Source organism: Astatotilapia calliptera, chromosome 5 (genome assembly GCF_964374335.1).
Source record: "Astatotilapia calliptera chromosome 5, fAstCal68.1, whole genome shotgun sequence".
NCBI lineage: Eukaryota > Metazoa > Chordata > Actinopteri > Cichliformes > Cichlidae > Astatotilapia > Astatotilapia calliptera.
Genome location: NC_137426.1, coordinates 22,281,936 through 22,522,864, shown reverse-complemented (window position 1 = coordinate 22,522,864; position 240,929 = coordinate 22,281,936). Strand labels below are relative to the sequence as shown.

At 40.8% G+C, this 240,929-nt stretch overlaps 8 protein-coding genes across 23 annotated transcripts; 5 read left to right on the top strand and 3 right to left on the bottom strand.

Annotated features, from left to right (window-relative positions):
- Positions 1–7,952: 7,952 nt before the first annotated feature.
- Positions 7,953–18,289, top strand: LOC113022581 (leucine-rich repeat neuronal protein 1-like). 2 transcript variants are annotated; one of them, XM_026168124.2, is made up of 2 exons: positions 7,953–8,159; positions 15,201–18,289. In XM_026168124.2, the coding sequence occupies exon 2, from the start codon at positions 15,404–15,406 to the stop codon at positions 17,549–17,551; it is 2,148 nt and encodes a 715-aa protein (XP_026023909.1). In that variant the 5' UTR covers positions 7,953–8,159; positions 15,201–15,403; the 3' UTR covers positions 17,552–18,289. The 2 variants fall into 2 exon arrangements, with proteins under 2 accessions (XP_026023909.1, XP_026023908.1); XM_026168123.2 differs by having other exon boundaries at positions 7,953–8,321.
- A 263-nt stretch (positions 18,290–18,552) lies between these two features.
- Positions 18,553–28,208, bottom strand: sumf1 (sulfatase modifying factor 1). Of its 2 annotated transcripts, none has more exons than XM_026168126.2 (9): positions 27,763–28,208; positions 24,353–24,526; positions 24,172–24,246; positions 21,913–21,995; positions 21,633–21,755; positions 21,211–21,325; positions 19,848–19,961; positions 19,696–19,755; positions 18,553–19,130 (listed from the first exon to the last, which is right to left on the bottom strand). In XM_026168126.2, the coding sequence occupies exons 1-9, from the start codon at positions 28,051–28,053 to the stop codon at positions 19,029–19,031; spliced, it is 1,137 nt and encodes a 378-aa protein (XP_026023911.2). In that variant the 5' UTR covers positions 28,054–28,208; the 3' UTR covers positions 18,553–19,028. The 2 variants fall into 2 exon arrangements, with proteins under 2 accessions (XP_026023911.2, XP_080157448.1); XM_080301322.1 differs by lacking the exon at positions 27,763–28,208 and adding an exon at positions 24,789–26,746.
- A 150-nt stretch (positions 28,209–28,358) lies between these two features.
- On the top strand, positions 28,359–101,707 carry LOC113022580 (inositol 1,4,5-trisphosphate-gated calcium channel ITPR1). Of its 8 annotated transcripts, none has more exons than XM_080301319.1 (61): positions 28,359–28,712; positions 29,556–29,668; positions 32,251–32,321; positions 41,514–41,623; positions 42,283–42,369; positions 43,727–43,885; positions 45,001–45,099; positions 45,838–45,921; positions 50,525–50,671; positions 50,830–50,925; positions 51,345–51,389; positions 52,425–52,579; positions 53,275–53,374; positions 53,658–53,818; positions 53,912–54,053; positions 54,274–54,432; positions 55,014–55,186; positions 56,353–56,472; positions 56,756–56,950; positions 57,056–57,307; positions 57,407–57,548; positions 57,658–57,811; positions 57,895–58,085; positions 58,193–58,325; positions 58,411–58,465; positions 58,547–58,712; positions 59,002–59,175; positions 59,313–59,387; positions 59,521–59,658; positions 59,765–59,890; positions 60,016–60,216; positions 60,314–60,565; positions 61,021–61,146; positions 61,254–61,382; positions 62,410–62,436; positions 62,729–62,849; positions 62,963–63,147; positions 63,230–63,378; positions 63,468–63,579; positions 64,275–64,310; positions 72,174–72,218; positions 73,815–73,947; positions 76,600–76,790; positions 82,478–82,661; positions 82,820–83,073; positions 83,750–83,950; positions 84,034–84,144; positions 84,405–84,500; positions 84,939–85,082; positions 85,199–85,306; positions 85,417–85,609; positions 86,859–86,981; positions 89,680–89,855; positions 91,551–91,715; positions 92,193–92,382; positions 92,490–92,582; positions 94,339–94,475; positions 95,325–95,490; positions 98,666–98,826; positions 99,521–99,682; positions 100,347–101,707. In XM_080301319.1, the coding sequence occupies exons 2-61, from the start codon at positions 29,577–29,579 to the stop codon at positions 100,431–100,433; spliced, it is 8,259 nt and encodes a 2,752-aa protein (XP_080157445.1). In that variant the 5' UTR covers positions 28,359–28,712; positions 29,556–29,576; the 3' UTR covers positions 100,434–101,707. The 8 variants fall into 8 exon arrangements, with proteins under 8 accessions (XP_080157445.1, XP_080157444.1, XP_026023901.1 ...); XM_080301318.1 differs by having other exon boundaries at positions 72,171–72,218; XM_026168116.2 differs by having other exon boundaries at positions 64,275–64,313; positions 72,171–72,218.
- A 3,436-nt stretch (positions 101,708–105,143) lies between these two features.
- On the top strand, positions 105,144–108,863 carry LOC113022582 (class E basic helix-loop-helix protein 40-like). Its single transcript, XM_026168125.2, has 5 exons — positions 105,144–105,576; positions 105,726–105,789; positions 106,061–106,168; positions 106,519–106,642; positions 106,834–108,863. Exons 1-5 carry the CDS (start codon positions 105,506–105,508, stop codon positions 107,745–107,747), a joined length of 1,281 nt encoding a protein of 426 aa, XP_026023910.2. The 5' UTR covers positions 105,144–105,505; the 3' UTR covers positions 107,748–108,863.
- Positions 108,864–113,886: 5,023 nt separating this feature from the next.
- ttll3 (tubulin tyrosine ligase-like family, member 3) lies at positions 113,887–121,020 on the bottom strand. 6 transcript variants are annotated; one of them, XM_026168114.2, is made up of 13 exons: positions 120,705–120,802; positions 120,126–120,163; positions 119,937–120,055; positions 119,678–119,846; positions 119,435–119,490; positions 119,205–119,333; positions 119,012–119,126; positions 118,755–118,871; positions 118,468–118,648; positions 117,269–117,417; positions 115,864–116,107; positions 115,315–115,750; positions 113,887–115,206 (listed from the first exon to the last, which is right to left on the bottom strand). In XM_026168114.2, exons 2-13 carry the CDS (start codon positions 120,130–120,132, stop codon positions 114,433–114,435), a joined length of 2,496 nt encoding a protein of 831 aa, XP_026023899.2. In that variant the 5' UTR covers positions 120,133–120,163; positions 120,705–120,802; the 3' UTR covers positions 113,887–114,432. The 6 variants fall into 6 exon arrangements, with proteins under 6 accessions (XP_026023899.2, XP_080157442.1, XP_026023898.2 ...); XM_080301316.1 differs by having other exon boundaries at positions 119,678–119,822; XM_026168113.2 differs by lacking the exon at positions 120,705–120,802 and adding an exon at positions 120,322–120,578.
- A 1,337-nt stretch (positions 121,021–122,357) lies between these two features.
- Positions 122,358–159,282, top strand: slc4a8 (solute carrier family 4 member 8). 2 transcript variants are annotated; one of them, XM_026168107.2, is made up of 25 exons: positions 122,358–122,661; positions 135,347–135,428; positions 138,028–138,180; positions 138,616–138,751; positions 140,333–140,493; positions 146,522–146,698; positions 147,096–147,184; positions 147,964–148,121; positions 148,217–148,304; positions 148,399–148,545; positions 148,641–148,741; positions 150,402–150,576; positions 150,738–150,871; positions 150,996–151,241; positions 151,443–151,548; positions 151,925–152,086; positions 152,200–152,313; positions 152,411–152,572; positions 152,647–152,898; positions 153,075–153,143; positions 153,957–154,130; positions 154,219–154,350; positions 154,446–154,549; positions 156,192–156,297; positions 156,472–159,282. In XM_026168107.2, exons 1-25 carry the CDS (start codon positions 122,617–122,619, stop codon positions 156,475–156,477), a joined length of 3,279 nt encoding a protein of 1,092 aa, XP_026023892.1. In that variant the 5' UTR covers positions 122,358–122,616; the 3' UTR covers positions 156,478–159,282. The 2 variants fall into 2 exon arrangements, with proteins under 2 accessions (XP_026023892.1, XP_026023893.1); XM_026168108.2 differs by lacking the exon at positions 156,192–156,297 and having other exon boundaries at positions 122,359–122,661.
- A 6,203-nt stretch (positions 159,283–165,485) lies between these two features.
- Positions 165,486–178,733, top strand: LOC113022576 (fidgetin-like protein 2). Its single transcript, XM_026168106.2, has 3 exons — positions 165,486–165,654; positions 166,391–166,624; positions 174,324–178,733. The coding sequence occupies exons 2-3, from the start codon at positions 166,600–166,602 to the stop codon at positions 175,469–175,471; spliced, it is 1,173 nt and encodes a 390-aa protein (XP_026023891.2). The 5' UTR covers positions 165,486–165,654; positions 166,391–166,599; the 3' UTR covers positions 175,472–178,733.
- scn8ab (sodium channel, voltage gated, type VIII, alpha subunit b) lies at positions 178,409–224,445 on the bottom strand. The gene is made up of 27 exons (XM_026168104.2): positions 224,118–224,445; positions 216,693–216,811; positions 216,384–216,473; positions 216,161–216,289; positions 214,290–214,381; positions 209,743–209,961; positions 209,496–209,559; positions 208,692–208,833; positions 207,902–208,108; positions 207,540–207,821; positions 204,919–205,242; positions 203,471–203,603; positions 202,928–203,166; positions 201,934–202,107; positions 201,364–201,720; positions 199,645–199,818; positions 199,221–199,514; positions 197,900–198,017; positions 197,600–197,754; positions 196,766–196,939; positions 192,020–192,142; positions 189,920–190,204; positions 189,788–189,841; positions 189,558–189,695; positions 189,231–189,335; positions 188,858–189,128; positions 178,409–187,866 (listed from the first exon to the last, which is right to left on the bottom strand). Exons 1-27 carry the CDS (start codon positions 224,397–224,399, stop codon positions 186,701–186,703), a joined length of 5,910 nt encoding a protein of 1,969 aa, XP_026023889.1. The 5' UTR covers positions 224,400–224,445; the 3' UTR covers positions 178,409–186,700.
- Between the last annotated feature and the right edge of the window lie 16,484 nt (positions 224,446–240,929).

The window sequence follows — 240,929 nt, the reverse complement described above, 5'->3', positions numbered from 1 at the left end:
CATTCTGCTAAAGACTCTTTAAGGTACATTCTCTGAAGTTTTCCTGTCCTTGACACCCTCCACCCACTCACTACTCCTCTGAAGCACTGGCTCTTTCGTTCTAGAATCAGCATGATTTATAAGAGCTAATAGCCACCCACTCTCTTCACGCTCTTTAACTCTCAATCTATTGATATCAGTCAGCCAGGAAATGGAGCTAAATTATCCCATTCACTGAGAGACTTTAACAGTCCAAAGGATTTACCCTCTAACTGAGAATTTTGCACATTATACAAAATTTTTACAGACCACACAAACTGACATCTGCATTATGAACATGCCGATTAATTATGCATACTTTCTCATCATGCTATGGAAATAATTAATTGTGACATGCACGTTCTTTTCTTCCTGGCACAGTGCTAATGACTAGTAATATAAACCAGCATGAAAAGGCAATCAGGGCTCTGAAGACAAGAAGAGGAATTATAAAAAATAAAGACAAAGAGATATTCCACGAGGAAGCAGACTGGTTAAAGAGGCCACCCACCCTCTACCCCCCACTTACCCAATAACACAGACTGGTGAATCACTTCACCGCCCCTCCCCAGCGCACACCAGTCCTACCATATAGAGAAAATTGAGTGGGGCATATATATATTTAAATCCATCACTCCCTTAACTTCTCCTAATGCAAATCCTCTGCTGGCCCTAATCACTTCACTACATTTTTATTCACCTTCCTTCTTCCTAAGTGGGCCAACTTGCCCTTTCCCTCAACCCGAATCCTTGTTGCTTTCTGGACACTTTTTTTTCCCTTGCAAAAATGCACTGGGATGCTTCAAGGATGAAGTGCTTTGATCTCTGAGAACATCTCATCCTCTTGACAGCAAAAGTGCAATGTTTCTTTGTAAGATATTTTTCAGCTCAAGCACGGAGAGCAGCTGAACAAAAAGGTGGAGTGTTTTGAACGAGAAAAGGTGCCGGGTAAAGTGCTTTCACAAAAACAGCTGCTTCAGCTGCCTCTATTGAAAATATCTGCAAAAACGTACTCCAAACAGAAACCTGGTGGGCACAAAGCTTAATGTTTTCTTTTGGATTATTTCTTTCTCTGCATATCTGCTGCCCATAGACACACACATTAGCAGTACTTCTATCTCTGCCACAAGCATCAGTAAAAAAAAAGAAGAAGAAAAAAAAGACACATTCTGACTTCAAGCTCAGACGGAGCATGAAGCAAACAAAGAACAGTTGTCTTTGTTCAGCTGGCACAGGCGAGGGAGGGGGTACAAGGAGGGATAAGGATGGAGGATGGGGAGAGACAGATTTCTCTTTTTCTCAGTATGAACGTAAAAAGAGCTGAGAAGCAAAATTTCCTGCTCTAATAATACACGTACACACAATGCAGAATCCTGAGTACCATGCTTTTAAACAGCGCTGTGCTTACTCAGGTGGATCTATGCTTACACAAAAGCGTGTAATATAAAGCATTATACCAATGACTGCTTAAGCATACTGTGTATTTCTATTCTGAGGGATGAGTTAAGCTTAAAGCAATGCTACAAAAGCTTTTTAAGGGTCTGCAGCAGTGTTAGAAGCCCTGTGAGGCTGGCCTGCACCCTGCTAGAGAGGTCTGAACAAAATGCTGAATGTAGCATGCTAATTTGCTCATAATGATAATGCTATCATGCTGATATATTGCAGCTTAAAAGCTTGTTTACCATGCAGTTCACCAACCACTTTGGCATGTTAGCATGAAAATATATGCAAATTAACTCCAGGCACAAATTGAAGCTTGGGTGAATCACATTAATTTTGCAGGTATGTATTCATCAGGTAAAGTATGCGTACATTTTATTGTTTTTTCTCGATGAAGACGTTCTTTTAGTAGTTTATTGATTTCTGGAGGAGAACCATCTTGCAGCTACTATCAAACTGATGACGTGATATTTCATAACATGAGTGAATTGCTGTTACAGGGATGATCAAAGCCAGAATACATCATATTTCATGCCAGTCTGTCCAGTAAGTCTTGCAATATCTGAGTCAAAGATCGGCAGTGATATCACTTAAATGCACAAATATGTCTCTAGGATAAAAACTGAGCCAAAAAAAATATTACTCCGCTTGATACAAAAGTAAAATTATTCCATTAGTAACCGATAAAATAAAAAAAATAACTTCTTTGGACACAAACTGAAGTATTCTGGTTTCCCTGATCTCAACATACTCCCAATTACCTCTTGATGATGACACATAAGGCATATTTAAGTCTTGCTTTGAAATGGAATGAATAGAATAGAGTTTGATTCATTCGGAATATTTGAACTTGACAACATTTTTCTTTTGTGCGTCCCCAGCTGTATCTGTGAAATTGGAAGTATAAAAAAAACAAAACAAAAAACCTCATTCTTCGACTTGAGGCTGTCAAAGCATTTTTTTTCTCCTGCTTTGCAAGACATCAGTGATGTAAAACCCTACTCGTGCCACGTGTGATTGAATTTTTAAGGAGTTGTTATTGTTGCAGGAATGAACAGAAAAGAACCAAATTGCTTTTAATATTCTCATTTGTCTGAGAGAGGACATGAGAAGGATGGATAAATACAACTGATTAACGAGATGCTATTATTCTATTATACTTTTTCACCACAGTACACCCAGGGGCAATTAGTGTTATTAATATATTTTTGCAAAAAGAAAAGCAAAACGTAAAGGAGTACACACGGCTACTTTATACACACACACACACACACACACACACACACACACACACACACACACACACACACACACTGCAAATGCTTCAGAAACTGTTTTAATTTTGGATTGGGCCAAAACAAATCAAGCAAGGCCTGCATTTGACAAACTCAAATGAAAGTCAGTTCCCAAGAGCCTCTGCTAAATTGCTTTGCTAAGGAGCAATTAGAAAGGGATCTGTTGATTTTGTTTTTAAGTGGCTCTGATTGGTTGCAGAGTAGAAGGCCCTAATGTGGACACTAATGCAAAGTGACATGTGTAACAGAAGTCAGGACCTCATCACCTCTGTGGCTATTAAGACCAATTCCGATGAGACATTTCACACAAATTCACCTTGAGTCTCAGCAGTGGAGCTGGACATACAAAGTCAGTGGTATCACTCTGCCCTGCATTTCTAAACAGCATGTTTAACAGTATGGTTAAAGATTATCAAATATTAACTCTCCCAGGATTAATAATGCAGTCACACTCTCTCATATAACTATCACTCGCATTTTTTGTTAAATAGTTCGGGTTTGTAGGCACAGTTTACCTTTATCTGCGGGTGTATAAGAACGTACTTTTGTGTGTTTATTTGAGTGGACCCTAAGTGACTTGAGAATTTCGAAGAATGTAATAAAATACTTTACTCATTAGAGTCACAACATACAGATACAAGAACAATATCCTTGTAATATCTGAGATTTAGCTTACCTTAAAGCCAGTCTGGCTCCATCCTGTCAGCACCTTTAAAGTTTACTAATTAGCATGTGCCAACTGCTTTTTGGGAATCCCCTAAAAAAAACCCTATGTGATATGGACAAACTGTCATAATTTGTAGACAAAGAGATGTGGGGGTGATTGATTTGGTTATGGGGTTGTTTTTTTTGGCTATTTATTTGCTATTTTTTGGAAAGATAGTTGAGCCAGGTTAAGTTAAGACTCTGGGCTGTAGCTGTAGTTGTGGGAGTGATATTGCTGATATCCCCAAAACAATGATCATCAGTATTATAGTCTATGGTTTGGTATAATATAACAGAGCCAGCTGAAAGTCACAGAAAACACAGCACCTGTACACTGTTGGTATAAAATGTGAAAACCCTGCAATAAATGCAGTGAAGCTTAAAATGTTCAATCTACGTTGATACTGAAAGGAGCTGATTCAGCTGAGGGGAGATTTTCTGAGGCTGGTTGTGCTAGTTTTTGTTGAATTGCAACATGCAGTATTGTAAGATGTTTCTGTTTCTCTGCCCATCCCAAGTCTAAATTATTATAAAGTTAGAAAATTACAAAACTCACAACTAGGCCAAGGCCCAAGCACTATTCAAGGAAGTGAATAATAATCATTTCAACTGCACCATCTGCACCAAAATCTAACTTCATAGTTATTAAGTCACAGAGAAACTAAACAGAAATAAAAACACACCTCTGTATTTGTCATGTATACACACACCGGCCACTTCATTACGTACATCTTGCCATTATATTGGGATGGATCCTCTTTTGCTTTTAGAACTGCTTTAAATCTTCTTGGCAAAGACTAATCTAAGTTTTGGAAACTTTCCTCAGAGATTTTGCTCCAAATTTCTGGTCTCATCCATGATGAGAATCTCTCATTCCACCACATGCCAATCGCGCTCTATTAGAATGAAATCTGGTGACTGTTGATGTAAGTTGAATGCAGTGAACGCCATGTTTAAGAAACCAGTTTGAGATTAACTAAGCTTTATCACATGGTGCGTCATTCTGGTGGAAGCAGCCATCAGAAGATTGCACACTGTGGTCATGAAGGGATGACTATGGTCAGCAACAACACTGAGGTAGGCTGTGGTGTTTGTGATAGTCATATAGTGCTAAGGAGCCCAAAGTGTGCCATGAAAAAATGTGCTACACCATTTCACCACCAGCAGCTTAAAACCTTTCATGCAAGGCACAATGAATTCATGCTCTCATGATATTTAACCTTAGCAGGAGAAATTGAGACCAGACAATGTTTTTCTAGTTTTCTATTTCCAGTTTTGGTGAGACCATGTGAACTGTAGCCTTATTAAATCACCTTTCATTCCCCAGTTTGAACCTCAGCAGGTTGTCTTGAACATGTCTGCATGCTTCAATGCACTGGCTCACTCCCAAGTGATTGGCTAATGTATTTGTAGTAAAGAGCAGCTAAACAGGTGTTCCCAATAAAGTGGCTAGTGAGTGTATATGTGCTCACAACTTCACACGTGTAAGTGTCCGTTTATTAGCGTTGGTGGAATGGGCATCTGCAGTTCCTTAGAAGTGTTTGCTGCAGTTTGGCAGAAGGTGGTGATGGTACCAAGGATGGTGTAATTATGGCATAATGTCACATCAAGGCTGTAAATGTGTTAAATGTTCAGAGGCAAGCAGCATCTGCTCTGGTTCCATCTGAAAACAGCATGAGACTGTTAATAATAACATCAGTAAAGCTCAGTTAAAAAAAATCTCTTCAAATAAAACTCCCTTGAGATCTTGTGCTCCAATAAATATTATTTTATGTGTTCCAAATAAACCGTGGGTGAGCTCAAGCAAATGCTTCTGGATAAAAAAAAAGGAGGCATTATCATGTCTGTGAGTGTCTCCATCTACTTCTCAGCATGCATTTTATTTCAGTATTCATCTGATCATTTCTGCCTTTTATAGTCCACCCATCTATGACCCCAAACAAGCACTGACAAGAAAAATGACATCTTATCGTCTCTTCAGCGGAGTGCAGTGCAGCAAAATCACGAGAAGACCTGCGAAAGGTAAAACAGGGGGCACATGTTTCTTTGCGACTGTTTTTCCCAGATGGTCATGTGGAGGGAGCTGTGTGATCGGAGATCTAATAAACCGGTGGATATGCTGCATCGCCATTCCTGGGAGGGAGTTGTTGCCAGAGCAACCACACCACAAGCACTGCAGGTTAATGGTGGGAAATTATGATTTGCTGGTTGCAACCTGCGCACGCACTGACTGCTGAATCAACTTTGAGCTCTCAGTGGGGGTAGCACGATGTGAGCAGTAGCGAGTTTTATACATCACAAAGGACGTAGAAAAAGTTCCAGATGGATTCTGCAAATTGGCAAATATAAGAAAAAAAAAACATTATACATTTGTACCTAGACGCCCTGCAACTATACGGAATAATTCAAAATGTAAATCTAGACTAGAACATCATCTGAGATTCAGAGGATGCAGCTGTTTCCTCGTCAGCCTGCTCGCTTTTCTCTTTTTCTGCTCTCTTTCCTGCGCATCCAAAATAAATTATGCAAAATTAGTCATTATTGCTGACATGTTCTATTTGATTTTAGACTAAAATATGACCTATAATTGAATTCATTCATTTTATGTTTACTTCTGCAGGAAAACTGACTGCTAGCCTACAGAAGTGAAAGAAAATAAGGTTAATTTCTTACTTAATGCTGCCTAATTCTCGAGATCAGGGTGGTAAAAAAAAAAAAAAAATCTCCTGATGCACTTTCTCACCTTTAGTTTACTGACATCAGGATGTTGACATATAGAATATTATATTGTATCCTGTGCAGAACAGGAGTTAGTCTGTTGGGTTTCCATCAACAAAGTGAAATGCATAAACCTTTTTTTTGTTGATGGATGCAACTCAAAAAGGGCTCCACTACAATGTGAGGGGGTCTGAGGAGAATGTTCAGAACCCTCTGATTTAAAGGGTTAGGGGGTGACAAATCGAAATGGTGAATGGACTGGTCCTTTCTCTTCAAAAAAGATTCAAGATTCCAACAACAAAACAAAAAGAATAACCTAAAATGCCTACTATGTGGATGTCACAAGAAGGACGCCATCATATTAACTTCCACTACCACTGAGGTTTTCTTTGGGGTCTGCTCAGTATTAAACGAATGTATGTATCTGAAGAGTCATCTGTTTCCTGGGGTCAACAGTTCATAGTCCTTTTAACTGTTTGCGTCTTTCTATCAACAGTCCATCATAACCATGTGAAATGGTTGAACACTGCAGTATTTCATCAGTGGTACACAAATCCAAACTTGGTCTACTAATGTGGAATGGAGAATCTATAAAAGCTTTGATAAAAACCAATAAAATGGCAAAAGTGTCTTTGTGCTGACAATGTATATACATATATCTGCAATTATCTCCTTAATTCTTTTGTAAAAGAGCAAACCCTGCACGTGACATCCTTGCACACATTCTTGCACACATTGATGATAACATCTGTTCTCCGTAGCTGTAGTTTGGATGAAGTACCTGACAGGCAGTGCCCAGACTTGCAGCTCAAACAGAAAGTGATGAAACAGTGTCATTTTCACGGCTCCCGCAAGAAAAGGAGGGAGGAGGAGGAGGCGGCGGAGGAGCAAGAATGAATCCAAAGAAGTGACAGTTGTGTAGGAAATATGTATCTTTCTTAAATTCCCAAAATGGACTCCTGTGTTTGTGTGAAGAGTTTGCGTATTACTTGCCTTATGCCTAAATCTGTTTCCACGTCAGTGTGGGGACTCGCCTTCCGTATGTGGATAAAAGAAAATCCCTATGACGTAAACAGTTTAATTTAATGCTGAAGATCTGGTCAAAGGGTTCTGGTAATGTTCAAGTTGAGTGATTCTTAAACTTCAGAAGCTCCACAAGCCACAAAGTTCACACCCAGCAGCCAAAAATCATTAACAATTCAATTATAATAAAAAATTACATTATCATTATATCACTGAACCTAGCTTCTCTTCATGTTTTTCTCCAGGTCATCCATGCCTGCAGCGACTCTATGTTCCACCAGTTAGTCTTGAGAAACCATTGGGTAAGGTCCAGTGTGTAAAGATGGTAAAAGTCCAGGAATTCAATGTTAGTCATTAAACTTCCGAGTCTGTGCGTGTGTATGTGTGCGCGCGCGCATGCACATGGAAGAGAGAGCTAGGGAAATGGGGGAAGAAGTGGGGTGACTAGATCCACTTTAAAGTCCATTTCAATTCATAATTATTATGAATTATTAACTCCGAGCTCGTGGCAGACAAAAGATTTTCTACCAAACACGTTCACACATTTTTTTCACTGGTGATAACTACTTTTCAGTAAGGTTTACCCGAAGAGTGAAAATACGCACAATGTTTAAGCGCTCAACAATAACACTAATAATCTAAAAAGAAAACATCGAAATAGTCTCAGTGTAGTCACATGTCATTGTTTCCTCAGCCTGAGGTTCAATCACAACATAATCCGCGCATCGCAGTTTACGGCCGGTAGGGTGGGATTTTCGTTCCCATGGTTGTGATGACAGAACAGATGGTGAGGCTGCTTGTTTGGGCACCAGAGTCGGTGTCAGAGGCTTTTCTGTCCAGCTGACCTGTACAGGGCAGCTGCTCTCTGGAAGCTGCGCGCTGCTGCTTTTCACTGCTGAAGTATCGCCTGTCGCCGTGTCTCAAACACCAGTTGGAGTAGAAGGGGAGCGAAAAGCCGGGGTACGGGGTGCTTTGCTACAAAATCTCTTCGTTCGGGTTCACATCTGTATTCGAAAACATAGTTTGCGTCGCTCAGTCACCTTCCTGGAGTGGCGGATGCTGCATGGGTCACATACAGTAGCCTGCAGCATTCTTTGGTACGGGGGATTCGGCGCTTCGTAGGTGAGAGCAAAACGCCTGTTTATTTTATGCATGTGCTGATGTTTTTCGGTGCATGCCCATAGAACAGCTCGGGCGATTTTCTTAATTTCTGACTTGTATGACGGCATTAATATTTTAATCCGTTTCAGAACGATACAGATGAAGTCATCATTTTGCAGTTCTTAAAAAGATTTGAGAGCTGCACTGTTCAACAAAGATCCAATGTGACAATAATGGATTCTCGTTAAGAGACAAGACTGATTTGATTGCCCGAACAAACGGAAATATAGATTATTCAATAATAGTAATATTAAAAAAATAAATAAAATAATAATAATATTAAGGTTTATCGATGTTTGGACGTTATCATTCTGCGGTGTGTGCTCAGTCAGTCTTATCAATAAAATGCTTTTTTTGCTGTGATTTTTCGAGGAGATTGCGCTCTGCAGTCAGTCTCTACAGGGCATATCTTCATTATGAGCCGTTCCAAGTCTAGACAATCATCAATGTGTGACGTTAGGACGCAGGAAAACAAAGAAAACATGAACCAAACCTGGTGTTAAAAATGGCTTTAAGTGAAATTATTTCTGTTTTAATTGTTATAGTTTTCTCCATAAAAGATCTAAATACATCTCTACATGGATGTTGTTAAACGCGCAGTATTGCAGACTTTCCACTGTAGTTGGTTGAACTAACAATGTAGTGTAACATTTAACATTTACACATACTTACCCGGTGCAGTGCAGAGTGCACTGGGGCAGCTGAGTAGTATTCACCTCTCTCTCCACACACACACACACACACACACACACACACACACACACACATATATATATATATATATATATATATATATATGTGTGTGTGTGTGTGTGTGTGTGTATATGTATATATATATATATATATATATATATATATATATATATATATATATATATATATATATATATATATATATATATATATATATATATATATATATATATATATATACACACACATATTTATATATGTGCATGCCAAATAAGGGTGAGGAAATGAATCCTTAGGAAGTGTGTGAAATTATGACAAGGAGAGGAAAGGAGACAGACAACCCTGTGTTTCTACTAAAAAGAAAGCGGGGGGGGGGGGGGGGGTCTGCATTGTTCAGGTCACCTTTGTCAAGTTGGCTCTGTTGTTTCAGCTGCTGCACTACAGAGCACCTGTTACTGAGGTCACTAATGCGGCACCAAGGGTTGAGGATCATAACTGTTTATTACAAACGTCTGGTTGAGTTTTGTCATCTTGTTTACACAGACAAAAAGATTGTGCATGATTTGCACACTGCCAATCTTCCAGCAAATGCAAGCACACAACTTTGTGTAGTCGCCCAACGAGCCAGTGATATGAAAGCTGTGGATCCCCCCCCCCCCGAATCTTAGCATCAACAATGCACAGTGACGTATCTCCTCAGCTGGTAACAGGGAGTGTGAGAAAATACCGACACAAAGACACGACTTGGTGTGTCTGTGCGCCATTGTGCGCCATAGGGCTACCGCTGCAGCATGTTCTGGAGCTGCAGTTCCCACAGTGGTGGAGGGGAGTTGCGGGTGTCAACAGCTTGACCTTATTCCTTTGAGAGTGTGATGTGAATTCAAACATGGGAACGCAATGAGCCATTAAAGGTCTTGTCGTTTTGTTGTGACTGAATGAGTGTTTTTATTTTATTTCATTATCAGTATATGTTTTTTCACACTCTACATAGTACTTTAAAAAGCCTTTTTAAAATAAAATATGATGCTCAGTCAATTTAAAGATTAAGTATGTCATTAAAAACAAACTAAAACACTGAAAATGTAGGTAAAAATAAGAAATAGTAAATGAACTAAGTTTGTGAAGACTTATTGTCCATTCGATGCAAACCACATTCATTCACAACATTTTTATTGTACACATGCAGTCTTCACTGTCCCTTCCCACATGTAAACTCACACATAATAAAGAAGCACATTTCCTAAAATTCCACTCAAAAGAATTAATATTGGCACGATTTCTTTGCTCTGTGCAGTAGGTCAATTTAAACAGAGAAAGTTAATTTCCCTTGACCTCTGAGTCTTTCCAAATAGGGATTCCCCAGAGATTAGAGACCTTGGCATGTCACTATGATTAATCGATACTCCAATGACAACATATTGGCTTTTCACACACGCTGCAACTTTAAGGAGAGCTGAGGTGGAGAGGGAGAGTGTGGACAAAAAAAAGGGACAGAAAAAAAAATAAAGCCAAAGAAGAAAAATTGTGTCAAGATCCATCTCTGTTCCACAGGGAAATAAGCCTCCTGTATGGATTTGCGGTAAATGGAAATACAGAGACAATTTGCTGCTCTGCGACTTTTAACCTTCAGTGGATTCTGAAGAAATCATGCAGCGTACTTTTCCGTGATTCCATACATACTATTCGATTTTGTCATTGCTCCTTGAGTCCTGTGGCGTTTTCAGCTCCTCCTGTAGTCTTCGAGCTCTCCACCTTCTCTCTCTTTGCGCTCTGTCTTTTTCCTGACTGGTTGGACATGCATCCCTCTCAGCTACACCTCTGCAATCAGCAGCTGCACCAAAGCCCTCTGTGATGTGAAGTGAGACACTTGCATACTAATGGAGCAGAAACAGGATGTCTCTCAGGCAGGCCAGCACAGTGAGGACATGAAGAAAACATCAGGCGGCATTGCTTAGGTTTCAGTGCCACATTACAGCTCTGGATTGATGCTGTTTGTCATGGCAAACTCGAAGCATTAGTAAATGAATAAGTGTCTTATTATAATATAGCGTATGGTGATGCATGTGCAAAGTATAGTTTTATTTATTGGTTCCTCTGCGAGGGCAGTGTTTTCCTTGCACATATGGTTGGCTGTTTAATCATACCAGTGGGTTTCTATTGCACCAGCCCAAGTTTTTACTGGCATATTTCATTCGCTGCCTGATAGCACTAATAGCTGTCTTCTCATATCTTTGGTTATGGAACAAATGCCGGTGGCATAGCCGTTGCCATGGTGATGGGATGTCTGTGAGCCTGTTGTGTGGCTGCTGATACAGAAACACTGCTCACATTTTGCACCCGGTGAAACGGGCCCCAGAAACAGATGGGTGAAAGAATTGCCTCCTGTGAAAAATGATGTGGTGCGCTATCAAGTGAGGTCCCTCCTGGCTGTGCCAGGGGCATATGGTGAAATATAATATTAGCGGCAATTCTTAGAAGGGCGTAAAATCAAATGAACTGAAATTACTCATAAAACCACACAAGTGTCATGATTTTTATTCAATCAAAGTGTTTTCAAATCACCTCTTTAATGTCTGTGATTGAAAACAACGACTGCCAGGTGCACCCATAAAGACTTGCACGCCGCAGATCTAAAGAGAAATGATCTTGCATCTGATTGCAGGTTTGTTTTCCTTCAGGGGCTCTCATTATCTCGCCACTTGTATTGTCCAAAGAAAATGTCTTATAAATAGATTTATGGAGCCTTAACATAGAACAGACAAACTTCGTTATGTGCCGCAATTACATCCTGCTGTCATGCTTCGGACCCTCAGGGCCAATGAACCTCTGAAGGTTCAGCTGAACCAAGTGCAGACCAATTGTAGATTCCGTGCAGCAATTGTAGATGGTTGTTGACGCATTTTATATATATAATGTGAACTTGGATTAAAACCTCATAACTACTGGGTGTGCTGTGAGAGTAAATCCCTCAGCTTGAGCCTTCAGTTTAGACAGTCAGCTGGATAATGCCGAGCTACTGAAGGATTTTTCTTCCTCCTTCTAGTGTTCTGAGTATGCATGCATGTAAAAATCAGCAAGTCAAATAAGAATAGGCAAGGACGGGTATGTGTCGGGGGATGTGTTGCGATGGGACGAAAAATGTATTTTGTGTGAAAGTGTAGATCCAAATGTAAGAAGAAATATGTTTCATACAATATCTGTGCTCTCTGCTGCCACAGCCGAGTGATTAGCAATAGATTTTCAGCATAAAGGTGCTCGTACCCAAGAGGTGCAGCCCTGCTGTGGCAGTGAGTGTATTATATTATATCTCAAACCGAATCTCTGCTGCATCCCTGAGAGCAGTGAAAACAAAAGTTCATAAAGTTGTCCACCACCCACCCTCTTGTTGATATGATCTGGTAGGACTTTACAAGTCCTCTGTTGCAGTTTAAATTGTGAGACTGAAGTGTGTTGCCCACTACAGAATATATAGTTATCATGAGGAAGTTGTACGTGGAGCTTCTCAGTTACAGAAGCAGTCTATAAGACTGCACAGAACACACAAGCTGTGTAGAAAACTGTAAGAATGTGCATTAAAGGCCATAACACTCTGACACAATGTATGCAAAAAAAGCGATGGACATAGATTAAAGTTATCCTTCAAACACGTTAGTAAGAGTAGCAGTGAGCAGGGGGTCAGAGCAGCAGGCTGCATGGCTTAGCACTGGACCAGCAAAGGCTCGATGTTATGAACAGGTGGGAAGCCATTCCAATCACTTCAGCAGAACTGGTCCGTGGCCAACAATATGTGTGTGTGTGGGTTGAGCGGAGAGAGTGTACGTGTAAATTTGTGTACTGCAATCATTATGAAGCAAACTACCAGTGAAAAAGAGCATATGTGCCCAACAAAACTTCCCAGGGTCAATAAGGTCAACACGTACACACAGCAAGACATAGGTGGGGACCGGATGCTGACTCCCACAGTGTTGCCAGGCTGCCAGAAACCTAGTGGCAGGTGTCTGAGTTTTATGGCCTCAGCATGAAAACAAACATCACTCCTCCTGTCTTCTCCAATTTAATACCCGAGCAACGCAACACATGGAGCAAGAGAGAGAGGACAGATAAATGTGTTATCGAGGAGATTTCTACATATATTTATAGGCAAGTAATTAAAATGAAGAACATATGACTGGATTATTTAAATGATGGATGATTAAAAGCAGAAGGAGAAGCCACATGTTCAGAGTTTTCTAATCAGGATCTATGAATAGTAGGCACACGTTCCTGCTGCCTCACTTTAGTCACACTGAGAGAATCATTAGATCGGATAGTGTGTGACCAGGTCACTGCAGAGATCAGCCACCTGATCCAAGGTAGCATATGAATTCTTTTGAGAAACTGGGGTGAGCGCTGAAGCTTTAATGCTTAAACTTTCTGTGGTATATTTCCTCTATTTGACTGAATTTGCCTTTTTTTTGTATGTGCAGTTCCTCTCCTCTGCTGCATTTCAATTTCTAGAAACAACTTATTTCTCGACATGGCACAGGCTTTTATTCTGTATCTGTCAAGCAGTTTTTACATTATGGTGTATGCGATGTTAAGGGAAAAACAGCGAGAATCTGTCAACACATCGCAAAGCGTGAACAGACACCATATGAAAGGTGAGGGAAAACAATCTGTATCTATTTTATGTTAATATCTGAGGAACCTGCTACTTACGATCTGAAATAAATGTTACCCATCTCGCACACACACACACACACACACACGCACACGCATGCACAAACTCAACCTCAGTATGTGAGGATCAAAACAAGCGTTAGTGTTAGTCACACTGGAAGCTGAAACTGCAGTTGTTTGTTTTAGTGAAAGAAAGCCAAGAGCCTCTTTTGCTTTCCCATTTCTCTGTCTTCTATTATAGGAATAAATGGAGATTTCCTTTCAGTTGTTTAGGATGCGTACCGACACATAGACACAAACACAACCTCACATACAGACAAGATACCGTGTCTGCACGTGCAAAACTAGCTAAAAGAAGAATGTTATTTTTCTAGTTTGTAACAGTATAGAGGAATTCTTTTTATTTGTTCAAAGAAACTGACAGCAGTTCCTCATTCTCAACACTCATATTGCTTGTCTGTGCCGGTCATTCTTAGTAATATTTGTCAGACTGGGTGACATCAGACTGTAGAACAAAAGCAAAAAAGCATAAAATCTTAAAAATGCGCTGGTGGCTCAGGATGACAGTCAGCTCATCTTAATCTCAACAAACCTGGACGTGCACAGTTATACAGCGGGCCCACAGCTCAAACTTTTTTTGTGACTGCCTACCATGGGTCTTTATCATAAGCAGTGAGTGATTAACAGTGAAGAGCACTCACTCCCAGTATATTAAGCCTGTTGTGTAATGGGCTCACAGCCAGAGTTGCCGGCTGCTCCCACCCTGCTCGCTCGTTGAAGAGGATAACTGAAACTAAGCTGGTATGCAGATAATCTAACCAAACCAGAGAGAGAGCGAGAGAAAACATTTTCATAATCTCCAAGGAGACAGATACATCAAGGAGGCACAGGCAAAAACAAACCTATCATCCTACGTGCTGAAAAGTGTAGTGCTCAGTCTAAAAATGTTGCCTCTTTCTCCCTGTTAGTTAACCTGCTTGGGTAAAATGGCAGTTTTAGTGAAGGAGGAGCAAGATTTTAAATACGTTGCAATGCCTTGTGATTTCATTGCTGTAACACTAAAGCTTTACATGTAAATAAAGAGTGCCTCGCTCAAGAGCAAATTTCAAGCAGTCCTTTGGGATGACTTGTTTCAGCTGAAGTTCATTTCAAGATCTCAAATTAATTAAACACACTTCTGCTTATTATCAGTTATGTCTGGATGTGTGAGCTACAATTTAAAATGATGATAAATTCCTATGTGACTCAAGGGGAACCACATGAATTTGACAGATTCTTTCTGCCCTGTTAGACACATCATTTTAAATATCCCTAAACATCTGTGAGGTGCTGGTATGGAAATGTGACGTGTCTCATTTTTTTCCATCATCTTGAAATTAATAATGAACTCATTACTTTCTCACTTCATTCTGTTATGCCGTTTTTCAATTTCCCCCCCCCCAGTTACTTATATCCCTTAACAGCTGCTTTACTCTTTTTCTTTTTCAGGTCAAAACCTCAAGTTGAAGTTTGGATCTAATGCCTGTCCTGCCTGTCTTTTGCAAACTCCGTCCTCTTGGTTAGAAATCACTATTCTCAACCTACAGCAGCTAGCTACAAAGGAGACTAATGCTTATTAACCGTACCCTTATATCCTCCTCCCAAACGCTGCCTCTCATTTAAGCCTTTTGTGAGCAGGGAGAGGAGACAACATGGCGCTCAGCTGTCAGCCTTGGCCTCCTCTAATCTGGTTGTGCATAGGATTGCTTCTTTGCTTTCTGTCACCGGCACACGGCAAAGATTGCCCTCATTTGTGTGTTTGCGAGATCCGCCCTTGGTTCACCCCTCAGTCAACCTACAAGGAGGCAACTACAGTGGATTGCAATGATTTAAGGCTAACACACATCCCTACCAACCTGTCAGTGGATACCCAAGTGTTACTGCTCCAAAGCAACGCCATCTCTCGTACCAGCGGAGAGCTGGAGGTACTGTTTAACTTGACGGAGCTAGATTTATCCCAAAACAACTTTAGCACTGTGGAAGCTGTCGGCCTCACAAGCATGAACCACCTGACCACCCTGCATCTAGAGGAGAACCAGATCACGCAGCTGCCAGACCACTGCCTGCAAAACCTCTCCAACCTTCAGGAGCTCTACATCAACCACAACCAGATAAGCTCCATCTCCCCTCGAGCATTTGCAGGACTGCACAGTCTGCTGCGCCTCCACCTTAACTCCAACAGGCTCCATGTCATAGATAGCCGCTGGTTTGAAGAAACACCCAATCTTGAGATTCTCATGATTGGGGAGAATCCAGTTATTGGCCTCCTAGACATGAACTTCAAGCCCCTAGTAAGGCTGAGAAGTCTGGTTCTGGCTGGAATGGATCTCACTGATGTTCCACCCGATGCATTTGTAGGTTTAGATAATTTGGAGAGCATTTCTTTCTATGACAACAAATTGGTCAGTATCCCCCAACTGGCCCTTCAGAAAGTTCCCAATCTCAAGTTCTTGGATTTAAACAAGAATCCAGTCCAGAAAATTCAAGAAGGAGACTTCAGAAACATGCTACGTCTGAAGGAGCTGGGCATCAACAACATGATGGAGTTAGTGTCTATTGACCGTTATGCTATGGACAACCTCCCAGAACTGACTAAACTAGAGGCAACCAACAACCCGAAGCTGTCTTATATCCACAGGTTTGCATTCAGGGATATGCCATCCCTTGAGAGTCTGATGCTTAATAATAATGCTCTTACTGCCCTTTACAAGCAAACTGTGGATGTGTTGCCAAATCTGCGGGAGATCAGTCTCCACAGCAACCCATTGCGGTGTGATTGTGTCATACAGTGGATGAGTTCCAACAGGACCACGGTGCGCTTCATGGAGCCCTTGACTATGCTGTGCACCTCCCCACCAGAATTTAGAGGTCAACGAGTCAGAGAGTTCAGGCTGCTGGAGTCAACGGAGCAGTGTCTTCCCCTTATATCCCATGAAACCTTTCCCAGCCACTTGAATCTAGAGCTGGGCATGAGCGTGAGCCTGGACTGCCGGGCAATGGCTGAACCAAATCCAGATATATACTGGGTGACTCCTCTTGGAAACAAAATCACAATGGACACTGTGTCAGAGCGCTATCACTTGAGCAGCGAGGGCACCCTGCGGCTTTCTCACGTGCAGGTGCAAGATTCTGGTCGTTACACCTGCGTGGCCCAGAACACTGAAGGGGCCGACACACGGGTCGCCACCATCCGCATAAATGGAACCCTGCTCGACAGCGCTCAGGTGATGAAGATTTATGTCAAGCAGACGGAGTCACACTCCATCTTGGTGTCCTGGAAAGTCAACTCTAATGTCATGTCCTCGAACCTGAAGTGGGCTTCGGCCACCATGAAGATTGACAATCCACACATCACCTACACAGCCCGTGTCCCTGTAGATGTCCACGAGTACAACCTCACGCACCTTCAACCTGCCACCGAGTACGAGGTATGCCTCACTGTCTCCAACATCCACCTGCAGACACACAAGTCTTGCGTTAATGTGACAACACGTAGCGCTACCTTTGCCCTGGACCTGACAGACCAGCACCCAAGCGCAGCTGTGCTAGCTGTCATGTCAACCATGTTGCTCTTCCTCAGTCTGGCCACTGTGGGCATCTACATGGCCCGAAGATGGAAGAGGAAAAATTACCACCACTCCTTGAAGAAATACATGCTGAAGACATCCTCCATTCCACTTAACGAGCTCTACCCTCCACTCATTAACTTATGGGAGGCTGACGGTGAGAAGGACAAAGATGGGAGCACAGAGGGAAAACCCTCTCCTGTTGACACCACACGCAGTTATTACATGTGGTGAGGATTCACTGAGGATTTATTGTCTCCAGCAGCACAACGACACACTTTTGCCATTTTGGGGCAAAAGTTGACTAAAGTTGCAATTTTTTTGTATTCTCAGCTTTGCTAATAAGAGGCAGAGTGATCAAGTGCAGGATTTTTATTAGTATAGCGTATCGCCTTTGTTTGATTCTTTCTAACGTTCTGGACTTTCCAAGATGGCAGCTGTAGTTAGCCTCCAGGTTGTCTTAGTTGCTCTGCTCTGTTTCTGTGGTACATTTTTGACTCACTTATTTTTGGGAAGCTTCTACAGCAGCAGGGTCGATGAACTTCTTCCAGCATTACTAGAAATGTTTCTTTCTCGGTTTTGTAAAACAGTTAATCTGTTGCGCACTGATAGATAAAGGAGTTTGTACAAACTTCGAAGCTGACAATGGGGTTTAGACTTGTTAAACTGTCTACTGAATGTTAGCAATTGTGCAGTAATGTTGTATCAACTATATCTTTGAACTTTCTCATTTACAGCGCAAGATATTAGGATTTTAGTTTGCAGATAAATGTGATGTTAAATGCTAGAAATGCAAATGTTTGATAAGTACCTTTTGACTTCTTTTTCCTTAAGGTGCACTAGAAGCCTTTTGACTTTTTGTTCATTCTTTTATTTGGCTAGACATTTGTTGGCTGCTTAGTTTATTATTTTCACATGCAACATGTATACTAAACACGTTAAAATAAATAACATTTTGATTCTTTTACAGAACTTTGGGAGTTTTCTGTGACTCTTTGGCATTAGAATTGCATCTGTCCGCTTTAGATTAACAGTGTTAGTGGTTGATGACACATGCTGTATTTAGGCTCTGAATCTCATGTCTTAATAAATGGTACTGTAAGCTCTCAGTTCCACAGATACAAGTGAATGTGTGCTGCCCTCTGGTGGATGCTACATATTAAAACTAATCATGTTTAATATGGCTGTTTATCAAAGCTTTTACTTTCAGTACATAACTAATACAACATACAAAAAAGAGGAAATACTGCTTTATTACAACAACTTTATAATGGAAATATATGAAACAGTGATTTTGAGCAAAAAAAGTACAAGTTTCTATAATGATTTTACAGCAAAGTCATTTTCTGTACATTAAGATTTACTTTCAGCACAACCAGCTTTTAGCTGATAATGGCAACAATAAAAAAAAACCCACACTAATCTGTTCCAGTGAAAGGTACAGTAACTTGAATTATTAATATTTTTCCCACCAGTGCTCAAAGGTGGCCAGAGAAAGCTTTTCCATTCATTTCTTATGAAAACATCTGAAAAACTATAAAAAGTGAGAATACTGTGAACATATATCATAGTAGAGAAGATTTACTGTCCATCATATTCAGATGTTTGGCAATGAGATCACAGATCACAGGTTGCATGTCCTTCCTGCATAGTCAACAACAGGTTTAGGCAGCAGCTTCAGTAAAAGTGTGTTTAAGACAAGCAGGTGAGATTATCGTTTCTCCTGAGAAACACAGCGGAAACCAAGATTAGAAGCTGAGCTGTCCGGTGTATTTTGGCTTCTTGCTGCACAGCGATACCTGTAACAGTAAGACTGAAAAAGGGGGGGAACGGGGGGGGAAATGTACTGTGAATGAACTGAATAATGTCAGTAACAGACACTGCTTTGTGATATTTTACTGTTTGATAGTCAAGACTACTGATATTAATCTTGTAGAAAGCCTGCTTATGCACAGTCTCCAATCACTGACCTCTCGGGTCCCTCACATGTGTAACTATAATGTGAAACAAGAAGAAAACTGTGGCCAGTCAACATGTGACAAGGCTGTCACTAGCATCAAAAGCCCCATGAACCAGAAAGGAAAGAATGAATACATCTATCCCTTTGTTATCCCACAGGTGGAGAGTAACAGAGAGCAGAGAGCTACCCTACTTCCTCTTAGAAATGCTAATATCAGTTGTCTGGATTCAGTGTTTCCAACAATAACATGGTTTCTCCAACAGCCAGAACCGCTTTACTTTCACTGATCACTTTATTCCAAAAAATCCCACAAAATCCCAGTGAGTGAGGCCCTTGGTATATTAAACAAATAAATAATTAACCACGTTTTAAATTTCAGATTTAAAAAACTGGATGTTTAACATAATTTTTTTCATACCCTGTGGCACATGTATGACCCTCCCTTCTTCACTTTATCTTTGCCTGAGGGAGGCCCCATCTGAAAGAGAGCAATGGTAGATAATAATTACAGAAAAAGAAAAAATCAACACCCACGACAATTACAAAAGCCTGAATGTAATCTGCCATTACTGGGTTGCGTTGCGGGTCCGTGGTGTGATGCACAGTCCACCAGTCTGCTGTCCATTCCCATGCATTCCCCACCATGTCGTACAGACCAAAAGCATTGGGAGGAAAGGACATCACCTGTAGGGTATAAGGGCACTACTGTCACTTTACTGCAATGTTTTTAAAAATACATTATTGTTAATATTATCATTTCTAATTTCTAAATTCTACACTAATTCTAAAAGTAGTCTAATCTATCTATCTAAAGGATATTTAAGCCCTGTGGCTTGAAGAACTATTGTGCATGAATATTTGTGTCTTTCAATGGTACACACAGTATATTATGGTAATTAGAACACGCTAATGCTACAGTATTATTTGGCCTGTTAGTGCTGCTGACAAACTGATATCCTTAATCACAGTGAGAAAATAAAATGAATAAATACATAAATAATAAAAACTATATCAACTTTTGTGAACATAAATTAGACATGAAATACCAATGATATGATACTATTATGAGGCGCTATAGGTTTTAAATGCATAAAACGGGTCATTTTAGCCCCTTGCCAAGTAGTTTCTAGAAAACATGATGACACTATAATATCTGATATAGATAAGAATCTTTAAACTTATTTTGGTTGCTTAACTCCTCCCAGTATAGAAGGAGTTTGTAGACAAAGGAACAAACACAGAGATTTTCTTTTATAGTAAGATACTGTTCATTGTTGTTAAAATAACTTGCAAAAAAGATGACTGCAGAAAATTGTTTATTTACACATGCACAGATTTTTAAGTTACGTAAACAAAAAAAGTGTCAAGTTAGTGAAGCTGAGGGTTGACTTTACAGGTTTGATGGGTTCAGTGACATTCTTGGAAAAAAGACTGGGCATTTACATGGTAGATGGAAACTGAAAAGCTTTGTTATCTTAATGCAGAAAGCAGAATGTTGAAACACAAATCAAACCTCTAAACCTGCTGGACAACTAAAGGGATTCCTTAACTGAGCTCAAGTTCCCCTATTACTTCAACATCAGTGACTGCCTTTTACCCTAACAAGGTGACATAATGCAGATTAGAATATCATTTTACATCAACACCGTATACTCTTAAAGATTTCACACAGAAATCGGATATTCAGGATTCATACTAGAATTGGAACTATGAAGTTGCCTCTGTGAAGAAAGACTGGATTTATGTTGTCTTTTTGTAATCTATGTAATCTCTCAAGGCTGCAAGCTTCTTTTGTGACTTCATCGAGCTTTGGAATGCGTAATTATGTCTAGTATTTTCCTGGGCCAAACTTTTTCTGACTAAACCTGAAATATGAGATCCCTCAACACACCCATAATTATGGCATTTCTTCATTCTTGCTTGTGTCTCTTACCGGTGAAGTTTTGATATACCCATCTTCTCCAGAGTTGTGTGTGGGGAAGTCTCCCTGCCAGAGGTTAGCAAAGTGTTGTCCTTTAGGGTTCAACTTGTTTCCCCATGGATAAAGTCTAAATGTAGGCGTGGTATACCAGGAAAGTAATCTGAGACATATTTCATGTAGGAAATGCACATTTTCAAACATCTTTCACAGAAAAGTTCCTTTTGCATTTGTGCTTATGAATCTTCTGCTCACTTTGGTCATACGTTGTTATTATTCCCATTTTTGAATGCACATTTCAGACTAGAGGTTTGTTAGTATTTCCCCCTCTTATAAACTGTGTGTTAAGCAACTGTAACAAAGCAGTTTCCCTACATGGATCAATAATGTGTTTTCTGATTATGATGCATCATCATCATCATCAGTTAACATCTTACCTGTCTTTCAGGCCACCCCTGCAGGCATACTCCCACTCTGCTTCTGTAGGGAGTCTCTTGTTAGCCCAGGAGCAGTAGGCAACAGCATCTATCCACGAGACATGCAAAACAGGATGATGGAGCCTAAAAAACACAGATTTAAAGTAATTTACCGAGCTCTTATCATCTTTTCATAAATAAAAGAAGAGTGAAGGTTTGATGCTTGATAGGTGTTTTATATAAATGTGGAGCGTATTATTGAAAACATTACGAAGTTTTTAGTAAAAGAGAGTTTTTCTACCTGTCTGTGATGTTGGAGTCTGGGCCCTCAGGGTGCCTCCAGGAGGCTCCTTTGACTGGAAGCCACCAAGGGGCAGCGGCCACCTAACAAAAAATGGTAGTAACAGTTGTTACGGACCGCATTATGCTTTTCACACTTTCTTTTCTGTTTTTCTCTTGCAAAGCCCACTGATGTGCAACTCCTCAAACAACAGGCCATTTTCAACACTCTTAAACAGTTGTAGTATAAATCATCACGTCCAGCTAAAGACAAAAACGTGCTCTCTGAAGGTGCTGGGTTAAAACTAAAATGTAATTATTTAAATGAATAAAACATACTGTGCTGCATTTATAAAATGCAATCCCTGTCAAAGGCTGCCTTATTTATTTTAATATTATTTGACTGGAGCAGCTTACAGTTCCCAAGAACAACATTTGTCATGATGCTAATATTGATGCTGTGCTGCTAATTTTTAATATATCTAAAATGTTGAATGTAAATATGTGAGATATATTATATTAAAGTGGTCATTTATACATTTATGACTTTATTTTAGGTTCAGATAGCTATAGAGAAACATGCATGTGCACAATAATTGTTGTAAAGACCCACCTTTTAGCACATCCCAGCCCACCCACTCACTCACTTCACCAGATGCACCTTGTTTAGTTCTCTCACCTTTGATTGGGTGTGGTGCTTGTCCTTAATTGCACTCACCTGTCACACATTATATAAGGACTGCATTCACTTTTGGCTCACTCTTTTATAATAAAATATGTGTAACTTTAATAACAGCATCACACTTTTAGAATAAAGAACTTTGTTGCCAAAATCCAACAAATGTATAACTTTCAAACTGGGACTCTTTGAGAAATAATTAGCAGTAATTAGTGAAGTTATTGTGCCATATGGGTAAATGTGTGGAAGCCTCTAGGTTTGAGGGTCATACAGAAGACTTCTATAGGTAAACCTGTCAAGCTGTAGGTATGTAATGAACACACAGTGAAAACTAGAAACATCAGGAAGCATCAAACAACAATCTCTTGGAAATGTTCTGTCCAAAACCACAAAAACTATCTTTAGCACGCTCCAAAGTTCATCGACTCATGTTGCTGCTGAAGTGTGGTAAAAGTCTTCAGTCCTGTGTGCATAAAAATAAAAATAAAAATACTGGAAGCTGCCAGTGCTACCCCTCCGCCTCCTAGTAAATACACCTAAAACATCAACTTAAAATTTCTACATTACTTCTTTATCAAGTTACTGCATTTACAGACTTGTGTATTCACGCCACCTGCCTGCCCACCTAGCGGGGTGACGACAGTACCCCCATCAACCTTTTACAGCTGACAGGTAAAAACTGTTTAAGGTGACTTTCTGTGAAGGAGGTGCTTTGAGGCTTCTTCCTATTTGGCATGATATTTTTATTTTTTATTTTTGCAAAGCACACGACTGTAGGTGAAACTGTCACATGCCGAAGAACTGGATTATCAAGCCTCTGGGCATTTGATAAACAAATTAGCCACATTTTGTCATGCAGCAAGCTAACATTAGGGTTTTCCATCTGTTGTGGGGACCCTGACATCAAAAATAAAGCCGATCCACTGTGTCCTCAGATTCAGAGCATGCATAAAGACTCCTGTGTTTCCTCTTTTGCTGCCAAAAACAGAAAATTTGGCGTGCTTTTCTTGTGACTGGGACATTTTAGAGTGTGAGAAGTGGCTCAAAAAAGGGTGGACTGCTCATACCTTTGTTTGAGGGCATATAAAATAGCCACAAGATGGGCATGATGAAAATGTGATATAGAGAACTCAAAGGAGAAAAGCATGGGGTTCAAATGAAACCTTTGACCTAGCTCAGCATCAGTGTTGTTTGTGGGAGAGAAAAACTCCCTTTGGGAACTTTAGCTACATGTACTTATATGAACAAAAAAGCTTTTTTACACATAAACATTTACAGACATCTAAACACAGCATGAAAGCCTGTGAGGTTACATTTATTACAACACTTTATATTTACTGTTGTCTACTAAACATAGTGTGTGAACTTGGACCTCTAGTCCTGCAAGCTACCAATATCTATGTGTAAGCAATAAATAGTTTGTTAGATCGTTGCATAAGTGCAAACTAATGTAGAGCACATCTTTGACTGTGTGCTCGTTTTGTGCAGTGAAATCGAAAGCATGACATGTAGCCTGCACATGTCTTCCTTCAAAGCTACAACTGATGTAGCAGGTAAAAAGTGAGCTGCACAGGTAAGTCGCCTGCTCAGTGGTACACTTACTGCTTGAGTGACTTGGCTTTTCACTGGCTCACTCAAAAGTCCCTCAAAAACAAACGAGTCTCCAAATTTCTCTGCCTAAAAATCAGAAAAGACACAGATTTTATGGGCAAAAAACAACACCAGGATAATGAAAACCACTCACAGAAAAATATTGTTTTATTTTTTAAATATTTTTTAAAACCTCAGTCACATATCCTGTCGCAAGGACGAAGCTCTGAAACTGTTGGTTAGTGACTTCATGGATGTCTATGTTGAAGGAGTCCACATACACCACTCTCTGGGGGCCCTCACCGTCTGGGGGGATGCCTGGGTTGTCTGTTCCCATCAGGAATTCCCCTCCAGAAATCTGCACCATCTGCACGGAACAAGTACAATTTTTATTTACATATGCAAACAAACTGTGCTAGAAACTGGAATGTAGATTCAGGATTAATAACTCTTATGAGCTACAAGATCATAACAACCAATAAAGAACACAATAAAACAATGAAGATCTATAATATATCTAGTAAAAATCTAAGTTATTAGCCACCTATAAATAATAGAAATACTAGTAGAAATAAAAAAAATATGACACCAGAGTGCCACAAATGTGCAATATTAAGAGGGTAACTTACAGGAAACAAAGGCTAGGCTGTCAAACTTCCTTTTTTTTTTTTTTTTTGGCCTGTCCCGTTTGGCTCTTTTGCCATCAGAATTGTTGTCTAAAGGCAAAGAAAGATGCCCAACGGATTTACTTTACCAAACTGACCATCCCAGCCTTGCCGTAATGGTCCATTTGATTCACCTTTTATTGTTTATTTTATTTTCACTTACTGAATACGGGACAGACTTGACTGGGGGAAAGAAGGGGAGAAAGAAAGAGGGGAAGAGAAACAGCTGAGAAGAGGGACGGGGGAGAAGGGCAAAAGACAAAAACCAACCGAACGGGCAGAGAAAAAAAAATGCATATATCAATCACCTGGATCACCTGCTGAGAAAGAAAAAAGAAAGCAAGCAGAAGAGAACAAGAGTAATAGAATAAACAACATCACAATGATATATGGGAATATGACAGTAAATACTAAATGTTAAACATTATTGTCCAGCACATAAGATCAACAGAACACAGTGTGCTTTGAGGTAGGAGCCAAAAAGGGTGTAGTTTGTGGGTGTGATCACCCGTGTGTACACCTGTGAGCATGGACGCGCTTGTTTTTTGTTTTTTTTAAAAGGTTCCTTCATGTAATAATCTGCTAGAGGGTGTGGGGGGGCCACAGCCCCGTCCTCCAGGGCATGAAGCAGGTGTGGAGGAGATCAAAACTCCAGACATCCAGAGGCCCCCAGAACACAAGAGACCAAGGAAGACCAACAGAGGGGCAGCCGCGCCACTGTCCCGGAAAGAGCTGAGGAGAGTCCCAGATGAGGGCTCACTCAGCAGCCGTGGAGCAGAAGCCAGGGGGAGTTGCAGTGACGCGCCCGTGAGCTCCGCCGGCAGCCAGCTGCGCCTGAGTGACCGAGCCCCAGGCCGAGAGGCCGGGGGCACCCCACCTCCGAAGTGGCCCGAGCGAGCCCCAGGCTCCAGGCCCCGATAAGCGGCCGCCAAGGAGTGAGCCGGTGTGTACCTGGACGCCCATCCCCGGACACAAAGAACCACCAACGCACCGATGTCTGAGGGGGTCCGCCACTGGCAGGGGAAGTGGTGGTAGGGGGAGATAGGCCTCCAAACCTTGGAGGGCCTGAGATGTCCCCAGAGAGGTGGCGTCTGACACCCAATCTGACATATAGACACAGACATACAGGCACACACAGATACAAACATCCATTCCCACCCTCATGCTCTCATATGCACTTACTCCACACTCAACCAACGTGGAGACAGACATAAAGAGACGTTGTACACACGATCACACTCCCCAAGCGTACTCTACAAACCGGGTCTAGGTGCCCTCGCCCCTGGAGGGGGGAACTGCACCCAGACCCAGGTGGTGTTTCCCTTTTCCCTGCGGTGGGGGGAGGCAGACCGCCCCGACTCCGCAGCAGCAGGAAGGCTCCACACTCCAGACCGCAGTCGGACGGCCAACTCCTCCTACTAGCCCCCCTGCTCCAGCAGGTCGCAGAGAACGGGGGTGAGAGAAGACTCCAAACCTCCCTCCACCCGCTCATTGAAATGTTGATGCATGTGTGTTCTAAGGTGCATTTAAAACCCAGGAGGGCTTGGAGCTACCTGCCAGAGAGCAGCAGGTAAGCGCATGGTCCCTCCTGCTAGCCCTCAATGTCTACGTGTATTTAAAATTGAGAGGTGGGCAACGATGCCAGGGGTGGGGTGTACACCCTGATGGTACTTTGGACTCCGTGTATCGTGCCCACCCCCAAGATCCTATATGTATGTGTAATGAGAGTGTGAGGGGTGGGATTTAATAAGTTTTCTTCGTCCCACTCCTTTTTCAGGCAAGTTTTGTTTTTTGTTTTGTGTATTTTATGTTCAATATAGGTATTTGTTGTGCCTGAAAATGAATAAATAAATGAAATGAAATGAAATGAGTAATGTGAATGTCTAAGTTGTGGGATAAAATTGAGGCAGAGGCAGCCAGAAGGGGACAGAGGGGGGGGGGGGTAGCCTCCTCTGCACCCTGGTGACATACCCCTACTCCAAGGCCCTGCATGTGTGGGTGGTTGTGGTGGAGCGGGAAGAGGGAGGCAGCTGGAGATGGGGAGGGAAGGAAGGGAGGGGCAAGTGACCCCTCCCTGGGGCCAGCTCCCCCGCTGACCCCAGTAGGCACCCCCATACTCCGCGACCCGCCAGGGAAAGGGGGCCCAGGCCCATCCAGACCGGGCCCAGTGCAGCAGCGCCGCCCGGCCCCACAGAGCCCGGGACAGTCCACCCAACCCCACCACAGAGAAAACTGCACCCACCCCACCAACCACTCATCTTCCAGACTACATAAGACAATAAACACCCAGGCTGAGATCTTCCTCCACCTCTCCTGTATCTCCCCCTCCTGCAGAGGGAGCTCCTGAGGAGAGGAAAGCTCCTGCAAGATGTGACAATCTCCCCCACCAGTTGAAGAGCCCCCCAGGTGGCTCGACGCACCGGCGGCACCCTTCTCCAGGGCTGGGCCCCCATGCACCCACCCGCCCACAACCCCGGCAACACACCAACCAGGACCCAAGCCCCCGAGGCCCAGTCCGGGTCCCAGCCCAGAGACAGAGCGCCCCCAGAACCTCACGCCCATCCCGGACCCACCCAGGGCCAGCCAGGCTACCAGGTCAGTAACCCACGTTGACTGTGTCAAACTTCCTGCTTCTGCATTCAAGTCATATTTACAGCACATGGTGTTATGGTTTATTTAAACACACAACTAAAATTAGCACATATGTGGACACAATTTTGCAACCCTTGGTTTTGGTGTTAATCGACAGATCTGTGTTGCAGCTGATTGGCTACAAGGCCTTGCTTATGCATGGGAACCTCAGGAGGCCTAATAGTTCCAAGAACGATCAGATTCGACTTTGGTAACAACTTTATGACATTTTGCACGCATAACCTTATCTCCACACTCTCACAAAATAGCGGTGTTTTATTTTTCTGTAACAGGAGTCGCAACATACCGGACTTTGTGTTTCCCGCTCATTGTCCTGCACCTGATTCGTCCTGTCATTTGCGTCTTTGGAGTATTTGAGATCAGGATCTGTGGAAGCTGCTTTACCCTCATCCTCGTCCAAGGGATCCACAGTTGGAGCGTCTCTAGTCAGCTTATCACAACCGCAGCCCGCCGCTCTTTCCGGGCCTGGAGGTTCTGCGCTACATGAACTCTGAAGACACAACACTTTGCTCACACATCCAAATATGAACAATAAGGTGAAATAACGCAACATTTTGATGGTTTGTTTCCAAGGCATAGCTCAGGGTCCATGCATGATGTTGACACTGTTGCTTCCGTAAAGTCACGTGGTCAGTCAGCTGGCTACAGTGTAACAAAACGTAACCCTTTCCTTCCCGAAGTGAATGTTTGCTGTGGACTAAACTCTGTTAATCCACAAAAACACTGCAAATTCTGATCACGGCTCGCAAATACAGCTACATCCGGGGGTGTATGATGATATTAATACAATCGCTTATCTGAAATACACTTCAATGACTTATTCGCCCAAAATCACACAGATTTTTGACCTTTCTGTTTTGTTTTGTTTTTTTTACAGAAAAATAGACTTCTTCGTATAAATCTGGGCAGCGCAGTAGCAGGAGTGATAACCCAGCTCAGATTTTCTTAGCGGTAGGATGGGGCGACGTGGACATCATTTCCCAGCTATCAACACTACGGCCGCTTGAGAAGAAGAAGTGGAAGTGAGCCAGGCAGTTCAACCAGCCTGCCTGCCTGCCTCAGTGAGCACAAGCTGCGGGAGCACTGAGAGGCGCGGAAAGGTGTCCGAGCTGTCAAAAACTGGATTATTACAGTCGCTGACGCCTGGATGTCATCCCCCGGCCCGGAGGAGAGGAGAACCGCAGTCATGTTGTCTTAGCTGGCCCAGAGAAAGCTAAATACCCGAGCACAGCCGAGGTAAAGTTGAGAGCTTAACTTGAGCAGTTTGCCATCATCCTCCTTTCATATGTCTATCTTCTCGCAGCGGAAAGGGGGGAAAAGGATTTAGTTCTCCTTAAATGGTTAAAAAAACCTCAGAGCTCAAAAGTGGCGCTTTTTAGTGAATAATATTTTTGTTGAAGAGAAGCCCAACAAGATTGTATCACGGTCGGGTGGATCTTACACCGACAATGATTTCGGGCTGCTGTGAAGCAATGTGATAGTGAGCCGCGATTACAATGCTAACGCTGGATGTGCTTTCTCAAGTTTCGCTGGCGCTTCGGTGCTTAGATGAATAAGATCCGAACTTTTGCTGTGTGATCGTTGATCGTTTGGTCGGGCTTGCAACAGACGGCGGTCGGAAAGCTACCAGAATAACTTGTTATGGGGCTTTATCGACCTCAGTGAGAGGCAGTGCTTAAAAAAAGAAAAAAGAAAAACACACAGGCAGATAACCTGAGTGGAGGGGACCTGCATTGCTCTCTATCAGCTTTCAGTGGCCATGACCTGTTGCAGGTGCATAAACCTCGCTGGCAGCTGCAGCTCCTAAACATGTAAGGCGCAGCACAACACCAGCGGGGCTACAGTAACATCTAATAGACATTTTCTCTTCCTCTCTATGCAAATCCTTGCAGCCTGACAGTTGTGTTTGTGTAGTCTCCACCTGCAAGGGAACCCGCTCTCTGAAAACTGCTTCTAACTTGGAACTACTAATTTGCATATGGATACTGAATAAATGCATGATGGTATGTGTCCATGACAGGCATGTTACATTAAATGATCTAATAATATCCATATTTTCTCCCAATTTCTCCTATACAGGTGCTCCCTTGTGTGCCAAACATGTCGGACAAAATGTCCAGTTTCCTACACATTGGGGACATCTGCTCCCTGTATGCAGAGGGATCAACCAATGGTTTCATCAGCACCCTAGGGTATGTCCCTGTGCCTGTGTGGAGGGCCCACTTCACACTTTTCTTAAAAAATGCTGCTCAGTCATGATACTGAGCCAGCAGTTTTTGGAAGGGAGGAAATCACACTTGTAGTAGCAACTGTTAACCATTTTGATGACAAAGTCGAGAACAAGCACATTTCTTCCCTTTAGTCCGATGCCTGTGTATGCACGTGTTTGCTTACACGCAGCGACAGGGTCATCATTTGGTCTCGGAATGGGATTAAGTAGTGAATGTAATTTGTTGCAACAAATGCAAAAAACATGCAGATTATGCTAAAGTTTGGGGCAGGCCTGGGTTGGAAGGGTGGAGTTAGAAGACAATAAATGGTCTGGTGGTACTGTTGGCAAGCCACTCATTTGCCCACACAGTCACAGCATCATTTTCCTCCATCAATTCTCCTTACTTGTAAAATGCATATTTTTGATATGGTCTGTCTGTTGGGATTACTTACACTGGCTTACTGCTTGAAATACTGGCCTTAGGATATGACAGAAATATCACAAGCGCAGTAAGATTCAGTTGTGCTGCTTTTAACCTCTCCCCTTTGTTCTGAATCTAAACAAAGCAACAAGAGAAAGTTTGCATTAATGTTTTTGCTGGTATGAACCATCAGGAAATCACAAGACGGTAAACCATGGCATTAGCATTAGTAATGGTATCAGGGCTATCTGCTCAGTGTCCTGGACCTCCCCTCCTGGCTCATGAAAAATGGAATGACCTACAGCGAAGACTGAGTCACTATAGAGACATTGTGGCCTTTCTGGAATTCATGTGCTTCCCACATAGACACACACACGCACGCACATGCTAGCACATGTATTTAGAAAATTGTCATGACGGTTTTGGCCAGAAGCCATCCTCTCCACGCATAAACACCAACTCAGCAGCAGATCAACTGCCCTTAAAGTAAGACACCATACTGAGAAAATTCTGTACACATTAACTCTTTTTCTTCACTCAAATAGCAGTCCAAGTCAACAGCTGCAGAGGGGAGGGGGCTATATGAGCAAATGAAAGGCTACATTTTTCTTTTTCTTCTTTTTTTTGGGGGGAAAATGCTGCTGTGTGCATTGAGTATTTAGCAGGACCCATCCTGTTTGTGCAGAGGTGTAACTATTAAACTTGTGTTAATAACTGACCTCTGTGAAGCATGCTCATGTGACGACCCCCCCCCCCCCCCCCCCCCCCAAGTACAGTAAGGAGTTTTGATGCCAGATTAACTTCAGCAGAGCTTAGCGTTGATTCAGTAAGACTCCACTGAAGGGCTGCAACACCGTGTTTCCAAAAGATACTCCCTCATTTGGTGTTTTGACAATACTGGTGTTGAAAACTGACTAACATGTTGATCCAAAGGCTAATTCTCGTAGTAAATTAGGTTTAGATCTGGTAACTGCAAAGGTCAGCGCATGTGATTCATGTTATTTTCAGCAACAACTTTGTGTTGATTTGCAGTTAGTATTCCTTCCAAGGGGTCAGGGAGATTAGAGCTTCCACAGTATAGTGGAGCAGTTGAATGCCTTCACTTTTGAGGTGAAAAAGTGCGAGTTTTTCCTTTAATTTGGCACTCTGCTGTTATTTGTCTTAACACGCATGGGTATGTTCGCCCTTTGTAGTCGGTCTTGTTCCTCGAGATGTGCAGGCTGATGGAACAGTGAGGTCTGTTTGGGCAACTTCAGAAGGCTGAAAGTGGATGTGGGATTTGGCCTGTGTCCAGACAAGTGTTATTCTAAGCCAGTGAAAGCTAAATTTGTCACCAGAAATTCCTGTCTGGCCACCGGTCATTTAATCCAGAATATTTCCTTATTTTGTGGAAGGGGAGGCTAAAACATGCTGCAACTATGTAACGATCCCAGATAATTCATGAAACAAAGGTAGAGTTTTTGCACACGCTTTTGTTGGAGATACTTTTTTGCCTGAGTCTCTGTTTAGCACATACACAGTAAGCTTAAACACAAACCCACAGGAATGATGAATTACAGTGACTCTGATATCCAAGAACAATGGCAATCTTAGTACATCTGCAGAAATGTTGACCAGTTATGCTGAGTTGTAGTTCTGAAAATGTGGTGTTGATCACTTTGACTGTCTCAGTATTATCAACCCTCTGTTCCTCCTGGCCTTTTAAATGTTCCGATCATTGCTGTGCTATAAAATTATTAATCAAACACACTCAACTGATGCAGTGTTTTTGAAATTAGCTTGCAACTGGTACTTTTTCTTTTTAAATTAAGCAGTGTTTAAATATTTTTTGTACCAATTGATTCATTGTGAGCTCTAAAAATATCATAAACATCAAAATGGCCTAATTGCAGATAATTCAATTTTTGTTAAAATGGTCCAAACTTCATAAGCATTCAGCTCACTGTAATAGAAGAATAAGAAAATGATTACATACTTATTCGAGTCTTGTTTAAAAAAACAACTTTAAAGGTGAACTTAACTATTCCTCATTGCTGCTGTGGTTGTTATGCTCGGGGCTTTGCCAGCTTTGTCATGGTAACTTGGGATATGATCTTATTATATGTATAGCGCTTACATGTGTCATGTGTCCGTATTTACAGCCTGGTGGATGACCGCTGCGTCATCCAGCCTGATGCTGGGGACCTCAACAACCCGCCGAAGAAGTTCAGAGGTAAGAGGAGCAAATTAATCTCCCCTCTTCCTCGTGACACTCCTCCTCATAGCACTAACTCCTATCTGTTTATACTGTGAAGCGTGTAAGACCTGCTGCTGAATGTGTTATGCTGTGTTTCTTTGGTGACAGCCACAATATCTCAGCCTCCTGGACTTCAAACAGGCGTGTGTGTGTGTGTGTGTATTTATTAGCTGTGTGCCCTAGCTCGCACAGGTCTGTGGAGGTAGAGGCAGATGGAGAGTCATCTCTTCTGCTGATTTGTTGAAAAAAAAAAAAAAAAAACACCCACTTGAGAATCTGTTTTCTAAATAAAAATCCTTCAGCTGTGTCTTTGGGTGAATTTGCTATTATTAGTTCTCATACAGGAAGTAGAACTCGTGACCTGCAGTTCTCAGGCTAGAGGTTTATGTCCCTTGGGGAGAGCTGGCTAAACATTGTACACAGAATATGATTGAAGGCCTGAGCAGTCACAGGCACTGGTACACATTTATAAGAAACATGCACTTTAGCTTGCTGCTGCTGGATGACACTTAAAGAAAATGTAATATAGCTAGACCGTTGGTAGAGCTTCAACCGCATATTCAGATTTTCATTTTAATTTAAGTTTTTTGAAAGAGAGAAATGTAGTCTTCCTTGGTTCTTTGTTTTCATTGGCAATTCAAAGTAATTGTATCGGCCATTTCTATAAAAGCCTACAAAAGAGAGTAATTACAGCCTTTCAGAATTGTACGTTTTGAGCATATAAGACATATGAGTACTTATCCATTTGAATTATTTTATTTGTCTTTTAGTTCTTTACTTTCCCATTAGTATATAATACAGATGCATTTGCAGGTGTGAGAATAGGGCTAAACACTGTCTTGGGGATCATAAAACATCTAAATAACACATTCATTAAACTGAATAGCCGTGTAATTATAGTCAGATCTACCTGTTCTTTAGCAATGGAGCAGTGATACGATAAGTCTATTAACTTACAAAGTGGCAACGTTTGACATGTTTTCTTCCTGGGCGTGATTTCAACTATTCTGTTGCTTTTAGTCTTAATGACTGTACTCTGTCAGTCATTAATGACTGCATTAATGACTGCCTCTGTCAGTGCGCCCCAGGGTGGCTGTGGCTACAATGTAGCTTGCCATCACCAGTGTGTGAATGTGTGCGTGAATGGGTGGATGACTGGATATGTAAAGCGCTTTGGGGTCCTTAGGGACTAGTAAAGCGCTATATAAATACAGGCCATTTACCATTTACTGTGCAAAATTCTTGAGTCAGCCCTCCTTTCATTATGTTTTGTTTCCAAGAAGCCAGGCTTGCAATTTCTTAAAATTCTTGAGCAATAGTTCTCCAGGCTTTCCGAACGTCTTTCAATGTTTTTCTTTGGAAATTGGCAGTTTATTTCACTTCAGCTCCATTCAGTAATCTGGCAGATACTGAGCATAGTTTTCTTCTGCACAGTGTTAATCAATATTGGCCTTCAACTTCCAAGATTGTTACTTTTTCACGTTTTAGTTTGTGTTTTACATGGTTTAACTTATTATTTATTTTTGTATATGAACTGTTTATATATGATGTGTGTGAGTGTTTATGTATGTATTACTGATAGGAGTTCTTGTTTGTTTAAATGTCTTTCATTATATAAGTGACCTTCTCAACCTTTTCGCTTTCGGTTTTTTTACACCACTTAACACTAACCAAGGATAAAAAGACACCGAGCACAAGGGATGAAGTATTGCTGTGTCTACACATAACAGACAATTTAGCAAATAACCAATTTGAAATTGTGTCTTCAGGCATTTTTTTTTTTTTTTTTAGCAGCCTTTCGCAAAAATACATTATTTGTTCACTTTTTGTCAGTATGACACACATAAAATTGTATATCTGTTCCAACAAGGTGATGTCTTGCCTTGTTGTACAGCATGTCCTTAAAAACATTTATGAAACTGGACAAAAGAAGAAGTGGCAGGCCTAATGATGTGTAGGAGGTCAGGAGAGACATACGACATTGATCATCTACGGTCGTGTGTAAAACATCATGGAGGCTCTGTCGTGGTTTGGATCTTGTCAAAACTGATGGAATTATGAATACAGAAAGGAGAGGTCAGATTTTGTTCCACCATACAAGCACCACGTAGAAAGACTCTGCAGAAGCTTTATTTTATTTAGGACTGCAATGATCCCAAGCACTGGCTGTTTATACTACTAACAGCTGAGTGTGGAATATTAAGTAGCGAGAAATTATAATGACTGGACTTATTGCACAGGTGGCATCTTATCATGGTACTACTCTGGAAATTACTGAGCCTGACCCACTCTTTCACGTTTGTTTGAAAAAGCAGTCTGCATGCATAGGTGCTTGATTTTATAAACCTGTGGCCATGGAAGTGATTGAAACACATAAGTCAATGATTGAATGAGTTAGTGAATACTTTTGGCAATATATAGACCTTTTGTGTCTAACTGGAGTTAGTAACTCATTCACTGTGTCAGCTTGATCAGAAGAGGCCTTAATGCCAGTGAGAGAGGATTCTGGGTGTCTGCTAGAGGGGAAAAAGGTGTTATTAATGGATGTGGACAAAGCCACCTGGAGAAGGTTCCAGTAAAACCATACATAGCAAATTCCTTAAAGGTTAGTTTACTCAAAATGTAGAGTACTACTTAACCTGTACAAATATTATAATCCTTTTGGTTCTGGTAGAGTTTAAAATGTGACAAAGTAACTCTGTGATAACAGCAATGATATAATGGACTTGGAGCCTGTAAAATTTAAAATAGCAACCCTATGACATTTCTTGGATCCTAAGCGAAGGTATGCAAATAAGCAGACATGTCCTTATACAGGCAGGTAGGATGCAATGAAAAGAAGCCTGGACGATGTAAAATGGAGTAAACATCAGGGTGTCTCAGGCCTGCGCATTTCAAGTTTGACCATAATAATCTGTTTGAAATTTTATAGCTTCATTAAAGTGTAGTTCCTGTAGTACCTCTTTGAAATGACCCTGGGTCTTTTGGCTTCAGAATGTTGTGAATGGTTTCGCAGAGACATCTTTAACTAGTCTGTTTCTGTAAGGAGCCAAATAGGAAAGAGGTAGTGTACTTACTTATCTGCTATAACGTGTGCAATATATGTCCCATTAATGGTATAGCATATACTGTAAAGAGAAAAGAAATGGAGCGTTTCACAGCAGAGACTTTAAGATGTCAAAAGAAGAAAAGGCGGCGGTGTTTTTAAACACCGTTAACAATGGCTCTGTTGTATGAAAGTGTCCCTTTTAAGTCAATGTGACAGTGAACCAGGATTAAAAGGAAACTACAAGTACATGGAAGACGTTCATTTTATTATTGACACATTTAACTTTTAGCTGTGACATATGCATGAAGCACGAGCTATGTGGTGAAAATTTACTTTTCAACCATGGGGGGGGGAAACCAATCGTAAAACGTAAAAATCTGACAGCTGCCAAACTCATGTATGTGTTCACAATACATGTCTTCATTGTTTGCCCCCCACCCCACCCCCAAAACTATGAGGAGTTGCACAGCTGGAAAGAGACCCAGTTGTGTAGTGATAATCCCACTAAGTGGACACCATAAGAGCAATAAGGCCAGACGAGCCATGTCCACTCTGTGATACGGTCACTGCTGAGGTATGCTTAACATTTCCTCCTAATGTAAACATGAGCACTCTCCACACAATTTATACTCCCACTCGTGAAGCCTTTGTCCATAGGCTTAGACATCAGCCTTTTCTTTGCATTTCACCTTTACAGTATTTCAGATACCTTTACACACATGCTACACACACACACACACACACTGAGCGACATCCACACACATCTAAGGCAGAGACTGCTTTGTGTTTCGTTCTAGTCACTGTGATTTAAGGCTCTCTTGCACAACCAGTCAGATCAGTTGCTTTCATCAAAGTTACTACATGTGGAGGAAAGCTGCGTTATTCAAAAATGCCCTCCTCTTTAAAATCTGTTGCAACTTTGTAAACATGGCACACTTTGGCTTTGTCACTCTGGGACTGTCATCATCACACTGGCCTTTATTTCTCCTAAGAGCCAAAGCTGCCTCTTGACTCAACTTGTATTAACCAATCAGACCTCTTGGCACTTCATGTAATAAACAGCTGAAATCTGAGACATGTGTACAGTCTCTGGTGAGTGAGACTCTGACCTAAAATTTTGTTTTGAGCTGTGGGTATTCATAACACTCTTCTCTTTGTAGCTTTGAATAGACCTTTGTGTACCACTCTAAAAAAGTCTATAATAAGCCCCATAGTGTGGATTTGCATTTATCCTTGTTGTAAAGAGAATGTGTAAAACACTGTATAACAATAACAGAATGGTCATAGTTTGTATGAAAGATATTCATTAAATACTTGATAAATATAATTTCTCAGTCAAACTATCTTTTATTTCTTTTTTTTCTGAATTTTTAATAGATTTGGTTTATTTGCCTGTTTTATGAACATGGTAAAATGATGCTTGTCAGTTTGATGTGTGACAGCATTGCTTTTTTTTTTTTTTTTTTAACCACACCTATTCTGGGTTGTAGTCTAAAGTGCTTTGAGAAGTGAGACTAGAAAAGTGCTATATAATTGCTGGTCTATTTCTAGAATAGTGTTAATTATAAAGCTCTGGTGTGAGAAACCTGAAACAAACACTAGAAAGGACTCCATTAACAAAACAGGTCTCTGAACAACAAGTGATTTTTTTTTTTTTTGCTTGCTTGTTGTACTCTGACATTTTCACTGCTTAACTAGTAGCATGTGAAGGCCATTACACTGGGCAGCGTCTTCTTGTGCTGGCTTCAGATGTTGCCACCTCCTGCCTATCACAACTCATGCCTTGGTTTACCTGAAATAACTTGAAACATTTAAATAGACTCAATTATACTTGAAGTGCCAGCTCCTTACCACCACTTGTCTGTTGTCAGGCCGAGCCACTGATGCTGTTACAGACGGACTGCAGAAAAACGCTGGGTGGCTCATCTGCGATAAACACCAGAAACGGGCCTGTCTTTAGTCCCCCTTCCCCTGCTAACAACTGCACAAATTCCTCTCCTGCCTATTGAGATGAGAGGTCTTGCAGGAAACGGTGAAGGGAAGCTGTTGTCAGTAGATCCATTTACTGTCTCAGATGCACTACAAGTGCTTCCTCTATAATACCTCCAACAGGATAAGAGGGATGCAGTGAATAGCACTTTATACAAGCCAGATTGTTGGTGATGTTTCAGATTTAGCAGAGAATAGAAAACGTGTAATGCATTATGTTTCCCCAGTTCCTGAGCTAGACTATGTTGTATATTTACTGCAGGAGATGCTATTTATGTTACTACTTCTTTGTAAATTGTCCAGCGTAGTTTTTAAAAAATCCAGTACTGTGTTTTGGACAGGGTAGCAGACGGTTAAGAGGAGATAAAGTGAAAGGCTGAATTTCCAATTTATTATTTTTTTCAGCTACAGTGAAGTGCGCAACTTTATGTTGTCATTCAGTTGAATGAGAAGCTGTCGTACCTTCATCCTGCCGTCCAAGTATGGTGGCAGTTCTGTGCTGTAATAAAACTTTCAATCATCTCTGTGTGCTTTACAGCCCCTTAGAGTTTCTTCAGTTGCTGGCTGCACGGCTTCAAGCGTCGTCCTTTTGATCCTCTTTAATCTGCGGAAGTTTGTCAGCATCTAAAAGACTTTCTCATAACCTTGTCTTTAAAACCAGTCTGACAGTGAAATCAAACCAGCACAGATACAACAATCATTTCAGTCACATACTTCTATTGAGTCAACCAGCTGATACAATATGCCTGATGTATGAAATAAAATGTTTTCCATGACGTCTCCCATTTACTGTCAGTGAATGTCTTCTTATAGTCAGTTTGTTGCCTCACTTTGACTTTCAGACTGTTGTCACATTAGATGGTGGCGTTACTTTAAAAAGATGCCCGAATTTGCAACGTTTATGCTATTTGCTAAGTTAAGTCACATATGCATGTGTGTGACACTCGCAGCTCACTTGTTCTCTGTTTATACTCTAAGGCACTGTCACAATCTAACGCCATCTTCAGCTGTGAGTCAAGAATCACTCAGCACTGTGTGTGGGAGAGATGGAGGAAGAGGACTTTGAATAACTATGAATATATGCGTGAATACGAACCCAGCCTTAAAGCTGCTTTCATACTTTGCACATGTTATGGTGATTTGTGGATTTACCCTTTTCAGCACACTGACTGGCAGTAGATCAATGTCCAGCCCATTCATGCATAACTTACTCTATGTCACTGTGGCTGTGCGTGAGCAAGCACAGGGCACTAGCCACCGAATTTCCTCAGCCTATCAGGTCGGCTTTTTTAAACGACTTCTGACAAACTCACTTTTATTGGCTAGCTTTCTCTTAATCCTTTCCCCATCCTTGGTTTACATCTATTTGTGTATGTGGAAGTGCGTATGCAGGAATGATGTTGGGATATGTATACTTATGTGTTACTTTAATCAAATTGTGAAACACTTTGAAACTCTGTTTTGAAAAGTGCGATACAAAGTTATTACTAATATTAGTTACGGACGTCCTACAAAACAATGAAAAGAGATGTGTATATATTAAAAATCCAGTGCTTCTTCTGCATTGGCTTAAGATTTCTGTCATATGACTTAAGATAGGCTTTTAGCCTTTTCAGTTGTTTTATCATGTACCCGCCTTATAGCTAAACAATTGTAGGTCAGCATTTATAAGTACATACGAGGTGGCCAGTATCAAAGACAGATTTATTTCTGAGCTCAATTGTGTACTTGCATGCTAAAGAAAGAAATCTGTGACCCTGGAAGAAATTCTCACCTCTGTCTCACTTAAATAGCACGTTTCCCCTCACAGCTGGCTGTGATGCAAGGTAAATGTCTATTAGCTGATCATCTATCTGTCACATGCACCAAATATTTTCCATGGAGTGCTGCACGTGAAACAGGCTGTGTGAAATATGTATTCATTGTTTCATTTATGTTTACAAGTTAAAGCCACATCCATTATTGTATGTTTTGATTTATGTGGAACACATAAACGCACACTGATTATATCTAAAAGCTCAATTTCTCCACTTAGTTGACCTTTCTGTGCTCTATCTTACATTCTTTCATTTTCTTCTGGCCTTTCTCATTTCTCTTTCACTTCCTTTTTGCTTTGTTTTTCTAACCATGTTTTGGGCCAAGAAGTAAACCATATTTAATGGGGAGGGGCTAAGGGAGGCCCGAGGACAATTTAGGAGACACAGACGGAGACGTTGACTCCGAGGGAACAAGTTCTGTGTGAAATGGTTGGAGGAATTCAGAAAGGAGAAGGAGAGATGACAGAATATAGGGCTGGGGAGTCTCCACCCTCCTTTCTCTCTTTCAGTCATCCCACTCCCCTTCTTGGCCGGCCTTATTTGGTCATGTTACTGCAACTAGAGCTGAAGAAGAGAGAGAATGGAGAAAGGATGGACACATTGCTCCTTTTTTCTCCTCTTTTCATCCTCTTAGAAAAGAAAGCTGTGGTTTGATGAGAGGTGAAGTCAGAGGAAAGCCAGGACTCGCAGGGAGGAGTCACTGTCGAATTGTAGTTGAACTCAGCAGGGAAAGCGGCTATAACTCTGCAGCGAAATGCTTTATCAGTACTCATCCTGTGGAAGTCTCTGAGGGATTCAACTGAAGTTGCTGTAGAGCTTGTTACAAAAGAGGAAGTCTCCCAGGATAGAAGAGGAACTCTGTTAAAACTGCATCCACATGCAAATGAAAAAAAACACTAGTTTCCCTGCAGACCGGTTTTTGCAGTATCTATGCAAATGAGCAGCAAAATCAGAGACTCCTGATGACAGCTGCAAATCATCGTTGCTACAGTTACAACTTGTTGTGTTGCTGGATCACATTGCAGACACATAGGTGTGTGTGTGTGTGTGTGTGGTAGTCCAACCACAGCTTATAACCATACATTACTATGATCATACATCTGGTAAGCACACATAACAAACACATGCTGTGTTGTCTGTGATGACTGCTCCATGAAGCAGACAAAGACCTTTGATCTTCATGCAGGCAAATTATTAATGCTTTTGAAGTGCAGGAACACACATGCGTGAATTTTTTTTTCTGGAGAACTGAAAGAATAATGTGTGCTTAAATGTTGTGGTTATTTAATATTTGAGCACATAACTTAAAATGGCAAAAAAGTCTAATTTATTTAGGTGAGTGTCTTTAATAATTTTTACTGTGGTGTTTTTGCTGTTCACGCTGTTGGTTTGTGTGTGAGCTGTGGCTGTTACCCATCTTCCACACAGCATCAACCTTCCCAGGCTTTACTCCCAGTAGATGAATATATTTTGTACACATTGTTTGATTTTTAACTAATTTACCATTGTCAGCTGTAATAAGTGTGGTATACAACCAAAACCATTTTTGAGAATTTGCTCCGATTTCAACTGGTTTGAGAACTGAACATTATGTAGCGTCTGATGTGGACGGATTCTGACTACAGCAGGTCACATATCCACTAACATCAGTGAACCCAGCTTTCATGGCTGGGTAAGGATCCACCAGTTTGTGAAATGAAAAGACTTGGAGATGTACGAACAGTCATTAGCCATAAAGGGAAAATAGAATCATGTGTAATCTTTTTACTTTTTCTGTTCTTCTGTTTCTTCTTTTTTCAAAATTGTTACACAAATTATTTGCATTGGACTCAGAGGTATATTTTCCATCTGTATTAAATGGAGGAGAAGAGAAGGAGTGACTGGAGAAGACAAATGTGGACAGAAACAGACGGAGCAAATTGTGACCATTTTCTCTCTTTATAACCATCTGGACTGATCGTTTTTTGCCTTTTTTCAAAGTTATATGAACATATGCATATTTAGTAAAAATGTCGATTTAGCCCTGGGTGACCAATTTATTTTTCTTTCCTGGGTTTTATTTTAGTTTTAATGTTAGTTATTAAAAACAGATTTTAAAAATAATTATATATTTATTTAATTTACATAATTGAATTGTTTCTAGACTGTGCACCAGCATGATGTCATTAGAAATCATGTGATTAAATGATATTTAATGTGATTAAATGATACACACATATATATATATATATCTCTTTTTGAGTGTGTGTGCATGTTTACATGTTTTTGGATCCAGTTTTTCAGCTAAAGCCAGTGATTTCTATCTCTGTGCAGACTGTCTGTTTAGACTGTGTCCCATGAACCGCTACTCAGCCCAGAAGCAGTTCTGGAAAGCGGCGAAACCTGGAGGGAACACAGAGTCAGTGCTGCTTAACAAGTTGCATGTAAGTGAAGTGAACCTCACAGCAGGTACTACAGACCACTGCAGTTAACACCCATGTTCCCAAAAGCTCCCAAGATAAACATTAAAGAAAGAGTCAGATTTTTTTTTTTTTGTTATTTTAACTTTTTGGGTTTAAATGGTCTTGATGAAGTCTAGACTTTGTAGACGCTGAATTAAAAAACAGCATAGTGAGTGTATCACTCTATCGATTGTGTGCACTCTGTGTCACAGTTTCAGGTGGGTTTTTAAAGGTTTTGCAGGTATTTTATAAAGTAGAAGTCCTTTTATAGACTTTTCTGACATTTCCCTACTACTGTCCTATCTTTCCACCCTCTACATTTTCCTTTCCCTTTTTCTGCTGCAATACATTACCATTTAAAGCAATCTGCAATCTGACTACACAGTCATAAACTGGAAGATTGCGATCGTGCCTGCGTTTCCATGGAAATGTGAGCCTGAGCTTTAACTAAAAGTCTCTGCTGCGTATATTTTTGACTAAGAACTTTGTTAATAATGTGGTGCCTTGTTAATGGCTAACCAACGTGATTGCGTCTTTTGGAATTACTGTGTAAGAGTGTTGGCAGTGATTTATGTTGCAATAGCTGTTAGATACGGTTTTGTTTTGTTTTTTTTCTCTCTCATCTCTCTTTTGTATCTCAGAGTGCGGCTGACTTGGAGAAGAAGCAGAACGACTCTGAAAACAAAAAGCTTCTTGGAACAGTGATTCAGTATGGAAATGTCATTCAGGTGTGTCTCTGGGAAATGGCTGTTTACAAGCTGGTCACACAAACTTTGATGTAACTAACACCTAGTTTGCATTCAACTGACATTAGTCATCACTGGCAGAAATAAACTGATTAAATAGAAATTATAAAGACAAGCAGACATTTCATAGAATTTCTTAGGATTCCTATTTTAATATACTGGGTATATGTTACATTGTGCTGACATGTGTCAACTCACTTATATTTATTCCACATGTGATTTTGTGTACACACTATTTTTCTCTCTCTGTTTTTTCATGTTTGTTAAATATATGTAACAGTCTTCCAAGGGGTGCCTCACACCTATAAGAGTTCACTTGTTATTGGAGAATATTAAAGGCACATTTTTCAAGATTTTTCCTTTTTTATGTTTCAAATACATATTTTTGATGTTTTCCAAAAAGGAATATAAGAAAAACACACAATATTTTCTTATTTCTGTCATTCTATATTTTTCTGCTACATGCTTTAAATTATATCACGTGCACTAGTTTTACAGGAACAGGTCATATGATCATATATAGTGCTGCCATTTTTCACTAATTTCTAGAAATCTTATACAAACAACACCAATCTTTAGCATAACTATTCAACCACATAAGGTGTGAGTTTCATCATCTTGCCAATGTTAGTTTCAGTGTTATGACCATTGGTTTAGGAGGATATAAAAGTGGGGAAAAAACAAAATTTCCTGAATTCCAGAAGAACACTGAAGTTTGAAAAATTCCAGGCCTCTGCTGATTAGTCAGATGCAATTATATCGCTATCAGTCACGCAGCCTGATCTTTGCTGATTGCCTGGGAGAAATCCATGTGGTTCTTCAGGCTGGCAGGCCTGTAAGGCCAGTTTTGATGTCCAACTGAAGTTACCAAATATGGTTATTTGCCTTATAAATGGAAATAGTAGGTTAATAAGATTTAAGTTAGTATTAAAAGTGTTTTTAAAAGTATTTAAGTGCAAGCTTGCTAAAGGTAGGTATTATGGCTAAGTGCAATTAAACTTAAAAAACTGCTGAAGTTTGGTTAAAAAACAAACTACAGTATTGTTTTGCAATACCCCTAAACTGAAATTCATGCTGCACACTAATGAAACTAAACTGAAGTGACCTTAAAAAATATCCTTAACAAAAGATACTGGAAACAAACAAATTAATGACAAATAATCTCTCCATTTCATATCATATATAAACTTTATTATATAAACATCAGACACTATTAGGAGTGTCTTGATCACAGGCTGATGTCCATCAAACACACTTCCCTTCTCACACCAGATTTCAGCCTCTGATTTGTCTGCCATGAATTTAATTCATTTCATTTGTTTAATGTAATTCTGCTCAGCTCCTCCACCTGAAGAGCAACAAATATCTGACCGTGAACAAACGACTGCCGGCACTGCTGGAGAAAAATGCCATGAGGGTGATGCTGGACACTGCTGGAAATGAGGGTTCCTGGTTCTACATACAGCCCTTCTACAAACTTCGCTCCATTGGGGACAGTGTGAGTCATTGTGTAGATAAGAGTGTGTTGCCACTATACCGTATGTAATTCAGTGTAAGGCAAAGCAAACAACTGAACTGTGTCTGGGAGGTTTTTTTTAATCCTGTATTTTTAAGACATCCCTTTAGAATGACGTGACTAATGTGCAGTAGTATATTAGTATGGTGTGAGTAGGAGATATTAAACTACAAGTACTTAATATTATTTTCATAGCCATCAGTTCTAAGCAAAATATTCACCTTCTTAATTGTAAGTTTTCATTTTTCCATTTTAAACTTTCAGCCAGATTTATGGTATGTTTGTAAGACGTCGGTTATACAGGTCTGCAGGGAAGATAAAACAGGCATTATCTACATTTTTTTAAATGATAGAACTCATACTAATATTAATTATTTGAAAGATTAACTCGTAATGATATATTATACATGGGGCCTTTAAGAGGCAGGTTGCCTTTGCCCTCCTTAGCCTTACTCTTGGGCATCTGTTTGATCACATCCCTGAACAGAATTCAGCTCGCGCCCACTTTCTCTGATCACAAAGCTGTTTTTGGCAACAGCTCTTCTGTCCTACGGCAGGAAGTAGTAGGCTGCTGTCCAAGGACAAAATGAACTACAGTGGAGTCCAGGCTTCCCTGTTAAGCTCCTCTCAAATTAGTTATGGCATGAAGCCTAAGCAGCAGGTCAAGAACAAAAAGATAATTGGAGTCACTCTCAACCTGCTGAGAATAGACAGTGCAGTGGCATATAAATGGATGGTGATACTCTCTGACCATTGCCTGTGTGCATGTCATTGGCAGATGTTTTTTAACTAAGTCGTTTGACACAGTTTACTATAGATTGACTCAATTTAACCTCCTTAAAGTCAAAGAATCACAAATTTTACAAAGCAGCCAGAGCATGTACAGTTATGGAAGTACCAAGAATCAAATGAAAGTCGAGGGATGTCAATAAAATTTAAAACGTCACAGAATTTGAAAATATATATTTTTTAAAGCTGTAAAAGATAAAAGAAATAAAACAATGAATCTGCACAACTATAGTTAAGACAGCGTAGAGAAGTAAGACTATTATTTTTTTTGTTAATGTTTTCTTTTTTTTTCTTTGTTTTAATGGCAGGTGGTGATCGGGGACAAAGTGGTCCTGAACCCAGTGAATGCTGGTCAGCCGCTTCATGCCAGCACACACCAGCTCGTGGATAATCCAGGATGCAATGAGGTATGATTAGCGCTTTTTCCGGCTTGGCTGACAGCTGACTGTTGTTAAACTGCAGGCTTCTTCTGGTGTCCTCCTTAGATTGAGCGCAATCAAACAAAAGGCTAAAACTAACAATACGTTAGGAGAGTTGTCCTGTTTTTCTGCTCTGTGTTACTAAGCAACATTGTTTTCATTAATTTATCAAAGGGCATTAAGTAGAAACACAAAAAGATTAAGAAATAAGTGCTTTTATTTTTCTTCTTTTTGAAAAGCAAACGCAAAAACTTTTGTATCTCATTGATGACTGATGACTGCAAGTGGTTTAAACATAAAGTGAAAACATAAATCTTGGATGTTAATGGCATCAAACAGACTCCAACGGAGGAACCAGAGGAATAAAGTTCAGTTCTGTGTTTGATATGTTGTATTAGTTAGTTTCATATTTACAGTAGTATGTTTACTAGACAGTTAAAATAGGTTTTTAAATATCAGTTTCTTTGGCGTTGACTTAGCGACATGTGTAGATTATTAACTGAATTACAAGTACTGATTCTGGCAATATATGCCAACGTATGCACAATACATTTAGATATTATCTTTAAATAAGAGTGGTCTCTGATCTAATCTCAAAATAAATGATTTTATGATGATTTTATGTTTTGTTTTTTTGATCTTTGGAGAATATGAGAAAACAAATGAAAGGTCTAGTGTCACTACATGATGCTACAACTCACATTCTTCTGATTGTTTGTTTTTCAGGTGAATTCAGTCAACTGTAACACCAGCTGGAAGATCGTCTTGTTTATGAAATGGAGCGACAATCAGGATGCCATTCTTAAAGGGGTTTGTCTCACAGTAGAAACCAGCCTAGAAAAACTGTCTATGGCTTTTAGAAAATCATTGCATATGTGTTATAACCAGAGAGTAACGCGTTACTGTAATCAGATTACTTTTTTTCAAGTAATGAGTTAAGTAAGGGATTACAATTGCAAAAACGGTAATTCGATTACCGGTACTTTCCCGTAGGAACACTGCGTTACTAAAACCATGACTTTTTTTTTTTTTGCGAGAACGTCTCATGACAGTGACGTAAGCGAGTGCGACGTTCATGACAACAGCTGTCTGCAGATCAACAGTGGATAATATATCGAGTACGGGAGAGAGTATCAGCGTTTAAAGCGTGGAAGTACTGACCTTACTTTAAGTTTGATTCCATAAAAAGTGACAAAAACATTAGTGTCCATTGTGCGTGGGAAGAAAACGTCTTTTTACAGCGAAAAAACCCCCTAAACTCCCAAGCAAGTACCGAGCGCGCAACGACGTAATGGGAAATTCACAGAGAAACTCGCGGCACTGACCGCCGCGGCACACCTGCACCAGGGTAAACCTCCGCCTACCCTACTCCTGCTTTACAGGTGAAAATAGAGCAACAGGACCGCTAGTCTTTGATTTTATTTATTTTCTGCTGTGTTTTACTTGCATCTATTTGAAAGAGTGAGTGTAAACACACACAAAAAAAATTACAGTGGGGCAAAAAAGTATTTAGTCAGCCACCGATTGTGCAAGTTCCCCCACTTAAAATGATGACAGAGGTCAGTAATTTGCACCAGAGGTACACTTCAACTGTGAGAGACAGAATGTGAAAAAAAATCCATGAATCCACATGGTAGGATTTGTAAAGAATTTATTCGTAAATTAGGGTGGAAAATAAGTATTTGGTCACCTCAAACAAGGAAAATCTCTGGCTCACACAGACCTGTAATGTCTTCTGCAAGAAGCTTTTCTGTCCCCCACTCGTTACCTGTATGAATGGCACCTGTTTGAACTCATCATCTGTATAAAAGACACCTGTCCACAGCCTCAAACAGTCAGACTCCAAACGCCGCCATGGCCAAGACCAAAGAGCTTTCGAAGGACACCAGGAAAAGTCTTGTAGACCTGCACCAGACTGGGAAGACTGAATCTACAATAGGCAAGCAGCTTGGTGTGAAAAAATCAACTGTGGGCGCAATCATCAGAAAATGGAAGACATACAAGACCACTGATAATCTCCCTCGATCTGGGGCTCCACGCAAGATCTCATCCCGTGGGGTCAAAATGATCATGAGAACGGTGAGCAAAGATCCCAGAACCACACGGGGGGACCTGGTGAATGACCTGCAGAGAGCTGGGACCAAAGTAACAAAGGTCACCATCAGTAACACACTACAACGGCAGGGAATCAAATCCCGCAGTGCCAGACGTGTTCCGCTGCTGAAGCCAGTGCATGTCCAGGCCCGTCTGAAGTTTGCCAGAGAGCACATGGATGATACAGCAGAGGATTGGGAGAATGTCATGTGGTCAGATGAAACCAAAGTAGAACTTTTTGGTATAAACTCAACTCGTCGTGTTTGGAGGAAGAAGAATACTGAGTTGCATCCCAAGAACACCATACCTACTGTGAAGCATGGGGGTGGAAACATCATGCTATGGGGCTGTTTTTCTGCCAAGGGGACAGGACGACTGATCCGTGTTAAGGACAGAATGAATGGGGCCATGTATCGTGAGATTTTGAGCCAAAACCTCCTTCCATCAGTGAGAACTTTGAAGATGAAACGAGGCTGGGTCTTCCAACATGACAATGATCCAAAACACACCGCCCGGGCAACAAAAGGAGTGGCTCCGTAAGAAGCATTTGAAAGTCCTGGAGTGGCCTAGCCAGTCTCCAGACCTCAACCCCATAGAAAATCTGTGGCGGGAGTTGAAAGTCCGTGTTGCTCAGCGACAGCCCCAAAACATCACTGCTCTCGAGAAGATCTGCATGGAGGAATGGGCCAAAATACCAGCTACTGTGTGTGCAAACCTGGTAAATACCTATAGTAAACGTTTGACCTCTGTTATTGCCAACAAAGGTTATGTTACAAAGTATTGAGTTGTATTTTTGTTATTGACCAAATACTTATTTTCCACCCTGATTTACGAATAAATTCTTTACAAATCCTACCATGTGGATTCATGGATTTTTCTTTCACATTCTGTCTCTCACAGTTGAAGTGTACCTCTGGTGCAAATTACTGACCTCTGTCATCATTTTAAGTGGGGGAACTTGCACAATCGGTGGCTGACTAAATACTTTTTTGCCCCACTGTATGTGCTGGAATGTGCAGAAAATAGGTTTAAATATTAAACAAATTTCTTCCAGTCATAGAATGTTGCATATAATTAAATTTTTGCTTGATGCATAAAGTTGATGCAAACTAGGTGTTAGTTACAAGTTAAAACAAGTTTTAAAAGAGACTTTTCCATTTGATTACATTTTGTATGATGCATTATGTAGAAAAAGTAGAATTGGGCTGAAAGATCTATCGCTTTATCACCTATTCAGGTTGTAAATCGTGTTTTTAAAAAGTAACCAAGTAACTAAGTAATTAATTACTTTTGAAAATAAGTAATCAGTAAAGTAATGGGATTACTTTTGGGGGGAAGTAATCAGTAATTAGTTACTGATTACTTTTTTCAAGTAACTTGACCAACACTGGTTATAACATAACTGTATTTTAATATAACATGAATAGAATGACAGAAACAAACAAACCAAATAATACAACAGCATCTAAGTCAGTTCAGTCTGGCTTTATGGAAAACCTTTCAGACGCTATAAAATGCCAATATAACAAGAATTCAGTTAGTTGCATTCATAGTCTATATTTGACTGAAATAGTACAAAGACTACGAGTCCATACGTTTTTGGACAATGACAAATGTTTTGTAATGTTTCACATTACATCACGGAGGATTTTAAATCAAACAATCACGATATGATTAATATAAGTATTGTATTAACTCGTTAAGAATCACAGCTATGTTTCTATATGCTTTCCCACAGACTGACGAGCAGTTCCCTTCTTCCTCAATGACAAATGAAACAGATAAATTAGCTTGATTGAATTGCAAGTGTTCAGTTTCTATTTGGTAGTTTTTTATGCAAGCGGAGGAGGTGATCATGAAGCTAAAAAAAATCTAAATGAATTAATTACACTAATTAAATGAGTAATTTAACTATTTATAAAAAAAAAAAAAGCTTCCCACAGCAAATGATTATTTCAGTGTAATTCAGTTGGAGTTCACCACTCTGTGAAAGAGTGCGTGGGTAAATGGTTCAGTTATGATGGAATAACGTTTCTCACTAAAGAACTGAGGGTTTAAATCATCTACAGTGATGATGTGATATTAAAGAATTTATGAATGTAAAGAAAGTGGCCAGAAACCAATACTGAAGAGTCCTGCAGCAGCACTACGTTAACAGCTCTTCAAATTCAGTAGTGGAAATCGGTAAATCGGCTCAAGGACACAGGAAGTGAGAACCACAGCTGGTGAACCAAATTTGTTGCTAGATCCACAAATGCAATTTAAAATTCTACTGTCAACGGCAAAAGCACAGGTAACCTTGACCCAGAATTTCAGCCGTCTTCTCCGTTCACAGTACGTTTAGGTAAATTCAGAAAATGTCCTGTGGCCTCACTAATCGAAATGTTAACGTCTTTTGGAAGTCATGGAAGCTACAGGCTCAGAGACTGCCGGTTCCGGAGTGCAGAAAGATGTTTTATTTTATTGTAAAGCTATAAAGCTTGTTTTAGTAGGATTATATCAAACCACATTCTGCATATATACAACTGGAGCTTATGAAATCCTATTTATACTACCCAGATGCTTACAGTGTTAGCATTGTTAAAAGAAGTGGTGATGCAACACACCTCTCGCAGACCGCCACAGCTTTTTTAAAACATTTTGCTGGCATCAAATTCCATATAGGAATTTAATTTCCATCCGTCTGCCCATCTATCCAGTCATTTTTATCTGCTTGTCCAATTCAGAGCTGTAGAGTGGCTGGAGTCTGGAATATCTGGAATTTCTTCTTTGCTTTTTTTTGGTGCTGTTTTCCATTTCCTATAGAATTCAAATAATTTGCATCTTATTGCATCTCACAGTGTCCACTTTTTTGGAAACTGTGCTCTAACTAAAAGCTGTTGCATAAGGTTCCCTCACCAGAGTTGAGTGGGCTGGTTGCTTGTTTGCTTGTTTTTTTATATATATATATATATATATATATATATATATATATATATATATATATATATATATATATATATATATATATATATATATATATATATACACATTTTCCCAGTTGAGTATCATCAGTTTACAGAACATTTTAACAAATGTGTATTATCTCTTACAGAAACAGCTCTACATTAGGGGCTTTAACATCTAAAACAGCGTAGGTAACTAGGTCTGCCATGCGACCTCCATGAAATGAAATGTTTGGCAGCAGCCAGAAAATGTTTAATTATTTTTCTCTTATTCCTCATATACTGAACTAGTTGAAACTAGTCTCATTTCATACAAGTTTTGGTGGTTTTAAGATTAACCTGAGAAAAGTAACCTACATTTTTCTTCTCTCCAGGGTGATGTGGTACGACTGTTTCATGCAGAGCAAGAGAAATTCCTTACATGTGACGATCACAGAAAAAAGCAATATGTGTTTCTACGCACTACGGGACGACAGTCAGCTACCTCGGCAACCAGCAGCAAAGCCCTATGGGAGATAGAAGTGAGCAGGAATATTGTTAGAGCTGGTTTTTCCTATTGTGCACTTGTATGCAATCCCAGGTGTAGATTTTCTGAACTGCAGCAACAAAAACCTGAATAGAGACTGTGATCTGTTTCCTATTTATTTTATATCATCAACTTTTTGTGCTCTTGCATCAGGTCGTACAGCACGATCCGTGCCGAGGGGGCGCAGGGTACTGGAACAGCCTGTTTAGGTTCAAACACTTGGCCACTGGACACTACCTGGCTGCAGAGGTCAGCACGCCTCCAACCTCCATTTGTTTGTCTGTCTGTCTCTTTAACAGCAAGATTACGCAAAAACTACCAGGGCAAATTCATGAAAGCAGGTGAAGAGGGGGAGTGCAGCAAAAAAAGACCCCATTTTTATTTTTGCTGTGGATTCAGACCTCTTAATTCAGATATGTGAAGCTGTGATTTTTAAGGCCCTCTTTGGTTATAATTGGAGCCAAGTGATCTAAACATCCTATTAATAACATGTTACTCATCAGCTTTTCTATTCCAAGAACTTCCATTAGACTTTATTTACACTGAAGAAAATATCAGTGACCCAACATTCAGTTCATTTTCCTAAGTTACAATCTTCCGAATGCTTTTTGGACTGGATTTATTTATTTATTTTACGAAGTAGTGAATCACTTTTGTGTTTTTTGCAGCTGAACCCAGATTATGAAGAGGAGTGCCTGGACTCACGCTCTTCAGTAAGTAGACATTTTTTAAAAAGTCATAATATTTAGAAATATTTAATTGGAATCCAGTGCTTAATAAGCCTTAGTAGGTGAATGTCATGGCCACAGAAAGAATTTGTGTAGTGTAGAAGAGCATCTCCAATCTAATTCTTCAGTTTTTAAAAATATATGCTAATGTGTAATTATTTTCACATATCACATATGTATTTGTATTTTATAGTTTAGTTTAACAGATACCATGTTGGTGAAACTCACCTACTCATTTCTTAATATGGAACCTTGTTTATAATAATTATAATGGCATCCATTTGGGTTTCCTCAAAATCTCAACTTAATAACTCAGAATTTTGAGACAATAACCCCAAATTGTGACTTAAAAATAAAATGAATAAAAAACCAGAAGGCATAGCCTCTTTTCCCGTGTTATAATCAGAGCTGTATTGTTTACCATTTCCACCAATAGAGGGCTCAGTGTAGCTTTACTGGATGTGAATGCTTTAACTTTCAGCGAACAGCAGATGGTAGCCTTTCACTGTGAATGTGTGTTCCTGAAACGTGCAGTAGCAGTGTGCCTCAGCCATACACTGCACTTGCCTCATCTCACAGGCCGGGCCGAAGTTGTTCACATCTGTTGGCCAAGCTGTAACAAGTGAACCAAATCCTAGCCAGTCACCTCCTCAGTTTACGGCCTTGCTCTTCAGATTAAAAGGAAATTAGTTTCAATTCATTATAGTTAAGTCTTTTTTGCATATAACATCTTTTGTTTATTGAGTTTTGACTTATTTAAGGTAGTCTTATGCCTTCCGTGGGAACCATTATCAGTTACTGAATTAAGACTGTGACGTTTTACGAGGGAAATGCAACTTACAAGGGGAAAAAAAGGAAGAAATATTTATGGTCACTGTAATATATTAGCAGTATCTTGCTTCAGTTCCTAGAAATCTTTCCACACTGAGTTTTAACACTTTCACTGACATATCTCTGACATTTTTTAAAATTATTTTGCTGTTTATTTTTAATCAGACTTTATTTTTCCCCCTTTCCCAGCTTGACTCAGAGCAAGAAGCTATGAGAGCCCGTTTGAGAAATGTCCAGGACAAAGTCATGTACACTCTTGTGTCTGTTCCTGATGGAAATGACATCTCTTCCATATTTGAGCTCGACCCTACCACTTTAAGGGGGGGAGACTCACTAGTTCCCAGGTATGAAAGATAAAAAAGATGAAGCATTTCAGACCCACCCTGATTATTGTGTTATTGCGATACAGAGAAATTCATTGCCTGGTTCCTGCCCTGTCACTTTTTCCACGGAAACCCAGACAGCAGACACATTACAAGCAGGGGACTTCCACAGTATATTACCACTGTTGTAATATGTTTGCAAAACAAGCATGGCAAGTGTGTGTGATAATAATTGTTGTAAGAGAGTCTCTAACTGATGATTATTCACGATAAAGTGGATGTTGGAAGTTACGCAGGTGTAGTTGTTCTTTATGATGGCAATGCAGATAGGGATGTTGAGATAGAGCATATAATAAAGTGTGTAAAGGAGACAATTATTCTGTTCTTATGTGAACGTGTGTCTGTGTAAGTTTGGTGAGGAGTCAGAAAATATGACGCAGACTCGCAGTGTCGCAGAAGAAATGCACCGAATTTCGCTAGAATAGCTCGAGGAAGTGAAAGCTGTTGCCTAGCCACATTTATGGGAAGTGGTCGACTGACCATGTAGGCCCCAGATCATATGTATATTTGTGAACTTTTGTAAGGTGATCAAAGGTTCTGCTTCAAATGCATGATTTTTCTTAAAAAAGAGAGTTATGTAGCCTTTGCACTTATGATGCACAAACAATTTGCAGATATAAACAAGAACAAAGCATAACAATAAAATGTCTTTTCAGAAACTCGTATGTACGCCTCAGACACTTGTGCACCAACACGTGGGTTCACAGCACCAACCAACCAATCGACAAGGAGGAGGAAAAGCCTGTCATGCTGCGTGTGAGTGACATTTAATTTACAATAATGTCTAAATATGTAGCAAATTGTGCAGGATGCTGAGCTATAACTATGCTGGAGATTTGGATCAGTCAAATCTAAATCACATTGGTTCCCTCTTCCTCCTGCACCTGCTGTGCAGTAAATTTGTTATATATTAAGTGCGGGTAGCTCTCTTTCTTTTTCACAAAAAATGCTCTTTTGCAGTTTTGATTATGGGTTCTTGGCAAAGAGCTTTAACAAGTGTTTCACAGACCAATTCTTGTTTTGTTTTGTTTTTTTCAAGATTGGAACTTCTGCACTCAAAGAAGACAAAGAGGCTTTTGCCATTGTGCCCGTCTCCCCAGCTGAAGTGAGAGACCTTGACTTTGCCAACGATGCCAGTAAAGTGCTGGCTTCTATTGCTGGGAAGCTGGAAAAAGGCACAATCACCCAGAATGAGAGGAGGTATAAAATGCATAGTGGGACAGTTAAACAGTAAACACTGTTAAGTTCTAACTATAAGCACGATCTTACTGTTATTCCTGCATATAAAATCAGAGCCGTTACCAAGCTTCTGGAGGATTTGGTGTTCTTTGTGGTGGACATTCCCAACAATGGACAGGACGTTCTGGAGATCATGGTTAACAAACCCAACAGAGAACGACAGAAGTTAATGAGAGAACAGAATATTCTCAAACAGGTGATGTCTTAATACCGTAAATATAACATTTTCTAGACACTCAAGGTTAAATTTTCCATTTTGTGTGAACTTCTTGAGTCCTACTGACTTACTGAAGTCCCTCTATCTTCTCATGACATGTGGCATCTTTGCCACATTTGCTTTAGCAGTATTGCATAGTTGTATATAGTTATGTATAATGTCATTGTTACAACTGTCTTAACATTTCTCTTAAATTCAGATCTTCAAGCTCCTGCAGGCTCCTTTTACAGATAGCGGCGATGGGCCCATGCTGCGGCTGGAGGAGTTGGCTGACCAGCGTCATGCCCCTTTCAGACACATCTGCCGCCTATGTTACAGAGTTTTACGTCACTCGCAGCAGGACTACCGCAAGAACCAGGTACTTTTTGTCTGGCCTGAAGTCTTCATAAGTGCAGTTCCCATCTGACGTTTGGTACAGGTCTCGCTGTGGTTTCTGTAAAGGTGTATTTCCGCTTAGTAAAATAAGCCATTGTTCTGTGATAACACTGATTTGATAACTGAAGCAAAAAATATTCCGAATCCAAGATGTGTAACTGAAAGTACTCTGAAGTATGCGCTGGTTCATCTTCCAGGTCTCTTTATCAATTTCTGTTGGCACAAACACACAAAGCCAGTGTGATATGAGCTCATTCTATAAAGAATTCTTGTAAAGTAAAGTTACCATTTGGCTTTTCTAGGAACAGTCCATTTCTTTGGTTACAGTGTAATAGTTAGAGGAGTCATTTCATTAGGTTAAATGAAGAGGACATTGTGGACATGCTGTTCTTTTTGCACACTGATAAAGACGGGGCAAAATGAGTCAATGATGGCTTCGACTTAAGGTTATGCTTTTTAGAAAGAGCTTAAAGAGAGACAGGCCAAGTAATGAATGACATTCTTTAAAATGTGCTTAAGCTGTCTTTTGTTGCTTTTTGTTGAGAGCGTCTGCCTCCCTTGCAGGAGTATATAGCCAAACAGTTTCGCTTCATGCAGAAACAGATTGGTTATGATGTCCTGGCAGAGGACACAATCACAGCTCTGCTCCATAACAACCGCAAGCTCCTGGAGAAACATATTACCGCTGCAGAGATCGACACGTTTGTTAGCCTGGTGCGCAAGAACCGTGAGCCCAGGTTTGTGTGTGTGTGTCTGCATCCAATTAAAATTAAATTGAATTTAAACCATTACTTAGTTATGTGTTACCATAACTCTATGTCTGTATTGTACTTAAGAACATTCTGGTGATCAAATAAACATCCGCTGCAACATTTTGTCATTCAGTGGACGAAATTATTATTTGTTTGCTCAGTTACAAGGAAAGGAACAGTCTCTCATTTTTATGGTAGTTTCATTTGAATGGCGATAGAAAGAATATGAACCACAAATCCAGAAAAAACACATTACATAAACATTATGCATTGACTTGCATGTCACTGAGTGCAATAACTATTTTAGCCCCAAGCAAAATATGACTTAGTGCTTGGTGGGTACACTCTTTTTGGCAAGGACAGAGGTGAGACGTTTTTTTAGTTGGTCACCAGGTTTGCACACATCTCGGGGGAAGATGTGTGCAGTCCCACTCCTCTTTACAGAAAATCTCTCAATCCTCTAGGTTTCTTGGCATCTACCTGACAACTCAAGACTTGAGCTCCCTTGAGTCTGGAGACAGGCTAGGTCACTGCATGACTTTAATGTGCGTCTTCTTTAGACATTCCTTTGTTGCCTTGCTGGTATGTTTTGGGTCCCATACATGCTGGAACACCCATCCAAGACCCATCTTCAGTATGCTGTCAGCCAGGGAGGGATTTTCTCATCAAAGATCGTATGATCCATCCATTGGCCGCTTAATGCGTTATAATCATCCTGTGCCTTTAGCAGAAAAACAGCCCCAATCATAATGTTTCCACCTCCACGCTTGAACAGGTCAAGGTGATGCCAAAGGGTTCGATTTTGGTTTCATCAGACCACAGTACGTTCTTCCAAGCCTTCTCTGAATCATTTAGATGTCCTATGGGCGATATCTGTGTGCCACATGTGTTTCTTTTTCTGGATTTTTGGTTGATCTCTCCGCTTTAAAATGAAACCAGCAAAAAAATAGACACTGATCTTTTCTTTGTAAGTGAGCAAAACTGATAAATTGGAAAGGGGATCAAATAATTATTTCCCCCACTGTAACTCTTTGTGACATCAGAAAAGCTGAAGCCTCGCTTCAAAGACTCATCACCTCTCGTGCTTTGAGAGATCGTGGAGGTTTTTAAAAGAAGACTTGGGATTAAATGTTATACTTTTGTTTGTTCAGGTTCTTGGACTACCTTTCAGACTTGTGTGTGTCAATGAATAAGTCCATCCCTGTGACACAGGAGCTCATCTGTAATGCAGTGCTGGATCCAGCTAACGCAGACATCCTCATAGAAACGAAGTGAGTCCTCATCACTCTCTTGACCTCCTCCCTGTTCCCTCTGTTTGATGTCACTGTGAATGTACTGAGGTTTCACTTTGACAGTTGCCCATTAATTGGTGTCTAGAAAAGGCATTTTATCCAGTACTGTGATTAAAAATACAAAGGTTATTTGTCGCAGTTTTGGAATAAATAAAACATTTTTGATACAAAGGCTTTCTTCTGCCCACACGATTACACTAGCAAAGTAAATAATGTCTGTTTTTATTAAGTTTTTTCTTGATGATTTCTTTTTTTTCTGTAGACTGGTTCTTTCGAGATTTGAGATTGAAGGAGCATCACTCGGGGAGAACTCTGTGGAATCAGAGGAAGACGAGGAGGAAGTGTGGTTGTTCTGGAAAGACAACACTAAAGAGATCCGCAGTAAAAGCATCCGGGAGCTTGCTCAGGATGCCAAGGAGGGTCAGAAGGATGACCAGGAGGTGATCAGTTACTACAGGTAAATACCGCACCTCAGCCGGCTCCTTGAAGATGGAAAAGGTGTATCCTGTGATGGCAAATTTACAAAAGGAGAGCCTGACTTACCTGTGTGGACACCTTACAGGTACCAGCTAAACCTGTTTGCCAGAATGTGTTTGGACCGTCAGTATCTGGCAATCAACAAGATCTCTGGCCAGCTGGATGTGGACCTGATCTTGCGGTGTATGTCAGATGAAGACCTGCCGTATGACCTACGAGCCTCTTTCTGTCGAATGATGCTGCACATGCATGTGGATCGTGACCCTCAGGAGCAGGTTACACCAGTCAAATATGCACGACTGTGGTCTGAGATCCCTTCAGAGATTGCTATTGACGAGTGAGGGAGTAGGCAAACTATATAATCATATTGTAAAGCATTTCTCATGTATGCGTTTGCAGTTTTGTAACTTGTTGTTTACATATGGTTTACTTGTAGCTATGACAATGATGGAACATCTAAAGATGAAATTAAGGAGCGATTCTCACAAACGATGGAATTTGTTGAAAACTACCTGAGAGATGTGGTGTCTCAGAGCTTCCCTTTTGCAGATAAAGAGAAGAACAAACTCACCTTTGAGGTCACCCTGGTGCTTTCTTGATATACTACAATTACACTCATGTCATAGTAGTCATGCTCCAAAAATCAAATCAGCAAACTCGCTGAAAGCATCTATTTTCCATGTTTAGGTGGTGAATCTGGCCAGGAACCTGATTTATTTTGGCTTCTACACCTTCAGTGACTTATTGAGACTAACCAAGATCCTCCTGGCTATTCTAGACTGTGTCCATGTCAGTACCATTTTTGCTTTCAACAAGCTGGACAAAGGAGATGACAGTAAAGGTAAGGGGATGGCAAGATGAGGACCGGAATCCCATGGATATGAAGTTCATTTGTGTGTTTTGCGTGCGTGTCAATGCTTCCAGGCAGTAATGTGATGAGGTCAATTCATGGCGTTGGTGAGCTGATGTCCCAAGTAGTGCTCAGAGGGGGGGGTTTCCTTCCCCCATCTTCAACCAGGGCCCCCAATGGTGACGCAGTCAAGACCCAGACTGAACCAGAGAAACAAGACATATTGGTCATGGACACCAAGCTCAAGATCATCGAGATCCTGCAGGTGGAAGACATACAATGTTCTAATGTTGTTATACTTCAATATAACCTTAATAAATACAGCACATTATATATGTATGTCGTTTGTTTTTGTTTTTTTCTTCACTGCAGTTCATCCTGAATGTTCGCCTGGACTACAGGATCTCCTGTCTGCTATCGATCTTTAAGAGGGAGTTTGATGAGAGTAATTCCCAAAATGACATATCTTTAGCTGGAGCAGTCGAAGGACCAAACAACATGCCAGGTTTAGAATAACATAGCTACATCATACACAAATGTGTGAACAAGTTATGGACTTTGTTAGTTAGAGAGATTTTCTGTGATTCCAGGGGCTCTGGATTTTGAGCACATAGAAGAGCAGGCAGAGGGGATATTTGGTGGAAGGTAAACACACATTGAGTATCGAAAGAGTCGAAAATATGAAATAGAGAAGTGTTTCTGAGTATATGTTCTGTTTATGTCTAGTGAAGAGAACACCCCTCTGGACCTGGATGATCAGGGTGGCCGAACCTTTTTGAGGGTCTTGCTCCATTTAACCATGCACGACTATCCTCCTCTGGTGTCTCGAGCCCTGCATCTGCTGTTCAGGCACTTCAGCCAAAGGCAGGAGGTCTTGCAGGCATTTAAGCAGGTATCCTCACAGTGACTCCCCTCAACTTAAAACTAAAGCAAGGAAATCAATAACCCGTACACTTGTTTGTGTTTTTGACATTTGCTTAAGTATATTATGATTTGCAAATACTTGTATTGCTCTAAAATGGATGAAAAACATTGAAATATTAAGAATTATTCTTTGGAGGATCTTCCTAAACCTCAACACAAAATGCATATTCAGGTTTTCACAGTAACATTTTGTGGATCCTGTATAGCTTTTTGCTCTGCAGTTTGCCTAATCTTCCAGCAAATTTTTGTATTTACAGGTCCAGTTGCTCGTCACCAGCCAAGATGTGGAAAATTACAAGCAAATAAAGTCGGACCTGGACCAGCTGCGCTCCATCGTCGAGAAGTCTGAGCTCTGGGTGTATAAGAGGCTGGGGCCAGACGAGGGCATGGATGTAGTGGACGTGCTCGCCGCTGAGCCAGAACATAAAAAGGTGCAGGGTGTTATTTCCTGAACAGAGCCAATCTCATAACCCTGAAAAGCCATCCACCAAAAAGTATTCCTTTTGTTTTTTTTGTTGTTTTTTTTTTACCACAGTAAGGCTATAACACGCTGTTATGTCGTTCACAGGGTGACTCAGGGGGCATAGACAAACCAAAGAAAGCAGAAAGCACAAGCAGTTACAACTACAGGGTGGTGAAGGAGGTAACAAGTTTTCTAACCTTGTTAAAAGATTGTTTTAACATATCTGAATATTTTGCAAATGTTGTTGCGCAGCACTAGTTTTTCTACATATATTTTCCTCATGTTTTTGCTTTTTCTCAACTCTCCCTCACAGATCCTGCTGCGTCTCAGCAGGTTATGTGTCCAAGAAGGTCTGTCAGGTAGAAAAAGCAAGAAGCAGCAACAGAGGCTGCTGAGGAACATGGGGGCTCATGCTGTGGTTCTTGAGCTCTTACAGATCCCTTATGAGAAGGTGTCAATGGTTCTCAATGGGTTTATTTTTTGTTTTTATTTTTAGTAGCACATTCTTTTGTGTGTACGAGCGGGCAAACCTTCACGTTAGCCCTTTTCCACTCCAGGGAGAAGACTTACGCATGCAGGATATTATGAAGCTAGCCCATCAGTTTCTACAGAATTTCTGTGCAGGAAATCAGCAGAACCAGGCGCTGCTACACAAGCACATCAATCTTTTCCTCAACCCAGGGGTGAGCTGTCTTGTGCACTGATTGACGCTTGCAGTGTTAATGATACAAAAGCACAGATTTTGATTTTGCACAACAACAACATCTTGGAAAACTGGCTTCTCTTGTCTTTGTTTTCTTGTGTTCAGATCTTGGAGGCCATCACCATGCAGCATATCTTCATGAACAACTTCCAGCTATGCAGTGAAATAAATGAGCGTGTGGTTCAGCACTTTGTCCACTGCATTGAAACACATGGCCGCAACGTCCAATACCTGAAATTCTTACAGACTATTGTCAAGGCAGAGAACAAGTTCATCAAAAAGTGCCAAGACATTGTCATGGCAGAGGTGCTAAATCAATTCTACACAGTTTTTTCCCCCCCACTGTGTTTCACTTATGCCACAGTTTCCTTATGTTCTAATATGTATCCGTTTCTTCCTCCAGCTGGTGAATGCTGGTGAAGATGTCCTGGTCTTCTATAATGACCGTGCCTCCTTCCAGACTCTGGTCCAGATGATGCGATCAGAGAGGGATCGCATGGATGAGAACAGTCCTCTAATGTACCACATACACCTAGTGGAGCTCTTGGCTGTGTGCACTGAGGGCAAGAACGTCTACACAGAGATAAAGTGTAATTCGCTCTTGCCACTGGATGACATAGTGCGGGTGGTGACCCATGAAGACTGTATCCCTGAGGTGAGATAAGCTGGAATGTTTGAGAGTTATGAGAAACAATAAGCTGCACAGTTTGTGATTTTAATGCACTGGAAAAATTGAAGAAATAAAGATAGGGAGCCATATCTAAAGATAAGTGTTACTGCTTGCAATAGGTATGCTATAGAGGCTGATTATCTAAAATACATTTGATTTCGTGTGGATTGCAGGTCTTACAGATTGCTAATGCAATACAGTTATTCATTGTTTTTGCTGCATGTCAAGCTTTAAAAATGTCACATAGTTAGCTTTAGTGACAAATGTATCAAATAGTGCCACATTATGAATTTTGTCCATAATGTGGTACTATTAAATCCTTAACTAGGAGTCTAGAGCTTATAGTGGTGTATCTAAAGTTACAAATTCTACAGGTATTGCTGTTGTTTTATTAGATTAGCGCCATCTTTTTTACATGAACTTTAATCTTAACCTTTCAGGTGAAGATTGCTTATATCAACTTTCTCAACCACTGCTATGTGGACACTGAGGTTGAAATGAAGGAGATCTACACCTCCAACCACATGTGGAAACTCTTTGAGAACTTTCTAGTTGACATTTGCAGAGTAAGAAACCCCATATTTATTTCAATAATGACATAAAAGCTATATTAAAGGAAAAAAGAAAACAACAAACAAGCTAAAAGACAAAATGTGTTATTTCTGTTGTTTAGGTGTGCAACAACACAAGTGACCGTAAGCATGCAGACACTATTCTTGAACGCTATGTGACAGAGACAGTCATGGGCATTGTGACCACCTTCTTCAGCTCACCTTTTTCTGACCAGAGCACCAGCCTGCAGGTAACTTGTTACAATAATGCAAAGGGGTTAAAAAAAAAAAGCTTTTACAGTAGCTATAAATATGCTAATGTCAATATCAGCCCTGGTATACTTCAACATTTTGAAAATAACAGTAACGTGTAGAGTTCATGTAAATCTAACTGCCTAGACTATCTTTTAGGAACTAGTTATTACCTGCTAACTTTAAGCCTAATAGCAAACAGTTTGTCCTTATGTGGCCATCAGAACAAATATAAGTATAAAATATACTGTATGACTGTTGCTTCATGTAATTTTATACCAATAGCCCGAGTCTCTCTTGCAAAAGCAGAATTATGGGAAAATGCCAAGACTCTGCTTCCGTAAGTGGTAAACTCAGCGTTTCCTCAGAGTTCCCGAGAACTGTGTCTGCTGAGTAACATTATTTGGAGTGGTTAGGTTGGGTTGTTGGCACCATGTTTCCTCTCTCTTCCCACTTCTGTTTTCAGCATGTTAGTCAACTTCTGGTAGAGGTAATCGGGTATTGCAAGATCAGACATGGCCAGTAGTTATTTACAATAATTTTGGTTAATGAATCATTTTTTGTTCTTTTCCTTCATAGGGTTTAAAAACTGTTTATAGAAAAAGTTTATTAAAGGTAAAAAAAAACAAAACCCTCGATACAGTGTTTATCTGAGTAATCACCCTTATCCAGTGATGAAACATCTGGGTGTAGTTGATTTCCGCATGACAGCACCTTCATCGACGGGGATCATTAAATGGTTGATGAGCACAAAAATGATATGAATCATAAGCTATGGTTTCACCGCCTACCCGACTGAACATCTGTGAGATTTTGGACCATCGGACTAGATAATGCTTTCCACTGCCATCATTAAATCTAATGAAATAACTTCAAAGAATAGCATTCATTGCTCGAGTAGTGTTTCAGAGAGCTAACAAAGGCACATTTAAGCTGCTCTTGTGGCACAATGTTGGCCTAACCCCTTACTATATCTTGGTTTGCTATTTAATTTGTCACCTGCTGTATGTTTTCTGTGCTCTTCAGGCTTCTCTTTTGGGGAAAATATTTCAGGTATCGGTTACAATTTAAATAAGGGCACAGAAGATCTGGGTGCTAAGATTTCTTTTTTTTTTTTTTAAATAATATGAAAGATTTTCACAGGTGCGTTTTGGGCAAAGGTCTGCTTGATGGGTTAGCAGTAGCAACTGACCACAATAGCATGCGGGGATTAGCACAGTAATATCACAGCAGCTCAGGTACAGCACTGTGTGTGCGTGTGAGACACATCTATCAGAAAACTTCAATCAAGAATAAACTACAGTTTCACTTGTTTTTCTCTTATTCTTCTTATTTTTTTACCCAGACCAGGCAACCAGTTTTTGTGCAGCTGCTGCAGGCTGTCTTCAGGGCCTATCACTGCAACTGGTTGATGCCAGTGCAGAAGGGTCATGTTGAGAGCTGTATCAAAGTGCTCTCTGATGTTGGTAAGACCAAGGTCTTTCTCAAAATCAGTCCATCATATTCAAAAGGTTTAACAGTTTATATTAATCCTAAAGCGATTTGACACTAATGTTGTATGTCTTTCTGAATCCACCAGCCAAAGGCAGAGCAATAGCCATACCTGTGGACCTGGACAACCAGGTGAACAACCTGTTTGTGAAATCCAATAACATCGTTCAGAAGACAGCCATGAGCTGGAGACTTACTGCTCGCAACGCTGCACGCAGAGACTCTATAGTGACCGCGTCAAGGGATTACAGGAATATCATAGAGAGGCTGCAGGTTAGGTTTGTTTGAGTTTGCGCTGCTTTATGTCTCTTTATTGCACAAAAACCTTCAGGGTGTTGCTTTATCTGTAATATAGGACATCGTGTCCGCTCTCGAAGACCGTCTTCGTCCGCTGGTCCAGGCTGAGTTGTCCGTTCTGGTGGATGTGCTGCATCGGCCTGAGCTGCTCTTCCCTGAGAACACAGACTCGCGCAAGAAGTGCGAGAGCGGAGGATTTATATGCAAGTAAGGAATGCTGCGATCGATGAAATTTACAATTAAAGCGTAAAGGCCCTCATTAGGATTGAGACTAAAGCTCTAATGTTCATTTGCAGGCTGATCAAACATACCAAGCAGCTGCTGGAGGAAAATGAGGAGAGACTGTGCATTAAAGTTTTGCAAACGCTTCGGGAGATGATGACTAAGGACAGAGGTTATGGAGAGAAGGTAGGAGATGCTGCAAAGCACAGGCATATTGTATTTCTATGGGGAGATGATTCACTTCACTGTAGGCGGTATGACTGTACATTTTTTACATTGTATATACTTTATTGTATCAACGCAGGTTTAGAATAAAAGATGTTGATAGTTTCTTGCTATTTTTTATGTCTTTTAAAGTGCCGGGTTTAAAAAAAAAATAAATAAATAAACTTTTCAGCAACTAAGTTTCATTCGTTTTAACTAAAAGTGAAGCACAAAACTCCTAAAATGATGCATTTTCAAAAGGCAAGTCCTCACACAAAAACAGCAATCTGATACAATGTTTACTATGATTTTATATATGAAAATGATTTCATCAAATCTTTTGTGTAGTTATATAGAGTTTACACTATATACACACATACTGCGTCACACGTACCCCAACCAGTTTTTTGAAGGGATTTGGCTTGTCCTTGGTTTTCAGTTAAACAGGGGTGGTCACTGCTGTGTGAGACTGTACTAATTATACTCACTTTTCCTAATATCCATGCAAAAATACTGCACATGGATATGGCACTGTATCTGTGCTCCTGAATTCGATTTTTTTTTTCAGCAGTGTTAACTCACTTAACTAACATGACATGCTTTATCATTGACCTCTGCCTTAACTTCCTGCTTCCTGCATTGTTATCTAACCCCTGAAACCCTCTGTTCTCTTTCAGCTCAGGGCCTTTGATGATGAGATGGATATGCCTAAGGTTGTTTCTCTTTATCTTCCATTCATGCCCTTGTTTCCCAGAGCATCTGTTACATCTGTGAAACTATATTAGCTGTACTTTAACATTAGCCTACTGTAGCAGCTGCTTTGGCTGTGTGGGGGTTTGGGCACAGCTGGTAACAAACAGTCATAGACCAATTCTGTCTTAAACACCTGCTGCATTGTCTGCTATAAAACGGTGTGTAGAACTGAAAACGTGAGAAAAAAGAGAGGCTGGGAGATGTGTTCTGTTGCTGACTGCAGGTTGCTCAACTGAGCTTCCATTTTCCAAGGTAGTCACTTACTGGTTGGGCTATGTGCCAGTGCTATATTTGTATCCACTCAGTGTCCTTGCACTGTACATGACTTTTTGCCAAAGTGTTGGTTGAAAGTCATTTTTGCACACATTTACTGTATTCAGGTCCAGTTAAGGGAGTTATCTTTTTATGTAATAAACTGCAGCCCTGTGAAAAGCGGGGTCAAGAAGTTATATTTTGATATAGATTAGCTACAAGGGAAGACTATAGAAATAACACAATTTTACAGAAACTGAAATCATCTTTAAGATTAACGGACTGATGCAACAGAAATACCGATAAGAGACTGACAAAAAAACTGAATAGACATGAGAGTGCAGAATGCAATGACCATATGACAAACATCACACAAAAAACCCCAAACACTAAAAAGCTGATGATAATATAAAGATTAATCTATTAAAACCATGAGATTTCCCATTGCTTAATTTCCTCTCACTCTGTTCTCATGAAGATTATTCATTGCCCTTTCCTTTTTATATTTTTATATTCCTTTGGGAAGGGGGGCTGGGTGTCTCCCCAGTATCTCCTGCTCCAATAGGGGGCGCTCTGACTGTGTGCGTGCTCTGTATATGCGCCTATTAATGAACGTGTTGGGCTGTGAAGGGCTGAGGCAGTCACTGAGGCTGTGTCCTAGTTTTCCTTGCTTGCGAGCTGCACGATTCCTGGGTGCCTGCCAACTCTGGGCTGAGGTTACATAAGAACCAGGCTTTTTTTTTTCCTGGAACTCAGCCCCGCCGCTGATGTGTGACCTTCAGCAGTAATTGCCAATAAAAGTGTTGAGGAGCTGTTTATCCACAGAGCAGTTGTGTGCGCACGCATACATGTGCATGTGCACACCTGTGGGGGGGAAGTGAGGTGGGGGCTGTATGAGTTTCTCTCATGTGCTGCATCTCTGTCTGGCTGTCTACACGTGAAAAGCTGCTCCTGTGTAAGAGTGGCAGGAAAGTGGAAACCCGTGCCGATCTTCATATTTCTTCTCACCTCTTTCCCCCTTTTGGCCCCATTAAATCATTGTGACACAATTCCTTAACTGCTCCAAATCCCCACCCCCCCCACCCCACCCCACTTCCACTCGCACCTTTTCTCACATGGATGCAAACACACACCCGCTCTGTGTAAACGTAATGAAGTTGGCTGTGAATGTTTGCGTAGGTGTGATATGAAAGTGCGTAGCTGGCTCTTGTCTCTTCTGTTGATCTTTGAGCAAAGCAGAATAGCATTATATATGGTATAGAAGAAGGATACATGTTTGTGCGTTTGTGTTTAACAGGAAACAGAGTTTATGTGGGTCACATGAAGTCGATTTATGCAGCAGTGTCTGCAAAGTATTATGGAGGCATTTTTTGAAATGGAGAAATGGAAACAGAGACGGCCCGAGGTATATTTCTGGCCTCGCTGATGTGTGCGTACTATCCCATTGCTAAATGTCACCGAGATGAATATCAGCTTAATTCATTGCTCTTTGACTGTCAGAGTTATGTAAGAGCCAGAGGAATTCAGGATACAGTGTTAGGCTTTCTACTCTCAGGCTTCACCTGCCCTGATGTGTGTGCGTGTGTGTGTGGTCTAGGCAAAGCAGTTATGCAAGCCTTCCATGTTGGAAAATAAGGCTTGTATCATCCCTTTCACTGCACTGTTTCTTCCTGTGGCTTGCAAGAGTAATCTTGCTTTTTTGACTTGCTTTATTTATATCTACTTAACACATTTTCTCACAGCAGGTTTTTCCATCTCTGGTCAAGACAGAAATTTGTTTTACAGCTCTGGTATAGAAGTGGGTCAGCTACAATGTAAATGACAGAGCACAGCCTTTTAATTTAAGTCTGCTCTACTGTCTGCCCATAACAAGCAGTCGAGTGGTAAACCCCAGTTTTCATGTCATTCACCGCTGGTTTAAACATGACTCAGCCTCCACCTGCAAAGATGTGTTTATTTATGCACTGTCAGAGAAAAAAGAAAACACACACACGTAAATTAGCATGAATTTTTTGGTACGTGCATGTGTGTCCGCATACTTTCTTCCTTTTATGTTCAACTGAGAGGTGTGAGACTGATCGAGGGGTTTGCCCTGGGGAGATTCCAGTTTGGTGGAATATACTGTAGTTTGGGCGGATGTGGCAGACGTGAGGGGTTAGCCTGTGGTCGTTGTGGTGAGGTCGGGGGGTGGTGAGAAGCATATATCTACTCTGATCAGCGTTTTGCATTGTGGTTTGATGTAGTGACAGGGAAAACATGTCGATAGACTTGTGAAAGATGCTGATCCTCCAGCGTGTGCATGCGTAGCCCCCAACCTGATGCTAAACTCTGTTATATCTGCTGCTGGGATCAGCTGTTGTGTTTGTCAAAAAGGCTTAACACTGAGAACCCAAGCCACGTCTCATATCACACCTCGCTCAATAATACTCTTCATATGAAATAATTGTTGCAATGAGCAGAAGGCATAAGCTTTTTGATCATCATCAGAAGTGCTGGAAACATTAGAATCAGTAGATTTCATAGGTCATAGCTGCTGCTTATGCACAGATAATCATTTTAAAACCTGCAAGATTCAGGCTAGCCTTAATTGTGTCGCTTTTTGATGCCATGTGCTAAAATCCCACTATTTGCATTTCAGCTATTCCAAAGAACTCATGAGTATATTCTGTGTTTTCCCTTTCTTCTTTTCTTGCTGTGTCTCCGTCTGTCACTTTCTCTTTCTTGCTCTGTCTCATTGTGCTTTTTCACCCCCACCCACACGCACACACCAACAAACAAAATGCGTATCTCATTTTCCTGTTAAGAAACATGTTAGAACACATTAGAACGGTCACATAACTGAAAACAGTCCTGCTTTTTATTCTGATTTGGGGAGATATTCTTAACTGTGAAGATGTTATGTTTAAGAGTAAAGGGTTAAAAACCTGTATTCTTTTAAGGGTGTGTGTGTGTGTGTGTGTGTGTGTGTTAACTATGCCACATCAGATATACTCAGGGTGTTCTTTAGCCTCCTCCTTTACTGCTTGACATTCATGTTAGCAATTTTTGCGTATCTTTGAATACTTGCAGAGCTTTTGATGACACAAAAATGTATGCAAAAGCCTTAATAAGTAAGTAGAAAAGTGTTGTACAGCATATATCTTTCATAACTTTTAAATATTGAATCCACCTGTCTGAATCTATTCTGGTTCAGCTGTAATCCACACAGGATCAAAAGTGCATACAGGCTTGATAGTGGTGCGCAAGGTTATACAGTATGTTTTAACTGCACAAGGTCTGTTAACTTCTCATATGCAATCCTGCTTGATTACAGTTGGTAGCTTGTTGACAGCACTCATTGGATTGACACATACTGAGAACAATGGGAAAGCCCAAAGACCTCAGTGAAGATCTAAGAAGTGAACATTTACACAAGTTGAGTAGGTCAGATTCCAAGATCATCAGTTCAAACAATCGTGTTTAAAAAAGTATGTAAAATTTTAAATGTATTGAACATTTCAAGATAAACATCACAAAGTGCTTCATAACAAAATTCTAGAACATAAAAACAAAAGTTAACAAGTATTAGTTGCTATTTGAAAGAGACAATGCACTTATTCGATGTGTCACCACTTTGCTGAGGTCTGGGAAAAGACCCAAAATGTTACACTCAGATGGGTGGAAATTGGTTTGGATGTTCAGAAACAACCCAGTAACCACCAAGGCTCAAGCCTGACATGAACTGGAAACTGCTGTAACATCAGTGTCACTGTGGACAGTGACACTGATGTTCCACTGATGTTTTACATCGCCATGGACTGAGAGGGTGCCAACCAAGAAAGAAGCCCCTGCTCCAAAATCGACCCCTTCAAGCTTGACTAAAATTTGCAGCTGCCCACATGGACGAGACAAAGAAAAGGTTTTATGGTCAGATAATGACAAGAGATATGCCCGCTGGAGTAAAAGTGAGGCTTTCAAAACTAAGAACACTGTACTGTCATGTATGGTGGCAGTAGCATCATGCTCTGGGTCTGTTTTGCTACCAGTGGTACTGGCAGATTGCTCAACCTCCAAATAGCTAGACAGTAAAACTTGGACACAACTGTGTATTTCAACAGGAAAATAATCCCACAAACTATTCAAAACAGGTTTTGGAAAAGAAAAATAAGCTAACATTAAGCTTCTGGAAAAAGCCTTCCCAAAACCTGACCTCAACCCTATTGAAAGTTTGTATTCTACATTTAAAAGCCTGGTCTATGCCAGGAAACCAACGATTTTAAATGAACCCTTTGAATTCTGCCAAGAAAACATATGCCCAAAGCATGTTGATGACTACCAAAAGCATCTGGTCCAGGTGCAACTTGCTAGAAACATTTAATCAATCAAGAGGAGTTTATGTGAGTATCTGAGCAAACCTCTGATCATCATACTCTTGAGTTCAGCTTCAGCTCACATGAATACATGAAAACATACTCATAGCATGTTTCTTTTTTTTATTAATTCTGTCTCTGCCTTTCACTGGTTTTCTTGTTGCCCACTGTGTTTTTGGTAACAGATGGCTTCTGCAAGCATCTCTGTCATTGGTTTAGTGGCCTGGTTTCTTTTAGAGTGATTATGTAACTCTAACCTCATCGCCCCTCTCCTGTCTTTTCCCCTCTCTTGCCCTCTTACACTGTCCTTTTACATAACAATGTATGCACAGCAGTAGCTTACTCTGGTTGAATTTTTCCCCAGTGAACAGAAGAATTATATAGTTACTGAATTTTAATATTAATCTGATCTGAACTGCCACTGTTTTGGTTCTGCCAATAGGACTTTAGGAATTAAAAATAGGAACACAATGCATCTCTATATTACTGGAGTGGATCATTGCACTTTTTGTCATGTCCTACTCATAGCATAGTTCAAACTGAGAACCTCTCACCTCATTTGTATTTTCCCATTCCTGACTACCTGACAGTTGCAGTGTGATTTCAGTTTTGGTTCGTGTGTGTGTGTGTGTGTGTGTGTGTGTGTGTGTGTGTGTGTGTGTGTGTGTGTGTGTGTGTGTGTGTGTGTGTGTGTGTGTGTGTGTTTGTTTTAGGAGGGGAGCACGGTGGGGAAGGTCTAAGTTATTAAAATGATAATTGTATATTTTGGAGAACAGTCCAGTAACAGACTTGTGACACTGCAATTCAACCAACCAAGAAGCCCTTATACTTCATGCAGCAAGCCAACAATAAGCCTTAGGAACTGTAGGGTTTTCAATGGCATCTAGGGTGCATATGAACATTAAAAAAGTTATACCTTTCTAATGCATTTGTATCATATGCACCATCAGGGATTGTAGCATCTAGTCCTTTTACTGAATCAGAATAAAGTAATTACTTCCCTTATTGAAGGCAATAATGGAAAAGGGAAAATATATACATAAGTGACCTCATGCATATATTTTTTTATGAGTTGATTTCAAGCTAAATTGAAGTTTCAACTGTCTGAGTAAGTGAAATCAGACTTTCAGATTTACTGGCTCTTTCACAGGAAATCCTGCATTGAGTTACTGTCCATAACTCAGAAAGGAAATACTATCTGCGGAAGCAAAGTGGAAATTTTAAAGTTGAAAGTAACGTTCTTTTGACTCATACAGTTTTTACAGAAAGAGTACTGTAGACTTTGTCTCTATGACTCCTTCAGACGATGATCAAAATGGTCAGCATGAATGTTTTCAAAAAGCAAAATGTTTTTTTTATCCTTCATTGGGGCATGTGATCATTTAAAACAAACTTAAAAAACATACTTGGATTTTTTTTTTTTTTTTTTTAGACAGAGCTACACTTTTTTATAGTTGACTTTTGTCATTCTTTAAGCTATGATAAGTTCAGCTGCAGAGTTTTCATATTTAAAAAGAAAAGCCATATGAGAAAATTATATTGGTCTCCCAACTCAATAGTGAAAAACCATATTATCCAGCAGGTTGGACTATACTTTTAAAAAACTTGATGGCTCATTAGAAAAGTTACAATATTGTTTGTTTGTTTTTCAGACTAGGCTAAAGTGCATATCCTCAGTTTTAGGCTGGTTGCCCTTTTTCACCACTGAAAGAACTGTTTGAGGGGAAATGGCCATTTATACACACGTTATCCAAGTTGCAAAAATCCAAAATCAGTTGGACAGTTGACCAATTTATGTTTAACGGAAAGTTGGTTTCTGACTAAACGACTTCTTTAGTCTTGGTCTCCGAGTCACTTGGATGAGTGACAAAAAGTTTCTCCCACTGAAAACACTACATCCAGATGAAAAGAATCAACTTTCTGGATTTCCTTACCTGGATCCTTGATCATGCATCAAAACTTTTTGACTAAGAGTTAAGATCTGGCATTTAAACTCAAATAGAGCAGGCTGTTTGTATGAAGAGCACATACAACTGAAGATTTAAAAATGAACAAACTTGGTCAGAGTTCTCAATAATAGCTGTGTTGCATCAATTCAGAAGAAACTAGCTGTGAATAGAAAAACAAAGTAGAAAAAGAAAGGAAATAGCAAACAAGCAGGTATGCAAGAAGCGCAATTCTGCTGAAAAATGCACGTTATGACTGATTCTCTGGATGTAGGCGTTGATGTTTTGTGGTCAAAACTGGAGAGAAGACATGACAATAATCTGCAAAGGATTCACTACATGATGCTTCCCTCACAAAACAGGTCTGGTTACGGTTAAATGAATGTAAAGTTTAAGCTATTGAGGCTCTAAATAAAACCTGCCCACTGGTATTTATTTGTTTTTTGTTTGGGTTTTTTTTGCTGAAAAAAGCAATATGCCAACAGAGAGGTAGACAGAAACATCCTGCAGACTCAGATTTGGCCAAATAAGCAAAAGGTCACTGGACAAGATTTCATCATTTTGGCGATTGGCTGAGTCTTTTATCTGATCTCAATCCTACTGGGCATGTGTTTCACTACCCAAAGACTGCATATGAAATACCAAAAGCAAGAGTTTAAGTGAAGCAGTAAAGACTTGGAGGGCATCATCCTCAAGGAAGATAAAAAAAAAAAAACTAAAAAAAAACAAGACTGATAAAGTTTAGAATGATAACCTTTATTAAAATTGAGATTAAGCACCTATTTTTCAATAGCGTTCTAGGCTGATATAGGCAGCATTAACCTAGCATGTTTTTCAAAGCCGGGCGTGTATTTGAACAGAACGTCATGGTTCATTGATTCAGTGGTTTTGTTTAACTTCATGCGTAAGTGTCTAAACACCTTTGAACCTTTAATCTCTGAGCCCAATGTGTGAAAAGGGTTACAGTTTTGTTTCTGCAGGGAATTCAGAAAATGAACAAAACATTCACTGGAGAATTTCAACACAGTCACCGCAGTACACATCTCCTATCACAGCTCTCCTAAACGTAGCCATAATGTTTCCTCGGTTTCTGACCTACCAGTAAAAGCATAGCAAGTCACACCGAGCAGACCTTTGCATGGCCACTTGAAACAGCTGAATAGGTACAAGATGTGGTAATTAACCTGACAATTGCCTTCTCTGTGCTGCATGAATACTAACCCTGTGTTTGTATTTGTTCAACCACTATGCGCACACTACTCACTGCACGCAGCAGCTGGATAACAACCAGCCTGAGAAGTTGGTGGAGGACCAAAAGAGGGTAGGTACTTTTTAAGAGCATGGCAACCTAACTGAAAACCCCAACACTAGACAGATTCATACTGAGATTTACATGTAAAGCAGTCATGCATATAGAATGAAAAATTCCCACTTTGTGACCTGATTCTTTTTGCCTTCTAGGTTTATGAGAACTCTTCTTTTAGTGTTTTAAGCAACAGCCAAGTGATCAGTCATGGTGATTGTGTAACTGATGAAGGAAAACATGTTTTTCCTCTGCATTCTCTCTCTAATGGTGTTTATGACAAAGCAGAGACTTTACAGAGCCTCAGGCATGTCTGTGTCTAATCAGTATTTTTAGAGGCCGCCACTGATGGGTTCATCAATATATAGGACTAATCTCCTAGAGGAAAACATTTTTCACACAGGTTTAATCACTGACCATTCATCCAATCATTAAATATGTGTATCCTGACTCCTGGCATCTTGCATGTAGTTATTACCAAATAAGCAGTGAAGGTTTTATTACCTCCAAAGGCCTTTCATATCCTAGAGTTATTGAATGTTTTTGAATGTCACAGAGAAACTCCTGTTTTACTTTTTGGAAGAATTTTTCAACAGCAAAAATGTTGAAGTAAAAAATAGTAGAGGTAAAACTTACAGGGGGACGAAGATGGATGAAACTTATTTTAGCGCAAAATTTGGATCTTTTTCATTTCCCAATAACCATCGAAATTTACTATTGATTTAGATAATGCTTCAAAAAGTTTGTGCCTGCTGCTTAATAGTGGCGAGTGGCAAGACTTTGTTATAGAGTTGCTTTGTATTGACAGTTTAGATAACCTCCTGTTCAAAATGCCATAAGGGTTTGGCTCATGCCTCACGACTCTAGAGATCAGGGAATAATTTTCTGACTCCATCTGATTGTGCTTTGCCGTTAAGCACGATGCATACCATTGATTAACCTCCAACCAATGAACAATGAGAATAGTGTTCCCCGCACCTCCTACATAAAGTAATCCTGACCTCTGGAGCATAACTATGGCAGCGGAGCTTACATAACTCCTCCGTCGTCTATCAAGGACCACCCACAGTTGATGATTTGCACATAATTGCACACAAACACAAAAAAACCCCTTCTCTTTCATTTCCTTCACTTTATCCCATGGGAGGTCTGTCAGGTAGCTATGGGCTGCGGTTTCCATGACAACGCCAAAGTCGTGCTGCTGACTGCTCGACAGAGGATGAGTCACAGTGTGGGAGGGCTGGCCCCAGGTCTGTCTAAGTGAAAATCAGGACCTCACATTGTCACTACACAGAGTCACTGCTGCGATGAAACCCATAACAATATTGTAATGTAGGCGATAAATATCAGAAAGTTTATCCTATACCTAAAAGTTTGTCCAGCACGGAATTTTAGGAATTTTTCTTTTATTAGAGATTTAATTTACTCTTTATTTAACTTGTCTTTAGTCTGTATTACTCTGAGGCTGCGTTTTCTTGCAGTCTTCACAGAGAAAAGAAATGTACAATGCATCATTAATGATGCACGTTGTCCCGTTACACAAGCTGTTCTTTATTTCTCTCTCTCCCGCCACAGACATCACATCATTACGTCCTTCTCTGTCTTCTCTTGCAGGGCGAGGTGCTGAGACAGATTCTGGTGAATCGTTACTATGGCAACTTCCATAGGAGTGGTGGGCGGAGGGACAGCCTGACGTCATTTAGCAATGGCCCCCTCGGTCAGGTTGGACCGGGCAAAAGCCAATCAGGTGGGACGCAACGACGATTGTTACTCATCTCTAACAACCAGCACGGAAGTTTGTTGTTCATTCTTTTCAGTGGTGTTTTCTTCCTGCATGAAAGGCCAAGGAAACCCATCTTTCAGTATCTCTAATAGACCTGGTGTCTGTGTGAAGCATTTACCAAACGCATGCTGCTGAAGAGGAGGGGGATTGTGCTGCCAAACATGACTACAACTACTATTATTTAAGATCAAAGTCTAGATGAACCTTTTGCGTTTTTTTCCCCTGCCTCTGAAGTTGTAGTGTGGCAAACCTCTTTTTGGGTTGTTATATAAGGATGGGGCTTTATCTGTCTGGCCCTGAGCTGGTTATCAGCTCCTGAGTCAGGCTGTGAACTGCCCTTTGAGCATGCAGAGCAAAATATTCTTATCACTACCTGATAACATTGCTACTTTTTTATTATCTGCAGTCAAAATACTAAAGCAATGTGTGTATTTTCTTCTGTTTTTTGAGCGATTGGTTGATTTTTGCCATGTTTGATGTAAGACATTTTATCATAATATAGATTCGGGGGACACACGGACACTGTGCTGGTGTCAGTACAATGTGCTGTGAGTCTGTTAACCTAATAATCTGAACACTTTGTATCTGCTGTGGCAAGAATGCTACTGAATAATAATAATAATAATAATGATAATAATGATAGACAAAAGAGGACACAAAATATCAACAGAAAATAAATGCAATTAAGATTTTAAAAAAGGCAATAACAGTAAAAACCACAAAAAAAACAACTGTTTTGACAAGTGATTTAAAGGACATCACTGATTCACTAAGCCTTGTGATAAGTAGCTCAGATGTTTGTACAAAAGCTCTTTCAACAGGAGTCAAGAACAGAGATGATTAAAGTTGTACCCAGGTCTCCATCTTTCCCTTTTGTGCCAACATTTTGGCAAACTTCCAGTCAGCAGGAAGTAAACCCATCCCCTCCATGATCCACTTTTTACTGTTGCTAGGTGACAAGCTGCTACTTCCTGTGAAAACAGACTTTGCACCTGTTGCAGAAACAAGAGCCACACTGAGATTCCATATGTAGCCTGAAGCTTGGGCCTCAAGGGGGGATGTACAGGCAAAGGCTTGTACAATGAATCACACCACTGGACAGTTGCACTGCACAGGTGGTTAGTAAAGGATTGATAGCACGGCATGTTCGGGACCTGTTTAAGTTCATCTTTTTGGACTCTTTAACAAAGAAAAAGTTTGTACATTTTGCAGTGAAAAACTAAGTACACCCCATGATTCAGTAACTTTTACCACCTTTAGCAGCAATAACTTCAGCAATAACTCAGTTCATTGAGATTCATGGGTGCTTGTTTTTGCACAGCTCTGTCAAGATCACATCACAGCATTTCACTCTGGTTGAGGTCTGGACTTTGATTGCTGTGCTTTGGGGTCAATGTCCTGTTGCATGACCTAGTTTCAGCCAAGCTTTAGGTGTCTAAGCGATGGCCTTGTATTTGACTGACTTAGTGACTGCAACGTGCCCGGGTCCTCTATCTACAAAACAAGCCCAAATCATCACCCCTCCACCACCATGCTGATAGTTAGTGTTTGTGTGGTTGATTGTGCTGACATGCTGTGTTTGGTTTTCTCCAAATTTGACACTTCGCATTATTACCAGACATCTCCACTTTGGCATTATTGCCAAAGTGGAATGGTATCATTATCTGTCCAAAGGCCATTATTAAAGAAGTTATGGCTTGCTCAGATGTAAACCTAAACCATGCTGCCTTGTTATTTTTAAATAAAAGAGGGTTTTTCCCGGCATCTTTTCTTCTTCAAAAAAAAGGATCTTTCTTCAGTCTTTTTCTGCTTATACTGTCGTGAACTTTAACACTTAACATATTAACTGAGGTCTGCAGAGTCTGCGATGTAGCTCTTGGGATTTTTGCAATTTCTCTGCCTTTTGCACTGTATGACCTTGGCATGAATTTGGAATATCCACGACTGGGAAGATTGTGCCATTGTGTTTACACACACCTGTATATGCCAGACTAGCAAACTGCTAAAACCTCTGATTTGACAGTGGTGGTCACACTTTCTGATGACTCACAGCATTATTAAAGCAACAAAAAGTTTTGAGCACATTATTTTTCTTATTTAATTTTAACTGTGTATGTATACTGTTGGGTCCATGAATATTTGGAAAACAGCACATTTTTAGAGCTTTGTCTCTGTAAACAACCACAGGTTATGTGATGGAAGTGAAGACTTTCACCTTAAAGGGATTTAACCAAAATATGGCATCAACTTAATAGAAATTATATAGTCCTCCATTTTCAACTGTCAAAAGTAATTTGTACTTCAACACTGCAACTCACTTGCATATTAATTGTTTGATTTAAAGCGCACTGTACTGGTGTAAAGATGAAAAAAAGTCCAAATACTTAATCTCACTATATGTTTTAATTGAACTATAATTTGCTTTACTAAGAGCAAAGTAGTGTTTCTCTGTTATTATCTCCAGATGATTTAATAAGCTGTTAAATGGTTATAGTTGTAGTTCCCATGTATTTGCAGGAAATTTTCCAAAATAAACCAGATTAGAATGAAAAATTAACGCCACATGTCTGATATAGCCTGTTCTGAATTGTCCCATTGCCTCATCTCGGTCTTTAGGTGGATTAGGGGGACATGGGGGCCTGAGTCGTGGGGAAATGAGCCTGGCAGAGGTACAGTGTCATCTGGACAAAGAAGGAGCCTCTGACCTGGTTATTGACCTCATCATGAACACCACGAGCGACCGAGTCTTCCAAGAAAGCATCCTCTTAGCTATTGCGCTGCTGGAGGGTGGAAACACCACCATCCAGGTCAGTTAACCAAACATTTCAACCTTAAGAATATGGACTTGTGTCTGTTGTCTACTGCGAAACAACTGATTTGTGTATAAATCTGCATCTCACTTTAAAAAATTATACACTTTAAATATGATCTGCTCCAATACGATCAGTGTAAAGAACACTGTGTAATTGAGGGAATTTTTCATCACTAGACAATCTTCAGTAAGTGGGTCAGTGTGCCACCATAGCTGCACATGTACATTACTGCGGCACCTCCCCCTCACGTCTAGCCCTATATAACTTAGCTGGGAGACCAGACCAGCTGCTAATAATGTCAATAGTAGACCTAAAGTAGACTTTGGATCAAAAATGTTCATGTGTTTCTGTTTTTTCATTTTAGAAATTCTTAGGTGTGTATTGGGTAGTTTAAATAAACTCTCCTCCTTTCGGGTTCAGCCCGAGCTGCTCTGTTTCCCCCACCGTCCATTCTTCCTATGTCTGTTGTTCTGTCAGTGGATCCCCATTTTTCTGTTTGTGTGTCCGTCTACGTTGTGTAAGCAAGGAGCTTGCATAATCAGATTAGAGGAAGCCACTGTTTCAGAGATAATGCATTGGCTTCCCACGGCTGCTGCAGAGCCACGTCACGTGATCCGTCTGTGTTACATAAGGTCTGTGTGAATGAACAATGAGGAATGTCTCAGCCTTCAAAACATTCCAGCCTCGCTCCCTTGCGTTCTCTTGCTGGCCCAAACTGGGTCACGCTGGGCCTCCGGAACTGGGGCAGTGGGGAGAGAGGGCGGAGGGATGAGGAAACACAGAGCGGACTGAGGAGAAACTGGAGCTCCTCTTACCCTCGCATTCTTAAGTTTGTTCTGGAAAGGGAGATTTATTTGCAGGGAAAGCTATCCTGCGGTGCTAGAACTGCACCATACAGTGCAAATATTTATGTTCTTTTAGTTACTGGATGGCTTATAAAGGAAGCCTGAGATAAAAGCCTCGTTTCATCTCTATAAATACAACAATGATGATTGTGACTGACAGCTTAAAGCTTGAATTTGAGATCAGGCGTTTCTTTTGTTCTCTCTCGTCTCTTCAAGAAAGCACGCCATGGGAAATATAAGTGGGGTTGTGTGACTGTCGTGCTGAGCTGAGCACCTGTTGGATCTTGGGTGTCTTGTACTCACGTAACACCGTTAACTATTTACTCATGGCCTACATAGTGCACAGAAATAAACCACACAGAATAACCCAGCTGCATGCTCAGTTAAGTCACTTACACATGCATGCTGTTTGCTGTCATGCAAGGCCAATGCACGGATCCACTAGAGGTTATATTTTACATTCAGGCTCTTGCACTCCTTTGCTCCTATATTTCAGTCACATAGCGGCTTTTTATCTTTCTTTTTTCTTTTCTTTTTTTTTGCTACAGCTATGAGAGATCTCAGACAGCTGTAAATTCTGTTGTTACATGACAACTTTTAACATTTTACTCGTCAGCCATCTGGCTTCTAACTGCATGGTGTGCTGCTCCGTTTCCCTCCAAAGCCCTTGATGTGCAGGTGTGCTAAACCAGAGTAGTCAGTCTAAAAAAAGGAAAAAATGTGAACGCAGAGGTGGCGAATTTAAAGGAAGAAGGAAGAAACTGAGGAACGGGGAAAAGGTCTCGAAAGAGCGTAGAGTAGAGAGGAGCAGCAGCAGTTCCATTTGGTTTACATGTGGCGCTGCCTGACATGAGAGGGAGGGTGAAAGGAAAAGGGAGCGCGAGTATAAATAGCTGTTACATAACATCCCTTTGTTGATGCCAAGTGGCGGAACGGAAGGAGAGAAGGGAAAGCGCTATGACCTTGTTTTTCAGTGTTGTCCGCCCCCACCCCGTCCTGCTCTTCTCTGTCTCTTTCCACTTAGGGTTTGCCTCCATAGATACAGACAGGCTCTGTGTTTACCCAACACTGCAGGGGCCCGTGACATCTTCGTCCCTCTCATCTATCCTCCTTCGTTACTATCACCGTGTTCTCTCCTTGCCTTGACCACCATGTGTTACTTCATCCGTAACGTCATCTCTCCATTATGCCAGTCTTCCTCCTGCTTTTCAAGCGCCATCAAAACACAGATGGTGTCTTGATACAGCAGCACAGATTTCGTAAACCAATGTGTGAGGACTGTCGTCCAAATGCTACACAATGTAACAACGTGGTTAGATATGAAAGTACAGGTTTTCACTTCTGATTGTTGTCACATACGTTTTCTGAAGAAATCAGAAGAGGAAAGCTTTGCTGTGGTGTTTTTCTTTACTGTGGTGTCCCTTACTTGTGCGCACGTCCTTGTTTCAGTGAGTCACTCAATTTGGTTCAGTTCCTAAGAACTGGTGTTTAAAAAAAACAAAACAAATACTCAGTTAGCTCTCAGGTGAAAAAGAAATGATGCTGGGAAAAAGAAAAGAACGCTCTGGCATGCCCAGTACATTCACCTCCACTGTCGCTATCGCAGCGAATGGCAATAACTCAGTTTAACTTGATTCACCTTATCAAATACTGTAGCTCAGCACTGGTGCTAGTCTTGCTAGGCCTGAATGTAAATGACTAAACATAGTATCTCATAGGATATTTTACTTGAATGACAGGCTATGAAAATGATTGATGATTACATAAGGACAAAGCTGAGAGAGAATACTGTATTGCAGAGCATGTGTGATATGTGGGTGTGTCCTCTCTGAACTGGCATGTGCCTATGGCAGAGACAGCTGACCCACTTTTGTGAGTGTAAAAGTCAGTAGGCGTATTAGCGTATGTGCTTTCCAGCCTGTGTGTGCTGGTACTGTACGAGCGTGTGTGTGTGTGTGTGTGTGTGTGTGTGTGTGTGTCTGTTTGAGTTATGTAATGGTAGGGGTGAGAGAGTGCTGGTGAGTGCTCTCCTGTGTTTGCTCTGGTTTAATCACTGTGTGTTAACCTACCACCGCTCCTCATGCCTCACCCTTTGCACCCTGCCTTCCTCCCCCACCCGCCCTGCAGGCCCACGCTTTAGCCGGCTGATGGAGGGCAGTTATATGAACAAAAAAAGACGGACAGGCATGACCATTACTGTCCCCTCAACCCTTCCCTCCTCAGGCATGCTGTGATGTGTGAGCAGCGAGTGGGCTGCCAGTGTTGTAGCTAATGCCCGTCTCTGTACTCCTCACTTTGTCATCAACTTGTTTATTGCACGATGGCCTTGGTTGGTAGGTCTCCCCTCCCCACGCTGCTGTCTCCGTGTTCCTAAGTTGGCAGAGTGTGTACGTGCAGGAGTGCTGCTGCTCAGTGGTGGAGGGCCAGGGTGGGGCACGAGGCTCGAGAATCTGCTTTGGGGCACAGTCACACAGTTATGTCATTGTTTCTTTAAAGGAAACTAGGCTGTAAAACCGGCGTATCCCTTCATTGAGTCATTAATAAGCCAGATAAATTCTCACTTTGGCTCCTTAATTGGTTTGTCACTATTTTTACTTTTGAATGAAAAATTTAGCACAGCGAGCCTATTAAAAATTAAATTGCATCGCATGTAACCGCCGCAGTACAAACACATTTAAAACAATGTCCTTGGAGGAGCAGAAACAAAGCTTGCTTTGTCTATTTTTGCTTAACATTTTCCATGTGACTATCATTTACTGTATTTGTTTTCTTAACTAGCCCAGTTCTACATCTAACCTGAAAAGACCATATGGTTATGTAACAAACTTTGAGAGCTGGCCTAGATACCACATCTGATAAGATTTTCTCCCTCCCTATCACTCGCTCTTGTTTCCCCTCTCTCGATCATAGGTTCTTTCCCCTTCTTTTTGCCCCTTTTTCCCACTTCTTGGTATCTATCTTTTGCCTCAAGTTTTTTTTTTTTCTCACAACTTCCCACCATCTCCATTTCTGTATCTGTGTAAGTAGGCCAGGCTTCTCCCTTTCATGTAATTTTTTTCACCCTTTTAGTGTGGCAAAGCTGCTTTGGCTCGTCGAAGCCATTCCATAGACTGTGCTGCTAACATCTCTTACATAATCAAAACAACAGACCTGTGGGTTGGGACACAGTGTATACATCGGGCATGGAAGTGTCCTAATTCTGTGTGACCTCATTCCACAGCCATAGCTGCAGCGATTAAATCCTCACATCACTGTAAAATTAGACCTGCTTCATTAGAGTTTCTAATATTTTTTTGAATAAAGATTTGTTTTCCTATAAAGAAGAGTTTTCTGATATAAAGTAACGATTTGTTGTTTGTTTTTTACTGTAAGCCGAGACAGTGTGCTAATTTGTTAAGAAAAAGTTTGACCGTTTATTTGTTTTCTTTCTTTCTATTTTATCTCTTAAATTTTCTACAATTTTTTTTATTAGCTTGTTTTGTTTAAAGATCACATACACCAAAAGATATTAAATTTTCCCGTGGTATAACCTCCATGCTATATACAATGAGGGGAAAAAACTCTTTGATCCACTGCTGAATTTTTTTTTATGGTCGTTTTAATAAAGAGAGATGAAACATCAACCAAAAATCAAGAAAACCACATACACATACATAGAAGTTACAAATATATTTGCATGTCATTGATCGAAGTAAGTATTTCATCCCCGATTACCAAGCCAGAATTCCGACTCCCACAGATTACAGCCAATCAATTACAGATGCTCCTGATCTCAACTCCATATGTGTGTAAAACACACCTGTCCAGAGAATCACTTTCTTCCATTTCAACCTCTCAACCATCATGGGCGTGTCCAAAGAGCTTTCAGAGGGTGTCAGGGGCAAGACTGATCTGAGCAAAGCTAGAATGGGCTACAAGACCATCAGCAATAAGTTGGGAGAAAGTGCTGTTGCTTTAGCATTAACTGGACCTGCCATGTTTAGAGGAATGAAATGCTGGGTATCACCCAAAGAACACCATCCCCACAAGCATGGAGGTCGAAATATTATGCTTTGGGGTTGTTTTTCTGCTAAGGGTACAGGATGACTTCACCACATTAGGGGCCAGTGGACGGGGCCATGTGTCATAAAATCTTGGACAGGAACCTCCTTCTCTCAGCCACAACACTGAAGATCGGTTGTGGATGGCTCATCCAGCATGACAAATATACCCCACATATGCCAAGGCAACAAAGTAGTGTCTAAAGTAGAAGCACATTAAGGATAATGAGTGGCCTAGCCTATCTTCAGACCTCAGCCCTGTAGAAAATCAGTGCAGAGAACTCAAGCTTTGAGTTCTCAAGCAACAGCCAAAAAAACCTAAGGGTTTTAGAGAGTTTCTGTAAAGAGGAGTGGGCCAAAGGTGTGCAAACCTGGTGACCAACTAAAACAATCATCTTAGCGTTGTGCTTGCCAACAAGGGTTTCTCCACCAACTGCTAAGTCATGTTTTGCATTGGGCTCAAATGTGTTTTTTCTGGATTTTTGGTTGATATTCTAACTCCATTAAAACTACCATAACAACTGTTCATTTCTTTGTATGTGAGCAAACTTACAAATTCAGCGGGCGATCAAATAATTATTTCCCCACCATATATGATAATCTTATCAGCATAGTAGCAGATTGCTTTTCTGTTGATCAACTGCTCTTATTCCGGTTTTTCATATTGCAGGTGAGCGTCAACACATTCAGCAAAGAATCTGACACCACTGAATGTTCGTTTCCATTTTACAGTGACACAGCATGTACTGTGGTTTTGGAATAATTCCAGTTTGCTCTTCTTTCTCTGTGTCTCCAGCGCTCATTCTTTTGCCGTCTGACAGAAGACAAAAAATCAGAAAAGTTCTTCCGTGTCTTTTATGACCGCATGAAGTCAGCCCAGCTCGAGATCAAAGCCACGGTGACAGTAAATACAAGCGACCTGGGAAACAGGAAAAGAGACGATGACAGCCAGGACAAAGAGCCCCCTGTTCGCAAAAAAGGTCAGAGGTCACCTGTAGGGTTGTTAACACTAAACAACGCCCAGTTTGAAAACTGCTGATTTCATGTTTATTTCTAAATTTAAAATAGGAAAAAAAATATTTGAAGGTTCTTTTAGTTGTGACTCAGTTTATAGTACGAGTTCTATGTCTCTATATAGCAAAAGACCCAGCTGTGGTGATGACAGAAGACGTGAAAGAGCAGCTATTAGAGGCCTCGTCTGCCACAAAGAAAGCCTTTAACTCTTATCGGCGAGAAGCTGACCCCGAGGACCACTTCACCTCAGCAGATGGTCAGCCCAGCACGGGGGACAAGAACCAGGATGAAGGAGAGATGAGTTTTGTGATTGTTATCATGCAGCCTATCCTTCGCTTTCTCCAGCTACTTTGTGAGAATCACAACCGTGACCTACAGGTGGGTCAGACTAAGCGTCGCAAATTTAGTTTTACAGATTTACTTTAGAATGAGTCCAGTTTTACTTCCTTTTAATATTAAACTGAAGCCTTTAGAGTCCAGACACAATTTCCAATGGTTTTTATTACCAATGCCAATAGCTTTGTGTGTCTTTGTAAAGTATCTTTATTTGCAGCGATATCAGGGCTTCAAGTTTCTTCTATTCAGAGAGCCTCACATGTATTTGTTTTCCACTGAGCTTGTAAAGCAGAGATTTTCTGTTACTAAGCTCTTGAGTCTTGAGGATTCAGGCTCTGTTTAATCAGTTTTAGTTTCTACTGATGTATCTGCAGAGGATGTTGGTTCTTGGTAGCTCTTTGCGTCAAAGCTTGTTTAGAGACTTAAACAGTACCACTAATTGTACTTCCCTCCCCCAAGATCTTCCAAGATGTACAAAATGAGATTTTATCAACTGTTTACTCATATGCAGGTTTCTAAAAAGACTATTATTTTGATAGAATAATTGTATTTTCATGTATAGATATTTGCTTACCTGCTTGTTAATATATTCCATGTTGTTGTGCAAAAACAGACGTCCACTAGCATGCACGAGCTGTTCCTTGGACGTTTCACTCTTGAATTTGATGTTGTTTACATGCTGGTTAACTGCGTGAAACCTTCACTGTTTTTTTCCTAGAACTTCCTTCGTTGCCAAAACAACAAAAACAACTACAACCTTGTGTGTGAGACGCTTCAGTTTCTAGACTGTATCTGTGGTAGCACCACAGGCGGTCTCGGTCTGCTCGGACTCTACATCAATGAGAAGAATGTTGCTCTCATCAACCAAACACTGGAGAGTCTAACAGAGTACTGCCAAGGCCCTTGCCATGAAAACCAGGTACGAAAGACACTGAGCGGTGAAGGAAGTTATAACTCCTTCACCACTATTTTTTTTATTACAGTTATTCCTTTCTCCCCCAGAATTGCATTGCCACTCATGAGTCCAATGGCATTGATATCATTATTGCCCTGATTCTTAATGACATTAACCCACTTGGGAAGAAGCGGATGGACCTGGTTTTAGAGCTCAAGGTAAGTTGAGCCAGATCTCACTTTTACTTTAAGACTAGAGTTTAAAAAATGAGGGGAAAAACGCTGTAGTTTCCTTTCACAGCAGTAACACCAATAGGCTTGACGTGAAAGAGCAGGAAATTCACCCGTCTGAGCTAGCTTTTCTGCATACCTGCCAAGAAAAATAGCAGCAGTCTATTTTCCTAGAGCACCAGGTTTTCCGCCTGCTTTACTTGGATGAAGAAACTGTAGTTCTTATCTTTTCCAATTCTGGCTCTCAGAACAATGCATCTAAGCTGCTGCTCGCCATCATGGAAAGCCGTCATGACAGTGAGAATGCTGAGAGGATCTTGTACAATATGAGGCCTAAAGAGCTGGTGAGAACCTGTTGTTGTCCATCTTGTCATTGAGTCCTGAGCTGCTATTTCTACATCAAATGCAAAATCTACTCAGCTATAACCTTGTTTTTGTTAGTACATAACAACAATTTGATGTTACCTTGTAAAAATACTAGGGTGTGTTTTATATTTATATATATATATATATATATACATACATACATACACACACACACACACACACACACACACACACACACACACACACACACACACACACACACACACACACACACACACACACACACACACACACACACACCCCCAAACAGAATCCAGGGAAAGTGTTGAAATAGTGAAGGAGAAGGGATGTCATCTTGAATAAGTTTCTGAAGACCAACACGATGAGAATTGTATTGTTTATTATATATATGTGTATGTATATATATATATATATGTGTATGTGGGTGTCTGCAGGTGGAAGTGATAAAGAAAGCCTATCTGCAGGGGGAGGTTGAGTTTGAAAACTCAAAGGAGGAGGAGGATAACGGAGAAGAAGAGGAACATGATGCTGCTTCACCCCGAAATGTTGGACACAACATCTATATCTTAGCTCACCAGGTGTCTTATTTATCTCTTTTTGCAGAATCTGTATATGCTGTATCTTAGAAACATGCATTTTCCTTTTGTTGTCCCTTGTAACCAACTCACTTGCTACCTGTGTGTCCTTTATACAGTTGGCACGTCATAATAAAGAGCTGTCCTTGATGTTAAAGCCAGGAGTGTCTAGTGGAGAGGGGGATGAGGCCTTGGAGTTCTATGCCAATCACACTGCTCAGATAGAGGTCATAATGCAAAACCCCTGTCACAGAATGTGAATCGGAACATGTTTTCTGTACATTACGTCACAAATTGTGGGCTTCCCTCGGAGGTGACTGTGAGTGTCTCTCTGCAGATTGTGCGTCAGGACCGCACCATGGAGGAGATAGTTTTCCCTGTACCCAACATCTGTGAGTTCCTAACTTCAGAGTCAAAGCTCCGGGTGTACTACACCACAGAGAGAGATGAGCAAGGCAGCAAGATCAATGACTTCTTCCTTCGAGCAGAGGACCTCTTTAATGAGATGAACTGGCAGAAGAAACTCAGAGGTGAGTTTGTCTTCTGTGTGTGTGTGTGTGTGTGTGTGTGTGTGTGTGTGTGTGTGTGTGTGTGTGTGTGTGTGTGTGTGTGTGTGTGTGTGCGTGCGCGAACAACAGTCTGTTTTCACGGAGAGTAACTACAGGTGGAGAAGGTGAGAGTCTGTGTACTAAAACAGGTACTGAAACATGTGGCAACATGCCCCTGTTGTTTCCTAATGGCAAGTACAACTTCCGTGCATTTTTTTTTTTCTGGGAATACTGTGCTTCATGGATAGCTGAAAATTTCTGTGTGTAATTTGCATGCTCTGTTGGGTGTTTTACTTTCTTTTTTTCCACAAACATGCAGGTCATGTGAAAGGGGAAACTCCAACTTAGCCGTAGTTATAAATGTGTTTTTTTTTATGTGTATTTAAGTGATAGACTGGTGGTGACCTCCCTCCTTAATGCAGGATAGAGCTCAATCCCTGCGAGCCCGAACAGGATAAGAGTGTTTGGAAAATGGATGAAAGGATGTGCATCAGCACCTTGATGGCAGGGCTAAATATGTCATCCTGTGTGCGCTCATGTTATGCATGTGCATGTTTCCACTGTCTAAAAGCGGACAGGGGTTTTCCACATTCTTTGAGCCATGAAACATTTATACAGTAACCTTATGAATCACAAGTGAGAGCGTGCTTACGCATGCACACAAACATACACACGCAGACCCACACCCACACTCATTCACACTTCTAATTCACATACCTCATACCCACACAAACCCTTATTTTGTCTTTCACGTAAAGGAGGGGATGGACACAGAAAAGTCCCTGCATCTGTTTTTTTTTTTTCTTTCTTTTCCAATTAAACCTGAGTAGGCAAAATGTTGTGTTAAAAGGTCGAGGTGACATGTTTTGCATCTTGAACTTTTAAACCATTCATTTTGTTTTTGACAGCTACGCTTACTTCATATTTACATATCAAAGACACTGAAGCCGAACTTCCTCAGTTCTTCTTTTCAAACTTGCAGCTTGTTGATGCATAAACCAAATACTGAAATCAGCTGAACCTGCTGGTCCCTTATATTTCAAAAAGTTTCATTTATTCTGCATAAGTTTTAAATATTCAAAGCTTCTCAAATAAAAGAATTTACTTTTAGGTTATTTGAATTCAAACTGCTGAATTGGTATTTCAACATAGGCAACCCGCCAACTTCACTTTTGGCTTTTGGAGCAGATTTTAAAAATAGAATCTGTTTTGTCTTTCTTCTTCTCTTTAGCCCAGCCGGTGCTGTACTGGTGCTCAAGAAACATGTCGGTGTGGAGTGGCATCTCCTTCAAGCTGGCTGTGCTCATGAATCTCCTGGTCTGCTTCTTCTACCCCCTCGAAGGGGTACATGGAGGTCAGTGAGGTGGCACCCGAGTATGAACTGTGACTGCGCGCACATCCTGTTGCTAAAATAGGCGCAAGCATTTCTGCAACATTTCCAGTTAATCAATCGTTTTAGACTAAAACTTTGACACATTTCATTTGACGTTTTCTGTCAGGTGTTCCGATGAGGCTGCCTATCAGTCATTCATGCATGTGACATGCTCACAGACAGTATAGAGATTTTCTTTTTTTCTTTGAATGTAGATATTGTTTCGATGCTGTTTTGCTTGAGACGATTTGTATCTAGCGCCATGATGTTGCAATCAGATTTCTTTCGAAACAAGGGTCAGACAAAGGTTATGTACTCAGGGGGAAAAAACCGGAAGGACAGGGGCTCACTGACATGTTTTCTTCCTGCTTCAAAGCACATCTATAACATTCTATAACTCACAATGGGTTGAGAAATGCAAATATAGACAGCTGTGTAGAAGTTTTCTAAAAACGATAACAATGTTGTGAGGCAACAATGACTTAAGAATCAAGTTTTAAAAACGACACCAAAAAGAAAGAATCTGTAATGTACAGCATGCTACACACCCAGAGAGGTACACTTTAAAGAGCTGGGTGACTCTGCTGGACGTGGCCACTGACCCACTGATCTCATTCTGCCACGGTGTTCTTACATGCTGACTTCTAATCACCTGGTAATCTGTGTTTGAGACACACCCGCAGTAACACCATGCCCTTAAAGCTTCAGCTCATATTTACCTTGTAGTTCTATGGAAACCGTAATAAACAGAGGAGTGGTGCACTTTAATTTACTGTAAACTGAGCCTGCATTGTCTTAGGTAGCACAAGCCATATATGTGTGTGTGTGTGTGTGTATATATATATATAATGTGTATATATATAATGTGTGTATGTATATATATATATATATATATATATATATATATATATATATGTATGTATATATATATATATATATATATATATATATATATATATATGTATGTATATATGTATGTATATATATATGTATGTATATATATATGTATGTATATATATATGTATGTATATATATATATGTATATATATATATATATATATATATATATATATATATATATATATATATATATATATATAAAAATCAAACATTTTTATATAAAAATAAAAATCAAACAATAAACCCATTTCCAGGAAAGAAGTTTGCCTTGCTTTAGCAATCAGCACTTCATTTTGCCTTAACAGCTTTTCTGATGGGTTTGTGAATTATGTGTGATGACAAAAAATACTGCATTTTGAAATGAAAACTAAAATCTGGTGCGGTTTCTCATAACGTCACCAACAAGGTCTTACTGAACCACTTGACCTGTGTGCGAGACTCCAGCATACCTTTGGCTTAACCCTCTCAGGCTCAAATTAAACTTTTTGTTGCTAATGCACAACCAAGTCCTGCAGTGGTACTTCTGAGTAAAAAAATACGTATGTGGGGTAATCAGGTTGTTAGTTTTTAACTGTTGCAAATCTGCAACGCCTGCTTGGAGAGGGTTAAACAGTCACTTTTATGGCTTTCGGCCTATGCCTTTGCATACATTGCTCTCCTGGCTCAACGCCCTCCTTTGCTTGAGGCTTTAGAATGAGGGTTATAAGAGCAGGAAATCTAGGTCAGTGTGTTGTGCCTGCATGCATGAGTGACTGGCTTTTGGTGAATAGCTGTGGCTAGCGTCACACACCCATGATACATAATCACAATCAAACAGCGCACGCTTTTCCAGCTTTTCGACTGCAGACTTTCTAGCTGTTTGCACACAATCATTTGCCTGCACATTAACCTTAGGTGTGCAGCGCATGCAAAGCTTGTGAGTGCACGTAAACGCCCCTCTTTCAGTCTGCGACATCACTCGAGCTGTGCGTTCCTCCCCGCTCATCCCTCATGAATCTTTCAGCTGAGGTATTTTTAGAGAACAGTGTTATGCAAGTGGCACCTGTCATGTGATCTCAACAGGGACTGGGGAGGGAGAGGAAAAAAGGAGAGACAGGGAAGGAGAGAAGGGAATAGGGGAAGGCAAGGTGGGAGGAAACAAAGAGTGAGAGGGAAGGTAAAGAGCGGTGCCTTCATTGTAATATTCCCCCCTCTATTTTGTCACCCACTGCTGCACTTTTTCATCTTTTTCAATCTATTAAATTCTACCCCATTTATTTTCCTCATGTATCCGCTCCCTGAGGTCGATCTGTGAATAGAGTTCACGGAGTTCTTACAATAATACACACGTTTTAGAAAAGACATTGCTTAAAGAGGCAGCAGGTTAGATATGGCCTTGTTTTTAGGCTCCTGAAACATGGGTTTAGCTTGAGTGACACACTGTCACATGAAACCCCTGACTAGGACACTAATCCTGGATTTACCACAGGATCAGGATGAACATCAGGTGCGCACGCTAACGCAAGAAACTGTGTCATACACTTTAAGTGTTATGTAATTGGCTCTCTTTCAGTTCAAAGTCTCCAAAGTAGGAAGAAGATAGCGGATCTCATAAAAAAAAAAACAAAGTTGGATGATACTGAAAAGTTCCAGACTGTACATGTATCCTCTCAACATGTCCTTTCATATTTCACATGTGTCACAGTTACTGTATAACGAGTTGGCTGGTTTGTGCATTTACCTATAGCTTGTTTGTGCTTTGCACATTTAATTGTCTTCATGTGTTATTTATTACCTGCAGGTACCCTGGATCCCCATTTATCTGCCCTTTTGTGGATGGGAGTCTTGGCAGCGCTGATCATTGTTATCATCATGCCACAACCACTGGGCATCGGTGCCTTGGTCACTGTCACAATCCTTCGTCTCATCTTCTCTGTGGGCCTGGAGCCCACGCTCTTCCTTCTGGGTGCTTTCAATGTAAGTGAGCTCACAGGGACGGTCATTTAACCCAAATCACCACCACCAGTGCCAAACATCCATTTGTGCATTTGTGTATCCAGCTGAATACAATGAAAGAAAGTTTTGTAAAAGTGAGTATTAGCTAATGCAAAAGAATTAGAAATCGCTATAATAGGCAGATTATAACTGAATCCTTGGTTCAATCTTTCAAGCTAACAAGATAAACATTTTCTTATTTTCAGCAATTCTCTAATCTAAAAAATATAAAGTAATATAAAGAATAACTCAATAAACTAAATATTTTAGGGCTTTTGGATTGGTCATTTGAACCTCCAAGCAGTTTGAAGTAGATGTCAAACTGGGCTCTCAGAAATAGTTTCATAAGCTAACTGATCCATAATAATAATAATAATAATAATAAATGATGTGACAAGTGGGCAAACTGTCCAGAGTGTACCCCACCTCTTGCCCTGTGCCAGCTGGGATGGGCTCCAGCCCCACAGTGAGCCTGGATAAGCGTTAGAAACTTGATGCTTTTCAAATTTAGACTGACAGGGCATTTTAAGTCTAAACTACCTACATGACAGACGTTTTTTTTTAAATTTTGGGTTTACTATTTCACCCACACCACTACTTTCACATACTCAGAAACCTTTGCCACACCAGTTCCACTTCTTCTTTCATCTCTCACTCACACTTGAGCCCACTTGGCATGCCAGTGCCGCGTCTGCCTGTAGTGTTGCCCCCAGCCTTGTAGGCTGGCTGTGTTTGGCTGTACTTTGTGGTGTTAAGTGCGTCACTGGATCTCAAAGAGGGTTACACCGCCCCTTCACCCGCCAGAGATTTTCTAGATGTGCTCTTATATACTTTTACACACACACACACACACAATGCAAAATAAAGACTCAAGCGCGCGGTCATCTCTCCCTGTGCAGGCTGTGTTTACATGTACACACAAAAGCAGGTTATTGGGAGAAACCAGGTTAGGGCAAGAAATCAGAGAACAAGTTACCACGGACTGCAGTAGCTCCGGTACACTGAAATCTAGTTTATGCACAGCAGGTCAAATGTCTTCTGGCTATGTATTTGACATATTTTAACCTTTTTTTTTTTTTTTTTTAAAGATTGGAAATGGAAAGGTGGAAATATTCAAATAAATATCATATTTTTACTGTGAAACTTAATTAATTGGTATTTAGTGTTAGTTTCGTTCTTAGTCAGGCTATAGATTTTCATTATCTGGGTCAAAAGGCTGCGGAGTGTATGACCTTTCTTTTCATCACTCTCCACTATCGTTGCATTGATACTACGCCTATCTGAACTCTTTATCAGCCAAATGTGCTCTTTTAAAAACCCCGTGGAGAAATTTGGTTAAACAGATGTGTCTGCTCGAGTCGCCAACTTTCTCAAGCAGGTATCCACTCGGGCTGCATTAACCGGGTTTCTGTTAATCCTTTAACCCGATTCAAGAAACAGAGTTTCTTGTTTGGATGATGTTCAAAAAAATTAAGTTACAGGTCACACACCGGGGTAAACACTTAGTGACTTTGTTTAGCTTAAAAGGCACCAGAGTCATACTGTTGTCAGGGCTTTCAGAGCTTGTCTTCAGTGAAGGCTGTTGTTGTTTTGTTTTGTTTCTTAAATTGAATATTAAAATGCTGATCCATTACTCACTATTGTTGCTATTAAAGGCAGCTTGTCTTTATCTTTCAGGTTTGTAATAAGATAATCTTCCTGATAAGTTTTGTTGGCAATCGAGGAACCTTCACACGAGGCTACAAAGCCATGGTGATGGACTTTGAGTTCCTCTACCACCTCATCTACCTCATCATCTGCTGTTTGGGGGTGTTTGGCCATGTTTTTTTCTACAGTCTTTTGGTAAGACAATCACACAAATGAATTCACTTTTTAAATACACATCCGTCCTGAGAAGAGATTAATACAGTCTGATTGAAACTTAACTATGACTAAAAGGGAGTTAATCACTATAGCAACCCACAAACCCCACCTATTTTTGTTTTTCTCATTAAACTGCAGCCGTGATGCCTTCAGGGCCATATCCTCCTAGAAATTTCCTTTTTTGGTGTTTTAACAATGTTGTCATTGGACTGTTGACTGCTATTCCCCAGTGCCTCAGGTCTGCTTTTTAGCGCATCGGTCTGAGTATCCAAGTGTTTCTCGATGTTCTCCTTTCACGTGGGTCCAAGCAGCTCAAAAAATAGCACAATCTTACACGAACATCTAATATTTTGCGGCAGACAGAAAATGCCAAATCATGCAAGGAAGCCAAGAAACCTCATGGTGTATTCTGATTTAGTCGTTTGTTCTTCTGTAATGTGTGCTTTGTTTCCGTAGCTGTTTGACCTGGTATACAGAGAGGAGACCTTGCTGAATGTGATCAAGAGTGTGACTCGTAATGGACGCTCCATCGTGCTGACCGCTGTGCTCGCCCTCATTTTGGTCTACTTGTTCTCCATCGTGGGTTACATATTTTTCAAGGATGACTTCATCCTGGAGGTGGACCATATCCCCAACACAACTATGAGTGAGGAGAGACTGCAATTATTTATCAGTTTTCCAAGTAGACTAATTATAGATTGTTAGCTCCACATTAAAAAAGGACTAGAAAACATTGCCTCCCTTCTTTTCTAGAAAGTGGAGGTAGTTTGGCCGGCGAGTTCCTGTCTGCAACAGTGTGTCATGGAGGTACTGATGAAAACTGCACTACAGATGCCCTCCAGGAAGGTAACCCTATCAGGCAACATCAGAGTCTTCCATTAATCTATAAATAGTGTTTAGATGTTGGAAGAAGGACTGACACCCTCCTCTGAGATGGTTTAAAGACATTAGTTGTATGCATGTGTGTTTAACTTAAGGTTGAGATATATTTTACATTCCTCTTCCCCTGACTACCCTGAGATAGGAGAATATCTTGAGGAAGATGGCAAATTACTGGAAGTCATGTCTAGTCTAGGTTTGATCTGTTGTTGGATATAATTGTGAAACAACAATAAGCGGAAAGGAAAACTGTTGCACTGTTTCCCTTTTTTATCCGCACTTCAATCCATGTGACTCGATTGTCTTTCATGTGCCTGCCATTTGACCTAAGCAACTCACATGCGACCTTATCAACCTTCATGTGACACAGATTAATGACAGTCACAAAAAAGGAATAAAATTTCTGGGGAACTTCCCGCCAGCTTTGTTGCCATCAATGCTACCCGTTTGAAAAACTGTTTATGTCTGGAGCTGGAACCAGAATGATGGTTGAAAATATTTTCAGTGATGTGACTCATAAACTGGACCGTTCTCCATGTTTACATTTGCTCCACAGAGAAACTATAAACTCTCCTGGGGTTCACCATCTGAGTTTCCTTCCCTCTGCCATCATCACTGACATAGCAATAAAAATACTTTGGCCCAAAACAGCAAAGAGATCACGTGTTCTACTCTGTTTTTGATTTGACTTTGGAAGAAGTCCTTAAATTCAGCATCTATCTTACATTCCAGCCAAACAAACACTTTTGCTTTGACTTAGAGGCTTCACAGCATGAACCAAAACATACCAGCATGGCTGCATCAAAGTCAAGGATATTTTATAATAGAATGGCAGTTGACGTCTTATATTTAATGAATGACTACATGGATAATTCCACTTCCTACTATAGAGAATTATTCTACATGTATTATTTATCATAAACCAATTCATAAATGCTGAATATGAACATTGCAACCACTATGTCACAGCATCTCAGTTATACAGCATCGAAAAGTTTCTAATGCAGTCAATGCATCTTGAGTATGATGTCACACGATTTGATATGAAGTCCATTAACTCTATATGATAGCTGAATAAATGTGGAACAAACTCAACACCTATACTGGTAGATAATAAATATTCATAGGGTATAGGGTGCATTTTTCAAAATCAAAGATTGCTAAATGTATTATAAGACTGTGGGAGCAGCCATCGATCAGCTAACTGCATTGCGTCTGCGCCTCACAGCCACTCAGTGCATGTGGTTGAGATATATATACATATATACACATACATATATACAAATATATATAACAGCAAAAAAAAAGGGGTGATTAAAACCTAACAAATTTGGGTCAGGATTTTTTTTTTTTTGTGTAACGACTCGAAAATAAATATGCATTTGCAGTTTATGACTTTATTATATTTGAGCAGGCAGAGAGTTATTTTAAAACTATGTCAGGCTGCTGTTATTTCCAGAGGTCAGTGTTTCATCATGTTATTATCTGTTACAATCACTTCGAGTCACACCTTGTTGTTTTGATGCTAGATAAACAGATGATTGCGGGTTCTATATGTGCTGATTTCCTGGTTGGATCAGTCCGGTCAAGCATTATAGCATAAAGACTTGTTATAGGCTTTCTCTAGTGCTGCAGTGATGCGAATATGCAACAATGATTTGTTTAATAGTCTCTGATTTAATTATTGTAATTATTAAACATGCTGTCTTTTCTGTTTCCTCAGATTTAGGGGATGACATTGAGGAGGACAACATGGAACGGACGTGCGACTCTTTACTTATGTGCATTGTTACTGTGCTGAGTCACGGGTTGAGGAGTGGAGGGGGAGTGGGGGATGTTCTTCGCAAGCCTTCCAAAGAGGTACGTGCAACTGCGATTAGGCCTCAGGCGCTATGTTGCATGTGTGTGCATGTGTATATGCCTGTGTTTTTGGCTGAGAAGGTGTAGCACCCGCAGCTGCGCCATGGATCATGTGAGCTCGCTATGAGCCACTAAACTTGTTTTGTTTCAAAAGTATGGAGGTTTCGCAATGTTTCCTTACAGCTGCGCTGCCTCCGCCTTGTGTGAGAATTACGCCTCAAAATAGAATTCCACTGAATGAAGGCTTAACCACTTATGATGTCAAAAGAGGATGTGAATGTCTCAATCACGCATTCGCAACTCGACTCTGAGACCCTTACTAGTTGTTAAAGCAAATTACAGCAGTCGTAGGACACGGGTGGCATGGTGGCTCCAACTTTATTTGGTTTGTCACAAACAAGTGGGGGTAGTATGCATTGTGTGGGTGGCAACTGCAGGGTGGTCGAAAGAATCCAGAGACAGGCTCATCCCATGACTTTCTAGAGCAATGAGTAAATAAGCAAAACAAGTCGGTGAATCTAACCGGTGTATCCGAGACGGGCTGCACCGCGTTGACCGGCTTTCCTGTCCTCTCTGTTACTGTAGCATCTGGCAGGTTATACCCACGGCTTTATGTTTCCATGAACAACCGTGAGGACCAAGGTTAACCTCGTTTTATACTCGTAACATCATCCACAACACCTGCTTACATAAAGGCCTGCCTTTTAGGTCATGCCATTAAATGGGACAGGGGGTCCTCATTGTTTCCCCTCCCTATATTAACCTCACTCAAATTAAAGTTTATAATTATTTTAATGTGGGATCATGACCCTAATGTTCATACAACCCTGTTTTTTGTATCTTACCCAGGAGCCACTGTTTGCAGCAAGAGTGATATATGACCTGCTGTTCTTCTTCATGGTCATCATCATTGTCCTGAACCTTATTTTTGGTGTAATCATTGACACCTTTGCTGACTTGAGGAGTGAAAAACAGAAGAAAGAGGAAATCCTGAAGACCTCGTGTTTTATCTGCGGTAAGACCGCTCAATCTAATGTGTTAAAGGGGATGTGTTGTTTTTTTCCATATACGTTATTACACATATATCCTATATGTATGTATATGTGTTTCAACCAGACCCGTAAATGAGAGGCTATAAAGAGCGAGACCCAGTATAACCTTTGAATTATGCAAAGTTACTTTGGCAGAGTCCAGGAATAAAAATATGAGGAAGCTGCATAACTCTGTAGGAAAATAGTAAAAGACTCTCCCTCCTGACATGTTTTGTGCCCTTTGCAAATTCCACTAGTGAGACATTATAGGCCAGGTGACTGCTCCAAAATAAAATAAAATAAATAACAATAGAGATAAAAGCTGATAATGTATAATTGCAGCTCAAATGCATACATACTTTAATGTTGTGTGTAACCTACCGGGTGTTGGGCACAGCTTTCTGTCTCAAGAAGTCCTGTGATGTTAGTCATGGGAAATAAACCTCTTAACTTTCCAGTGATGGGATGACTTGTCTTAACATAAGGGCAGTGTGCCAGCCCGGTAAGGCTGTGCTCTGTTGCTGGAAGGGCTCTGTGTGGTTTTAAAGACTGCTTGTTATTAGAACTCCTCCACAGTCTATCTAATATTACTTTATTCCCAAATTCTCCTCTTGGAATATTAGATTTGATTTGATTTTGGTGTATTTGTGGTTTGTGGTACGCCCATATTAGTTAGTCTATTAGTTTGTTGCTTTCCCCCTCGTCTCTCCCGCCCTCCCTCCCCCTTCTCACTCTGCTGCCGTTCCAAAGAAGGCTGAGTCATGAGGGCTTCCTGCCACTGCTCTGCTCGCCTCCATAATTCATGTCTGTCTCACACGCACAGACATTTTCTCCCACTCGCTCGCTCACTAACTCGCACACACTTAATTTCCTTACCATATGTCTCGTGAGGCTTCGCCGATTGCCCGAACTTTGTCCCTCCGTGTGCCATCAGCCGCATGTCCTTATATGTACATTATATGTAAGTAAGTAGCTAAATAAGAACATGCCGTGCAGCGTGTGCATGTCTCTGCTCATTACTGAGTGTAAGCCCAGAAGTACATGCTGTATGTGAGCATGTGTGTGCATGCGTATGTTGGGTCAGGCAGTCAGGACAAGTGGTAAGCATATGGAATGAGAACAGTATTATGTCACCCAGCCAGCCATCAGCTCTGACTCATTCATGTTAAATAAGGCCAGGCCACAGGGGGAGCTGCTGTCTCTATGGTTTCCAGAAGGACCACGAGAGAACAGGAGATGCAGAGATTAGGGGCTCCGCAGGAGGATGTTAAGTGGCTCAACATCCTCTAGCTTGGTTTTATAAGCCATTGATCTTTCGCTCAGTCTCGTATTAGTCTTCAGGTCTTTGGGGGCTGTTGCCAATGATTGATTTACGTCATGAACTTCCTGCACAGGGATTTTTACCTGTAGCTTAATTTATTGTTGTGCAACAAATCAGGCTCACTGGCACGATAAAATGACCTCCACCATCTTATTGGTCTGGTTTTCATGCTGCCGGTGTCCTTGAGTGAGCCTCTGCTTGCTTCTTTTTTTTTTTATCAAACTGTAGAAGGTTTTTATCCTTGGGCCTTTTTTGTTCCGCATTTGTACATCAGTAACACTATTGTGCAGCCCCCTTTATTGAGTAGAAAGATTAGGGTTTATGGGCTTTTAGTGAGGACTAATTGGTTTCATTATGTGGATAATTATTCTTAATGGGTAAAGTAAACCATGCATCACTTTTGTAATGACAGGCTAGCAAATAATATAGACTGAAATTTGAATTGCCATATTCGGGAAAGTAAGATTTTTTTCAGTCCATGTGACAAGTTAATCAATAAATGTGAAACTCGACTGTCTACTTTACAGAAGTGGTTTCAGTTATAAATCCAAAAATACCATCTTGAGAAAATTAACTTTAAGAACAATTCATCCATTTTCCAACCCGCTTATACAACCAGGGTCACAGGGGGAGCTGGAGCCTGTCCCTGCCCACATTAGCTAACAGGATGGGTGCAACCTGCTGGCTGTCAGTGTCACACTGGGTAACGTTTAAAAAACTTTTAAGTTCATATATATATATATGAGTTTTAGTTTTCAGATAGATGGTCTCACATTTGACTCTAGAATACTTTAGTATACAACTGAGTTTGTGGTCAAATCATTGTCTTTAAGTGTCCAGGTCCTGTGCCGCTGTGCATTAGGGGCAAATATCTCCACTATGGCCTCGTCTGTCCAAAGGAGTTTCAAGGGTCCTGTGGTTTGTTCAGACGCAATTTAGCAAAAATGTTCCTTTTAGAGAGAAAAAGCTTTTTCCTGTCAGTGCTTCCAAACAAGCCAAACCTCTTCTGTCTTTCTCTAACCTTGCTCTCATGAACTTTAACATGTAACATGCTAACCGATGCCTGTAGAGTCAGAATTTCTCTGAGAAATGCACAGCCTGACCTTGGGGTGAATTTGCTGGGGCTTCCACACAGCTAAATGCTCCAGGCTAACAAACTGACAAAACTTCTTATTTTTTCTTTAGGACTTCTTAATTTCTGTATGAATGTTGCTTTATTCCTGGAAACAACAATTCCTGGAAGCAATTTGTTACCAATGTTATCTTATCTTTTGACAGTTTTTAATCAATTTTAATTGTATACTTTGCATGTTGTTTGTCTTGGTTCTGAGCAAATTTTTTAGACATTTTAGATCACTTAGTGCTCTCTGATCAGTGTCAAATGACAGTTACATGACAATAATAATAATAAGATACCTTTATTAATCCCACGAGTGGGAAATTTCATGTCTGACAAGACAGACGGCCCATGTCCTCAAGAGCCATTTTAAGCCAATAGAAGAACAAAGAGTCTTGCAGCAGATGGTTTGGCACCCATAGAGTCCTGACCTCAACACACTGAGCCAGTCTGGGGTTACAGAAGACACTGCGAAAGAGTGAATACAGAGAAAAATTGTTGTTCTTCAGGACCCAATGCAAGGAGACCCCTGTAACACCAAAGTTTGATTAGATTTAACATTCACTGACATTCAACATTCACATCATTTTAGCAAATATTTATGAATTTAACTTGTTAAAATAATGTGCATTGCATTACTTACAAAACATCAAGAAACATTGATGCTTTATTTTTCCAAAACACACTGTGACCTCTATTCGTGCTATTTTCCTCATGGCAGGTCTGGAGCGTGACAAGTTTGACAACAAGACGGTGACCTTTGAGGAGCACATTAAAGAGGAGCACAACATGTGGCACTATCTGTTCTTTATCGTCCTGGTAAAAGTTAAAGATTCCACTGAATACACCGGCCCGGAAAGCTACGTGGCTGAGATGATCAAGGTAAACGCAAAGCATGCACACACCCTTAAAACAAAGAGCTAACTGATCTGGTTGTTTTGCAAGCCTATATGTTAAAAACTGATTGACTTCACTGTGAGACCGCACTGTTTTAGAACTAACAGTGTGTAAAATCAGAGGGAATGTCTGTAAAGACTGTGTAATCTGCAGAACTTTCTGCATAAAAATTGCTTAACCTCACAGCTTGATGACGTAAGTATCTTTGACATCATTCCCAAGCCATTTACTAGAAATCAGAGTGCTCCTTGCAATACTCAGTCCTGAATTCAAGAGCGCTTTGGGCAGCATTTCCCTTTGTGTCACATTTTTATGGTAAGCAGTGCTCATCAGTTTATCCTACTGAGTCACACATAAACACGTACCAGCTTGTCACACACACACACCACACACCCTAGTAGATTGTGTTCCGCTTTTTTAATCTAAACTGACAGACATACCTGTCATGTCCATTTAAAGACACAAACAGACCAATGGGAAGTATGTGCACCAGAAAGGCAGATTAGCCAAAACTCTTAAAGCTTAAAAAGGAATCAGTCACGTGCACACTGTGATTTTCATCGCAGTAGTAGAAAGTTTTCCCAATTTTTCCATTGGTAACAATATTTTGAATTTGCCTTTTCATTAACTGTTAATAAAAGTAGTTCAACGCTCGGCTGATGTTCTCTGTCAATGCCAGGAGCACAACCTGGACTGGTTCCCTCGGATGCGTGCCATGTCACTGGTGAGCAGTGATTCGGAGGGGGAGCAGAATGAAATCAGGAACCTGCAAGAGAAGCTGGAGTCAACCATGAAGCTGGTGACAAACCTGTCTGCACAGCTGACTGAGCTCAAAGAACAGGTATATCATGTGACAGTCAACTAACTCCCTCATTTTGTAATACACCATCGAGTTTTTCTGTTTGCGTTTTTTTTTTTTTTTTGATTCAAAGCTTTCTGCAACCAATATTAAACTCCAGTTTTTACACTTTGTATTGTTTACATCTTCATTTCTGACTTGCCTTTGTTTGCACACTATTGAGAAATCAGGGGGAAAATGTTATTTCTCATATGCTTGCGTGCTTACAGTCATGTGAAAACAGAAAGCTTTCACAGGACTCTAAGCAGTCCTGTGAAAATCCAAATAAACCCTGTGATTCAATAGCATGTAGAACCACCTATAACAACAATATCCTGAAATAATAGTTTTCTTTAAGACTGTGTCAGTGTCTCACATTGTTCTTTAAGTATTTTGGCCCACCCTTTTTTTAAAATAGAGTTTATTGAGTTTTGTGGGCATTCGGCCACTGCAACACCTTGATTCTTTTCTTTTTCAGCCAATCTGTTGTAGATTTGCTCAGCCAACCTTTAGAATGCTTTGATAGGAGTCACGAAGTTCCCTAATGAAAAAATTTGCACAGCTAACTGTCAAAAACTCCAAAGTCTATAAAGACATGAGAATTAACATCAGGGATTCTATACTGAGATGATGCCTTTAAACTGTCTTGTTTTTTCCCCCTATGCAGATGACAGAACAGAGGAAGCAGAAACAACGAATTGGACTTCTTGGTCACCCTCCTCACATGAACATCAATCCCCAGCAGCCTGCCTGAGGGGCCTTGGGGCCATTTTCACCAGTGCCTGAGCACCCGTAACAGTGTACAACATGTTAGCCAGGAGAATGCCAAAACATGTCCATCTCCAGTATCTATTTAGGTCAATGTATGGCTGTATTTTCCAAAACACTCCCTTAGACGTGAGTAAAAGTTATCTTGGTATGTAGTATAGATGTGTCAGTGTGGGTGGAGTGTGCACGACGTGCCTCAGGACCTGAGAAGCCAGTCCTGTAAGTTTCTGTCTTCAGCTTTACTACCCTGAATGCCTTCTGCATCGGACCTGTCAGACAGCATGCCAAAGTTTAGCCATTGTTCCTGAGGGAATATTCCTCTCAAGTGTCCTTGTAATGAGGATTTCATCCTCTGTGTTGCACCAGCAAACTCAGGTCACATGTGGATTTGAAGTTTTGTTTGACCCCTACAACATGATATTTAATATTTTGCTTTCATCAGATGGCAATAAGAATGCTATTTAATATGCAATGACTAATTAAGAACTAACTAGTTTTGAGAATTTTGTTTGCTTTTTTTTTTAATTTAAAGTGATTTATCATGTATTTAAAATATAAGACAAAGCTGTAAACAACACTGAAGAGGTCACCAAGCTTTTCCAAAGCATATAAAGATGTTATTAAATCTGTAATCGTTTGTTTCTTTGTTTTTTAAGTCGAGAGAAAGCATTTGATACTACTTTCAGAATTCTTTGTAATCTCAAACTAAGGGCCTCCTTGTTCCAGGGCAGTTTATATAAGAAAAACAATCGTTGGGAATACGTGGTAACTTTTTTTTGAAGATAAAAAATAATTCTGACCCGTTACAACTTTGGAGAAATATTTTTTGTATAATGAACATTATGGACTTCCTAGAGAGCTGAAGCGATTGTTTCACCCTGACACTGGGTCCATGATGTATTTAACAATGTGATTTATGTGGGATCTCATTAAAACCACAGATCCAAACATAAAAGATTTTTGGGAACAACATTATCTTCATTATCCTTGATGTCTGCACTGACTTACTTAACCTTCGTTTAACCTGTTTAGATTGAAGCACTGATATTTTCTGTAGCACAGAAGCAATCGTTGCTATTTGTTTGGTCACTTTGTAAAGAATACAAAGACTGCGTTCATGTTAATGTGAAGAAAGAAAAAACTACTAGATTGAATTTGGAGTGCTGTTAAACCAAACTCAACTTTTATACTTACTGATGGATTCTGTCTGAACTGTACATTGCATTCTTGGAGTCTATTTAAATAAATAAGTGTGTCAAATATGGTTGCTGAAACCAATGTCTGCATCTACAAATGTGACACAAAAGGAAGTGAAGATCTGGTAATTCCCTAAGTCACAGCCATGCACTTTGATACTGCAGTGAGCATGAAAAAAATGCAGCATGCAGAAGTCATAATCGGGAATTGCCGGCAGATTATCTCTTATCCGAAATCCTCTAAAAATGAGGAAGTGCACTTCTTCGATTATCATACGGCATGGGGAAATGTCTGCGCGTACATGGGTTGCACATTTGTAAGCTTCATTTGATCTTTTTGTATTTCATCCTTCCGCGGGCAGAATATTTGTAGAGTTTAACATTTGTGTAGCTTCCTGTATTTGCATTGAACATTGAAACTGAACAGTACTGCCCAAAAGCATTGCGCCACCCTTAATTTCTTTATATTTTGTTAGGAAAATGAGAATGGTTACAGCTATTTATAGCAGCAAACGCACACAGAAATGCAGTTTCTGAGGCAAAAACATAGTTTGTACAATCCTAACAAGTTTGCAAGTCAATATCTGGTATGAACACCTTTATTTTCAACTCTCTTAGGCAAGCCTTAGTGGAATTTATTGAAGTAATCTTCAGGAATAGTTCTCCAGGCTTCTTGAAGGACATTCAAAGCTCTTCTTTGGATGTTGGCTGAAACTCTGATGGTGCTTTTTTGTTGTTGTTGTTTTAGGCCTAGCACTTCTTCTTTTGCCCTTCACTTGTCCAGTTTCTTCAAATGTCTGTGTAATAGCTCTTGGGGATCATCCTGTTGGTGCTTTACAAACTGTTATCTGTGGCATTTTTTATCAATTCAACTTTAAACTTGAAGAAATTGCAACAAATTAACTGTTTGGTTTTTTGTTTTTTTTTTTGGATGCACTGCTCATAACACTGTGCATAAAAATACAATTTAAAATCCGTTTCTTTCTATGCTGTTTGTTGTGTGAAGATGCAACACTGGTTCATGTCTCGCGTTAGTGCCTTTACGCATGAATGATCAATAGGTCAGTCTTAAGTGTCCTACAAATGTCTCTTAAAATGGTCAGGTATAAGGAGTGGACTGAAAAGGAGTGGAAAAGCAGCCAATGTCCAAATCAAAAAAATTCCAAAGACCTCCAGAAAGCCTGGAAAACTATTGCTCATGACCACTTTTAATAAATTACAAGAAAGACAGGCTATTGGATTAAAATAAGACGAAATGAGGGGTGAGAGTCAAGACCTTTGCACAGTGATAAGTAAGGTTTCTAAATATATGCTTCAGATTAAGAGAGTGTTCGTCTCTATTTGTCGTCTATATGTTGTCGCCTAAAAGGCTGTTGAAATAGCCTTTGACATTCTCTCAGTGGTTTCACAGTATCACATAAAAAACAATCTTTTTGTTACCAAAGCTCAAACATTTTGTAAGAAAAAGAAAAGGCTTCATTACATAAAAAAACAAACAGGATGTACTTGTGTTACGTGTCCCCAGACTGCCTTCAGGGTGCTTTCCATCGTTATGGTTATTTATAAAAGATTGGGATGTGACCGGGATTATGGTTGTTTTCCAATTACTGAGCCCCACTTTATTCACCAAACTCTAGGAACAGTTTCTAGGAACAGTTGATAAAATCACAGGACGAGAGATTCTGGAGGGTTTTAGTGGAAATACAGACTGTTACCAGTTACTGTGAAGGATCCTGATTATCTGAAACAATGAAACGTCTGTTTACTCCGGATTCTTTTAAAATTAGTGTCATTTAAGTGAAACTTTCAGAGCTAATGCCTTCTGATGTTATGAATGCATGTTTGATATCTGCAACTTTCTTTTTCTTTTGCTAGATAAGACAGATCGAAAAGATTGCTTTTAGCAGCAAAGCAGGGAGACAAAATGAGCTCTTAAACACAGTAATCATTTTTAGTTTTGTTTTGTTTTTTTGTCAGAAGGAGTATAACAACTGATGAAAATGCAAGAAGCTTCATAATGTAAAAAACCCCACAAAAACGTGCACGACTTCATCTGATTCTCCATAGATTTGACTAAATGTGCTGCTGCTGTGTTAAAAAGGTGTGAAAACTGGGAAAACCCTAAACCTCTTTCACGGTGGTTTCATAATGTGCCTTGAATTTAAGGTGTCTTTAACTACGAGATGAACAATTTATGATTTTCACGTCTTGTATGTTGCTGAGTGACCCCTAAATGCCACTGCTGTCGTTCCTGTTTTCGTCTGACATGTGACACCTACTGAATGTTGGTGTGTTCTCATATTTCCGTTCATTAAGCTGCAGCTGACCCCTATTATTCCTATTAAATGTGGAAATACCCTTGTGTATTAAGTTTGTTAGGATCATCATCAAACCTCATTTTATGAGCTATTCTTGCGTGAGAGGAAAAAAGGACCTTACTGCTTATTTCAACATTACATGAGAGTTCTAGGGGATATTTTTAGTGAATGCAAAAATATGAGCAAAATCCTGCAATGTAAACGTCGTCACACCAGTCCTTGTATACAATTTCGTTTTTCTGCGAGAAATGCAATCAATGAAGAAGCACGTTTTAAAAGTGTGCCTGCAGCCTGCAGCGGACAGGTGCAGCCGCCGTGTGCCTGGATGAGCTGGATGTGCCCCGCGCGCGCTCAGCAGGATCCCGGGACCATGAGGAGATCAACGTGACAGACGGCACCGCCTCATGACAGTAAACACGGACTCCACACAGCCGTCCACGCACAGGCGCACGTGGTTCTCCCACCGTGACCGAGCCGTTCTGCAAACAGACCAATAGACGAGACAATTTCATCTTTCCTCTTCTACAGATTCAATAAGTTGTTTGTCTCCATGAGATTAATGATTAATAAAGTGAACTTTTGTCCTTTAGTGCAGAGCTCGTGACGTTTGAAAAGCCCCTTAAATTGTTTTTATTGCCCTTGAAGAAATATTCCGATATTTTTTGCTATTTTGCAGTCGTACGTGAGATTTATATATTTTTATATACTTATTTATATACATATATATATTTAATGGTATACCTTGTGTTGTGTGTGTGTGTGGGGGGCGGGGGGGGGGGGAGTTGTGTGTGTGTGTTTCTTGTCTTGTTTTTATGGACATGTAGTCTGCCAATAAAGATTGAATTGAATTGAATTGTGTGCCTTTAACTGCTCGATATACTCTTTTAATTTTATTGTGTTCCTTTAAAAAAAAACAAACAAACAAGAAAAAACCGTAGTAGGTACCACACCTACTCGCCTCGCGAGGTTCGGGTTTGTTGAACTCCTGCGATGGTTCACTGCCAGCACGTTCCTCGGCGCACAGCCTTGTTTCCATACACTTCAGCATGGTGGTACACGGGATCGGTCATGCCCCGCCCTGCGCTCTGACGTCATTCACCGTCCGCCCACTGAGGCGCCTCATCTGTAGGGAGTGGGCCGTCCTTTCGCCGAGGATACAGCGCCGTTTAACACGTGAGCCTCATGTGACAGAGGTAGATCAGTCTGAGCGGAGAGTCAGAGGGTTTATTTAACTCGTCGTTCTGTCCTCCCCCACTTTCCCAGCGCGCCACCAAGGCTTGACTTCCTCACCGCTGCGGGACCACGGCGTGGAGATCGCAGGAACTAACTTTACAGCGTTTTGTTTTAAAAAAAATGACAGATTATTAAACAGTTTTAACCTTTTTCGACGCATTCTGCGCATTTTTCGTTGCATTTTATCATTTCCTTTTTTATTTACAAATTGCTTTGCAAGTGCTGATAGAGCGCGTAAATAAATGCGTATTTATTTCTGAGTGCTTTTGGAAGAGTACCTCGGTTTTGACAGCAAAATTGGAATACAAAGAATGGAGCGAATTCCAAGCGCGCAACCACCCCCTCTGTCCAAACATCAGGCTGAACTGTCAGACGTGCAGGGGTAAGTTATACTTTGGAGATGTAGCTTTCCCAGACTGCGTCGCCCCCTTTTTAACCTCCAACTAAAATGCACCTAATGTATAATTTTGTGCACTTTACCATCAAAATGACCTGATTCCTTACTCGTGCGCTCTTTTTGTGTTTCTTTAGGATGGATTTCCCAATGTATGTCTATAAACCCAGGCGGGGAATGAAGCGAGGAGAAGAGAGCAAGGTCCGTTCTACGTGTGTGTGTGTGTGTGTGTGTGTGTGTTCGTGTTTGTGGTTGTTTATTGCCAATTGGTAAAGTTAAGTAATAACCATAGAGCTCAAACATCCAGGAATTAGATTAGGAGTTGGTCTATAGTCCCATAAATGGTTGACCTAGTTTCTACTATGACATAACTCCTGGATTCCTCCCTATCGGTGTATCTGCCTCTGGTCATGGAGAACTATGTGCTCTCGTTTCACTTAAATTTACGCAACATTTCTGTTTATTCTCTTAGGAAACCTACAAGCTGCCTCACAGACTTATTGAGAAGAAAAGACGTGACCGGATAAACGAATGCATCGCCCAGTTAAAAGATCTATTACCCGAGCACCTGAAACTAACTGTAAGTTCATAGTGTAGGTGGGAGGGTTAATGGGATTGGCTGTATTGAGCGGCACGCACCATCTAGTGGCTGTTTAGTGCTATCACATCTTTGTTGAGTGCGTCAGCAGCTCATGCCGATGACGGCTCACGTTAAAGAGAATGTGCTGCTGTTAGATTTTTGTTGTTTCGAGTGTATATTTTAAAAAGTTACATTCAGTGTTGATTTCCTTAATGCAAATGAAATTTCAATAAATTGGTGTAAATTATTTCAGAGTAATCACATGTGGTGATGTGTACATGTGTAGTAGAGCTTGGTTTCTGCTTGTTATATAAGAGGATATGCTGACTGTGTGCGTGTCTCTCCATTAGACTCTGGGCCATCTGGAGAAGGCTGTGGTTTTAGAGCTTACGCTCAAGCACGTGAAAGCCCTCACCTCTCTTCTTGAGCAGCAGCAGCAGAAGATCCTCGCTCTTCAGAACGGCATGCAAATCGGTGAGCTGCAGATCATTTTTGCACACGCACAAACACATGAGGAGGAACTGGATGGGTTTTCTAGACAGAATGCAAATAATGCAGATGAATGCAGAATTGCACCACTGAAAGTAACTTCACTTACAGCTGTTTACAAAAAGTCACAGTCTATATTAGATTTCTGAGTGTGTTGTTTCCTTATGTGTTTATAGAGCAGCCTGCCATCAGCCAGGAGAAGTCAGAGGAGATGTTCTGCTCTGGCTTCCACATGTGTGCCAAGGAAATTCTCCAGTATCTCGCTAATCACAAGACTGACGGAGACTTCACCCCATCCCACGTCATCAGCCACATTCACAAGTTAGCTGTAGAGGTGCTGCACAGTCCAGCCCGACCCCGCACCCCTCTTAGCCCTCAACCCGAGGAAATCCCTGCCTACCAACCTCATAAAGAAATGTCTCCCAGCTTAGCCCCTAAGCCCAGCGAGGGCTACGGGAGGAACTGTGTGCCCGTCATCCAGCGGGTGTACACTTCACCAAGCAGCGAGCAGAGCGGCAGTGATACAGACACAGACAGTGGCTACGGAGGAGAGCTGGAGAAAAACGAATCTGGGGCGCCGCAGGGACATCCAGATTATTACGTTCACGGGAGCCAGCAGAAGCGACTGCTGGCTGACAGGCAGAACTCCAGCATCAAGCAGGAGGATGACGAGCCACGCCACAAACGAGCCCGTGTGGAGTCGTCTGAGGATGAGCTGCTCTCAGGCGGAGAATCATCAACTTCTTCATCCTCTAGCGGATATGGAAGTTTCATGAGTGCATCCCCTAACCATCCACCCCCTCCTCCACATCCCCTCTGCATGCCTTTCTACCTCATTCCACCTTCTGCTGCAGCTTACCTACCAATGCTTGAGAAGTGCTGGTACCCTGGGGCCATGCCAATGCTCTACCCTGGCATGAGCAGCTCATCACCTACCATACCCAGTGAAAGGCCCGGCCCACCTCAGCTTGTGCTGTCTCCCCGGGGAGGTTCTCCAGCCCCAGCCATATCTCAGACTCCCATGGACTCTCCTGCTCTCCTTCAGGCACTCAAGCAAGTACCACCCCTCAACCTGGAAACCAAAGACTGAGAGATAAAGGCGAAAAGACTGCCCTGATATATTGCCCTGTTCTCAAAACACGACTGAGCTGTTCCATAATTCATAATCACTCATCTCCTCTTTTCCTCAGCCTGGAGGGTAAAGCATCAAATAAGAGGACTTGTAGAAATGATCAAGGAGAGAGAGAGAAAGAGGTGAGAGCAGCATCCTTCCACACTGAGAGCAATGCAAAGCTCTGGTTGAATGTCAAATGCTCAGCGGTGTTCAGTGGTATATATGTATCATATAAACTGGATCTGCCCTGTGCACACATAAACACACATATGGTTGAATGTAAAGAAAGAAATGTTTTAGCTGCTGCTGTTAAAGTGTAAACACAGATGAACATTGACGCATCTCACTCGCGATTTTGTAATTTAGAACGTGTTGCACCAAATGTTAGCGATAATTTGCCACCCAAAGTTTGTCGCCTATGTCCTTTGCTCACCATTATGATTACTGAGATGGAAAAAAAAGCCCTTTCAGCCATGACCGGCACCATAAAATACAAGGATTCCCTCAAATGTGTACAGACAGCGAGGGTACACCACATGGTAGATGAAGGAAAAGGCCGCCGCATGGCCACGCTGAATGAGAGAAGTGTCGTTTATGATTTAAACAGACGCCTAAGATGGATTTTTCTGTAATTATTGTTCATAGATTTATTGTACATTTCTATTTTTGATACCTTCTCGCACTCTGTCTGCCCCGAGAGATATACGAGGAGGGCAGAGTGTGGACAATGTACGTCGTGTACTCAGAAACTGTGTACATACTGTAGCACTGTGCTGGACCTGGTCTGCATACTCGACATCTGTTTCTGCTCAAGTCAAACCCGGTGTTTGTGCTTGCTGTTGCCTTTTACTTGTGAAAAGCTGATAAATCTCAGATGTTAATTCTCTGTACTATGTATGAATCTTGGAGACAAAGGAGCAAGGAAGTGAATGTAAACGTTTTAACCAGAAGACTAGTTTTCTATAGAAAGAGGTACTTGAGATTTTATATTTTGGGACCTACATGAAAGATGTTTGATGTAAATATTTTGTCTATAATTGTTGATATACATGATATAAGTGTATTAATAAAGTATTTTTTTTCCCGTGGAAACTTGTTCTGACCGTATATGTACGAAAGAGAGTGAGAATGTGTGTGAAAACAAATAAATACTTTTTAGAGGTTTTACAGCACCACAGCATTCACGTCACAGGGAACACTTATGTAATGGAAGATCTGTGGCATGGCTCTCCTGCTGGTTAACCGTCTGTGGCCTCAAATGCAAAAACACAAGTAAACACACGAGTATAAACAGCTACAGTAAATCATCTGAGGCAACAGTCAGAATACATCTGCATCTTGTCTCTATGGCTGTATGAGACGATAGTAAATACCATTATTCCAGATTTGTGACACACCCCTCTGCATTTAGTTTCCCTGCAGAGTGCTTTACCTCCTGGAGACATGCAAAACATGTAGCTGTATAATTTACAAAAAATGCTACCACTACCTCCTGTGTTGTGCAATCACATTTTTCATCTATGCGATAGCACCTCCAATTATAGGTTTATCTCAGTGCAGTTCAACATAAGCCCAGTGCCAGTCACAACATCTTTGTCTTCCCACCTACACATTTTTTTTCCAGTGCCCTTTTTTTCGGAGCTTAGTCATTCTGTTGCTGGTTTGTTTATATAATCTACAGTTTGAGATTACGACCAGCCACCTAAATGTCATTTATATCTTTCAAACTAGTTTCCTTGAAGCTGATTTCCATTTATTTGTTTCAGGAGGAGTTGCATGTTGTATTGATGTCATGAGTTTGCAAGCAAAACCATTATACATGTACTCACCACCCACTTTGTTATTTACACCTTGCTAGTGCCAAGTTGAGCCCTTTTTACCTTCAGAGATGCCTTAATTCTTCTTGGCATGGATTCAACAAGGTGCTGGAAATATTCCTGTTTTTTTTTGTTTTTTTTTTTTTGTTTTTTTTCTAAATGACATCAGAAACAGCAGTATGCGACATTACGTGATGGCAGAGCTTCAGTTCATCCTTTGTCATTTTTTTTTTTTTTTTTTTTTTTTTAATAAATAGGACAGGGGGAATGAATGAGAGAAAGAGGGGGAGAGAAAGAAAGAAAACCAAAGGGGAGAAGAGACGGTGAGAAGGGGGGGGAAGAGAGAGAAAAAAAAAAAAGAACTCCTGGGTCACCTGTATGGAGAAAAAAAACAAACAAACAAAAAAAACAAACAGAGGAGACAGCAAACAACAAAGAGCAACATAATAATAGAGAAAACAAAGCACCATCACAATAAACTAGCTAGTCATAGATATCAATATTTACTAAATAATAAACGATATTGTGCAGCACGCAAGATAGACAGCGCACAGTGTGCTTTGAGGTAGCAGCCAAGAAAGCTTTAGTCCGCGTCTGTGAATACCCATGTGTGCATACCTGTGTGGATCAGCATGCTTGCATTCCAAAGGTTTCTCCATGTAATGATCTGCTAGGGAGTGTGGGGGGGCCACAGCCCCGTCCTCCAGGGTGTGAAGCGGGTATGGAGGAGATCAAAACTCCAGACATCCAGAGGCCCCCAGAACAAAAGAGACCACGGAAGACCAACAGAGGGGCAGCCTGTCCCGGAAAGAGCTGAGGAGAGTCCCAGATGAGGGCTCACCCAGCAGCCGCGGAGCAGAAGTCAGGGGGAGTTGCAGTGACGCGCCCGTGAGCTCCGCCGGCCCCCAGCTGTGCCTGAGTGACCGAGCCCCAGGCCGAGAGGCCGGGGGCACCCCACCTCCAAAGGGGCCCGAGCGAGCCCCAGGCCCCAGGCCCCGACAAGCGGCCGCCAAGGAGTGAGCCGGTGTGTACCCAGACGCCCACCCCCAGACACAAAGAACCACCAACACACCGACACCTGAGGGAGTCCGCCACCGGCAGGGGAAGTGGTGGAAATATTCCTAAGCAATTCCCATCTACGCTGATATGATAACATCACACATGATGTGAATCTCCTGTTCCAGCACATCCCAAAGGTGCTCTATTGGAATGAGATCTGGAGACTGTGGAGGCCAGTTGAGTACAGTGAACTCATTGTCATGTTCAAGCAATCAGTTTGAGATGATCTTGTCTCTGTGACATGACCTGTAATCCCCCTGATGGACTCATCAGAAGATGAGTGCACTGTTGTCGTAAAGGGACGGACAATGTCAGCAATAGTACATTGGCCGTGGTGTTTAAATGATGCTCAGTTGGTGCTAAGAGCCCAAAGTGTGCCAAGTAAATAACCCCACACCATTACAACACCATCACCACACACATATATTGATATAAGGCAGGATAGATCCATGCTTTCAAGTTTTTTACACCAAAGTCTGACCAGCGAATGTTTTTCTAGTCTCATCTTATCCAATTTTGATTACCAAGTACTAATTCCAGTGTGGCCATCTGCTGGAAAGACTATCTGCTTTAAGGTTTGTGTTGTGCTTGCATAGATGCTCTTCAAGGTTCAAGGTCCAAGGTTCTTTATTTGTCACATGCATAGTTATACAAGTATAACACACAGTGAAATGTAGCCTGACACACTCCTCGACATGTGCAAAAATAGGGGGGGTGGGGCTGTAGAGGAAGAACATTATATATATAGTATATACATTGGGTTAATGTGCAGTAGTAGCAGCAAGCAGGTGAATTCTGTACATTAATATGAATAGACATCTGACTATTTTACAGGATAGACAATATAAACATATTTAAAATTAAAGGAATTTGAAATGTACATTGTTCCTTGGTTTAGTGTCTGGAAGAGAGTCCTGTCTCAGTCAATTATAGATGATGTGAGATGATGTGAGCAGGCGGGTGTGTGTGGTTTAGGGCACAGATGGCTTGGGGATAGAATAATAATAATAATAATGGATTGGATTTATATAGCGCTTTTCTAGGCACCCAAAGCGCTTTACAATACCACTATTCATTCACTCTCACATTCATACACTGGTGGAGGCAGCTACAGTTGTAGCCACAGCTGCCCTGGGGCAGACTGACAGAAGCGAGGCTGCCATATAGCTCCTCTTGAGTCTCTCTGTCCTTGCCCGGAAGATGCGGAACCTTCTACCAGAATGCAGAAGTTGGAACAGTTTGTTGCCAGGATGGGACGGGTCCTTCAGTATCTGCGCTGTTCTAGTCCGGCATCTCCTGGTGTAGGTGTCCTGAAGCGGGGGGAGAGCAATCCTGCAGCAGCGTTCTGCTGTACGGATCACTCTCTGGAGAGCTTTTTGGTCCTTCACACAGCTGTTCCCAATGCTCTCCACAGCGCCTGTATAGAAAATCCTGAGGATCTTTGGAGAGACCCTGAACTTCCTCAGTTGTCGTAGGTGATACAGGCGCTGCCTAGCCTTTTTGGTCTGGGCCTGAATGTGGGCAGCCCATGTCAGGTCTGAGGAGATGTGGACACCAAGATACTTGAAGGACTGCACCCTCTCCACTGGAGCTCCATTGATGATAATGGGCTTGTAGTCTCTGTGCTGACCCCTTCTGAAGTCCACCACTAGCTTCTTGGTCTTGCCGACGTTCAGCTGGAGGTGGTTGTCCTGGCACCACGATGCCAGATTCTTCACTTCATCCATGTAGGCCGCCTCATCGTTGTTGGAGATGGCACCCAACACCACTGTGTCGTCAGCAAACTTCACAATGGTGTTGGAGCCATGGGTGGCCACACAGTCTGAAGTGTAGAGGGAGTAGAGCAGTGGCGAGAGGACACATCCCTGAGGTGCTCCTGTGTTGATGGTGATGCTGTTGGAGAAGCACCTGCCCACCCTCACCACCTGAGTTCTGCCAGTGAGGAAGTCCAACACCCATGCACACAGACGGCTGTTAAGTCCCAGATCCCTGAGCTTCGTGAACAGTCTGCAGGGCACTATTGTGTTAAACGCTGAACTGTAATCAACAAACAGCATTCTCACATAGTTACCCTGTTTCTTGTCCACGTGGCTGAGAGTGGTGTGTAGGACGTGGGCGATGGCATCCTCTGTGGATCTGTTGGATCTGTAGGCGAACTGCAGTGGATCTGCAGTGTCTGGGATGGAGGAGGAGATGATGTTCTTCAGCAGCCTCTCAAACACCTTCATTACTACCGAGGTCAGTGCAACTGGCCGGTAATCGTTCAGGGATGAGGGTTTGCTGTACTTGGGCACAGGGATGATGGTGGATCTTTTGAAGCATGTGGGGACCACAGACTTCGCCAGGGACTCGTTGAAGATGTAAGTGAACACACCTGCTAGCTGGTCAGCACAGCAGCGCAGCCCCGACGCTTTCCTTGTGTTAACTCTCTTCAATGCCGCTCGGACGTCATGCTCCGCGATGCTGGTCACCGGTCTCTCGCTGATGACGCCACTGTCCTCGGTAGTCAGGCGGTAGATAGCATTAGCCGCTACTACCACAATGTCATCTTTTATGTGATCCCTGTTTTACTTGACTGTATGTCTAAAATGTGATAAATAAAGTAAAAAAAAAAAAGAAAAAAAAAAAAGATAGGATTAGCTGCCTGGCTAACCAGATGCTCTTTAGCATAGCTTGGTTGTAACAAGTGCTTAATTTGAATTACTGTTGCCTTCCGATCAGCTCAAAGCAGTCTGGCCATTCTTCTCTGCAATTAAGAAGACATTTTCATCCAGAGAGCTGCTGCTCTCTAGAAATTCTCTCTTTTTCTCTGTAAACCCTAGAGACTTTTATGTGGGAAAATCCCAGCAGATCAGCAGTTTTCGAAATACTCAGATCAGCCTGTCAGTCACCAGCTATCATGCCACCTTCAAAGTCACTTTAAATCATCCTTAAATCTGATGCACGCTTTGAACTTCAGCAGGTCATTTTTACCATGTCTATATGTCTAATGAACCGAGCTGCTGCCGCATACATGAATATTTGCACGTAGGAGCACTGAACATGGCTGCTGGTACCAGTCGAGTATTGTTGCTGACTATGTCAATCCCTTTAAGACCACAGTGTACCCATCTTATGATGGCTGCTTCCAGCAGTATAGCAAATTAGTGGATAAGATGAATACCATGTTTTCTCAAGTCATATTCGACTGTCCCTCTCTCGTTGTTTCCTGTCTGTAGTTAAAAAATTATGACAAAGCATATGGAAAAAAACTTTATTATTTTATCCACATATGTTATTTAACACACAGCTCAACAAAATCTAGTTAACGATAGTTTACATGAATTTGATTAAACCTGTGGCAGTCAAGTGTGTTACTGTCTGAATGTTTTGAGAAAATGATTGTAATCAGTAGAGTAAAGATTCTTCTTCTTGGGGCATAAAGACCCATATCACTTAAAAAATAACTTTCCAAGTTGTTTTTACATTTAAATTTTATTTTTATAAAAAAGCACCGAAACACTCAATTAAATAGGTGTTGCTAAATGTATCAGCGTGTCTGTGGACCCAGAATGATTTTCTCTGGTTATTTCCTGTCATCACCAAACCTTAAAACTTTTTTTTTTAATCATTGAAACTTTATTGCCACCTGGTGGGGAATTGAAATACCCACATCCTATAAAAAGGCCAAACTTTTGTACAGACATGCATATAGATAAACTAACAGATATTCTGCTAATTTGGCTTCAGCCCATTAAAATGTAAATTATGTTCAGCATTTCTGGCTGTGCTCCATCTCCATCAACTCAACATCTCTTGTACTTATGTTCTTCTGTGAGCTCCCCTTTGTGTCTAGCTTTGACTTGCCTTTGAGAGTTTAGGCATAACTGGTGCTTGTGGGTAGTCGGGTGAGATAAAAAGGCAGAATTATGACAAACGTTAGTTCCAGTCACAATATTTGGTTGCAATTGAAAGATCTCCAGGGTTGGAAGGGGACCCTGGAGTGACGGAAAGACCCTGGAGGAAATCTTGTGTTGTGGCTCAGAGCTTCGCTGGGAAAGGAAGGATTTGGACGTGTGTGATGCATGATGATGGATGGACTGATGTTTACCCTCTGATGTACAACATGCCGGGTCTAAGGAAAAGGATAGACTCCTTGGCACCAGGGTTGCCCCACTGACACGGCGACGTAATCCCAAACGCTGTGCTTTCTTCTGAGGTTCAGTGTGTACACTCGCAGGCTGTTCACATGCCACGCTGCGGCAGGATTTGCGAACAGGGCAGGTGTTTTGACGTTCTGCTTTTCTATCGTGCTCCCTCTTTGGACATGTAGATGTCATCTGGCTCTTTTTCACTTGGCTCTCCTTGCCTAAAAGGGGAAAATCAGCAACTGCATGTGGCTTCTGACTGAATTGTTTGTGTCTTGGCTCAGCCACAGCTTGAGATAACTGCTCTGGATGGACCTGATGAGGGAGAGGTGAGTTAGAGATAAAAGACTGTCTGTAATGTCTGGATCTCTTTATGGTCGCTCCTTCCACTAGCAGGTTCACTCCCAAATACTGAGGAACTTCAACTGCAGCCTGAAAATGTGATAAAGTAAAAACAAATCACAAAATTCTCCATGGCATTCATCGTTAAGTAGAAATATCCTGGAAATAAACAGCAATTGGCTTTGAAGCCAGTCCAACCTGTTTGTAAATAAGCTTGAAGCCTCCTGTGTAAGCGCTGGGATCAGTCCTCCAATCTAGCACAACCCTCAGCGTGTCGACTTGCACAGCAGGACAGAGCCGCGCAGTCACAGTGCTGGAGCAGGCCATAGTAGGGCTGGCATTGATCTCTAGAAGCCAAGGCCTCAGATCTCTGCCCAACATAAAATCAGCTCCATAAAGCTCAAAGCTTGCCTTGTGGGGCTCCACCAAATCCTGGGCTGTCTGTAGAGCATGGACAACTGCTTGCTGCATGCCTGGTATCACCACCGACTCCCACTCTGTCTCACGGCCCTCTCGCTGCAGAAAAGAGCGAAACTGTGAGCAGGACCACATATTATCCTCCGGCAGTCCTGGATGGCGGTTACGAGATGGCTGGAAGTGCTTCTGGATGGAGTTGTTGCACAGGTGGACTGAGCTGAGGAAAATGGTAGAAAATGGGAACATCCACAAAGTACTCTAGATAAAAGACACCGTAAAACTTAACTGTAACCTTCATTTTTTGTCTTTTGTTTGAAAACTCTTACTGACCTGTCCAGAGTTTTTGTCGAGTAAGGCTGAGTGGAAAACCGCAGGTAGCACTCTTTGTAGAACCAGATAGTCAGAGGGTTCCAGTCAGTTACAAGGAACCACTGACGGAGGTCAAACTTTGTGCAGTGGACCAGCAGGGGTCGTTCCAAGTATTTTTGAACCACCCACTTACTCTCCTTTGTCAGTGCTCTGTCAGTGTCCACAAGTGCCAAAATCTCATCCAGGTGATTCATACACATAATGCCTAATGATGATGAGGGTGTGGGAGTGAAAAAAGAGGTGAAAGCAGAGTTGATTAAAACACAAAATCAGAACTGCAATTTTGACAACTATTTGATTCAGCAGTGTTTAAGATGACCTCGTGAATCAAATCTGATATTTGATGATGGAATCTCATATCTTTCCAGTCTTTTTAAAGTAATTTCACTATGCCAGCTTTCAGTCAATACCATGTCAAATTTCCCAGCATACATTCAAAGAATGGGTCATGTTAATTTCTTAACAACACACATAAAGTCAATAATGAAATACAAAGTACTTCAAAAATAAAAAGAAGGCTTGGCTTTACCACTGCTGTGCAGTGCAATAAAGGCCTCTTGTGTGCAGCCAGATGGAAGGAAATGCGACCAAGACCAACAATTCGAGCATGATCGCAGACAGAAAACTATTTGACAGCTCAACAAACAAAAATGATCCCTGGACAAAGTTGTCCTCTGAAATTTGTCAGAAAGTAATAAAAAATGACTTGCAAAGCGCAATAAAAATAAGAAGAGCCCTCCAAAATGAACAGCCATCTACTAAAGATAAATGAGAGTGAAGGCAAAGTAGCTATACCTGCATATATAATTCCACTTAGGCCAGACTTGACTACAAATCATATCTTTGTTGAGATGAAAACAGTGGTGTTAAAAAACTTATGTGAGTCTTGAAATAAAAACAGTGAAAGGAGGAAAAAAAGAGTATGACATCTTTCTTCTCTATGTATTAAAATTAGTAAAACAAAACCGAAAAAACAGGGATGTTAATAAAATATAGGGTTTTTTTCAAATGTTTTTATGAGAAAGTTTGCACAGAAGACTTGATGCTAGAATTTATGTTGTGCTACTGTAGTCTTGGCAGACTATATTATTATGCACATATAATTTTTACGTAATTTTTATGTATGTGCTGTGGTTTTTTTTCTATTTTGCTGTAATATAACTTCCCAAATAAAAAGGAAAATCTAAAAATATATATATATTAATTATGTCCATTCATCAGTTGAATGTCTGAAAACAAAACCAGGCTTGCTTTCTTCAATATTTTTCACAGCTGTTTACCTGTAAAAAAAAAAAAAAAAAGCAAGCTTGCTATGTAAGTATCATATTAACTATTACGAAGGTAAATTATCAGAAAAAAGCCTAACCTCTTCCTCTTGATTTGGCACCTGGTTTGATGATCCAGATGTTGTTTAATCCATCTGTGTCCAGCTGTGGGCAAACAGCCTGAAGTCTGGTTAACATATCCTGGCAACGCTCCACAAATACACTGCTGCCCCTGATCAGTTTGCCTTTACTGCATATAAACATGTTATTGTTAGAATTGCAAATACAGTTTTATAGTAGTGGTAGTTTTCTGAAGCCCTCTGTATTTTGAACATGTATAGCATGTCATTCTATATTTAACCCCAACCTTTACTTATTGACTTGACTAAGCCATTGCATGGGATGTACCACTGACAGCTACAAGTGGCACCTGACATGAATAAATCCTTCCAGCAGCTAGAAAAGGACAGCACAAAGGCTATGATCATGGCGGCACAGGAAGCACCAGATGGATGTATGCAGGAGTCTACCGCAGGCGACAGGACCCAGACTGATGCCCCAGAGACAGTCCAGCACATAGTAGCAGGATGTAAGAGGCAAGCCAGGACACCGTACACTGGGAGGCACAACTAAGTGGAGGGAATAGTGTACAAGAGCATACAGAAGTTCCCAAGTCCTAATGAGAGACACCACCAAACGTGGTTGGAAACATCATGGCTAAGGTCTTGTGGGACTTCAAGTTCTAGACAGACAAGCAGCTGCGGGCCAATCAATCAGACTTGGTGGTGGTTTACAAAGAGCAGAAGACCATAGTTGTGATAGATGCGACAATCTCAGTGGTCAGTAACATCAGGAAGAAAGAGCACAAGATAATAGAAAAGTACAACTAGAGCACATCCGCTCTAGCTAAAGTCCAAAGTGGTCCCAGTGGTAATGGGAGAACTGGGATCTGTAAACTGTATGTAAGCTGTAAACTGGAAGATGGTCTCCAGCAGATTTGAGACACAACACCTGAGGTCCAGAGGAGTGCAGTGAGCTAAGACATTGCGCAGAACCCTCAAATTCCTAGGTCTCTGGTAGAAGACCCAAGATAAGAAACACACACACGTCCCTTATGGGATCTTCTCCTGACTAATGAGAACTCCAATTTTGCTATTTCAGATACCTTTTAAAGTTGTTAGCAACCTAAATTGATTTTTATAAGCAGACTTCCACTGCCAGTAATGAAAATAAAACGAGTGTAACCCGATGACAATTTGTAGAAAAACCCTGGAAGCTCCCAGAAAATCTCTCAACTCACTGCACAACCATGTAGTAGTGTTTAAGAAACTCTGCCCATTGCGCTTCCTCCACCGAGGGCGGTATTTCTGCTGTTACATCAATGTCGCTGTGCTTTAGAACACTGAGAAACTCTTGACACACGTGTAAGGCTGTGTTAATAATTTCTGGACCAACAGATCGATGCTCCTCATTATCCAACTCTGTAGAGAGAGAGAGAGAGAGAATATTGCACCGTTATACTCCCTCTTGTCCAAACTTTGCATCAAAAGCATTTTTATTCCTATGTGTGAGAAATTATTTCTAAACCTTCAGCGAGACTGTTCTTGGATTTTTGTTTGTCCCCCTCTGGTTCATCTCTTCTCCAAATACTTGTCTCAACCACATACTGCAGCAGACTGGTACATGCTGTTCTCCTGAAATCCTCTTTATGTTCATAAAAAAGAGAAAAACAGTCAGAGAAGCTATTGGACATAAGTAAACTTAAAAATTCTTTGCACCTAAATTACACCTAATTTAGTCTTGTAGAACATCTTTTTTTCTGTTATATGTAATTTACAGCAGACCTATGAATGCATGCTTTTCATCCTCTGCTCCAAGCCTGTAGCATCTTGGGAAGAAAGTGTCTGGATCCGCTGTGTCAAACCACTGAAGGTTACGCAGATTCACACAAAGTCCCACCTGAAAACAAAACAATTACACTGCAGGAAAAGAGCTAAATAAAATGTATGCGCCAGCTAATCATTAGAAACGTTTTACCTTTGTGGTAAATGTTCCAGCATTCGCATAGTGATTGGTCATCTGGTCGTGCCGCAAGGAGCGACAGTCTATGTTGTCCCGTCGTGTCGTCCAGTAGAAATACGTTGTTTCATTTCGAACAAGGCGAGACTACAAGAGTCACAACAAAGACACAAGTGAAAGTCCCTTTGGCTTTACACTGGGCAAGATATCTGTGTTAAGTTAGTGGGTACACCTAAAGCTTATCTTACCATGAGATCATACATGTCATCAAGGTTCTCCCCTTTCTCGCCTTCCTCCGCTCTCTCTGTCACAAGATAAGAGGTGTGTGTATACATGCATGGTTACAGGTGTTAGAGGCTAGCATCTGTAATGCAGCATACGATTTCTTGTTTACCAGCTAAAGGGAAATCCATCTAACTTGTGTTACAATTACTCTCTGTTAATTATTCCCACACTTAGAGGGGGGCAATCCTTTCTCTTTTTGGCCTTACCAGTAAAATAACTGCAGATCAGCCCATCATTACCATCCCCCTCCTCAACGCAGGGGTAAGTAGGTGATCTTTGGACGGGATGTGGCAAACGACGTTCAACCCACCCTCTGGCCCATAATGCAGCACGGATCACTGGATAGGGTCCCTGCACTGAAAACACTTTCCTTAACTGAGAATGACGGGAAGAGAAACGAAGAAAAAAAATATGACACAATCAACTGTGGCATTACAATAAAAATCTGTTTTTACATATGATCACCTTCACAGCTTTGTCCACCAGCGTTTTAGCTGTTTTCAGCCTGTCTGGATTGATCACTGGCAGGCTACGTACACTGGATCGTATCCTTCCCCCCACTGGAGCAACTGTGGATTGTAACACTGGAACAAACTCCAGATTTAAATATGAAGTACTAATTATGTTTTTACCAGCAGATGTACAATGACTTACCTGGCATTTGTCGCTGAGGTCTGTAGGTCTCTTTTCAACTGACCAATGCACAATGTGAAAGAGAAAGCAAAAATGCACCCAGTTGCACTATTTTTACATCATATTATAGGATTTGAAATTATACAGATCTATGAATAGCAAGCTAATATAAGTAGATCCAAATTTATAGGGACATTATTCCAATATCCAAATATACCTTTTCACTGTAGACCTAAACATGCTGTTTAGGCTACTGGCTACTGTTTCCCCTGCAGCTGAAAAATAGAGGAGGCTTTACTATAAATAGTATGGCATGTGGTACCTAAATTTGTCTATGCAGCAGCTGAAGAAGGATGTAAATTGGGTTAATCAGGCATCTTAATCTGAACTGATTTAGGCTGTGATGACTGGCAGAGCTACGCGCAAGAAGGGCGCAGGTGCGCGCACACGAGTAGAAACATAAAACGAATACACCATGACCAGCCGTGGATTGATAAGCCAACTCTCCATGATTTAAATAAGCGATTAAAAAGGCATAACGAATAAATGAATCTCAAATAAAACCAGGTGTTATTTTACAGTGGACATGAATATACAAACCTCTGTTGTCACTTCCCCACTGAACTGGGCTGTATCTGTATGCGTCCATAGACTTGCTCAGTACGGCTTCCTTCATGCTGCCGCACACTGTTCCCATAACAACCGTGCATGCTCCCACAGACAGTTTATAGTTGCCCCAACAACAGTGTCCAGGAGAAACAGGACGCCACGCCGGTGGATGAAAAATCCACCACCTTGAGGCATGCCTTGAAGAAACTGGATCACTATCAGACACTATCAGTTGCAAACAGCGTGGCTTACAGGTGTATGCGACATGCACACGGACAATTAAGGCACTCATACATGATATGTGTGTGGAAATATCCCGTTGCAGTTGCACTTTGAATTCAGTGTGAATGGACAAAGTGGTTAAAGAGGGTCAGCTTGCCAAAATTCAATACAGTGCTCTGCAACGTGACTGGTAGGCAAGAGTTCATGCCGAGGTCAATGATGGAAAAAACAAACAAACAAAAACTGTTGCTTTTATTGCCTGGTTAATTAAATCGTATCTCCTTATCTATCAATAAAGATTAACATGTTGCGTAGGTAAAGGAACCCATCTGTGCTACATCGTAAATAACTGCCTTCAATGGTAAATTATGTCATTTACTACGCATGGATCTTTCTTTGCGTAATGCATCAGCTTAACACACGATGGCATCCGAAGACTTCTGGTATATTCTGGATCAATCAGATTCTGAAGGTCTGTGTTCGTTCAAGCCGGTGCGCCAAGAAGGCAACACTAGCGTCTGTTACAGCCTAATATTATGTTACCAATCTGCGTATTTTGTAACCCGAAACCCGCAGTCACAAAGTTTAGTCCAGGTAGAGTGGTTTGCTACTGGACTACATGAAAACATTTATTCTACTGCATGAATTTCATTGTTAGGTTGGAAATTTTTACGCCTTTTCCTACAAAGATCAGTCTCTTAAAATTAATTCAACTGGTAAAGATGAAGCTTTACCCAAATATGATTTCTAGACAGGATGAAATGCATCTGAAATGACAGTTAACCGTTTTTAACAGCTTTGTAATTGAAAAAGAGGAACACATGAGTGAACGACTTTTTTTGCATATTGCATATTGTTATATTTTCGTAAATGGTACGTACATTTATGCATATATGATACAGCAGCCTTCACGTGATATGCCAGACTTTTAACCTGCATGTTTTTTGTTTTGTTTTTTGTGGATTTCAGTATTTCAGACCACTTACTAGCATTAGTAAGATGTGCGTCGTTGTCCCATTAAAACATACCAGCTTCACATTTAGTTTGGTGGGATCTGCGCTACAGTAAGTAAATAAAGTTTATTAATTAAACGTTTTTCACAGACAGAAAGCTAACATACGCACAATAAACAGGAGAAGCACCAATGAACTTTAAACAAGATAAATAATGTTAGTATAAATTATTGTGTAGGTTGAGTTATTTGTCATATTAAGATTATGCAGTCGTTTTAGACGGGATTGAACCTTTTGCTGTACACAGTAGTCGCACAACCGGAAACTGCTGGAAAGAACACTGTAAAGAAGCTCTGTAGGCTCATAATAGTCTTGGCTTCAACGTGTTGGTAGCAGCAATGCGTCGCAGCTCGTTGCTTACCTCTGCGCTCTGATTGGATGGGGCTGCAGTGATGCTCTCCGCATCCTGCTTTCACACAGCTACAGCAGGAGGGAGGGGAGCTCGAAGCGCGACTGGGAAATCATCTCAACACAGGAGCAAAATAACAGTTTTCTTCGCTTTAGTCCTTTGAGATAGATGTAAACACTTAATATGGCCGCAGAAACAAAGGGAGCTGATGTAGCCCATTCGTGACTGTTCACTCAAAACGTCCGAAAACAGCGCAAAGCGGCTCAGTGAAAGTCTTACTTTACACTCCGTGAAGGTAAAGCAGGATAACCAGGAGACCATGAGCGCGCAAGTCAACGACCCCGAGAGTATACTGTGCTACCAGGTAAAGTGGTTTTTTACTGTGTGCTGCATTGCTTTGACACTGTGGGCTGGCACTGAGCAGGGTGCACACAACCTCGGACAACTGTAGTCCCATGCTTCGAGATTCTCTCAAACTCAAAGATTGAGAGCACTCCGGAAGGTTTATAATATTATTTTTATTTCGTTATTCTACCTAAACATTTTAATGGTTAAGAGACCTCAGTAAAACATTTTGTATGATGTTAAGGTGTGTTTCCTGCCCTACAGGATGATGCTGTAATCGGGGGATGTTGTTGATGTTGTTCTGAGTTGCGAACACGTGCACTGATTCCGGAGAGCATTGAAATGCGCAGAGGGGTCGTAGCTCCTGGGACTAACGCACAAGAATACATGAAGGATTGCGTTCTGGAAATGCCGTGGACACGGTGCTGTGAGAGTGCAGCAGATTATTGATTAGATATTTTCCTCCTGTCCAACACAGCGCTCATTAAAAACTGCTGGTCCGAACGACGCGTGTGCACGAGGCAGAATAAAAGGAAGAGATGTGTGGTGGATTTTCTGCTGACTTTTAGTTGAACGGCGTGTTATTTCTGCTTAGTTACCCTCAAATGACCTTGACGCCATTCTCACATGGTGTTCTATAAAGAGCCGAGGGTCTGTTTCCATACAGGCAGAAGGGGGACAGCTTGTGGGAAAGCTGTGGTTTGAAGGGGAAATTGTCTTGATCCAGTGTCCTGATGATGTGCATGTGTCATGTCCTCTAACAGAATCTCAGTAGCAGTATGGATAAGAAAGCCAGTGAGCACACCAGGCTTCATTCAAACTGACAATCATTAACATTTGAACCGACTGATTATAACCACCCTGGCATGCAGTTGGGCAGCTTAATGGACTTGATGCAGCCTGCCCTAACAGTCATGTCACCCTTTTGATTCATAGCATCCTGTCTGGGCCAGAGACAGATGGAGTAAGACCAGAGGTGAGCTGGGAAGTCTCTGACATGATTAGCCAGCTTTCACTAAGGGAGAGGAAATGGCCAGAAGCTCTTCAAATATTAGCGTTATCTAAGCTTGTGTTAAAATCTGTATAATTGTCTCTCCACCATGTCTGTGATGTGTTGTGGACCTTTGCATTTCATACCACCTGCAACCTGTTGATTTCTCACACGGTGCTGCTGATGGGGCTCAGGTGGTGGGAAAAGAGAGGTAATTTCTTTTAGGAAAATGCAAAATGTAAAAATGGATAACAGCAGTAAGGCTGGGAATAGAACAGTTTCACTTAGATATATCTGCACGATTCAAAGATACGTTGATGAAGGGTTAATTATTACATTATTAATAATAACAATTAATGTAATAATTAATAAGTATTAATGTTTCCTTGCCATAAAAGGCGAATAATGTCAGCTTCCACGTTTAATCTATGATACTGCATTATATATATATAAATATTTTTTAGAGGTTTGTTAATTTTTTTTTAAATATTTGGTTTAGATACAAAGTAACTACATATACAACTACTGGAAAAAGTACAAATCAGTTGAAGCTGAAGTGCAACCGTGGAAGAATATGGATATAGGACTGGACAAACAGATGTTGTTGTATCAAGCAAATTGTCAGTTTTATATATGTGTCTTTCTCCAAGTACTAAACAGGTGAGGTAATGTCACGCTTGGGAAATAATTATTGTGTAAATGTTATCAGATACTCTTTACTGATTGCATAAATTGACTTTTTAGTCCATTCGCCCCATGCAGCCAAATTTGATCTCACAACTAGCACAACCTTTGCATAGAACAAAGAGCAACTTGAACTTAATTAATAAACTACTATGTTTTAAGAAAAATAAGTGAAATTTCACAAAATGTCCACATTCAGCCAGTGTGCTGCCATTGCAAAGAACTCTAAGGTCCAAAATGAGTGAAATGCATCATGACAGCTACTCCGGTTAACTGTCACCGGGATGTTGGTCAAAAGCTTCTAATTGTCTTTTTCAACAAAAGATTGTAAAGCTGACAATGACTCAGACCTCCATCTTTGCAAAGCCCTTTGAGGACCGGATTAAATCTTTTGGCAGGGTGGTTTTGGTCCATGGGCTGTATTTTGGACACCCTTAGTTTAACCACTGATAAAGTTTAGTCTTACTGTTACAAACTTGAGTGCTTCATTTTAGTAGGCACAGTGTAATTTTTTTTAGTGCCATTCATGCACTGCGTTTGCAGTACCTGCAATAAAGGAAAGTATTGTATTGATTGAGACGACTTAATTTTCCCTCACTACTTTCATTTATCTAACAGAAATGTAAATCAATAAATCCAAATACCAGCAAAAACAAGCCTACAGACACAGTCAAAACAAACTGCAATGACTTCCAGATCTCTAACTAAACCAACTAAACAGGTATTCATTTTCAAATGTTCACAGTATCACTCCCAGGCCTGCTACTATAAGTGATTTTCAGTTACAGTTAATAAGTTAGTGCTCTCCACATCGTGCATTTGTCTGCATTTTAAGCCCATCAAGCACAAAACTGTCACAGTTCCCAGTTTAGTCGCTTTACGGCAACTATTTGGCATCGGCCCCAAAGTTTCATTTTAATTAGTTAAGTGGTATAGAATCCATTTAGTGACCGTGATCAATAAGCCCCCATCTAATGAATGAATGTGTACTTTAAAGAGCAACATTCTAGTTTCCAAAAGTCTCCACGTTATGTGAAAACTGTACTAAAACTCTCATTTTTAAGGCGCTCAATACATTATTATAGTAATGAGGCATGACCAGCACGTCCAATTATTGGCAGCCATTTAGTTTGAAAGAGCGTGTATAATCACAGATATGTGAAAAACTCTTCAAAAATTAGGAAATGGTGTAGAAGAGTCTTTGGGAATCATTTGGTCCCCTGGACTTTGGCACTAGTATTTATTTATTTATTTCAATTTTTGGGCCAGATGACTGAGAATTAGTTAAAAACGCAAAACTCAGTGCTCAGCCCGCTTTAGTGTTTGCTTTTGATTATTTAACCTTATTGTGTACTATATTGTAGAAGGTGTGATTTTTAATTACAGTATATATTACAGTCTTTTACCCACACAGCCATTTGAGCTGGCAGTAATCTTTCTAGAAGGAAAATAATTAGAGAGAGAGCTACAGGGAGGCTGAATTCAACATGTGGCATTGAATAAGGTGTGTATGAGTCATGCTACTCGTGGGCTGATACAGTCAAAACAGCCGTCCCTCTCATCCTACCTCCCCCAGCTATCTCTTTTCCTCTTTCACTCTTTCACCATTACCTCTTCCTCTCCACCATTCATGTTCATCCCCTTCTCTTAGTGAAGCGCTGTCACATGCGTCTGCACCAGATCTGTAATGTCACCGTGCTATGGACACGTTTAAATAACCTGGGGCTATGGCGCCAAGTGCCAATGCAGGCTCTCAGAAACAAAGCTCAGTCTGGAAGTGACAGACCCAGTTGTCTGAGTCAGGGCGTATATCCCTGCTGTCAATTCAGAGTGCTTGTGTGTGGGGAATAGCGCAGAGGGGTCAGCATTGAAAAGGGAGGTGGGGTGTTGTTGGAGTTTGAAGATAAAAATAGGAGACGCCAGAGAAACACAGTTAAGGAGGAGAAGGGAAATTTTGTCTCAAAAGATTTGCTGAAAAACTTTTGTTACAGAGCGCGAAATCAATGTTATGATTGGTCAAGTCAGGAATGAAATCTCAAAAGACTTGAAAGTTCAGGCTTATTTTTGCAACAATTTTTTTGCTCATACGCGCATCATTTTCCTGCCTCTTGTGTTTTCAAAGCTCTCCATCAAGAGCTCAAAGTCTTTACAGTAGCCAGCGAGCTCTGACTCCACTCACAGCTCCTTTGCAGTCCCGTTGGAGTCAGAGAGCATTTTAGTGCCAAGCATCGATTGCCCCGCTCAGCTAGGACACGGGGATTCAAATCATTGCTGCTCTACTTGTTCGGGACGATAAGCAGTTCAATATGTTGTTTTGTTTTTTATCCTCTTTGATGCTTTGACACCTTGTCAAATAATACTTATCTTAAAGATGACGTCCTGCATCACAGGCAGGTTTTATCAGCAGTCTAAGTAGGACATTCAACCCTGCTCTGGGAATCTGACATGTTTCTGGGACAGCCTGCTCGGCGTTTTCAGAGGTATCAAACTCACATTTCATTTTCATACTGAGACACTAGACTGAGGTGTTTAAAGTCATCAGCAGGTAGATCTTTGAAATTGGCTAAGTGTAATACATAGAATCATTTGTTTCCATTCTAACAGTTTGTCATTTACTAGGTGAACAAAAATATTATTTCATACCCTTTTAATATTTAAAAAATTCAAAGGGCATAAAACATCAGATTAATTCCCTGGAAAAGGCGCTGTCTTTTTTTCTACGCACAATTTTGCTTCTTAACATTACTGTCTCTTCACTGCACATCAACAAAAAGCTTCAGTAAAGTTAAAAAGACCATCCTTTAAAAAAGTCGCATTACTTTGGGAAAATCTGGAGGGCAAATACCTCTGATGTCCCAAGAAAGCAAAACATAGCTAGAGTTTATTTACAAAAATACAGTGCAGTTAAATTCTGATCTTTTCCAGCTTTGAATTCACATGATATTTGAATTAACACTATCACGTCTTTTTAGTCACAAAGTGAGGGTCGACTGTTTCCGCCGAGATGCTGGTAAAGGACAGAACCTCAAGGACAGGCAGCCATTTTGGCAGTGAACTGATCCTGTGGTACAGTCGTGCTAATCTGTTGGGGAAATTATTGAGCCATAATCCCACCTCAGTACGGTGGCAGATGTTGAGCTTGAGGAAAAGAGTAAAGAAAGAGGTCCGGTTGCCAGGATATAAAAACAGGCAGAATCACACAAATGACTTGCTCTGTCAGTGGAAAATTACGCACACGTGCGTGCTTTGAGGGTCACAGATGTGCTCCCACAGAGGGAACAAACAAAACTTTGAGTTCCATGTGAGCCTTTAATTAGCTGAAGCATGTAACGTGACACAGGAGAGGTGAGTTGTGAATGACAGGGAACCATTAACCTGTTAAAAACACACACACTTGCATGAATTTGCCATTAAGGAAGTGCTGTTAGTCAACTGTGACCTAGATGACTGCGGGCTGTGAGTCACGAGCATAGACTGAGGAGAAAGAACATCATAATCATGGAACAGATACATGGTTGTGTAATCTGATCTCGCCCACAGTGGCGACCTTTTATTTCTTTCATGTTGCATCTTTTCCTCTGTATAATGCAGCTTCACTCAGTCTGTAGTTGTAGTTATTGTTTTAGAGTTTAGATGTCTCAGTCTGTGTGTGTGTGTGTGTGTGTGTGTGTGTGTGTGTGTGTGTGTGTGTGTGTGTGTGTGTGTAAATGGAAACAAACTAATTGATCTGATCTGATGGCCTGTCTGGGACAAAGAGCCTTTAGAGTCGTCCCTCTTTTGGAGTGTGTCTATATGTTTAGTAAAGCTGCAGTTCTAATGGAGCTGACTGCCTGCAGCCTGAGCCCAAACCTATAAACTGCATGAAACAACCAACACCTGCACAGCTGCAAAGATTACTGGGGCATTGTGTGTGAGAGAAAATCACAGCTACATGTGAATGCACACAGAGCTTTGAACAGTAGATTTGAATGACCTGGTTTGTATAGATGATATATCTTCCACATGTTCTTCTCGCTCTTATAAATGCAAACCCTAATTAAAAAATCATAAACAAAACTCTGTTTAAAATGTAAATAAAACAGAATGCAATGAACAGCAACATGTCCCAAGAAGTTAGGTCGACCAGTTATAGTTGGCCCAACAGCTGGTCTTTTCAGACATTCCCAGATGTTTACAGACTTAATGGAAGAGGGAATGCTGCACAGTGCTAAACATGGCCCAAAGTGTGTCCCAACTTTTATGTGATGCTACCAGTAAATTGAAAGTGGGCTTCCCAGTTCTTTTGTACATACAGTACAGTACTTCTGTTTGTAACGATCCAGTGTTTTCACTTTGGAGACTCAGTTTCTGTTTGACATTTTCTGTTTGACTTTGTTCTAGTCTTCAATTTGAATATTACCTTTGCTCAGATAAGATTTTTATTCTGATTTAGTATTCATAGTTTTCTTTGTTAGTTATTCTCAGGTTTTTCCTCTCCTCCTATCATCTGTGTGCCTAGTCTGTGTATCTGTTAGGTCTCCCCTAAGGGAGAGGCCAGCCACCCTTCAGAGGAAGCTCATTTCCACTACTTGTATCTTCAATCTAGTCCTTTCGGTCAATACCCAAATATCATGACCACAGGTAAGGTTAGGGATGTAGATGAACCTGTAAAGGGTCTGTTAATTCGAGAGCTTCACTTTTATGCTCATCTGTCTTCACCACTACGAACCGGTGCTGCTTCTGCATCACTGCATCTCCCCTCTCCCCTCACTCATTAACAAGACCCTGAGATACATAAACTCCTCCACTTAGGGCAGAAAGTCGTCCTTGACCCTGAGCGGGCACTCCACCCTTTTCTGGCTGAGGACCATGGCAGACTTGGAGGTGCTGATTCTCATCCCCGCTGCTTCACACTCGGCTGCGAACCGCTCCAATGCAAACTGCAGTTTTACTGATCAAGACAGTGTTCTGAAGCAAAAGTTGCATTACTATAAAATAAACCAACAAACCAACTGATGCAGCCTCTGCCCCTGTTTGTAAGTCCAGTTATCAGGAATAAAGACATAAATCTTTAAAAACAGATCACCAGTATCTACTTTTATTTTTTAAGATATATAAATCTAAAATAGCTAACTCTAGTTCAAAGAAAACAAAGAGGAACAGGATTAGAAGTGAACACAGTGACAGCTCAGGTTGAGAGAGGCAAGGCTGAGATGGTTTGGTCATGTTTTGAGAAATTACAGTGAATACGCTGGACAAAGGATGTTGAATATGGAAGACCAGATAGAAGTCTCATGGGTGTAGTGAAGGAGGACATGCAGTGGGTTGGTGTGACAGAGGAGGATGTTAGGGATAGAGGTAGATAATCCACTGTGGAGACCACCTAAGGAAGCAACCAAAAGGATAAAAAGTAGACATTACTCTGGAGTAAATAGTTTATTAGTCAAGTGTTATTTTCATGGCTCTGTAGTGTAGTGGTTTACACATTTGCTCAACAAGTGAAAGAGCCCCAGTTTGATTCTGGGATGAGACACAAATCCCTTTGGAAGTGCATCCGGTGTAAAAAAAAAAAAGTAGTAACCAAAACATGTGGAGCTGCTCACAGTGGTGACCCTCTGTGAATAAGCTGACAGCGTTTTAGTCCTATTTTCATCAGCAGATGTATTGTTGTATGGCTGTCCTGCCTCAGAAGCATCTGTAGAATTAAATGAAACTTCGATGCACTTAACTGCTACATGTAGCCCACATACACCTTGAGTCCCATTCGGTCTTTGGCCAAAGCCTGACTACCTAATTAGGTACCCTTAATCTTTGAAATAACAGAATTGGCTTGGGAATATGAAGTGCTCAGTCACCGAAGAAGAAAAAAGAAATCCCAAAGCGCTGATATGGTAGAGAGGATGTGAAAGGAGGCAAGAAGGCAGCACCAGGCCACCCATTGTGTTTCTTTTAAGCTCATTTGAAAGAGGCTGTTATAAAACATAACCGAAGTGTGTTGTGGATTTGAATTTTTGCTTATAATAGAGTAAGACATTCATCTGTCTGAACTGCATGTTAATTACTTTTTCCTTATCAGAATCTTATGTTAATATGCTTAGCTGTTCCATTTTTAGCAGCATGGAGAGGCTAAAGAAAGTGGGAGATTAAATACTGCTTTGGGACTTCAAGTTACAGACACACTTACAGCACTGTCTTGCTTTTAAATCACATTTCATAAGTGCAGCCAGAAACCATTGAGTTCTTGCAATAAAACATGCGTGGGGTTTTATCAGTTAAACCCTGTGAGAAATAAAAAGCTCTTGCTCCATAACACACAGTGATACACACAGGGTACTGGAGTGCAATAGATGTTTTGTGTCCTGACAGGCTTTATGTATCAGGATATGTTTCTCCAACTGTGGTCATAATTTTATACTATGGGTTTTTTTTTCGTCCTTTGTTCAGATTCGACATTTTGTGCAAGCAAAAGGCCATCTCTCTGAAGTGCTCCTTTCATCAGGGCAATGATTTTAGGCGTGCCATCAAATCCACCTAGGGATGGTTCTAAAAAGAATAAATTGAGGGACTGCCCCAGTGAAAGCCAAAGTTTGGAACCCCGTTGAATTTCTGTTGGGAGACTTGAAATGGGCCGCACATGCAAGAAAACCCTGAAACAATTTGCAGTTGAGGGAGTTTCTGGAATTTTAGCAAGTCATCATTCAGATATATTTTCAAATAGATGATTGAAAGAGCTAATCGTCCATATGTATTGTGTTCATATGAATACTTTGTAGCATTGTCCAGGTTCTTGCTCTTATGTGTATGTCTGACAAATGTGAGTCAGTGGCTCTGCTGTAGACCAAGCTAATATTACAATCCAAAAGCCCTTCGGGAAGACATATTGCAACTATTGTTGCTGCTGTGGTCATTATGCAGCAATCCCAGCCACAGCAAAACATTGCTGACAGAGACACTGCAAGTCTTCAGTGTTTCCCCTTTAGTTTTTCCCCTAAAAGGCAATGCAATGAATGGATTATCCAGATACTCTCAGCCATCATTCAGTATATGGTATGACAATTGTGTATTCCTCATGCACACCTGTTGAGACAAATGCTCTCAAAACAGCTTTGCTCTAAATTAGATTATCAGATGTTTTTAAAGCTATTGATTAAAAATCTGTATTTTTTGTTCTACAGAATTCTGCATCCACCCACATGCAATCACAGTAGCATTGCCAGTATGTAAACACAATGCATACAGAGTTGGCAAAAGCATGCATAGTGTAGAAAGCAGATTATATATATCAGTGTCTGCATGTGTGTTTGTATTGTGCTGCTGGTAGGGATTTATGGCATCATGCATCCCTTCATCGATTTACATTTATTTATAGACTGGTGCAGTGCCCACTGTCACAGGCATATTGACGTCAGCAAAAGTAGACGTCACAGTGAGTGGAAGTTTTATTTCTGAGCTATGTTATCTGAACTACTGAAATAATAAATCATCACAGAGGAGTGTGACCACATCTGTGAGGTTGTTACCCCAGACATCGCTTAATTATAGGAAGATGACCCCAAATTGATCTAAATAACTTCAAACTTAACAAGGACAATATGTGATTGAAGTGCAGATGTTCATCGTTATTTCAAGGGGTTTACAAATGTTTAGCATTATATATTTATATATATATATCCCTATTTTTAAAGGTTCAAAAATAATTGGCCCGCTGACAAACAAGAAGTTTCATGAGCAGGTGAGACCTGTTCCCTTGTTATTTCATGACAAATGCATCCATCCATCCATTTTCTGCTACTTATCTAGGTAAAGGTTGTGGTGGCAACCACATCCCAAGCCAACTGAGAGATATAATCTCTCCAGCATGTCCTGAGTCTGCCCAGGGCCGTCTCCTGATAAGATGAGCCCAGATGTGGAGGAAGTAGCAGTTCTACTCTGAGTCCCTCACGAATGGCCTAACTCCTCACCCTGACAAAGGAGACAGACATAATTTCTGAAGTTGATTCAACTTGTTGACTGTCATTTTAAATATGAGGACCAAAGAGAAGTCAGTGCAAGTGAGGAAGGCCATCATTAGGCTGAAAAACCAAGGGTAGATATATTAAAGTTCACAATCAAGTGTTTTCTTCATGAATGGGCACAAAGCATTTACAACAGCACTCAAGAAGAGGAAGGTCACATTAGACTTTGCTAAAATATCTAAAAGAGCACTCACAGTTCTGACAAAAAAACAACCTTTGGATGAATCTGAGACGAACTTGTACCAGAATGATGGGAAAAGAAACATATGGAGAATGAGAAAAACAGGTAATGATCCAAAGCATATCATATGATCTTCAAACACGATGAAGGCAATATTATAGCAGGGGAATGTCTGGCTGCCAGATGGGACTGTCACAAGTCGCAGCATGAATTCTGAAGTGTACAGAGCTATACTCGCTAAAGCATTCAGCTTAATTCTGCCGTAGTGATCAAACGGTGCTTCACAGGAAATACCCAAAACCATATTGCAAAAGCAACTCCAGAATTTCTCAAGGCAAAAAAGGGGTTAAAATCAGTCACCTGATTTCAGCCAGGTAGGGCAGCTTTTCAGTTACTGAAACCCACAAACAAGCAACAACTGACGATAACAGCTGTAAACATCTGACAGAGCACATGAAGGAAAGAAACAGCATTTGGTGATATCCATGGGTTGTAGACTTTAGATAGACACTGACTGCAAAGTTTCATCCAAGTAATAAAATAATCTTTACATTTAAAATCCTGTTAGTTTGTTAATTTGAGCCTCTGAAAATGGGAGATTATGTATAAAAATGTCTGATTCTGTTAATGAAACATTTGTGGAAAACCCCTTTACACAAAGTATGCAATTCAATCACATCTTCCATCCATCCATCCATCTTCATCCGCTTATCCGAGGTCGGGTCGCGGGGGTAGCAGCCTAAGCAAAGAGGTCCAGACCTCCCTCTCCCCAGCCACCTCCTCCAGCTTGTCCGGGGGAATACCAAGGCGTTCCCAGGCCAGCCGAGAGATATAATCTCTCCAGCGTGTCCTGGGTCTGCCCCGGGGCCTCCTCCCGGTGGGACATGCCTGGAACACCTCGCCCAGGAGGCGCCCAGGGGGCATCCTTGCCAGATGCCCGAACCACCTCAGCTGGCTCCTTTCGATGTGGAGCAGCAGCTGCTCTACTCTAAGCCCCAATCACATCTTGATTGTTTAATTTAAAATCTACGTGGTGGTGTACAGAGGCAAAACTACAACAACTGTCAATGTATTTTACTGGTAATAGCTCCAACCAACAACATACTATAATAGTTAGGTCCATATATATTTGGAACTTACAAATGTTTTTTTTTTTTTACCGGTTTACTGAAACATATCCCAATTATAGTTATATAATGGATAGACATGATGAGTAGACTGTCAGCTTTCACTTAATCCACATTCAAATTGAATGAAGGATTTAGGATTTTCAGCTCCTTAACATGTGTCGCCCTCTTTTTAAAGGGAACAAAAGAAACTGGACAATTGACTCAGAGGCTATTTAATGGAAAGGTATGGGCAATTCCTTTGTTATGTCATTATCAATTAAAAAGATAAAAGGCCTGGGGTTTATTTGAGGTGTGGTGCTGGCATTTGGAAGACTTTGGTTTAAATAGACAACATGGGGTCAAATGAGCTCCTAAGGAGGTGATCCATGCAAGTGAAACAAGCCATCCACAAGCTGTGAACAGGAAAAAACCCATCTGATAAATTGCTACAATAATAGGAGTGGCCAAATGTACAGTTTGATACACGCCGAGAAAGAAGGAAAGTACTGGTGAGCTCAGCAACACAAAAAGACCTAGTGTTCATGGAAGACAACAGTGGTTTATGATCACAGAATCATTTCACCTTCACAACAGCCAACCAAGTGAACAACACTCACCAGGAGGTAGGCTCCTGTCTAGTCTACCAATTAAGAGAAGACTGCATGAAAGTAAATACATAGAGTTCACTGCAAGGTGCAAGTCATTCATAAACCTCAAGAATATAAAGGGTAGATTGGACTTTGCTAAGATCTAAGATCTTGGAGATTAAAATTCGGACAGAAAGGCCTACAAACAAACAACAACTAAAGCTGCTGCAGTAAAGGCCTGGCAGAGCATTAAAAGTGGGGAAACCCAGAATCTGGTGAACTACATGAATTCAAGACTTCAGGCCCTTTACCTGCAGAGGGTATTTAACCAAGTATTAGAAATGAACATTTTATTTTCAGTTATTTAATTTTTCCAATTACTATTGAGCCCCTGAAATGAAGGGATTATGTGTAAAAATGCTTTAGTTCCTCACATTTTTATGTAATCTTGTTGTTCAGCCCACTGAATTAAATCTGAAAGTCTGCATCTGAGTTGTTTCATTTAAAATTCATTGTGGTAATATATTTGTAAACATCCTGTAAACAGATACGATGGAGCAGTAGAGTTACTCCAAACATTTTGTAACATGTCTTGGAGCAATCTGCCCTTATTATCATAGGTCAGATACACTCACCATAAAAAACACACTGCATGTGAGCTAACTGCACTGTTTCTTAGAACAGCAACATCCTGCAGCAGTCTGCCAACAGATTCATCACCAATGGAAATGGCTCTTTGTTAATTTGATTTGATTTCCCCAGGACAGTAGAGCCTTGCACTCATACTCTTTTTACCTCTGCTGTGTGTGTGTGTGTGTGTGTGTGTGTGTGTGTGTGTGCTGCCGAGTGTGCACGCCTGCCTGTCCTCCTGCATGTGTCCATACCAGACATTCTAAGAATAACTTTCAGGAATTTGATGCTTCTTGTGGAAAAACTTCCTTTGCGGTGACAATAGCTTCTCCTTATCAGGAAACTTCTTGACTTAATAACCTTTAAAACTTTCTTTCAGGGCCTAATCTTTAAAGGCTGAAGACGATCAACACTTCCACCGAATCAATATGGCTACTAGAGACAAAGAGCATTGATTACACCAAAAAAAAAAAATCAAAGCAGAATCATTATGCTTACATGTGTCTTTTTTATATCTGTGTCCATCAGAGGCCTGATGAGGAGGTGGTGGTAGATCAGGGAGGAACCAGCTCTGTGCTGAACATCCACTATGAGAAGGAAGAACTGGAAAGTGAGTAACTTGCAGATTTGTTGAAAGTTGCCCCCATGTGTAAAATACAGGGTCAGCAAGAATCCATCTGTCACAGTTTTGTTAAGATTTATTTTAGACTGTCTGACTTGTACTGCTGCAAGTATGACTTTCAGCGGTACCAAAAAAAGCATTCTCTGTAGTTGTACATGGACCACGTAGCCTTTTAACAACAGGCCTGATAACCTATAGTCCTGAAGTGCCGCCGAGCAGGACACCCAACATAAAAAAAATCCTCAAGAGGATAAAGATCTGATCCAGTAATCCACGACAAAGAAGGAAAATGTATTGTTTGTCCTGAATCTGATGTTCAGCCAGTGGATGGACTGTCCTCTCCAGCACCCTTGTGCACACCTTCTCGGGAAGGGCCAAGGGACGTGTTCAAGTTAGAACACGTCCCTTGGCCCTCCTCCTTAAAAAGGAGGACCAGCACCAAAGTATGCCAATCCCAGACCACAGTTTCCACCTTTCACATGATCTTGCAGAGGTTGCAGCCAAGACAGCCACACAACATCCAGCTCGTATCCAGCATAAGCACCAAGCTTATGGATATGGACACCAAGTTCTGATTTTACAATGTAAACCAAATTTTACAATATAAAAGAACACTTTCCTGAAACTATCGTTATTGCTTTCCAAAAGCTGAATTTACTCCCACTTTTTAGAAAGACTCAGCAGCCACACAGAAACATGTATGTTTATTTGGGGGGATGTGGGGGTGGTGGGTTGTTATTTTGGTGCATTATCTAAATGAACTTTTATTTCAGTGGTCAACTGAACATAAAAACTCAATATCTAAAAGCTCCAATCTGCTAAAAATTGCTTAAAAGTTTATTTGCTTTTTTGCAACCTGTATATATTGGCTCTACAGTATTAAACTGTATTAAAAAACGTAATTAAACTTAATCAGCTGGATCGCTGTGGCCCACTTTTACCTCTGACCACCCCCTCTCACTGCCTCACACTGAAGGCAACTCCAGAGTGGATTATACTCCAACCACTCACCAGGAGACCGGTTCCAGAACCCAGTATGTATCCTGAGGTGTTCCCAATTATATCTAGCTGTATATCAGTCTCACACACTCGTTTGGGTCCTTTGTCCATAATACAAGTAATCTTATATGTCTCAAGAACCAGTTTCAGCAGAATGGGATCAGACAACCAAAGCCCCCACCTTTGAGCACTTCCTGATCCACATTGCACCAGATCCGTATGGCTAACTATTTAGAGTACACTCCTAACGGGTTGCCAGCCTGTTGCAGGCCCAACTTAGTGAGACAGACATACTCATATCTAATTTAGAATCACCAATTAACCCAACTCGACTAACTGGATGTTCTCGGACTGTAGTAGGAATCCAGAGTTAGCCCACACAGACATGAGAAGAGCAGGCAAACTTCAAGCCCCAGCCAGATGGTAGTTTCAAACCCAGCACTGCTAACATTGTTGCTGTGAGGCAGCAATGCTAACAGTGTAGTGTAGTGGTTAACATATTTGCCCGCCAAGTGGAAAATGAGACCAATGTAGGATCTGGATCTCTGGCTGGAAATGAACCAATAACCTCCTGCTTGCCAAACAAATGTATGAAGTCCTGCACTACGCTATGCTGAGTTGACCAGATGCTGATCAATAACGTGTGTCCATGAGTGCCTGCATGTACGTTCACTCATATTCAAAAATAATAAAATTCATATGTCTTATGCAGAATTATTCTCTCAAAATGTTTAAAATCTATTTGTGTAAGCCTGTTGTTTATTTATTTATTCAAAAAGACTAATATTCAAATAAAGCTCCAGTATATACAGTGTCACATGCAATCAGTCTCTTGGTTATCACACCACGCTGTTTTTGAAATTGAATCCACTAATGATAATTAATGATGGCAACAGTCAAGACTAATATAGGACAGGAAGGGTGTTGTTTTCTCATTTTCCCCGTGGAGTTTAACACCTATGCCTGAGTTTAATGGCTTTCACTTTTATCCTGCATGCTGAGAAATCATAGGACACATTATTCCTTCATGTTTTTCCCCTCTCAGTGTTTGAAGATAATTCTTTTTCCAAGCGCTAAATGCTCTTAATATTGCGGGTAAACTTAAAAATACCTGTAGAGAGTAAACTAATTGCACAAAAACAGGTCACATAGATGGTCTCTAGTCAAATCTTGTAAAATTACTGAAGCTCTCTCAAGATAACCATCAGTTTTAAATTTTGGTTGCAAATCTTCACCACACAGCAATCAATTGACAGCAGGAGCAAAAACCTCTTCATTGTGAGTCCCTTTGGTCTAACGGGAGCTCTCCTTGTTTCATGTTTATTAAATAAATTAACAATAAAAATAGAACTTATGAAGACATCTTGCATCTCGGATTAGCCTATTTGCATAATAACTACTTGTTTTGTCAATTCACTAAACTCCTTACAGTCTTTTCATCAGATAAAATGAAGTTAAACTAAAGTGCATTAATAATGTGCAACTAATGAAACAGCCTGTGTGACATTAAAATGCTCGCATGTTTACTTGATAATCAAATATACTTTCTTTTAATTTTTCTTGTCTTTTTTTTTTGCATTGTTTTCAGGTCACAGGACTCTGTTCGTTGGGGTCCGGATGCCCAGGCAGAGCCATCGTCACCACAAAGGTCATGGTTCCCGCCACCGCAAGAGAGACAGAAGGGCAAGCAGCATTGCAGCACAACAAAGCGAGGAGAATGAGACAACCAGTTCTAGTCATGGTAGCGCATACAGAAACAAACATCAGAATTTTTCTTAGGCTACCCCATTACTTAAAGTGTTTTACAGTTTAGATGCATTATTTTGATTATTTTGGCTCATATAGTCATTCACCAATCAGATGGAGCCATATAGTGACTTGCTAACAGGACCAGCACCCATAGAGTAGGTAGTGGTTGTTAAACAAAGCCTATCAATATTGTGGGCACTTCACACATGCAGGACTCCAGGCTGAAATTGACAAACCACTAATTAGCTAACACAGAACAGGAACAAATCAGCATGCTGCACATGTGTACAAATGTGTGTTAAAGTATGTATGCATGTGGGCTCAGAAGCCATTAAAAGGCATGTAAGGACAGAGTAAGAAATGTTGTGTTTTGGAAAGTCTTTTGAGAACCTACAGGTCACCTCTCCTTCCTCCCACACATCACCAGACACACCATCCCAGCGGGTCCAGTTCATTCTAGGCAATGAGGAGGACGCTGAACACGTGTCCCATGAGCTGTTCACCGAGCTGGATGAGATCTGTGTCAAGGATGGCAAGGATGCTGAGTGGAAAGAAACAGCCAGGTCAGGATATCTCCTCAGGGAGCTGTTGGTAACAGTGCTTAGCAATAAGGTTTCTGACAGCCTGGCAGCTCTACAGCGGCACTAATATGAAGAGGGAAGTCTACAAGAGGTAGTTACACTTAAAGCTCGCTGAAGGTTAGCTCAAGGTGAAAAGATCAAAAGCCGTGAGTCAAACAAATATGGCTTATTTGTGCTGTTCAAATGCCAAATCTAAGTTTCTCATGCTCACTTTTTTTTATTTGGTGGTGTGAACCACTGTACAAGAGATTTAAAGCACATCTATGCGTGGGAAAGAAAAACAGCTTTCTATTTAAAGTTGAATACTCCCTCTACACTTAACCTGAAGAAGAAGTGTATTCATCATACTTCAAGGAACTCCTTTAAAAAGACCCGACGTGAGTCAAGCAGTCCCTATTATAGCCACGGCTGGGAAAGCATAGCATCTGTTCTCAAGGGCCTTTGGTTTCAGTTCTTACCTAAAGGTTTTAAGTCTCTGCATCAGCAACTCCTGCTGGACAAACCAGCAACTTGTGTGGTAGCTCACTGTCCTCCGTGTGTGAGAGGTCAACTCTAAATATTTACAAGATATTTTGGAAACAGAAAATCAGTATAATATCATGTAGCAGTGGAGCAGTAACAAGGAAATTGGAAGCAAAAAAAACAACAATGACACAACGTGACAGATTTTCCGTTTTGTGTCTTTTTTGACAAATTAATAACTCAAGAATAAAACTGGAGCTCCAACAACAGAAAGATTAAAGCCCAAACAACACCCATAGAATTAAATAATTAAAAATAAATAAATAAATAAAACATTTATCATATGATTTTTATTTTAACTAATACTTTATTTAAATATTCCTAATGTCTGCAATCATAAAACTAAAAAACAGTTATAAAATAAATTACACTGTACACTGAACCCACATTATCCACACATATAGAGCGACACTATATGTGCTCTAACAGCCCTAAACAGCCCAAATACATTGAAGTTATATATCTGCAACTAGAATGAGACCAAAAAGCCAGAGGAGACTGAACAATGGGCTAACGGTGCCCTTTACAATCAAGCTCTGATTGCAGAGCTACTGCAGGAGTCAGGTTAATGCTTTGTTCAAAAGCACTAATCAGGTGAGGAACATTTTATCTGCTGGGAGATGATGTACAGCAAATGTACCAAGTGGGGACTTTTGTAGAAAACTGACAGTAGATATACTTAGGAATAAATTATACTATTGACCTTCTAAAAAAATGCAAAAATGAAGAAGTGATAGAAATGCTGTTTGTTTTTTTAATGGTAGCTGAAAAGAAGCTTTTGCTAAAGCAAACATTTCTTTACATGTTATTCTTTATCCACAGTAACAGCTTGTTTTGGCTCAGCTGTTGTCATTTAAATGGCACTTTGTCAATTTATAAGATTGAAATTATGTTCTTAAGTTTTATAAAAATAATTAAGCCTTTGTATGGTAGCCTTTGTAATCAATATAGCGAATTAAACAGAAGGAAAAAATCATAATAATAATACTTCACATGTGCTCCAACTTGCAAGTTGCTAAATAACATCTCTTTATGCTGCAGATGGCTGAAGTTTGAGGAAGATGTGGAGGACGGTGGAGAAAGGTGGAGCAAGCCTTACGTTGCTACGCTTTCCCTCCACAGTCTATTTGAGCTGCGCAGTTGCATTATCAACGGCAGCGTATTGCTTGACATGCATGCTGACTGCATTGAAGAGATCGCAGGTGAGAACACTTGTATGTTAATATGACTCTACCCGAGTGCTCTATATAAGAAGGCAGGTTCAGACTCATTATTAAGGGCGAAACAAAACTTATTATTGGTCTTTATCATGTGCTTTTCTCTCATGTTTGGCATATAATTGTGGTCAGAAGTTTATATACACCCATTATGGGCATGAAGGTCATGGTCATTCTGAACTTAATTATTTCTTTGAAGTGTTCTTTTTCCAGGATGGAATCATTTCACTGCATACATCTTTAATGACTTTAAAAAACAAGGATTGCTGTTTGTTTGTTTTGTTTTGTATTTTCTCTAATTTACCGGGTCAAAAGTGTACACACACACACACACACACACACACACACACACACACACACACACACACACACACACACACACAGCATTTGTTTCAATGCTCCCTAGTCAGTTGAATCTTGACCAGTTGCTTTTGGTAGCCATTACAGTTTTTTACAGCAGCTAGGACTCATTTCCCAATACTTAGGTCACTTTTGCAAAACTTTTCACACAATCCTCCTAACTGACCGTCAGCTTGGCAAAACAGTTCATTTCACATTCAAAATGCACTACAACTGCCAAAACACTTTATTCAGGTCTCAAATAAACTCATTCTTGCAGAACACTAGCAAAGGTTGACAGCCGACAAACACACTTTGTCACCCACAAAACAATGACCTAAAAAACACTAACAACATGTAGCATTACACAGTGTTTTCCTGTGTAAAACAAGGACACATCTCTGTTTATAATTTCAATATATGTTACTGGAATGAATCAGACATCATGCAGAATTCGTTACAGTTTTTTACAGTCGCTAACAAGCGCCTACCCATACTTCAGATACTTTTTCTAAACTCTTAACACAGACCCACACCTACAAAACACAATTGGCCAAATGGATAATATCCTTCCCAAAAATACACTTTGTTAAATAGATACTAACTCCTCATTTCAAAATTAGAACACATCTTTCTCTGCACACACTAACTGTACAAAAACACTATAAATCTGACTCAAAATGAAATTAGTCTGTCAAAGAATAACACTTGTTTTCACTTCACAAGGTACATGCAGTCAATCAAAGTACACCAGGTTTCAAAATACTGGCTATTATTGACATTACAAAAACTGCATAGACTTTTATGTTTCAGTTTCACAGGTATTTGCATGCGAAACATGCAATCCACCATATTGACACCAGAAATGTCTTGGTTGGTAACTGTATGTCCACATGTACAGTAATGTTCACATTCAAAAGCATTCCAGTAAAAAGCAAACAAGTTTTTGTTTCTTTACTGTTTACCACAGGAGGTACAGTAGAAACACGGTATGATAGGACAGAGAAAGTTTTACAGTATTGCTTACAGTAAACAAAATATCCATGAAACACACAAGAGCATTCTGAACAAAAAAACAACAGCAAAAAGCCAAGATAAAAAGGGGGGGAGGGGGGCTAAAAAAAGGCAAAAAAGTTGCATCTAATCTCTGCGATCTTCAGGGTTAGGCCACATGTTTTCATCAACATCACATCTGATGTCAGCCAAGTCGATGCACCTGGGATAAAACCGCCTGGTATGTCGGATCCACCCTTGGCAATCGTCAACTGTGATGTCCCTGGAGCCAGCATCCATGGCTTCAAGGAGGGACATCTGGTCATGTGGCTGATGGTCATAAACCTTCCACCGCCATGCAGAAAAGAACTCCTCTATGGGGTTGAGGAAAGGTGAATAGGGTGGAAGGAAGAGACTCACCAGTCTTGGGTGGACTTCAAACCATGTTGTTATTGCTTGCGAGTGATGGAAAGCCACATTGTCCCAGGTAATTACAAAGGTCCTCATGTTTTCACCCTCCTGACCCTGCTCTGGAACCAGGCGCTGGTGGAGATCATTGAGAAAGGCAAGCAAGCGCTCTGTATTATAGGGTCCAACCTGACATTTGTGAAGGAGTAATCCTGCATTTGCAATTGCTGCACACATGGTAATGTTTGCCCCTCTCTGTCCTGGCACATCAACTGTGGCCCTTTTTCCAATTACATTCCGTCCACGTCGACGCCTTTTGGCCAGATTGAATCCTGCCTCATCGATGTATATGAATTCATGAGGGGCCTGGTTGGCCTCCAATTCCATAACTCTCTGAAACAAAGTTTATGTAAGTCATGTTATTACTGTATACCATACTGTACTGTAACCTAGTATTGTGTAGGTTACCTACTTGCAAAGTGCAAAGCTTATAGAACTGGACATTGGATTGAATATACACTATACCTGGACATATTGTCGTCGTAGCTCCTTGACCCTCTCACTGATCCTCTCAAAGGGAACAGTGTAGAGCTGCTTCATCCGCACTCTATGTTTGGACAATGTCCGCGAAATGGTTGTGAGGCTGATTCTATCGATATTGTCGAATATCTCATGGTCCGCCACAATTCTGGTTTGTATTTCACGCAGTTTTATTGCATTATTTGCAGTAACCATTTCCACAATGGCAAGCTCCTGATCATTACTGAGGAGCTTTCCTCTTCCCCCAGAGGGTGGAAGACGTTGCATTCTTTAGAAAGACAGACAATTCAACATATGCATTACTGTATGACCATATTGACATGTCAAGTGAGAATAGGAACAATCCATGTAAAATGCAATACTTACCTGTTGGTTTGTTGAAAGGTGCGTATAATGGAGGCAACCGTTGACCGCCTCAAATTGGGCTGCACTCTTTCACCAGCCTCTCTTAGTGAAAGACCACGGTTGATTACATGGTCAATGATAGTGGCACGGATTTCATCACTGACTACTGTTCTTGCAGCCCTTGGAATGCCACCACCACGCATTCTTACACCTATACCTTGCCCTCTCCTTGGGCCTGCTCTTCTCTCTGGGCCCCTTGCTCTTACTCCTCCTCGACCAGACATTACAGTGTTTGTCTTTTTTTTGTTTCCAAAAACATCACTCCTCAAGGTCTTGCCTTATGAACCCCACTGAGTCTAAGCCAGAATGGAAGAAGGTGTGGTTGGCCCAATTTACCCAACATAAATCAGCTGTGTGTCAATTATTCAATTGTTTGTTTGTTTACAGCTGAGATATATTTTTTATATTGATATTGTTTTTGTACTGATATCATTGCAGGGGCAGAGGTTTTTATACTGTATCTACGGTTTGGAATATTGTTTTTGCTATTGTGGGATGTTGTGTGTTAACATTCGTAGATACTACAAGAACAGTCCATAGTTTTGTTGGGAGGTATAACTTGTCTGTTAAGAAAATGTAAGCATTGTGGAAATGTGTTCACTGACTGCATATTGGGTGAACACGACATGAAATGTGTGAATGGTATGGCCACAACAGACCGATCCTGTGCTAATTGTGTTTAGAGTTTTGCAAATGTGACAACTGTTTGGACAAACGCTTGTTAGCGACTGTAAAAAACTGTAATATTTGTTTATGTATTTTTATTTTTTTTGCACTAAGTAATCCCAAAATACAAGAATTTGTATACACACCATCCACTGATACACATACAATAGTAATGCTATTCTACTCGGTCTTCTCCATTTGGCCACAGGTTCTCATCCACATCACATCTTATGTCATCTAGGGCAATACACCTAGGAAAGAATCTTCTGGCATGCCAGAATTGAAGGAGTTGAAAAATTGAAGGAGTAACACCTGTGTAGATGTTCATCTACAATGAGAATAAGCTGTGGCTGGTTAAACTGCATTTTTAGATTTAAAATATGTTTCAATAAAATATTGCTGTTGGATTTTGCTGTCTTTTCAAGTTTTGCATTGTGTTATTGTTTTGGCCATAAGTTTAACAGTTTTGAAAACAGTATGTAAGCACATGCAAAATGTCCTGTCCGTACAAAGATTTTTGGCAGTTGTTGTGTCTGAGTGAGAAGATAATTCATGAAATTTGAGAGATGTAGTCATTGAATGCATTTTGTGCCAAAACAATGATAACTGGTCCTCAGTTTAGCCCACATAGACTTCTGTTGTGCTCACTGTGTGAGGAGTTTTGCAAACGTGACCTAAGTATTGGGAAATGTGTCCTAGCGTCTGTGAAAAACTGTAATGTTAGCTGCTTTATCCATTCCAAAACCAGTTTTGACATGTGTTTGGGATCAGTGCTTTGTTGGCACACCCAGTTGTCAGTTGTGTTTACCATCTAGCTGTTGGAGGTAGTCCTCCTTTTTCATTAACCCATCTGCTTTGTGTAACATATCAGCTGCAGAGCATGATGCTACTACCACCTTGCTTGACAGCTGGTACAGTGTTCTTATGTTTGAAAACCTCACCTTTATTCCTCCAAACATACCTCTTATCATTTTGGCCCAATAGCTCAATCTTTGTCTCCTCTGACAATAAAACTTTTCTCCAGAAAACTTTTATGTGGAAAGCTAGAAATTCAGTCAAGCTTTAAGGTGTTGATTTTGGAGCAGAAGCTTCTTTCTAGGTTGGCACACTCTCAGCCCACAGAGAGTAAAACTCACTTCACTGTAGTAAGTGACGCTGGTATTCCGGTAGTTTCTGGTTCATGGCAGGCTTGAACCTCGGTGATTCCTGAGTTATATGTGAACATGAAATTTCCTCTCATCTGAGGGTGACGGTTTGGGTGGTAACAAAAGAGGTGACATGTCAAAATAACTTGTATTTACAATTGTTTGAACCGATGATCTTGGAATCTCTAGTTGTTCAAAAATGGCTCCAAGAGATCTTCCCAACTTTTCCATTGGTCTGCATATTGGCCTGTCTAATAGTCCCATTGTCAGTAATCCATCCATCCATCCGCTACCGCTTATCCTTTTCAGGGTCGCGGGGGGCGCTGGAGCTGATCCCAGCTGTCATAGGGCGAGAGGCGGGGTACGCTCTGGACAGGTCACCAATTTGTCACAGAGCCAACACACAGGGACAGACAACCATTCGCACTCACATTCATACCTAGTGGCAATTTTAGATTATCCAATTAACCTATCCCCACAAGCTGCATGTCTTTGGACGGTGGGAGGAAGCCGGAGTACCCGGAGGGAACCCACGCAAACACGGGGAGAACATGCAAACTCCACACAGAAAGACCCCGGCCTGATGGTGGAATTGAACTCAGGACCTTCTTGCTGTGCGGCAACGGTGCTAACCACCGTGCCACCGTGCTGCACAAATTCAACCTTATACCATTTATTTGTCTGTTTTTCTCCACCTTGCTCTATAGAGCCAGTTCTTTAGCTCATGTTACTTTTGTTACTATGAATCAGACTGTAGCCTTGTCAGAATGCCTGCTAGTTGTAATCCAAGAAGAACAACATACACGAACGACTATATTCTTTTGGACTCAGAAACACAGTTTGCTTCTCTTATGGTAACTTTGCAGAACAACCAGCCTAGTTCTAGGCAGCACATCAAGCTGCAGTTTGTGTAATAAACCTGAGCCGAAATTGTATTGCTGTCAGCACCTGTACACCTGGATTTTACTTGGAAATTGCAGCTGAAACTGTGATTGCATAAAATCTACTTTGATCCAAACTCATTTGCATGCAAGTAATAAACTTTGCACCTTCATTTATTTATGCATACTCATGACTGGATGAGGTAATTATGCACATCATGCAAACAAACACACACACACACACACACACACACACACACACACACACACACACACACACACACACACACACACACACACACACACACACACATAAACAAAAATAACAAGAACAAGTGAGTAAGCAAGGCCTGATAAAGTGCAGAAGCGGTAAGAAAGATGGAGAGATGCTGATTATTCTGCAGTTTCATGTGGACAGATATTGACATAACCCTTTAAACTTTCACCTTCTGTTCAACAGTGAAAGATGTCTGACCAGATTGGCTTGTATTTGTTTTAAAAGCAGCGGTTACATAAAATTAACATGTGTTCCATAAATCAAGGAGGGTATAATGTTGAGACATTATGATTTGATGTGGAACACCAACACTCTGATCATACTAAACTCTGGGTTTATGAGTTTGACCTGCGTTGCAGACATGGTACTGGACCACCAGGAGGCATCCAATGAGCTGGATGACAGCGTAAGAGTGAGGGTTCGTGAGGCGCTGCTCAAGAGACACCACCACCAAAACGAGAAGAAGAAGAATTTGATTCCCATTGTACGCTCCATCACAGAGGGAGCACGCAAACAGTCAGAACCTCATCTGATTGGTGAGTTTGATGGTGGATGTCACACACAAGCGCATCCTGACTTGTGCTCTCTACATCAAAGTAGAAGTCATGTCTTGATATAGGGCTGAAATTGGCTTTTTTTTGGGGGGGGGGGGTACTTTGGCTGTGTGCTGAGGGGCCTTGATTGGGTTTTTAATTGTAATATTAATTAAGATTTTCAGTTCAAATTATAGTCAGGGTAAAAATACATGAAAAGTAAGTATTGATTTGATTTGATTAAAGTAAGTCAGACTGCATAACAAACATATATTTCTTTCAGGGCGATATATTTTTTTATTCATCGTTGTTAGTTTGGACTTGGCACAACAACTATCATATTTACTGACTCTGAATCATTTGTCTCCTTCCATCACACATGCACATAAACACCCTGCAGGGTCAGCCACGTCTCCCCAGCCTATTCAATCCAACGAAGCAGCTAAGAACGGTGCTGGACAGGACAGCACTCAGGTGGACCTGAGTAAGGTAAACAAGCAGGCTGTAGAGCAAATGTTGCATTTCTTTAGATGAATGCTATTAAAAAAAACCCCAGAATACTTGTAAATATGATTATGCTAAACAACAACAACAGATCTTATTTTGTGTGTGTGTGTGTGGGGGGGGCTCTCAGCTCTGAGAATGCACTGGAGACCTGAACTGGGATGCTGTAAATATAATGAGAAACAATTGTGTCACATAGTGCCCCCTACAGTGGAACAACACACAGCAGTAGCCCATCAATAAAGGTACTTTTAGAGCCTCCCAAAGGGTTGCCATAGCAGATGCCCTTTCTTACTCAACACTCCCATTTATCCAGGCTTGTAACCCCCTGAGGTTGGGTTTTTGTGTTTCCTCTTAGTATCAAACAAGAGGTTTTTCCACATGTAAGGCAAATGTGATAACCACAACAACACAGAGCCACTAACAGCAGTCCACCAACGAAAGACTAAAAAGCAGTGCCATAAAGCCACAGACAAAGGTTTCCAATGAGCACTGGACCTGCTCGGTTCTCTACAGTTAAGTTAGTTATTACAGTAAATCAATAAACAACACGCTAAAGAGAAGAAAATTAAGGACATTAATTCTGGGCAGACAAGTTACAATAGCATAGAAAAGAAAACTGGAGACAAATGAAGAATAGATATACAAAAATTCACAAACAACGTTTTTAAATACCGTAACAAAAATCCCAATCGACTTACATCATAACATCAACATTGAGATCAAATCCTGTACTGATATTTGCATCTGTCCTGTCTGAACAGGTGGATCTGCACTTCATGAAAAAGATCCCAGAGGGTGCAGAGGCTTCCAATGTGCTGGTGGGAGAGCTGGACTTCCTGGAGAGGCCTATTGTAGCCTTTGTGCGCCTTTCCCCTGCTGTGCTGCTCACTGGACTTACAGAGGTGCCCATACCGACCAGGTAGACAGCTGCAGCTCCCTGCTTTAATCATAAAATCAAATTCAATATTCCAGAAACTCTTTATAAACTGAAATTCATCTGCTGACGAATATTAGGTTCCTCTTCATACTTCTTGGCCCTGATGGGAAGGCTCAGCAATACCATGAAATCGGTCGCTCCATGGCAACCATCATGACAGATGAGGTAAGCACTCTGTCAATCAAAATAAATCTGAGCATCTCTCTTGCAGGTATAAAGAGGCTGAGTTTTCTATTTCTTTTGCTTTTTTCTGTACCAGATTTTTCATGATGTAGCATATAAGGCAAAGGACAGAAGTGACCTTCTAGCGGGAATAGATGAGTTTCTAGACCAAGTAACTGTCCTGCCACCAGGAGAGTGGGACCCCTCAATCCGTATTGAACCCCCAAAAAAGGTCCCATCTCAGGTACATAGCTGCAGTCAATTAAAGATATTTGTACAACGAAAATTTATAACTGTTGGTTCAGTGTATCATAATTTTGCATTCCTTGATATCTGCAGGAGAAAAGGAAGATGCCTGGAGTCCCTAATGGCACCGTCTGTCAGGAAGAGGAAGAGCTGCATGCTGAACACCACGGGCCAGAACTGCAGAGAACTGGAAGGTTTGCCCAGACTTCTTGCTTCTGTAATGGTGACCGTAGAAGGCATATTCAGACAGCAGGGTGTTTTCCCCCAGAAATGTAACCCTTAAAACAGCTTGCAGTTAGGTGCCTTAATGGATGTGTTGCAGCCTGGGCCTGAGTTTAGCACTCTTCACTGTGTTCCCATTTGCTCCGGTCACGAAATCTAAATTTGGATTTGTGAGGAACAGACAAGTGACAATTACCAGTGCGAATGTGACAGCCTGAAGGAAACTAAAGACGAAAACATTTTACTTTATTCTTTAAAGAAAAGGTTGTCTTTGAAATCTTCTTTCTCAACAAGATTCTTTTTATCTTTTCTATTTACATCCCACACACCACAATTTTTAGTGAGGTACCAAAAAAAGTTCCATTTTATTGAAATAAAGGTTAGTACAATCACATCTTGTCCATTTTGTCTACAACAATCATTTACAGGCAACTTCATTTTAACCCATTTTTTTCTTCTGATCATCATGTTATCAATTGTCCAAATTAATCTTAAAGTAATAACATGAATTTAGAAAATAGTAGCAACTATCATGCCAAGAGTTAAATTAGATGACTATAATGTCCATTTGTGTGTTAGCTGTGTAGCTTGAGCCAGGAGCTGTTTATCTCAGTTTAGCATAAAAGACTGAACCTTTGAGAGGTAGATGAATTAAATTTTGTTGTTCTCATCCAGCAGCAAATGTGCACATTTTCCACAGTGCAATCTGAATTCTACACAGCATAAAAAGTCACTTGAATGCTGAACACGTGACGATCACAGGCTCCCTCCTTAGAACTGCGGACTGTTTGGAGGAGGTCATGACAGAGAGTGTTGCGCTACAAGTCTAAACTGCTGCTAAACTACTGATAAACTTGCCCTGCTGAGCCACTCAAGGCCTTTATGGTGGCTCCAGATCTTTTGCAGGTGTCTTTCCTCAGCACTTTTCCTATTTACATTAACACAATAACTTGAAATTATTGTGATTTTATTGTGAGGCTGTTTCAAATGTTTGATACAGCACCGATTAAAGTTGAAGAGTGCCAAGATGCTGCTATGGCTCATAGGTTGTAGGTCAATTAGGTGACTTATTACAGCAAGGAGCTGTGATCTGTCACACACCACAATCCCAGTGAACCTTTCTACAACACCACAGAGCCACTAGAAGCAGCCATTAGACTTGAGGACTATAAAGCAGTGCCACAAAGGCGTTACACTTGCTAGTTTCACTATAGTTAAGCTAGTTATTTCAGTAATTCAATAAGTACCATGCTGCTTCCTTACTCACTAGGGCCTGGTACAGCAGGTAGTTACACGTTTGATTTGGCTGATTTTTTCCCCTTGTTTTTTTTTTTTCCATTTTTTTACACTGAATGTCGTTCCTGACCCAACCCCAGATCAAACAGGGGACATGTTGCTCGTTAGGCAAATGTTAGTACCAGTTTCCCCCCTTTCTTTAAGTGTCCCAAGTCCATGTACTGTACTATTCTTTGCCTTGACGTGTTTTTGCAAATACAAAAAAAAACAACAAAAAAATAGAACTGTTTCTGAAAATATTCCATGCTCATCATGTTCATGCAGTGAGGATATGTCAGGTTAAACTGTCTTTGTTTACTGAACTAGTCCTCTTCTTTCCATATGTGCTGCGATCAGGTTATTTGGTGGTCTGATCCTGGACATCAAGAGGAAAGCTCCATTCTATTGGAGTGATTTTAAGGATGGTGTCAGCCTCCAGTGTGTGGCCTCCTTCCTCTTCCTCTACTGTGCCTGCATGTCTCCTGTCATCACCTTCGGGGGACTGCTGGGGGAGGCGACAGAAGGACGTATTGTAAGAGCTTAAACACACTCAAGGACACATTCACAGTACTATATTGTAGTTATATACTGCCGTGTCTTTAGGCCATTACTACCACAGCATCAAGACTGAATGTTACTGAAGATTGTGTAGCAAAGGTTACAGGCTCTCTGCATTTGCAACATATGTTGTAGAGCGCCATTGAGTCCTTATTTGGTGCGTCTATGACTGGAGTAGCCTACTCGCTGTTTGCTGGTCAGCCTCTCACCATCCTGGGCAGCACAGGTCCTGTTCTTGTGTTTGAGAAAATCCTCTTCAAATTCTGCAAGTATGTACAGGACTCACAACAGCTTCCTTGTGACATCATTATCGCCAAAATGACATTTGTCCCTGTTCCCCGCTGTGCTCTAACTTTAGTCTCTTCTCTCATTTCCTCTCCTCTCCTCTTTCAGGGACTACGACCTTTCTTATCTGTCGCTGCGGACTTGCATAGGCTTATGGACAGCCCTGCTGTGTTTACTGTTGGTTGCCACAGATGCTAGTTCCCTGGTGTGCTACATCACTCGTTTCACAGAGGAGGCCTTTGCTGCCCTCATCTGCCTCATCTTCATCTATGAGGCTTTGGAAAAACTGTTTCACCTGGGAGAACTCTACCCTTACAACGCATACAGTGATTTGGACAAGCTCACCCTGGCATAGTCAGTAACTCAATTTCCTCGAGAGTTTACCAGAATGTTTACGCTGTAGCTTTTTCACTGCTCGTTCTTTTTTTGCTGATCACTTTCCTGCTTTCCTCATCTTATGCTTGACTTGTTCTGACTACTGAAGAAAAAAAACACATTTTTGTGAGCTGATGTATAGTTCAATTCATTGTGTGTGTTATGCGTCTTTGTCTGTAGCTGTAAGTGTGCAGAACCTGATAATCCAAGTAATGAAACCGTGGAAATTTGGACTGAGAGAAACATCACAGCCTCTGCTGTACCCTGGACCAACCTGACTGTCAAGGTAACGTAACTATGTGGGAACACACATCTAATGAAGTCTAATGTTGATATAACTTTCATAATAGCACTTGCCACATTTGTTTCAGCTTGTTTACTTTCCCAACTTGTTAACATTCAACTAACCCCCTCACCTTCCAATGTGCAGCCGACCTCACTTAAGGATCTTTGCAAACACTGACAAGGAGACTTCAATTAAACTCTCGCTGCTGTGTGTTTAGCTAAGCACACCAAAGGCCATTTTGTTTGTCTGTTTTATGTCTTTTTTATGCTCTGTAGACTCTTCCAGTCCGCCACATAATTCTGATAAAACAGTTTTATGTGATGCATGAATGAATGTGATGCATTTATTGTAATAGGATCTCTGTTCATCTCTGTAGGAGTGTATCAGTCTGCACGGCCACTTTGTTGGGACAGCATGCGGTCACCATGGCCCCTACACCCCAGATGTCCTTTTCTGGTCTGCTATCTTGTTCTTTTCAACGTTCTTCATGTCTGCCTTTCTCAAACAATTCAAGACTAGCCGTTATTTCCCCACTAAGGTAACTAACCACATCATGAGTAATAGATTAGTAGGCACTGGCAATAGCATTAAAACTTATTGCATTGTGTTAATGATCATTAATCTCGTAGCCTTGTTGTCTCTTCTGCTCAGGTGCGGTCTATGATCAGTGATTTTGCAGTGTTTCTTACCATTGTTTTTATGGTCCTGATTGACTTTGCCATTGGAGTACCCTCCCAAAAGCTGAATGTGCCAAGCAAATTCCAGGTATAGAGGAACTGTATAACTTGCACTTCATGATATAAAACCATTGAGGATGATTAGCTGCATTATTGCATTATATTTCTGGTAATTACCTCTTCAGCCTACCAGAGATGATCGTGGTTGGTTCATCAATCCAATAGGGCGAAATCCATGGTGGACAGCTTTGGTTGCATCGATTCCTGCTCTTCTCTGTACGATCCTCATCTTCATGGACCAACAAATAACTGCCGTTATAGTCAACCGCAAAGAGCACAAACTACTGGTAAGACAACATTTTTTTAATCATATTCAAATAAGTCCTGAAGCTTTTCTGATTTTCGGACTTCTGCGATACAGAAAGGCTGTGGGTACCATCTGGACCTGCTGATGGTCGGAGTGATGCTGGCCGTATGCTCCATCATGGGCTTGCCCTGGTTCGTGGCAGCCACTGTCTTGTCGATCTCTCATGTCAATAGTCTGAAGCTGGAGTCAGAGAGCTCAGCTCCAGGGGAGCAGCCTCGCTTCCTGGGGATCAGAGAACAGAGACTTACTGGCCTGGTCATCTTCCTGCTCATGGGCTTATCTGTATTCATGACTAGAGCCCTCAAGGTTAGTCAGAGAAGCTATATAATGGTGGCCCCCTCTGGTGTATTACACATGAATCAGATGTGCAATATACCTACTATGACAAGAAATATCTGCTGTAAAAAAAAAATATAATACTTATAATGGAAGTTAATGGATAAATTAGCTGATAAAAATATAATGTCTGTTTGTTTTTTCAGCTCATTCCTATGCCAGTGTTGTATGGTGTTTTCCTCTACATGGGAGTGTCTTCATTAAAAGGCATCCAGGTGAGGAACTATGCAGCATGATTGTGCAGTTGACACAAAAACAAAATATACTGTGATTATGATTATTTAGAAAGCTCTCCTTCCTTTAATCTGGTGGCAGCTGAAGGCGCCTTGTCCTGGTGTGATTGAATACGCCAGCCATTGCACAGATTGCCGATCCACCACACGACTAACACAGAGAGACAGGCAACCACTCATTCTCCAATCCTTACATGCAGCCAAATTAAATAACCAATTGATCTAACAAGCATGTTTTTGGACTGTGGAAGGAAACACGCACAGACACAGTAGAACATGCAGACTCCACGCAGACTGGTCTTTGCCAGTGAGGAGGTTCAAACCAGGAAAAAGTGGTTACTCCGGCCCCTTCTCGATGCATGCTGCTGTATATATTAACACTCTGATGAACACATCAGGAGCTCCTCGGGGTTCGGTATCTTGCCCAAGGATATTTTGGCATGCAGACTGTTTTTGGAGAATGTCTGAAACAATACTACACTATGAATAACGTACTTCCAAACCCCCCCCCCCCCCCCCCCAAAAAAAAAAAACACCAACTCTGACTCAAAACTGCAAAATAATTAAAACTGTTCTCTTGTCCTCTCTTGCTGGATGCCCCCTGCTGCACCCTTGCCTTTTCTAATTATAATGCTGTTGCAATTAATCATGGCCTGACAGTTTATTGTCTGAACTAACCAGATGCATTCATTCTTTTTCCATATTCACCATCTGTCTCTTTGCTTTGCTCTCATTAATTTGTTCTCTCCTTTGCCAACTTCCATAACACCTGCTTTCATCTTTACCACTTCTCAGTTCTTTGACCGTCTGAAACTGTTTGGTATGCCGGCGAAGCACCAGCCAGATTTCATCTACCTGCGACACGTTCCCTTGAGAAAGGTGCATCTGTTTACTGTCACCCAGCTCACGTGTCTGGTGCTTCTCTGGGTCATTAAGACATCACCGGCGGCCATAGTCTTCCCCATGATGGTGAGTTGACCACAACCATTCCGTCTTACCTAGTGGAGCCGTATCTTCTGTTTAAACACCGAGCCTGTTCGTCTGCCTTTTTCTGCAGGTGTTGGCTCTGGTTTTCATCCGCAAGGTGTTGGACTTGTGTTTCTCCAAGCGAGAGCTAAGCTATCTAGATGACCTAATGCCCGAGTGGAAGAAAAAAAATCTTGACGATGCCTCGAAAAAGATTGAAGAGGTAGTCTAAAGGGAATTTTAAAATGTAAAGTTCACCTTTTGTGAATGCATAAATGTGCACATATTGAGCGCGTACGTCATGGATTTGTCTCGCAGGAGTCACAGGTTATGCTCAGCACAAATAAAGAAGATTCGACTACAGTTCAGATTCCCATGGAGAAGACCAAGCCTGCTCAGGCTCCAAAAGCCCACGATCCCAGGTGAGCACACATGTTCAAATTTAAATAATAGACATCATATTTGGAGTGGTAAGATTATACAGGGAGTGCAGAATTATTAGGCAAATTAGTATTTTGTCCACATCATCCTCTTCATGCATGTTGTCTTACTCCAAGCTGTATAGGCTGGAAAGCCTACTACCAATTAAGCATATTAGGTGATGTGCATCTCTGTAATGAGAAGGGGTGTGGTCTAATGACATCAACACCCTATATCAGGTGTGCATAATTATTAGGCAACGTCCTTTCCTTTGGCAAAATGGGTCAAAAGAAGGACTTGACAGGCTCAGAAAAGTCAAAAATAGTGAGATATCTTGCAGAGGGATGCAGCAGTCTCAAAATTGCAAAGCTTCTGAAGCGTGATCATCGAACAATCAAGCGTTTCATTCAAAATAGTCAACAGGGTCGCAAGAAGCGCGTGGAAAAACCAAGGCGCAAAATAACTGCCCGTGAACTGAGAAAAGGTAAGAAAGGCTGAAAGACGACCACCACTGAACAAGACACACAAGCTGAAACGTCAAGACTGGGCCAAGAAATATCTCAAGACTGGTTTTTCTAAGGTTTTATGGACTGATGAAATGAGAGTGAGTCTTGATGGGCCAGATGGATGGGCCCGTGGCTGGATGGTAAAGGGCAGAGAGCTCCAGTCCGACTCAGACGCCAGCAAGGTGGAGGTGGAGTACTGGTTTGGGCTGGTATCATCAAAGATGAGCTTGTGGGGCCTTTTCGGGTTGAGGATGGAGTCAAGCTCAACTCCCAGTCCTACTGCCAGTTTCTGGAAGACACCTTCTTCAAGCAGTGGTACAGGAAGAAGTCTGCATCCTTCAAGAAAAACATGATTTCCATGCAGGACAATGCTCCATCACACGCATCCAAGTACTCCACAGCGTGGCTGGCAAGAAAGGGTATAAAAGAAGAAAAACTAATGACATGGCCACCTTGTTCACCTGATCTGAACCCCATTGAGAACCTGTGGTCCATCATCAAATGTGAGATTTACAAGGAGGGACAACAGTACACCTCTCTGAACAGTGTCTGGGAGGCTGTGGTTGCTGCTGCACGCAATGTTGATGGTGAACAGATCAAAACACTGACAGAATCCATGGATGGCAGGCTTTTGAGTGTCCTTGCAAAGAAAGGTGGCTATATTGGTCACTGATTTGTTTTTGTTTTGTTTTTGAATGTCAGAAATGTATATTTGTGAATGTGGAGATGTTATATTGGTTTCACTGGTAAAAAATTAATAATTGAAATGGGTATATATTTGTTTTTTGTTAAGTAGCCTAATAATTATGCACAGTAATAGTCACCTGCACACACAGATATCCCCCTAAAATAGCTAAAACTAAAAACAAACTAAAAACTACTTCCAAAAACATTCAGCTTTGATATTAATGAGTTTTTTGGGTTCATTGAGAACATGGTTGTTGTTCAATAATAAAATTATTCCTCAAAAATAAAACTTGCCTAATAATTCTGCACTCCCTGTATACAAGGATTTTTGTCACTTTCCCAGCAACCTACATGCATGCTTGTATTTATATACTAGTGTGTGTTGTTCTGTTGTGCCACCTGTGAGTGAGACCTCTCCCTAAACCCTCCGGTTCCTTTCCATGCTCCTCAGGTGTGACCCCTCTGATATTAACATATCTGATGAAATGTCTAAAACCACCGTGTGGAAATCTCTCAACACCAATCAAAAGGACACTCGTCCTTTGACTGCTAAAAAGGCAAGGCCACACCCCTTATTTTTCCTCACCCCTACAATCTGGAAACATTCCTGCTTTATATTGTGCTCATTTGTATCTTTAGTATTTTAACATTATTTTGTTATTCAAAACTCAGGGTTGCTGCCTTGTGCTCTGTGCTGTCTTAACTCAGCCTTTGTATGTTTCGCCCTGCAGGTTTGAAGAGATTGCATTCATCGATGAGTAAAGGATGTCCAGATTCATGACAGACTCGACTGCATCTCTTGACTGGACAGGATTTGGCTGCTTCAACCATCAGCCACTTCAGTGCTCAGAAAAAGGAGTCTTTAGTTTCTACCAGCTACCCATAAAACACATGTTTCTCAGACACACAGGGAAAGTCAAGGGTGTAGAACATCCATCCATTCACTTCTACCTTTGTGAAGTTTGTAAATATATAAAATATATATACCGTACTACATATATATTGTTTAATTTCCCTAAATTCAAATCCCTACCTACTTATAGCTCTGGCCCTCACCACTCCTATATCTTAAACACCTTGGCTTGGAGTTTTGTTTTTATTAGGCACATATAATGTCAACCTTCTTACACCATCTGAACAATCTTAAACAATATTTAGCTGTGAGATTCCAATACTACTGAACGTCCAACTTTTAACTGAATTGTGGAGAGCAGTGATATGGAGTTGTACTCTAGAGGCAAGTCCTGGAGCTGCTCCACTGACAGTCACAGAACTGTTTTCTGTTTCAAACCATGCAGTCATATAAAGGTAACTGGGACGTACCATTCCAATTAACCATACTGGTTCATCTCCAAAAGATGGCGGTTTTGTTTCAGCTTGTATGAGTCAAATTTAGTTTGCTTTTAACTAAAAGAACAGTACCATGAAAACAGTGAGAGTGAAACAAAATAGTAAAACCGTTAACCTGTACCGCTCCACAGAGCTGAGGCAAAGCGCAGATTTAAGTAATAATTTATTGCTGGTTATCAAAAAACCTTGTGTCAACAAAAAAGTAAGCAAAAACAATGATATGTTTAATATGGTTGATTATTTGGTAGACTCATCAGAAAACGGGAAATGAAAGCACCATCAACAATGTGCTTTTTGGGGTGTAATGTTTCCTTTATTGGGTGTTCATCTTTAAATTAATGATTGTGTAAGAATCAAGTCTGTTATACCGACAGCACCCTGTGTGTTTGTTTTCTGCTTGTATTCTTATTTATTTACCTCAAACAAGGCCACGAATACTCATGTAAGGCATTTTGGATAACATCAGGTAGGAAAAACCAGAAACGTGTGCGTATCAAAAAATGAGGGAGGCTTCAGGGTTTTATTTTAAGCAATAATTTACCCACGCTCCACCCAAAACTAATCATACTGCAGCTTTTTATTCTTCAGGAACCTTTCTTACTAGTGCAACTTTGTATATTCATCTTGAGCTGGACTCTGAAGGCCTTCCTCGCACTTTCATTACATGTTACACTATAAAACAGTTACAGTTAATAAAGTGAAGCTATTTGAGCAATGTCAACTTCATCTGAGACCTTTCAGTCTGCATAAACAAGGTTGCACTGTAATGTGGGCCCTTGTGTTTAATAACCTTCATTAGACCAACAGTCTCTGCTATAGTTGCACTTTCTGTAGATAAAGAAACGTTGATATATTTTATTTTAAGAAACTCTATTAAGCAACCGAATTATTTTAATAAAATGTTACAGTTATTTATTATTATTATTTATTTTTAGATACAAAGTCACAAAATATCCTCTTTGCTTTCTGTATTCTAAGGCTGAAGAATGCAGCACATAACTAATGCTTTGGTGAATGTCTTGCCTCCATACAGTCGTGGGAGACACCTGTTATGTAATATAATGCGGTCGACAATAGAACTGGCCCAATTGGTAATGAAGAGTTCAGGTCAAAGTTATACAGCCATTTCTGCCTGAAGTTCGCTAACATTAGCCATCATGAATTAACTTAGTAATATTTCACAAATAACAATATCCTGTTAACATCAGTTCATTTTCAGGGATACTTCCTGAACAGTCTTCATCTGTTCTGTTTAAGTGAATTTGATCCAAAGTGCACAAGTAATGTGTCACTGTAAAGGTGACACCTCTGTGACACGTGTGAAAGTTTGTGACTCATGTCATGCACTTCTGCTTTGATTCTGTCAGATATCTGAATGTGAGTTGAGTGCAGCCGTAGCTAAATTCATTAATAAAATATTATTGTGTAATCATATCAGTGAGTGCAAACAGTAGCTGATGCTATGTAAAACTAAGGGTAAAAAAAAGAGGATTTGACCAAAATGTAAAATCACTGTTAAAAATCCAGTGTTTAAGGATTTTAAATGTGCTGTTAAAAAAAAGAATCTACAAGTTATTTTGGTGACTTTAAACCTGTTGATGTCTATGTGAATGTACGGTAAATATAAAGTAAAATGCCTTCATTGCACCGTAGAATGATTGCATAAACATGTAGCCAGGAGATTCATTCATTAGGTGGATGTGACTATAAATATATGTGCAATACCAGTACATGCGTGCCTGTCATAGACTACATAACCATTTCTTGTTGTGCTGCCTTTTCCTGCACCATTGACCTTACATCCGCTTTTGTTTCTGGGTCCAGTTTTGGATTGTTGTACTGAATCGTTATTTATATTTTCCTGCCCACTTCATTTTTACATGTAGGTAAAGGTGACATCTGTGCACTTTGTCCTTGTAATAAGTATTATGTGAAACCGATGTCTATTTCAAGGACGAGGTGACAGTAGAGGAAAAATGTAGTTGTAGAGGGGGGAGAGGAAGTTTCCACTGAGAAGAAGAACACTTGTACCGCGGTAACATTAATCCTACAGTTTCGGAGCCATAGAACGAGCGATGCCTTGTCTCTTGTATTAGTCTTGAAAGAAATAATTCTGTTTTATATGTATATCAAATTTAATTTTTGACAATGGAAATGGAAAATAAATAACTACAGGTAAAACTGAAGAAAAATGTGTTTTATGTCATTTTGCCACAATTCTTGAATACACGCCACCAAAATGAGTATTTACATGTTTGACCATGCATATATTTCAGTGTATTTAATGACTTTGTCCACTAGGAGGCAGCAGAGTAACAATCCTTTCTAGCAGGTTCTGACCATAAGGACTTTGCCCTTCTAATTTTAAGCTAAATTCAAATCTGTTGCATCATTGTAGAAAACATAAACACTAATCCCACCCAAAACATCCTGAGAAATACTCAGAAGGTTTTTCAAACTTCCTCCCTTGTGTAGCACCCTTCCCCCGTGTGAGAATACAGTGTGCACATCTGGAGGTGATCTTGACTGCAAAGGAGTTGCCTGTGGGAAGGAGTATGCGGTTAAAGATGCACTGCGCTCTGCATGCATACATCTAAGTGTCCGTATGTGCCTCAAGGGTGTCATGTGATCTGACTCCCAAATGCTCCTGATTACAAGCAGCTGGCATCGCCTCAGCCACTGAGAGAAGCTTCTGGCTGTGACATGAGGTTGAGGGAAAGAGCTGGACAGGATACTTAAGTTTATTTTAAATGAATCATCAGCTTTCTTAGTTCCCCACAGTGCTTCGAATGTGGTCAGCTAGTCAAACTATACATGACATTTACCCACCATGGAATTTCAGTTCATCTATTTGTGTATTCCATTTATTATTATCATCTCACTGGTGCAATTTAATTAGAGGTGAAAAACTAGTTTAGCCTCAATGCCCTTTCTTCAAGACTTAAGCATTCATATAAAGTCTTTGTGTCTGGATGAAGGTCCTTGTTTTTGTGAACGAGAACTGAAGAAACATCCTGAATGTAACATTTGGCTTTTCGGCCTCGACAGAAAAGCCAAATGTTGAATAGTGAGCTTCATTTGAAATGAATACATCTCAGTATAATGCAGTAATTTGTCAATGTGTGTGTTTACTGCTGTGTTTTGTTGTGCATTATTCATTTAATCATAAACATGCCCACTTTCTTACTTCCCATGCCCGTACAGTAACTGGGAAACTGCAAATGTCATCTGCTTGTCTGGCATGCTTAAGAAGAAACCAGCAGAAAGAATGACAATCATCTTGGTTTCTTCTAACCTAATAACAGCGAACACTCAGCTGCTAACTTCTAACATGCACGGATTGTTGGAGGTAACTTTTCCTTGGTACAAACTGTGAAATACATGTTCACAGACAAAACTGTTGGTCTTTGAGCTTGTAGCTTGAATAAGATCTGACCAAAGCGATGGTGTGTTTGGATTTTCTTCTTCTTTCTCTCTCTTTCTCTTTGAATCACTGAGCTGTTGTCCCCTTTTCTCACTGAACAGAGCTGGCTCTCAGCTTGTCCCTCCTCTCCATCAATCTCTGTCATAAATCTGTCACACGGGGAGAAAGGGAACTGCTGAATACAGATTTGTCAGCAATTAATCTAACCTCTATTACCAGACTTGGATATTGTGTCCTCTATGCCAGAGAACAATAAGCCACTCCAACACTGAGCGCTGTGCTGCATGTGTGTGCGGTGTGCAGTCTTGTGTCTGTCTGTTTGTGCGAGGCAGGGTAAGAAAACAGCAGTTAGCTTCCTTCAGTTAGCTGGTATTTTTAAACACTATGAATAAAATTCCTCTTTTGCCCTTGTTTTCAATTTCTAGACTGACTCAACTCAGGAGGGTTGTTAAAAAACTTTACACCTTTACACTTCTTTCAAGAAAAAACAGAACAATGAATGCCTCTGTCAGAAAGTTAGAGCCTCTAACTGTAATCTTCCAATTGAAATTACTGGAAGAGCAATGTTATTTAACCTTAAAGAGACACTACTCTGAGCATAAGGCTAGCTAACTGACACCTTGCAGAAATAGAGAATCCGGCTTTAGCCGTGTTTTCGGGGCCTAAATCTGTGTATACAGTCACATATGTTCTTTATGGGGTTGAAGCACTAGTTTCCCACAAATGAAAATTACATTTTGAGGTGAAGACATTGTTGGGGTGGGTCTATTAGAGTTTAAGTAAGTGTACTTGGCATAAATTCAAGTTAATTAATAAATCCTCTGAATACTTAAGCAGGCCCATTGCACTCATTATCATATTCCCAGATGAGAAAGTCAGGCAGTTAAAAACTGAACACATTAAAAATGTTACCAGCAGAATAATTATACGCAGCTCTGTATATATAATATAACACATGCTTGTCTCCAGATTTTTGTGTGAAACTAAATACATTTATAACTCCAATATGTTTTATAGACTTTGTGTAGTACATGGGTGTAACTACTACCATCTAGCTATCTATCTATAGATACAACATCTCTGTACACCATGATAGTGGGTTTGAAATCAAACAAGATGTGATTGAATTGTGAATTTTAGGTTTTGCATATCATGAATTGTTTAGGAATCACAGCTATTTTTATAGAGACATGTATTTTCAGAGGACAAACTAAGGTAATTTTAACTATAAAACTATATTTTTCTAGAACTGTTGAGGCTCTTTCAGCAAAGTCTAATCTGGTCGTCTCATTCTTTGGTGTATGCACGGGTTTGCACCTTGTTGTGAATCCCCTGTATTTGCATCCATGGATCATAATTGTAGACTTTAACAATGATACACCCAACTCCATACGACTGTTTTTAGACTTGGTTAGATGTGATTTTTTTTCATCATCATCGTGTAGTTGTCTTCTGCGGTCTTTCTGAGTTTTAGGAGTTTTGGAGCTGGCTAGTGTTTTCAATTTATTTTCTTAAAGAATACACCAAATAATTTATTTGGCCACTCCACTTTCTCCACTTTATTTTGGTTTTTAGCCTTGGGTGTCCCCCCCCCCCTTATTTGCTCTAGCATCTCTTTGGATCTCATATTGACACTTCCAGTAAAAAGATGCCAAACACTTGGAATTAACCCAGATCTTCTATCTGCTTGATTTGCCATGAAATAACAAGGAAACAGGGTCTCTGAAAATTAGGGTATGAAAGTAAAGGGGTTCTTGCTGTACATGTCGCACCTTTGAATTAAAGCTGAAAACCTGTACTTTCATCTCAAACATTTCCTTCATAGAGTTTATCTGTTTATCATGAAGCCTACTGTGTCCTGGTCTGTACTCATGTCAGCAGAGTGATGTAGGTGCAAATGACTAAAATAAACTACAGGCCAGGCCATGTTCGTTTTAACAGAACATCTTACCAGTTTTAAAAGCCTCATTGATGTGTTTTACTAATATCTAACAGTAAGCTATATAATCTTTGGCTATGCAGGCAGCATTTATCAGTAGGATGAATTTGCTGTTGGAATTTGACCTTTTTTTGTGGGATTTGTCAGAATCAAGAACGTTCAGATTCAAGCACTGTACTGAACTGACATTGACGTCTTCTGTGTGGGAGACCACAATACACACATTTCCTGTTCTTTTTCCAAAGATTTCCTGTTCCTGTTTTGCCCTTTCTCTCTCTCATTGTCTCATAATTCACCCTTCAAATCATTTGCGAACATGGGTATGCTTGCAGGGGTTAAGCGTTTTGAAGGTACACATTTAACAACAAGTGGGCCAATTATGGCTGCGCATTTTTTTCACCCTTAACTCCATAAACTCCTACAGCACTTTCATCCACACAAGCACAAACACACGCACATACACAAACACAATTATAATTGCTGGGACAGTTCACTGGAGCAGTGGGTCAGTGCTCAGCTGCTAGAGACAGAATTAGAGTGGCAAACAGCTGAGCTTCTCTAGGGTGCTATCATGTGACCTATCCCACCCACAGGAGCAAAGCAGCTCTGGGTTAGAGTTACCAATAATTTCCAGAATGGCTGTTACGCGTGTGAGTGGAAATCTGTCTTCCTGTGTACATTGTGCACCCCAGTTATATGGGGATTTTTCTCTCCTTTGTTTCCAAAAGTAAATGTTTTCTCAAACTTGCTGATAGCCATTGTGTTCAGCTGTCATTAGCACACTTTTTGCTCTTTGTCCCTCCTGCTTTTCCTCATAGCCTGCTTTAGGTTGTGTGGCTAAATGTAGATGTTTTCTGGATCTAATGAGAGGCAGCATCTTGGGTTTGTTACACTACGGTGAAAATGTATCAAACAGTTTCTGTAATGAAAAGAACTGCACAACTGGAATTTTTTAGGTGTATTGTTTCCTGACCTGTAAAATAACAGCATGGCCTTTTTTCAGTGTCTGTCAGCAATGCAGGTAAGGGGGAAAGAGCTGAGTGCCGCACTAGCAATTACTGCTCTGAGTCAGGCAGTGAAAGGCCTGTATCTCCACTCCTATCACTAGCAGGATTTTAACCCAATACTCTGGTATTGCCACACCATGCCTTTCTACAGTTGCTATAAGGAGAAGGAAAGGTAATACTTAAAACAAGATCCTTGTAATAAGCAGTAATTAATAAGTCATAAGCTGCTTATAAGTGAGTCTGAGCTCTTCAAAGCATGATTTGGACCAGGACACTCAGGCCTAATTTAATCTTTTTTTAAGGGATTTTCTTTGTATTAATTTGTATATTGTCTTTTCTTAACATTATGTACTGCTCCAGAGGACAGAGCCATGAAAATGATTTCTAACTGTATAGGAATGTGTTTATTAACCCTAGTAAAACATTGTTACTTTAACTCAAGCTACTGCGTAAAAGCATAGCTGAGTGTTAATAGGGGCATACCTAGTTAATACATGTATTGTAAAGTATTTATTATTTATATTACTGCTATTTATTAACATTTTGACTATGGATACAAAAGAAAGTTTGTGTTCAAAAACTGTTTTCCACAGTCTCTTTATGCATTGGAATAAAGTAAAATAAGAAAAATGAAATAAAAGTTTCTTAATAAAAAGAATGAGAAGAACAACACATCTCAGTCCTGATCTCATGCTTTGGGGTCCACCATTTATGATTAATAGCATTCCTGAGCATCACGGACAGAAAGGGGAAAATCGTAAATGTAGAAGTTCACTGTACAACAAATTAAACTGAATTTAGCTGTATAAGCCCATAAATACAACCCATAGTTGTTGTTTTTCACTAATTACCTCTTCACAGCCATATTAGTTGTTGGGTTTTTTTAAGTACAGAAATAAATGGATCAAATTCCCTTGTTGCAGTGATATATGATATATGATCCTCACTTTGGTCCAAAGGTCTGACTTGACCATCTTTATTGTAACAGTGCTGAGATCCATCAGTCTCACTTCATTTTTAGTCATCATACTGAAACTAGTTCTGATCGGACTGTGAGCACCTTGTTACCTATCGCAAGAACCTTAATATAAAGTGTTACTGAAGGGAAACTGTCTGTTTTGTTTTGGGATTATGCTCTAAAAAGATTGAAGTAAGTTTGTCCTGTGTACGGCCATCCTCTGAAGTGCATCTCCCACATGTCACATTGCTCATGTGGTTACTGCCTCACAACCAAAAGAGAAGAGGTAAGCCCTGCAGGGTTTTAGAGGGTTTTCCAACACCGTACCATGAGTGGAGAGTGTTCAGTGAGACAATATTACAAACAAAACTATGTCTGCACATTATAACCATGTTGATAAATTACAGTTGAAGAAATTAACTCACTTCTTGGCCAAAGGTTTGAGGCCAATGTGGAGGTCGTTTGCTGCCGTCCATGCATGTGTGCAGGCTACTGTGTGAATGTGTGTATTTGTGTATAGTGGGGGGATGGTGTGCCAGAGGAATTAGGTAATACTGACATGGCCATTTCAGCCCCCACCTTACAAACAACACTAAGATCAATGTACCAGATCAATAAAAGTCATTGGCAATAACTGAACTTCTCATGTGATCAGTGAAGGAGAAAATTCAATTTTTTTTGCACATCTGCATGTGTCCCAACATGCCCATTCATCAGACTGAAGGTTTGTAACCAAAAGCATGCAGCCACCCATGCAAGTCTTATCAATCCTCCAAATCCGCACGTGCAGAAATGGTACATGTGCACTCAGGCAGAGACACACATAGACGCATGCACACACACCGCAGGGGGGGAAATTGGCTCTTCTCTGACACTGCATGATTGGTCACTTTTTCCCTCTCTCTCCCTTCCTGCTGAAATAGTTTTAACAAAAGAGAAGGGAGACGGAGGGGGAGGGGTGGCGTGCTTGGGGGAGGGGATGCGTGCGCTGCTCTGTTGTCACCAGGCGAGGGAGAGCGAGGGCGGGGAGGGGGGCGAGCTGGAGGGCGAGCGAGGGAGTGTAGGAGAAAAGGATAGGATCCCAGAAGAGGCTCAAACACACTGACACACACATACACACACACACATGCACACATACGCAGAGAGAGAGGGCGAGAGACCTTCTGTTACAATTTGTGGAGTAGTGGATTACTTCCCAAACTGAAACACTCATCGGGCAAATCCAGGCATGGTCAGGTCTGTAACCATTTACGCACTTATTAGGAAAAAATAGATTTTGGTTTCCCTTCAGCAGTAATGACAATGTTTCCGCTGCTGCCTGCACATTTCGGTCCTTTCTGATGTTCTCTCTTTTCCTTACGGTAAATGTCGTGATTTTCGTTTTTACTTAGATTACTTCAATTTATCTTCCATCTTTTCCCCTTGTCTTCATATGTATTAAACTCTAATTAGCTGGCCTTCTGTGTCGACTGTTTGGTGCCTGCTTTAAGTGCGTGCACTTTGGACGCATTTTTTGCCCTAAATTTCCTTGAACTATTCAGCATTAGAGAGGGCAGCATGGAGTTCTCTTTCCTCTGTTGGTTTGCAGTTTTATAATGAAAACCGTGCTTTACCGTCTTGTAGTCACAGGGTAAAGCGCTGTGTCAGTGTTCGACTTTCAGTCTCTCTTGTGCGCTTGTGTCTGTGCGCACAGCTAAGGAAAGAACCAGAAAAGCAAGCGCAATGAAAATACATGCAAAGCTCATTACCACTCAATAACAGCTTACATGACAACAAATATTTTACTTTTTTTGTTAGAAGGTTTGCAGCAAAATAAACGAATATTAATATTGCTCTACGGTGTAAGCGAGTAAGCATGACTTTTATTTTTAATTATCATTATTTTCGTAAAATCTATTAGAATCAAGCGACAGCAATTAAACCAGGACAAGGTGTCTGCTGGCTCTGACACTGACTTGTTTGCATTCTTCAGGTGGCAATGTGTCAGAGTGGTGTTGAACTATGAGATGAACCATGAAGCAGTACAGGAGGCCACTCACTAGCCTTTACCAGCAGCAGTACAGCCAAAAGCAGCAGAAGCAACAGCGGTAACCCAGGAAGACCCTGAAGCATGCAGCTGGGCCCTCACTAGCACCAAGTGGACCTGGTCCTCTCCTCTTCACCTGGGACCAGGGCTGCAGAATGCTCAGTCCTGTCACCCCATACAGTAAGTCTTTAATTTTTTTGGTTTGCATTTGGGAGACACTTATTGGATGAATGCATCATGTTGTACGTGCATACCAGTTCTGCTTGAGTTTGTTTTCCTGTACACATTCTTCTTCAGGCCCCTCTTTTGTCCAGAACTCATCTCCTGTGGATATGCAGTGGGAAGCGAATTGCTGGGGTGAAGGGAGGGGGATCTCTTGAGCAGTCATGTTGAGAAGGCAGATACCCTGAAGCCTTTAACAGCTGAGTCTCCAGGCTTTGCATTGAGGAATTTCACAGAAAGTGTTCAGACACTGTTTTTTGAGACCAAACAGACAGCAGATGTTTGTCTTTTTAGAAACGCCACACATATTTTGCAGAATGAATGTGTGCTTGAACAGGCTTTAGGTCTCAGGTTTAGGGCAGTACACATGTTCAATCTGAATAAACTCCAGTTGTATTTTTACCAGACGTGGTAAAGAGTTGACACATTTGGAAGGCATTTCCACAAAATACTTGTTTGTTACTTGAGTATGTAAAAGCAAAATATATTCAGATCATGTAAACATGTCACAGAATAGCCCCTCCCTTACTCATATGTGTACTGATTATGCGAGGTTCCTATCTAGACTGTTAAATATACCTGTATTGACTGACCGGCTTATTGATCAGGACCAGCTTTAACAGGATTACAACACTAACCTGATTGGAATAATGCAACAGGGATTTACCGCTGGATGTTTTATGTATTCTAAAGCAACTGCACAGAGAAGCAGCAGCTAACAAACAGCAAAATGTCACGATACTTCGTCTCTGACGTCTCGCGAGGCACAACGATGGGGCTGTCTGTGTAGAAAGAAGCTCTGGTAACATCTACGTGTCACATTCCTTCCTCAAAAGCAACTCACAGCAGTGTGTCAGTTTTCTACTCATAGAAACTAAACACGCTCACATTCTGGCATTTTATTTTTTACTCCCAACCGCACCACCTCCAGTCACGTGTCACACACACTGACAAATTTCAGATCAATTCCCAAACACAAATAAGGAAACAATCACAGCTCGTTAAGGTGTGGGTGACTGCGATTGTTTGTCCTTAATGATGATAATGTGAGAGTGATGAGCGGCGTTAGCGCGTTTTAGCCGCCCGTTACCAGGGTGAAGCAGTTCTGTGAATGAAAGCCAGATCGTTAGTAACCTGGTGTCAACAGCCTCTCATTAGTGCTGTTGTAGTGGGGCGCATAAACATCACCCTCTGTCTCCACACGCATGCATCAGCCCTGCTTAATAATCGCAAAAGCTTGTTAAAAGAAAGTGCAACAAGCCGCGGCTCCTTATTAGGTGTTATAGTGTAGATGTGCGGCGCCGGTGGGGAAAACGACAGAGAAAGAGCAAAGTGAAGGACAGATGGAGAAGATGTAGAAGGAGGGACTGGTCAGCTGCAGCCTGATATATGAGTGGACACAATAAGCAAAGAGGGGCCAGGCCAACCTCTGCCACATGTGAGTGTGTGAGCTTAGAGGAGTGGGGGAAGGGAAACTGACCACACAGGCTGGGACACAGAGTCTGGTCTTTGCTATTGCGCAGATAGCAGGAGGGATAGGAAGAATGAACAAAATGCGAGTGAGAGAAAAGAGAAATTAAATGAGAGGGAACGGAGGATTCAAATGATCGAGCTGAAACCAGCTGTGTCGTGATTCAGAGATCAAACTGTGTCAAACTCTGTGGTTGGCATAGTTTGATCTTCTCATTTGGCTTTGGAGCTTTCAAATAGCTTTCAGGTTAGGGATGTTTAAAGTCTGAATCAGACCTGGTACAGTATTTGATTGGCTGACAGCAGCATGGCCTGGTGTAGTGTGCAGGCCTGGAGAAAAGGGGGAAGGGGAAATAAAAGGAAGAGAGAGGGAGGGAGGGTCTTCTCCTTCCCACTGACTGCACACCCAGTTTTTTTTTCTTGGTCAGTGCTCACAGGACTATAACACTAATTTATACCGTTAGCTTGAAACACAGGGATATATGGGTAAAGTGCGTGCATTTCATTGTTCATCTCAGCTGGCGTGACATTCTCCTTGTAAACTCGTATACCGTTTCTCCTCTGATGTGTATTGATCTTGGCAGTGGCATGAATCAACTTCTAACTAATACAAATCACTCAGTAATGTGCAAACAGGCTACAAGGTCATTTGTCAGCACTGTAAGGAATCACGTTCTCTCTTTGTGTTTTCTCCCTCGCTTCCTTTAGCCTGGGAATAGACAAGGCGTGCTGAGTGCATGGAAAGGATATGTGCTTTGTAAATAGATCTCAGGTTAGATTCCTGGCATTCCAGCAGCTTGACTCAACCAATGACCGAGAGTCCATCTGCGTGCTGGCCAGCTGAAGCTGAACCCTCCATGGAAAAAACACAATATAAGACTGTAGTTTGCTGCAGCTTGTGTGTGTGCATTTTTGTGTGTGTGTATTTTTGTGTGTGTGTATTTTGGATTTTCCGTCTTCAGGGGGTGTCTTTGTTTATTGTGGGTGGACTGAAAGCACTTACAGAGACCCTACAGCTGCAGAAGGGTGATTTTTGTGTCCACTCTCCATCCAGCCAGTCACCCATCTCTTATTCCTCACAACCCCCTAAATCTCATTTCAGCTAGCCCCTTCCCCCACATATACTTCCATCTAATTAACCCCTAATTACTCATACTGACCATGCAGTGGACTGGGAGTCAAGCTAGCCTCCACTGACACACAGAGTTGCAGAATTGCAGAAAAGAAAAATTCAAGCAGTTTTGTCAGAGTTTTTGAAATGTACAAGTCATTATAATAGTCACATCCAAATTAGAGCACTGAAACTGGTTCCGGTGGTGGTTGTTGATGGCTGGGGACCATTTATTCAAAAAAGCAATGCGGCTGGAGTTTATAGGCATCCAGTCTTAGTGACCACTCAAAGCAGGTGAGAGAACAAGTTACATTTTAACTGTGCATAGATGCGTTTCTATACACTTTAAGCACTCATCTGTCTCAGATTAGAATCACCTTATGTGTTTGTCTTTGGCTGTCTTTAAACACACAGCACACATGATTACACACTGATGCAAGGCACATTTTTCTGTGTAGTGAACTCTGAGTTCGTCAGTGCGTTTTTGTGTGACTTGACTTGACTTCCTGCTTTCAGTCAGTTTCATTGTCTCTTATTGCAAAGACATGTAAACACAGGACTCGAGTGGGGTGTCATAGTAACAGCAATTTAGTTTGCAAAAGATTTCTGGTTACATGCACCTTTGAACATAAGAGTCAGCGTTTCCTGCATGCATAGCAGTTAACTTTGTTTTCCTGTTTTTGAGTCATCTCAGAAATGTTCTAGCCAGCTTATTATCGGGAATATTAATATTATAAAGTAGATCTAGTCTGTGTATCGACATGAGCCAGACTTTCATGTCATTTTCAAAGTGGGCTTGAGCAAAAGCTCTTCAGGCTTTCTGGAGGTTTTGTAAAGTTTTTCTTTGGGCATGGGCTGCTTTTTCACTCATTTTCAGTCCAGTCCTTGGGCCTGAGCATTTTCAGAGGAATGTTTCTTTGTTTGCACTTAACACTGACCTATGAATCGTTCGGTCATAAAAAGGCACCAAACTCAAGGAATGAACCAGTGTTGTGTCTATACTTATTAAACAACTTCAAGAACTGATTTTAAATTCTATCTATAGTCACTTTGTTGCAAGCAACCTGCAATAAAAATCACATCATTGTTCCAATTTCTTTAGTTAAACCTGCAAAAATGTCAAAGATAAAAGAGCCAGGCATAAGATTTAGGCATAAGTATTTTTACAGGCCTTGATGGAATTATGAACATCAGTGAGAAGCTTTGAATGTCCTGCAAGAAGAATGGAGAACTTTTCCTGAAGATTACTTAAAGAAATTCTGTTTCCAGTAGCAGAACACCAACAGAAATTTGCATAGTAAGAAGTTAGAGTAAAAAATAAACAGGAAAAAGAGAATATGCATAAATATAGCAAATATATACCTATATAAATACAGAATATATAAATAAGCAATGAAATATACTCATTAACCCTTTCGCGCATTGTGGTCACTACATTGGACAGTTATTCAAAGGCTGTTTTCTTGTATTTGTGTCAGTGTTGAGGGCATACTTGCACATAAACCACTACATTGGACACTTATGTGTCACTCCATACAAAATTCAAAGGTCAAAACACATGTTGTCCAGCTTTAAGTGGACATGGAACAAACTCTTTGAAAAGTATGTGTTTCAAAAATAAAGTTCAAGAATCTTTTTTTTTTTTTTGCCTAAATATGAATAAAAATACTTTTTTCCTGATGTAGCTGCCATATGTTATTAATTTGGAAAATTATGAAGAGATGAGAATGAAAAATAACTATGAAGTTATTTTGAAAATGTAATGTAAAGACTTGTGTTATGTTATGTTGTGAAAGTTACCGCCAGGATTGAGAGTGAGTTTGCAAGTGATGCTTCTTTAATTCTTGGAGCTGACTGTTAGCTTAAACACGCGCTAACGCTCCCATAAGCCTCATGTGCTCTAATCCATCATTAACTCAGGTACTTTTCTCAGTCTGGTTCTTGACAGACGGACTCACCTGTTAACTCTTCATCTTCTCATCTCAGGGGGATCTTTCCATGTCTTCAGGTTTTAAATTCCTTTTGCCAAAATTGGTGAAGGTTCCAGAAATAGTAGATCACCGCGCTCAAATGAGCCTTGGCTAAATTATAGAGCCAGTGGTGGAGATGTCGTTAGAGAACTAGACTGAAGACAACATGGAAAAATGGTTGCCACATGCCTGCAATCAGTATGATCAGTGAATACCACACTGATGGCCACCACTATATGTCATTGATGTTGGCCAGCTATGAATTTATATGAGAATAATTCCATGAAGCCATTTCATTTTTTTAAAAATGCCAAAAATCTCACATCAGATTATCTTCACACATATGTCAGTAATCTTGTTTAATAGTTTTATATGTAATAAAGAAAAATGCAGTATTGAGCTGGAAGCTTTACAAAGCGGGACACAGATTCTCAGTGGGATTGGCAAAAACAACCATCCATCCTCTTCCGCTGATCCAATATAGGATCATAGGATCCTCTCTGAGCTGTTGTTCAGTGAGAGCCATGGTAGCCCAGAGTATTTTCAGATGTGAGAACACAAATGACACACACTGTCCCCTGCTCTGTGCTACATACCAGAAAGGACAACCTATGGAGTTTTTCCTTCCCCTTCTCACCAAGTGCTTGCTCATACAATATAAAGCGGTTGAGGTGACCATTGTTGTGATTTGGTGCTATATAAATAAAATTGAATTGAATTGAATTAAACTGAACTGATTGTATTTGCACTTCCCATTTGCACTAGTGCTTTTGTAGTGTTGAGCCTACTGTGAGCAGTTTCTTATAAACTCCTTCTATGCAGACATAAATCAAACACTGGGTCATATTTCTTTTTTTTCCTTTTGTTTCTTTTAGCTGTTCGTCTGCCATGAAATCAGAAATTGGTTGTAAATTTCCTTTGGATTTATCAAATATTTTAAGCATGCAAGTAACATATAGTTTGTTCACATTGAAAAAAGACAAAGTGAAGTAAAGTCTAAGTAGACACAAAGGAAAATGAAGAGCTCACATGTTGAAAATAAAATAAATGGCAGCTTATGATGAAGCAGCTCAAGAAATAAGCAATCGTTAAGTACAGTATACTAATTAGCATGTAATCGAGTAGTTGTGCTCTCTTCAGCTAAGTTCTTGTCAGTTCAACTAGTGCAAACCTGCTAAAGAAATCAAGCACAAAATATCTGTCTCTCTATTAGGTAACTATAGCAATTGCTCACATTTTTCCAATAAATCTAATTGAAAGTTTGCCATCGAGGAGCATCAAGATTATGAATTCAAATACGACAAAGTGGAGATCTCGGTAGAGCCGTTATCAACACACATTTATAAACTTTTCACACTTGTGGTTCTGTTAATGTGAATGAGCTTAAAAACATGACAGTAACAAACACCCCGGAAACATGTCATGAGGGCTTCTTCCTCACAAGTGCTCTTTTTTTTATCCCTTAATCTCCTTCAGATACATTTTGGGGGATTTGATGTTGACATGAAAGACTGAGTCATTCATTGGCATTGTATAGAAATATGGAATATCATTCACAACACAGCAGGCACAGAGGCTTAGACGACCCCTACTCCCTTGGGGCTTGTGAAATACTATTTAAAAACCCATACTCAGAACTAAACAGAATACGAGTCTGTCTAGTGTACAGGTGTATGACTAATAATTCTCAGGGTTAGGTCAAGTTATTTTGTTTAGGTAGGTTTTGATGCCTGTGTTTGCTGTTTTGAATGTGTAATGTTTTTGTGCACCGTGACGGGTCAGAATTCCCTGGAGCGTGGGGATTTCTCAGCTCAAGGGTGGAGCTTGTGCCAGACAAGAGCACTTGCTATCCCTGGAATGGATGAGAGGGATTATTAGGCTGAAGGATCATTTAATTTAGGGATCAACGTGTGGACCGTTTAGCGACCCATCTGGTGGTCCGTGTGGACATATGACCCAACCTGGTATAATCCACTTGCAGACAGTTTCAGACCAGACATGAGTGAAAACCTAAATAAATTACAGAAGTTCATTTTTAAGCAATACATTGCACAGAAATGTCAGATGTAGCAAACATGATACAAATCAAAACCTGCATATGCAAACTGATATATAATTTATTTTTTAAAATTTTTTAGATGTTCACTAAAATACAGTTTCACAAAATTAGAGTTTTTCTTGCAGTTACTTCATGGTTCAGGTTTTACACAGCAGAAACTATTATCTTGTTCCAACATCTCCATTAGACTTTCTTCGAACATTTAGACTGTGATAACTTGATGTGACACAACAAGTAAATGGCCAGTGCCCGTAGGATGGTACCATGTTTGTCCAGTACTGTATATTGATGCAGTATCAGAAATCAATAAAGCTGTCCAGTGGTTGCAAGGAAGCCCCTCTGGTCAAAGCCTGGGGTCAGGACACTTTAGTAATACTCTGCAATGTGTGGAATGTCAGCTTAATGCCAGTTCAAAAAGACAAACCCTGAGCCACTAAACCAGCGGATTACTCTGTGCAAATGTGCGTGTGTAATCAAAAATCTGTCATTTTTCACTCATCAGTCAGTCACTTCACTAATGACACACACTTCAGTGTCCATAGATGCTAGTGGGACAGTCTCTGTGTAATTTGGAGAAAAGCTAGTCTACCTCTCCCCCCCTCGTCCAGCAGACCCCTGAGGTTTGGGCCGAATTAGATCACACGCTTGGTGGGGGTGGCTTTGTGGGCTAAGAGACTCAAAGAGAAAATACAATGGCCCCAATGTGAGAGAGACGAAGGCAGAGGGCAGTGTGCAGGCTGATAGAGGCTTATCGCCGTGGAGACCAGGCTGGGGGCTATGTTGGTAGCTTCTCATACAGATTAGAGCAGTTGGCCTCCGCCTGGTAGAGACTGTTTAGAAGGACATGGGCTAAGCATTGACAAAACTGTGGAAAAGAGCCAGCGTTGCAAGGTGATTATGAGGGCAGATATAAGATCTTGTCTTCTTTAGAAGAAATTGGAATCCCTGTGAAGAGCTAAATACCATAAAGTAGGTGTAGAAATGTTATCTGATCAGGGTTATTATTCTGAGATTATGTGAAATAACATCTTTGTTCTTGTTTGTCAGGTTTGTTAAAGATGCACTGGTCTCCGGAGCACGCCGCCCCTTTATCTCAGTGGCCTGAACAGCACTTAGATGTCACGTCCACCACCTCGCCACCGTCTGCCCACAAGCACGACCCCTACGCTACAGGTCCTCGCCGAAGCTACGCCCCTACAAGTTATCCTTGGGCCAGTGACGACATATCAGCCCTTAGTGCTTCTTCTCTGCTCAAGCGCTACGCTGAGAAGTACTCAGGCCTGGACCGCCCTGCTATGGGAGCTTACGCAGAGCATGGGACTTTCTTAAAATCAGACTCTGAGCCCTGGACTCTGGCTCAAGGCATGGACTGTTACCCTGGACTTGAGGCACTCACTGGCACCAAGGTGGCCCCTGTCTCTGTGGGGATCCCGACTACAGGAAGTGTAACAGTGGTGAGCAGTAATTTGGCCCCTGAGCCAGGCTTTAGTGGTGCTGGCTCGTGCAGTGCTCCATCATCTCAGGAATACCCTCCTGCTTACAACAGCACCTACTTGTCTTCAGGATACTGCCCTCAGCCCAGTGCAGCACTCCCACCAACCCCTCTACACTCTTTGCAGGCTCCACCTACTTTAGTGTCCAACTACAGCCCTAGCCCACCTGTCTACAACTACCCCCCAGGGTGCTACCCCCAAACCAGCCTGTCCTCGGGATACAGCCGTCCTAGTGCGTCCTACCTGCCGTCTGGGATTAGCGCTCCCACTCCTCTGGCCCCTAGGCCTACCATGGTGGGGGGGACTTACAACTACCCATCTCACAGCCTTGGAGGGACGCTCGAGACAGGTGTACCTCTGAAACGCAAGGCCTTTGAAATGACAGAGGAACGACAAGAGGGAGCAGAGGTGGAAGGATCTCGCTATAGAAAATATGGCAACGGGAACAGTCACAACAAAGCTTCCGACAACGGGCATGGCAATGGTTATGATATGAGTGTGCCCGCCTCAGATGCACAGTCTTTCAAATCTGGAAAGCCCCTCATATCACCCCCTTACGTCAGGGCAGGGGAGTACAGCCCGCCATCAGGCCTAGCAGGAGAGAGTGTATCGGGGGAGCACAGCTTTCCTCAGCAGCAGAGAATGCAGATGAAGATATCTGCATCTCACGCACACTCTGAGGACCCCACTGGAGGGCACTAACAGACCAGGTTGGCATATTGAAGGATTCCCTTGCTCCTTAAAAACCACCCAGGGTTCCTAACCCTGACAGACTCGGGGAAATAACATTGAATTTGTCGATGAAACATTTAATTTCCCGGGTGTTTCCTGTACATTAACGTTTTTGTTTATCATGTTTTCCCAAAGATTCACAGAGGCGTTTTGCCCTGTAAGGCTGAGGTCAGTCTTAGGAGTGAGGTTGAGGCATTCGCTACATAGATATCATTAAGACAGTCTAAATGTACGCGTGTCTGTTTCTCTCAGGATCCTATTTATTCCCTTTTCTGCTACTGTGGCAACAGCACTGCAACATTGTTTTTGGAGTTGGTGTAATTGTTTGTGGCCGTTATGTATTTAAAAGGCCTTTGACTGCAATATGCTCTATCGCTTCACAAAAAACCAAAAAAAAAATTAATAATAAAAAAATCATTATGACCAAAAAGTAAAAAGAGCAATAACTGAAGTGGTGAGAATGCCATACTACTTCAGCACAATCCCGACTACACTGCTGGCTGTAAGTCTTTGTGCTTGGCTTGGCCTTGAGAAATGAATGTTTTCAGGTTTCATTTCACTTTTCTTTTGTTTAGATTTTTTTTTTTTATCTCCATGTTTATGTTTATCTTCTATCCTGGACCTCTTGTCCTCTGATTAATTATTCTCCTTGCTCCCCAACTTACCATTTTTGTCTCATTTATAGATATCAAGCTGCTTATGCTGCGTAATTATGTCATAATATACATGACGCCACTCTTTTCTTGACAGGCAGTTGACCTCAGAATCAAAATTATGTATTTTTCCTGCAATGTATTAATTTAGAGTTTAGTTGGAATTATGGAATTAAATGGCACTTGCCTTGTGGTCCATGCATCTGCCCATGGCAAGATGGGTGTTTGCTAGCTACACACTACTTTTGGTTGGTGTATGTAGACAGATGTAAAATAGTCCCTACTGAAAACTGGCCACAGTAAAACATTGATGCTTGTTTTTTTTAGGTGTTTTTTGTTTGTTTGTTTGTTTGTTTCTTCTTTGTTTGTTTATTTTGAGCATCACAAGGCCATCGCTATTTAGTCCTATTATTTATAATGCAGAGTTAACAACTGTTGACTCACACCTGAATAATCCAGACTGATGAACAGCACTAGACAACAGAGGGAAAAATACATATATTGGATTTGCAGGTGAACTGTCTTGTTTTTCTTTTCTTTTTTTTTCTTCTTTTTTTGAAGTAGGGAAATACTTTAAATAGCTTTTATTCATGAAAATCCATTGAAAATGTATTTAGCCTTCATAAAGTCGCAGTATGGGTAAATCAAGTATGGCTCAATCATCTTAAAAGCATCTTCTTCACACAGATATTTCTGCTAATCCTTAACCCAACTTTATCTCAGACTGTACAATGGAAAAACATAGATGATTGTACATACTGGGAAGATGTACTCAGTGCAGGTTAGCTACATAAAAGCTCATTATTGCTTCAGTGTGGCTGCACAGGCACGCACGTTGCAGCAGAGGATATATGCGTCTGAGCGAGTGCCTCTTAAAAGTTTTATTCAGCTACATACTTTGTTAAAATTTACCTGCTTGTCGTTAGATTTGACTTCTTTATATGTTTTTCTCTTTACTTTTGCCTGTCAGAAGGATGATTTATCGTGTTATTGAATACTCAGGAAGAATATTGTTACCTCAGAAAGATGAACTACGAATGTATGTTGATACCTTAGGGTGTCGGTGGGGGAGCTTTAATGGAGCGAGATGAAAACGATGCCATGGCTGACACTTCAGGGAAACAATGAACTTTTAAGGCCTTTTAATAGTGTGAACGCACACGTACACATACACATGTACATGCGTTCACACACACACACAAAACACTACATGGTTTCTTAGCTCCGGGAAACTCGAGGTTTTTATATCAAGGCCTGAAATGTTGAATGTAATTCAGATATTTTTTTTAAAGACATGCCATACGTACATCAATGATGTTTTTAGATCTATTTTTTTCCACGTATAGATGTAAGTCTCCAGTAGGTTTTGGTGGAGAAAATATTGGCATGTCAAGTGTTAGTGTAGTTAGCAGTGGGGAAAAGGAAAAGCACTCCTGATAAACACATATCAAGATGTACACACACTACAGTATATGGTGCATAGGCGATATTTTTATTAAATGTCTTAATAAAGTATCCAGTCACCATTTCAGTATTTTAAAACCACTTGATTCAGCTTGAATTTAGCCCTAACTTCAAGTTGAATTAAGTTGAATACCAACACTGTCAGCGCACTGGGGCTTTGCTGCTCTGCTATGCCACTGATTTATGAACTGTGCCAACCTCAAATTTTTAAAAAAAGCCTATTAAATGAACGAATCAGGAAACTCTTACTTCAGTTTTGACCCTTAAGCACCTCTAAACCCAACTGGATTGAGCCACAAGCCACCAGAGTGAAAGTGAAACTCTGGTGTCATAAATTGGCAGAAATGTTCTTAATCACATGCGGTGATTCACAAACAGGTGTGATTGGTCACAACTGGCAGTTTAAAGTAGAAATCTGTTTAAGTGGAAGCAGGAGGGCAAATGAAACATGAGCTTGAGATGTCTAGGTTGTTACAAAGCTGAACTTCAAATCTAAAGTGAATGGATTCCCCTTTAATTTTACTAATTGGAAATTCAGTGTAATTAAAAGCCATTTTAGTGCTTTTTACTATCTTACTCAGAATGCGGTTTAAGGGGAAAAAGTAGAAGCTCACCAGAAAAGAAATTCAGATTAGGAAAGAGGTGCTAAGTAAATCATGATTTATGCTTACCCCAGGTTTTTACAAGTATTTGGTTACAACAAGTGAATCAACACAGGATGTGCTCTGCATTCAAAAGACACATTGCGGGAAGCATTTGCCTTTTCTTTGTGTTACTCTGATTCAGTGAAGGGGGTGGAGTCAGTGTTGGCGTTCGCAGATGGAAAATCAGACTTCACTGTTATCTTTGTGATTCACATGTACTTTTCTTGTATCTTGTACATTCTCTGTAACCGTTTCTACCTCATGTTGAAGACCTTGTACATGGAAGTATTTATTTCATGTCATTTCACATACCAGTTTAAAGACCAGCGTTTCAAACTGTTGACCTGTTGTAGTCTACCTCACTAGAGACTGTTGTGACATGGAAATGAAGATATTATACCAAAAAAAAAAGAAAAATATTTGAGTTTTCTCTTTTTGTCTGTGGAAATTAAAAATGTTTTAAGGTTTGAATGTACTGATCTTTCACTAAATGATGCTATGATGATGATGGGTTACTGCAGTAAATATACTTACTGGGTTCAATGTGATATTTTAGCCTGGCAGTGGCATATTTCTCTTCGCAAAGTGACATTAAGTTGACGTACAGTTAAAGAAAGTATTGGCTCGGAAAAAGCGTCTGTAGAATAACCAAAATGTAAAGGATAATAAGCTGCAGTCACGCCGCAACCCTGATATAGAAAAGCAGAAGAAAATGGATGGATGGGTCATACGACCACCACCAGTGTAAAGAAAGCACTGATTCAGGGTGGGATGGAGCCATGTTTTTATGTTGTTTACGCCAAACTCTGAATCTACCATCTGAATAAGACCAAATAACATTTTTTTCCCATCTTCTGTAGCTTCAGATGCCTGTTCTGAGCTGACACATGGTGGTCTTTTGCTGGTGTAACCCATCAAGATTCGATGAGCTGTGCATTCAGAGAAGCTCTTCTGCATACCTTGGTTGTGGTTATTTGAGTTACTGTTGCCTTTCTATCAGCTCAAAGCAGTCTGGCCATTCTCTGACATCAACAAGGCATTTTTGCTCAGTGAACTGTCACACACTGGATATTTTTGGTTTTCCTGACTATTCGCTGTAAACCCTAGAGATATTCATGTGGGAAAATCCCAGAAGATCAGCAGTTTTCTTAAATACTCGGACCAGCTTATCTGTCAACAAACACACCACGTTTAAAGCCACCTAAATCACCTTTCTTCTGCCTTTCAATACAAGTCTCCTCTTTCATCAGTAGTGTGCGCTCTATTGATGTTTTAATGTTTTGTAATTTTTCAAGTTGTAGGAAACCTTATCATCATTTATGTCATGTACTTGAGCTCAAGAGAGTGAGAGAGAACAGCGAGCCTGTGCTGACATGTCACAGACAATTTTTGTCCTCTCAGCCACAGTAAGTCTCGCCCTGCTGCAACGTCAGTCATGTCACAGCAAAACTCTCTTTGTTTTGCTTCTGATTAAGGATTGTATTTTAACACACCTTAAACCATATTCCTGACAGCAACTGTTAGTCCATTCATCTACGATAAAGCTAACCTCTGTTCCTATTTAACAATTTCAATTCAGCTATGTTATGTCTCACATTTAGCATTAAAATCAGTGAAATTATTAACCTGACTTAGTTATGTCTCCGCATTTGAGATCTCAGTTGTGATCACAGGTGTGGAATAAGACAGCAAACGAAAAAAAGAAAAATCAGCACATGACCCCTGTTTTGAATTGCTGTCTCTGCCCTTCTAATGACACTCACACTGCAGCAGCTACACCACATAACAAGTATAACAGTGACACCTACAGGGTCCCCTCGAGATGGTTCTCACCATGTTGAATGTTAATCGTTGCATTATCACTCCTGCAAGTTCAGTTTATATCATTTCTTTTCAGTTATTGTCTGGCTTTATTTGTAAAAGTATGTTAATTAACCAAACGCATGGCTGCAGAATGGCAAGCACAGACTGTGATTAAAAGTTTTGCATTAAAAGAATGAGAAAAATACAACGTAGTAACTGCGAATACATTATGCTTATCCATTTTATTACTCTCTCCTTTGGATCATCCAGTTATTTTAGTTTCTTCAGTTCCAAAGAAGTCTGCAGAGTTCCTCCTTCAGTCCAAGTAGAGACCTGTGCAGTAGGACAAGTGTACCTTTTTTGGGTTTTCCTGAACCACATATGGTCAAACTTACTTTGAAATTCAGACAGTCAAGTGAAAAAGTTAGTGTTAAAATTATGAAATGAGTAGTTCTTCTAGAAGAGGCTATATTTCTCTTTAGAGCCGAAAAACATTAAATATCTAATGTTTGTGATAAGTCCCCACAAAAATGAGCCATTTCAAAATGAAAAGTTACATTTAATCTTTTAATTGAATTTTACAAAATTAAACATTTAAAAAAAAAACAATTAAATAATTTTGCCCCAATAATTTGTCTGTGAAGCCATTGGAGATGACTGCCAGGGCTCCACTTGCTCCTTTTCATTTTGTTTGGCAAGATCCCGTCTTGATGGGGAAGTGCTGGATTAACAGCCTGAGAGATAACATCTCGCCATACACCATAAGAGCACCAGAAAGTAACTTATAGTGCCTTATATTATTAACTTTTACCCATCCCTAAATCTGTGGAAGTGGTGTTTCAACAAAGCCCACTAGAGGGTGGTAGATATCTGTAAGAAGGCATTTGAAGTATGCCAAAGCCATCTAGAGATTTTACAGATATAAATACAGTAGTCAAAGCCTGTGATATTTGCAGACAGGGGCAGGGATGGAAAACAAAACCCAGAAGGGAGAGAGGGTGCTGCACTCTATTAATAAATCAGTGAGTGGGAGTAAAAACGGCCAAATTGAGCTTTAAATATCAGTTTTACAATCAGTCTTTTTTCAGTCAGGCAAGAAGGGCAAGGAAAGCTGGAAGTTGACAGAGCTGACAAACAAATCTCTTATATGAAAAAGAAGTCCTCGCCCACATTTGGTGAAGGAGATATTGCAGATTACAGCTGAATCCCTTTCCGTGCAACCCCTTACAGACACTCACAGCCTCCCTCTCTCCTTCATAAATCTGTTCACACAACACACAACCTGACAGATCAGACCAATGTTCTACTTAATCCACGTCCTACCTCTGCAGCGATGCACTTCTATACATTAGGATGCATGGACAGAAACCTAAAGAGAAGAAATGAAACAAAATCTCTGCACTGTACAGTATTATAATGCGCCTGGGTTATTTTACAACATCTACAGAGGGAAGCAACACATTTAGAGAAACAGTGTGGAAATAAGCTTCGCACACTCTGTTATTAAAATGGCAGTAGCAGTGGTCTGCAAGATGCACGATTCAGACAGTTGCAGCATGTGTGGCAGAAGGTGACGCTTCCATCCTCGGCGGCCGACTTGCTTTTCACTCGCGTGTGCATATGTTCACTGTTCTCATGTGCTCCTCGTCTTCTTGAAGTAGATCCCTCTGCTTTGCTTGCTGTGGGCAAGGAGGCGCTACGCAGCGAGTTGTACAGTCTGAGCCTGTTGGGAACATGCTGCTGACTCAGCCCAGGCCACTGCATTCATCTATCTGCACTGCAGTGCTGTCTCTCTCCTCCCCGCCCCACCACCCGCCTGCCTCACTCAGTGCACCACCTTACACACACGGAGGAGGAGGGCGCGGGGGGGGGGGCACATGCAAGCACACACCTGCCATCTTACTACAGTTTCACCGTGACACACCCAAAACACGGCAGATCAAAGAGTCGCATTCAGGTAACACAAACAGAAACGATGTCATATGCGTACTCCTGCAGGAAGGCTGTGTTCTCATTCTCACAACTACACAAACTACAGAGTTCTTTAATGTAGTCTCTGTCCCTCCCTGTATACTGCAACCTGCACACATTCCCTGCCTTGCAATTTTTGTGATCATCAGCAACAAACAAAATTACCTTCTTTAAAGTGTCAGTAATTTTCTTAAATAGGTAACACAGATTATGATGCAGCGATACATCGTCCGACTTTGTATGAGAACCATGCATTGTAGAACCAAAAATGACACCAGCCAGAGGAATAACTGGAAGGCTGCTTTATTGTTTGGAAATAGATTCGTGCTCAAATGAAGACATTCTTTCACTGATTCTCATTTAACTTCCAATGTGGTTGTGCGACACGTGTTATCTTTCTGACTGTATTAGTGGCAAGAGACAATGACAGTCAAAAGGGTTTTTTCAGTTAAAGTAGTTTCAAAGAAAAGAAATGTATCTCAGTCATGCTACAAAAGAATGGCCTCATATACCATTTGGTAAACCAACATTAGGAAATGAGCTGTAGTGTAAAACAAAAGGCAAGCTGTTCTTTTGCTAGCCCGAGAGCCAGTAAACAGAACACACAGAGAGCACTTCTACTACATGACTCTACAAGATGTTAGTCCAGACAGTCTAATCTAGGTGGTGAGTTTTTCAGTTCAGGTTATTTACGAACTCAATACATTGCGTCTATCGTGCTCCATTTTGATTCACTTCGATGGGTGTTGAGATTCTCATTGCTGATTTATCGACAGACTAAATAGAAAGCTAAAAAGGCACGTGCCGTTAAGAGATATTGCACCATAAACAAACACACAGACAGTTAAGACAACTAACCCTTAAAATCATTATTATTATATCATATTGAAAGTGACAGCGAAATTAAAGGTGAGCTCCAAAACTACAGCAGTGTGTTAACGGGAAACATGGAGGGTTAGAGCTGCAACAAGCAAAAGAAATCGTCACACAGAGTGAGCTGTGGCTCGTAGTCGGGGCACACGGGTTAACCAGCAGTCGCCTGCAAAAAGGCTGTGAGTGTGTGTGTGTGTGTGAGTGTGCGTGTTTGTGTGCGCATGTGCGAGGGTGTTAGTGTGCGTGTGTGTGAATCCGTTTAACCTTGTGTCTACAATATAGGAAAGTAGGGGCAAGACATCGTCACACATATACAAAAGGGTATGCTGGTAGTGCAATCCTCTAACCAAGGCAGGCTCCACATTTCTCAGCAAGCAGCCAGTACAACACCATGCATTGTACGCTGGTACCCAGTATGCACAAGTCCTGGGCAGGCCAGAGTTTTGGTTATTTCTCTGAACATACCACACAAAGAAAGAAGCATGATCAGTTACACTCTGGGGCTCTGGTTTCACCTCAATGCAAGGAGTGGACAGGAGAGTTGAGTTACAGACACTGTTCTAATGTATATATACTATATATATATATAATGGTAGAATATATATATAATATATATGTAATATAGCTCTGTATATGCACATATGAATTTATACAGTTTTTATTACAATCAGTTTTTTTTAAATATAGATTAGCTTACTTCCCTCTTTTTTGTGAAATGTGAATCAAAAAAGAACGAAAGAAAGAAAAAACCTATTCCATCTAACAAATGCGTCACAGCCTAACAAGTGTGACAAGGGGTGTCAGCTGGAAGCCATTCTATTTATGGTTATTAATATTTAGTGTTAGATTAATAGCTGTAGTTTTTCTTTTTTTAAGTAATCCTGTATTTACAAAAAAACTACACATGCTGTTAAAATAATATAATACATTATTTATAGCCTCTTAAAAAGTCCAGTCTTAGCTTTTGCAGTTTGTGCCCTATAGAACGAAGCCTGAATTTTATTTCTTTTTTTCCCCAAATGGATGTATGTGTATTGATTTTTTATTTTCCCTCTTTCTTCCTGTCAATCTCGTATTCGTGGAGGTCTCGGAGAAAATGGACGGCAGTAGCTTTTACGTTTGTCATTCAGCGTTTTTTATTTGGTTCAAGGTAACACCCACACTGATTTTGGAGATTTCATGCAGCAACTGGACCATGGAACTTGAAAACGGATGAGGAGGGGTTGGGAGCGGCTTATAAACGGGTAGTGACATCACTGGACGACAGGAAGTGCATAAGCTCTGGTGTGGTGCCTAGGCTCACAGCACCGTAAAGATGCATCCAGTGCTCTGCCTGATTATTTGGTATTTGTTATGCAGTAGAGCAATAGGGAGAAAAACATGGCAAATGAGATGCTCGGAGCACTTGTTGTTGGTGAATACTGAAATCTGGGCCGATCCACTGATCCCCTTCTGCTTCAGAAGGAATTAAGAGTGCTGCTCAAACCAACGTGTCCCAATTCACTTTCATGACATCTCCTCACAGTGTTTCCTATATCTGGCTGCTATCAGGGTGAACATTAGTTTGTTTACTGAAATTAACTGAGACCAGACTGCAGTCCATAATGACTATTCATATAAACGTCACCATTACAAGCGAGCGCAATGACGCCGTTTCATGAGATGCTTCTAGCCCTATAGTTCTAAGCATCGTAAGCAGGAAGCACTAAAGTGGCCCCTGACCGGGCGACTGTCAGCAACGCGACAACCAGCCGAGATCATCGTCCATCAACATGGCATAAAACAAAAGAGTAAAACATGATTTCATAAATACTCCCATCACATTCACTTGCATTTTGTTGCAGAGCTCATAATAGTACATTTATAATATCTCCTGAGAAAAAGGGATGAATTTTTCAAGCATTGCATACATTTCTAGGGTCTCTGTCTAATAACGACAGCGAGAAAACAGACTGGGCAGGGCATACTTAACCCAATCCCACTCCATGGACAAAGGGCAACAAGGGATAACAAGGCAGGTCTCTTTGGCTTCTCCACGCACAATGTTCTCATCACCCATTCATTATTTCCCATTTCTCAACAAAATAAGATACTACTAATATGTCTCATCACAAGATCGTTTCTCTAAAAGTAAAAGCACAAAATAAGACATGGAAATTATATCCTGAAAGAAAATAACAACAACAACAACAACAAAAGATACATACATTTACATTTTGTGTAAATAAATTAACCTAACAAGGATCAAAACTCTTGTCAGCCCTATCAGAAAAGGTCTAACCACCCACAGAGAAACATTAGAAATAGAAAGGAGTTTGCCAAACCTGTGAAATCCCCACAAACCACTGACAGCAGGATACCCACAATGCCCGATTACAAAAAAATAAAGGCAGATGGTATGGAGCATTACATAGGTGCATACAAATTATAAATATAAGCTTCTTTTTTTTCATTTCAAAGTGCTGTGCCCTTGAAAATACTGTATTTCTGTCCAAATTAACAAACGTTTCAGTCCCATGACACACACACAAATATCTCTCTCTAAATCTTACACACTCAAAATCTCCAAAGCAGCAACTATTTACTTATTTATTTATTTTTTATTTCACCCACTGATGGACTGACGGTGCTATCATTTCCCGACATATATCATTCTTCCATCTATAGAGACAACAGGTTTAAACAGTAATTTGAAATGTGCTGAGTAATGAGATTAAAATTTGGATCCATTTTAAGCTGATCAACCCCCCCCTCCCCACATCGCTTATCTTCGTGGAACAAATTACTCTGAACTTTCAAATTTCGAACATGTCTTGATCGTACAGTCGAGCCACCGTCGTGGTCTGAGTATTAGTGTCTTGTGGACTATGATAATTCATGCAAAGATTTCTGATCAAAACATGCCATCATGCAAGTCATTTCTATGCATTGAACAAGCACACTTATTATTTGTTTGGAAATCTTTCTGAGTAAATGTTAAGCCCTTGGCCCGAGTTGACTCCATAATAAACAGACACTTACTCAATTTGGTGTGAAAGCCCATGTTAAAAAAAGGATTTCGATGTGGATTATAACAAAGATAAAATGAGTAGAAGAGTTGATTGACATGGGCAAACTTGTTGGATATTGTTCTTTTTTTTTCTTCTGTTTGCATTTTCGCTGCTCAAAAAACAAAACGAAAACAATTTCTAGCTCAATAAAACAAAAAAGTAGTTCACACTGTTATTTGTGTCTTTCACTCACCTTCTGTTTGCTCATAGAGTGAGTGTGCCATTTGTTCCTTTATACATTTCTGTATTAAAAGACACAGAAACACTCTGTGGCTGCTGCAAGAAGGCGTTTCTTCAGCAGCGAGCAGCATCCTTGTTGTCTTTCACAGTACTGTCTTCCATAAGAAAACCATTCCTTGCATCCAGACGCGTGATTTTTTTGTTGTTGTTTTTTCCATTTCACCTCTTGGTGTAGAGTTTGCTCAACTTATCTGTAAGACCAGTCATACGTGAGCGGTATGGGACGCAGTCTGTTTTGATTGACTTTTTGTTAAGTAGTCCAGATACAGAGTCGCACAGTATGCTGATTATGTTTGGTTTGACTAAAGTTCAAGTCTTCAAGCTGTAACAGACCAAGATGCTTCTCTCTGCATCAATATAAGAATGAAGTCTGTAAACAAAATTACTGAAGACTTTTTTTTTCTGACTTGCAAATGAAATAATCTGTACAACTGTGTTGGTGAGTTTCCGCTCGCATTAGTATCATCTTTTTGTTATTACTGTGAATATACATCCAGTGGCCTAACATTTGGATTCCCTGATGTCTTTTTGGTTTCTTCCTTTCTCTTTCCTTCCCCCTTTGCCTTCATTGTTGTCGTCCTGTTTCTCCTTCTCAGGTTTGGTTACACTGTCATAAGAAGGCAGGGAGGCAGTTGAGGGAGTGCCCTCTTTCTTTTCTTGTTCCTGATTGTTACCACCATTCTCGTCTTTGTTATTGGCTGGTTTGCGCTTACAAACAAAACCCCGACTGGCCAAATGGGAGCGGTAGGCCCTTTGAATGATTCTGGCAGACACATCCTCCTGCTTGCGTCTCAGAGTGGTGGTGATAGGCTCATAAGAGACCTTGGAAGGATTGGCAGCCACGAAACGCTCCTCCATTTGTTGCCTCAACATGTCCAACTCGCCGCTGTCACCCAGCACACGCTTGGTGAAGGCAAAGAGGATGTCCAGACAGTGTATGCGGTCTCCACTCACCATAGGCATGTCCATTGCAATCAGTTCAATGGTATTAGGCTTGGGCACGCGGAGTGGGTGTTCGAGTGCATCTGCAAAGTCAGAAAGCTTGGCATAGGTGATGAACTGGGAGGCATCTGGGTCAAACTTCTCCCAAATTTCATAAAAGGTCTCAAAGTCATCCTCACTGAGTGGGTCTGCACTCTCCTCTGTGGCCACGCTGAAATTCTCCAGGATGATGGCAATATACATGTTGACTACAATCAGGAAAGAAATGATGATGTACATAACAAAGAAGAAGATGCCCACCGATGGGTTGCCGCAGTCTCCCGTAACAGGGGTCCCAGAGTTCTCCAAGTAGGGGTCACAGTCCGGAGGGTAGTTCAGAATAGGCAGCAGAAGGCCATCCCATCCCGCAGACGTGGTGATCATAAACAGGATGATCATGCTGTTGCCAAAGGTTTCAAAATTGTACATGTCATCAATTCCAGCCCCGTATTTCACATAGCCAAAGTTAGACATTCCAAAGATGGAGAAAATGAACATAACCAGGAAAAGAAGGAGGCCAATATTGAACAAGGCAGGAAGTGACATCATAAGGGCAAACAGAAGAGTTCTGATTCCTTTGGCCCCCTTGATGAGACGCAGGATCCTGCCGATACGAGCCAGACGGATCACCCTGAACAGTGTTGGTGAGACAAAGTATTTCTCAATCAGGTCAGCCAGAAACATTCCTGAAATTCAAAGGAAGGAAAAACAAACACATGTTAGTTAAGGCTGAGACAAAAGCCGACTGAATGCTTTACCCCATTCCACACAGCAGGAAAAGAAACATTGATTCTTCATTACTTGTTGGTCTTAGTTAGTAATCCATCTGTTTTTATACAGCACGAGGATCACAACAAAAAGCCAGGAAAAACTGTATGGCAACGTTTGAACTGAAGACATTTGAAAGAAAGAAATTGAAGTTTTTTTTATATTTGATTTTATGTATACTGGGCAAAAGTCCAGCAATCCCTGATTTCTTTATATTTCTTTATATTTACTTGGAAAATGGGAAATATTTCTTTACACCAGCTGTGTTCTTTAACTGAGCCTGAACTCTCTTATGCAGCTTTCCTGAGGCTTATTTTCAGTCCAGTTCTTGAGTAATTTGGCATACCTCAGCCCTTTCTCAATGTTTCCCTTCCATAAGATTGGCTTTAAATCTTTTAACGGCACAGTTGCCCACCATGCTGAGATAAGCCAAGCTTTTAGCTATTTTGTTGGTGCAAAAATAAAATTTTATCCCTGTCAAACTATGTTATATTTTCATAGATTCGATTAAAGAAATGGAACCAAATTATGGATTTTTGTGACAGGCTACTAGCAAGAAAGTGCTATTGCTCAACACCACTTTAAAAATTCCAAGAAAGTCTGGCTGCTTGAAAGCAAAATATAAAGAAAGATTTTAAATTTCACCTTCTGACAGGTTGCGCACATTAGTGCTACATATATTTTAATTCATATATATTACAACTGGTAGAAACACAAAGTTTGGTTTAGGCAAGAGAGCTGCCTGAACAGAGTTTGCAGGAGACCACACACAGGTTAGCTTAAAGTCTGGCTCATGTTTGAGCTGTGTGCATCTGCAGTACGTGAATGAAATTGGCTTTTTTGAGCCATTTCCAGTAAAGCTGCTTTGACTTTTCCCCTCATGCATAAACAGCCTTTTTAAATACTTGCCCACAATTGAAAGGATGACCACAACCACATCGAAAATGTTCCAGCCATTGGTGAAGTAATAGTGACGTAGTGCGAAGAGCTTCAGTAAAAACTCGCCAGTGAAGACAACAATGAAGACAAAGTTGACCCAGTAAAGCACGTTCTCTGTCTCCTCCGACTGATTGTCTGTCTCCACCATCATAGTGACCATGTTGAGGCAGATGAGTATCATGATGGAGATGTCAAACACCTGCTGCGTCACAAAGTCAAACACCATGCCCTGGATTTTGTTCTGAGGAGAAAGCGAGAAGACAGAAGAGGGATGTTGGAGTGATTTTCTTAATGATTTTTAGAAATGTAACTTGCGTGGAGGAGAAGGGAGGAGAATATTTACCTGGGGCCTGGGGATTGGTTTCTGTGGTTTCTTGGACCCTAGTTTCTTCATTGCATTGTAATACTTCTTCTGCTCTTCTGTCATGAAGATATCCTGACCTCCAAAGTAAAGGGACAAAAAACAATTTGGTTACAATCTGCAAGACCACATTTTCCAGTGCAGGATCTACTTTAAAAAAAAAGTCAAAGTCAGCGGTGTAGATTTTAATGACATTTTGGGACATACATCTGTCTTCTTGATTATAGTGTAATTGACTGTTTCATCTAACTCTGGTGAGAAAGTAAAAATGTGTATATTTGAGAGATAAATGAAGAAAAGCAATCTTATCTTTTTCTTTTGTTGATTGAAGTTATCAATGATGACACCAATGAAGAGGTTTAGGGTAAAGAATGAGCCAAAGATGATGAATATGACAAAGTAGATGTACATGTACAAGTTGTCCTCATAAATGGGCTGATCCTCCACCTACAAATTGCCATAAACAAAAAAACATATTAAAAAAACTGTAGGTCCTGCTGATGTGAAAGTCAGACTATTTGTAAACTGAAAAAGCTTACCTTTCTAGAATCTATTGCCGCATACATGATGTCCATCCAGCCTTTGAATGTTGCCTGCGATGGTGGCAGTCACAGTGTGAGAAAACAAAAAAATTGTACAAATGCGAAGTAGCAAAAAAAAAAGTTTCTCACCACTTGTAGGAGTGCCAGGTATCCCGCGCCCACGTTGTCAAAATTGATCTTGACATTCTTCCATCTGACTTCAGTATAGTTGTCATTGATGAGTGCGAGGCACTCTGTTTTGTTGTTCACCTCATGCGGTAGAAAATACTCCTCAGCTGTCTCATTGAAACAATAGTAATACTTTCCAGCAAACAGATTGACACCCATGATGCTGAAGATGAGCCAGAAGATGAGACACACCAGCAACACATTCATGATTGAGGGAATTGCACCCACCAAGGCATTCACTACAACCTAAAAAGAACAGGGGGGTGGGGAGCAGACAAGAGTGTATGTTAGCAATCAAACACCACCTGCTTGTAGATGTTATAACATTTTGCACAGAAACACACACTTACATAGAAATGCACATTCTTTCCCTCCCTTAGAGACTCAAGTTGCGTTATGTGATTGCTTCGTAAAAATTCATGCCAATCACAATAACCTACAAGCGAGTATAACAACAGGGCACAATACAATGCACAACAAGTCAAAACAGTGTAGAACTCTGATTATTTCAACTTTGAACAGAGAGCCATGCTTAAAATAGTTTGTGTTATAGGTTTTGGTAATAAAGGGGATATTACAAATTTTATAAATCATCACTTTTGACTGTCAGCATTTAAATGACGTAGTACTGTTTTATGACAGCTTGGTATATTAAACTAAAACTCATTACAACTAGTTCTAAATCATTATAAAGTTATCCTTTTGTAGCTTCTAATCCACATTATCAGATTTTTTTGTATTGTGCCCCAGCATATTGTTATTCCCATCAAAAGTATATTGCATTCATACACACTCGTATACTATTTGTGTTCCAGTATGTCAAGAGAACATTTGTGTTAGCTGTGGCTGCTCAATGCAACAAATTAATTCAATCAATTAAGTAATGATTGCATGAACTGTTAATATAAAAGATAACTTTACCGTCCTGAATGATATACAGCTGTTAGAATTAGGAGGAAAACACAGGAATGTGCATTTCCAAACACCAAGCCATGAAAACAGAAAGCCAAATAAACCAAAACTATAGGCAAACATCAAATGTCAAAATTATTTGCGTTATTTTGTGTTCTGTCTAATGTTGTAATATAGAGACAATGCAGCTATGCGATAACTTAATATAACTGCAAAACGGTGATCGTGAAAATCATGGTGATGAAATTCACTGAGGAGTGATGAGCAAGGATGTCAGGGGAGGGGTTATGCAACCAGAAGTTTGTTGATCTTCCAGTGTGACAATGCCAAAGCCAAACTGTGATAATATCAGATAACAGGACACTTGAGCCAGAGCAAAAGCCAGAAGATGCTGAGCCTAGGCACGATAAAAATTTTTGTTGTTTTTTTTTTGCCCAGCAACAACCAGAGGCTGACGCAATCCATCACATGAAATAACCAGATTAAACCAGATTCTGTTTTGTTTGTTTATTAGTTAAAACTCTGGAGTTACATCACAACTATAGATGTAGAAACTGTGCACACACTTAAGGACAGACTTAACTGTGTGCACCTTGTAAATGAAGTATGCACAAAGATTGACTACTAATTTGGATATCTGTTCATTTGAGCTGGGGGCTCTGTAGCACTTAACAGACTGCATTTTGGGTCTGTGTCATAACCCTATTGCATGGCTCAGCTTGAATTTGTTTTGCCTGACAGTTCAAACCAACCTCTAGTTGTTCCTTCAGCTGGTACTAAACAGAGCTTTTATTGTAGCGTGCTGAATCACTCAAACAAAAAATTGGAGTGCAGTCTACTTTTTTAAATAAAGCATTGGACAGAGTTTAATTTTGTTAATATTTGGAGTCACTGCTAAATGCTTTAAAATAATGCTAAATTTATTATATATGAAATGAAACATGATTAATCAAATCAGATGTATGATGACCATCTGAGATGATCTGCGTCCATGCAAAAAGCTTCTCACTAATCCAAGGAGTCATCTTTAAAAAAAGAAAAGTCCCCTCAGAGATACTTAAAATCTATTCTGCCATCTCTAGCATGCGCTGATACTTCTTATTTATTCGGCATGCAAAAGGACCAGCTGCCTGGTATCTTGGGTCTTACCCTCATCCCTTCAAAACGTGACAGGGCCCTGAGGGGTCTCAAGGCCCTCAGTGTCCTGAGTGATTTAATCGGGCCTAGATCGGAGTAGCCCAACGCATTAGCTATAAGGGTGACTATAGACACCTACACAGATAGGGACAGAAGAGGGAAAGACAGAGGCAAAGGAAGAGAGGACCCACAAAGTTAGAGGGGAAATAGAGAGAAAGGTGGACTCTAAAGTGTAAGGATGGCTGAATGGTTATATACAGATATATATAAGTACATATATAGGTTATATATGTGTAAGTATATGTATCTATATAGCATAACGGTTAAACAGGAGTTATTACAATAAACAACGGTCAATAAAGCGTAGCCGGACTTCTTTTTTTCCTTTTCTTTTTAAAAAAAATGTGTTTGCTTATGTTTGAGTTTGGTTTAGTTTGGCAAGCCAGTCTAGCGTGATAACCAGCTTAACAGCACAGTGAGCACACCTGGAAAGAAACTTGTGGTTGACACAGTGAGAGGAAGAGAAGAGAGTCAAACAAAGGGAAAAATTAGAGGAGAAATGAATTCACAAACACTAAATCAATGTGACACAATAATATACACACAGTACACGATACAAAACAGTACAGTTTCCACATCAGAGGGCATTGTACTTAAAGAAGGGAGAGAAAACGCAGAAGCTGACGACAACTTTCAGGGTTAGAAGAGAGGAAAAGCCTGTGAAAGTAGGAGTCCCACCACAGCACATCAACCTTACCCTGGACCCCCAAACACCGACCCCTCAGTCCCTCTCGATAGCTGCACAACGTCTCTCTTAACTTAAAGAGAGACACAGTTATAGGAACCTGCTGTGAGAGAGAGGACAGGTCAGTGTTAGGACAGAGGGCTGCATTAAAAAAATCTGGATTAAGTTATCAGACTATATTGCGATGTCTTCATATTTCAGGGTTACGCAAAAAAAAAAAAAAATCCACCATGTAACTTGAATAATTGAACACTTTTGTCGTCCATCATGACCCATAGGACAGACCCCTTACTATAATTGTTGGGAAGAGAGGATCCAACTCACACATTTAGAAAATCTGTACTTAGCCTACATGAAAATTGTAAAAAAGTAAGGACAGTTTTGCTACCGACTGCTTGAGGTTTTCATTTAAAATCGTCACATATCCTTCTTTCTTCTTCATTCCTTCCACCTTGATGAGATTTCCAGTTCCAGATGGACTGAAGCATCCCCATAGCTTAATGCTCCCACCACCATGTTTCGCTGTAGGGATGGTGTCATTTTGGCTTGTATGCCTTCCCCTTCTTTCTCCAACTATAAGCAGCATATCTGTGGCTAAAAATCTCTACTTTCTTCTGATCTTCACCTTAGCTTGTTTCAGTCTGGTTTGCAGGTGTAGGGTTACCCTACCCCTCTGCAGTTGTCCTGGGCTCTGCAGACACATCTCTCACTAGTTTTCTTTCCACGCTCTTTGAAATCTTTCGCTTTCTGCCTCTGCCAGGCTTGTTCTGTACTGTGTTGCTCTATTTGAATTTCTCGATCACACTTCTTGCTCCAGTTCTTGACACTCAGGAACTCTGTGATAAACTTCCTGCTTTGTGAGCAGAAGCAATTCTTTTTCTCAAGTCTAAACTGATTTCTTTTGCTTTTGGCACAACACTTTCTAAAGTTATAGCTCAAACCTTTGCTGAAGTTTTTACACTGTGTGTAAATTGGAAGATAACCCTTGATTTTGCAAGCTTCATTACAAAGTTAATGCGCATAAAAATCACTTGCTCATTAATGGGAAATGTTTGACAAAAATTGTCCTTATTTATATCTTTCATAGAGAAGACCTTACTTAACCAGACAATGCAAAACTGCTTAAAAGTCCAGATCTGAAAACAACTGATACTATTTGAAGCACTATAAATGCCAATATTTAACAAAGGAGGCTCTAACTGTGACGTTTCTAAGCACCTACAGAGACAAATAAAAGAAAGATGCTACACATTTGTAATATAGATATCTAAACCCTTTTTAAATGATTTGCTGACATATCATTTAAAGCGACAATATCATTTCTCAGTTTTAACATTTGGTTGTTTTATATTGATTGTTGTTATATACAGCCAAGTAACTGCATATTGTTTTGATTTACATTTAAAGGGCTTTCTATGGAAGTGAATTTATATCTCAGTCCTGTAGTGATATTAACATCTTCTGCATAACATTGTATTATAAGTCTCACAAATGTTGTGTATGCACTCACTGACCACTTCATTTGGTTCACCTGTTCAACTGCTCATTAACTAATCAGCCAACCACACGACAGCAGCTCAGCACATGTAAACATGGCCAAGATGACCTGCTCGATTTCAAACTGATTTAAATTACTTTGAACGCAGTGTGATTGTTGATGCCAGAACAGTTGGTCTGTGTGTTTCAAAAACTGCTGAGCTACTGGAATTTTCCCACATGACCATCTCCAGGGTTGACAGAGGATGGTCTGAAAAAGAAAAAAAATATCCACTGAGCGGCAGTTCTCTGGCTAAAAATGCCTTGTTGATGCCAGAGGTCAGGGGAGAATGGCCAGTCTGCTTTAAGCTGACAGGAAAGCATATTGACTCAAATAAACACTCTTTACAACAAAGGACACGCAGAAGAGCATCTCTGAATGCACAACACATCTACCTCTGAAGCAGATGTGCTTCAGCAGCACTGGGTGTGGTCTTCTGCACTCCTTTTAACTAAGAACAAGAATCTGAGGCTACAATTTGCACAGGCTCACCAAAACTGGACAACAGAAGAAAAATGCTGTGTGTTCTGATGAGTCTTGATTTCTGCTGCAACATTTGGATGGTAGGGTCAGATTTTGGCATAAACAACATGGGTTCATCCTGTCTCATCAATGGTTCACGGTGTTGCTGGTATAATGTGTGGGAGACATTTTCCTCTGGGGTCTTGTTGACCATGTTTATTTCTTTATGACCACAGTGACCATCTGCTGATGGCTCCTTCCAGTAGGAGAACATACCACTGGTTTCTGGTATCTTAACGATGAGGTCACTGAAATCAAATGACCTTCACAGTTAGCAGATTCAGTCCAGAGCACCTTCACACCTTTCTAGAAGGTGATGTGGAGATTACAGTAAACCTGCAGCAACTGTGTGATGCAGTCATGTCGACTCGGCATGAACCAAAATCTCAGAGGAATGTTTCTGGCACCTTGTTGCATCTGTGCCACAAAGAATTAAAGGAGATCTGAAGATAAAAGGGGATTGAACATAATGCTAATTAAGAATAACTATTGAAGTGGCCGTGTGAAGACTCACACACTTATTCTTTGTCCTTCTTTTGTCCTTCTTGTGGGCAGCAGTGTCATTTGGTCAGTTTCTCCAAACTTTAACATCTTCTACTGCTATATTCAAATGATTCTTTGACCACCTGATCTTTTCAACATGATCACTGAAAGTTAGTGGCCAGATTCCAATCGTAATCTTGATAACTGAGGATGTTTGTTAAAAACAAAGGCAGATGTTTGTGAAGCAACCTGACTACTCCTATGTTCTTTGTTCTCAACAAACTATTGTGACGTTACATATTGTAAAAGACAATCAGACAGTAACTGAAAATACATGATATACACAAATAATCATAAAAAAATGCACACATATGGTATGTGTGCAGGGTAAACATACTTACAATTTCTGACCCCCATCAGGAATACAACATACAATACTACATTCCTATTAAACATAACTAAATGCTTGTTTATATGTATATGTCGAGGTTAACATAGACAGACTGGCACTTCACAATTAAGGGTGAAGATAAATTGGTGGTCAAAGGACAAATAAAATAAATGAATGACTTAGCACAACATAGGACATAATAAAAAAAACACACATATATACATATATATATATATATAGAAATCAATATTACGACAAGACAAAAAATATAAATTTATTGCTAAATATATAAAATTGAATTAAATTACACATTTTGAGGAAAAAATCATTTGGATTTGGAAAGGTCAATGTCAGGGACTGAAATGATCAACTAATTAAATAAACTGTCCATAAAATATCATTGAATGTATGCCATCACATTCAGTGATCAATCACTTTAATTCTCAAATTTCCAAATTATTCTTTTCCTCAAAAGTGGAATTGAACTCAGGACCTTCTTGCTGTGAGGCAACAGTGCTAACCACCGTGCCACCGTGCTGCCCACTAGCTATGACATCATTTTTTAAAATATAGATGCAGGAAAGAATTCACGTGAGAAACAGATCACACACAAATGAGAGAAAAGGATAAACCACATATGAATTACAGTAGCTGTCAAGAGAGGGAAACACTGAATGCCTCAGCAGGCCAGATTGAACATTCAGGACAGAGAGGCCATTGTGCTACTGAAACTAAGCAAAATCTCCAGGCTTCATGACAGAAGCATGGAGCAATGTGCAGATGCGTTTCTGTGGTCCCTGGTGTTTGTAGACACTGCTGACTAGATAAAGAGGTCTGTGACTCAGCAGTGCAGGAACTGTTATCTCTCTAGTTTTTGGCTGAAGCAATAAAACCATGTTTTTTGAGACATTCGCCCATTTGGTAGAAACAAAAAACAAACATACGTGTTTCCCCAATAGAGCATCTTTTCTGTGTGACAAATGACTCACTGACTTTAAACTCTCAAATCTGTAGATGTTGCAATCTTAAACTATCATCATGTGGCCAGTATGTAACCAAGCCACATACAAATGTACTTACATCAACAATGAAGAAGTCCAACCAGCACCAGGCATTTGTAAAGTACTTGACAAAGCCATAAGCCACCCATTTCAGCAACATCTCCAGGATGAAGATGTAGGTGAAAACACGATCCGCATACTCCAGGATGATACGGACTGTCTTCCTCTGTTCTATGTACACGTCCTCAAAGGCCTGAAGAGCAGAACAGAAACATCACACAGACAATATGCATGGCATGAAACAACCAGTGTTATTATCAGTATGAAGGTCTTTTCACTCTTCTAAATCACCTGGGTTAGAATTTGCTGGATGACATGCTGTGTTTATTTGTTGTTGACAATAAGTTGTTTACACCATGCAGAAAAATAACTGATAAACATAACCCTATCAGACTAGGGTCATGGTTCCCTTCATTCCCTGTTTCCATTATTCCACATATAAGTGTTTGTCTTTACCTCCCACCTGGATAAAGCTGCAAGCCTAAGCTAGAAACTCCTGGTTGAAAGCTTGGTGCATTACAGCACTTTGCTGTCCATTATCGGCAATAATATCAAGAGCAGTTGCAGAAGAAAAGCAGAAGATGATGCTTGCTCACATCCTCAGAACTAAATGCAATCATTAACTGATTTTGCTCATGTTTTTCTAATTTGTTGCTTGTATTCTTCCTTTGATGTGCATTTTATCATATTGTTAATTAGATATTGTAGTAGGGCAATTAGATTGTTTGTGAGAGTGTGCAAAACTGGAAACATGTTTACGCTACAGTGTGTGTGTGTGTGTGTGTGTGTGTGTGTGTGTGTGTGTGTGTGTGTGTGTGTGTGTGTGTGTGTGTGTGTGTGTGTGTGTTCTTACCAGGGCCCCACTGCTGAGCAGGATCATGAAGATGATCAGGGTTTCAAACCAGTTGTGTTCCACTATCAGGTAGCAGGTCTTCCTCAGGAACCACCAGTATTTCCCCCACCCGTGAGTAATGGGAACATCACAGCACTTATATTTGGCCACACACTCTGCATGCCAAATGAAAACACGACTGTTGATATACATCATGGATTGAACTGTGAATAAGCTGTCATTAACACAGTACACCGATAACATATTGTGTGGGCTTGTTGTTATTACTAACCAAAAAGTTAAAAATTAATCACCACTTACCATCTGTCCAGCAGGCTTCTGGGTCAAGATACTCCTCCACAACCTCCACCACTGCCACCTCCTCCACATCAGGCTTGATGTCTATTGTGCTGCCCTCAGACGAGCTGGTGTCATCCAGCTAGGACAAAGAGATCAGTTCAACCTCTTAGTTTCTCTCTGAATGTTATAGGTTCAGCAGTGAGATGCTGAAAGCGTACAATATGTATAAGGCACAGTGCCAGTGAAGCCATTACATTAATGCATCCTTTGGGTTTATATGCATGACATGATTTATAAATGGAGGTATACACGTTACAGCCATGTAGCGCAGTTATTAAAAGTCATGTTAGTCACTAGAGATAATCAGTAATTCTTTGAATTGTTAATAATAGTCATTATATGGTGGCCCTGAGAGGTCAAATGCATTGAAAACACCAGCAAACAGCAAACACTCAAAACAGAACCTAAGTAGAAAAAAAACAAAACCTCACAAAACACAATGGAGGGATTGCACTGGCACACATTTGAAAGAATCGGGGGATTTATCTGTGTTGTGAGGGAAAAGAGGATGTAAGGTAATGTGTGTTTTAATCGCACGATTCATTTAATACTTTAGATACACGTTTGATATTAGTCGTTTACTGTTAACTCGACAAAAACACTCACAAACACTCAGGACAGTTCAGTTCACTGAAGAGTGAATGCACATCAACATTCACCCCTTCTTCCCCTGTTTCCACCATTTTTTTAAAATTCTTTTTACAAAATAGCCATCATGCTTTTCTGACTGGCTTTCGCGCTGCAGCGTGCCCTCTGGCCAGCTGCAGCGCTGGGTAGATTTTTGTGGTTGAGGAAGCTCAGTAGAATATAAACCTGATGCAGGTACAGTAGTGATTCAGCTGCATTATCTCCTTTCTTCCTACAACAAACTAGGTCAAGGTGACCCACCCATCAGACTTCTCCACACACTTTGGGTCTGGCTATCCTTCTCCTCCATTTATACTGTACAGTAGACTGTGACTCTGCTTCTCTGTCATCTCACCAGGGCAGTCTGTTGTCTGCCTGCTGTTCTTGGCTGTCTGCAGGGTCAGCACTCAGGCTCAGTGTTACAGCGCTCCTGTCTAAATGGATGTTCTTAAATGTCAGTTAAACTAAGTCTCTCCAGTGTGGCAACTCAGATGAGTTCCACTTACTGCATATTGCACGATATACTCAACTTTATTCTGTTTACTGCACTATTGCATTGCTTCCTACCATGTTATATTTAGCAACCTCATCACCTCTGACATCAAAACAATAATTTACTAAAACTACCTGCAAAGCAAGGGCAGATGATACTCACATCTTTGCTGTTTTCCACATCGGATTCACTGCTGAAATCTTCAGTATTAAGGTTTTCAAAGTCAGACTCGCCAACAGCGATTGGAACGCAGACAGTGAGGTTTGGGTTGTGGATGAAGGACATGTAGTCGTCATCAATCATGTACTTTCCCACGCTGCTCCCAATTCCGCTGGTGGTCCCATTGCCATTTTTAGCATAGTCCAGTCCTCGATTGATATCCACTGTGTGATTTGCAATGCAGTTGAGCTTCTTCTCATACATTTCATCCAAAGGCTTCTGTTCGTCTTCGACAGGCTGCTTGTCATAGTGATAAAACAACCAATGAAAAATCGCTATTACAAAACAAACTGCCATCAAATAGGAGTCTGACACAAAACAATGTTATTTAAACAAGGAGGTGTATAAATGTTAAATTATATGGTACCTTCTTTAGCATTGTGGCTACAAAAACCCGCATGTTTGCCTTGAACCAGGCAATCCCCAGCTTAATGCGAGCAACCGCGAGCTGGAGGTTGTTGGGCTCACCATCATCATCGGTGGCAGCAAGGTTGTCTGCACTGAATGAGCTCAGCAGCAGGGCCAGAAACAGGTTCAGCACCTCAAAGGGAAAATAGACAGAAGCTCTCATTTTAGCACTCACAATATACAGCGCTGGAAAAAAACATTTGCCACCTTTGGATTTCTCTTTTTTTTTTTGCATATTTTTCACACGTGTTTCTGATCATCATAGAAATTTCAATTTAAAAAAACCCCAGAGTAAACACAAAATGCATTTTTTAAATAAAAACTGATTTTATTTAAGGAAAAAGTTGATGTGAAAAAGCTATTGCCACCTAAGGCTAACAACTGATTGTACCGTAGTTGGTGGTAAGAACTGCAATGGAGCATTTGTGACTGACAATGAGGCTTTCACATTTCACATCTTTTCTTTAAATTTAGCCAGACTGGAGGGTTTCTGAAAATCCTGTTAAACCAGCCTGTTTAAGATCGTGCTAAGGCATCACAATGAGATTTAACTCCTGACTTTGACTAGGCACTCCAAAATGAGGTGGACTTTCTGGTGTGCTTTGGATAATTGTCTTGCTTCTTAAGTGTACTTGTACTTGATGGCACAAGCTGATAGGCAGACATTCTCCGTCAGGATTTTCTCGAAGAAAACAGAATTCATGGTTCCATCACTTACGGAAAATCACCATGAAGCAGCAAAACAGTCCCAAACCATCACACTACCGCCACCATGTTTGACTGTTGGTATGATGTTCTTTTTATGAAATATTGTGTCAGTTTTACATCAGATGGAACAGCACTTGAACCTTCCGAAAAGTTCAGGTTTTGTCTCATCGGCCGCAGAATATTTTTCCAAAAGTCTTTGGGATCATCAAGATGTTTTTAGGCAAATTTGAGACGAGAATTTGAGGTTCATTTTGGTCAGCAGTGGTTTTCTCCTTGGAACTGTGTCAATGCAATTTTTGCCCAGTGTGTTTCTTATTGTTGATCATGAACTCTGACCTTAACTGAGACAACTGAGGTCTGCAGTTCTTTAGATATTGTTCTGGGTTCTTCTGTGACGTCCTGGATGACTCCTGGGAAAGTTCACCACTGTTCCAAGTTGTCTCTGTTTATGGATAATGTCTCTCGCTGTGGTCAACTGGAGTTCCCAAAGCCTTAGAAATGGCTTTGTAACACTTTCCTGACTGATAGATGTCAGTGACTTTGTTTCTCAGCTATTTCTTTAGACTGCGGCATGATGTGTTGCTTTCTGAGATCTTTTAGCCTACTTCACTTTGTCAGACAACTTCTATTTAAGTGATTTCTTGATTTAACTGGTCTGGGTTGGCTGTAACTCAGCTTTCCAAAAACTGTGTTTTGACAAGGAGAGTAATTACTTTTTTAGACAAGGGGCAGGTAGGTTTGGATATTATTTTCTTTAATAAATGAAATCATCATAAAAACACCATTTTGTATATACTATCTTTGTCTAATATTGTTAGATAATCTGAAAATTGTAAGTGTGACAAATATGCAAAAAACAAAGAAATCATGAAAACTGCAAATACTTTTTCACAGCAATGTATCTATTAAACTTCAATGGATTACTATAATTCAGGAGCCTGTACACTATGTAATGTCTGTCTTTGCTTACCACTAGGTTACCAATCACCATGACCATCATGAAGACCGTTAGACACATTGTCTGTCCTGCCACCTCCATACAGTCCCACATGGTCTCAATCCATTCCCCACACAACACTCTGAACACAATTAGGAAGGAGTGGAAGAAGTCGTGCATGTGCCAGCGTGGCAGCTCGCAGCTTTCTGCAATCTTACACACACAGTCCTTGTAGCTTTTGCCAAATAGCTGCATTCCCACCACGGCAAAGATGAAGACAATGATGGCCAACACCAGGGTTAGATTACCCAGAGCTCCCACTGAGTTGCCAATGATCTTGATCAGCATGTTGAGTGTTGGCCATGATTTGGCCAATTTAAACACTCTCAACTACAAGAGAAGCACAAAACAAACGAACAGGGTTAATTATAGTTTTTCATATCTACAAAACACAACCTGATGTAATATCTACAGAAGCCAGGCTTAACGTCAGCCTTGATCTGATGATCAGTAAGAAAGAGAGCTGCACAAATTTTACCTGATACTAGCTTGTATATTAAGGCCACAAAAGGTCAAATCAAATGTCTCTTATTTTCCACGTACCAATCGGAAAGACCTGAGCACTGACAGGCCTTCCACATCAGCCAGTCCCAGCTCGACTAAACTCAGAGTCACAATGAAGCCATCGAAGCAGTTCCAGCCTTCCTGGAAGTAATAGTAGGGATCCATGGCAATTAGCTTGGCAAACATCTCCCCAGCAAAGATGCCAGTGAAAACCTAAAGACCCACACAGAGAAAAACATGAAGAATATGTTAATATGTTTCCTCGGGAAACAGGATAAAGAGGCATGCTTAGATTGCATTTGAAGCATTTCTTGTTAAAAAATTAACAAGGATATGTTTCAGCAGAATTCGTAATTAACTATATTACTCGTTGCTTTGTATTGTCCTTCTGCTATGTCCTGTTAGTGCTGCAGAGAACACCCAGTGATTCACACTGCACCATCCATCATACTGCGCAGATTCCTCTGAGTTCAGTTCCTGGACTGCATGCCAATGCCTATGACCTCATTTCCTGTCTTAATATCTGACACTGTGCCAGTATTTCTGCCCTCAGACAGCTGTGCGACAGTGATATCTGGTAGCACAGACAGAGTACAGACAAACCAGAATGCCTGCGACAGATCTTGTTATATACTTGGTCAAATCAGTGTTGAACAGGCTTATGTCTGTATGGAAGCAGCTGAGAGCAAGTTAAGGGTTCAGCAGACTTGAAGGAAGCAAGATGCAACGGATGAAGAGTGAGTGGACGTAATAAAAGTTTGGCAGGCAAGCCTAGTTGGCTACATTAAAATGGTACTAAATCTTTAATGAGACCCCATCAGATTCCTGTATACGGTATGTGTATATATTCTTAAGTGCACATATCAAATGAAGCTTTGATGAGTTGGCTTGAGGTAATTGAGGCACACAATACACCTACGACATTTCTGTACCTTCTGAGAGACATACTGAGCATGCAGTCATAAAACAACAACAAAAAGGAATGGAAACAGTAAGAAAAAAGACTAAATAAAGACTGACTGCAGCTTCTTACCAGGTTTCCAACAGACAGGACTTCTTCAAAATGTGGAGTCATTGGGTAGTGCTCCATGGCCATGAAAAGGGTGTTGAGAACAATACAGATGGTGATGGCCAGGTCAACAAAGGGGTCCATGACAATCAAGTAGACTATGTGCTTGAGTTTTAGCCACATGGGACAGCATTCCCAGATGAGAAAGACGTTAGCAAACTTGTACCAGCAGGGAGGACACTTTCTTTGAGACTCCTCCAATTCTGCACAAAGAGATGGAAGAAAAGGGGGGACGTGAAATGTTTAACATTTAGTTATTTAAGTGACATTATGTGCTGTAACATCTAGACTCCTGAACACCTCACTTATGTGATAATTACATGCAACTTATGGGCATATACTAACAAGTTGCAACAACAGCTGTCACTTAGTTGATACCGAGGAAAACTGATGTTGTTTTTACTTGTGCATTTTCATGTCCTCAACGTATTTTAGCACTAAGAGCTAATCTGACAATTAACGGCACAGGATTAGAAAGAACAAGAGAAACATATAAACTCTCTGTACCCTCTATCAGAGTGTTGGTGACTACACTCATTTGACTGTTGGCACGGTCCTTCCCTTTGAAGGAGGAGTTGAGCTGATCCACAGACACCATGAGAGAGCCAGAGTGCTTCTTCTTAATCTCAACGTCTGTAGTCTGTACTCAGAGAAAGACATGATGTCACGGTCATTACATGAATCTAAACAGACATTCAACCTTGTGCTCCACAGCTATCTAAATTCAATTCAATTCAATTTTATTTATATAGCGCCAAATTACAACAGCAGTTGCCACAAGATGCAACTTGATCCATCTAAATCATGAAAGAGATCTGAGGTCTGCTCACAAGGCAAAAGAACTGTCGCTTTAGTATCAAATAATGTACTGATATTCTACATTTTCCAGAAAATATAATCAAATACATTTCAAGTTCTTACTGTAAATTCTCAAATAGGTGCCTTAAATTAGCACAACCAGGTAAAGAACCAGGGTTTATTTAAAACTTTTTTTTGAAAGAGGGCTCAATTTCAATTCCTCTTTTTTCCATTATGATTTAATCTGATTTGAGGTATTTTTACTTTTGAGAATTTAAGGTAGCACATTCTAATTTTGCCATCATTTAATGTGCATGACAAAAATACAATCCCTAAGAAACAGTAAAATGCATGCAGTGGCATGCATGTCAACAAGAGAGTGGAAGACATCAAGACATCATTTAGTGACACATCATGCTAAACTTTAGAGAAGGTAAGAAGCAGGTAGATTGGTTGACAATAAAAGAGGGTTCAACCATGCTAGCTAGAATGACAAGAGACATTTATTATAGGAAAAAAAAGTTTTCATATTTGTCGTTGCATCATCCATTTCTCAGAAGCAGAGGATAAATGAGGGCAAGGAGGAAAGAGAAGGCAGCAGAGGGAAAGTGAGGCTGAAAGGAAGAAGAAGAAGAAAAAAGAACTCCAGATAAGAACAGTGATAGAAAATAGTATGTGTCCAGATGTACAAAGCCCTCAAGAATGAGGAAGTAGAAGTAAAGAATGAAAAGAATTTCATATAATAATGATTTTTTTCTCAGTGATTGAACTGTTAGGGCAACTCGAAAGGGCTGATCTCATTACGCATTACTGTTAGTGAAGTAATGGTGATGATTCTGGCAAGGGAGTGAGTTTGCGGATGTTCTTTCAACTGGTTAGTGACTTCTAGTGCTGCTAAAAAAAGAAGTGAAAAGGCATTAGATCAGGCTGGAAGTCTAAGAGTCAGTGTATGGTGAAAAAATAAAACAGATTCTGTGTACTCAGGGAGTGGAAAAAAGGAGATACTGGGTTTAGGGAAAAGAGGAACAAGAGGCAGGGGAAGAGGTTGTGAAGGAGAAGCTGCAGAAACCCGGGCCACCAACATCATGCCTAAACTGTATTAGGTGTCCCATGGACGTCCTTACACTGTCATCAGTGGCTGCCTTATCTATTTTCACCTCAGGCAGAAGCCGTCTGCCGGGCCCAGGGCCGATGAGAGACACCACGCCATTGCAGTCCACTGTGCTGTTCCTCTTCCCTCCAGGGTGGGGTGCCAGCGGATGGATGCGTGATGAGCCCTGGCTGTTGCCACTGTAGCTGTTGCGACGGTAAGGTATAAACAGGGATCCTCTACGGTCTTCGCTCTCCTCTACTGTACTGTGCTCGTCGTCTGCAAATTCATTCTCTGAGCCCATGTCCTTGGAACGGCCTTTGAAGCTGAAGATGCTGCTGCGGCTGTTGTGGCGCGACATGAAGGGTGAGCCTGGGATGCTGAGTAGTGACTGAAAGAGGAGAGATAAATGAGGACAGGGAGAATTAAGGAGTTATTTAAAACAGCAGGAGTTAGTTGATGTGTACAGGTGGGGTATATAAAACAAGAATAAATCAGAGGAAGGGAACTAAAAAGAAATGAGAAACAGGCAGTAGGCACAAAATATAACCATAATATATTTAAAACATGTTATATTGCTTTTCAAGAAGAACTGCATTGCTCCAAAAAAATAACATTACAGTGTGTAAAATCTCACCACTCAGTAGCAGGAGATTGATGACTGCGGCACAGTGTAAGTTGTTAAGCTCTGCTGTTTTTGCCGCTGTTAGCTGTCGTTAGCCTCTGTTAGCCACTGTTATTGTAACTTTCCTTGAAGTGGAATCCTTGTTAGATTCAGACACTTATCGAATAAACTAGTAAAACGTGAGAATGTAATTGAATTGTTTATCAATGAGAAAGTGTGATTTTTAGGACCCTTGAGTCTAACATTAGCAGGCATAATGTTAGCTCAGAACTAGCTGCTCTTGTTATTTAGCCATCTCGTCAGCTGTATGGAACTTGGAGGGTTATATGTTTAATCTGCTGACAATAAGAATAAGACGATAACATTTTACCTAGATGCTGGTCCCATTTTTTTCTATTCAGTTCAATTTTATTTATAGTGCACCAAATCACAACGACAGTAGCCTCAAGACGCCTTCTATTGTAAAGTAAACCCTGCATCACATTTCCGCCTCTTTGGTGAAGGGGATCACTTCTCAGATGATAAACATAGAAATGATCCTTCATATCTTGAGGCTGTAGACACATATTAAATTTTTCTGCACCACGCCACATATGTGGCAAATAGGCAAAACAGTGATGTTTATCTCGGTCCATTTTTTTCCTACTAAAAAAATACATTTAAAAAAACGATTATCTGTATCTTAAAAGTCACACTTAAATGACACATTAGATCTTAATAAGTGAAGTATTAATGTTGAAAATCTTCAGCATTACACATTGTGGTGTTCATTGAGAAAAAACTACGTAACAATGTTTAACGAAAGAAAAGCTCACTGCAAGCTTTTGGGTTATTTTGATTATTATTTTGTTCTATCCTGTCTGCAACTGCAATGCAGGGAAAGATAAAGTAATACAAATACGTACAAGCACAAATAAAGTACAGAGGACTGGCCAACAAATGTAGACAAAGTAGTAAGAAACCAAAGTCTCAAAAGGTCCTGCAATGAGTGAAAGAAGAGTAGGAAAACTGCCTGTATGACAACTGAAGTGGCAGGAAGAGTCCCAAGAGGGCTGTGGCTCAAGAGAGGCTGATACAGCTGATACCACAACGAGGTCACTGCTTAAACCACCAAGTGCAGGAAGAAGCTGAATCATCACATCCACCCAAGCTCTGGATGAGCACACATGCTCTTCTTGGATCCCCATACAAATCCTGGCCACTGCAATTCCTTAAATGGCCACAAGAGACTGGCTACAAAAGTAACTCAATCCCCCTATACCCACATGTTAAAATGTCCAACTTTATAGCAAAAATAAATTTTTTTTTACACAACTCACCCATTTTAATTTTAAGGCTTAAAGTTATACATTATTATAGGAATGGCTGTTTTGAATGACAGATAGATTTTACTAGGTGTAAGTGCAAGTAATTGTAGTCAATAAACTTAACATGTGGGGGCTCTGTTGGTGCCTTTTGCATCTGGGTAGCTGTGATTCAAGAGTACGAACAGGTACAGTGACTCATCCAACAGATCCCAGCTCCTTCGGTCTGTATGTTAAAGTGATGTAGCCATGGTTGTGTGTGTGTGTGTGTGTGTGTGTGTGTGTGTGTGTGTGTGTGTGTGTGTGTGTGTGTGTGTGTGTGTGTGTGTGTGGGCTGCTCATCCAGGAAACAATAAAAAGGATTACAAAGTTTAACTGATAAGCAGGTAGTTAACTCGCAAGTTTCCTTCTAAAGATGATATACCATGTTCTAAAAAACAAAAATGTACTGCTCTCCTATCAGTTCAGACACACATGAAGACAGAAAACTAAACAGCAGTAATGTCTGTAGGATTATTGAAGTTGGGCTAACTGTCATATAAAGATTTGCTACCTGGTGGCTAAAAACAGAGCTATGGTTAGAATAATGTTAACACATTAGCACAGTGAAGCTGGAGGATGAGCATTAATGTTTTTACTTCGATTTAGAAGGCCACAACACCACTAGTGACATCACAGCATCCACAGCCATCTTTTATATACAGTCTATGGGGCCATTGCTGAAACTCTCGAGTTTACAGCTTTTCTCGCTAACTTTACCTGGTTCATAATGGACGTCTTCCTTCCCAGTCGACTCCCTGGGAATCGAATGGTGCTTTTCTTGCTGCCATCATCTGACTCGGACTTAACCACCTTCTCACTGTCTCCTTTCTCTTTCTCCTGCTCTTTTTGTCGCCATTTCTTTTTGCGATTGCGACGCTCTTTTGCACTCTTGGAGCTCAGCTTGGACACCTCCGAGGAGCTGCGGGACAAGTGCCCCCCACCTTCATCTTCTAACGCAGCCTCTGACACAGTACCAGCAGATGTCGCCATGGCAGCAGCCTGAGAGAAAAAAAAGACATGATAACCTAAAACTATGAAAAATGCATATTGGTGTATGTATATTAGAGAGTATGACAGACCTGAGTCTCTTCCTGTTGCTTCTTGAGCTGTTCGAGCATGGCTTTGAATTCTGCCTCTTTCTGCTGTGCCTCTTCAATCGTGGCTTGGTTCTGCTCCTCATAGGCCATGGCCACCACAGCCAAGATCAGATTCACCAGGTAGAAGGAGCCCACAAAGATGACCAGCACAAAGAAGATCATGTACGTCTTCCCTGCAGCTCGAAGAGTCTCACAGAAAACACAGACATAGCATAAAAGTGAATGAATCAGTAATTTATCATGCAAGATTAAGACTAAAATGAAACAAGTAATGATAAAATATAACTGAAATCCTCCTTGGTGCACAGTTATTTTAATGTTTATGGATTTTTTCTGCTGGATTTTAGTATGCACTCTATATTGTGTGCTATGTCAGCATTTCTGATGTTTCGACAATCCGAAGACCTTCTCCGGGAAAACGTCCATACTGAAACGATGCCTTATAGTCTGCGCACACATACACGTACACACACTACAACACAAACCTATTTTGCCAAAAAAGGAGAAGCTATTATGCTTGTGATGGTGATGGTCTACAGAAGCAGGAAATATTCCAGCTCACAGTCATGGTAGTGCAGCTACCTTAACAGATTTTGGTGCACATACTGAATTTGCACATGCATTTGTGTCCCTAAAAGCATCAAAAAGTGCTGAATCATTCAGACATCCATGCTAATCTGATGATTCATATATATTTTTTATGATGAAGTGTGCTGCTTGAGGGAGAGGTAGCTACTGGGCACTGAGAGGCTTTAATAAAACAAGTCTTTACCAGCATGTAGAGATTTTCCCAGAAGTCTTGGGTCATGAGACGAAAGAGGGTGAGGAAAGCCCATCCAAAGCTATCAAAGCTGGTATAACCGTAGTTGGGGTTCCTTCCAGCTTTCATACATGTAAAACCCTCTGGACATCGTCTGATAGAGGATAACAGAGCAATACCGAAAACCATCATTTAAAAAGTGAATGAAAAGCACCACTTTGACATCGACACAGGTAAGATAACATGCATCCTTATCTACATCCCTGCCCTGGATGCAACGAGATGAAAAATATCTCGTGTGCTTTTTGATTTTCTTTAATCTACACACCCTGTGAATCCATCAGATCAAAATACGATCAAATATCCCCTGGAGATATGCAAGACAGGGCCGTTGTTACACCTCCAAATACAGCAATAAGCCATATCTAAGCATCAAAAGTTTAACTGGCTGGAGCTCAACAGAATCTTACAGGCATAAAACCACAGCCCAACATATGACAGGTAGCAGTATTTAGGAGGAATTTGGAGCACTAGCACAAACTAGAAGAAAACAAGAATACATTGATGTCACAAGGAGTAACTGCACTGGAAGAAAGCGTCAACAAGGCCTCGTAATGGCTGTGACTGGAGAAATTAGCTGGGTCATCCCAGGAAAAGGATCTGATGCTGAAATACCCCAAACACCGACTGCCCCCCTGTTAAATTTCTGATAATGTTTTAAGATGTGTGGTGGAACAACAGGAATATGGCAGACAGCTCCTGTAAACATAGCATAAATATAATTGTGAGGATTTACTGAGCGAAGTACTGGCTTACCCTGAGTCAGAACTATTTCCACATAGCAGAGCATCAAGCTGACCAGGGAGGAAGTAGAAATTAGCTATTTAAAAAAGAGAGAGAGAGCAGTCACTTGCATTGGCCACTGGGCAAAGAGTCTGTGTTACCCGAGTGAGTCAGCGTTTCTGTTAATATTTCATCCCTCAGACATCATGACTAAGTCAAAGAATCTCTAATGCTGCATACGCGTCCCAAAGTTTAATCAAGTTTTAAAGTCAACACTTACAGGTGTTCATGATGTATTCACCCCAGTCAAAAGCCCGGCTGCCATTCGGGTACAGAGCCGTCATGTTGATCGGCCAGATCACGCATTTATTCCGCAGGTTCCCCATGAACAGCTGCAGTCCAATCAGAGCGAAGACACTGAGACAGAAGACGGTCAGGATCATCACGTCCGACAGCTTCTTCACAGACTGGATTAGAGCGCCCACAATGGTCTTCAGGCCTGTCGATTAACATATGAATAACACACACACACACAAATGTGCACAAATTCACACACATGGAAACAGGCACAACTCACACACACATGCACACCGAGATACACATTCAAATACACACACACATAGACACATACACAAAATAAGACACAAATAAAATGTTTTCGCACTAGATGTGTTGGGTTCAGTGTTATAGCTGCACTTCTAAGCTGACTCGAATCATGCATGAAAAGGGTAAATTAGGTAATGTATAAACTAATTCTGTCTTTAACCCTGTGCTGTGCAGATTCTTATATAAAGCTAAACTTGGCAGGCATCGGAGTGATTTCTTAAGAATCTGCACCCGGCTCTGCCAAGTCTCAATACCAGAAATTGACATTCAGAGTGTGTTGTGCAGTCCCTTACAGAATAAAACCAGTGCATAGGCATTGCTTTTCATTGTCATTTCTGCCTCGATGCAAGTGTAAGCCCAAACTCTGATTAATTATTCAGCACTAGCTACTGTATGCTGTGTGTTTGTAATTGAACTATCACTTAACTACGTTTTAACCAAAGTTAATTTTATTTTATTATTTAGTAGAATAAAGTGGCGCATTTTCAAAATAATATGCAATTAAATTCCTTCATTTTTTTTGTTAAAGCCCTAATTCATCCTTAACAGAAAACCAGTCAGTTTGTGAGATATTTCATCCAGAATCTGTAATAGTCTGCTATCCAAATGTAACGCTAAGTTATTTAAGGACTAGTTTATGTCAATGGATGAATTTACTGACTGACGCGCAGAAGAAATAGTTCTTTATGGAGCCCAGATGGTGTGAATGATGAGACCAAAAACTGCAATGTCTTGTACCAAAAATATATAAACAGGTACAGGTAGTCCCATAAAGTAACAAAAAAGTGTAGACAGCCATTGTTTGCAGATACATTTATGCACCTTAGACGTAGAAGAACATGCTGTCCTGCTTCTCCACGTCTCCCCTGCCTACATACTAATTTTCTGCCTGTTGACTTCCAGCGTTCCTTGTATTAATTTAGATTAAGACTGCAGGCTGCTCAGCTGACCTAATATAATGAGTGTTTATATTAAGAGAAAATCTAACATTTATGCAGGTTTTTGCATTTTGAATATTTAGTCATTGATAAGCTTAGCTTTGGCCACTGTATCACCTCTGGCCTGTTCTAGTTAAAGTTTACCGTACCAATACTGAAGTGTACAGCACTGATTTTTCTGTCATAGACTATTAAAAAGAAATCACACTCAATTTCTACAGAGAGCATATGGCACTACGACGAATACTACCACTGTAGGGGATGTTTCCATTAGAAAGGCACACTTTTGTATTTATATTTATATAAAAAGAAGCTGAACAATTTTAATTCTGATGTTATGCATATAATAAAAATCATCTGGTCCTTAGCTATTCTCCAAATTAAAACTTCAGATGGATGAACAACTGACATGACATATTATACTGTGTCATCATTTTTTAACATAAATAAATGCAGAAGCAGTGTGTGAAAAACAGCCAGGTGCTGATTATCAAATGCACCACCTCTATAAAAGCAGATGTTTTGGAATTACGGTATTCTGAAGAATTGAATGCAATGTTCAGAGAAACTGCAAATAACCCAAGAGCTACATTTCAAACTACAGATCTCAGTTAGCATGTAAAATGTTAAGTTCATATTGGTATAGTCAGAAAAACACTGAACAAGTATGTTTAGGAGGAAAGCCAAGAGAAAGCTTCCTCTCTAAAAAGAACATGACAACACAACTTAGGTTCACCAATTTCCATCTGAAGAAACTACAAGATGTCTGGAACAATGAGACCAAGGTGGAGATGTTTGGTCATAATGCACAGCATCACACTGGGTGAAACCCAAACAGCATATCACAACAAACACCTCACACCAACTGTGAAGCACGGTGGTGGAGGGGTGATGATTTGGGCTGGTTTTGCAGCAGCACAAGCAAAGCGTAAACTCTTCTGTGTACCAAAATATTCTCAAACGTGAGGCCATTTCTATAGCTATGGCTTGGCTGACATTGAGTCACTGAACAGGACAATGATAAAAAAAAATGTGGACAAACAAATATCAGTGAACTTTAAGGAACTGAAGCAACGCTGTAAAGAAGGGCGGTCCAAGAGTGGTTTCATCACAACAATGTAAGAGACTGATAATGTCAAACAGGAAATGATGACGTCAAGTTATTGTTGCTCAAAGTGGTTCTATAAGCTGATGAATCATAAGATATATTGTTGACACACTGCTTCTGCACTTTGTCTTAGTTTTTTGTTAAATAAAGAATGGACAAAATGTCACGTGTTGTTGTTGATTTTAGGTTGTATTTAAATCATTTTAAGATCTGAAGAGTACCCTAACCCTTTTTCTTATGTCCCAATATGTAAAACCTTAGACTTGAAACTTGGTTTACTTTCTTTTTTAAAAAACATAACAACTGTACACAATGTACACAGTGAGAGCTAAAGAAATACGAAGCTGATTTATCGGAACTGTACAACTGTGTAACTTAGGATCCATGTGAAAAAGACCTAATTTCCTTTAAATCTGTGTGTTCATCTATGGGAACATCCCTGAGTAGCTTTCTTTTATAATTACACTGCATCCAACAAATGAACTGCACACAACAGCACAACAAACAGATAACAGTGGACATAATCAGGCTCAATCGAGGAAGCAGGAAGTGAAGAGGAGAAAGAGAGGACAGGTGAGGAAGAGTACGTGCCTGTAGGTAGGGGGTAAGGGGGCAATGAGAGGTGTCATGCAGGTCATTTAAACGCTAAGGCTGAAGGAAGTGACTATGTCAGCATCACTCGTCTAAAACGTGGTGATGACCTTGCATTAACCGAAGAACCATTTCCATCCCGGGCATCTGTTTTTCTCTCTCATGGTGTTGAAACTTCAAGCTGGTTTTACCACACTAAGTGTTGTACGCTTGGAATTAACATTATTGTACCCTGTCTGTGTATGCTGTATGTGTGAAGCATGTAATGTGCTGCGATGGTGCTTACAGAGTTGTCATAAAAATACAACGGGTGAATGTGATGTATATAAAAATACAGAAATGAGACCTATTGTTTGTTGCCAACATAAAAAGAAAATTAGAGCATATGAAATATTTAGATTACAGTAGTACACTACACTCATGTACAGTTTTTCAAGGTACTTGGAAGGTTACCTTGGAATACTTGTAACAACTCTGTGGATTTAGGCTGTCTCGCTAACTTATGTCAATTTGGAAATCAGGACTTAAGTTTCTTATCACACCAAAGAATAGGAAATGAGTGCAAAGAAATGTAACACATTATAATATTTCTTTATATTTTCTCTTTCACTCCCAGGATGGATAAAGATCTTCAAAAGAGAAAAAAAAAGTTTATTTACATCCTGATTAAAATAAAATAAAATAAAATAAAATAAAATGAAATAAAATAAAATAAAATAAAATAAAAAGAATAGCCTCTTAAAGCCAAACGTGTAATAGCATGTACTTCAAAGCTTCATGCAGTTGTCAGATTAGGCTTGGCAGTCTTAGGGAATGAAATAGTGTTAAAAACAAATCCCTGCAGTGATAATTTGGATCAAAGAACGTAGTAAAACTGAACACAGTTGATCTGACAGTTGGTGAAAAAATTCACAATAATTAGTTTGTTCATTTAATCACTTTTAACAACATGCAGAATGGCTTTTAGAGTAAACTTTTCCCTTTAATTTATGCCAGCTCTGGACATTTCTAATTTAATGTGAGGTGCAAGTAGACTGCTAAGCCTATCAAAAATGTATTGCTACCATTTTTGATTATAATAAAAAATAAAAAGTTAAACAACAAAGGAAATAATTCAAAATCAATACCTTCTTTAAAAGTAAAAGAAAGACTAAAATGAAAGAATCAAATAGAGCTAAGAGGTAATGTAAGCTCAGCCTTAGTGTTTAAATGGGAGTCTCACCTGGAATGACAGAAATAGTTTTCAGTGCTCGGAGAACCCTGAACGTTCTCAGCGCCGAGACATTCCCAAGGTCCACAAACTCTGTTATATATCTGTAACAAGGTAGGATGACACACAGAACAGAGCCCCATGACACACAACACACACACACGATAACTACACGCACGTATGCGCAAGAACACGACACCAGCACCACCATCGAAGACCAGGAGGGACACCACGGTGAGAGCAAGAACACCTGTTCAACCAGTGGGAAGAGAACGCAGAGAGAAGAGGAGAGGAGAGGGAGTGGAACAAAACCACACCTAACATCAACCCCGTGGCTCGCCCACCCGCAAACACAAACACCTGGACTCTCTTACCTGGGATAACTGAAATTGTTTTCAAAGCCCTCAGAACCCTGAACGTACGCAGAGCTGACACATTGCCTAGGTTTACAAACTCTGTTATATACCTGCAAGGTGGATCAGATACAGTTACTCAGCAGCCATGCTGACCAGGGGAAAGAAAGAAAGAGGTTAATACAGACTATGTGAATAAGCATCATCAGCAACTGTGATGGAGTGATGTGGATTAGTCATTGTGTTGAAGTGTTTCATTTTAAAAATATCAACACAAATCACACCCAAAAATGCAAAATGCAACAGAAAAATATAAAATCCATGATTTATTTATCCAAATAATTAACTGGTAAGGAAAATTTGCTTGGTATAAACTGGATGTATGCAAATCAAGAAAATTTTGTTTTACCTTGTACTGTAAAATTTATATGTAATTAAATTACACTAAAGCGTTTTTGGGCATGAATATTATTTTGAGTGCATTACAATCAACTTTACTTACAACTTACAATCACTTTAACTGTGAATAAAGCGATAAATGGTTTCATTCTCTCAAATTAACTAACCCCTGTTGCCTTCACACATGCACGACTTGGCAAACAGGAAAAAGGAAAGAAATTCATAATCTATACCCAGGCAAGAGCAAACTGGCAATGAAAAAAGTGTTGATAAGAAACATGCCAGTGTGTAGAATCACAAATAAAACCCCAGTTTAACAATGTTCAAATCATTCTGAGCTTATATGAGTATTTAACATAAAATGTGCGTACTGTACTTTGTTACTATGACTGATAAATTGCACAAAAGTGTCAGATTAAAACTCATATAAGCAAACTGATGTTTGATTTTTTTTTTTTAATTTGCCAGGGGGGTTAAAAGCATCCCAGGTAGGTGGGGTCTTTCAGACGTCACAGTGAGGGGAGCTTTAAGAATTTTTGAACCCTAAATTGAGAAGTGTATGGTATAATTTAGAGTTTCTATGCGAGGGACGAGGCTGAAAACCAGTACTGAATGGCCCCAAGCTTCTTGCCAGCAGGTGGGAATGCATCAAGATCAGACTAATAATTCTGCAGTGGAAATCATTAAATGGGCTCAGGAGCACTTCTGAAAACCTTAACAAAACCTAAAATTTATCAGTGCATAAACAAATGCATTTTAATACCATATTATCAACAGCAAAATGCATCCAGAAACTCCCTGAGCTCATTTAAGATGGGCCAGAACAAAATAGCTCAGAAACTAAAGAAGTATGACGGCTGAATAGAAAATGATCAAATAAGGAGCTTATTTCTAAAATGAATGCAGGTACTGTGCTATGAAGTATGAGTACAATATGCCAGAAACTTTCATATGGTAAACATGTTAATGTTTCAACTTTTTAGAAAAGTATTGCTGGCATCAGCAGTTAAATTTAAGTTTAGGACCTTTCCCATACCACTTTAAATACGTTATTATGTTAGCTCAGGAAAAAGAGAATAAGATAAAACTAAAGAAAACTAAGGAAAAGAGACTGTCCTTATGTGTTTATTATCAATACGTATGGCAGACTGAAAACTTTTAGGACCCATCCCAACTGAAGTTAAGTCAATTCAATCATTTTAAACGCCTTATAACAGAAAATTTGTTTTTAAGAAGTTTCGAGACTTTTGAAGGATGCACAAACACCCTGATCTGATTCCAATCTTTCAACTTCTCAAAGTCGCAGTTGTTGGCTGTTCTATGATCAATAAAATATAAACTTTAAATACAAATATAATCTGAGTCAAGATTGCAAAAGAAGACTCAGACAGTGCATATTTATCTGTGCCGTTTTCAAGCTGCGAGTTTTATCTTTCATATGGGAGAAGTCGTATTTTTGTTGATTACAAATCAATGTGTTCTGAAGTACTTACGCCATTGAAATGACCATGAAGTCCAGCCAGTTCCAAGGGTCTCTGAGAAAGGTGAACCCGTCGATGGCAAAACCTCGGGCAACAATTTTTGTGAGTGACTCAAACGTATAGATACCTGTAAAGGTATACCTTTCAAGGACAAAAAAAAGAAGAGGACAAAAAAGGTGAGGAGAACATCAAATGAGGATATGACTGCTGAGGAGAAGTATGGAGGTGGACTTACTCTACTTGCTTGGACCACTCCGGGGGATCGCTGAATGTCATGAATATGCAGTTGGTCAAAATCGTACACATGATGATCATGCTGAATAGCGTGAGAACACAGTTAAGGAAAGACTGAACAGTTGCGTCCATAATAACTGAAATATGGCTTTAACATTAAAGACAAACTTAAAGAAGAGCAGTCAGCAGGGACATTTAGTCCTTATAGTTCATTAAAATAACTTACAATGAGCTGGCCACTTCAACAGCAAACAGAAAAAATGTTTTCATTCACTATAAGGCAAACAAATCAAATAACTTGAAAGGATATGAATGTATCAAAATTTTAATAGCTATTCGCCTAAATAGATTAAAAGGACTTATGATGTACAAGGAGGGCGTGGCACTGAAGCGGAAGAGTGTTTTCCCCTTGTTTAAGACTATAAACGTCTGAAAAAGAGAGAGAGACAGAGATAGTGAGACAGACAAACCCTACAAACACTTCTATGTCAAATATTCAGTAAACAGTCTGAAGACCTTCATATTATCTTATTGAAAGTATGATGATAGAGCTTACTGAGCTGACCTCTGAATACACTGGTTTCTTCTGTATCTACAAGGCTGATTGTAATACTGGAGTTTATACTGTGCTTCCTGCTTATTGGTTTGTGACTATACGTATTTGGAAATAATTACCCTGCAATGATCTAAGTATACAGGTTAAAAACGGTAATAAAGAGATAAAGGTACATAGAAAGCAGCAGTAAGAGTCTCTACTGACATGGGTGATCATTCACCCAGGAATCAGGGTTACAGTTCTGTCCTTCTTACATCAGACTGGGACTTTGCCCTGGCCAGCTTTCCCCCTGATAAAAGCTTTGAGCAGCTTCAGGATCAGCAGACAGGCACATGGGAAACTCTCCTTTTCGTGGCCAAATGTCTCTCTTCATCCCAAGTTTAAAGCTCTTACTGGAAGGAGATGGCAAATGCTGTCATCGATCAGGGCAGATCTGCTGACTCTAGGCTCTCAACGACTGCTCCGGTCCCCACCCATAAACAGCACCGGGCCAAGTGGGGCTGGGCACTGGGGTGAGACAGCATTGTGTGTTTGTTTGTGGACGTTTGTGGATGTTTGAGCCCAGTGTTGGACAAAACTATGGGAGGTGACAGTAAGAGGGATTATTTGCAAACAAACACAGGGATACTGTGCATTCATAGCTGCAGCTGCTGCAAGCACTTGTTCTTTTTTTCTGTATCTACATGCAATACAGTTTAGAGATGGTTCACTGACAATTTATAAATGTGTTGTTTGGATGTAAATGTAAGTGAGTTATGAATGTGGACGCTGCCTGGATATTTGTCTTTGTTCACAACAGCCTCTTCTGCGTCTTTATGACATCACTGACAATATCAGCTGCCACTATATGGAGAAAACTGATCATGTTCTTTGTTATGCCCTCACTGAAGAACAGCAATTCTATCCTCTTAGTTCAAAAGCTAATCATTTATATCGCAGTGAGCTTGCATTCATAAAATGTTATGGATGGATATCAATTATCAGTTAGCTCAGTTCATTGAGCTAATCGATATGGAAATAATAATAGTAACAGTAATGATAAGAAGAAGAAGACGAAAAGGACGAGGAATCCTTGTACTTCTGTAGTGATAACCCATATGATAGATGCATTTGGTCTTTAGTAACCACATCACTAATACACACACCGTGAGTTTGGGATATCCACCAGGGGAAAAGAAACGAGGAGGCGACTCAAAGTGTCCTGAATCAAGTGGTGTCCAGAAAACTAATTAAATCAAAAATAGTTCCCTTAGTCTGGCTAAAGACAAAATGTATCCTCTAGATCAGACAACTCCTTACTCTTCCCCTCCTTTTCCCTTCCCTGCTGCTTTTTGTCCATAGATCATAACCACTACTCAAAATATCCTCTTACTTTCTTTTTTTTTTTTTTGAAAAATAAAAAGGATTATCTACTTAATGACCACAGAAAAAAGAGGAAATCACAGACTTGTCCAAGTCTTGTCCAAAGGGTAAATCTCTCCCAGAGGTCAAGTGAAGGTTTTCGCTCACCAATACAGCATTGGGATGGAAGAACAGGAATATCTCATTAGCAGCATATGCCCACTGTGCAAGACTATGATAGGCTAATCAATGTCAAGGATATTGCGATAGATAAGTCATATGGGTTTACTGATGCTTTTAAAAACCTGAGTCATCATAAAACCTGAGTCTCTATTGTATAGTAATCCATATTGTAGTATGGTATATCTTTACCCATCCCGTTTGCTAAGAATACAGGGTGGAAAGGTGCTGCAATTTATTGAAGCATGAACAAGCAAACATCGAAATATAGTCTATAAGGCAAAAACAGAGCTTGTACAATTTGCCAAGCCTTTTTTGTAATTTAAGCAGTCTTCAGGAATAGTTCTCCAGGCTTCCTCGAGGACATTCAATGCTCGTCTGTGGATGTTGACTGTCTTATTATGTTCTTTGTCAAGATGATCCCACACTCCTTCGGTAATTTTGAGGTCCGAGCTCTGGGGAGGTCAATCCATGAGTGATAGTTTTCTACTGTGTGTGTCTCATTATCTATTCATGTTTTTAATGCACTAGCAGTGTGTCTGTGATTATTTTCAAAGGACTGGACTGAAAATGACAGAAAAGGCAGATGGTATCCACAAAAAAAACCAAAACTACAAGAACGTCTGGCTCCTTAGCAGCACAGAAAAGAGGAGTGGATCAAGATTTTTTCACAGTACTCCAGGTCACCCTCTGCTGCATTGGGAATGCAGAAACTTCCGTAGACTCAATTGTAAAGGCTTTCTAACTACTTTATGAATTGTCTCAGCCTGGAGACAGACGCAAACTTGGCATGATTACTACAAGGTTCGCAAATGTCAGGCAGTTTCCTTAATTGATCATATAATCAATGAATCGCTGAACCTTATATATAGTGAATGAATGAATTCTTTTAGTAAACGTGTCATTTTTACAGGCTATTTTTGCACATCCTAAGTCATATTCTTAAAAAAAAAAAAGTCGAACTAACGTATGAGTAAAAACATATGAGTAAAAAAAAAGGACAGTCCAACTTTTGTTCCTGATCCCAAAAATGGGAGCAAATCTTTGTGGTCAGATATAAATTATAAGAGTATTTTGTAAACTGGAATTCACTTTTCACAGTTTTTAAAGAATAAAACTAGATGGAAGGACCTGCACAAGAAAACAGGCACACACGTGAAGCATGCCATCGTTAGCAGCCACCATCCTGAGTCCAACCAATGAAATCAGCAGCTGAGTGAATGTGTGAAGGATAACTTTGACTGTTTAAATTCTTCAAAGCGCCTAACTGACAGAACAATTTTCCCTGGTTTAATTAATTTCTTGAACAAACTCTGTAAAGTAGGATCACAGACAGTGAATCAGTTCATCAATATGAAATTAAGGTTTTAGCCTTCACAAAGCATTCCAGCGGGATGAAAATATTTAACATGTAGTGAACGAGTGGTTCAATTGCATCTCTTCAAATGGATAAACATACAATCAAATAGAGTGGCTATAGTAGATAAGTACCAAACAAATGACTGTGCGGCACATAATGATTACTGCAGTCATTCACACAAAGTGCATGAAGGTACAGTGCATACGCTTATCACAATAGCACTGATCTATATTGCTATAAACAAATGAATATGCACACCTTTAAATGCACGACTCAGCAGGTCGGGCTTCATTCTACCAAGCCACCTTTGCTGCAAAGCTGTGGAAATGATAATAACTCTCAACAAAGCACATGCAAGAATCAGGAGACAGAATGCAGCTACAATGGCAGTCTACTTGCAGATGTGCTTGTGTTTGCATGGAGCGGACACATGGAGGTACGGGACACAAGCAAAGAGAGCCAAAGAGAGACAGATAAGAGGATGGAGGGGGAGTGATGCAGAACAGAAAGCCAAAGAGCTGCAGAGATGAGAGAGCCAAACCTGAGATGGATGGGTAGATGGAGGGAGGAGGAGGAGTAGGAGGAATTGGTAGGCATGCAGCAGAGAGAGAAACTTAGAGATGAGAAGAGGACGAAAGAGAAACAAAGAAAGCTCAATGAAATCTTAAAGGGGAGATTATAGTAAGTCGCAGGGAAGAGGTGGTTTATTTCTCTTAATTACTTCTTTATGAAACTGACAACAATTAAGTCTTTGTGATCAGCACATGTATTAGAAGATGGACATAAAAAATGTATAAAGCAGATCAAACAAAAATGCACAAACGATTACATTAGAATCATTTATAACCCAAACCAGACAAACATGCAGTTTTTTACCCTTTTAAGATGCTGACCAAACAATAAAGTGGCAAAGTAGATATTATTTCTGTCGTGATCTGGTACACTTTTGCAAGCGAGAACGGTCAAAAACCCAATCTGTAAAGTGTACCTGGTATGGACAAAGTCAATCTAGAATAAATTTATGGAAAAGTAAAAGTATTGTTAGACTTGACAAAGTATTATTTCCATAGCACTTCCTTTATGGCAAACCAGCATCACGAGACATGTTAATTAATTACTAAGTGTCAGCAAATATAGCTCATTCGCTGCCGTCGAAACTCAGTGGACAGACGGTCGCATCTAAATATGAATGACTCAAAGCTAATTCACCTGTATCAGAAAAACTGCGTCATCCCACTTCCTTACCCATATGCTGTGCTGCAAACAAAAACCAAACACTTTCCACCCCTTACCCTACCTTCCCTCTTAATACCAACCTGGCTAGCAGTGAAAGCACATTCAACCCCCCTCCCCTCCCTCTATCCGTTCCTCACTCAGCTCAGAACAGGAGGATGCTGTGTCATCAGAGACTGAGGACTCAGACAGAGCACTAAAGCCTGGGCTTCATTCTAATTTACTACAACGCGAAAGAAAAGAACATGCTAGAGAGGAGGCAGCGGAAAGGAGAGGAGAAAGGGGAGTAAAGGAGATAGACAAACACACTGACAGAGATGATGGGATAGGGACATAATGTAATGGTGTGTGCAGTGCTACATGCTGAGCTTCAGAAGCAACCGCTCTTTTCGCTGTGAGCTCCCCTTGTGCACCCACTAGCAGTTGCTGCCCTGCACAAGCCTGTGCAGACTGGTAGACTGGGTGCTGCTAGAATACGACAGTTACAGAAATGCCACATACAGAAAGCACATCAAGCTTTCAAACTAACAAAACCAGAGCTTCTTTTTCTCCACACAGTACCACTTTAACACTGCATTAAAGTGCTGTGATCAGGTTTCCTGCAGCTGCAGCTGATGGTAACACACACGCAAACACACATGAACGCGCTCAGACACACTCATTGACACACAGCGCAGCGGTGAGCGATGGTGGGTTGAGCAGAGGAGACGAGCAGCCCGAAAAGGTGATTGCAGAAACAGGGGGGGGGGGGGGAGTAAGAGGAACTAACTAACTAGAGTAAATTCCATGGTTATGATCAAAGTTAAATACATGAGTGGATTAGGCAGTTCACTGGTACGAAAGATGGTATGATGTTGCTAATTCACCACATAATTAGCTGCGATAAGGGAAGCAAATCATGACTGAGCAGAATAAAGAGAAATCAAAACCTGTATTGATATGTTCAGAAACACATACTGTATGCAGGAATCAGTGAAGCCAAAGATGGATGGAAGTGTAAAAGTTTAGCACCCATACCTTATTTACCTAATTTAGTGTAAATGTGTTCTTCAGCCATGCAGCATAGTCACAGCTGCACCAACAGAGCTGCTCAGAGGATTAAAAAACAAACAAACTAAGGACTGTGGCTGTAAGTCGCCAGTGAGGCATTTTTATATTTCTGAGTGATCTTATTTAGCTTATGCATGTTGACACAGCACATAAGTGTACCTGCAGCAATTATACGGTATTATATTAACTTTTGTACCAACAGAAGAAATATAAGTCTAAAAGACCTCTCGCATGATATTCTGGTCAAAGACCATGTGGAAATACTATGCTATGCTACTTCGTTTGAAGCAGAACCCTGTATACTGATAATGTAGATGTTATCATGTCATCATAACCATTTTAAAGAATACTTCCGCCATGTACCGCAAATCATCTGGACAGTAAGAGCATATAAATACACAGGGGGTTGATTATCATTACACTACTGTTTAAAAGAAAACTCTGCAGGAAGATTTAGATCAATCTGAAAAATTATTCTTGGCCTTTGTAAACATGAAGCAATTATTTTAAGAAAATAGCAAATGAAATATATAAAGACAAATGTTTATTTATTCAAATAATAAATCATTATCAGAAAACATAACAGCTAACGAACAGCTTAACATAAACTGAATCAAGTAAATTTCATTTGACCAGATTTCATTAAATTTAATGTTTCATGTAACAAAATGACATTTTTACACTTTTTTTTTTTTTAAGAATGCTGAATATTCCAACTGAATATCCCTGATTCAGTAGTGTGTGTATATATATATATATATATATATACATATATATATATATATATATATACACACTACTGAATCAGGGCTTTGGCTCAATAGATAAGAAAAGGCACATGTACTTAATAGTTCCATCCAGGCTACGAGGAAGTGCTTCTCGTTGAGATCACGAGTCTTGCTGACTGGGCTTCTGGCGTCTACAGAGCCCACAGATTCTCTTACACATTATCCCTGCTACCACACTGGAGACTGGCTACTCCCCACCTATACACAGCTGAAAGTACTATTGCACACTCCAGCCTTTTTCTCTCCACTCCCTGTCCTCTTCTGCCATCTTCTGCCTTCCACTACTCATTCCTCTTTTCCTAGTATGGAGTGACAGGAATCTCAGCGCCGTGGGTCTCATTAATAAGAAATACATGATTTGGGGGGGAAATATGAGTTTGGAGTTTGGTACAAACGCTGCGTAACAATGATTTTGAGAGAACACTGAGAAAACCTTTGATTTTTTCTGGTTTATCTATTTTAAAATTAAAGAAATGTACTGTTTAACACTAAAACTCAAAAAAGAAATCACACACATATGCTGCGCTGATAAACACAATCCAGTTAGATCGTTTTTTCTCCTCCGCCATCCTGACAGAGCACTTGTTATGTGGGAGTTTGCTTTGTCGTAACAGAATTCAGTTCACAATAGCACTGAAACATGAAGGCAAATTTGTCGTCCCCTCCAGCTGTTACATCATCTTTATTATGCATTAACACATATTATTAATCAACCCTGCAGAAACCCGAGACTAACCGCTGCCCAAGAACTGCATTCCACAGCAGCCCTGCAGTGTTGCACGAGCCAAATGTCCTTCTTCCTCAGCTTTGCTTTCATTGTACAAGTGTAGTAAAAAAAAACATATATGTAAACTCACAGATATTTTATATTATCAAAGCACACTCTAATGACTGCCTCGAAGCCCCAGTACCATGACTAAAAAATAGTTTTGAAAAGCACTTGATTGCCTCAAGGTCATCTTTGTTATCTCTAGCTCTGTGGTAACAATAATTTGATTTTTCTGCTTGAAGTGATATGAGATCTAAATTTGTTGTTCATTTCAAATCACCTAATGTGTTAAGTTTACAGTGATGGCAGTTGCCCATCAGGGGGTTCAGGACAATGGTTTAATACTATTCAGAGAATTCAAGAGAGTTGGAATCCTTAAACTTGATTTAATATATGTAGTGTTTGTCTGGTAAGAAGAGGACATTTGTTTAGTGGAGTAAGGCTGTATAACAACTTACTTTCTGATTCAGGTAGAACGGGTCCAAATCCTCCAGTGGTGTGGCCACCATTCCATCAGGGATATCGCCGTAGATGAACGGCAGGCTCTTCCCAGCCTCCAGGTCACTGTTGGGCTTGGGCTCATTTTCGTCGGATGTGTCGCGGTGACTGCTGTCTGATCTTGGCTTGGGCGGCTTCTTGTTCTTCTCTTCTTTGATGCGTTTCTCGATATTAGCGAGTGACTCCGGGGTGAATTTCTTGAAGCTGTCAGGTCCTGGGGGTGCAAGAAGGGGTGCGGCCATGTTTTCATCCTGCAGCTATTTCCTCTTTATTTGTTTTCCATCCCAGACATCCAGCTCTGATAGGAAGACAACGATAAAGGGTGGAAGAGTGAGAACAGATACTCAACAAAGAGAAAAAGAGGGTTAAAAGACATAAAAAGTGCAAGCATCTAACCATCAGCCTTAATGACTGAGGCACACAGACAGCATTGAATTCCCTTTTGTTCTCACCTCTGTGACCCCAACTTTACATAACAAGGAGACGTGTCAAGTTTTCTCTTCTTGAGTTTATGCACTGTACGTCTGATAGCCTCTCCTTCAAAATATATCTGACATTAAATTCTGCATTTACTTTACATTTTATTTGCAGCTACACAGCGCCTAAAGTAGTGAAGAATAAAATGAAAAACCATAATGTGAAAGTGGTAGCTCTCACTAGAAGAGATATCCAACTCTGCAGCAGCGTATGTGCAGCTTTCAGCTATGGAAATGATAAACCCAGATATGGAAAAACTAAGCTATGGTGGAGTTCAAACAGCTCTTGCTGCTAGTAGAAATGTTAAGTGCACACAGGCAAATTCAGCCCTCTTCAGTGCAAAACAAACACACAAGCCAGAAAGCACCAGACATTTCTCATTTCAGTAAAGTCAGACATGAGAACACTGTCACCAAAAGAACTTAATAAACTTAATGCGAGTCAGGGTGGGGTTTCATCCATGATGATAATGTAAATATTCACTGTGCATGATGAGCTGGCTTTAAAATACATTTAGCTTGCCCATAAATCACAGTTTTTATGATTCAGTGTGACAAATTCATCCACCTGACCCCTACTGTGATACACTTTACAAATGCCACATTCCTGGTATCCGACATCCTGTAACAACAGTTAAATGATTGATTAACTTTATTAATTACTGATTTATAATCGTTTAACATTCTTAGGCACAGAACCGTTTCACACAGTAATGCATAAATGATTTTATGAATTGGTCACTGTTATTTAGCCTCTCATACTCTGACTCATTGCTTAAAAGTAAGGTTATAATACTGTCTTCATGCACCCTGAATAGATAGATTTCAGTCCCCAGATGGCTGTGCATGCTCTATAATACACTTTATTAAACAGTCAAGTCAAAAATTCAAACATGAGTGTGTGCAAAACATTTAGGGGAACAATGGCAAGGTTACAGACCTGGGTATAAATCAAAAACGAACTCAAAAGCAATCCACAGGCAGAGAGAGATCCGGCAACCCGGTATCTGAGTATATGTTGGAAAAAAAGAAGGGGAACGAAGTCCGATTTAAGTAACCCAACCACGGCACAACCTCCAAGTCTCCTTCCACCAACGCTACATCAATTGATCCGTCAAGGTGATTCAAACCAGGATGCAATAGCATGACCAGCAGTTCGTGTGCACTCACAGGTAAAGCTGGGACAAATCTAAAAAAAAAAAAAAAAAAAAAACAGGCAGTAAAACTGCTCGAAATTTTGCAGATGTCGTTTTTATGATTTCCAGCAAAACTTAAAGGATAACATGAAAAACATTTTTAAAAAGTGCAAAAATAGGACTTTTTCTCGAATTAAAAGCGCCGCTCGGGTCACTCTTACATAATTTGCAGTGAATGCTACCGCACACAGCCGGAGCTAAATTCCGCAGAGCCAACCCGGTCTCGGTTTGATTAAAATCCGCTCAAAGTGAAAATAAGGAATGGATGATAGAAAAGCCCCAAAACTCCGAGAGCCTCAGTTGCCTCCCATTGAAAAAGAGCCGTGACGCTGCGCCCTCTGCGCATAGGAAAGGCATCCAGGCGCACAGCGGCCGTACTCCCGGTGAAGAAAAGAGAAGCTTTTGATTCGGCTCTCTCTCTCTCTCTGATGATGACCTGACATGTGATGAAGCTATCAGGACACCGCGGAGACAACTGTGCTCCAGAGTAGGAGGCGTACGGGGCTCTTGCATCAGAGTCACATGGATCGGACAGAACTTCATCCTTCATTTCCTGCAGCGAAGTCTAAACGTTGCCAGCCTCTAAATGCCATCAAAACGAAAGCGTTGCTGAGAAAATAAGCTGCTTGCCAAATATGAAAGGGGGCTCAAGTAACCCCCTCATATCATATACGGGGATGACAGAGCTGACTCTATTTCAGGTAGGCCCGAAGTTTTGATGTCCTGAGTGGGAATTTGATGAGTTGATTATTCATCTGAACCCGTTTGTCCTCAGAGAACAGACGAGGAAAGAGAAACAATTATTACAGAGCTCTTCCCTTCAGGGAGCTGTGCGGTAAAACTGAACACAAATCAAGCACACATCTTCCTATTTCTTAGAGAACTTCTACCCTTTGTGGGATTAAGACCACCCACTCCCTCTTTAATATTCTACGTCTTGCCATGAAAGTGGCCTGGTGATGCTGATATGTAGCCTGTGCAGTCCAGGGTAAAGTCCACTGTTACTGAGGCGCGCCGTTGTTCTATAGGGCCATAGCCTAAAATACTGCAGTGTGGTTTACTGCTGCTATATGGGCTCTGACTCTAGTAGGTCAGTTAAATGCACAAGCTACATCCCGAATACTCATTTCTGGACCGACAAAAACACACACGAAGTCAGCACAACCCAGTTCGCCCAACAGAAAGTGAAATTGGGCTTTTTGCAGAAAATAAACGAAACTAAAATGGCCTTAATGTTACAGCTTAGCCACCGCACCCGTATCTATAGACCTCGGAGATCTATAGACTCCTTGTGATGCAGGTTTACAGAGTACCACCACCGCGGGAAATACTGCACGAAAAGACTAGAAAGGGGTGTCGTGGTCCCCTTTGAGGACTGCCAAACTACAGACGCACCTACCTCTTCCTGCAATACAGTCTCCAAAGAGACTGAAAGAGGGAGGGGGGCACAGAGGTGGAGTGTGGGGGTGGCAGAGGAGGGGGTAAAACTATCAGTTAGCCTAGAAAATAATGGCACAAAGCTGGAAATGCTGGGAGGATGATTTTTTGCCAGGGGCGCATTATTCGCGTAGCCATTGAGAGCACACACCATAGTTGCTGTAGCCACTGACAGAAGTTTGACATGATCTCACTTATATGCGTAGGCTGTGTTTTACATCCCGACACACTGAAATGTCATAGCCTATTATCCAGCGGCGGGCCAACTCCCTTAACAACCTCCCGTCTCCCCTTTTTCTACCACGTCGCATTTCGATGGCTGTTTTTCATTCCATAAATCACATCTTGGCTACTTCTGCCTGCCGCCCCGCTTACATATTAGTCCATGTACTGGCAAGGAGCCCTCCACAGACGCTGGGAAAAGATGCTGAGAGAGGGACCGCTCTGCGGCACTGGGATGCAGTCAGTCGACAAAGTAAGACCGAGATCCATCCCGTGACGTGAAATAAAAGACAAAGCAGAAAAAATAAGGTCTACTTACTTTTTCTCGCATTAACAGAAATCCAGACAGCTGTCACCGAACTGCAGATGTGAGAAAGAGCCGGGAGTAAATGCGGCTGTCGCCATATTGTTGCTGCTATCTTCCTTCCCAGTGCGTGCGGCTACCCTGCATAATTGATGACTCTCAGCAAATTGTTGGGGAGTGTCGGTAAATGCCTCTGGTTTCAATAACGGACGAGAGACCGCAGCGTCGTAAGGAAATGTATTTTTTATTTATTTTTTATTTATTTATTTTATTTAAAAAAAAAAAGGACAGTGTACGCTACTCGTGTAAGATAACTCGTTCGTGTTCTGGTTAGGATTTGTAAGCAGTTAGCAAAATACCTTAATCTTTAATTTTTGCAAATTAATAAACCAAACCAAAAAACAAATAATTTGTTTAATATTACTTTAATGCTTAGATTGCATAGAATTTGCATTCAATACAACTGATTTGTAGAATTAAGTTTAACACGAAATTTGTCACACCTTGTGTCATAAATAAGCAGATACAAAACCAGAATTGCTATTTTTTTTATAAGTTCCTTTCTGGAAAAGCACAGCATCACTGTAAATACAGTCATGTGAGAAAGAAAGTTTGAGTCTGTGCAGTCCTGTGAAGAACTAAGTACATCCCATGATTAAGGAGCTTGTAACATTGGGGTGACAGGATGAAGCATGCAATACAGTTGAAAGAAGACAAAATATAAGGTATATACCAGCAGTGGTATATAATAGCCCTGCTCCAAAATGTTGGGTTGTTTTGTAATATGTTGTAATATGTAAGTAAAGATAGAATGCAGTGCTCTGAAAATCTCATAAATCCACATTTTGTTCATATCAGAACAGAGAAAATACACCACGTGTTTAAACTGAAACATTTTAACATTTCATGAGAAATATTACCTCAGCTCAATATTAGCTTGGAATTTGATGGCAGCATTTGCATCTAATTATTCTAACTGGAAAAGCACAGCATCACTGTAAATACAGTCACGTGAAAAAAAAGTTTGAGTCTGTGCAGTGGCAACTGCTGGCAACTGCTCAGTAACATGATTTGGTAAATAAAAGAGCATCTTAGCATGTTAAAGATGAGCACAACTGTCTACAAATTGTGGAGCAATTTAAGAATAATCTTCTTCAAACATTGTGAACATTTTGAATATCTTATCGTCTATAACACATAATATTGACAAAAGATTCCGAGAATCTGGAGAAATCTCCTTGCACAAAAACACAAGGCCAAAAATCAATATTGGATGCCCATAATCTCCAGGCCCTCAGACAGTACAAGAAGGCATGATCCTGCCATTGAAATCACTGCACAGCCTCAAGAACACATCCAGAAATCACTGTGACCACAGTTTGCTGTCTCATCCACAAATGCAGGCTAAAGCTTCACCGTGTAAGGAAGAAACCATAAGTGAACATGACACAGAAATGCCATAATTTTCTCTGGACCAAAGCTAATTTAAAAAGGACTGATGTGAGGTGTAAAACTGTTCCTTGGTAAGACAAATCAAAACTTGAAAATCTCCTTTGGAGAAACTGAAGACGAGAGAGGAGAGAAGAGAGGAGGACTATCCAGTTTGTTGTCAGCATTAAGTTCGAAAAGCCTGAATCTCTGATAGTATGAAAGTGCTTTAGTGCCTTTGGAATTGGCATCTTTCAAATGTGGAAAGGTGCCATCAATGCAGACAGGTATATGCAGGTTTTAGAGCAACATATGCTCCCTCCCAGATGTTGCGTTTTACATGCAAGATCTTGCATATTTCAGCAAGGCAATGCTAAATCACATAATGCAGCTATTGCAACAGCATGGCTTTGTAATAGGAGAGTCCGGGTGATGAATTGGCCTGCCTGCAGCGCAGACCTTTCACCAACTGAAAACATCTGGTGTGTCATGAAATTGAATATACAACAAAGAAGAACCAGGACTGTTGAGCAGATGAAATCCTTTATCAGATAAGAATTGGACAACATTCTGTAAAGTGAGTGCTGATAATGCATAGTTTGTTGACCAGAGGGCAGCTTGCCTGTTGGCAATGTGTGTTTGAAATGCCACAAACACAACGATCAGTTGATCCAAGCAGAGTTGGGCAGAGAATAACTATAAAACAAGTTTATTCTTAAACTCTCTCTCTCTCCATATATATATATATATATATACAGCAGGGTGCAAGATGCTAGCAGGCAAGGCATACATGGAACGCCATAACCAAGTGGCCGGCATAGTGTACAGGAACATCTGTGCCGAGTATAACCTGGAAGTCCCGAGGTCAAAATGGGAGATGCCCCCAAGGGTGGTGGAGAATGACCGAGCTAAGATCCTGTGGGACTTCCAGATACAGACGGACAAAATGGTGGTGGCTAACCAACCGGACATAGTGGTGGTAGACAAACAGAAGAAGACGGCCGTAGTGATCGATGTAGCGGTTCCGAATGACAGCAATATCAGGAAGAAGGAACACGAGAAGCTGGAGAAATACCAAGGGCTCAGAGAAGAGCTCGAGAGGATGTGGAGGGTGAAGGTAACGGTGGTCCCCGTGGTAATCGGAGCACTAGGTGCGGTGACTCCCAAGCTAGGCGAGTGGCTCCAGCAGATCCCGGGAATAACATCGGAGATCTCTGTCCAGAAGAGCGCAGTCCTGGGAACAGCTAAGATACTGCGCAGGACCCTCAAGCTCCCAGGCCTCTGGCAGAGGACCCGAGCTTGAAGGATAAACCGCCCGCAGGGGCGTGCTGGGTGTTTTATATACATATATTTTTTTATATATATTTTTTTATATATCTATATATATATAGATATTTAAAAAAAAAACCTGGACCCTGGTCAGGGAGGTCGCTGTGGTCTGCCCTCAGATCCTCTAGCCACTGAGCATTGCCGTTATGGGTTGCATCTGTTAGATTTGTATTGTTGATTGTCATTTATGCTTAGAAATATTTACTTATATATGCTTAGAGTTTTGTAATTAGTTGTAGATTGGTAGAGGTTTTGATCCTTGATAGTCTGCAAACTTTGTGTGTATTAGACAGCACTTTGGGAGCATGAGAGGTCATACCGTGTCTTATTATTTTATGGTAGGATTAACGTAGTTGCGTCTGTTCTAGTCTAAGTGCTCTTTGTTTAGATGAACTGCAGGACTTCCTCACCGTGTTATCTAGGATGAACCATCTAGGGTGAGGGGGAGGCTACCCTCTTCCTGACCAAGGATGTTTGACCCTTTGATCAGCAGTCCACACACACACACACACACACACACACACACACACACACACAGGCAAGGTACTCTTTGTGTATGTAGACGTCATATGTTAATGAACTTATGCATATTCATGTAACCTCAATAAAAGGACAGTGATACGGGAGAACGGACGAGACCAACTGGAGTTAAGCGGTTGTCCGGTTCTCTCCCGTGCACGAGTAACATGAAGAACTTTGCCTACTTGTGTCTTGCTTAGCAGTGTAATTATATTGTCTTAACGTTCCAGCGAATAGGTTTATGCTACAAACCTAACAGCATCCTTCTCCCATATGCTCTTCCAGTATTGCTCCGTCTCCAGCCTTGGTGGTGCTGTTCTCTTATTGTTCCCTTGCCACTGAGAGTACACCTTTGCTGGTTCTGTGGAGAACAGCTGGTTTATTCTCCTGCCTTCTATCTCTCTGGTGTACCTCCTCAAGCGGCTGGCCAAGGCTGTGAGTCTTTGCTTGGCAGTTTCCAAGGCCTCAGGTATGGACAGCTTGCTGTATTTCTTAGGCACCTTATTTGTCGCACCTTTCTGCAACTCCGTTAGTTGGCTAACCTCCCTCCGTGCTACTTTGATCTTGCCCTCTAGCCTCCTTCTCCATGGAGGGTACTGCCCCTTGTGGCTGTTCAACTTGTAGCCAAGCATCTCACTGATCACTGCTGCCGTATTGTAGATCAGCTTGTTAGTGTCGGTAATCGTGGTTGTAGGTATTGCCCGTAGTGCTGCATTAACATCATCTAGCAGACCTTCTGAGGGTACTTCACGTAATCTTGGTAACCGGCTACGGGGGATCCAGGTTTCAAGCTTGGCCATGATCCTATTTTTCAGGTCAGTTCCTCTCGCACTCAACGATCCTTCTCCTATCGCACTTGGGGCTATGTACCCAATCTCGGGTGGGGGTGATGATATCTCCCCCCTGACCTGGCGTCCTGACTCCTCCTTGCCGTAGCATTTGTGTTGTACCTCGTCAATCTCTAGCTGTGAGAGCAGTCCTTTCTTTCGAATGTTGGAACACTGAGCTACTAGTTGTTTCGCCGTCATTGTGGATGTTGGGTATCGAAGAATCCATAGGTCCCTCATCCTATTCATGTAGCCCCTTCCACCGGGGTTACTTGCGTAGTAGCATTCCAACAACGCCCTGTTTTCGTCCCTTGCCCACCGATGCCTTCTTGTTCCAGTAGCCCACTTTTCGTCAGGGTGCCCTGGTTCCTCATCACCTGACGCGGACCTTGTTGATCCGGGCGACGTCCGAGCCGGCATGCCTTCATATTTATCTGTCTCGCTCATGTCTGCGGTAGGCTTGCTTCTCTGAGCCCTTGGTATTTCTCCAGCTTCTCGTGTTCCTTCTTCCTGACATTGCTGTCATATATATATATATATATAACACCCAGCACGCCCCTGCGGGCGGTTTATCCTTCAAGCTCGGGTCCTCTACCAGAGGCCTGGGAGCTTGAGGGTCCTGCGCAGTATCTTAGCTGTTCCCAGGACTGCGCTCTTCTGGACAGAGATCTCCGATGTTATTCCCGGGATCTGCTGGAGCCACTCGCCTAGCTTGGGAGTCACCGCACCTAGTGCTCCGATTACCACGGGGACCACCATTACCTTCACCCTCCACATCCTCTCGAGCTCTTCTCTGAGCCCTTGGTATTTCTCCAGCTTCTCGTGTTCCTTCTTCCTGATATTGCTGTCATTCGGAACCGCTACATCGATCACTACGGCCGTCTTCTTCGCCGCTGGAAGTCCCACAGGATCTTAGCTCGGTCATTCTCCACCACCCTTGGGGGCATCTCCCATTTTGACCTCGGGACTTCCAGGTTATACTCGGCACAGATGTTCCTGTACACTATGCCGGCCACTTGGTTATGGCGTTCCATGTATGCCTTGCCTGCTAGCATCTTGCACCCTGCTGTTATGTGCTGGATTGTCTCTGGGGCATCTTTACACAGCCTGCACCTGGGGTCTTGCCTGGTGTGATAGACCCCAGCCTCTATGGATCTTGTACTCAGAGCTTGTTCTTGTGCTGCCATGATTAGTGCCTCTGTGCTGTCTTTCAGTCCAGCTTTGTCCAGCCACTGGTAGGATTTCTGGATATCAGCCACCTCCTCTATCTGCCGGTGGTACATACCGTGCAGGGGCCTGTCCTTCCATGATGGTTCCTCGTTTCCCTCCTCTTTCTTGGGTTTCTGCTGCCTGAGGTATTCACTGAGCACTCGGTCAGTTGGGGCCATCTTCCCAATGTATTCTTGGATGTTCCTTGTCTCATCCTGGACTGTGGTGCTGACACTCACCAGTCCCCGGCCCCCTTCCTTCCGCTTAGCGTACAGCCTCAGGGTGCTGGACTTGGGGTGAAACCCTCCATGCATGGCAAGGAGCTTTCTTGTCTTTATGTCAGTGGCTTCTATCTCCTCCTTTGGCCAGCCTATTACCCCAGCAGGGTACCTGATCACGGGCAGGGCGTACGTGTTGATGGCCCGGATCTTGTTCTTACCATTCAGCTGACTCCTCAGGACTTGCCTGACCCTCTGCAGGTACTTGGTGGTTGCAGCCTTTCTAGCGGCCTCTTCATGGTTCCCATTTGCCTGCGGGATCCCCAAGTACTTGTAACTGTCCTCTATGTCTGCAATGTTGCCTTCTGGTAGTTCAATCCCCTCAGTTCTGACTACCTTCCCTCTCTTTGATACCATCCGACTACACTTCTCCAGTCCGAACGACATTCCAATGTCATTGCTGTATAGCCTGGTAGTGTGGATCAGTGAATCGATGTCTCGTTCACTCTTGGCATACAGCTTGATGTCATCCATGTGCAGGAGGTGGCTGACAACTGCTCCGTTCCGTAGTCGGTATCCGTAGCCAGTCTTGTTAATGATCTCACTGAGGGGGTTCAGGCCTATGCACAACAGCAGTGGGGACAGAGCATCTCCTTGGTAGATCCCGCACTTGATGGTGACTTGTGCTATGGGCTTGGAGTTGGCCTCTAGTGTTGTACGCCATATCCCCATTGAGTTCCTGATGAAGGCTCTTAGGGTCCCATTAATCTTGTACAATTCTAGGCATTCCAGTATCCAGCTGTGGGGCATTGAGTCATAGGCCTTCTTGTAATCAATCCAGGCAGTGCACAGGTTGGTCAGTCTGGTCTTGCAGTCTCGGCTGATTGTTCTGTCTACCAGTAGCTGGTGTTTTGCACCTCTGGTATTCTTGCCAATTCCTTTCTGTGTCCCGCTCATGTATTGACCCATGTGCCTGTTCATCTTAGCCGATATGATGCCTGACAGGAGCTTCCATGTAGTACTGAGGCAGGTTATTGGTCTGTAGTTGGAGGGGACCGGTCCCTTCTTGGGGTCCTTGGGGATCAGGACCGTCCGGCCTTCAGTTAGCCATTCCGGGTGTGTCTCGTTAACTAGCAGCTGGTTCATTTGTGCTGCCAGACGCTCGTGGAGTGCAGTCAGCTTCTTCAGCCAGTAGGCGTGAACCATGTCGGGTCCTGGTGCTGTCCAACTCTTCATACTGGAGACCCTTTCTTGGATATCTGCCACTGTGATGGTTACTGGACCCTGTTCAGGGAGGTCGCTGTGGTCTGCCCTCAGATCCTCTAGCCACTGAGCATTGCCGTTATGGGTTGCATCCTTCCCCCATATGCTCTTCCAGTATTGCTCCGTCTCCAGCCTTGGTGGTGCTGTTCTCTTATTGTTCCCTTGCCACTGAGAGTACACCTTTGCTGGTTCTGTGGATATATATATATATATATATATATATATATACATATATATATATATATGGAGAAATACCAAGGGCTCAGAGAAGAGCTCGAGAGGATGTGGAGGGTGAAGGTAACGGTGGTCCCCGTGGTGATCGGAACACTAGGTGCGGTGACTCCCAAGCTAGGCGAGTGGCTCCAGCAGATCCCGGGAATAACATCGGAGATCTCTGTCCAGAAGAGCGCAGTCCTGGGAACAGCTAAGATACTGCGCAGGACCCTCAAGCTCCCAGGCCTCTGGTAGAGGACCCGAGCTTGAAGGATAAACCGCCCGCAGGGGCGTGCTGGGTGTAAAAAAAAAAAAAAAGTATATATACACATATATATATATATATATATATATATATATATATATATATATATATATATATATATAGTGGGGCAAAAAAGTATTTAGTCAGCCACCGATTGTGCAAGTTCCCCCACCTAAAATGATGACAGAGGTCAGTAATTTGCACCAGAGGTACACTTCAACTGTGAGAGACAGAATGTGAAAAAAAAAATCCATGAATTCACATGGTAGGATTTGTAAAGAATTTATTCGTAAATTAGGGTGGAAAATAAGTATTTGTGTGTGTGTGTGTGTGTGTGTGTGTGTGTGTGTGTGTGTGTGTGTGTGTGTGTGTGTGTGTGTGTGTGTGTGTGTGTGTGATTCTCACACATATAATGTGTACAACATAAACAGACTAGCATCAATCTTGTTACAGCTGTTCAAAACTGGAACAACCACCTCCGAGCTAACAGCTTTAAAGCTCAACTTTCTATTGGATGTAATCATTTCAAAATTCTATGTGCACAGTTATCTGATGGAGAACCTCAACGAAGCTCCCAAACCTTGTAACAAGCAGTAAAATTAACTGTAAACCATGCTGTTTAGAGTTCCAAGAATTGTTTCAAGACTTGATTAATTTAAAACACTGGGTTTGAGCTTTTGGAGCCCCATAGCAGGCTAACCAAAAATCACCAGCACTGTGAAATAAATTTGATGATTAAGGTTTTACTTAAACACAATAATACACTGTTTTGTTTATGAAATTGTCAAAAATGACTGGAAATTGTGCAATTTATGTTAAATATAGAAAACAGACTTACTGTCTTTACTGCACATGGACCTCACATGGTTAAGTGTGCCGTCATTCCCCTATGAGACTTTTTTTTTTTTTAAACACACAACCCTGTAGATTACAAAATTCTTACCTGTAACTTGCTTTCAGCCACAAATGTTTTGCAATATGTTGTCTATATTCCTCACCCTTCAAATCACAGTGTTGGGGGAGTTTATGAAGGAAGAGTCGTGAGCTAACAATGTCTCCATCTAGTGGAGCATTAAAGAACTGCAGTTTAATGTCTATTGGAAATAAGTGAGCCATTTAAAAAACTCTAAGCATGGGATATAGATGTCCCGAGTAAATTATTTGTATAGTGTACTGTAGACGAGACAGAGACATCCACCAGATTGTCTTAGAAGCTCTTCTCAAGTTACATGTGAACAGCAACACATTCTGCTACCAGAATGTATAAAACTCCAAACATGGAGTTTTATACATGTCTTCACTTGCTGAAAAACTGGATGAATAATAAAAACATCCGCAAATACGGGCAGCACGGTGGCACGGTGGTTAGCACTGTTGCCGCACAGCAAGAAGGTCCTGAGTTCAATTCCACCATCAGGCCGGGATCTTTCTGTGTGGAGTTTGCATGTTCTCCCCGTGTTTGCGTGGGTTCCCTCCGGGTACTCCGGCTTCCTCCCACTGTCCAAAGACATGCAGCTTGTGGGGATAGGTTAACTGGATAATCCAAATTGTCACTAGGTGTGAATGTGCGAGTGAATGAGAGTGCGAATGGTTGTCTGTCCCTGTGTGTTGGCCCTGCGACAGACTGGCGACCAGTACAGGGTGTACCCCGCCTCTCGCCCTATGACAGCTGGGATAGGCTCCAGTGCCCCCCGTGACCCTGAAAAGGATAAGCGGAAGCGAATGGATGGATGGATCCGCAAATACACCATCTGTGCTGTTCCCCAAAATAATCACATTATTAATAACAAATTAAATTAAAGCTGCAAGCAGCGTTATGAGGGCCCTCGCACCCCCGGCGCGTCGGGCCACGCCCAACACCTGAAACCAGCACCTCCGATCTGATGTCACATTGATGGAATTCATGCATTTAACATCCAGCTAACATTTCATCTCATTCAATCATGATTATAGTCCTCCCACTAGGTGGTGCTCTAACCATTACTGACAAATGGCATATCAAACATTTCCGAGCTCGACTCTCATCACACCTGCGACCTTTGGGAGAGATTGGACATTGTGTTTTTGAGTGACAGCAGATTACTGCTTTTTGGCGAGTGATTGAAACTCCACGTGTCGCCATGACCACCCCGTTTCCCTGAACGTAAAAAGCTTCGCAATTCAACATCAAAAAGGTCTTTAGATTCCACGCACTGGAGAATTGTTCAATCTGATGAAATCCCTTGGAGGAGTTCGTCAAAGTATGAGGCCTGAAAAGAGGGGAAAATGTCGATAAAATTACACATTAATTTTAAAATGGCTGACTTCCTGTTGGATTTGGGATATTGCTCCAAGATAATTTTTTGTACATCTTGATATCTTCCATAAGCTTACCAGGTTTCAGACTCATAGATAAAACACAGAGCAGGGGCTGATGTTTTGACATTTTTTAGGGGGCACTGTGGAGCCATTTTACCATTTTCCTTAAAAATGATCACATAACAAGAAAGCCTTCATCACATTGGAGGTGTGTGCCAAATTTCAAGACTTTTTAAACTTTCCAAGCCCCTCAAAAGCAACTTTATTTTTCATGGTGAACCGCGTTGCCACCAGGGTGCGCTGTTCAGTTTAAAGTCACAATTTTCGCACTGAAGCATCATGAAGGACTGATGGTGATATTCACCACTTTTGAGGTGGCCATGATGAACCTGTGAAAATCAGTACAACAAAATTAAAGCCATGATATTTCCTGTTGCCACTAGGTGGCGCTCTGCATATTCCTGACAATGGGCACATCAATCTGTTCAGGGCGGGTCTGACATCATGCCTGTGAAGTCTGGTACTGATCAAACTGGATTTAAGTGAGTTATACTAATTTGTTTCTTCATGGCGAGACATCAAAGTTCGCCATGCTGCTGGGGTAACACCCTTTCGCGAAAAGTCACAGTTTTCACTGTAACCCAAGACCAACTCCTTAAGGCTTTCCTGGAGAAATTTGAGGCTGCAGATGTCACCCATCACAATACCGTACCCCAAAGTGTAAAACATGACATTTCCTGTTCCCACTAGGTGGCGCTGTCCCTGATGTCAAATATGGAGCCTTATCATATGTGTGCTCTTTGGTCCAAATCGGACAATGTATGACAGAATGAGAGGCAATAAGATTTTCATGTCGAGTCATCGAAATTCGCCGTGGCGCCACGGCCTCACCGTATCCCGAAAACTCCAAAGCTCCGCAATTTAACATGGCCCAGGTGTGTAGTTGACACTGACCAAAAATGAAGCTTATACAACCAAATCCCAAGGAGGAGTTCGCAAAAGTTCGAGGCATGGAAATAGCAAAATTAGTGCTAAAATGTCACCTTCACTTCTAAATTGCGGACTTCCTGTTGGGTTTGCGTCAGTGGGCCAATTGACTTTTTTGTTCGTCTTGGTATGATACACATGTGTGCCAGATTTCATGTATGTAGCTCAAACGATGTGTTCGTAGGGCTGCATTTAACAAGGCATAGGTGGCGCCATTTCCCAGTGCTCATATGTAAAACCATTAAAATACGAATTTTTTCACCAGACCTGGCATGTGTGCAAAATTTCATGAGTTTTTGAGCATGTTAAAGCCCTCAAAAAGGCAATTCATTTCAATGAAAATAAATAAATAAATAAAAATAATAATAATAATAATAATAAACGGAGCAGATACAATAGGGCCTTCGCACTTTTAGTGCTCGGGCCCTAATAATTTTAGTCTATGACAGATTTTGCTTTTAGTGACAAACAGGCCAAAAATGAAACATTGACTAAATTCTTCACTTCTGGCTCTTTTTGATTGATGTTTTCATTTATGAACCTGTAAGTGTATTGTTTGGTTCAGTACCATGACTCTTTTCAGTGTAAACCACACAACATGGGAGTTTATGTGATTGAAAAACCTAGAGACAAAATTTTGCCATATAAAATGCACCTGTTAAAAAACTGAAGCAGCTGTAAGGTTTTAAACATTAGGACATTTTTTTTTTCAAATGAATAGATGAACAACAATACATGAACTATTTTACAGTGTCATTATTAGAAACAGTGTTTGGAAAAACTAGGTACATGTCATGACTCAGTAGCTTGTAAAACCACCTTTAGAGGAAATATCTTGAAACAATCATTGTCCTGTATAACTTTATCAGGTTCTCACATTGTTGTAGGGGAATTTTGGCCCTCTACTCTTTACAGTATTGCTTTAGTTCAATAAGGTGTGTAGGTGTTTTTTAGGCACAGCCCTTTTAATGTCCTGCAGCATTTCAATCTGGTTGAGGTCTGGAATTTAACTGGGACATTATGTCACCTTGAGTTCTTTCTTGTTCAGCTGATTTGCCCTCACATTTGACTCTAGAATACATTGATACACACAGAAGTTCATGCTCATTTCAGTGACTATAAGGTGCCCAGGTGCAAAACAAGCCCAAATCATCATCCCTGGGCCACCATCTTGACAGCTGGTTGATGAAATCTGAAAAAAAGGATGTACACACAACCAAATTATCTTTATTAGTTTTATTTACCTTTGCAAAGGGGTTAAAGAAGCGTATTGAAATCATGCCATTGTGTTTTTTGACAAAGAAGAATTACAAAAATAAAGACATTTATAGCTCTACAGTTGTGATATAGTAGTTGACAGTTATAGTAGCCATTGACAATTTCAGTATTTGGTTGGTTTCTGGTACAGACCTGGCTTTTAAGTTCAAGCTTCAAATTTTCATTAGGGTTGAGGTCGAGGCTTTGCTCCAGACCAACAAACTGCCAAAACTGTTTCCATGGGTGTCCACACTTATTGATGACATGTTAATCGAATGCATTTGATTAGCAGCACCTGGCTGCTATTTACCTTCTTAATTCCTCTTATTGGAAACAAAAAGGGTGCTATTATTAAATAAATAATGAGACAATGTAATATGTCATGTGCTTTTGGTCATCTGAGGTTGTATTTTAGGCTAATCTGCTAGTTTCACATGGTGGACTCTACTATGGGGCTATTATTCTAGCAAAATTATTTGTGTGTGTGCATTTTGATCTCTGTGTGGATTTGTGTGTGTGTGTGTGTATTCTGATTCATGTATGTGTGATCAGAAATGTGCAAATATATTTGTAAATCTTTACAGAGATTTGTTCATGTGTAATTTGGAATGTGTGTGTAACCAGATTTGCAAATGTGAAATTAAATCTGTAACCATGCATAGATGGTTTTACTCTAAGCACTGAAAATACAGACAAATCTTCTTCATCTTTGTCTTCTTGTCCATTTAGAGGTCACCATAGCAGATCATCTGCTCCATATCACCCTCTCTCCCCTCTGCATGTTCTCCTTCATTACATCCATAAAACTTGTCTGTGGTCTTCCTCTTTTCCTCCTCCAAACCATATATTAGGTCTCACCTTGCAAACTTTCCTTTTTGCTCTTGCCACTATCTGTCTTTCTGTCACAAGTCACCCCTAACACTTGTCTCCATCCACACCATCCTACACTTTCTTCTTCACTTGTCTCCTGAATTGTCCATTTCTTTCGATGATTGACCCCAGTTATTCAAACCTGTCCAGGCTCTCTTCCACCTACTCCCTACTTCCACTACAGATCAATATCATCTGCAAACATCATACTCTATGGAGACGCCTGCCTGACCTCATCTCTCAGCATGTCTATTACGAGCGCAAGGGGCTCAGGGCCGACCCCGATGTAATTGGTGAAATACTCTATATAGCTGGGAGGGCATGGTGGTTTCCCCTCATAGTTTGGGGGAAAAGACCATGGATGTCTTTCACCACTCTCTCCATTGGGGTACCCTGCAGGAAACCATTGAAGATGGACATCACCTGGAGCACCATCTCCCACAGGTCGGTGGTA

Coding starts and splice junctions, on each gene's coding strand:
- ttll3 (XM_026168109.2), bottom strand. CDS start 121,005: ATGAGTGCCTTAATTGTCCGTGTGCATGTCGCATACACCTGTAAGCCA. Junction 119,334..119,434: donor ATGACATGTATGATCTCATG/GTAAGATAAGCT, acceptor TGACTCTTGTAG/TCTCGCCTTGTTCGAAATGA. Junction 119,127..119,204: donor CTGGAACATTTACCACAAAG/GTAAAACGTTTC, acceptor TTTTGTTTTCAG/GTGGGACTTTGTGTGAATCT.
- sumf1 (XM_026168126.2), bottom strand. CDS start 28,053: ATGCCTTGGAAACAAACCATCAAAATGTTGCGTTATTTCACCTTATTG. Junction 24,247..24,352: donor CGACAGGATATGTGACTGAG/GTTTTAAAAAAT, acceptor TCTGATTTTTAG/GCAGAGAAATTTGGAGACTC. Junction 21,756..21,912: donor GACTCCAACATCACAGACAG/GTAGAAAAACTC, acceptor TGTGTTTTTTAG/GCTCCATCATCCTGTTTTGC.
- LOC113022580 (XM_026168116.2), top strand. CDS start 29,577: ATGTCGGACAAAATGTCCAGTTTCCTACACATTGGGGACATCTGCTCC. Junction 52,580..53,274: donor GGAGACTCACTAGTTCCCAG/GTATGAAAGATA, acceptor ATGTCTTTTCAG/AAACTCGTATGTACGCCTCA. Junction 85,307..85,416: donor ATCACACTGCTCAGATAGAG/GTCATAATGCAA, acceptor GTCTCTCTGCAG/ATTGTGCGTCAGGACCGCAC.
- slc4a8 (XM_026168107.2), top strand. CDS start 122,617: ATGAGCGCGCAAGTCAACGACCCCGAGAGTATACTGTGCTACCAG. Junction 150,872..150,995: donor ATCCTCTTCAAATTCTGCAA/GTATGTACAGGA, acceptor CTCCTCTTTCAG/GGACTACGACCTTTCTTATC. Junction 152,314..152,410: donor ATGTGCCAAGCAAATTCCAG/GTATAGAGGAAC, acceptor TTACCTCTTCAG/CCTACCAGAGATGATCGTGG.
- LOC113022576 (XM_026168106.2), top strand. CDS start 166,600: ATGCTCAGTCCTGTCACCCCATACA. Junction 166,625..174,323: donor CAGTCCTGTCACCCCATACA/GTAAGTCTTTAA, acceptor CTTGTTTGTCAG/GTTTGTTAAAGATGCACTGG.
- LOC113022581 (XM_026168124.2), top strand. CDS start 15,404: ATGGCGCTCAGCTGTCAGCCTTGGCCTCCTCTAATCTGGTTGTGCATA.
- scn8ab (XM_026168104.2), bottom strand. CDS start 224,399: ATGGCCGCACCCCTTCTTGCACCCCCAGGACCTGACAGCTTCAAGAAA. Junction 189,842..189,919: donor ACCTGGCACTCCTACAAGTG/GTGAGAAACTTT, acceptor CCACCATCGCAG/GCAACATTCAAAGGCTGGAT. Junction 189,696..189,787: donor CGGCAATAGATTCTAGAAAG/GTAAGCTTTTTC, acceptor GGCAATTTGTAG/GTGGAGGATCAGCCCATTTA.
- LOC113022582 (XM_026168125.2), top strand. CDS start 105,506: ATGGAGCGAATTCCAAGCGCGCAACCACCCCCTCTGTCCAAACATCAG. Junction 105,577..105,725: donor GAACTGTCAGACGTGCAGGG/GTAAGTTATACT, acceptor GTGTTTCTTTAG/GATGGATTTCCCAATGTATG. Junction 105,790..106,060: donor AGCGAGGAGAAGAGAGCAAG/GTCCGTTCTACG, acceptor TTATTCTCTTAG/GAAACCTACAAGCTGCCTCA.